The sequence below is a fragment of the Antechinus flavipes genome, chromosome 3 (assembly GCF_016432865.1).
Source record: "Antechinus flavipes isolate AdamAnt ecotype Samford, QLD, Australia chromosome 3, AdamAnt_v2, whole genome shotgun sequence".
Lineage (NCBI taxonomy): Eukaryota > Metazoa > Chordata > Mammalia > Dasyuromorphia > Dasyuridae > Antechinus > Antechinus flavipes.
The window spans coordinates 6,382,257-6,670,614 of NC_067400.1; the positions used below are offsets into that span (position 1 = coordinate 6,382,257).

At 42.3% G+C, this 288,358-nt stretch overlaps 1 protein-coding gene across 6 annotated transcripts; it reads right to left on the reverse strand.

Annotated features, from left to right (window-relative positions):
- Positions 1-7,301: 7,301 nt before the first annotated feature.
- On the reverse strand, positions 7,302-221,578 carry TP63 (tumor protein p63). 6 transcript variants are annotated; one of them, XM_051991652.1, is made up of 15 exons: positions 220,842-221,578; positions 220,525-220,647; positions 165,143-165,271; positions 156,279-156,411; positions 82,686-82,940; positions 44,775-44,961; positions 42,938-43,053; positions 41,977-42,086; positions 40,977-41,101; positions 35,103-35,185; positions 32,542-32,678; positions 18,269-18,426; positions 16,246-16,390; positions 14,873-14,966; positions 7,302-10,770 (listed from the first exon to the last, which is right to left on the reverse strand). In XM_051991652.1, the coding sequence occupies exons 1-15, from the start codon at positions 220,991-220,993 to the stop codon at positions 10,474-10,476; spliced, it is 2,244 nt and encodes a 747-aa protein (XP_051847612.1). In that variant the 5' UTR covers positions 220,994-221,578; the 3' UTR covers positions 7,302-10,473. The 6 variants fall into 6 exon arrangements, with proteins under 6 accessions (XP_051847612.1, XP_051847611.1, XP_051847615.1 ...); XM_051991651.1 differs by having other exon boundaries at positions 40,965-41,101; positions 220,842-221,577; XM_051991654.1 differs by lacking the exon at positions 14,873-14,966 and having other exon boundaries at positions 10,666-10,770; positions 40,965-41,101; positions 220,842-221,575.
- Positions 221,579-288,358: the final 66,780 nt, after the last annotated feature.

The window sequence follows — 288,358 nt, forward strand, 5'->3', positions numbered from 1 at the left end:
TGATAATGTGGCCTGATATGCCCAGCCATTGATCCCCTCCTGGATTCCTGGCAAGGCGGGTGACCCGTCCCTATCCATGGTTCCATTCGCTCCGGGAATCCAGTCCCCAGCCATACCAGAATAGTGCGCAGGGGCGTTTCCTCTCAATGGTTCCCAGAAAACTCCCATGACTCTCTGCTGCCTTCTGATAACGGTCTATATCGTTCTCTGTGACTACGACGGCAGCTTCGGTTCCCCCTTCCCATTTCTCAGGGACTTCTTGAGAAGCATCTGAGTGCCGGGGAATTTTGTGGGAAAACACGACTGGTAGAAGAGCCACGAAATAACCAGTGGCTACACGAGCCCGGCTCGGTAAGCCCAAGGGGCTGGAGCATGGGCTGAGTGCTTCGTCCTAACGCCGAGCGGGGAGTGGGCCAGCTCCCGGAGACGAGCCTGGCAGCTGAGGCTCTGGGGCCCCGGAATTGCACTTCACTGGGGCAGCCTCTGCACGTTTGACTGCCCCCGGCCCTCTGCCGTTCCGTCCCCCTCCTCTGCTTGGACAGAACTTGAAGGCTGCAAGAGTAGAGCTGGCCAGTCAGGCTGAGGCTTTCCCCCAGTCTGGCAGGGGCCGTCCCTTCCCCAAGCTCCCTTACGCGGAGCCTTCCGCAAAGCCCGAGTACCAAGCCTTAGCTTGGGCGCTGGGGCCTGCTGGGAGGTGGGGCCTGTTGGGAGGTGGGTCCCCCTGGGAGGTGGGTCCCGGCCTCTCTCCCTGGAGGCCTGGGTGGTGCTCCGAAGCAAGGGGATGGTTCAGGGAAGACTTTCCTGGCCCGCTTACAAGCAGAGAGCCTGGGCCGGCAGCCAGCCCGAGCACAAATGAAGTCAGGCCGCGGCCGCACCCGCGTTCTCAGGGTGCGATTTGCACACCAGACCTGGAGCTCTTCCCAGACCCAGCCCAGGCGGGCGGTGCTGGAGACGGCCAATACCTGGGAGCAGCTCGGGGCTCCCGTGGTGATGGCCAGCAGGCCCCTCTCCTCCCACGCCACCGGGAAGGCCGGCCGCGCGGGGACCCCGGGCCATGCTTCCGAGCTCTAGGCCCGCCCCTCCCGCTTCCTGAAAAGGGGTCCAAGGAGACATTGCTCCACAAACTGTTGAGCAACTGCCTGCTCGCCCCAGGGGAAGGCCAAGCCTTCTCCTCCTGAGGGCTGGGAGCCAAATAAGGCATCACTCGCCCTCTCGGCTCCGTGACCCTGGGGAGGGTAACCAGCCCGACAAGATGGGTTCCAGGCATCCTGGGCCGGGGGGTCAGCAGTCTGGCCTTTGCTCCCTGAACCTGTGCGGGCCTGATTTTGGCTCGGGGCTGGGCTTCTGGCCCAAGTTCCGGCACTTTGGACGCCTTCTTTCCCCACTCTGGGCTGACTGCGGTGACCAGGAAGGGCGGCTCTAATGGGAACCGCCTTCTCGGCTACATCTTTTCATCTCCCGGCGCCTTGTTCCAGAACACCTTCTGTGGGCCGGTGCCTCCCTCTCTCCTGAACTTGAACCCACTGGGCACTCCTCCTTGGTCTTCCCTACCACTTTCAGACATAACCTTTCCTGCAATCAGTAAGTTCTCTCCTCTCTAGGCCTTCCTCCACAGCTATTCCTGAAGCAGGAGTCTGGCCTCTGCTCCAGAAACATCAGTGGCTCCCTATTGCCTCTAAGGTAAACTACAAGTTCCTCAGATTGGCATTTAAAGCCTCCCCCATTCTGGCTCCAAGTCTAATTGTCAAACCTAATTCCACTTGGATGACCATTGAATGGGTTGTCCTCCCTTCCTGGCCACTGCCCTCTCCCCTTCTTTCCCATCCCATTTTCTCAGAAGCCTCAAATCCCCTTCACAGTTCAACTCAAGGGCTGCCTCTTCCGGGAAGATTTTCTGGATCTCCCCAGTGTAAGTGATCATAACTTCCCAGAGCAAATAAAAGATCTTTTGAAAAATAAAATTTACTTTTGCTTTTCTGTCCTCCTGTTGATAATAAACACCTGTCAGGTATAAATTCTTATTTTTTTTCTTATCTTTAGCATCAAAAATGTCCCTGGAACATCGAAAATATGATTATCTATCCATCCATCTATCTATGTAGATACAGAGAGATAGATCTAGATCTATTTAGATAGATATGATATAGAAATAGGTAGATATAGATAGTTATACAGATAGCTATGATATGATGTAGAGATAGAGAAATATACAGATAGATTGATAAATAAATATGCTATAGAGATTGGTAGATATACAGATAGATATGATATACAGATAGATAGATGGATGGATAGACAGACAGACAGACAGATAGATAATTGAAGGTTTACTCCATCCAGGTATATCACTTTGCCCAGACCTATGCAAGCATGAAAATGGATATTTTAAATAAGTATTTTATTAATGTTATTTAGACAAGATGATTAGAGTGTAAATCCTCCATCTGACACTTGGTAATTCTGAGTTCTAATCATTTCATTTCTTCCCCCTCAGCCTCAGCTAAAAAATGGGGATAATAATAATACGCACCTCCTAGGGTTATGACAATCAAGTGAGATCCTATTTGTAAAGTGCTGGATGAAAATTACCTGTTATTATTATAATGGTCCAGGTGAGAGATGATTAGGGCCTGCTCTCAAGTGGGAATCATGGGAATGGATTTCAGGCATGCACAATTGGGATCTCCAACAGTTCCTCCAATGTGCTTCCCCTTCCCAGCTGTTTCCCAGAATGCCTAGAGCAATTCACAGCTCCACCAATGACATATCCTCCAACATTTGCCCTTTTTTTGGATAACTTCAGCAATGTCATGGGTCTAATTAAAAAAAAAAAAAAGAGGATTTTGATGAGCAGATCTGTTACAGTAATGATTAGATGGGGCTCTCTTTCATGTGGGTTTTATTAGTTTGCATTTCTTCTTTTGAAAATGTCACTTGATTTCCTTTGACCATAATATTCTTGTTTTTATCTATTCTTTCATAGGATCACTCAGTTCTAATGGAGATTAATACTTATCTCACAGATTTTTTTTTCCCTCACCAATCGATCCCAGACCTAATATTTGAGTGTTTCAATAGATCTCTGCTTTTCCTCAAACACTCCAATCTCCCAATTGATCAATTAGTCTCTTCAACTCCCATACTGCCTCAGTCACGCATTGGAATGAGCATTTCTTGAGTGTCACTACCACTCCAATCTCATTGTCTTGTATTCTGGAAAGGCTTCTCTCTCTTACAAAAACAAACAAACTAAACAAAACAAACAACAATTCTTCTCTTTCTACCTTATCTTTTACTTCAGTTTCCCCAAACATTTATAGCATCTCCAGACATTGCACCCTTCCCTTCCCTGTTCTACAAGGTCAGTCCCCTTTAACTTAATGTCCTTTTTGCCCCTTCCACAATCTTAGCCTTATCCTTGGTCAGTACATCTACACCCAAATTGCTCCTCTCAAATCCTTTATCCCTTGTATTGTCATTAGTCATAATTTCCTTGTCCTTCCTTGTCAAGGACATTCTCTCTCCTCATGCCCCTGTTGCTATCTCTTTCTACATCATTTTGGACCATAAAACCTTTCCCAATGATCACTTAAGATAAAATAAAACAAAACAAACAAAAACCTTTCAGTTGGCCTGAGATTCTCTCAAGGTATTATTCTAGATTTCTCTTTGCTTTTGTAGTCATATTCCTGCAATCAAATTCAGTCATCTACATCCATTGCCTCCAGTTCATCACCTTCCCCTCACTTCTCAATCCCTTATGATCCAGCTTCTGACCCCACAGTATCTTCTTTTTTTTAAAATAACTTTTTATTGACAGAACCCGTGCCAGGGTAATTTTTTTTTACAACATTATCCCTTGCACTCGTTTCTGTTCCGATTTTTCCCCTCCCTCCCTCCACCCCCTCCCCCAGATGGCAAGCAGTCCTTTACATGTTAAATAGGTCACAGTATATCCTAGATACAATATACGTGTGCAGAACCGAACAGTTCTCTTGTTGCACTGGGAGAATTGGATTCAGAAGGTAGAAATAACCCGGGAAGAAAAACAAACATGCAAGCAGTTTACACTCATTTCCCAGTGTTCTTTCTTTGACCCCACAGTATCTTGATTGAAATAGCAGCAAAGATTTCAGTGATCTCTAACTGTTGTTACCCTGTTAGTTGTTACCACCACTCACAAGCCCTGCCTCCTTCTGGATAATCTCAATTTCTGTAAGCAGGCTCCTCCTCCATGTCTGACTGCTCCTTCCCAGGCTCCTCTTCTGGGTCAATATGAGTCACTGATCACTAAGTGTGAACATCCCCCAAGGCACGGTCCTGAGCCTTCCCCTCTCCAAGCTTTCTTGGTAATGGCATCAAACTCCCCCGGATTCATCGATCTTGCCGATGATTTGCACACATACATATATGGATGTAAAAATATGTACATATATGCACGAGTACATACAGGAATGGAAATAGAAATAGATGTCCCAGAAGAGTTAGTGAACTTTAAGCTTACTTGATCTTACAGTAAAACTTCTGGAGAAAAAGTGTGTGTGTGTGTGTGTGTGTGTGTGTGTGTGTGTGAGAGAGAGAGAGAGAGAGAGAGAGAGAGAGAGAGAGAGAGAGAGAGAGAGAGAGGAGAGAGACAGAGACAGAGAGAGAGAGAGAGAGAGAGAGAGAGAGAGGAGAGAGACAGAGACAGAGACAGAGAGAGAGAGAGAGAGAGAGAGAGAGAGAAGAGAGAGAGAGAGAGAGAGAGAGAGAGAACTAAGTGGTACAGAGACTTAGAAATAAAGAGTCAAGTTTGAATCTTACTATCAATATCTGCTAACCTTTCTTCTCTGTTTATATATAAGCCAGAACTCCTGGGCTTCTGGGCTGACTCCATGAGGTCTCTCGGGTCTCTGATTCATGTCCCAACCTCTCGCTTCTTCAGCTCTTTCTTGAAGGGTTAGACCAGGGGCCTCGGCCATTCCGGGCTTCTTTCTGGGACCAGCTGTGAGCTCCTCCAGAGGGGCCCTGGTCACACAGGAGGGAGATTTCTTCGGAGCATTTCTTCTGGACGTGGAGGAGAGGACCAGGACTCGGCCCCAATCACAGTGACTGGGAGGCTCAAGGAATAGAACATTAAACTCTGGCATCGGGAAGACCCGCGTTCAAATCCTACCTGAAACAATCGTCCGCTGTTCGGCCTCCGTTTTCTCATCTATAAAATGAGACTAGGAATGGTGCCTCCCTCCCAGGATTGTAGGAGGACCAAGTGAGATCCCACTGGTAAAGGGCTTTGCCGGCGTTCAAGCCCAAGAGGAATGTTAAGCCAGGATCACAGATGTAGAGCCAGGAAGGACTCGGAGAGACCCTCCCACCCCTAAAGGTGACACTTGAAGAAGGCTGAGCTTCCCAGGGCTCAAACATAGCACATACACACACACAAACACACACAGACACACACACTCACACACATTCACACACACAAATTCATACACTCATTCCACACACACACACGAACACATCCACTCACATACTTTCACATACTTATACTCGCACACACATATACTCACTCATACTCTCCCACACTCACTCATGTGTCCATGTAGAATATAATGTAATGTCCGGGCTACTTTCTGGAGGACCTCGGGGTCAGCCCAAATCCTTGGTCTTAGTGGAGGAGGCAGGAGAGCCAAGAGGCTGGCCAAAGATGGAATGAATCATTTCCAGTCCTTCTCAGCCCTTATGTACTTTAGTACAATTACATCATTACAGCACACTGAGCATGTGTGAACTAGAACACCATGACATCATCATGCTGAGTACTAAGTACATATGGGAACTAGAGAACCATCATCTCATCAGTCCCGAGTTCCTGCCTCTACACACACATACTCATGCACTCATTCACACACACCCACTCACATCCTCACACTTTCACACCCTTCTCATATACTTTCGCACACAACCGGACACTCCCATTCATGGAGACCTACACATAGATGGGCTAGTGTCTGAGCCCCCACATGGGTAAAACGAGGAGGGTGGACCAGCTCTAGGAAGCTGGGAGAATCAGTCAGACTCGGGCACAGTCTGGCCAGAGTCCCTTACACAGCCCCATGGCCTCTGGGTGACTCGGATGCTTGGAGCAGGCCGATCCCTTCTTAAATGTCTGGGTTAGAATCTCCCCATTGTGATCCAAGAGTCACTTTCCCTTCAATCTCCAGCTCAACAATATCATGGTGAGTGGCGGGACCTTAGCCCCATAACTGTCTTTCCTTCATAGGTAGGGAGGGTGGCAAAGATGGCAGATCACCATGGAGGACTGGGAGAGAGGCAGTAGAAGCTCTCAGCAATGTGGGGCTCTGGGTCCCCAGTACAGAGGAATCTTCCCAACATCTCCTTCCCATTGCGTGCTTCCTTTAGAGTTGAGGCATAAAAAACACAGAGAAGCCCAGTGATTTCTTCAAGAGAAAGAACTCCTCCATGATTTGGACCACATGGGTCTATCCATTGTGGCTTCAGTCACACCAGTCCCGGAGATGTGGTAGGGGCTGCCAAGACCCTTGACCCACGATTCCCTGTTTGACTCCTCTGAGGGAAACTGCCCTGTCTGCTCACAGCTGGCCCTCCCTTGGCACTTGGACAGGTTCAGGATTAATTTAGGTAGTTACCCAATTGTCTTCCCTTTCTAGACACACCCAAACATCAAAAGTCTCTAAGCAACTCTTTAAAAAAATGAACTAAAAGCTTAAGGTGGGGGAGTTTTCACGAACTTCCTACAATCTGCTCACCGCGACCTCTTGGTCAGTCTCCATGTCACTGGAAACCTGCTCCAATCCTGCCTACTTCTCCAATCCCCAGCCCTGATCACTGAATCTCTTGTACCTAAGAGAGAACTGGGCTACTCTCCTACCTGCGGTCTTCCATTTCAAATCCCTCCCCCTTCCCCATTAGAAGGTAAGCTCCTTGAGCACAGAAAAGTGTGATTAAAAATGTATGACTCTAAAAGTAAGGAAACCTAGGTTCTAGATTTCTAGATCGGGTTCCACCTTGTACCTTAGCGACTTGTATTCTTAAAGCTTAATACTAGACTTCTCAGTTTGTAGGCTCTTTATAAATATTTCTCTATTAATTGATTCACGTTGGGAGCCATAGGCGATTCTATAGCAAAGATAGCTTTGGCTATAAGGCTAAAGATAAATAGCATCATAGACAGTAGTAGTCAGTATCACTTGCCCAGCAGATGGCTTATCCATTTGGAACTTCCAAAACCAAGGCTCTTCTCTAACAGGGGAAGTAGAAAAGAAAAGCAAGCAAGGGGCTTCCATGGTCAGTGTATTTCTTTATTGAAAGCATGTCCTGATGAGCAACAACGGCTTCTCATTTCTGCTCACCCCGAGCACACACAAGATTCAGAAAATATATATATTTTTTGGAAATAAAAAAAAATCCAGTATCACACTCATCAGTACCTTTTTTCTTCCAAAAACATATTAAAAATGGTATAAAAAAGATGAGACATTTGAAACTTTTTTTACAATAGCCAACATAAAAATACAAAAATGAAAATAGTTTAACAAACCGTAATGATTACTGACATATGGCTGTTAATCTTCCTCCCTCTTAACCTGTGCAGAAACCAGAGGGGAGGAGAAGACATGGAGAGACTTAGACATAAATGCGTTGCAGAATAAGAAGAAATGAATTGTCCACCCATAGTCCCAGCACCAAAGAAATCCCTTTGCCGAAGTTGGAGTCCTTTCTTCAAAGGGCTAGCCCGACCTGAGTTTTCTTCAGTTTCTGGGTGTATAAAGATTCTCTTCCCCTCCCCCCAGAACCCTGACCCCCCCCACTTTGTCATTAGCACTTCCCAACTGCCAACTTGCCATGTTTCTGAACATACATATCAAAAAAAGAGAGAGAGAGAAAGAGTGAGAGAGAGGGATTCATCCCAAGTCCCCGTATCTGGGTCTAGCCTGGGTTAAAGCCAAACTCGAGATAAGGAGGGATGGAAGGGGACTTCTGGATTGGCTGTTTGGTTTCAGCATGCCCAAAGAGCCAAGTCCTCTTTGAACTCTATGAGAATAGTTCTTGGAATAAAAAAAAAAAAAAGAATATTTAGCGATAGGTATCAACTCTCTGGGATTCTTAAGGAAGTCATTTCTCTTCCCTGAAATAACCAAGTGACAACTTGGCCCACACATTTGGGGCCACAGTGCTCTATGGGGCACTTGAAATCTAGGACTCACTCTCCCTGATGTGTGAAAATCACTCTGACAATCATCGCCCGCCTATGGCCAGCCACCTCACATCAGGTAACAATGCACTTGAGGGCTGCAGAACTCAGGCACTCTATGGCCTTTCCCACCCCCCTCAAAAAAATACAAAAGAGAGTTTAATTTGTGGTTCTGGAAGGTCTACTATCCCAAGATGAAAAAAAAACTATAAAAAGCTAAAAAAAAAACATCCTTTTTTCACAAGCACACAAAAGTATATACACTTTATACACAAACTTCCTCTGTTGTGTTTAGAATCTTGTATTTTTTCTCTTTCTTTTTTTTTTTTTTAAGGCAGTTTAATGTGCAGGGACAGCTTGACTGTAAACCAAGAGAAATGCACAACAGAGAGAAAGCTGGAGCTGAGAGGAATATAGAAAGATGGGTTTTTAAAGTTCACCTTGCCCCATAAAATGAAGTGCTGAAGAGGCACTTCAGAAAGGGTGTTGCCTTATCTCATGAGGTGGAGGACAGTCTTGCTGAGCCTTTGTTGGAAGAACATTGGAAGAAAGACCGAGTGCTTAGCCATTGCTTAACTGCTTTTTAAAGACATACGGCAGCTTTTGCTGATTCAGAATCAGAGGGAAAATCCAAGAGATGCTCGTGGATAAAGTGTGTTGTCATGAAATCATGAAAGCAAGGCCATCTTGTGGGAAAAGTATATTAAAAAAAAAAGCCAGGACAGATAATCTGAAGAACAAGTTTCAATGGGCCAAGGAAAGCTTGGTTCCTGATCAGAAGAGGTCTAGAACATTGAACTAAAGAACGGACATGTCCGTCCACATCCTGGGCAGCGGATTGTCAGCACTTCTAGGACATTTCCAAGGATAATGATTGACTTCTCTAAATCTGTTTTCTGGCTCAGCAGACGATAGGATTGTCTCTTCCCAGGGAGCTCTGCTGGACTCCCTTTGAAAGGATTCTGCCCAAACCTCGTAGGTCATTAGAAATTGTCACCAGTGATGATCCATCCCTCCTTGTCAGGGAGTAAAATCTGGGGTTAGTGTTGAATGGATGCATCATGTGGGGAAATGAGAGGCTTTCTAAAAGGGATTTACAGATGAAATTTCTGAGCTGAAGACTTTCTCAAACACTTTTCTAATAAGGAACAAGAAAAAGGTGATTTTTTTTGCAGCTTGAGGTGGATATCAACTCTTTAGACCTGGGAAATTTAATCTCCGTGTACTGCTCCCATCCGAGAAGAGCAGATTGATAAAGATGGTGGCAGAAAGGAACTGGGTGAGTGGGTGGTGTCTTAAAAGGAAATAAGTCAAAATGAATGTCAACTGGGTCCGTATGAGGGATGTCTGGTCATGTTTTGGTCCTCCCAGAAACATATCCTATTTCCATGAGGCATCTTTTTTATAAAAATTCTCTGTTATTGGAAATAAGTTGAATTTGCCTGAAAATTTCCCTGCATGCCTAAAGATCTCTTTCCTTAGAACTGGAGAGAGAAGTGGACTAAACAATCGCTGCCAGGGATGGGGTTAGTTAACGAGGGACTTTTCAGGTGTCCCCGCCATCTGTGTAATATCAGCACGTGAAGCCCCCAATTAAACCCTCTCAGACCCCATGGGGCCTTACCAGGACATTGAAGCAACAGGGTAAAAACTTAAGATTTAAGTCTCAGCTGCTCAGTGGTTTATCATTTATCACTAAAGATGGAGAAGAGCCATCCAGAAAGGATTTTTAGGAAGGAAAAATAAAAGAAGGAAAAAAATAATTCATTAAGTGCAACGAAATTTCCTTTCCTTTAAATTATGACCACAACATCTCTTCCCCCCACCCAAATCTATATACATATATATAATATACTGTATATTTATATAGCATCTTGAATCAAAAACTCAATTACAACCAAGGATAGCATTTAGGTAAAAACGAGTGTGCTAAGAGGGTCTAGGAAAAAAATCCCAAGAACCAAAAAGCAACAATAATATAGACTCCCTCTTCCTCCCACCCATGCCATCCTCCTTCCTCTGATGGCCAGAGAACAGAGGCCTGGAACCCGGAACTAACGTGGACCCAAAGGCTGGGCAGGGGTGACTACCATGTTAAAGCAAGCAGTGGCTTTCTTCCTCTGGAGATGAGATCAGATAAGGGAGAAGAGGCTGACTTAAGGGAGCGCTTGGAGATTCAGTATTGCAGCGGGGCTGGGGAGGCTGGGAGGAGAGGTTGGGTTGAAGGAGAGCGGGCAGGGGGCTGCTCCGGGCATCAGTCACTCCCCCTCCTCCTTAATGCGCTGTTGCTTGTTGCGACGAGCATCCATGTCAAAGTTGAAATCATTCCAGTCTTCCCGGGGAGGGAAGGAGATGGTCTGGCGGAGTGTGAAGCGGACGGCATCGATGACCCGCTCACCCCGCGTCTCGCTGGAGCCCACGCTGACGGTGGAGGAGCCGCTGGGGGTCCGGAGCAGGTGGGGAGGCGAGGAGAAGTCATGGAGCTGTCGGTGGTCCAGGATCCCCTTCCAGATGGCATGTCGGAACTGCTCGGGGATCTTTAAACTTGCCAGATCCTACCAGGGAAAAGAGCAAGTTGGTAAGTTGAGGCATCATAGACCTAAAACTCTCTTGGACTTTGAAGTCCATTCAGTGGAAAAGCCTCATTTTACAAAGGCAGAAATCATAGCCCAGAAATAGCAAATGACTTGTCTCTGGTAACCTATCTAAGAAGAGAGTAAGGCAGGATTCATACTCGGATCTTCTTGGCTCCGAATCCAGTATTCTAGTATCTAGGCTGCCTTGCCTCTCTAGGGCAAAGATGCAGGCACCTACTTAGCTTCCATCAAAGGGTGAGCGACTCCTCAGCCCTGGCATTGTGCAGGCAAGGCTACTGTTTCCTGAGAGCCTCTGCTGCCGGTGCCAAGGGAGAGAGCAGCACGGTGCCAGTTGGTGCTCAGACATTGCATCACGAGGCATGAAATGGCAACAAATCTACTTCAGGAACTTGCAGGGAAGACATGCGATTCTATTTTGAGATCCCCAAGTGTAACTCTTCAGTTTAATGGTTTTAGGGGAGCAATATCAGCAAAAAGCCAATCCCCCCAGACCTCTAGAATTCTACTCAGTTAAGGATGAAAGCCTCCTGAATGCCATAGAAATCTGCATTTATTACAGAGATAAGTTGCAAATCGTGTCCTTTCCCTATTTCCTGTTGTATCAAATTTTTTTTTTAAATTGTTAGCTAAATGGTGAAACATGGAATAATATACAAGGACCTTTGAGGTCATCTACTCCAACTTTTTCACTTGGGGAAACTGAGGTCCAGAGAGAGAATGGGATCAACTTGGTCAAGGGCATCCAAGGAATAAATGACAGAGCTGGGATTTGAAACTAAGTCCCAGGACTATCGCCCTGGGGTCTCTCCTCTCTAGTGTGTTTGTCCTGATGATCGTTTACCAACTTGATCATTGACAGCTGATGATGCTATTCTAATGTTTTCTTGGACTTCTCTGACCACAGGCTCTACAATTCTTCCACTAGTCTCCCCTCTGGAAAACGGAGGGAAAATCTGGAATGTATGTGAGACCTAGAGATGACTAAAGGCCCTCAGATGATGTCTTATGGGAACTGAGGTTACTTGATCGAAGGCCATCATGACAGGGAAAAGGACCGAGACATGGTCTGCTAGATTCAGAGGAAAAAGCCCTGCAGGAATAATGGAGAGGTGCTATAGGGAGACGGTCTTTGGTTTGACAACAAACATCAACTAACCACCCCATTAGAGTTGGACAGAGATACCTAGGAGAGGGGAGTTTTTCTGCCCAGACTTTCCATGGGAGGTCTCCAAGAAAAGGAAACAGTAAGCCAGCTTGCTGTAGTTGTTAACTAAATGGACTTGGCCATTTGTACCCTCTGTTCCTAGGAGCACACAATGCCCTTTGAATAAATGTTCCTTGAATAGTGATGGACGAAGCTTCGTATATGTGTCCTCAAATATTTATTAGGGCAGGTGGAGGGGGAGGCGGGAGAGAGACATAAAACCGATCCCCTCTCACTTTGAAGTGTGTGGAGTGCCAGGAACACGTGGTCTTATTTTGCAGGCGAGCCTCTGGGAAGCTCAGAAACATTACGACGAACATTTCCCAGGGTCATACACTTCAGGTGTGTCAGAGGCAGGGTTCAGACCGAGATTATTTCAACACCAAACTTTAGTTGTGCTTCTCAAACTGCACTGCAAGGATCGAGACAATGGTCTCCTCCCTTTTTTTAAGTGAACTTTAAGCTGCTTTCTCCCTGAGTAGTAAAATAATAATTTTAGAGGAGTTTACTAAACAAACCTGCCAAAGGTTTGTTGTCATCAGTCATTGTTTGTTTTTAAACTCAAAGATATAGTAGGAGTATTATACTCAGAGTCTTGAGTATAATAAGAAAGAGAATTTTTATTCTACTTTTCCTGGTCCTCACCCCCTCCCATCAGATATAAATTGCTCTTGACAACCACAGTGCCTAATTTTTTTAATAGGTCCAAATTGACTTAAATAATTTTAAAAAGTGGAAGTGAATGGAGGGAGGTAGCAAATTAGACTCTTCTCACAGCCCCTTTCCACTCCCCACACCTTTTCCCAACAGCCTCAGACTTCAGGCAGTTCTGGAAAGGGAAAGATGACAATACAAAGAGTTTGGAGACAGGTGCAATCCAATTCCAACTCTGACACTAATTAGCAGTGCGATTTAGCCTTTTTTATTATTTAGTTATTTTCAATGCTGTCTAATTCTTCTATGACCCATTTTGGGATTTTCTTGGTGGATCGTGGAGCTGTTTGCTATTTCCTTTTCTAGCTCATTTTATAGATGAGGAAATTGAGGCAAATAGGTTAAGTGACTTGCTCAGGGTCATGTAGCTAATAAGAATAGAAGAATGAATTTGAACTCATCACCTTCTGGCCCCAGAACTGGCACTCTAGCCGTTGCACTACCTAGCTTCCCTCGTGCCTCAGTTTCCTCAATTATAAAATGGAGACGACAGCCTCTACCTGCCAGGATTGTTGTGAAGATCAAATAAGATATTTGTAAAGTGTTTGGCACATAGTAGGTGCTTACTGATGTTTATTCCTTTCTTCTTTCTCCCTCATCATAATCCAGATTTAGAGCTGGAAAAGCTCTTAGGAGTCATATAATCCACTACTTATTTTATATCAGGGAGGATTTGTTTAAAATCACCTTATTCTGTGACACAAATTCAAGGCAAATAGAAATGCAGCTGGGACTTGCTGCCCAAGTTGGAACTTTCTTTCTTCCTTTTTTTTTTTTTTTTTTTTTAAACTATCATCTTCACTTCCTCTATCAGCGAGCAGCAGCCAAAGTTGACTTGGTTGGGGCCTCCGGACTTTCTTTGAGAAGAAGGAGATTTCTGAATGTCAAGTTTGGGGATAAGAAAGCCAGAGGTTTACTTTGCTTTTAAAGCAGTGTCGGAATAAGGACTTCAGCTTTGCTATTCTTCGGGGTCTGGTGGGCAAGGAAACAAAGGCAGCTTGTCCTGAGGAGAGCCGTGAGACCTGGACAGCCAACCTCCCAGGAAGGACCCAGGCCCCAAAGCTGCAACCCGGCGAGGGGCAAAGAAGCCAAGGAAGAGAAACCAGAGAGAGCAAGGCAGCTTCCCCCCACCCAGCGTCCCTTCAGTGCTTTATTTTGATTTGGAAAAGTCAAAGCCTTCTGTGAGGAGCCCAGCATGGCTGAATAGCCTCAAAGCAAGATCTATATCATAGCAAGAAGCAGAGAGCAGGGGAAATGGCTCTGATCCTGGGAACCCTTTCCTAGTGTCCGGCTCTCGTGTGTGTGTGTGTGTGTGTGTCTTTCTGTCTCTCTCTGTGTCTGTCTCTGTCTCCCTGTTTCCAACTCTCTCTCCCTCTCTCTCCTCAAGCTCAATATTGGGGTGGAAGCCTTCCTAGTGCTTGATGCTCCACGAGCATCAATTTTTTTTTAATAGCCTCATGTCCAAATGCACATAAGAGATGCTTAAATAAAGCTGATGAATTGAATGCTTAGAAAAGGGCTACGCGTTCCTCTGGGAATATGTGTTCCATGAGGATGGGGAGCGTAGCTTTCTATTTTCCTATTAAAATACCCTTCTGCACAATAGGCACTTGGTGAAGGGTTAGGGTCAAGGGGGATTGGCTGCTGGGCCACTGATGGACACTGAAGGCTGTGAGCCTTCCTACATCGAAGTGGAGTTGCCAGGTCAAAGAACCTGGGTTCAAATCCTGCCTTTCCTTAGTCTACTCTTTTGTAAAAGTGGAACAATAGCCCTACTCTACAGAGCTGTCATGAGGCTTGACTGAAACATCATGCAGTGGGGCAGCTAGGGGGTGCAATGATAGAGCACCAGACCTAAAGTCAGGAGGACCTGAGTTCAAATCTGGTCTCGGACACTTAACATTTCCTAGCTGTGGCCCTGGGCAAGTCATTTGACCCCAATTGCCTCAAAAAAAAAATACGATGCAGAGTACTTCAGAAGTCTGAACGCTCGCTACTTGTGTGAGTTGTATTATTCATTATATTTCTGATTCAATGGACAAGCTCCATGAAAAAGTGGAGGCTCTGACCCCCAGGACACGGTGATAAGTGTCGGAGGGCGGGACAGGAAAGAGAACTGAGAGGGAAGTCTAAGTTACTTACATCCATGGAGTAATGCTCAATCTGATAGATGGTGGTCAGCCCCTGGGTCGTGAAATAGTCCAGACAGGATGAGCAGCCCAACCTCGCTAAAAAACTGCAGGGGGAGAGGGGGAGGAAGGAGGAAACAGAAAACGAGAGTTCACCCCGACTGCTCCAGCCAGCAAAGGGGACCCCCACCATCTACCCTCTGGGGACTGCTCTGGGGGGGAGGGCAGAAGAGGCTGGGAGGTGGGAGCCGGTCAATGACCGTGGACGTGGGGCCCAGGCCAGTGGGCCCCGAGGCCGAGCAGTGTGCCTGATCTCGCATGGAGTGAGCCTTCTGGGAAAACCGCTCCCCTCCAGAGGCGGGCTTGCCAGTAGGAAAGACTCCGTGGCAGCCTCTGGTAGCCCAACTAGGCAACGCCCCGGCCAGCGCTTTCGTCCTGCCCGGTTCCCTAATGGATGGAGAGGTAGCGCAAGGCCATGAGTGAGCAGCCGACCTCAGAGCTGTGAAGACCCGTCTCGGACCCATTCCGCTGTGTGACGTTCAGTCAGCTACCTGGCCTCTCATGCTCTACGCAACCTTCTTGAATGGAGGGCATTTCCTGCTCTGGGAGTTCCTTAGCTAAATGAGGTCCACTCTCCGCTCCCAGCCTCCCATACGGCCCGTTCCCAACGGCCTCAGCGCTGTGAGTAGTGAAGGTGGATGGAAAGGAAAGGGAGCAAGGCAGCAGGGGAAATAAATGCTCTTTCAGGAAGCCCGTCCCCAGCTGCAGACTGGCCACGTGGACGTGGGAAGGGGGCAGTGGAAGGGGAAGAGGATGCGGGGGAGGGTGGGGCTGGAGAAGCCACGGCTACAGATCCGGTCCATCCATCCACTCATCCCCAACGCTTGCCGAGTGCAGGAATGGAAATGGCCACGTGGATCTGTGGTGAGAGTCCACGGGAAGCCGCCCCCGTCTCCCTTTCCAGGCTTCTCGGCTGACTGGCCGCTCCCCTAGCAGAAGCATCCCTTCTTGTAGACGTCCTGTCTACCCCTTGTCTGTGCAGAGTGGTCTGAGGGCGTCTCCGCCAGTCTTTGTTTCCCCCGCACTGCCCGACCCACGGAAAGCATGTCAGAAGCCCCCAAGAGCACTGACCGGCCCTGAGTCTCTTTTAAAACAGGCCGGGAGGGTTTCCTCTAATTGATCTCTCCCAGAGGGCAGGAGGCAGACTCAGGGCGGAGGATGCCAGGGCTGCCCCAAACAGCTGGCACAGTGACTAGAACACAGCAGACGCTTAATAAATGCTTCTCGATTGGCCACCCAGCACAGCTGCCTCATTAGATCTGCGTCCGTGGATTCGATCCTTCAGCTCAGCCCCCCGTGGTCCCCCAGGGGAGTCCGGGTACTCACCTGACGATGCTACAGTCGGTGGGGTACGGAGGCGGCGGCGTGCAGTGGGATGTGGATGGCATGGAAAGGGTGGGGGGCAGAGCCTGCGTTGGGCTGAGTCCGTTCATATCTCCAGCCATGGGCATGTGAGTGCCCATCATTGGAACTGGTCGAGAAAAAAGAGGAAGATGCAAAGAAAGAATTATTGGGTCTGGTTCTAGACTGGTCGGCATCCTCCCCCTTCTTCCTTACTTGCCAGGAGAGGAAACTGAGACTTGAGGAAGGAAATAAGTTAGGCTCATAGCTCCGGGAGGAGCTTCCTCCTCATAAGGGAGGGGAAGGGGCTGCACATTCATAGAGCACCTACCGTGTGCCAGGGAAGCACTTTTCACAAATATTATCTGATAACACTTGGCACATATTACCTGAATTATTCACCACAGAAGCCATCATTGGAGAAGAAACCGAGTCCCAGAATCCCATGTACAATAAGCATAAAAGGTGGAATTGGAACCCAGGTCCTCCAATTGTGTTTCTCCCCCCACTGCCTCACTATCTCAGGCCCCACTCTGGTGAAACGCCCTCGGGAACCCAACAGCCTCTTTGGCTCGGTCTTGGGGTAGGCGAGAGACTGCCAGAACTTGTCCTGCCAGACAACGGAATCAGACAGGAGGAAAGTGAGCCTCCCCATAAGCACAAAGAGTTTAAGTCGCAGATTTCGGGGTATGTGGAATCTGAGAGGTCTTCCCCCCAATCTCATTTCCAAGAGGAGCAAGCTGAGACGCAGAAGGGTTGTGTCTGAGACAGGATTTGAAGCCGGGTTTTCCCCACTCCAAATCATCTGCTCTCTCCCCTGCTCCAAGCTGCCTAGAACACTGGAGCTGGAGAGCCTGGAGCTCAAATGCCCCCATTTTTCAGAAAGGAAACTAAGGGATAGGGATGCTTAGGAGATGGTGGGTTTGGAATTTGGAATCAGAGATCCCGAGTGTGAATCCTCCCTCCACCTTTTTGTATCTACAGGATCCTGGGAAAATCCCAGCCTCGCGACTTTTTACAAAATGAAGGCCCTGGACAGAACTTAGCCTCGTCCAGGCCGCAGTGAATCATCCTGTCTCTTCTTTCCCTGGGATGGGGGATCCCGTGAGATCCCTGTGTGCCCAGTGCCAGAAGCCCGTCAAAGGGCTTGGGATGGCAGTGATCTGTGGCACCTGCTTCCCTGTCCCCATCTCTCTCCTTTCCTCCAATACTTCTCCCGCCCCAGCAGAGCATCCTGGGTAAGTTAGTGCAGCGGGATGGAGCCCCTTGACCCCTCAGCACATATATCTAGGGCCCACTTTCCTTCTGTCCATCTGTGAGGTGAGGACTGAAGGAAGCTGAGATTGTGACAATGCTCTTTTATTCTTCCTCCAGCCCTTTCCAACATGGCTAAATTTCTTTTCCCCAGTCCTCTCCTATCCCAAAGGGGCTGCTCTGAAGGTAAGCCGTTGTCCTTTGGGATCGGGGCAAGGGAAAAGCCCATCCATCTAACAATGATGGTGCTTTTCTGGTTCCAAGGGACTAAGTTGCCTAAACTATGGAAAGCTCCCTTATATCCAGAGCCTTGGACTGGGTTGCTCTGAGGGATTTAGGACAAAACACAGAAAAGCAACAACAGGATGAAAATGAAGATGGGTCCTGAGGACAGAGGGGTGCAGGTGGACTCCAGACTACTGGACTCTCTCATACCTGGTAGTACTATGAGCCTAAGTGAGTCATTTATCCTCTGTGCCTCAGTTTCCTCACCTATAGAATACGATTGGACTAGATTGCTTTTAAGCTCACTTCCTTGTCTAAATCTATGACCACAAGACCCAAAGAATTACAATGGATGCCATCAATGATGATGGAAGGAGTGTCCAGGGATGAGTCCTTCAGAGTGGATGGCCTCCTACAGCATCCAGCTCTCTTGGTCCTTGATTTTGGCCCCTTACCCATATCACCCCCCAGAATCCTTCTGCAGACAACAGCCTGGCGGGTTCCAAATGATGGCAAAAGAAAGACTTACTGTTGGCTCCCATGCCGTCGGGAATGGCCGTTGGAGTGAGAGCATTGCGCTGCTGAGGGTTAATGAGCTGGCTGACAGAAGGGAGTTTGTTGATGCTGTTCATCTTGCTCAAAGGCGGGGAGCTGGTGCCGTAGGAGTTTTGTGACTGCATCGAGGTCCTGGAATAGAAATGTGAGTGTGAAGGGAGGCTGAGTCCTGCCCTATCCTGAGGAGTTCAGCTCGCTGGTGGGACAGGGTTTGGGCTGAGTGCCATTCTGGGCTTGGAATGAGAGGATCCAAACCAGCCGTATCCCATCTGGAAGTAGACCTCTGATAAGGACTTTGGGGGCTACTAGGCAAAAGCCAGGGGAGCATCCCAATGGCCTTTTCCTGGTTTCCTGTTCGTGTCCCTAAGACTCAGAACATAGCATCCATCTATCCTCAGTTTTCCCCAAATCCTTCCCATCAGCGATTTTCTCTTTTTATCGCCTCTAAAATTAACCCAAACCCAAAATGTGATGGAAGCAATGGGGACTCATACAATTAGGATTGACCCAAAGGTTTGAGTGCCGTCCCCCAGCCTGGGCCTTCCATCTGGAGCTTCTTGCACAGTCGGCAGCAATGGCTGGAGAAGCTTTCCTTTTGGGCCCATGGCGACACTTTCTGTTGCCTTGAGAAGGTCCTAACTGGAAATCCAACTTTCTCGGGTGTCGTGTCCTCCCAAGATAATGGCTGCCAGGGAGGGAGATAGAGGAAAATCTGCTCACGGGCCAGTGTTTCTTCCTCTCAGAAACCAGTCCCTTTCTTCTCTCCCTAACCAGCTCCATGATTTTTTTGTTATTTCTCTAGTTGATCGGAACCTCAAATCCAAGGAGAATGACCTACTCAGAAAACAAATGTTTTACTTGTGAAGTGAGAAAAATATCAGCAGCTCCTATTTTGATGAAGCTTCAAGGTTTACAAAACACACTCTATGGATGAATTCAGACCCACACAGCTGGGACGTCTGACTTTCAATCCAAAATCCTTCCATCCTGCCTCGATGTCCCGTAGAAGACTTTTCTTCCTAAAATATTACACTATTAGATTTCAACCCTACCCTGCAATTTAATCAGGAGTTAGATGGTCAAGGATCTATCCATTTTCTTCTTCCCCTTCCTAGCCCTCTGGCTTTGTTCTTGTGGATGGATTAAACTACATCAACCCCTATGGGAGATTTACTGTAAGATCACAATCTTTAAGAGCACCGGACTTGAAGGCAGGAAGAACGGGGCCCAAATCCTACGTTAGATGCTTTTGAATAATGTAACTATAGTCAGTTCTTATTATTTACACAAATAAATAAAGATACGCTATTAGCATATACATACATTAGCACCGCCTCTAGGCTTAGAGGCTGAAGGTGAAAGTGAGCCGATTTTAAGAGGTCAAGCTATGGCAAACAAGAGTTTTAATACCTCCCCACCTACCCCACTTGTTGCCAGCATCGGCCCTGCGTTTAACTATTGGTGACCAATGCTGTGCGTTGGGAGTCTATAAAAGAAAGGATCTCGGAGTCTTCCTAATTCAGCTTCTCCTTCTTCAGGGTAGGGAAAGGAAAGAAGTGGCAGTTACAGAGAGTGGCCGTCAGGATTTGAACCCAGTGCCATTTCCATAAGACCGTACATTGCATAGGTTGACCAACACTGGTAAGAGATAAAGAGCATTATTTGGATGTCGTTGTTCCTTAACCGTATTCGAGAATAATACGGTTTCCACTAGGACCTGATGAAGACATAAGTCTCTAGCAGATGTTTTTAGCTTCTTTTTAATGGATCTTTTGGACAGTCTGATAAAACACCCTCAGATGCTATGGACTTATCCAAAGAGTTTTCTTGGCAAAGGTCCTGGAGTACTTTATTCATAATTGAAGGAAATGCCAACTTTCAGTTGGAGGTTAGTGAAACATAATGGTCTTTCCCCTCTTCCCAGTTCATAGACCTTGAAATCTTTTCCCATTTTCCCATGAATGCAGACATGTGTACAGCTAAATGGGAACCCCTTGTGTCTGAAAAGCAAGCTGGCTTTTTGGCTCGGAGGACGGTCTTGAAGATCTGGATTTGACTCAGAGGCCTAGTCACCAGTGAGCTGATGTTCTAGGTAATTTTCTCTTTGTCATTTGAAAAACTGATCATTACCAGATTCTGGGAATATCCTGCTAATATCGTACCCCCTCCTGCCTTTGGGTCGGGGTAAGGAGGGGAGGTAAGATAATAAGAATCAAAGGAAACCTTCTCTAAGGTACCAATAGCTCAGGAAAAGATTACCTTAGACCAAAGGAAAATAGACCTCAATATCTAGAACTCTATTCGAATTTCCATGGAACCAGAGCCCACAGGCTCTGAGCTCCCCATCACTGCATGAACAATGCAGGGCAGACTCCTGACTTGAGGCCTGGGGAGTCAATTACCTCAAATACTCAATGATTCTTCTGAACACTCATGTACCTGAGGGAGGGCAGAGGGCAAGGGACACTGGCCATGCCCCAGGCAGAAGGAACAGGAAAAATGACCAGAGATGGCACATAAACTCCTCCACAGCAGAAAACCCCCAGGGAACCCAGGAAGGAGACCGGGTGGGAGGCAGTGAAGAGGGATTGAGGAAAAGGCTTAGAAGCCATCAAATGTTTAAAAAAATCAGCAGGGAGAGTCTCAAGAGGTGAGGCAAGCTGGGGATCCTGAATGTGTCCATCTTAAAATTTCAAGGCAGAGTAAAAAGAGGGAGGGAAAAGGGACAACCAGAAACAGTGAGACTCACACAGAAATGGAGGTAAGGAGAGAAAGAGAGAATGAGAAAAGGCACAAATAATGAGAGACAAAGAAAGGAGAGGGGAGAAGGAAAGGAGAAAGAGAGAGGAGGGAAAGGGGAGAGACAGAAACAATGAAACACCTACAGGATGTAAGGAGAGAAAGAGAGAATGAGACAAAGACACAAAGAAAGACAAAGAAAATAGAGGGGAGAAGGAAAGAAGACAGAGAAAGGGAAGGAGAAAGAAAGAAAGAGGGGGAAAGGAGAGAGAAAGGAGGAAAGAATGGAGGAAGGGAGAAGGGGGTAGGGAGGAAGGGAAGAAGATAATAAAAAAGGAAAGAAGGAATTTTTTTAAGAGGAGGAGGAAAAGAAGGAAAGGGAGAAGGAAAGCAGAGAGGAATGAAGAGAAAAAGGATAAAAAGAGAATGTAGAACAGAAAAAGGGTAGCAATGAGGGAAGAAAGAAAGGACTGAGGGAATGGAGAAAAGAAGGAAGGAAGGAAGAAAAAAGAAATGTGAAGGGATTGAACAGGGAAGAGAAGGGAAAAAAGAGGCAATGGGAAAAAAAGAGGAAAATGAAGGGTAGAAGAAAGTATGAAATACTAGAATTAGGGAGAGGAAGAAAAGGGGGGAAAGGGAAAAGAATATAAAGTGAGCTTTCTCTGGGTATGTTTCATGAGATTTCAGAAACTTCAGAGGGCCCCCAAGTGAAACACACACACACACACACACACACACACACACACACACACACTCACTCTTGCACCTTTGCTACCATTTGCTTTGACTGATGCTTGAAAGTCTACAACCAGAGAGAGGTTACTTGGTCATATGACCTCTTAATTGCTGCAAAAATTAGTTGCAATGGTCTCAGGAAGGTAACTCCTCAAACCTTAAGAGCCATTGACACTTGAATATGGTTGAGTTTATGTGATCCTTTGCCGAGAGCAATATTGTTAAATGGGAAGTTGGTAAGAACTTGCCAATGCTTCTCAGGAGGCAAGGAAAGGAGAGTTACTGAGGGCTGGGAGTCTGGGAGATGGGGGACGGGGCAGGGAAGGAAGGGGAAAAAAAAACAATTGGAGTTTCAGAAAAGATCCTCAAATACTTCACAGTTTTGTCCAAGGAGGTCTTGTCTTGCCTTGGCCCTCTTGTCACCTTGGAGCTCTGTGCTACCCCAATAGGGATTTTCTTTCTAGAACTTAGTTTCCAGATATTTTCATTTGTCTTTACTAAGCCCATTTTGTCCTTCCCAGATCTTGAACAGAAGGTTGACTAAGATTAAGGGTGAAGGAAAAAAACAGAGGCTACCAGAAGGATTTGGGAGGGATGATAAAGTGACTATAAAAAGAAGAGAATAAAATGAGGAGCCTCTTAGTTCCCTATGGTCCTGTGCTCTCTGGGGGGACACTCTGTCCCTCTCTTACTCTCACTGCTCAGCAGCTAGGTCCAAAGCCCCCCACCAAGCTTGGGAGGAAGTCAACCCCATTCAGAAAATGCAGATCGGTGCAATGAGTGTATGTGATCACAGTAGCTTTGGTATCGATCTTTGGCTAAAGATCCATCACCAGTTAACTCTTACAGTAACAAAGACCAGCTAGATCAATGAATAGAGAATTTCATTTCTACGTCTAGTTTAAAGGACGAATCCTTGGGACTCTAAAACAACAGTGGAGATAATCAAAAGTTTTGACTAAGTTAAGTCCCAAGATATGGAGGAAAATTCAAAAGAAAGAAAAAGTAAAATTATAGGAGAAAGTGTAAAAATGCACATTTTGTTAAAGAATATTCAAGTAAGCACAAGGGTTTTTGTTGGTTTCTTTTGTTTTTGTTTTTATTTTATTCCTGGGTGCTGAGGACTTTACTCAAGACTGGGTGCTTTGCTTAAATAAAATCATCTTAAGATCAGGAGAGAGTAAGAGAACATCACGTGGCCCTTGATGAGTATAAGTTCTGTGGCCCACATGAGCCCCATTCTTGGGGACTGGAAAAATAGATAGATGTGATTGTGGAACTACTGACCATTATCTTTGGGGAGGAAATAAAAGCAAAATTGAGATAAGTAAAAGGAGAATCACAGGAAGAAAAGAGTGTCTTCTGGGGGCCGGCATTTACTAGTCAACTTTTGGTAGACATAAAATGTAATATTAAGAGGATAGATAGTTGAGTGTTGAGAAGCAGCAAGAGAGGATGGTGGGTAGAGTGCGGGACTTTGACTTAAAAAGCCCCCTGAATTCCTGGGATTTTCCTCGGGGGAATCATTGGGCTCAGTTCCAAAATGAGGGACCAGTCTCTCCCCAACTCCGACCCCTCGACTCTCAACAGTCTTAACAGCTTCCAGCATTGACACAGGTTCTCAGAGCATGAAAGAGTCAACAAACACCCTTAAGAAAGAGAGACAGCAAAGAAATCCTCCAGATAAACCAAGATGCAAAAGTTTATTGAAAATGAACAACACACATCGGATAGTAACAGCCTCACAGGACAGCTCTGCGTTTGACACAAAGCAACTGGTTGGGGACTGAGAAGAAACAGAGACTTTGTTTGAAGTCTCTGGGGGATTACTCATTTAAAACAACTTTAAAATTTCTGAGAAATATTGAGATTCTTTAAACCCTTGCTCAGTTAAAGTTAAAAAAAAAAAAAAAGGCTAGTCTTTCCACCTCCTCAAAATAGGATTTATTCCTATGGAGGGATCTTTTTTTTTTTTTTTTCAATTGTCCACACACGAACTTTCTTGATGAGATATCATTGATAAAATCTCCAGAACGGGCCTGGCTTTAGGGGAGGACCGAGAGGCTCTAGTCCTAATTTAAATGATCCTTCTTTATTTCAGAATAGGGCCTGTCCATCAGAGAAACTACCTGGGACAGTCATCAGACAGGTCACCGTTAAGGTTACGGGAACAGCCAGCCCTCCTTCAGAACAAAACCTCAGGCTATACTTGCCCGTCTTGGGCGGTTCAAAAATAAGGAAATTCTGTCAAAACCCAGATGGAAGAAGACTGTCCGCTAAAGAAAAGTCCGAGCCCTGACGAATGCCTCCTGAGCCCCCAGACCCGTATGGAGGGAGGCCAGCAAGATTAATCTTTTCTCAGGGAGGGGCGGGACATCGAAGCGGTGTTCGGTCATCGTCACCTGTCTCTGTCCAGCAGGGCGGTACTCTAAACATCCTAGTGGGCTCCTACCACCGTGGTATCCCACGGCCAGCGTTAGACAGGCCACACTGAGCCACTCGGGAACCGGCTGGATGGTTAGACATAGAACAATGAGAACGTCTGGAAACTGTGGGGATTTTTCCCTCTTTTCAAAAGGCTTTTTAAAGATTGAGACCAGCTCAAAAGCACCCAAGTCTATGTCACAAATAGAACAGAGAGGAACAGGAAAGGGTTCCAGCAAACACTGTGCATTGTGGTGCCTGACCAAGCCTTGCAGCTCTCCAGCTCCGAGATTGGTCAGTCAGTCAGGGAACACTGCTGGGTGCTGGGCTCTGCAGCCAGTGTCTCTGGGGGTAGAAGTCTGAGTCCCTTCGGGAGCTCATTTTCACTAGCGGGCTCTGGTCTCGGAACCAAAGTGTTCTCCGCTCCTGCTTCCCAGGGCCGAATGAACAACACAGACACACGCCCCCCACCCCCAGACTCCAAAGGGCAGAAGCGGTGGTGCTTTATGGGTAGACAGATGGGTTGGGGGGGTTGGAATGTTTAAAGAAGACGTCGGATTGTTTCGGAGCATCTCTGCAGGGCTCCAAGAGTTCATTCCTGAAGCAGGCGGAAAGGAGACTGTGGAGAGGAATCAGAAAACAAAGAAGATGAGAGCTGACGATTGGGAAAATCGGATGCCGACGAAAACCGAAAGCCACACGCCTCCTACCTTCATGACCGTGGCATGGGAAGGCTAGTGAAGAAATCTCCCGAACCCTCCCCTCCAGGGGACGGGGAGAAGGTGTTGGCAAGTACACGGAGAGCGCCAAAGGAGGGAGATGAAATAACCCAGAAAATGTCATCAGCCCCAATTATTCCACCTTCTACAGGAGAGATCATTGAGAAAGCCTGGACAAGAGCCGCGCGCTGAAGTCTATGAAGAAATCGGGATCTTATCTCTCTGTGGGCTATGTCATCACACCATTCTTAGCTCTCGTTAATGAGCAGTCTGTGTTCCCAGAAGAAGGTGGAGAAATATTCCTCAGAAAGGGCTTAATCCCTCTAGTCACTTTGTTGGCTGACCCTACCCTGGATCACCCCAACACAAGCAACTTCGGCCTAATGAAGGCGTAAGTTCAGCGTCCCAAGTGTGCTAAAGTACCGTTGACCAGTGTTTGCCAAGAACGGGGCCTTTTCAGGTCTCACCTGGTCACCCTTTGCCTTTCATAAAGACTCCAAGCAAGGCTCGGGAGTGCCCCAGCTGAGCTCAGGTGAAGACTGGCTTAATTCATTTATTATAATTAATTAATTCATCCATTCTGAGCAAGACGTTCAAAAGGTAATCCAATGGTGGGGCCTAGAAAGGAGCGTTCTGTGGCCAGAAAGTGGAGGAGATTTTTCCTGACTATTGAGAGATTCAAAGACAAAATTCTCCCGGGTTGCTGTTAGAGTAAATAAATCATGTCCCGGATCTTTAAAAAACAAACAGACAGACAACCCAATGCAATTCATTTCTCAAAAGGCCGGGATAGAATTTAGCACTGTTTATTATTGGATCAGGACAATGAGCAGAGGAAATGCAGTGAGTTTCGTTCAGACTCATTAGTGTCATACTGGAAAGGGGTTTCTAACCTATTCAGAGTGAGATTTTTGCCTATTGCTGGAGGGCTGATTTTCTGAAGATATGACCTATGTCATGAGAGCCCACCATCATAACATGGAGCTTTGTTCTTTAGGAGGGCTGAGGGATATTCTCCATTAAAGAATGGTCCAGAGGAAGAAGCTTCAGAGTAGAGTGAGAGGCCAGGGTGTATATACACCCTATATAGCCCATGGCAGACTCTTATTAGTTAGATGACTTTGGCAACTGTGTTTGATTTCTCCGGGTCAATGTAACCTTAATTTTGAGAGAATTCAACTATATGAGTTCTGGGATCCACTCTACTGGGGGATCCATAGTCCTAGGACCTCTGCATCCTTCAGGCTTAAATTTTTGACCTTATGACCTTCTCAGAGATGGGAAATAGCAGACTTCTAAAGCATAGGGCAAGGAGAAAGTAAATAGAGAAGAACTAGGGGGTTAGAGGAAGTGTCTGATTTTATATTAATATTTCAGTTCATATTTCTGTGATTTTAGCAATCTAATGAGGTCCCAGAATGGAAATTCCTTCCTCAATACATATGATTATCTAGCTATTTCTTTGAGCTGTTCCAGGGAGTTGCTTTAGACACACTGAGATGAGGTGGCTTGCCCATGGTCACTTAAGCTCCTATATTGTATTGTGGTAACCTTCTTTTTTCAAAGATCAAAATCCGATGGGTTCAAGTTATCCGGTAAAATTACTGCTGGGTAGAAATCCCCATATTTGATAAAAGATCCCTAATATGATGTCTTATACTCTTCTATACTAATGGATAAGAGGCTTCATCAGGGCGGGTATTCCCTCCCAAAAGACAAATGGCAACTTATCCAGCTTCTTGGTCCTGCCCAAGTCTTCCCTGCGTCCTCCCGTAAATGTGGTATAAGGATAAAACATATACAACCGCCAAGCCATTGGTCATGAAGATATTGGAGGTCACGGAGATATGGAGACATTAAGACGCACTCACACAGAGAAAAATGTTATTTTAAAAGAAAATGAAGATCAAGCAGGGAGAAAATGGGGAGGAAAATTAAGTGATATAATTACATCGCAAATATTTCATCAGCACCGAGGAGAAAATATGCCCCTTCACCTCTCCCTTTCTTAATATAATGACTAATTTCTCCTCACTTAAAAGGGGGGGGGGGGACACAACTGATTTCCTCTCCGAACAAAAGCAGTATTATTTCTCCTAAGGAAATTGCAGGCTATTACAGTCATTTTCCAAGCTGATTTATTCTTTTCAAACGACTATCAAAGAATTCGATTTCCATATTCCTTGCTGTAGTCACTTATGACACCTTTAGAGGATTTACATGAAAATGGACCAGCTGGAGAAAAAGAAAAAAGAACAATCTCCCCCCAAAGAGCCTGCACAATGTAAGTTTTCTGGAGATTAGTGTTAGGCATCCAAGTCGCACACGTGTAAGCCCACGACACACGGTCCACACTGATGCTGGTAGATCGAGCAGGTCACACGCTGCAAAAAGCTAGTTTCTGATCTTCAGTTAAAAGCCCATGCCGACAAGCCCAGGAGCAAAGGTTAGTTTGTCCACACCAGGCAAACCGGGTGAATTCAAGGAAAGGCTCAGGGCCACCACATATACTGCAAAGCCTCGGGTGCACACGCTCTAAAGACGTCAGCCCTTTCTTTCCCTTCGCTGGAAAGCTATGTTTTTCTACAAGATGGAGGCTCGTGGAAATTCCCTAAGAACCCTGGGAGCCAGCTGGTCAGACCTCAAGCCAAAGCTGCTCTTGTGCTTCGGGCAGATGGACACTCAGCAGAGGCCCTCCCTCCGGGCCAGTTCTTTCCTTCCTTTCACTTGGGGAAGTCATCCTCCTCTGACTGCTCTGCATGGTACCTGCTCCCTTTTTACAGACTGTTAAGCACCCGGGTTTCCTTTACATCCATGTGGCCTCCTGTGAGCCCAGGGCTATTAAAATCACTATCTGACAGGTGTCCAAACTGAGGCAAACTTGTTCAGGGTCACACAGCTTGGAAGAGACTGAAGTTGGCCCTCCTGTCCCTGGGTCCCTGCGCTAGGAATCATGGTGGCTCTCTTCTTTATCCTCATTGTTCCCTTCCTACTAATCCATACTATGATGGCTCCCTTTTGAGAGAAGACTTGGGAGTTCTTCACTCTTCTTAGAAAGGAGCATAGAGAAGGTGAGGAGGGAAGAAATTAAAGAGAGAGGAGAAGGGACGAACCCAATGGAGTAGCTATCACATGCCTTCCAAAAGCTGGGAAAAGCTTCCTGAGCTCAGGTCCAAGTACTATCCCCAATTCAAGAAGGCCTGCCGGGGTCAAATGCGGATGTGTCCCCCCACCAATGCCAGAGGCTTTTCTCCTGAGCCTTGATTCAGCAAAACTGTTTTGTTTTAGATAATGTGGCTACCAGTCTCCCACTTCCATCCCCGGCAGAAAGCCCCCTCTGTCCCAGGTTTGGGGGCATCTGGTGCTGAAATGTGACTTGGCCAATCTATCTTTGTATCTTTTTCCAACCTCTGTGCTTCCTGAGCCCGTGATCTAACTGCCAAGGGACGCCCAGGGAACCCAGACAAAGGGTTCAGCTCCGGGAGAACCAGCCCTGAGTGTGGTCACACACTCAAGGTCTCTAAGCCTGGATCTCCCACACAGGGGCATTGGGGGCTTTCCAGAAGCTCTCCGCTCCCTGGCAGAGACCACACATGATAATTAGCAGGGCAGCTCTGTCAGCAGCCGAGGTCAGCTAAGTCTCCAAAAGGTACTGTTTTGCTTATCTCACCATGTCTATAATGATAGATTCACTTGTGTTTGCTAACCCCTGCCCCCAAGATGTAATTGAGGGAGCTTCGACAAGATGTTTCCTCTCTCTGGACCTCAGTTTCTTCATCTTAAAACAGTGACTGGGTAAAATATTTATTCAGTTTCCTTCCATCCTCATAAAAAAATTGTCATTTTCTATATTCAGAGTGAGAGAGAAAGAAGAGAAAAATAAGCTAGAGAGAGAAAAAGGAGGGGGTAGAAGGGAGGGAGAGAAAGGAAAGAGAGAGAAAGGAAGAAAAAAGTAGAAGAGAGAAAAAGAGGGGAGGGAGAGAGAAAACAGGAGAAAAAGAGATAGAGAGGAAATGAGAGGGGGAAAGAGAAAGGAGAGGGGGGACACAAGGGAGGGAGAGAAAGGAAAGACAGAGAGAAAGGAAGAAAAAAGGGGGAAAGAGAAAAAGGGGAGGGAAGAAGAAAAACAGAAGGAGAAAAAGAGATGGAAAGAAGATGAGAGGGGGAAAGAGAAAGGAGAGGGGGGACACAAGGGAGGGAGAGAAAGGAAAGACAGGGAGAGGAAGAAAAAAGGGGGAAAGAGAAAAAGGGAGGGAGGAAGAGAAAATAGAAGGAGAAAAAGAGGTGGAAGGAGGATGGGGGGGGAAGGAATGAGGAGGAAGAAAAAGAGAGGGGAGAGACAGAAGATGAGAGAGAGAGAAAAAACGAGATGCATTATGGCAAAGCGCAAATAGTCCCTAATTTAGTCAGAGACATTTCTATTTTAATCTCGCTCTCATGATGACTAGTTATAGGGTTTGGGGCAAACTACTTACCCTCCCTGAACCTAAGCTTCCTCATGTAGAAAACAGAGCCCATAACTTTTAAAAGACAGTTTGCTTAGAAACCTCATTTAACAGGAAAGCTATTATGGTCTTCTATCGGCTGCATTCATCTTCACACACCCAGTGATAGTTATTCGGAATAATAAGCAAGTCCCAGTTGGGCTAAGTCAAAATCTGGAAGATTGGAAACTCAGCTGGGAAGGAATCATGGTCCTCTTGCAAGGGTCCCATGGACTATGGGGACTAAACTTAATTCTGCCTACCCAGCCTCCTCAGTTCCATTTGGCCCACAATAAGTTCTTGCCTATAGTAGAACTCAACAGCTTATTAATAGACGGCCAAGGCTTCCTAAAGGCCAGTTTGTGAAACTTGGTTTCACTTTGCTGGAACAGACATAAAATAGTCAGTTATGATGTCTCCCCAGGTGACTGCATTTATCACCAAGGAAGACAAATGAATATTCATTGTACTCTTCTCCACTCCCAGGGCGGTAGAAAAAACCAATTAGCACACTCAGTAATAGCACTTCTGTTTACATTTCTATTATCACAGATAGTCTTCAATTGTCTCAGGCAAGATACTTTATTATGCTTTGCCTTGAGGTAAACAAACTCAGTATGGATTTCCCAAGTGTGTCTGATTTATCCCCTTTCCACTGAAGGAACTGGCCCCAGTCTAGACTCCCAAGGTTTGGATACTTAATATCTTCAAGGGACCAGGTCTTAACTTGGCAAGTGAGTATCCTTTTTAGCACATGGATAAACAGAGTCCCAGTTCCTGAACTGCTCTTGGCATTTGCTGCTCTTTCTTAGCTTTAGGTTATAAACCATCCGCAAGAACCTTGAAGTCAAGTGAAGATCAGGGAATAGGAGGAACTGGTATATTTTAACATGGTAGCAAAATGGGGCCATCTATGGATACATGTGATAGATAAATTAGAATCCATTATGGTCTAGAAAGGAAGATTATTCTTGGAGTAAGGGTCAACTCATTAACTGTGACTTTAAGCAAACCATTTACTAATCCAAGTCATCAGTTTCTTCATGAGTGAAATAAAAGAGCTGGACCAGATGGTTTCTTTGGAAATTACCCTTCTCACTATAGATGAAATCTTCCTGGACAAGACGTTTCAATTGGCTTCTGTGAAATGGGTACCTATTATTCCCTGATTCTGGCTCCTGGGGCCAAGCAGAATGATTTTAATTCACTTCCCAACAAGATAGTCCTTCAGATATCTGGTGAAAGCTACCAGGGTATCTCACCCCACTTGCATCTTCTTTCTCTAGCCATGGGATGCCCAGTTCCTTCATTGGATGCTTTTGAAGGTGCTCCAGAACCTCCAGGTCCTGATTACCCTTTTCTCAATATCCTCCAGTGTATTAATACCTTTTAATAATCATGGCTCGAGTGTCTATCCCCAGAACAAGAAGACCTGGCTTATTTCCTAGCTCAGTCACTGAGCAGCATGGTCTCAGAACCGTGATGTCCCAAATTCGGGTCTGCCTTGTGACCCTGAGCGGTTCCTGGCTGGACCTCTCATTCCTCTGGGAGACTCTCTAAGAGCGTAATTGAAGAGAAAGGGGCCAACTAGTGTTTGAAAAGAAAATTTTCTCCTCTGGAAGTCTCACAGGTCTGGCTCTTACCCCATTCCAATTCATTTACCAATAATTCTCTAATTCTGGATTAATCCCTTTCGCTCAGTGGGCCCATCTCTCTCCATCTTTCCAAAAGAAGTCCAAGATTTTTGGCCAGGCTGCCGGACAATGGGAAGGACACCCTGCTCTCCTTGTGTCTCCTTTTTAGTTCCTCCAAAGCCAGGCTGCCCAGACCACATCCAGGGTGGGAAGGCAGAACAGTGACAGGAGAGGCCATAGTGTTGGGTGGAGCTGGAAGTCACCAAATACAGGCTACAGGAGGACCATGGAGCCCAGTCCTCTGCCCTCACCCTGTCTCCTTACTTCTCCAGACCCTCTACTGGGCTGAGCCTTTGCTCTCCAGGCCCCTGGATGCTAGCATCTTCCCCTTAAAACTTGCCAGCTTCTGATCAGCCCAGAAGCTGTGCTTTCACTCCCCTTCAGAGTTTGAGCTCATCTGAAAACTATAAATCTGCTATTTTTCTCTTTGCAACCCCAACATTTCATACAATGCATGTCAAACAGTAAGTGCTTAATAAATGGTGTTCTTCCTCCCCCCATTCAGTCAGTCAGACCTCCAGTTCTTGTACTACTTAGCTGTGTGACCTTGGACAAAGAACCTCCCTTTCAGCCTCAACTTCCTGTGGAATGAGAAGCTACTAGGTCAGGTGATTTGTGGGATTCCTTCAAGCCCCCAAAGTCTACCATCCTGATTGCTGGTTGATTTGTCACACGGGGGATGGGAGGAGGGGAATCAGAGAAGGAAACAGTGTAAAACAGAACCAATCCCTGGAAAGACCACATGTCCCAGTGCGGGATGAGGGCTTCTGCCTTCAGCTCTCCTTAGTGTATCAAGAGGAAGAAACTTTCCCATCTGTGAAACTCTGAACCTTTTTTTTTTTTTTCTGTTTCCTACCCACTGCCACAGAAACCTACACCAGCAGAATTCTGCACCCTTATTTTTTAAATATCAATTATTGGCAGGGCTTTGCTAGAGACTCTGGTTCAGTTGCTCCTTTTTTTAGTGAAGGAAGATGCAGCCCTTTTTACAAGGCTGAACAAGAGTCCCAGCCTGCCCTCTCTCCAGCTCTGTTACGGGCCACCAACACCTGAAGCCTTCAGCTGAACTTCTCTCCACTGACATTCAGACGGCCAAAGCAAACGCCCATCGCCGGATGTGGAAGCTGGATGGGGAGTCTGATTGAGAAGAGAGAGCTCAAACCTTCCCTCAGTTCCAGCCTCACTCTGGCCCTGCCTTTTCCGCCTCATGCCTTGCCCTGGCCAACACAATCAGCAAGAGGGCCGGGATCCCCAGAGAGCGACCGCCTGTATCTGAGCAGGAAGCTACCACCGAGACCGGCCATGGTCCAACTGACACGGAGAGGGGCTCCCTTTCTCTCTGTAACAGCACATTGCCCCCAACACTCTAGGGCCACAGGCTGGAAAGCCCCTAACCCTGCCTCTGTCCAGCTCCTCTCAGCTACAGCAAAGGGAGGGGGCGCAGGCACTCACTGTTTTTGGAGTAGGTGCTGATGCTGCTGTTGCTGCTGCTGCCTGTAGGTCTCGATGGTGTGCTGGGGGAGGTACTGCATGAGTTCCAGAGACTCCTTGATTTTCAGCAACATTTCATAAGTCTCTCGACCTCTCACCTGTAAGGGAGGACAGGAGGAAAAGACCATTGGGAAGGGAGTTGGAGTTCTTAGAGGCGGCCTTCTGTGACGGACACAGTACGGGGTCCGGAATCGGGACCAAGAGGGCTTGACTAGCACCTCGGACACTAGCTGCCGTGTGGATCTAAGCATGTCACTTACCTCTCTGAACCTCAGTTTCCTCATTTCCAAAATATGGATAATAATGTCTATAACATGTACTTGGATGAGGCTCAAAATAATGGCTACAGGACAGCTTTTAAGTTTTAGATATTTACCTATCACAAAAATAACCAAAGGGCCAAAATTTAGCCAAATATATTTGGCTAAGATCTGGTATTTGGGGAATATATATGTATGTATGTATGCACACACATGTATATATTATATATATATGTGTGTGTGTGTACACACGAATATATATGTGTGTATATTTAGTATATATATATATAGTGTGTGTATGTATATATGTATATATATATATGTGTGTGTACACACAAATATTTTTGTGTATATAACATTTGGTGTGTATATATACATATATAGTGTGTGTGTGTGTATGTGTATATGTATACACACACATACACACACATACACTCATTTGAGACTTTTAAGGAGTAAAAAGTCAACAGAACCCAGAAAACCCCGAATTTTATTAAATGATGACTCTCAAAAGGGAAAAACTCCTGAATTATGTTTGTTTCCTCAATCTCCACATACATGTTTAAACATTTCCTGAATCCTTTTATTATCACCAAATTTGGTTTCTATAAGTATTACCCTATTTAATTATATTATATATCTATTAAAATATGTCTAATATCTGTGTCTACTCCTCTGTCTATATCTTGAATGGATCAACCTTGTTAAAATCAACTGTAAATTTTCCCAGGGGGAATGATCTCTGTCACATTATTCATCCGAGTCTGTCTTCACCTTACATTTAGTATATTTCAGGATGCTCGACGATGGTCTGCAAAGTCTATTTCCCTACAGAAAACATCAGGATTATAAACTCTCAGGTCAAACCCAGCCCATGTAATGCCTTCCAAAAACTTAATCTAATGGGATCTACCTACCTAAGCTCATTAAATCAAGCTTTCATTTCTTTGGGATGAGTTTGTTTTGGGGTTCAGTTTTGTTGAGCAGGACCGACCCCAGCTCCCCTAATGTCCCCTAAGACATTTCAATGCACTCCATGGCCTGAGCCAGTTTTAGCCACGCTGGTCACCCCGAGTGTTGGACCTGGTGAAAATTTTGGTGTAGGGATCTTGTAAAGTTCAGGCTAGGATCAATCTGCCAACACGATTGTTGCAAAGTTGAGAATTAAGGGAGAGCTCAGCCCAAGGGGAGCACACCCAGACCTGTCTGGCTGCTTTGGCCTCCAACTCACTGTAACTCCCACTCAACTCCCATTGCTGACCTCTCCCTGGGTCTCAGGTCTTCTGGGATGGCATTCATGCAGCATGACCCCTGGCAGTGACAGTTCAAGTAACTGGGCATCCATTCTCCAGAACTATAATCCTATGACCTGGCAGGGTGAACGGGGCACTCAAAGCTGTGCAATAGACTTCTTCCTCAAGGTCACAAACCTAAGGCTTTTGGTGCACGGTGCCATGGTTTGTCTCAATTATTCCTAAATGCATCGTTAGCTTTGTGGATTCTCTCAGGCTAAGCTTTAATTTGGTATGGCTTTTCCTTGATTCCTGACCCATTTCTCGGCCACATCCTACCACTGTATTGCTGGACTTCAGATCCACTTTAATTATGATTCTAAACCAAGTACGTGAAGGGTGATAAAGCTGGGAAATGGAAGTAAAGAATGGATGCAAATCACATGATGCACTCCCCTCCTCCCAAAAAAAGCCCATTGGTCTCTAAGCAAGAGTTAACTTTAAATAATTTGTACTTTCTTTTTTCCCTTGATTCCACCTACCAAATGATCAGTCATTAGAACCAAAATTTTTGATGCTGTTAATCGATCAATAAACACTTATTGAGCACTTACTATTTGTCAGATATTCTACTAAATGGCAGAGATACAACAAGAAGCAAGACAGCTCCTGCCCTCAAGGAGCTTACGCTCTCATGCTATCAAATGGTTTGATCTCATAAGCAGATATATATTTTCTGGATGAAAATGGCCCCATAGAAAATGTATCATTAGTTTTATTGCTGTAGTGCCCTGAGAACCATGGCATCTGTCTATTGAAATTAGAGCTCCGCCCTCTTGTTTGTGTCGTCTCCTTCCTGCTCTTGAATCAGGAGCTTTCTTGTTTTTTGTGTCTTTGTTCCTTAACCCGGTGCTTCACAAATAAGTAGCATTTAATAATTTTTTTGTCAGCCAATAAATCAGAAGTGTGTAAGGAAAACGTTTTTGAGCCCATGTCAAAGGAAAACAAATATTCCAGCCATCCCACTCACCGGCAAGTACAACAGCTCATCATCAGGGGAGCGCCGTTTCTTGATTGACGTCATCTGGATGCCATGAGTGTTCTGTCGGAAAGCTGTGGGCAAAGGACAAGGGATTCTCAGCACATCTCTCGGGCAGAAATGCTCCCACCAGACAGACAGGCACCAGCGGCGCAGATCAGTGTAGCACGAGCTAGTCCTTCTTGCCAATCATTTTATCGGTTGGAGTCAAAGTCAGCGCAATTTTGGCACGTGAAATAAGTCTAGGACGCTAAGAATGACCTATGGCTTAAAAGCCATCTCTGCTGTCAAGCAGGAAAGCTAAAAGGAAGTAGCTTTGAGAAAAGCACATTGAAGGTCTGTGGCAAGGTCAACTTTTATGATGATGAAATCTTATGAAAAATAAGTAAAAATTTCCCCCACGGCTAAATTCAAAGAATCCCATTCATTTTAAGCAGCAAAAAACATTTTCTATATGTTTTTATCCCTTCTCTGTACTTTTGAAGTGTGGTAGTGAGGTGGACACCAGCTTCCTCCCCCACTACTGTTCTACAAATAACCATCTTATGGAGCAAATCCTCAGGTGCTGCCATGTAAGAAGTGAAGACAAAGTGGTGTGGGTCCCAATAAGTGGAAACTCAAGCTAGAAAGAGACTTAGAAATTGTCTGCTCCGATCCTCTTATGAACCCTCATCTGAAGAAACTTAAGCACATAAAAATCAACAGATTTGCCTAGAATAACTGGAATAACCTGGGAATGAACTGGGAGAAGGAACTTTCAAAATCATCTTATTCAGTTTCTTGCTTTAGAGATGAGAAAACAGATTCAGAGAAGGAAAGTGACTTACGATCCTTGGCTATGAAAGGGGATTTAAATCCACATCCTCAGACTCAAAATATAGAGCTTTTCTCATTCTAGCCATGTCTTCTTATGTGAGGGGCACACAAATCTTAGCTTGCTCAGTCTCTAGACCAAGATTTTATGCTATTTTCTGGGGAGCACTAAACAGGACCCAAGATTGAGAGCTGGAAATGTCAGAAACCTGATTCAAGACAGAAATAGTAAAGGCACATAACCCATATCAAAATCACTTTTAAATTATTTCTTTGGGGAAATATCTACAACAGAAACCTAGTATGTATGTATGTATGTGTTTATGGGCATATATATATACATTACATAGATGTTAGAATCCTAGTGATAACTCACTACCAATGAGGTAGAAACAGTGCTTGAGCTTAACACCTTTGAGAGTTCACACATTGACTCACACATTGGAGTTCACAAGTTGGGAGATTTCAGAATTCAGTATGAGATTCACAAGAATGAGATTCACACCTCCCATAATCCCACTCTCGGAGGAGGAGTCAACCTTTGAGTTTACATCTAAAAGAGCCTAAAAAGAAGCTGAGTCAATGGAGTCAGTCAGTTCGGAAGATTGACAGAGTGAGAGGTCAATTGGAGATTGAAAACCAAGATTCAGAGAAGCTACAGGTGACAAAAGACAACCTGCAAGAGCTCTTGGAACCAAGGAGGGAGAGAGGCCTCCAAAAAAGCTAACCGGGCCCAAGGAAAGAGACAAGACTTGGAAGGAGAAAATAAACGTTTGGATTTTATCAACTGGCTGCATTTGAAGTGATTATTGATCAGAACTGAAACTAAGGCTGCCTCCAGAAAACCTCCCCAAGAAACCTGCTCCCAGTGAGAACGATTATATTTTAGAAAAGGAGAAGACTACACATATATACATATGTAGGAGCAGTATTATATGTGTGTGTGTGTGTGTGTGTGTGTGTGTGTGTATTTAGCAGCTTGAAGATGAAAATAAAGGGATAGTGCTATTGTTATATGAGATAATAGATTCTGACGGCCATTTCTTGCTCTTATTATTAATCAACAAAATGATTCTTTAATTTCTTAACCAAAAGAAATGCATCATAAAAGAGTTCCCTGACTTAAAGATTCTAGATGGTGGGGTCCTGGTGAAAAGTTGATGAACAGTCACAGTTCAGGCTAATCTAATGGGATATTTTATACTTAGACATTGTCCAAATTATATCCGTGGAGTAGAAGCAGAAGCTAATCCCTCCATTCCTTCTCATCATGGATCATTCTCACTGATTACTTGCAACAAGACCTTTTTGAATGGCTAGCCAATACGATGGAGGCCTCCATCAGATATTGAACATAGTAAAAAGGAGGAGAATGAATAAAACATCAGTGTACCCATCTATTGATCTTTTATTTCCACTGCATGCTCAATATTATTTTTCATTATGTGTATTCACAACTATATTTTTACACCATTTCTCACATTTACATAAAAATATTGAATTCTTCCTTGGTTCCAGCCCCAACATAAGGCATCTTTCATGATACTGAAAAGCACCTTACACTACATCTTGCTTGAAATCAACACTCTAAAAGAGCCAAGTGAATCTCTCTGTTCCTATCTGTCTAGGCTTTGTGTTATTTTGACCCAGAGGAGAGTCTTGAAGGCTCCCCTCTATCTACTCACTCTGTGGTCATTTTTAAAAAATGAAATAATCATTAAAAAAAAGTGGGGCCTTATATTTGTTTTACCCTAATCATGAGATTGTGAAAGATGTGGGTTTTATACTTTGACTCCGGGCTAAATTTCTGTTTCTGCATTTCTGACCTTCTTGTTGTGGCAACTATTTTTAAACAGTTAAACTTCTCTAAAGAATGGCTGCAACCAGAATTGATGTCTTTTTTGTCCATTTTCCCCCATTTGTCAAAGTTGATATCTAATTTTGAACGGTTTCAAGGTGGAGTCTGGGTTGGTATCAAAAGGAGAAAAGTAGGAGAAAAGTAATGGATATTGAATAGTGAATTGGTTCCACTCCCTGGCTCCGTCCCTACTTAAGTGACTCTGGACAAGTCACTTTTACTTCCTTAGCTGTGAAATGAGAGGTTTGGATGGGATGGTTTCTGTAGTCCTTGGCAGCTCTAACTTTAAAATCTTGGCAGATTTGGTTTTTTCATCTTCACCCTTTCTTCTTTTTTTATGTTTACTTTGAACTTTGTTTTAATGATTCAATAGGCTAACTGTTCCAAAACAGCTGATTCTAGAATGGCAACTACATCAATAACTAGTCCTTTTTCCACCTGATATAATAGAACCGATTTCTTATTTTCAGATAGTTGCCCACTTAATGTTTACAATTCCTGATGCTGCTTAACACCATATACCAAGATAAGATCAAAATGGGTCCATGACCTAGGCATAAAGAACGAGATTATAAATAAATTAGAGGAACATAGAATAGTTTATCTCTCAGACTTGTGGAGGAGAAAGAAATTTGTGACCAAAGATGAACTAGAGACCATTACTGATCACAAAATAGAAAATTTTGATTACATCAAATTAAAAAGCCTTTGTACAAATAAAACTAATGCAAACAAGATTAGAAGGGAAGCAACAAACTGGGAAAACATTTTCACAGTTAAAGGTTCTGATAAAGGCCTCATTTCCAAAATATATAGAGAACTGACTCAAATTTATAAGAAATCAAGCCATTCTCCAATTGATAAATGGTCAAAGGATATGAACAGACAATTTTCAGAGGATGAAATTGAAACTATTACCACTCATATGAAAGAGTGTTCCAAATCATTATTGATCAGAGAAATGCAAATTAAGACAACTCTGAGATACCACTACACACCTGTCAGATTGGCTAAGATGACAGGAAAAAATAATGATGAATGTTGGAGGGGATGCGGGAAAACTGGGACACTAATGCATTGTTGGTGGAGTTGTGAACGAATCCAACCATTCTGGAGAGCAATCTGGAATTATGCCCAAAAAGTTAGCAAACTGTGCATACCCTTTGATCCAGCAGTGTTTCTATTGGGCTTATATCCCAAAGAAATACTAAAGAAGGGAAAGGGACCTGTATGTGCCAAAATGTTTGTAGCAGCCCTGTTTGTAGTGGCCAGAAACTGGAAAATAAATGGATGCCCATCAATTGGAGAATGGCTGGGTAAATTGTGGTATATGAATGTTATGGAATATTATTGTTCTGTAAGAAATGACCAGCAGGATGAACACAGAGAGGACTGGCGAGACTTACATGAACTGATGCTAAGTGAAATGAGCAGAACCAGGAGATCATTATACACTTCGACAACGATATTGTATGAGGACATATTTTGATGGAAGGGGATTTCTTTGACAAAGAGACCTGAGTTTCAATTGATAAATGACGGACAAAGGCAGCTACACCCAAAGAAAGAACACTGGGAAACGAATGTGAACTGTCGGCATTTTTGTTTTTCTTCCCGGGTTATTTATACCTTCTGAATCCAATTCTCCCTACGCAACAAGAGAACTGTTCGGTTCTGCACACATATATTGTATCTAGGATATACTGCAACATATGCAACATATAAAGGACTGCTTGCCATCTAGGGGAGGGGGCGGAGGGAGGGAGGGGAAAAAATCGGAACAGAAACGAGTGTCAATATAAAGTAATTATTAAATAAAAATTAAAAAAAAAAAACAATTCCTGATGCTGTCAGCCTCTCTTCCAGAAAGTGTACAAGATGTATAGGAATGGGACTTTGGAGTAATCTAGAGGTTGGGGGCATTGTCCTTTCTTGATCCTGAATCTTTATTTCCAGTTCTCCCTGAGCCATGTGATTTTCTTAGTCAGACAATGTCAAAGTATATGTTGATTTAACTTGGATGCTCACCAAGTTCCTTCTAGACTTTCCCTGTGTCCTCTACAATGGATGCTGACACAGAAATTGCAATTATCTTCATGGTGGTCTCTCTGCTTACACTCAACATGAGCAGTGCAAAGCAAGATAAGCTAGCATCTCACGAAGTGTTTGCTGTTGCCTTTTAGTACTTTATTAAACCAACACCTTCATCTCTACCCCCCTCCCCCAAGGTGAGGTTTGGAAACACCTTTTCATTTGGCTGCAATCCTTTGATGTCTTCTGGTTTCCCTTTTGCCCAAGATGTCAGTGGATCTGGCAACCAACTGTTGGTTGCTGGACAAAGGATTCACATTCAGTACATGGAGGTAAAGTAAAATTTTTTCTGCTTTTTTTTTTTTTTTGGCCATTTTACCTACGAAACTGCAGAAATGAAAGACAGCTTCATAAGCCCAAGGGAGATTTTGTGCTGTGACCGGGCTGATTTCATGGATGAGCATTGACGAGTTCTCTTACCCCCAAGGTCCTCTCCCCATCATTACAGGGTGACCACATTTCTACCTTCAGCTAGACAGGGCTTTGAACAAAGAAATACCATTTATTCTGAGGCTCCTCCAAGTCATAAAGAGCACATTTAATAGTAATGATAATGATAACAATAATAACCCTTATTCATGTGGTGTCCTGGAGGTAACATCCTTGTTTTGTGAGGGGGTCAGAGAGGAGGGATGTCATTCAATTCCCTTAAGCTTCAGCTTCCTTGACCTCAAAGTGAGAATCTATATTTACACACCTGCATTGCCAAACTGTAGGGGATGAAAGCAATAGTTGCAAGCCTTAAAGGATTATAAAATGTAAATTATTCTCCCTATCTTTCCTGATTGCACAGATTAGGAAAATAAAGAAGCAGCAGCATAAGGTTTTGGTGAAGCATCATTCCAGTCTCACTATTGTGTGGTCTGAGGGAAGCCAAGTTTCCAAATGGATTCCCTTGGGTTTCTACATCAAATTAGGAATTTTATTTTTAACAACAGAAAATCCTAGGGCCATTAAAAACAGAAAATCTGGGTTCTGGTAGCACTGAATTTCCTCCCTGTGCCCTACGCCGAGGATCAATGGGTTCACAGCTCTGTCCTCCGGCGCCCCGCTTTCCTGAACCCAGCCTATTGCCCACCATAGCTACTTACGGCGCTTCGTACCATCACCATTCTTTGAGCTGTCTGAGACTTGCTGCTTTCGAATGCTGTCTTCATCCGCCTTCCTGTCTCGACCTGGGCAAGCACAGATCCGGGCTTCAAAACAACGGCGGCCCAGGACTTGCCCACTGGGAACCAAAGAGAGGAAAGAAGGAAATTCAGAGATGGCAAACGACACAGTGACAGAGTGTTCAATATGAAAGGTGCTCTAAGAGTCATCAACCCAATTCTGTTATTGCTCAGATGATGCAACGATTAGTCCCAGTTTACAGGATTTGGAGGTAGATTTGAACCCAGGTCCTCCTCGTCCTACTGAACTCCACGGCTACCCAGAAGGCTCCGCGTGCCTCCTGTTGCCATTTCTCCAGCCCTGGCTCTTACACAAGAGTCCCTGCTTCTGCCTTGGCCACCGTTTTTACTATGTCTGGACTGAGTGTCCCCAGTGTCCAACCAGAGAGGTCACCAAGGGGTCCCAGATGCTCTCCTATAACATACATGTCTTTATCATGAATTAAAGGGCTAAAGCGCTTGGCAAAACACCAAAGGACTTAAAAGTCAGTGGTGATATTACCAAGTCACTCTCCATTATTGTCTAAAGCACAGAACAGCAGTGAGCCCAGTCACCGAGCAGCTGGATTTAGCTACATATTGTGAAGGAAATTTGAGTTAAGCCAGTGGATGTCTTTGGATTAGATCCCCTTAGGCACGGCAGACTCACTCAAAGAAACTGTTAAATGCCTTGGGGGAGAATGAAAACAAACATTATCTAACAAGAAATAAGTATAGTCCAATGTCAAGAATTCGGGTTTAAAGTAATTCTTCCCTCTTCACTCCTCCCACTTCACACCCTTCTAAGTTCCATTTTCTCAGGTGTTTTATGCCAGGATTTCCAGCACAAAGGGTGCGATCCGAGAGAAGACTTGGTTACGGTTGGAGAGCAGTTCCCGAGTGGCCCTCGCCTGCCCAGTGCCCTTACCCCGCACACTCCACATCCACGACTTACTCTCTAGCCTCCAGGGTGACGATAATCAAAATGGGCCTGCGGTTCATCCCTCCAACGCAGCTGCTGTTACACATGAAATTGTATAAGACCGTGGTGAATTCGGTGCCGACCTGGACCGGGGAGAGAAAGGACAAGGATGACTGTAACTGGTGTGGATGTGGCTTTTACCCAGGAAGAAATTCACACTCGAAACCTGAGGATGATTTATTTTCTAGAGTTTCTCAAAGAAACGTATTTCCGTCGCCTTTGGAGCTGAATGTTAACGTCCAGTTTGGTAGGACACCCCACTTCCATCCCCAAAGGGTAGTCCCTGAGACTTCATACATCATCACATCATCGGTAAATTTGTTATCATTTATTAAGACATTGAGGGTCTGATAGCTGATGACATACCCTGCCATAGTAGTCTATGTATCTCAAAATTTATAAGTGATGTAACATTAATAGATCTGGGGGCAGGCTACTGCAGATGGATGCATTATGCTCTCCACTGCTCTCCTTCCAACACCATAATATTGGAATTTCTTTCTATACCATACGGACACCCATCCTTTTAGAAATAATGACAACTGATGAGTATTTTTTAGAATTTTATGACAATCATGATTATTATTTTATTTTATTATTATAATTGGTAATTTATTATATTTGTGATTGTTTAAAATTTAATTTCTGATATTTTTATTTCATTATTTCTGATATTTAATTTTATGGCTATTATCCTATACTGTTTGCTTATGTATACATATTGAGGGATGATAAATAGTCAGGTTAACAGTTGAGTTCAGTACAATTTGGGGAATAGATGAATAGGAGGAAGAAAAGAAATATAATCCAAAATTTACATTCAAGAAAAACATCAGAAACCAAAATGGTGAACGGCCAATTCTAAGACCCACCCTACTTTCACCCCTACATTCTGCTTGCTCATTAAACCTCACCCATCCTGATCTGTTTTTACCTGTGGTGGCTCATAAGGTACCAGCACACTCTGTCTTCCTGTGATGGGATCTTCTACATATTGGGCATGGCTGTTCCCTTCTACTCGGATCAAATGACTAGGAGGGGCAATTTGTCCTACAAAGAAAGGAATAGCATGTGATACCATTAGCTGCCCTCCCTAGGGAAAGCGGGAAAAGCCAAACAGAACCAAATAAACAAATAAATAAACAAATAACCAGGAGGGATCAGAAACAACCAGAAAATTGGAGATTCCAAGTACCTCAAGAGGGAGAAGGGGAACTTCCATGGAAGATGGGGTTATTTTGTTATGCAAAGAATTGGCTGGATCATCCTTACTGTAAATGGAAGAAATGGAATGGCGGAAAGGGAATATAGTGACATGACTGATAGTCATTCGAGGCTGGGCAAAGGAGACTGATGTTCCTAAATGTAAGGACCAGAGACTCATGGGTGCTAACGGAATGTCATCATCTCACTTTCTGCCCAAACTATAGAGGAAAATTCAAAAATCAGCCCTGAAGGAAGGAAGCGAGAAGTAAAGAGTCTGGATTAAAGTCGAAACACAACTCTTGGACTCTAGAGAGGGCTGGCCATATTCTGCCTGCCAAAAGGGCTCCGAACCATCACCAAGAACACGACACATTGAAGCCAAGATTAGAATTAGTTCTGGATGCTAGTAAGAGGCGGGACCTCCAGGTGGTTGTTGCTAGTGGAGTCCCACCCTTAGAGAAACAGGGGAACACACAGAGAAAATGGAGTCTAGCACAGCTCTGGCAATGGGACACACACACACACACACACCACACACACACACACACACACACACACACACGGCACTATGGGCAAGGCAGATGTCCAGGAAGCAGGGCCACTCATTCTGCAGAGATCCAAGGAGGATGAAATGAAGACATTGAAAATTTCAGCCAGTGAGCAATATAAAGAATGAAACTTAACAGGTTGAATCAGTACTGATGACCAGAATTGAGATAAGTGATTTAGGGTCTACACAGCATCTACTCCTAGGACAGATCTTGACAGAGTCCAGATAGGACTTGTTCAGAAAAAAATAGTCTGAGGAGCATCATCCTGCGGTCCTTTCACTGATATCTCCCCACCATTCCCAGGCCTCAAACTGCCCCCTTAAGGTTCTCTTTTTTCTCACTTTTCCTTGCTCTCTTCCTGGGATCCTCTGGATTTACCCATTGTTTGTTTACTGAGCCTTTCCCTTTTGTTTACTGAGCGTTTCCCTTTTCTACTGACCACATAAGCCACTTTCTCCTACTCACCTGCCCTTCCCCCTCCTCAATTCTCTTCTAAGCTTTGTTATTCTCATCTCTCCTCTCAAAGTCCCTATTTTCTTTGAATTCTGCTTTTGGCAATATTCGGTATCTTTTAGAAGGCATCCTATGCTAAAGACTCTGATCTGCTATTTCTTCTCCCATTTTCCACTTTTCCTTTCTCCCCCTGCCTTCTATTTGTCTTGCCTCCGTTTAGCTTTTTGAAACTCCCTTCCTAGAAGTACTTTATGGACTTTAAGATGCCAGTTGACCTAATCCCTGTTTCCTCCCACTTGATCTGAGCGAGCCACAGTAATAAGAGATAGATTCAGGCATTAGAAATAATCATGAATGGCCAAACGGAAAGTTCAAAACAGAAGTGACCATCAACTGAAATTTTAGAAAAAGACAAATAATTACTTAGTTATCCCTCAGCCTACAGGAAGGCTGAGTTTTGAGCAGGTAGCTTAAACTGTACAAGTTGTTAGGGGACAGGATGAAGTCCTGGGCACTCAAGGAACCAACTGAGAGCAGAGGATCTTATCTCAATCTCCTTACCTTCATTGAATTCCCGACTCAGTTCGTGATTGGGGCAGCGCTTGACCACCTCGGTGACATGCTCGGCCTTCTTATATACGGGCATTGCCCGTATCACTGCACCCTGGGGAGGAGGGGTCATCACCTTGATCTGAATGGGGCAGGTCTTTGCTATCTGGCAGTAGAGTTTCTTCAGCTCTGTAGAATACTGTGGAGAGGGAGAGGAGAGAGAAAGGGAAAGAAGGAGAGAGAGAGAAGTGAATAGGTGATGTTATCTTCCAGAGACCTGAAGATCTCGAGCTAAAAGGGCATAGTAGAAATTACTTAAAAGCTCCTATAGTGGATGAAGGACTGAACTCAGGTCAAATATGTCCATATGATCAGGGCCAAATCTCACTTTTTAGCCTCAATTTCCTTATCTATAAAATGGCCCTAATAATAACACTCCTAGAGTGTATAATGTTGAATGACACAGTGTAGATAAAGTGTTTTACACCCACAGCATGCTGTGTAAATAGTTGTTATGACTGTCATGAAATCCAGGGGTTCTTGAACTCGCTTGTGTCACCAACCCCTTCGTTGGTCTGGGGAAATCTACAGATCCTTTCTCAGAATTATATTTTCCAAAATACATGTAATATTCAGGATTGCCAAGAAAACTAATTTTATTGAAAAATATTTATCAGAATATTAAAACCTATTCATAAACCCATAAGAACTCTTGATCTAGTCCAACTTTTTCATTTTTCACAAGAAACTCGGATGTAATGACTTATGAGAGGTCATCTGGATGGCGAGTATAGAGTCGAGCTTCAAAAACAAACTCCTCTGGTTAAAACTCAGAACAAATGATTGGCCACATATGCCACCCTGATGGATACTACAGCACTTTGTTGTCTATTTTCTAATTACATTTTAATAAAGTTTAAAATTATGCTAAGAGTTTTGAAATAGCCTGTGTGTATATATGTATATATATTCTTTCTTTATGTGTGTGAACATATATGTATATGTGTATATGCATGTGTGCATATATAGCTATATCCATCTATTTATCTATGTATTTATCTCTCTCTCTCTCTCTCTTCTAATATATATATATATATATATTAGAAGAACTGTAGAAGAACAGATTTGAGAGACTGCAATTGCCATCTTCAGATAATTTCAAATCTGTCCCCAGAAGAAGGAATTGATTTCACTTTTCTTAGTCCTAGAGGACAGGATTAGGACTAATGGGCAATAATTACCAAGATCAATATGAGAGAAGGGGGAACTCCCTAACAATGAGAGCTGTCCCAGAGTGGAAGGGCCTGCCTTGGGGTAGGGTAGACCCCTTCTCCTTGTAGCGTATGTTGGAGCAGAAGCTGAATAGTCACTCAGGGAGGTGTTGGAGAAGGAATGATAATTCAGGTAGGAGTTAGTTTAAGGGGCCTCCAATGTCCATAGTGACTCCAAGATCTGTGATTCTGAGGCTCGAGGAAATCTAAAGCAGGGCTCTCCCCTGGCCAAGTGTGGTAATCACACATTGTTTTTCTAGGGCTCTACCTCCATATCTCCATTAGAATTGACAAGGGGAAAAAGCACTGGTTTTGCAGTATGAAGGCCTTAGGGTCTGAGGGCCCTATCTTTTGATTACTATCTGAGTGTTGCTGGATAGATCATTTAGACTCTTTAAACCACAACAGGAACATGCAAATCCTTACACTAGCCACTCTCCGGGGCTGCTGGGTATACTTAGAAATGTTAGCCGATATCATTCATCATCATCGCTGTCATTATCACGAATTAAAAGGCGTCTATCTCCCCGGGCCCAGCCCAAACCGTGGCATTCCAGCGGCGGATGCAGAGGTGCACCCACCCAGTCATGGACACCACCCTGCTGGAGCTGCGCCCCTGGTAACAGTTAGCCAAACAAAGAGTAAACAGGCGCACGCAGGTTGGGATGCTAAGCTGGCAGAGGTACCCTGTTCCAGTGAAGAGACGTTGGCAAGCAAGCTAGAAACAGGGAGAAAGGAACAAGGTTTCCTTGGCCATGCTTTATGATTTCTTTTGGGACGTTCTGCCCGAAAGCCCATTTCTCCATGGCTGAAACAGAAGCTTTCGGGTTTTTTTGCTCTTTCTTCCTTCCTCCCATTCTTTTTTTTTTTTAAAGAAGTGCTACAAGTTTCAGTGAAAAATTCAGTTTCAAAATCACTCCATGCTCGGGGCACAATTGCACAATCAGTTTTACATGCCTGCAGGCTAGGGATTAAGTACAGAAAAAAAAAGTTTTACATGGCCCCAGGCTATAGGAAGCAGTCCAAAAATGAACCCAAAAATCCCGGTTGTGAAACTTCGGAGTCAAATGAGATAGTGATTTACCAAGATTGAAGCCTTCCTGCTCAAGGCTCCAAATTGTGCAAATAAAGACATATTTAAAAAGGGGAGAGAGAACTTTGAACGAAGAGGACCAAAAGGCACCCGTGTTTGTTATCTTGAATGTTCCCTCTAGAAAGTGAACCCTTATTTGAGTTGGGGTTATGAGATTTAGAGTGGCGAACCTTCCCCGACCCTGTACTACTCAGAAAGAAGCCCAGAGGTGAGCCTGAGGACAAAGAAATTGTTCTCAGCTCAGGTAGGACAGATAAGACTCATAAAACACATTCACAAGATATTAGATTCAGGTGAAAATGGCATAGAATGTTAGGAGAGGTAAGGTACGATCCATCCAGGACATGGTGGAGAAAGACAGGGAGCAACTTTGGGGTCTAAGAGATGCTGGGATCCTTTTAAATAAGAAATTTCAGGAGACTGTTCTGAACGCTACCAATTGAAATAGGCTTAAAATATAAAAGGACAGAGCCAGGTCTAGTCATCTTGGGGACAAGCTCAGCTATCACTCAATTCTTCTAAACACAGAAACACCACATCTAAGATGTTCACCTATTTTGTGGGTAATGTTGTGGTCATCATCCAGGAGTTTCGACATCGTCACGTCCCCATTTGGGGCTGTCTTTCGGCAGATACTGGAGTGGTTTGCCATTTCCTTCTCCGGTTCATTTTACAGATGAGGAAACCGAGGCAAAGAGGAATGAGTGTTTTGCCCAAAGTGACATAGCTAAATGTTTGAGCCCAAATTTGAGCTCAGTCAGATGATTCCACCAGAAACCAGGTCACTTGAGCCCATTTTCCCAGTTTGATGAGAGTATCCCATGGAATAGAATCAGAAGTCTAGCCTTCTCAAGTCCAGCTAAGTTCCAAGTTCTAGGTATTGCTGTCCTACCTTTTCACCAAGATGGATGGGCAGGAGCTAGAAGAGATCAAACTGATTAAACACTCTTTTATTTCTTTATGAGGATTAGTTGCTAGAGGCATTCCATTGTGCCTTCAAGACATTTTCCTACTGGGATTTTATAAGACCTTTTCTTGGTTCAGGAGAAAAGCTTCTGGGTCTGTCATTTTCTCAGTCATCCCTCAACTTTTGTCAAAACATAACCCACGGCTGGTCCTACTGTGAGCTTCCAGGTTTCTCAAAGAGCTGAAAAAAAGACAGCTGACAGGCATTTGATGGCTTAGTCCACAGTATGTTTTTATTTATTTATTTTACAACTTGAATCATTATAGATCACAGATCTGAATATATCTTAGCTAATTGGAAAGGAACTCTCTGGGGGTTAGTTTGCACCAATTAGCTTCTCAGCCTCCCATAGTCCATGCTCCTTATTCCAATTCCCATCTCCTTTTTCATGCCAAGAAACATAAACCATCACCTTTTAGGAATGAACTACATTCATTCCTCTTAACTGACCCTGAATTTTGAGTTCATTCATCCTTTCCGAGGTAGGCAATATTTTAATATTCCTTTTATTTCTGCTATCAGGAATTTCTCCTTTTTAAACTTGATTTTTCATTGCTTGAGGAAGAGGAGGAAACAAAAATATCTAGTCATCAAATAACTCGAGCTTCTGTTTGAAGGAATCATTGTTTCAATGGAGACGTCACATGATTCAAGGCTACCTCCCATCCCACCTCTGGCCTCACTGTCCAAGAGAGTTCTCAGAAATGGAGTCTCCCAGTCAGCGGGTACTTCAGGGGCCATCTTGTCTCGTGACCATAGCCAAGGACGAGGACGTGGCGGGTGTGCTGTGGTTCAGGTATACTTTAGACTAGATGGTCTCATGTTAGGACTGGATTCGAACTCACTGATTTCAGGCCCAGCTCCAGGCTCTATCTACTGAGACAAGATCATTGTTTGATTCCCGGTCTTTGCTTTCCTGCCTGCCTGAGCTGGGCCATGGGGTCAGGCCGGAGAGCCTTTGAAGGGCATTTCTGGGCAAGCTACTCCTGGTGATACTGGTGGACTAGAGAGGTTGACCTGGGCCTGGGCCTGGCACCCGGAGAGCCCGAAGCTCCTTCCTTTACCATTCTGCTGCTTTTTTGGGGTCAGGTGAGCCAGGTCAGCCCCCTACAAGGCTGGGGGCTGACAATCTGAGCTTTACTGCTTGGACTAAAACTCTACTATCCACAAAGTCAGGGAGCACATAGCACAATTTAGGATTTAATAGATTTGTTTCTAACAATTGTCGTGATAAGTATTCTCTTCAAGGTGTGTCCAGAACTGTGATTTCACCAATGTGAGTGTTCTCATTTTACACATGGATAATCTTAGAGTTTTCAGAGTTATCTGTACCCCGAGAGATTAAGGGACATGCCCAGGATCACACAGCTAGTATGGAGGAGAAGTGGGTAGTCTTCTCCATTCCATGGCTGGCTCCCTTCTCACTATCCCATGCTGCTCGCATGTACTTTTTAGGTCCAGAGGGTTCTGGAGAATAAAGCATTAGGACCGTCAGAGAAAGAGAGATGATAAGATGCCCAAATAGTGCTTCTGGGATGGAGGAAGAGCTTCTTGCAAGGAATTGGGCTTTTTCTCCAGGGATCATTACAACAACTGCCTGACGGTAAGCAAAACTGGATGGGATTGGAATGATGGGGATCCCTCAGAATGATGGGAAACCATAAAGACATCCTGGGCCCACAGAGCAAAGTCCAATGACTAGCCCCGCCATATTTAGTTAACACTGGAGCTGGAAAGGGCTTTCAAAATCATTTCTTTCACCCATGAGATCTGGAAAACATTTGCCCCAGTCACAGAGGGAATAAACAACAGAACCCAGTCTGGTCATCCACCTCTATCCCAGCAGCCCTTGGACACAGAGGGATGTTCTCATCGCCCTGGGCCAGGTAGGCAACCAACTGTCTGAGTCTGTTTTAAAGAGATAGAAAGGTAAAACACACTGAAAGATTTTGCATGCTTCCAGTACAGATGGGCCCGTCAGCATGCAGGATGGGCTGCATTTATTGACCAACCCAAGAACTAGAGCATCATCAACAGAACTTAACAAGGGCACTTGGCAGGCACCAACCGGGACCCGGAGCCCAAAGGGCACAAGTGAGGGAGGAGCCTTCTCTGCTGGAAGCTGTGCCCAAAGGCCTCATGACCAAATCACAATGAAAGTGCTGAGGTGGAAGCTTTTGTGATTTTGAGTCAGAAGTATATTTAAAGTAAAGATTTCCCCTGACTTTTATTGCCTTCTTTTTTCTTCCTCGAGGTACTTGCCAAAAGACAAGATTGCCAAAATCGACAAACACCAGAATCCAGGAGGCCGCGTTTAGGGTTGGGTCTCCATCAAGTTTCCTCTTTGGCACACCTGATATCTGTGATCTTTCCAAAGAGAAAAGAGGGTCACTGAAATGAGCAAATGCCTCCAACTCTCCTATTTACATCTTTTACAATAAGAATATGACAAAGAAATAGAAGGAAAACAAAGAAAAATCAAGGAAATGATAGGAAACAAAAGAATGTAATAATAAAGGAATAAAAGAAAAAACAAGAAGGGGGGCAAAGGGAGAAATGTCCCCAAAGAAATGGCATGTTCCAAAAGCACACTCCAGGACCCTTTTGAGAACAAGAGTAAATTTAGGTCCTTTACTAATAACATGTTTCAAGGAAAAGGAGAAAAAAAAAAAAAGGAGGAGGAAAACCATTTTAAAAAGCATTCCAGAGGCTTTCGTCTTGCCCTCGCCACCTGCCTGAGTGGGCATACTGTGTTACAGGCTCTTGGCAGCCACACTAGTAAGGCAGCATCACAATTCTAGCCCCCTGCCAGCTAATATCAGCAGACACCTGCCTAATTTCCCAACACCCCCCCTCTCCTGAAGGTGTGTCAACAAAGGAGCTTTGAAAAATCAAACTGTCCAGCTCAAGCATTTATCCCTTCAAAATCTCTTGGAGGAAATGGGACTGCTTGTTTGTGAAATTCAAGTGAGACCTGGCACGAGGAATGCCCAGCTCCCACCGGGAACACTGGCAATGACAGGGATTGTACAATCAGATGCCGTGAGGGAGTGTGTTCTTCTGAGCTTCAATAGCACAACTTGAGCCCTTCTAGAGCCATCTTCCACATACTCTGTATTACTCTGATATGTTCTTAATGTGTGTGTGTGTGTGTTTGTCGTCCCCTTTAGAATGCAAGCTCCATGAAGGGAGGCACTTTCTTTAAATCCTCAATCCTAGCACAAAGTATGACTCACAGTACGTGCTTAATCCATGTTTATTCATTGTTTAATATCTGACCCTTTAAAATAGAATATATTGCAAATAAAAAGCTATAAAAAAAACAAAAAAATAAAAACATTAAAAAAAAAAAACAGTCTATGTCCTGTCATGATAAGCAACAATTAACTACTAATTAACATGTCTTCAGCCCAGTAATGGGGATTTCTCTTTATTCCCTAAAGTTCTATAGCAAGAAGCTCTCACTATTCCCTAATCCACAGAACTGACCTTTCAGTTGCAGAAATTGTCAGAACTATGTCTGTGAAAAATAAATATATATATAGTTATCTCCACTGGCTTCAAGGGGGCAGCATTGCTTCTGTTTTCTATAGAGAGGGTCACTGGGGGAGATTAAGATCATCTGAAAGATCAGTAAACTGAGGCTCTGGGGGAATACTGGACTAGTTGCTACAAAGGGCAAAGAAAGGAAGAGGATTTGCCTAGGGATTTTCTGAAAGGAAAATAAATCCATTTGGGAAGTTCACTGAGGGATAATGGGCTAGAAAAAGAACAGATGTATGAGAAAGGAAAAAAAAAATCTACATTTTCCATCCCCCTTCACCCTTACATCCGCATGGGAGGTGCAGAAATATGTCACTATTAAAATCCATTAGAATCTGTACAGTTTCTCAGGAAGCAGAAAATAATGCTATTTTATTGGGGGGGGGCACCATTGCTTTGAAATGGCTCTAGTTCTCCAGGTCCTGGAAGCTGAGAAATGGCAGTATTGGGAGAAAGGGGGAAAGGACTTCTATAAAGGGTTTATTTTTGTTTTGCTTTTCAAGATTTTCTAATTTCTAGATAACCTGCTTAGAGGTAATACGGTACTGTGGTAAGGGCTGACTTTAGGAATCCTTAAGGGGCCAGGAAACTTAGAAAATCACTTCTCCCTGCTCCGGCAAATAATCCGAGTCTCTGAGGTACAGAGAAAGTACCCAGGAGGCTGCCTTGGAAGAGGGCATTTCTTATACCATACGAATCCATAGTCAAGCTAGGAAGGAAAGCCCTGGTTCCTACCCTCCAAGGGAAGGTCCTTCTAGTCTGCTTCCATTTTGTGTGATTTTAATCTGTAAGGGGATGTGGGAGAGCCTGGATTCTGCTCCCTCCCAGACATGCCCACAAGGCTTCCCTAACTCCATTTCCAGCCACAGAATGGCTTCTCCAAGCAAAATCAACTGCTCTACCCAAGAGGGACCCAACGTGTCATTGTCCTGATGTGGGCTGGGATTGGGTCCGAGAATCTCTAAAATTCTTTGCAGCTGGCTGGTTCTGGGAGTCCGAGGAGAGAGCTGTTGGACTTGGAGACCGGAGACCTGGTTTTGAATTGCCCATGAAACACGGGGTCACTTATTTGAGCCTCAGTTTCCCCATCTGTAGACTATTTGCTTGCATGCATATACACACACACTTCAGCGTTGTTGTTCTGAGAACAGAGATGGAGAAAACCATATTTGGAGTAGGCAGCCATCAGGACACACACGCGCACACACTTCAGTGCTCCTTGTCCCCGCTGAGCCAGCAGGTCAGCCGCCTCTACTTCCCCGAAAGCTTTCACTTTTTGTCTCTGCTTCCTTCCCGCTGTCCCTGCTCTAGACAGCCAGCCCACAGCCCAGGAAGGAGGGAGGCTTGTTTGTGGTGAAGTGGAGAAAGAAAAGAAAGAAAGGAAGGGGGGGGGGCCTCCCCGGCGGCCCCGGCCCGCGGGCCGCCTGTTGCCACCTGTCAGCGACGGGGATTAATGGGTGCACCGGGCTGGGAGCGGCGCATTCCTCCCGGCCGCGCCCACAGATGTTGACACCGGGCAGGTGGGCCCGTCTGCTGGCTGCGGCTCAGCCCTGGGGAGCTGGGGCTCCACACGACCCGGGGGACAGGGCTGGGGGGGGGGAGGAGCAGGGGCATCCTCCTGGAAAGCGGCAGCCCCAGGAGCCGGAGGAATGCGCCCGGTGCATGCTGGGATGCGGGGTGCCAGGTGCCCGGCGGGCACCGGGTGCCTTGGCGCTGCCCGGGGAGGGACGGAGGGACCCGGCACGACACCCTCCCCCACCCCCCTTAGGGATCCCGACAGCTCCTCGAGGTGGGGCCGAGGAAGGGGGAGGGCCGCAGGAAGAGGGGGCGGAGGAGGCGCTGCCAGGAAGGGGGCGGGAGAGATGCTCGCCTCTGGGCATGAATTTTGAAAGCTCAGAGAGGGGAAGAAGGAAAAGAGCTGCTTAGTTTGGATAATTTATCTCCCTTTAGGCGGCAGGTTAACCCCTTGCTTCTTTCAGTCTGTCCTCCAAAGTCCCGGCTCAGAGACCCCTTTCCCGGAGCTTTCCAGCCACGGGCTCAACGGGGACCGACTCCAGGGGTGCCCTCATTAACCGAGGATATACCAGAGTCTGGGAAGGAAGGGCTCCTCCCGGAGGACTCTGGGAGGGAGGGACAAGAAAAAATCCGTGGGCTCCCGTCTCCCCCCAAGCCGGGGAACCTAGACCTTGATTGTCTGCCCTTCGACCCATTTCTATTTTGTGTGACTGAGAGCTGAGATCCCAGAGGCTAGAGGATACCTTTATTCGCCCCGGGGCCCTTGGGGCCTCACTGCGGGTCTACACGAAGGTGGGGATGGGGAGCCCATTCCGGGGTCTCTCTCCCCAATCACAAACAAACACAAAGAACGAAAACCAGCGTTCAGTAAGGGGAGCCAGAGGCCCGCTTCGGCCGGACAGGGCGGCCTCGGGCCCCTGGCGCCCCTCGGGGCTCCGGGCAGAAGCACTGCTGTGACATCAGTCCCGGCTCCCCAGAACCCACGCCTGAGGGGCGGCCATTGGGATGAGGATGGAAGGCGGCATCCTCCGCATCTGCCCCACAGTGAGGCCCCAGTCAGTGGGAGCGTCTGCGGGAGGACCCTGCCAGAAGGGTGCTGCCCCCCCCCCCCAGCCCCCGAGCTTCCATGCAGCTGCTGTAGCCCAGGCTCTTTCAGGGGAGTGGGATGGAAGAAATCCCCAAGGAAAGGTGGGCAGGCAGGAGGGACCTTCCCCACGAGCTTGTCCTTGGCCCCCCACGCTCTGTTCTCAGCTCTGTGCAGTTCTGTTCTTTTCAGGAGCCTCTTTCCTCCATTCCAGTCCCGTCCTGACCCTCCACCCAGACCCATGCTGTTGGCCAGAGCCCGAGACCTGGGGCCTCCTTCCCTTTACACTGGGACTGGAGAATGATTTCTCTCTGTCTCTGTCTCTGTCTTTCTCTGTGTCTCTGTCTTCCCTCCGTCCCTCTCTGACTCTGTGTCCTTCTCTGTCTCTCCCTCCCTCCTCTCTTTCCATCCTTGTTGGTCTGTCTCTGTGTCTCTCTGTCTCTGTCTCTGTTTCTCTGTCTCTGTCTCTCTCCTCCCTCTTCCTTCCCTCCCTCCCTCCCCCTTCCGCACCCCCTCCTGCCTTTGCCCTCCTCAGCTTGTGTCCTGGGGGGTGGGAGGCAAAGGTCTCCCCATGAAGGTACTGGCAGCAGCCGAAAGGAGGGCAGCCCCGAGGGCAGCGTGCGCCAGCCCCACGCAGCTCAGGCCATTACACACCTGGAATGCTGCCTGTCTTCCCCAGCCCAGGTTAAACCCGGTGTCCTTCGGGCTCCTAAGTAGGTGGAAGTGTGTGTGCTGGTACGCCGGGGTACGGAGGGGCTGCAGGGGGAGGGTGGGAAGTTAGAGTTCTCCAGCTAAACTCAAACTCTGGAATGGAGGAGAAAAACGGCCCCGCTGAGGAAAGTGATTTATCCAAGATCACCCAGATAGAGTCAATATTCAAACCCACAACATTCAAAACAAACCAAAACAATAAGGACAAGGCAGCCCCTGAGCTCACTCTCACTCTCACGAAGACAAAGCCTAAGGCCTTATTTGTACAAACGTGTACATACTATGTCCCACTCTTTCCCCCATTAGGAGATGGCCTGGGCCATGGAGCTAGAGCTGGCTTGACAGTTAGAAAGCCGTTCTAACCACTGAGCAGTTGGGTGACTTTTTGATGAGCGATGGGCAAACCACCGAAGGGGAAGTGGAAAGAACATTTGGAAGCAGAAGCCAGCTCTGCCAGTAATTATGTGGGGGCTCTGTGCACCTTCCTTTCCTCATCTGAAAAACTTGGACAGGAAGATCTCTGAGATCTTTTTCTGGCCTAAATCTAGAGTCTTTGGATCCCATCCCTTTGTTAACTGACCGGGTGGGAATCGGTTTCATTTTCCCATCTTGGACTACTGGGTGGGGCTGGATGAAGAATTTTTTGGGGTGATCATAGGATCGCAGAGGAACCTCAGAGGCCACGCAGCCAAGACCCAAATGATGAGAGAAGGGAGCTTCGGGGAGATTGGATCATTGACTAATTTCTGGGGAGGCAAAAATTTCCAAAGATGAGATCCGAGCCCAAGTTCTTGAGTTCCAAATCCAGCCCTTTTCACGGGGCAGTGCTGGACCTCGGCTCTGGTTATTCTTTCAGTCATAACTCAATTCAAGGGGATATTTGGGGAGGGAACAATAGCAAGATTTACCATGTGCTACTTTGAATACCCTAAAATAAACATAAATAAGTGAGCCCTTTGGGGGTCATTCCTGGCATAATCCCTGGCTTGGATCACAGAAAAGCTTCTTCCTGGCCAGTGTTGGACCAGACATCCCACCTGCATCTCTCTTTTGCTCATTCCCGGAGATTATGGCCAGTCCTGGCTTATTGCTGCTGTGACTCCTCAGGAAGAGAGCATCTAGGGAAAGAGGGTTTCAGGGGGCACCTTGCATGCACACACATGGTCCCATCCTCTTCTGCACCGGGGAGATACCGGTATACATGTATATGTGCACACACATTAACAAGGATAATTAGCTCTTTTGTCCCATCCCTGGCCAGTTATAAATTACAAAGAACCTTAGGGACACTTCCCCCTCCTCCCCTGTCCAGATCTTAGTCCTGAAGGTTTAAAGAGGATGGAGGGGGCTAAAACCCAGGGAACATGAATTGTATCTCACACAGAAGCAGCTGAGCTCTTGCTCCAGCCATGATGGAAGATTCAGATGAATCCATTGGGGAAGCCAAACCGGTGGCCTCTCCAGTTTGTGATATGCCTTCCTTAGGGGGCCACACCATCCACAGGCAAACTGCCCAATCTCTTTATTTCTACCCTAAGCCCAGGAAGTCAACAGGCTGAAAAACGGAGATCTTGGGGTATTGTTTAGGCAAAACCTTAGAGGAAAGGTGTAACTTAATAAATTAGATCAGATTTGCTTTTCAATACCTTTAATCCATCCGTAATTGTGTTTGTCTCCCCCCCCCCCCAAAAAAAAAGCTGGTCTCTGTTAAAAATGAAGTCATGCTGAGAGGATCATTTCCAGGTTTGATCTCAAGGGTTTACACGGGCCTGCCTCGAAGAAAAACAAAACCCCTAAGAAGGCTTTTCTTCCCTGGTCCCTCTCAAATGCTTGTCTGGAGGGGGTAACGTGGCTTCCTACTGTTTTACAATTCACTAGTTCAAGGTGGAAATGTCGAAGCATGTTCCATCACGCTGGGTACACCGGCTTCTAAGCAGCCCCAGGAAATAAACTCGGCCTCCATAATGACATCCACATACAGGACACAGTGATTAAAGATGTTTGGGGCTTGTTGTGTTGAGAGTTTTTAGATTCCCGGTTTCTAATAGAAACTTATACCTCTATAAATTTATTCCTGTAAAACTTATACCTATATATATATTTCTATACCTGTATATATACATGTATGTATGTATATGTATATGTGTGTATTTATTCTGCTTATACCTATAGATTTGGGCGCTACTAGAAGGAGAAAAACAATAACTAACCACAAAACCAAAAAAAAAAAAAAAGGAAGAAATTGAGCAAGGATGTTTTGAAGAAGAGGAAAGTGGGTGGTAAGTAGGGTGGGGAAGGAAAGAATTGATTCTCCTGGAGAGCCTTGCTGTGCAGATGATCATCTTGCCAAGGAAGATGGCGAGGGATTAGGAAAGGGGCAGAGGGTCACGGCGATGGGATTGGCTGCTGTGTGTGCGGCCAAAGTCGTGTCATGAGGGATGGAGAGGGAATCGGTGAGCTCCAATGCCCTAGTCCCAAGCAACTTCTCTCATTCTGGGGTTCCTTGGTAACAAGTCCTTGGTAAGACTCCACTGGGCTAAGTGTGAGTTTTTTCTTTTTTTCTGATCAAAAATATAAGACCAAATCTACCTAGAAAATGAATTAAGCTATTACCATATGCCCCAGGAACGTAAAGCATGGCACTGTGCTTGGAGTGAGGAAGAGCTAGATTTAAATCCTAACCGTAATACTTCTAGCCAAGTGACCAAGAGCAAGCCACTTCGAAGGCCTCAGTTTCCTCAGCTGTTACAGCGGGGATAATAATACCTGTAATATCTAATAATATCTGTATTAAGAACCTCATAGAGTTCTTGTGAAGGTCAAAGAAGATAGTATATCTAAAGGGCTTTTCAATCAAGTAAACATTTGTCATGGGATTATTTTGTTCCAGGCACTGTTCAAAGTATGGGAAAACAAAACAGATTCTGCCCTCGAGGATCTTACACTCTTTTGGCAGAAACTGGCACGGGCAGGCTGGTCCACACCCACAGTGTCTCTGATCATTCTTCCCTCGATAATCACTGAATTCATTTACTTCAGAATTAGGTAGTTGCTCCGGGAGAGAAATCACTTCCCAATACAGACGCACACATACAACACATACACACGACGGCAAGAACCCGAGGTTCCTAATGCCTTCATTCTCTGCTGGAAATTTAACTTGGGGGGAAGTTTCCCCTTACTCCCACTTGAAATTACACCAATTAAAGTACAGTTCACCACCCGCCCTTCTTGTTGCAACGAAAACAACTCTGAGCCTAATTTTAAAAGCTATAAACCTGTTTGGATGCCGGATTCCCGGCTCGCAATAAAAGCACTGGAGAAGAGGGGGTCACAGTGTTCCGGGGGGCGGAAGGAATAGAGAAAACTATTAACCCTCAAACACAAAGTCGATGAGCTTCTGGAGGTGACTCCTGCAAACGAGGTGCACCTGGATCTCGCACTTCACGGAGTTCTCTTTCTTACCCTGCAGGGATGAGGCATGGGACAAGAAGACGGGATCTTGGAGGATTACAGACCTAGAACCAGACGAGACTTTGGGTCACGTAGCCAGAGGATGGTCAGTCTGGTCCCAGAGGCGGGATCTCAGCAGCCATCGGATTCTGCGCCTTCCTAGTCCCTTCTTGGGCAGGAAGTTCTGGCCACGAGACCCGTCCTTCCTGGTCAGAGCTGCCTCTTTTACAAAGTCTGAATGTTGGACAAGTCGCTTCGCCTGCTCCTTTCCCGTTGTAACACGCTAAGGCACTCAGTGGCAAGTCGGAGAGAGGGAGGAAGAGGCCACGGAAAAGCCAGGAGATCGGAGGAGGAAGCCACGTGGGCTTCTCATCTTAGGGAAGTCAGGTCTTCGGGCCATCCCAGGAGACGGAACCCAAGAGTCCAGGAGCACGAACCCTGGGGTGAAGGGGCGTCCTAACTGGTCTGCCTGGCAGGTGACTGCACCTTCAGGATAGACACCCACACACACACACACCACACATACATACACACACCACACATACATACTCCCACTACACATACAAAAACATACACATACATACACTCATGAACACACATTACACAAACATATACACACTACATACACTATACAAACATATACATATACACACACTACACAACACACACATACACACAGTACACAAACATGCACATGCATCATGCAAACACACACACTACACAAATACGCACACACACTCACACACACCCCCCAGAACAACGAACTTGCCTTGTATTTTGTCACTATCTAGGAGAAAATCCCTGATGAAAATTCCTTGGTTCTGCATGTACCTGGTCTTACCCAGCATCCCCTTCGCCTTCTGACTGGCTCCCCTGCCCCCACGGTCCCCAGCCCACGCTCAGGTGTGCCTAGGAATCTGCAGTTTCCAAATTCGCTATTAATCATTTCCCCTCAGTCTTCCCAGTTCCTGCCAGACCCCCAACACCCCCCAGTTAAATCTGTCAGGCTCTCAAAGCCCCATCAGTGCCAGTGAAACACATCATTAGCTGAGTAATTTTCCTGTTTACTTCAAACACTTTTTTCCCCCCCAAACTGGGAGCCGGGCAGGTCTGATCAGGCCGGGCTTTGGAGCGAGCAGCAGCGTCCCCAATTTCTACATCAATGCCGCGGGCCATGGGGTGCAGACAAGTCTCAACTGAGCACTCGCCAGTAGCCCAGCTTCCCGGCGCCTCTGGTCTTGCCTTGCTCATACCTTGCATGTATTGTCATGTCTCCGAGGCTCCCCAATCTGTTTCATCTAGAAGGCACACACGCACTCTCACACACCCCACATGTTCTTGGACTTTTATTTGAGGAGAGAAAAACAACCTCGCGCACACCTGCTTTGCAGCCACAGCGCCCTTCTCATCTCGGCATCCTTCGGGGGACGGAGCTGGGGACGGGGGGCCACGGGAGCCCAGACAGGGCCCCGATGGCCGCGCCAAGGGGAGCCGGCCGCCGTTGCCGTAGTGATGCCTTATCTCCTCCACAAGTGTCAAAACGGGCTCGGAAAGCCGGCTGCTGGGATGGGCTGTTTGGGAATTCCACCCTAAAGGAGTCCCACTGTTCCCTCTCCCCTCCTGGGAACCAAGCGAGGGGACCCAGCCCTTTTTCCCTGGGCGCCTTCGCTATGGATTGTCCGACTCTCGGAGGAACTTTCATGCAAACATACGTGTTCCTCTTTTCCTTCTGTGGGGGAAGCAATGGCCCTGGGTGGGCTCTCTGGGCTGTGCAAGGGCTCTTGGGAGTGGCTGGACCTTGTTTAGTCTGAGTGGACAGATCAGGGAAGATTCCTGGGTTCGTTTCCCAGTCTATAAAATGGGGTATTAAAAATACAGGTTCATCCGTGGGGTATTTGGAGGCTGCTGTTTGCAACCCTCTCTGCATTCTTGGGACGTGAGGTGTTGGGCTGTTATTAAGACTTGGCCCTTACATAACAGTAATTGGGCTTGTAAATGGGGAGGCAGGCCTCCAGCCAAAGGCGCCATTTGCAGCTTCTAAGCCGGCTCACCCTACTTACCTTGTGGCCTTTACCATTTTCCTATGACCTCCCCAGGATTTTTCTTTTTAGAAATGGAAAACTTGAAAGGGAACAGGACCCATTTCCCGGGCCCAAGGCTTTATTTTCTAGAATGATTTGATTCCATAGAACTTCCCTTGGAATGAGCATCACGGCTCCCCTGCCTGACTTGCTGTAGCCTAGAACCCGGCTCTCTCGCTCTCTCTCGCCTCTAAGTCATTGCAAGGCTGGTTTTCTTTCCTCATCTCCGTGTCTGAGAATACCCAGATCCTTCTGAGGTCCAACTCTGCCATTTCTGGGTTTTTCTTGATTCCTCTAACTCTTAGCACAGATGCACTGTCAGTCAAATGGCATTTATTGAGGACTCATTGTGTGCTAAGCCTGCAGTAAGCACCTCCAATTGTCCAAGGAAGGCATTGGGCAAACAAAGCAAAGCCTCCCTCTCTTCCTACCTTAGAAATATTATCTGTTTGTTTATCTGTGTACAAGGTTGTTCCCAACAAAATACACGGGACTTGGGGACCAGGGCCATCTTGTGGTTTTCTTTGTAACCTCACTGCCTGACAATACCTGGCACATAGTAGGTACTTAATGAAGCTAATAAATGAGTGTCAAATTGAATTCACATTTTAAGCCTGGTGTGTGTGTGTGTGTGTGTGTGTGTGTGTGTGAGAGAGAGAGAGAGAAGAGAGAGAGAGAGAGAGAGAGGAGAAAGAAGAGGAGGACGAGATGGAGAAGAAGAAGGAAAAAAAGAAGCAGCAGCATCTTAGGAGGCTCTCAGAAGAAGAAAAGGAGGAAGAGAAGGTAAAGGAGGAAAGAGAGGAGAGGGAGAGAGAGAGAGAAGGACAAGAATATAAAAGGAAGGAAGGAGGGAAGGAATGATGGAAGGAAGGAAAGAGGGAAACAAGGAAGAAAGGAAGGAAAGAGGGAAAGAAGGAAGGGGGATTTAGAAATGAAGGAGGGGAGGAAGAAATGAAGGATAGAGGGAAGGAAGAATAGGAAAATCCTGCCTTGGCTTTCTTAGGACTCCCAGTCCTTACCATCAGCTCTGCAGCTGGACAGTCTTTTATTTGTTGTCTCCCTCAATTATAGTACGTGCTTCTTAAGAGAAGACACTGCTTTAGCTTTTTTTAAAAAATCTTTTCTATTTGTAGTCCCAGTCATAATTAATGGATACTTGTTCATTTATTCTTCAGTGACTTATCACTGTGTCACCTTTAAGGCTTATACCTTATATACCATAGGAATTTAATAAATGTTGAGTGAATGTATGATGGATGTATGAGTGAGCTTATGAACTGGTAGTCAGTCCATCCACCCTTTCCCCCTCGTTATTCAAGGATTACTTGATTTTAATTTTTTTCCTTTTGTAATTGGCCATGTCTCTAAGGATTTTGGCTTTGTTAAGTGAGGGCCCAACAGTGAGCCTTGTGACTTTGTGCCTACTTTCTCAAAGTGCATTCTGTAAGGGGAAAAAAAAAATCTAAGGTTAAGGAATAGAGGAGTTATCAATAGCAATCCTGAATGACCAGAGGAATCACCAAAAATTCTGAGCTTTTGACCCATATGTGATTCTTCTAAACATATTTCCACATTGATGACGCTGCACAAGAAAAAGCAGATCAAAAGGGAGAAAAACGAGAAGGAAAAAACAACAAAAAACAAGCAAACAACGACAACAACAAAAGGTGAAAATACTATGTTGTACTCCACATTCAATTCCCACAGCCCTCCCTTTGGGTGCAGATGGATTTCTCCATCACAAGTCTATTGGAACTGGCCTGAATCATCTCATTGTTAAAACAGCCACATCCATCACAGTCGATCATCACATGATCTTGTTACTCCTGTATACAATGTTCTCTTGGTTCTACTCACTTTACTTAGCATCAGTTCCTGCAAGTCTCTCCAGCCCTCTCTGAAATCATCCTGCTGATTGTTCCTTATAGAATAATAATATTCCAGAACATTCATGCACCATAATTTATTCTGCCATTCCCCACTGATGGGCGTCCACTCAATTTCCAGTTTCTTTCCACTACAAAAAGGGCTGCCATAAACATTTTTGTACATGTGGGTCCTTTTCCTTTTTTTTATGATCTCTTTGGGATACAGACCAGCAGAGACACTGCAGGATCAAAGGGTCACCTGGTTTTCTTTAAAGCAGACCTCTACTCAGTCCCCCTTCTACTCTACTCCCTTCCAAGAAAGGATGGCCCCATTCTCGACTAACTTGTTTCTTAACCCCCTAATTGCAAGATTCAATTTCACTGGAAATAGGCAATATCATCAGAATGAACTGGGGGTGAAAAGAGTGAGCGGGAGGAAGGAGTCGTCCCACTGGATCAGTAAATCTGACCCATCTCATCTGATGAGCTGCTGCTGGCAGAGGCTGATACATGAGCCTCTAGGGTTTTTCCATTTCCCTAATGGCACTCTGGTCCAATTGTGAAATGCTTTTAAAAAAAAATCTTGTACAGCATAACTTAGCAATTTGGACTGAAAGTAGCTGCAAACATCACAGATGATTTGATCCCATTTGTCAAAAGCTTGTCATGCTGTGAGGGTCCTTTGAGATCTTCCCTTTACCAGAAAGTGAATTTATTGCTACCAATAAATTACATTTACTTTTCCCCTCAAAGAAGTAAAATTCTTCCCAAATACCTCATTACTTGTTCTTTTAATAGAACGGGAAGGGATGCAGACTGTGCATTTTCTAAAGCAAGTAATCTGTCATCGAGGAGGTGGAAAATCAGTCAGTTTAGTCGATAAGCATTTACAAAGCACCTACTCTGTGTAAGGTACTGAATCAGGGAGACCACAGAGGGAATTCATCCCCTGGACAAGGAGATATGACACCTACATGACCTCAGAGATTATCCCCAGATTTACATTTTTCTAGGGGGGAAAAAAAAGAAAGAAAGAAACAAAAAAGATTCCAGCACAGAATTCCAAGTTCACCTGCCTCATTTGCTGAAACATGTTCTCCATTCTATGAAATATTGTCCAGGGTTTTTTTCTAATAGACTATTAAATGTAATATAATTCAAGGCTTCAAGCTTTAATTGCGAAGGATAGCACAATGCAAGCAGCTGAGAATTATGTGGCTAATGTGTTTCTGTAACCACACTGTTTCTCCCTCCACTGGATCCTGTGACAGGCATTTTTTTGCATCATGGAAAGAGGAGAGAGAGAAGAACGCATATATTATTTCAAGGTATAACTAGACAGTAATTGGAATAGTCTGAAAATGTAGTTCATTTCACCTCTAGCTAGATTCAACCCTCAAAGGTTTCTGTGGCATTCTGACAGTTTTCTCCAAATCTTTGTCTATCTAATCCTTTAATTAGCAAACAAAAATGCAACCGTGACATTTCAACCAGGCTAAGCTAATTTTCTGGACAAAATTTGCCCTCATCCTAGAGACACATCCTATCTGATGTGCCGTAATCTCTGCCTCTGCACCCTGGAGAAACATTAATTCAGGATTAAATATTAGCTTTGCTATCGAGCCTCATGTGTTCTGATTCTCTTGCTTTAATGGGAGGCTCTTCGCAGAGATGAGTGGCTACTGGACGTGGTCAGGAAAAGGTTGGAGAACCCTTGGTGGGAATTAACTTATGACGTTCCAAGGAATTCTCAGAGTTGGTACCGGGTTCAGATTTGAACGCACATAGGAAGAATTTGGAGGGGGGAGGAAATGATCATGTTTACCAAGGGGGAACCAACTTGTAGATCAAAATTGCTTTTGTGACTCATAGTCAACATCAATAATTAATGAATATGGGAAATAAAGCCAGTGGATTAGGATAGAAGCTGCCCGTGACTAGGGTGGATCTATGGTTGCAAGGCATTGGACGATCTATATTCAGTGGTTATTGTCTCTTCTTTGATGGAAAAAAGAACAATTTATACAGAATTAAATTTGAATCACTTAAGATGGCACTGAGACTTTTGGAACACCTTGTCCTCAGATTTAAAGCTCCTGACAACCTTTGGCTGACTAATCCCAATTTTTAGCATCCATCCCCATTTTATAGATAAGGCTCAGAGGTGCGATGAGTCACCTCATACTTGCTTCTGTAAAGAGAGTCTCAGAAGTGAGACCCTGGACCCAAGTTTTTCTGGTGCCACGTTTGGGCCTCTCTATTGTGGAGGTCCCATGACTCCATGTCTATGACAGTCTACTCCCAATTCACAGTGTTGTGAGGTTCTAATGAAGTAATGGACAGAAAGTGCTTCATAAACCGTCGGGCACCAAGTAAGTGGCTCTTACGATGGTGACATAAAGTTCCTTCCATGAAGAGAGTACTTTGTCGTGGAACTATTTTGATTGTACTCAGAAATTAAAGGAAATGCTGAAGAAACCATCCCAACTCTGTGATATCACTGGATTTGCTCCAAGGCCAATATTTTCACCCTCCAAAAGGCCCCGATCCCTCAGTTTCTCTTTTGCACACACATCTCTCCAAAATTCGCCCTTGAATGGGAGACCAGAACAAAAAACAATGAGAACTTATTTTATGTGTGGATTGCAAGCATAGAGATTTGTTGCTGGAGGGGAGCTCAAAGGTCATCCAACTCAGCCTACACTATTTACCTATAATTCCCACCTTACAGGTGAAGAAACTGATGATTAGATATACAAGGGAGCTGACTCAAAGTCCTACGTCTAGTGAGTCACAGAATGTAAAAGGAACCGCATCTGTCTCGTGTGAAGACCAGCAGTCTTTTCTCCCTGCAGCTTAGAAAGAACAATACCCACCAAGGCGCCCCAGCAGAACCTCCTCTTGGAAGGAGCATCACGTCGGCTCCCCCAAGTCATTGGTGCAGCTCTAAGGCAAACAAGCTTAGGTTGCCCATGTTTTCGGAACTCTGGGCGAACCCCCCCAGGTGGGACGGGGTGTGAACCACAGACACGAGTGGGCCCAAAGATGGCGGCCAGGACAGCAGAGGCAGTGCCATATTGCCTCATACCCAGGCAGAGGTGTGCGTATCTTTGCAAAAACACACGGAAATCCAACTAAACCAGGATTGGAGTGGGTTCAATGTAGTAGCTCATATTTACATAATATTTGAGAACATAATCAATTTTCTCTGGTGAGAACATGACTCGGATGATCTTAGCCTAGAAGGGAATGAGCAACTTGTGCTGGCCTTTCATTTTACAGATGGCAAAACCGAGGGCCAATGAAATTAAGTGACTTGTGTCACACACTCTCATGGGCAAATCTGCAAAGTCTACGAGAGAAAGATTTCAGAGCCATGTTTCTCTGTTTGGTGGGAGTCACGCTCAGTCTTCTCTGAGTTATTCATCCTGGGTGCTCTCTCAGGTTTCTTAAAAATTCCCTATTATTAGGCCCGGCCACCTGGTTTCTAGCTTTGCCAAGTTCCTTCCTCCGGTGCCTTTGTGTTCAGTGGAGGAAAACAACATTTCTGGGTCTCAGAAAAAAAACCTGTGTATTCAGTGCCCACGCTCCCTAGGGCCAGGAGTGGACACTGGGGACACAGCAGAGCGGAAAAGGCACGACTCCTCTCACAAAAAGCTCCTAGAGGCTCGATTCCAAGGCAGCAGAATGTGGTGAGGAGACTATTATAACTGGAGACTCAAAGAGTGGACTGGAATCTTGCCTCTGGCATTGACTAGCTGGGTATCATGGGCAAGGCACCTAACCACTAGGAGCCTCAATTTCATCATCTCTAAAATGGGTGCAATAACGCATACCTTACATGCCTCGTATACCTAACAGAGTCTGTTAGCTTAGCTTCTCTCAAGGGAGACAACGTTCTCATATATACACGGATCCAAATGTAAATAAATACATACGTCTGTGTGCGTGTGCTTCTATATTTGTGCGACTACCTATACCTAAGGTATGATAGCTCCCCCAAAAGCCTTTAATACAGAGATCATCTAGGTCAGCCTCCTCATGTGACAGATGGAGAAACTGAGGTCCAATCAAGGGAATTGACTTTATCACCAAACCCTCAAAATATGGAAAAGTAAGAACCGGCAGGGACTTCGGATACTACTAAGTCTGAGTCTCTGCCCTTTGCAAATGAGGAAATGGAGGCTCCTGGCTCGTGATTTGCTCAATCACGAGGCTAGATAAGCCAAGCTGTGAAGTCCAGCCTTCCTGCCTCCAAGGCCCCTTCCGCTTTCACAGACTGAACGGGGCACTCGGGACAAACATCAGAGACCTTTTCCTCCCGGGTCTTTCAGGATTTCACTCGGTATCCATCATTCACTTTTAGGCAAATTGGAAAAGGGCGTGAGGAGGAATTGAGTGACAAGGGGAGCCAAATTTTCTTGTTACTAACGCCTGGTAGAGGCAGCAGGTCCACACCCTCCCCTGACTCCCTTCCTGATAAGAGGTGTGCTAGGGAGGCGGCTCCCTGCCCTCTCTAGTAATGTCACAACAGTCAGTGGCTCTGGGAAGCAGGTCTGCTCGTCTCGGGGCCCAGGCACCCATAGGTGATTGGACTCGGGAGGAAGAGGAAGATCTGGCTCATCTTGTTGTTTTTCAGAGAGAAAAGCCTGGCAGACTCCACCGGCAAGCCGCCCTCCCTCGGACCGGGGCTCCACTGGTCCAGGTATAATAGTTTATCGGCCAACGGATGTTCTCCGTGGTCGGCTCTGTACAAAATGTCCCGAACGACTCCCACTCCCTCCTGGGGGAAGCCTCTTGCCTCAGTGGGATCTCGATTTACCATCAGCCTTGTGATCCCGGCCCCGGAGGAGGCAGGGAGAGGGGCTCCCCAGGTCTCCCTGACGGAGACCCCACGGAGGGTTCGGCCCTTAGGAAAGCGTGTGCACAATTTATTAAAAAGAAAAATCCCAGTTTTTAGCGGTCTCCCCTCCTCAGTTGGAAAATCTCTGTGCTCGGTGGCGTGTTGGAACAGGCGTAAAGACACAAACAAGCCTTGGCCCCATCTCCTGCAGAATGGGTTGGTTGCAGATGTTCTTCTGCAAGCTACATCTTGCCTTTTGCAAGAACATTCATCTCCCAAACACATCATTTCACCTACTTAGCCTGAAGCACAGGGGGAGGAAAAAAAAAATCACAGGCTGCTTTTTCTATTAACTCTTAAAACACACCTGAACTCAGGGAGACACAGGGAGGCAGGCACTTTTGATGTTTTTACAAGCAGCCAAGTCCAAGTGGCCGGCTGAGCTCTGCAGACCCGCTCGGTGTCTGTCTGGACTATTTTCCGGCCACCGGCTCCGACAAACAAGTGGGGGAGCCAAAACGTGTTGGCCATAAGACTTCCCAGCTTCCCTATGTAACAGCCTTCCCGGGCCAGCACTGACTCATCCCACTAGAGACATTAGCTCATGGCCATGAATCAGTGGGGAGAATGCTGACCACAGCCTCTCACCGGGGTTTCCAGGGGGTAGAGAAGAAGTGCTTGACTGGGAGTAAAGAGAGAGAACGCACGGGGAGCCAGTGGGCCGGGCCAGCTCCGGGCTGGACAGCGTGACGGGACCCCGCTTGTGGGCAAGAAAAGGCCTTTGTTGATTGGGAGACTGGCTCTCGTTGTTTAGTCGGTCACTGCTCCCAAAGCCGTGTCAATCAGTCTCTCCAAAATCAAGTAATTGTCACAGGTGAGGCGAAAGGTACTGAATTCAACAACACACACACACACACACCCATTCTCTCTGACTCTGTCTCTCCTCTTCTCTCTCTGTTTCTGTCTCCTTTCTTCCTTCTCTCCCTTTCTCTCTATCTGTCTCTGTCGTTCTCTCATTTTCTGTCACTCTGTCACTCTCTGTTTCTGTCTCTATCTCTCAGTGTGTCTGTCTCTCTGTATCTCTCTGTCTGTCTCTCCTCTTCTCTCTCTGTTTCTGTCTCTTTCTTCTTTCTGTCTCTCTGTCTCTTTGTGTGTGTCTCTCTCCCTGTTTCTCTTGGGTCTCAGTTTTTCTGTCTCTGTTTCTGTCTCCTTTCTTCCTTCTCTCCCTTTCTCTCTATCTGTCTCTGTCGTTCTCTCATTTTCTGTCACTCTGTCACTCTCTGTTTCTGTCTCTATCTCTCAGTGTGTCTGTCTCTCTGTATCTCTCTGTCTGTCTCTCCTCTTCTCTCTCTGTTTCTGTCTCTTTCTTCTTTCTGTCTCTCTGTCTCTTTGTGTGTGTCTCTCTCCCTGTTTCTCTTGGGTCTCAGTTTTTCTGTCTCTGTTTCTGTCTCCTTTCTTCCTTCTCTCCCTTTCTCTCTGTCTGTCTCTGTCGTTCTCTCATTTTCTGTCACTCTGTCACTCTCTGTCTCTGTCTCTTTCTCTCTCTGTTTCTGTCTCTGTCTCTCAGTGTGTCTGTCTCTCTGTATCTCTCTGTCTGTCTCTCCTCTTCTCTCTCTGTTTCTGCCTGTCTCGTTCCTCTTTCTGTCTCTCTGTCTCTTTGTATGTCTCTCTCCCTGTTTCTCTTGGTGTCTTGGTTTTTCTGTCTCTGTTTCTGCCTCCTTTCTTCCTTCTCTCCCTCTCCGCACTCTCTCTTTCTCTCTCATTCTCTGTCATTCATATTCTCTCTCTCTCTCTCTCTCTCTCTCTCTCTCTTCTCTCTCTCTCTCTCTCTCTCTCTATTTCTCTCTCTCTCATTCTGTCACTCTCCCACCCCCACAAGGATAAAACCTTTCACGTTCAAGCTTAAGACCCTGGGTTGCTTTCCACCCGTGGTTCCTTCTCCTCATAATAATGATTTCTTCGGGGCTTTAAGATTTGCACGCTACCTCTCTAGGTGACGACACCGAAGGCTAACCACCTTGTCTTTTGGCGGCATCATCTCCATTTTCCAGAGCGATGAGGAAAGGGAGGTTTAGAGAAACCAGCTCCCTTCCCCCGGGGTCACTCTGCTTATCACTGCCAGAGGTCACAGTCTGTCAAACGTACTGCCCACACTTGGGCCACAAGTCTCCTGCCTGTGGCCCAACTGGAAAAAAGTGTAATTTTAACTAAATAAATCCAAATGCAATAAAACACAGATGACATTGCATTTTAAAACCATGTTAACGTGTGGCCGACAAGGATTAGAGGCCTCTGTCCTGCTTGGGTTGACCCTCTCTGTGTCTAATCAGTGACTGAGACCTCCCAGTGACAGAGCTTCCCTGAAAGAACATGGACTTCTTCTGCAGGGAGGTCACGGAGGGCGGCTGGGCTTCCTCAGTGAGGGTCTTCGGGCAGTATGGCCCATGTGGCTCCGGGGGTTCACTTTGGGTCCTGAGTTGGTTGAACCTCCAAGTCTGTGATGCTCTAAGTCACCCCTTCCCTTCCCTGCCCCGGCCTCTCCCAGGTACTACTCCCTTCCCTGCCTCTCGGCCTTGTTTTGTTTCCCCTGCCTAAAATTCCCACAATTCTTCTAACTCCCGCCCATCTCCCATCTCACAAAGGTCAGCTTTAATGTCACCTATTCCAGAAAGTCTCTCCTAACCAGTCAGTCCAGAAATGCCGTTTCTGTCCCGGAGAAGTCCACCTTCTCCTTTCTCCACCGCTCGCCTGTCACTTAGCGCTGCTGGTCCAGCACTGGAGAAGGGAATAAGCATTTTGAAGGACTTCCTCTGAGCCAGACACCAAGCTAAGTACAAATATTCTCCCGGACGATTGCCGAGGGGCGCTTGGGGGAGCCGAGAAAAACAGAGTTCAGTCCTTCCCCTTAAATCTACCTGGTGGGTGAGCTGAGCAAGGCCCTGCAGCTCTCAGTGAGCCAGGCAAGCCATCCTCCATGACAGACAAGCTGCTGAGCTGCATTGCTGGAGGAAGTCTTCGCTCCCAGAGCTTCCAAGTCAATGCAATGGGTGGACAAAAGATACCGCCTCAGCTGGGTTTTGAAGGCAGGGACTGTAGCCCTTTCATTGGTCTCATCTGTATCACTTACTAGGGGCGCTGTCCATTTCCTTTGCACAAATGGGAAAGAAGAGCTTGTTTGTGATTTCACTGAGAGAGGAAATTGTCTCTAACCACGTGGGCTGGCCCCTTCTCAGCAACTCAATCGTAGAATCCTTTATGTCCCTGAGAAGTTCAGTGAATCGTCCAGGAACACACGGCCAGAGATGGCAGACGTGGGCCGTGAGCCCTTTTTTCCATCTCCACCACGCTGTCTTTGTTGTGTACATAGATGGGTTTTAACCAAAATGGGCACGTGGGTGATCGGGTGAATTCTCGCTGCCAGTTGGAAAAGAGAGCTCACCGATATAATCTCACTCTGTGGGCTGGGGGCTCCCCCGCCATGACTCCCCCGGGTCTAGCACTGGCCCCATGCTACCTGGTCATCCCGGCGGACATATTAACCCTTCCCTGCGGCCACAGCAAGCCTGTGATTCCCTCAGACAGAGCCGGGGAGAGCCAAGGAATAGGAGTCTCAGTGCCGGCTGGGTAAGATGGTCCTCCTTCCCACTTCCCTCCAGCTGCCGTGGCTTTTCCTGTCATCCTCTGCAGGCCAGAATTCTATCTGAAGGCCAGAGACGCCCTAGGGAAATGGTTCCCAAGCCATCAGCCAACCTTGCCTTTGTACCACCTTTCCTCCGTACCCTAGAGCGTGCTTCCTCTCACCTCTCCCTCTTATATTTCTGACTTCCTTCAAGTTCTGCCATCTCCAGGAGGCCTTTCTAGGCTCCTCTCCATTGCTCACGTCTGCTAACCCTTCTCGGCAGTGTATTTTGTACATAGCATCTCTCCTAGTAGAATATAAGTTCCTTTGGGGCATCTAAGGGAGGATTCCAGTTCAGAACCTGCCTCCAAATGCCCATTTGCAAAGAACTTTTCTTGTTGTAGAAGAAAGAACAGCAGTTCTTGAGATGAGGAAGGGCTGGGGTTGAGGTCCAATTTCCCAGAGAATAATCATTCCCTAATTCCAGACTTTCTGGAGACCCAACAGGTTCTCCACACGAGAACGTCTAAGGCGTCATAGGGACTAGTTTTTCCCCTTTTTTTGCATCCCCAAGACTCAGGACCACGTGCTCGGCACCTCGGAAACATTAATTAATGCCCGCTGACCCTCTGAGCCCTTCATCAGCTGCAAGTTTGAAAAAATAAAACCAAGAACAAATCCAAGCTGTCACCTAGTATAGACTGGCAAAGGTTTACAGAATGTCACGTAAATGTTCTCTGCGATTATAATGATTATCATCTCATTTTCACCTCCAACAGACCAGCGACGGGGCACCAGGGGTGTCAGATGAGAAGTGAGACTCAGTAAACCACAGTTAATTGTGCAAGGTCACTCCCTCAGGAGGTGCCACAGGAGGCATTGGAAGCCAGCTTTCTGAGCATGGTGTCCCACCGGGCCACACTGCCCCTCTCTAGTTATCCGCATCTCTGGCCTGAAGGGTAGTTTTGGTTTTGGTGAGAAGAGGCCTTTGTGAGCCTCACGGATGCACAGGGGCCAGCACGTGTCGGCACTCAAGTGCCCCGGTTTGGAAAGGACCTGGGAGAGCGGAAGGCCATCCCGACGAGGGCAGCCTGGAGGGCCTCGAGCTCAAATGAAGAGGGCTCAGATCAAGATGGGACGAAGATACTGGGAAGGTTGAGTCTTAAGCAGGGAGTCTCAGAGTAAACAGGAGAGTGATTCCCAAGCATCACAAAGTCTGGCCTGTGGAGGGGGGTTAGATTTTGTTCTGCTGGACCCCAATGGACAGAACTAAGAGCTGAGAGGTGGATTAGGTCTGAGGTCAGAAAGAGCGATCTGATGACCCGAGCTGGCCCGATGGACACTGGGACGCCTGCGGGGGTGGGGAGCTCCCTGGCGCTGGGAGTCACACCAAGGCTGGCCACTTGCCCTTTCTACTTGTTGTTTGGTTGTGGCAGAATTAGTACCGAAGACATTCCTGGATTCTGAATGGGCCATTTTGAAAGCACCAGGTGGCATAATGACCCCACACTGCCAGGCTAATGTAACCCTGAAAGGGGCTGGAAATCTTGTGTAATTGAAAGCTCAGGGACCATGTGAGACTGAGGGGAAGGCTGAGAATGTGAACCCCAGCCTCACGATCAAAGCCCTGCTCCCACATGGAAGGCCTGCTCCTATTTTCTGCAGAAAGAAAGGTGGCTTTAATTCTGAACCCAGCTCTCCATGCCTTTTGGGGCTCCCCAGAACCCCCTTTTTACCACCTACCCACTTGGGGGATCATCCATTTCTCACACAGTCCTCTCTGGGCTGGCAAATTTAGGGAGCTTTTTTCTGCTTTAGGTGGGACTGGGCAGGTCATCTTGATTATGTATTCCTCTGAAAGGCCAGGGGTATACCATTGGGATATGCTTAAAATATTAAAATAGTTGGTATTTAAAAAGACAAAGGAGAAAACTCGTGAGGATGAGACTTGACAAGAGGCAAAGTGGTGATTTTGTGAGGTAATCCCTATATATTTAGGAGTCACATCCTGTCTCTGTGATCTTGAACAAATCACATAGCCTCTCAGACTCTGTTTACCCATTTGTCAGGTGTGTTTCTGTCTAAGAAGGTTTTTGTGAGAATCAAGTGATGTTATTTATGTAAAGCACTGCAAGCCTTAAATTACTATATAAATATTATTTATTATCTTCATTATTATTACCTTCTTCCTTTCATAGAACACAATTATTCTACCAATACTGAGTGGGAAAATGGAAGCCCTCAGCTGTCCAAAATAAGAAGAATATTTTTCAGCATCTCATCTCTCCATTTACTTCTAATTTATAAAAATAGTTTAGATCAAACTTCCCTTCTGGATGCCCTAAATATCTCCCACAAGGGTTTCTATAACAGGGTCTCAAGCTTATGCCTTGGGGAAGGAGATAGAAGAAGGAGGGACTTCAGCAGCCCTAAAGCAGACAGCCCCAAGCTCCCCTTCCCTTATCCTTTAGGCTCCCCAGCAACCAATAAAAAAGAACATGACATTTCTTCCTACTTAGGCACCTCTTGGGAGGGACCTTTCCCCTTAGGATTTCCCTCAAGTTGGCTCAACTGGGGAAAAAGGAGAAGAAAGAAGAACAGACACTGAAATTGTGAAACTGGAACAGTTAAAAATTTTCTTCATCAAAATCCCACGAGGACCTAATGCTGAGCTCTACTACCAAAAGTAGTCTTGGAAGTTTAGATGGCACAATGGAAAGTTGGAAAAGCTTCTTTAGCAGAAAAATTTGGGAGATTTCTGTCTATAGATTAGATGATTATTCCTCTGTCATCCCCCTCTTAAAAAAAAAACTATCCTCCAAATTGCCCCTTGTTGTTTTGTTGTTGTTGTTATTGTGTGTGTGTGTGGGGGGGGGTTGATTGATTTAAGATGACAAATTTACTCTTAATCTAAGAACCAGGGTTATTTTGATTGATATAAGATGACTAAATTACTCTTTATCGTACAGAACCACAGAGATGAAAAGAAAAAGAAAGAAGAAGAAGAAAAAGCGGGGATAGCTTAGAATTTTTTTAGCTACTGCTCTCCTTGTTCCTAAATACGAAAGGAAAATTTGTTAGTTTCAAACTAAATTGAACTTAAATCGAGGAAATATTCTTTTTTCCCTCCCTCCTTCCTTCCTTCCCTCTTACCCCTTTCTCCCTTCCTCCCTCCCTTTCTTCCTCATTGCTTCCTTCTGCTCACCTTCAGTGAGCAGAGCACTGGATGATGGAAAGGCTGTGAGACTCAGGAAACCTGGGTTTCCATAAACTCTGACAATGAACAACAACTAACACAAAACACTTGCCAGATTAGGGAGTTAAGAATTTCCCTCCATTTTGCAGATGGGAAAACTAAGATTCTGATAAGTTAATGATCTCATTCATGGCCTGAGGAATGGTTGCACTCAGGTTTCTCACACAGCACCGAGCTGCTCCTCAGCCTTCCTTCCCAGCTTTGGCTTCATTGAGTTTTTGATAAGCACGTCTTTGACCAAACAGCAGGGAACCAAGCGTGCTCTGGGGTACTCCACTAGAGACCTCCTGTAAGCTGCCACCAAGCCATTGATGACTCCTTCTTGGACCCTGCTGCTCAACCAGTCCCCAAATTGTGTGATTTGGGGAAGTCACCTCTTTGAGACCCAGTTTCTTCATATAAGACAACAAGAAAATTGCCTCCCAGGGCTGTGGTGAGGAAAGTGCTTTGTAAATATTAAGTCACTAAGGAATTAAAAGCTAGCTAGCTAGCTTCCTTCCTTCCTTCCTTCCTTCCTTCCTTCCTTCCTTCCTTCCTTCCTTCCTTCCTTCCTTCCTTCCTTCCCTCCCTCCCTCCCTCCTTTCCTCCCTTCTTCCTTTTCTCCTTCCTTCCTTCTTTCCTTCTTTCCTTCCCTCCTTCCTTCCTTCTTTCCTTCCTTCCTTCCTTCCTTCCTTCCTTCCTTCCTTCCTTCCTTCTTTCCTTCCTTCTCTCCCTCTTTCCTTCCTTCCTTCCCTCTTTCCTTCTTTCCTTCCTTCCTTCCCTCTTTCTTTCTTTCCTTCCTTCCTTCCTTCTTCTTTCCTTCCTTCCTTCCCTCCCTCTTTCCTTCTTTTCTTCTTTCCCTCCTTCCTTCCTCTTTCCTTCCTTCCTTCCTCCTTCCTTCCTTCTTTCCTTCCTCCTTCCTTCCTTCCTTCCTTCCTTTCTTCTTTCCCTCCTTCCTTCTTTCCCTTCTCTTTCTTTCTTCAATCATGACTTAGCACCAATTATATTGGATGTTGATATTTTTCTGCCTATACAACTTCCTAGCTAGTCCCAAATTAAAAATAATGATGATGATAATTTGATAAGCCACCCCTGCTTGGCTTTGGGGAGAAGATAGATTTTGAAAGGTGTTTCTTTGGTCCCCACTGTGTGTGAAAGATTTCTGCTCTGACTGTGATGTATTTTTTACACTGGGAAGAAGAAAACGATAAGCAAGACGGAGATAATCATATGCCTTCGCTCTCCCTTCTGTGGTAGATCAGCCTCGGCTCACCGCACTTCACAAGCCTTAATTAAGTCTCATGGCAGCCCTGCCAGGGAGGTATTATCACACCCATTTAACAGATTGGCATCGAGACTCTGATTCGCCTCAGGACCCAGGAGTCTTGCTCGGGCCTTTGCTTAATTAAGGAGACACACTCTGCAGGAGACTGTCAGATGTCTTTCTCCACCAGAGAGGAGGACCCGCAAGGTCTAACCAGCATTCTTTATAATTAACACCACATGGAAACCACCCCAGGAAAACAAACAAACAGAACCCAAAGCACAGAAGCCCTTTGAAATCCACTTTTAATGAATCGCCCATCTCACATGACTTGGAGAGAGGGCGCTGGTTCTGAGGCTAACTGTGGATCACAGGCCCAGACCATAGGGGATCTTCAAGGACAATCTCCAACCCATCCATTTTACAGATGTGGAAACTGACATGGGGGAAGGGGGGCGGCGATGACTTGCCCAATCAATCCATAACCATTCATTACGCACCTACCATGTGCCAAGCACTAAGCTAAACACAGGCTATTAAAACCTAAATAAATGAATCAACAAACAAATGAACAAATCAATGAAGAAATAAAGATATAGGATAGATATAAATGAATGAAGTAATTTCCCTCAAGAAACTCCCTTTCTATAAGTAGATTTGAACTCAAGTCTAAGGACCTGTAGGATGTACCATGGTATAGTATGCAGAGGGCCCCAGCTTCAAAGTAGACATTTGGTGATCATTCAAATTCACTGAGCCTCAGTTTGTACATCTGTAAAATGGAGATATTGAATTATGGCATGGCTCCATCTCACAAGGCTATTGTAAGACTTAGAATTCACAGAATTTCTGTTTTGGAAGGGCTCCCTATCTGTCCAATTTGTATGCTCTCCCCCTTCCCAGGAGAATGAATCTAATACCAGAATGGGTCGAAGGCAGCCCTTTTGGTCAAAAGTCAAAGTTCTTTGACCTAAGAACTTCCAAAATCCCCCACCCGATATTTCCTGATGACAGGAAGTTGTAAGGAACTTTCTCCACTGAGCGAATCACATAAAATATACTTAGCACAGAACCTGATACATAGAGGTCTAAACAGATGACCTATGACATCCAGAGTCCACAGGAAATGAGTGGGGTTGTGGATTCTAACTCCGGGCCTGGGACTCTGAAGTTTAGCCTAATGATGGGTTCTCAGTTTAAAGCAAGTTAAGAAGGCTCAGAGCAAGGCTGAATTGGTGTCTGCTATTCCTCCTGGCTATCTTAATGGTCCAATCTGCCCCTGAATTCAGAAACGCCATTGGGAACTGCTCAAAAGTGAGGGAGGGGCTTCCAATGGGCATCCAGTTCTTTAGACATTGAGGGGTCTAAGGAAAGACATCTGCCTGTTCATCCGTGGTGGAGCCACGCTCTTCGAAGGACACTTCAGAATGTTTGACACTCCCTCGTTGCCTCTGCTGAACCTCCATAGAAATCTCATCCCAATCTTTACCTTCCAGGGATTTTTGCTCTTAACTCTCACTTTAGTCACAACGGTCCAAATGACACACTTGTTATCTTTCTAATGCTTTTCTAATTGTTACTACCATGTATGGAACAAGGGGGTGGATGTGGCTTTGCTGACTCCTGGTCACCAATGGCTAAATCTGCCCTGAGAAAGATCGACTGATCTGCCCTTCTCTACTGGAGCCAGATGTGGAAAACATCTGTAAGGTAGATCTGACCGAAACTCACAGATGGGAACTCACTCCAGACATTTATCTATCGCACAAGCCCTGATAAATAACATGAAGTGGTGGTTGCCAGTTCACTTTAATTTTAAATGATTTCTGACATGTTTAATAAAACATTCTATTTTCTTTGGACCGCTAAAACTAATTAAGACATTCGTAACGATTTTCGCCTCAGTTTCCCTGAGTTATTCCCCCCCGATCCTATGCACATGTGCCAATTAAAAATAAACTATCAGCCAGGGAACTGAAAAAAAATATTCCAAGTATATTTACTCTTTTCTGATTGCTGTTTTGAGCCAATTTCAAAGATTTAGAGCGTTCCACAAAATGGCAAACGATGAAGATCTCTCTCTTATCATCCCTCCCTGCCCACATCTTCTTGGGAAGGAACTAAAGTTATAGGTTTACGGTTTTTAAATGAAATTATATTTGATAATCATGAAAAGGTAAGGAAGTAATTTAATGTAAGAAAATGAACAAGAAAATCCATTTGTAGGAGTTATGCTTTATTTAAATGCCAGCTTCAGTTAATTCCATGAAAGCTAAATCTCTAAGATTAATAAAAGAGGATAGACTAATTCTTTAATTGACAACCTCATAATGATTCTCTTAGGTATGCTTTTTAGCTTCCTCTCGGTTTTCTGGGAAAACTGTGAAGAACCATTGATCCTTCCCTTCCTCCTGACGTCCAATCTCCCAACAGGCTGCCCACTGGAATTTCACTCAAGGTTTCTACTTTTTTTTTGTCATCCTTTGTCGGCGTTCTGCTGCGTTTTGATCTGGCCCTCTGGTGTAATCAGTAGAGTTCACAGTGTAGAGACACTACTTTCTCTCCAGATCAAATTGACAACTCATTTTTACCAAAGAGTAAGGCCATTGGTTCCAAGGATCTGCCTCATTTTGCCATTGAGTAAATGAGACCACACGGTTTAAGGGAAAGAGATTTGGAATCTATGTGTCATGGGCTTTGATAAGCACTGGAGATCCTCGTTCAAAAGTAAAACCGACCTCAAGGAGTTTACGTGCCAGTAGAGAAGAAAGGAGCATCTATCTCTTAGGCCCAACCTGAGTATAACACGTGAAAGGCAGTTGCCGGAGGAAATGGACTAGCAGCCAACCTTGGGAAAGTGACCGTGATGTAAGATGTCACAGTTCAATTTAGCAATGGGTTTTACTTTTGGGGATGCCTCAGCACTTCATCCAGTTGATTTACAAACAGGAAGGAGTTTCTTTTCTAGGCACAGTGCTAGGTGCTGGGGATACAACAAGAGGGAACACTAGCTTCTGGATTTGAGGAGCTTACTTTATGAGAAGTTTTGTATTCATCCTCAATACTGGGACCTTAGAAGCATGAGGGTGAGGAGAAGGAACATACCTTGGCTCTACCCACAAGGAACTGGGGCTGTGATTGACTCACTGTGCTTAAATAAATGAATGATTTCTGCAAACAAAGATTCTGCCAGAGGAAGCCTCCAGGTAGGACTCGGGTGCCCTGAATTGATGCAGGAAAGATCGGATGGACATGTGGAACTCCTCTGTGAATGGATTCCCCAGAATGCTTCAGGAAAGGAAGCTGCTAGAAGATTCTCTCCCAGCAAACCTTGCCTGCACATCTTTGGGATGGAGCTGAGTCTGATGACCCCTCTCAACTTCTTCCCATCAGATTCCCTGAAAGGGGAGCATTTGGTATCAGATTTCAAGGCCTCTCCTAGGTGCCTTATACCTGCTACCTTATACCACAGGTGACCCGATCAGGTAGCCTGACAGGACCAAAGGATATAAAAGAGCATCTTTTGTAACTCCAAGGAGACCAATGGAGCTCTTACTAGAAGACTCTGCTCCCCTGGGCTGAAGCTTCCAAGACTTTCCTATTTGCTCCTATTAGTGGCCACAGATCCCCAAGTGAAGCTTCCATGGAAAGAAGACTGGCCAAGAAGAATGTTCTCAAAACTCTTAGCAGAAAGACCACCAACAGTAAACGTGGAGGGGGGAGAAGGTACAGAAGTGGAGGGGAAAGAGAACAATTGTGTTCATGATTATAATGTGTTTTCCCCTCCACTGAGTTGGCTCAGTGACCCCTTCAACAAATAAGTGAAGAGGTCCAATTTATTTCTTTTGTTGTTAAATGTGTCCCAAGAATTATCCTTGCAACCCCAAACTCCCTTGTTGGTCAAGTTCGAGGTAACAGGACAATATGAGGGGGCATGAAGAGAGCTGGAATCTCAGGATTAGTAAACAAAACAAAACTTCCTAATAAACAGCACCATTTTTTAAGCATTTATTAAGCACCCGCTTACCATTCTCTAGATACTGTGCTAAGCAAGAGACAGGTAGTAAGGTCCTTGCCCTGGGGCTTATCCAGCAGAGAAGAGAGGACCAAACACATCACAGAAGTGAATCCTCAGGCACAATTTGGACTAAGTGTCCCATGCCAGCCTTCTCCTTCAGATGCTGGGAGCTTTTCTCATCGAGATACTTCTGATGGGAATGGCCATTGGGTGGGTGCTTTCTCTGTACCTAACTCAGGGGCTCTGTAAGATCGTCTCTTCACTCTGAAGAGCATTTAAAAATCATCTCTTTCCTCAATTTCTGCATTTGGACAATGAATATCATCATTCTCTTGGGGATCTAGATTCCAAGATTTTTATCTTTGGAAAAAAAATATTTCTCGTACTTCTCCCTCTAAAATTCAATGGCAGCTGACTAGAGAGAAAGAAGGAGGAAAAGGAGGAAGGGAAGAGAAATGATAAAGGGAGAGAGGAGAGAAGAAAGGGATAAGAGAGGAAAAGGGATAAAGGAGAAAAAAGGGGAAATGAAGTAAAGGGAAGGCGCAGAAAGGGAAAAATGAGAGAAAAGATAAGAAAGAAAGGAGGAAAAGGAAGGAGAAATGAGGGAATGAGAAGGAAAGAAGGAGAAAATAAATGAGAGGAAGGAAAAGAAAGGAAAATGAGAGAAAAGATAAGGAAGGAAGAGGAGGAAAAAGAAGGAAAGATGAGGGAAGGAGAAAAGAAGGAGAGAGAGTAGGAGAAGAGGGGAGAAAAGGATTCACCTTCTTTCTTAAATAAAGGACTTGGTTTGGTAAGTTTTATGACACTCAGGAGGCAGACATCTAGAGCTGGCCTCCAACCTGAACCGTGCAGCCAAAAAAAAATTACTTTGCAGAACTGTAATTACTTTAAAGCAATTATTTAATTCCCATGACAGCAGCTTGGATGAAATGCCACCTCTCTGTTGAGTTAGAAACTAAATCAAAATAATTATTTAAACCACGAACGGCGAGAAGTCCCTTTGAACTGTACATCCCTCAGCGTGAGAAACACAGGACTTTCCAGCGGGCCGTGCAGTGGAGAGGGATGGTGATGAGACGTGAAACCAGACCGACAAATGGTGGGGTGTTTGCAGATTTTAAAGAGGGGGCGCAGGGAGTACATACAAGCCAGGCTGCCGATGATGAGGTTATCGAACCCGGTTCCCCAGCAGCAGCAGCTCAGAGGAACGGGTCCAGTTCCCTGCCTCAGGTCTGCTATGGGCACACTGTCAACGAGGGCCTTCCATCCATCAACCACGCAGCCAGTGGATGGAAAGCCCTGCCCCGTGGCTCTGTGGCCACGCCACGTGGACTCCATTCTCACGTCCCGAACGTGGCTTACGTCGCTATTCTGCCCCATCGCCATCACTCACGCCAACCAGGGACCGTGCGGATGCCTGAGGGGTGACGGCCATTGGTCCGACTACGCGGTAGGTCTGAAGGACCCGAGTTCAAATCCCAGCTCCCGTGCACACTGTCAGATGACCTTAAACGAGGCACCTACTCCTCTCATAATTATAACACCTTCCTTGGAGGCTCGTTGGAAGCATGGGATGATACAGGCCGTGCAAAGCATTTAGCAGACCACAAAAATGCTACAATTATTACATTACTATTATTATAATAATTAGAGGGAGACGAGGAGCGTTTTTAAGCACCTAATGTGTGCCAGGCACGGCGATAAGCACTTTACAAATATTATCTCATTTGAGCCTCATGAATATGGGAGGGAGGCGCTGTTCTTATTCCTAACTTAGTTTCACGAGGCAGGCCAAGGTGACCGGATTTGCCTGTAGATTCACCCTTAGTGTCAGGGGCTGGAGTCCAACTGGGGTCTCCAGAATTTCCCAGGAGCCCAATTTAGCCACAAGTACCATTGCTCTTTATATGAGCGTGCTTCCCAGGAACTAGAGAGGCTCCAGACAAGGGACCGCAGCTAGTCTCTGGAAGGCGGACTGATCATTCCCTGGTATATGTGATTTCTTAAGTGAAGCCCCCAGTTCCCCTTCAAGGCACAGAGGTTCGCAAACAAAGATGGACCCCACCGGAGGCAGGAGCCATGGACGGATGCTGACCTTCTGGGGAACAGCCAAAGGATCTCTGCCCATCCAGAAGATCCTTTCATAATCAAGGAAATCAAGGAAAATCAAGGAAATCAAATCAAGGAAATCAATCAAATCAAGGAATCAAGGAAATCAAGGAAAAAGCACTGACAAAATGACCCAATTTGGGAAACATCAAGTCATTGCTAGTTCCAGCAAAGGCTGAATTTAAAAAGTGAGGGCTTTTATTTTCCAAATGTTACATATGGCTCCTGAGAGCATGTATTCAAATCTCAATTCTGCCCTGATTTCTTGTAGACTCCTACAGTATTTCCCCTTTCTGGGCCCGTCTCCTTCTTTGTAAACTGAGTCACCAAAGTCTCCTCCAGATCTAATATCTGGGACCCATTGAATTCCCAATCAGCTAAGACAAAGATGATCTGACATCTCCGGTGAGGCAGTGCCCCCCATTGTTGACAGCAGAAGCCCTTCCCCTCGGTGGGCACGCATAGGGGTACGGATAGCGCCGGACAAAGACAAGGCCTTCACGTCAGACAGATTTGGATTCAAGAGGCGGCTCCCCTCCTTGCCAGCAGCATATGACCATAGACAGATCTCTCGGAGCCTCTACTTAACTCATACATAAAATGCCCAGAAAGCTGGTGTAACCTCCCCAACCCGGAAGGTACCCAGCGAATTGTAAAGCACCCCACTTTTCATATATGTCTTATACATGGCAGGTAAGCTTTTTTTTCCCACTGAGGCAATTGGGGTTAAGTGACTTGCCCAAGGTCACCCAGAAGGCAGATTTGAATTCAGATCCTCCTGACTTCAGGGCTGGTGCTCTATCCACCGCACTCCCTAGCTGCCCCTGGGTGAGCTTTCTGAAGGCAGGGAGGACTTCGTTTTTTTGTTTGTTTTTAACCCTCAGTGTCTAGTTCAGTAGGTGACGGTGCCTAAATAGACAGCTAACACCTTATCCAACGGATAATCAATTAAGAGGCGTTTAAGAGATAACCAAACGCCAGGCAAGTCACTTCTGTCTTTTCCCTGCAATCCGAGCTTGCGGGATTCTGGACCAGAATCCCCTGGGCTAGAACAAGAGCTACTGGGCAAAGACAAACAATTCCCTGAGTGGCAAAGGTGCGAGTTTTAGGAATCACGCCACGGAAGAAAGGAGGAAGCTCTGCATTTTCAGCCCGAGGTCCCCTCGTGCGGTCGCAGGGGTCTCCCGGGGACCTCAGAGACGCCGGGCAGAGGAGGAGCAAGGCCAGAAGGGACGAACCGTCCACTTACCGTCCACGTGGCCGACTTGGCGGTGCTGGACTGCTGAAAGGAGACGTCGAAGCTGTGGGGTCCCGGGTAGTCTGTGTTGGAGGGGATGGCGGGCGAGGGAGACAGGGCGTCGAAGGTGGAGCTCGGCTGCGCGTAGGGCGAGGGCGCCGTGACGCTGTTCTGGGCGTGATCCGTGTTGTAGGGGCTGGTGGATGAGGAGCCATTTGGGATCTGCTGGTCCATACTGTTCAGGAGCCCCAGGTTTGTGTACTGCGGCTGCAGGGAGAGAGAAGGGGGGACCGGCACGTTAGGCGCCTGCGGGGAAGAGCCGGGCCTTTGGGGCGCCCACCTCGAGGAAGTCAGTCGTCAGAGGCACGGATGATGTCAGCCAGAGAGGCTGAAGGGAGTGTGATCATCACTGACTGACATTGGGGAACGCTCAAGCCCACAGCCCCCCGAGAGACCCCTTTATCTACCTGTTGGAGCAAAGCGGTCAAACCTCATCACCCCCATTGTACAGATGAGAAAAGCGGGTCTCGGAGAAGGGAAGTGACTAGCCCAGGGCCACTTGGGAGAGATTTGAATCTAGGCCTTCTTGACTATCTGTCAGAGTTGGGCTGCTTCCCTTTGTTTAGCAGAGATTTAGGGTCCCCAAGCATCTTCCCTACTGGAGCAGAACGCAAAAGGAGGTTCCCTGAGCTCATGTTCAGGAGACCAGCAACTCTCAGAGGAAGGATTTGCACCCAGGTCTTCCTCACTCTAATATGCAATCAATGCACATTTATTAAGCACCCACTGGATGCCGGTCATCCTGCTCAGCAGGTGCTCCCTCTTGGTGGATCGTGCCTTCTTCCGGTGGGTCAGACCTCACAAGGATCTCTGGTAATAGAACATCTGGCAGGGGAAGGAGCATTGGGCTAGAAGGAGACCCAACTCTCCCAGGGAGGAGCCAGAACTTCTGAGCCTCAGTGGCCTCATCTGTAAAATGGGAATAATAGCAGCTCCACCTCAGAGGATCTGGCTGAGAAGCAGGTGAGCTCCCCACTGGAGAGTTCTTGGCAAACCTTGAAGCCAAAAATGGGCCAATTTTAGAAGGGGATGGAATTAAGGCAGCAGAGAGTAAACTGAGGCTCCCAGAAGTTAGTTCCATCCTGAGAGTCCTGCAGCCAGGAAGCCCCAGAGCCTGGGCCACCGTCCCCGGTGCCTCTAGCAAGAGGCCAGCTTAGAGGCTACCCTGGTGAAGCTCTGCTTGAAAGGTAAGGAAATGAGGCCCAGGAAGGTTAAGTGAGTAAGTGAGAGACACAGAATTCGAACTCAAGTCTTTGACTCCAAATAAGGCCCTGTTAGCCCTGCCTCCCTAAGGAGATTGTTGTAAAAGGGAGGCTCCATAAAGCCTGTGCTTGTGTTTGTGTCTATGTGTGTATGGGTTGTGTACGTGTGTATTGTGTACACACCTATTATGCTTGTGTATTTGTGTGCACGTGTGTGTTGGGGGTGGGGAGTGAGATCTCCCCGTCCCATTGGGCGCGGAGACCCTCCGCGGGAGCGCGGGCGGCCCCTGCCCATCCCGTTCCATTTATACCCTCACATTCCAGCTCCATGTCCCCATTTGCTCTTTAAAGAACCATTCATCTCTTCCCAGGGAGCCCCGCTGACAGCAGCAGCTGCTCCCCCAGCCCCGGCTCCTCCCCTGCCTGCCCCTACTCAGTCCTCCTCCGCACAAGCCAGGTGAGCCTCCGGCCCCGGCCTCCCTCCCCTCCCCCAGCCTTGGTGTCCCAGCCGCCCAGAGCATTCGGAGGAGGCTGGGATCTGGGCTCAAGGTGAGGGTCAGAGGCCAGCCCCTCCCCACGGGCTCTGGGCAGCACATGGCTCCCGCCTCCCCGGGCACGTGTTCCCCGGCTTCCCAGAGCAATTAGGGACCCAATGAGCCCTGCAGAGAAAGACAAAGGGCCCCTCTCCCTCATCAAAAACTTCTCCTGGGTGCCAGAAACATCCCCTCCTCACCTGGGGAAGGGAAGGGGGGCAGCGAGGGCCCGGGGAGAACAAAGACAAGAGAGCATGAGGGAGAGGAATCAAGTCCTACCCCCCACGGCCCTGTCCCTTCCTTTCCGAACAAACAAAAACTCTCAAAATAAAAATGGACTCCACTTATTCTTCAGAAGGAACCCCTCCCAAGTCAAAGGTCAGCCCCTAAGAGTGAGGACAATTTAAAAAAGGGGACTATCACTTATGGGAGGGGGTACAGATCATGCAGCAACTGTTCTTCAAAGTTTGCATTTAAGTCCTGTCATCCCACAGACGCGCACGGCTCCGTCCCCACCATAAATATCGATCAGCGAGCGCAGCCTGACAACGGCCACAGAACCGAACCTTTCCACAACACGCAGAACTTTTGCAGGGATTTCCACGGTAGCCCTGGGAGGGGCCGCTCTTATCTTTATTTAAAGATGAAGAAACTGAGGCCCAGAAAATGTCTCGGGCCCGGGGAACACAACTAGTAAATGTCTTGGGCAGGATTCACACTCGCCTCTGCCTTCTACTGATTCAGCACTTTATCCACTGGGTCCTTCGCTATATATAGTTATATATATCTATAATCTATATCTACATATAGGTGTGTGTGTATGTGTATACACACACACACACACACACACACACACACACACACACACACACACATATATATTATCTTTTAATCTTTTAATATTGGGCCCAATGGTGACACATAGATTGAACAAGAGGGGGAGAAGAGGAAGGGGAGCTTTCATTTTTTTAATTCCCTCACAGGGAACTTCACTCTCCAATTGATTCGACTGCCTTATATTTACGCCAGGCACTGAAGGGAATGGACAGTGACCCTCCCCACCTCTGGAGACAATAAAATATGGCTGAGCATGGCTGGAAAGGGTGACTGATGATGGGTGGGGTGCCCCAGTAGGAGGCGCCATAATGGCAGAACCTTGGAGGAAATTGGGGGGTCTCTAAGATAATGACAAAGCAAAGTAACCCAAATGGAATCAGATTCCTTCACACCAGAGACTTCAAAAGATCTTCAAGAAAATTCAGCCTGGAGGGCTTTTGCTCTGGTCTAGTTTACAGTGGGAGGAGGAGGGGGCCCAGCCATCCAGCAGCTGCAGGAAACCATATTTTAGAAGTGAATGGCCACAAACTATGTGTGTAAAAGGCAAGGCTTCCTAGTCTGCCCATGTCTTTGATTCAAAGGGAGATAGGCGGTGTTGACAGAGTCAGATAAGGGGACAAAGGCCAGGAGGAGCTGGCCAAGAGGGCCAGAAGTGCTACCTTACTTAGCAAGGCCCCGGGCTGGCCACACCTTCCTGGACCTCCCTGCTCCACTCCAGAGAGCGCTGGTGGTGGGTGAGAGGGCAGCACAGAGGCCAAGTGCCCGTACCACCCATTCCTCTTCCAGTGCTTCCCAATCTGCTTCTCTTCCTCATCTCTAGAGCTTCCCAGGCTGTTCCTCTTCCTCCTCTCTAGAGCTTCCCATCTTGCTCTTCTTCTTCCTCTCTAGAGCTTCCCATCCTGCTCTTCTTTCTCTTTAAGTGCTTCCCATCCTGCTTCTCTTCCTCATCTCTAGAGCTTCCCACCTTGCTCTTCTTCCTTCTCTCTAGAGCTTCCCCATCCTGCTCTTCTTTCTCTTTAGTGCTTCCCATCCTGCTTCTCTTTCTTCTGTCTAGCCTTTCCCAGCCTGCTCTTCTTCTTCCTCTCTAGTGCTTCCCATCCTGCTTTTCTTTCTTTCTAGCCCTTTCATCCCACATCTCTTCTCTCTAGTCCTTCCCATCCTGCTCCTCTTCCTCCTCCTCTCTAGCTCTTCCCATACTGCTCCTCTTCTTCCTGTTTAGCATTCCCCATTCTGCTCACCCTTTTGAGGGCTCTGTAGAAGTCACCCATGAGTCTGACAGTAGTTTCCTCCTCACCTTCCCAAGGGAGGGATGTCAATGCTGACTTTCTCATACACAGCTCAACCGGCTTCTCTCACTCAGCTCTGTTCTAGAAACCTGAGTTCAAAACCTCACTCCTCCACTCCCTTCCCAGTCACTTGGAAGAAGTCACGGCTTCTCTGCTTCACTTCCCACATCCCTGACATGAAAGATATGAACATGAGCTCTAATTCCCCTTGGAGTTCAACGTCTCTGACTTCTAAGGGTCCTCCTGCATGCAACTAGACCTACAATTTTATTATCTTATAATTATAGATTTTATCTCTACATCTTTCTTATCTAACGATTGGCTCTGGAATCAGATAATCTGTTTTCAGATCCTGCCTAAAATCTGAGCTTACTGACTATGTGATGTTGGCTAAGTCCTTTCCACTGCTGGGACTCAGTTAACTCTTCTGTAAAATAAGAGGGTTGGACTAGGTGCCTTCAAAGGTCCTTTATAGCTCCAATCTTTGATCTACCTTGTATGGAGAGATTTGGGAATTAGGTTTGCCTTCCAGTGCCTTTGACTGGACCAGGTCACATTCTCTCTGTATACCCGTGTTCTTCTCTATGGAGTGAGGGACTTGGGTTAAATCATCTTCGAGTACAAAGCCTAAGATCCTACGACCTGGGTGTTTCACTGGCCTCTCAGTTGGGGTAGTGATTACACTGTTCAATGCAGGTACTGAAGATATTCTCACAGACATCTCCCATCTGGAAGAGGGAGGACCCTGAAGGGCCCTGGTAGTTCTTCTAAACTTAATATGACCAAGAGCTTTGCCAGCACAGGACTACCATGGCTTCTGAATTCACACAAGCAGCCTGATAATCGTAAAGTCAGTCTGAAGGCCAAACCAAGCAAAACAAGAAGAGAGAGAATTGGGACCTTTGCAGGATCACAGAATTTAGAGCTGGGAAGGTCCTTTGAGATCAGGGAGTCCATAGGAAATGGAGACCCAGAGACCTCCAGGGACTTGTCTGAAATCACGCTTGGGGGAGTCAGGAACTCATGGAGTCCACAGGAAATAGAGACCCAGAGACCTCCAGGGACTTGTCTGAAATCACGCTTGGGGGAGTTAGGAGATCATGGAGTCCACAGGAAATGGAGACCCAGAGATCTCCAGGGACTTACCCAAAATCACGCTTGGGGGAGTTAGGAACTCATGGAGACCCAGCGATCTCCGGGGACTGGTCCGAAATCACGCTTGGGGGAGTTAGGAGAGCCAGATCTGAAACTCGGGACAGATAAGAAAGTGCATACCATCCTCAGTCATGTGGACCTAACCTGCTGCATTCATCCCCAGCAGTAAACAGCAGTGACTCAAAATTCTGTTGAGAAGAGGAACCTGAAAATCGTAGCTTTGAGTAATGGTCTGGAGAGTGAAAAAGGACTTTCCACTTTTGTTAACATTACTGGAAAAAGTCGGGGACGTAACCGGAATCAGTCTCCTTAGCTGCGTAGGAAGTCGACAGAGACCAAGATCCATTTGTGTTTTCTGCTCGTCTATGAGGGCTGCCATCTTCCCCACCCAATATTATTATTATCGTCGAGGACGATGGTGGCTAATGTTCCCCCTGGTTCCAGTTTTTGACACTTTAAAAGGCCAAGTAACTTATTTCAGCAGATATCAAATTTGTCAAGTAAGTTAGAACGGCGATTCCCTTTGTTTATAGGATAGACTGGAGAGCTTATCTTATCTTTTCCATGTCTCAACTTCTGCAATTTTTTGCCTATATTCTTGTCATTAAACCATAAGCCTTTAAGAATAAAATTATGAGTCTGCCTTTTAAACCTGAAACTCACTGACTTGGGGGAGGGGAAAAGAATGATAATTATTTTCAAGTATTTGAGGGCTGCCTGTTGAAAGAGGAAAGAGACATTTTCTTGGCCACGGAAAACAGAAGAAGAATTGGTTAGTTAGTAAAAAGAGGCAAATTTAAGCTTTAAGAAATATAATATTTCCTATCAATTAGAACTTTGCAAGAGTAGAGTGGGCTCTCTCTGGAGAGAGGGAGTGCTCCTAAAAAAGACTGAATGGTCTTTGCCCAGTGTGCTAAAGAGGAGTTTTGTTCTGGTATAAATTGGGCCAGGTGGCCTCTGAGTGAGTTCCTCCAGCTCTGAAATTCAGTGACTGATCCTTCCCAGTCCTTTTTTTTTTTTTTTTTTTTTTTTTTCCGTGATGCAATTAGGGTTAAGTGACCTGCCTAAAGTCACACAGCTAGGAAGTATTAAGTTAAGGTTAGATTTGAACTCAGGTCTTTCTGACTTCAGGGCTGGTGCTCTGTCCACTCTTCCCAGTCCTTAAGAAGAGGTGCCTCCTGCTTTCCACAGGGGGGTCACCCTATGCAAGTCATATCACCATGCCTGACAAAGAGGGTTGTTGTAAGGGAACTCCTTTGTGAACTCCCAAATGCAACACCAATATTACTAAGACATGATCATTAATATTATACATTATCATCTACATCCATATCTTTCTATCCCTGGTATCTAGCACAGTGTTGGGTACATAGATAATGCTAAATACATATTTGTTGATCAATTAATTGATGAACAAAGAAATTCCAGCAGAAAAAAGCCAGAGAGAATTAGAGTCAGTAGGAAGAAGGATCTAGCGGATCCTATGAGTAGGTAAGGATCTCTCCTCACAACCGTGTTTTGACTGAAGTAAAAACCAGGATATTTCTAATTGATGTTACCTGTTTATTCATCTAAATATCCATCTATGAATCTATCCATCTATGTATCCATCCATCTATCAATGTATCCATCTATGAATCAATCCATGTATCCATCTATGAGTCAATCTATCTATATAACCATTTATGAATCTATCTATCTATATATCCAACTATGTATCCAACTATGAATCTATCCCTCTATTAATGCATCCATCCATGAATCTATCCATCTATGTAGCCAGTTATGAATCTATCCCTCTATCAATGTATCCATCCATGAATCTATCCATCTATGTAGCCAGTTATGAATCTATCCCTTTATCAATGTATCCATCCATGAATCTATCTATCTATGTATCCAACTATGAATCTATCCCTCTATCAATGTATCCATCCATGAATCTATCTATGTAGCCAGTTATGAATCTATCCCTCTATCAATGTATCCACCCATGAATCTATCCATCTATGTATCCAACTATGAATCTATCCCTCTATCAATGTATCCATCCATGAATCCTATCCATTGATGTATCCATCCATGAATCTATTCATCGATGTATTCATCCATCTATCAATGTATTTATCTATGAATCAATCTATCTATATAACCATCTATGAATTAATCCATCAATGTATCCATTTATGACTCTATGTATTTATCCATCCATATCTCTCTTTCTATCCATGTATCTCTCCATTCACCTGTCTCTCCCCAAAGTAAGATTCTCTGATCCCTTCCATTCATATAATTTGAACGTGGGAAATCTTCAAGGCCAAGAGAAGTGAGATTTGATCTGGGTCATTTTTCTCCATCAGAGGCAGAAGGGCCTTAGATCCCATTTTCTGCTTTGCTCTACCAAGCTCCTTCACACAAAAATACTCCTCTTTAGTCAGAGCAGACCTAATGTCTTAAAAGAGATTTGTTGGTTTCGCCAAAATCCTTATAAGATTATGATGATCTTGAATTATTTAATTTAATCATTAAAAGTAGGGAGGGGTCTTGTGAAGCATTAATTGCCCTCTGGGAGCCCTATGTTATAGGTGGAGGGCAATCCTGAGGAAACGGACATGCAGCTTTTGTTTTTGTGACTTGGTTGGTCTCCTCAGGTGTTTCTTGAGCCAGCTCTTTTGGCCGAGAAGAAAGGAAGCATGTGTGTGCGGTGCAGACCCCTCACTATGTTAGCAGGCGCTGCACAGGAGCAGAGGGAGAAATGGCCCCTCCTCAGGCCTCCTGCCTCACAGAGAGATAATGGGCCTTTTGAAGTTCCTTTTGCCATTATCCCAGCCCCCCTTTGCCTGTGGGCTGATAACCAAGTCTAGGGGCTTGTTTGGCTTTTTTTAGGAGGTCTGACCTAGCCCTTCACCTAAGAATAAGCAGGGTTAAAATAGGGTGGGGAGAGAGGACAGCTTAAGCTTAATCTTTTAAAATGTGCTTTAACAATCAGGCTGGCTCCTCAACTCAAGAAGATGTCACTTCCCCCAAAAAAACTTTCTCCAGAGAAAACCTTCAAGTCATTCCTCGGTTCTGGAGGAGAGGGGGCTGTCTTGGGCAGCCGTCTCCTGCCCCCCTCCAATTCTCTTGCATGGGATTGTGGGAAGAATACTGGGTTTTGGGACCTAGATTCTAGTTTTATTTTTGAACAGTTGAGCAACTAAAGACTAAGTAATTACTACTCCCTGAGCCTCAGTTTCCATGTTTCTGAATTGGAGAGATTGGATTAAACAGTCTAAAGTTCTTTTTTTCTGTAGAATTCTGGATCAATTCTCATTAAGCAAGTGCCAGGACCCAAGGCTTTGGGGAAGATCAGCACCTATGGACCATGTACTTCTATACCTTAACTAGACATGGCCGAACTACTCTCTCCCACATCCCCTCCCCCCAATGTAGTGACCACCCTGAGATTGTCATTAATCACTTCTATTTAAAAGACTGCACCGGACCTGAATCGGAAAGACCTGAGTTAAATTCGCCTTGAGATACTCAGTGGCTGTGTGACCTTGGACAACTCAACCTCCACTGGCCTCACTTTTCTCATCCGTAAGAGAAGGTCATCACAGTACCTACCTCTCAGGATTGTTGTGAGGTTTACATGAGATCCTATTTATTAAATGCTCAGAAAACTTTTAAACAATCTAGAAATACCAGCTACTTTGCCCATTATTTGCTCTATAGAAAAATTATTGGCTAGGTGATAAAATAACTTTCATAGGTGAAGAAAAGTAGTAGCATGCAAGCTCACTCAATAACACCTAAAATTATTATTATTAACAATTTTGAGCTCAAAATCTTTCCATTAAATTAATTTGGATATATTTTATTTGAATATATTTTTATATCCTATAATATATTATTTATACCCAATAATTTTTTGGATATAAATTGAGTATATTTATAACTAATATATAGTATTAATTTGACTATATTTTAACTATATTATAATATTCTATTATAATATTAATGATCTCATTCATAATAATCTCATTCTCCTCTTTTGAACAGGGTTCAGGTAGATACAGCTGGTACTGGACACTGGCTCTCTTAACGATGATGATCCTTCTGTGTTTAATGTTTTGTGGATTGTTACCGAGATGGAGAAAACACTATCAAATTATGACAATTTCTCTCCCAGCTGGAGACAGTGGTTTCTTTTCCTGGATTGGGACCCTCTGGGAGCTTCCGAGGAGCCCCTTTGGCTCCTGCTGCCAGAGCTTTTGGTCTGTTCTAAATCCCTCTTGATAATGCCCCCCCCCCACCTTTCCCCACCCCAGCCTCCTTTGCTTTATGGCCTGACTGGACAATGTTTTTATTCTGGGGAGCTCAGGCACTTCCCCTCCTCCCAGCTTCCCGCCCCCACAAGACAGTGGATCCTCAACAAGTGCTGCCTCAGGGAAAAATACTTGTCATTTTTTGGTCTTACACCACCTGCCTTGCATTAAGGAATGGTGGTTTGTACCTGAACAGTGTGCCTGCACACACACACACACACACACACACACACACACACACACACACGTCTACAAAATCTACCTACATGCTCCAAAGCAAAGGAAAAGGGCCTCCTCTAACAGGATTATGAAGCAGTCTGTTTCCCCCCCATGGTACATGATACCCCAAATTAGCCTCTGTCTTTGACTTCCCTCGCTTCTTTTTATTTTTCAAAACATTATCCTACATCCTTTCACGAAGGGGTTAATTTTTGATCTTAGAAGCAAACTTTAAATACCCATCTGTGAGCAAAACGATGAACTTTTTCTGAATGAAGCGTGAGATGAAAGGGTTAGAGTGTGGAAGGGTCGTAAGCCCAGGGAGGCTGGAGGCTGAAAGGCTACTCAGAGGCCGCCTTTGACACAAAGTCTTTAAGACGCTCTGGGGGATCAGATTCCCTGACTTAGGAGGGGGCCGACTAAAAGCCTCAATGTCATCAGACTTCAGACGAGACAAATAAATATAAAGCTGGCTGGCATGCAGCGGGCTCCAATTACCAGGTGGACAACAGTGTCAACAAATAGGAGACAGAGTATTTGAAAGGCCAGGAAGTGAGAGATGTACCCAGGTTAAAGCCAGATCCTAAACAGAACTGAAATCAATGGCGGGGTTTATTGTTTTTTTTCCCTAAAGAAAGCAAGGAAAGATGCGAAAAAGAAAGAAAAAATAAAGATGAAAGAAATGAAGGAAGGAAAAGAAAGAAAGAAGGGAGGAATGAGGGAGAGAGAGACAGAGAAGGAAGGAGAGAGACATGCTAGGGGAAAGGGAAAGAACGAGGTGAGAAGGGAAGAGAGAAAAAAATCTGGTTCCCTTTCAAACTATGTGCTCTGCTTCTTGGAAGGTTTTTTTCAGTGAGAGGTCATCGTTACAAAACTCTGCTGAAAGAATGTCGACATTTTGAGACTTCCTAATCAGGTGGGAAGTCATTTTTGATCACCCTTGGAGTCACACTAACACACACTGATTACGGGTCTGCTATGGAGATGTCCCACACAAAGTGAGAGACAGAGAAAGGGGGTGGGGAGAGGTGAAAGAGAGAAGAGAGAAGAGAGGGAAGAAAAAAAAGAGAGAGAGAGGGAAGAGAGGGAGAGAGAGAGGGGAGAGAGGAGGGAAGAAGAGAGGAGAAAGAGGAGAGAGAGAAGAGAAAGAGGGAGAGAGAGAGAGAGAGGAGAAAGAGAGAGAAGAGGGAGGGAGGGAGGGAAGGAGAGAGGGAAGGAGAGAGAGAGAAGAGAGAGAGGGGGAGAAAGAGAGAGAAGGAGAGAGGGAGGGAGGGAGAGAGAGAGAAGAGAGGGAAGAAAGAAAAAGAGAGAGGGGAGAGAGAGGAAGAGAGAGAAGGGAGAGAGGGAGAAGGGGAGAGAGAAGAAAGGGGGAGAGAGAGAGGAGAAAGAGGGAGAGAAAGAGGAGAAAGAGGGAGGAGAGGGGAAGGGTTAGCGAGGGGAAGAGACAGAAAGATAGACAAGGGGGGTAGGGGAAGAGAGAACAGATCATTTCAAGAAAGATGGGCTGCTCCTAACTGAAGATAACTGGAATGGCCCCATGGAGGAGGTGGCACTTAGGGGACCCTTGGAATGCTAGTATTTTTCCTGGCCCACTTTGGGGACCAAGAGGCCAAACCTAAGAATTCCAAATTCTCAAGGTCAAAGATGTGATGGGCAGGTTCCCGGTGGACAGGCTCCCAATTTGTTCTAAGAGAACATAGTCAAAGGATGAAGAAGCAATTAAGAAATGGAAAGTCTTAACAATTCGAGTTGTGACTTTTTGAGACAAAGTTGCAAAGAAGGTCGCTATTTGCGCTGATAATGAGTTTCCTCATGAGACCTTCCCTCTACCAATCAAATCCTAGCTCAAGTGTAACAGCTAAATAAGCAGTAAAAGGTTAATTGTACTCCATTTGTATAAAATGGAATTCTGATAAACAGAAGGAAGGTGGTCTTGGGAGGAGAAAGTTAGTACTTGGGAAACATGTACATTGGGTACTGTGATAGCAAGTTCAGGAACTACAATATGCCCATTCATGTGATCAGTCCTACAGCATGGTAGTTGCAATAAGCTCAGCTTTTCTTTTCTTTTCTTTTTTTCTTTTCTTTTTTTTCCTTTTGTTTTTCTTTTTCTTTTTTCTTTTCTTTTCTTTTCCTTTTCCTTTTTTTTTTTTTTTTGCTGAGGCAATTGGAGTTAAGTGACTTGCCCAGGGTCACACAGCTAGGAAGTGTTAAGTGTCTGAGACCAGATTTGAACTCAGGTCCTCCTGACTTCAGGCCTGGTGCTCTATCCATACACTATCCAGCTGCCCCATGAGCTCAGCTTTTAAATCATTGTCTCATTAGCATCTAAGAGAATTTAGGGGCTTGATCAGGGAATTGATTTAGAAAACAATGGCAACTGAAGAATTGATCTTGATTTCTAAGATCAATATTGAGAAGGATTTACATAGGGAAGAAATATGGCCTATAGATTTATGAACCAACAAAGGAGTTCAGTTCTTCATAAAAGTGAATTGTAAGCCACATGGGTAAATCCAACCAAGATGTACAAAGTCCTGTCCCCACCAAAAACACAGGGCTGAATCCACTTAACTAAAATCTATATTCAAGAACAAGATGGGCATTTTGAACTCTTTCTGAGCTATACTTATAGAATTTATATTATATATATTTTTCCTAAGTAGTCACAGAGACCTTTAACTGCAGCAAAGTAAGGACATTTAAAGAATGAATTCTTGCTTGGATCGTGTTCTCCGATTACCTTGGAATAGATCAGACATGTCGACACATACTCTGCTGGGCAGTCAGAACCAGAATAAAACACAATTGGAAAGTATTTCACAAAATAAACAAATACAATAGAATATATAGAGTGTAGGGTGAGCATGTGTCTTTCTAAGTCAATGTGCCACCTATAGGGACCTTTGTGTAGGACTTAATGTTCCCATCTCCATTTGATTTTGACATCCATGGATCACATGGCCTTTCAGGGTCCTTCCAGCTAAGAGATTCCATGAAAATAGATATTCAGCAATTACATTCAGATGGGATATTGATTCCCGAAGGGGTCACACATTTTAAGGTCACAGATTTAGGGATGAGGCTGACCTTCTCGGACATCTAATTTATCCTAATTTTATACTCGCGATGACTGCCCAAAGAGAGCGGCTGGCTCAATAGTTCACAGGCTCTAAGGGACAGAGAAGACATTTGAACCCAGGTTCTTTTTCCAAGCTCAGGGTTCTTTCTATTGTCATCTCCAGCTCTCCAACCCAACTCTGGGGAGGATATAATCGCTTCAGAAAAGAAGGGCGTTGCCCAAAAATACGTCTTCCCGATGGTTTTCCTGGTCCATATTCCTCCCGCTCAAATGTAGCAACATGGCTTTTATTCTCACCCTTGTGTTCTGTGGGAATTGTGATCTCAGCAGCTGAATTCTATGGGAACAGAGAGAAGACTAGCTAGTTCTGTCATTCTCCTCCAAGTGAGTAATACCTTGTAGCTCACACCTAGCTGGGAGGTTTAGTAATGAGCTTCGACTTCCTTAAAACAAACACATACACACATCCATCTGCCAAAGCCGGGTTTTAGCTAATACGCTGAATTTTGTGTCAAACACTGTCTAGGGCAGCAAAAATACACAAGGCCTTGTGGTCAGGTAATGATTCATTTTCTGTTGGACGCTCTTCGTAATGACAAGAACCAAAAAAGGGCACACACACCAGGAAACAGTTATGTCCCAAGATACAGTTTCATGGGACACGGCTAACTAGGGCTCTTTTTTTTTTTTTTTTCTAATGCACTTGACCTTTTGCCAAAATAGCCAAGAAGTGAATAGCAAGAACTCATGGGGACCATGCGTAGGGAATTACTTTTTTGGATGTAGCAATAAATAGATCTATTTCTTTTAGAGATGGAGAATTCCTGGTTTGTCTCTCCCCAAAATTCTCATGATTTGTCCAGAGAGCTAGCTACTCGTGCCCATATCCTCACTGGAAAACTGAGTCCTAAGATTTAGGTTGAATCTCTCTTTTCCAGCCATACTGGGAGTGGAAATTCAATTAAGATCCAATTTACTTCTGTTGATTTCTTCCTCAGTGGCCAGGTTTCCCGGCATGATTGACAATCGGCTATTTTTTGGTGATTAGACAGGATGGCGCTTTCCTGAAACTGTCGCTTTTAACCACAAGTTTAATGGATGGCTCCAGTTCAGTGAAAGACAAGGAGTCTTCAAACTAGACTGTCTCTACTGGCCCAAATGATTTCTCTGTCACATATACCACCCACAAAAAATCAGTTACAGCACCAACTTAAAGCTGCATTCGGTCAGAAAGAAATGGAAAGATTTTTCAGAAAAAAAAATTATATAATAATTAAAAAATGACAATACTATAAAAGGGAAACACTTATAAAACAATGATTTTCTTTACCAAAAGCAGCCCATTCATATCTATCATCTGAGGAGAGAAACATACTTCAGTGAAGTACATAGGAAGACAATTTACACAGCATAGGAGCAAGGAAATTTGTTGGTGTCCCCAGGTAAAATCGCAGGCTGAGTAAAATTGATAAACCTGAGCAACCCTTCCTGGACTCTGTATACAGGCTGTCCCCAAAGTCTCTTTGAACTAATACTTTGTGGACATGCTGTTTACTCTGTAGGCAGAAGCATGGCTGTTGTTCAGCTCCCGGTGTGATGCCTCTCTGAGAGAAAGAAAGAGAGAGAGAGAGAGAGAGAGAGAGAGAGAGAGAGAGAGAGAGAGAGAGAGAGAGAGATTTGCATACACATATAAAAGAAATGGATAGAATATATCTTCTTCTTGAAGGATTATTGAAAGGGAGGCTTTTCCAATTTAATTCTGGTTTTTGTTTTGTTTTAAAACTAGACATCTAAGATCTGTAGAGGAATGATGGGGTTCCTCCACCTAGGAAATGGAACATGTTGTACCCATAAGGGATTCCCCAAACTGACTTCTGATCCCTCCTCTGCTCTTGGAGAGCCAAATGGCCCCTTCCTACTTTGGGACTCTTAGTTTCTTCAGCTATAAAATATGCTGAGTTAGTCCCAAGCCACCCTTCCAGGGCTAATCCTGGGTTTGTCTGACAAAATTACTAAGCTGAATGGTCCTGAGTATCAATAATGCCATTTCACAGATGGATTTGAAGCTCAGAAATTCTGAGTGACATGCACAGGATCTGACGGTTTGTTAAATGTCTGATGGGAGATGGAACCCAGCCTTCTATTGACAATACTACATTGCCTTTCAGCAGTATACAATATTAAATTTCTCTGTGATAAAAGGGGAACTATCTGGTCACTGACAAACAAAACAAAAAACAACCTCGTTGTTCAAAGATCATCAGTGATTTGTTAAAAAAAATGGGGGGGAGGAGACAAAGGTATAGGAAATGGAGAAGAACTGAGTGACAGATTGAGGAAAACAGATTCAGAGAACCAGAGACAGAGAGAAAAGGACAGAGACAGAGTCAGAGAGACAAACAGAAACAAAGAAAGTGACAGAGACAGAGAGAGAAAGAGACACAGAGAGAAAGAGACAGACAGATCCCCACAAAGCCCCCTGGAGACATGCTTTGAAACTCTTACTGACCCTGATCCCGGAGACTAATCAGCCACTCTGTTTTCTGAGGAATTTTGGAGACCAAAGGCCCACCACTGATCTCCTCACTTTATCCCTTTTCACTCCATTCAGGGGAAGGCTCAGCAGCATTAGGGTGATCCAAGGTCACCCTAGAGAGCTCTTCCAGCTAATGAGTTTCCTTTTAAGGCATCAGCGGGCACCTGAGAAGAATGAACTTCCCTTTTCATTCCACTGGACAGCTTCAATGACATAGCTGTAGATCAGGCTGATTTGATTTGACAAGACCTAGTCACCTTTGTTTCTACGGCCTGAGAAAGAAGGGCCTTGAGAGCGTTCCCTTCTGGGATTTACACGAGTTCCCCAAAACCTTCCCCTGCGAGGAGCTCTTGCCAGCTTTGGGGCATGGCAGCGCTCACAGGCACATTCTGCTAAACGCCATCTATTAGCGGCTTGTGAGCCCGGCAGACAGCAGAAGGCTTTCTTTTGTAGTGGTTCCAGAGGAGCTCATGGGAATGTTTCATAAGTTTTCCCCTCGGGCACCACACGACCACTTGAATCAGAATTTCCTCCTTTGGGTTTTTATGAGGAAATCTTGATGATTAGTCAAGAAGCCAACCCAAGATATCATTCTGTTGACTCAAAACTGACCCTATCATGCCCATGAAATATCTCATGGCCAGATTTCTGCCCACCCCCCCCCGTGGCACCCCCTCCACCTGCAATTCCCATTAGGAATAAGCAGCCTTTACTAAGGCTCTGAATTGGATGATCTTGTTCTTTTTCGGTTGTTCAGCCACGTCTGATTCTTGGGATTTTCTTGGCAAAGACACAGAAGCGATTTACCATTTCCTTCTCCAGTTCATTTTATAGACGTGCCACTGAGGCAAAGAGGGTTAAGTGACTTGCCCAGGATACTTGTAAGCACCTGAGATGGGATTTGATATCAGGAAGATGAGTTTTCCCGATTCTAAGCTCCCCCAGTGTTTTATCCACTGTGATTTGGTGAGAAACAATAACTGTAGCATAGAGCTGTATTCAATCAGCTATTACTTTATCCTTGGAAAAAAGGAAAATGAATCAAGTAGGATCAAGGTGAGGGGGAAGAATGATTGCTCTTTAAACAGAAGCTGGGACTCAGTGTTCAAAACAAACAAACAAATGAAAAGCAAGATTCTCAGATACTCGTGAAAAATAGCCTGAATGCAAAACAAAGCAGGAAGGACTCAAGAGAGGCTCATCATTTCTTTGAATGAGGTCCATGCGTGTTTGTTGACAGGCCGGGACAGGACTATTATTTTAAATACTGACCAATTTTAAACACCTCCAAATGGTAAGCAGAAGGGCCGTGGGCATCAAGGCAGGAGGTTGGGATGGGGCTGGGCCCCTTTTAGGCTTCCCTATTAATCTGCCTCCCTTTGGGATTGGCTTCCTAAACCACAGGACCTCTCTTATGAGCATTCTCCTAGAAGGTAACCTCATTGACAGCTGTCTTATTTTTTTTCCTTTAGCAATATTGAAATGGTGAAGGCTGGTGTGGAACAGAACCCACTTTCCTACCTCAAACCCAAAAGGACCACTCAAATACCTCACCTGAGAAACATCTCAACGGTACAAAATTGTTATAAAAGTTTTGAGCAAAATTTCTCCATTTGAGATAATAATATGAACCTACTCAGTTAGTGTCGTCTGAGAAAGAACAGAAACACATCCTGTTCATGACCGTGCCTAGAGAAGGACTTAATGTTCATTTTCTTTTATATTCTTATCATTTCCTATTCTCAGTGAGCCTGAGGGAATGGTTTTTCTGTCTTTCTTTCTAAGATTGAAAATATAAAAGTTAGCTCTTCATAAATTCAATGGATTGAGCAATATTTTACCAAATGTTAAAGAAGAAAACATATTTACTTTCTGCTCCTTATAACAACAAACTTACTCAAAGTAATTCTTTTGCAGAGAATCTGGTGTGTGATAAGTCTTTAACAAATGTATCGAGTCAGTTGATGTTCCTGCTTAGTAGACACAGAGGACATCTTAGGAGGAATGGGATAGCCTGTGGTCGATAGGCCTTTTGAAAAACTGATCCAAAGACTTTTATCCTGAAAATTGAAGAAGGAAATAATTTCCAGGAAGAGGAGTGGTCAGATACACAAGAAAGGAGATGACTAGGAACTGATAAGGAAGAAGAAAGTGGAGGGCATTTTGGGAACAAAGCTGATGGCTGCCCATCCCACGACTAGGGGATACAGGACCAGTGTGGGAGATAAAGGTAATTAGAAAAATGGCCTTGCCATGTGACCACAAATCACCAGAGCATCAGCTAGTCATTGTAACAGGACTTGGTAAGAAGTACAAAAAATATGACAATGGTAGGATAGATACACACACACACACACACACACACACACACACAGTGCTCATCTGTGTAAGAATCCCCTCCTAAAAGATTTCTAACCTACGCTTAGTCACCCAAATTTTGTTAGAAACCTTGTCCTGAAGGGAGCCTCCCTCCATAACACCTCCTTAAGGATGCTATTTCACTTTGGATGGTTCAGCTAATAAGTTTGCTTGTTTATACAATTGTTTTGTTTTCCTGTTTTTCCCTTTTATTTCAAGCCTAAATCTGTCCTTTTGCAATTGCCAGCCTCTGGCTCCAATTTTTGCTCTCTGGGACCAAGCAGAAACAATCTTTAATCCTTTGCCCATGATGAACTTAAAAAAAAAAAAATCAAAGGCAGCCATGTTGTCCCTCACCCCGATGAGTATTGGCTTTTTCAGGTCAAACATCTCCAATCCCTTCCTTTAGGGACACAATGGGTTCAAAAAGACTGAGCCATATTTATTTAAGCCAAACCCCTTAGGCTTATCAGATTGGTAGAGCCAAGAAATGCTAAAAAGCACAAAGAATGAAATGAAAAGTGTCTCATGAGCCCTCCCTCAAAAGATCTAGAAATACTCTGCTGCCATTGGATTTCCAGCTGACTGAAAAAACCATACTCGGAGAGTCCTGATTAATAGATTGATGGCAAGTTAGAGGGAGGGGAGCCCCAGGACACTTTCCTCAGCCCAGTTTTCTTCAACATTTTCTTCAACAACTTTGATGAAGACAAAGGGACACTCTTATCTGCTCTGCAGATGACAGAAAGCTGGGAGGGATGGCAAATGCTTTGGAAGACAGATTTAAAATCACTTTGACAGGTGAGAAGTGCAGTTTAAACCCAAGATGGTGAAACTTAATAGGGCAGGACACTTAAGAGGGGAAAAATCCAGTGTATAGGAGTAGAGGAGAAGGGAGATATGGTGAGATAGCTGGGGTTTTGGGGGGAAGGTTTTTCAGACAGTGGGGTTTTAAAGGAGTCTAGGCTCAATATGACTCACTATTTCAAGTATCTACCATGGGAAAAACAAAACAAAACAAAATAAAAACAAGATAATATTAACATTAGAGAAGGACGACACATAGAGCAGAATCGATTTAGAGGCAGCTGGTGATTCAGTGACTAGAGTATTGGGCCTAGAGATAGGAAGAAAGGAGTTCAAATCCAGTCTTCCACACTTGCTAGCTTTGTATTTCTGGGCAAACTGCTGAAATTCCATTTGCCTCAATTTCTCCAACTGAAAATGGGGATAACGACAACATCTACCTTGCAAAACTGCCGAAAGAATCAAAGGAGAGGATATTCGTAAAAAGCAATTAGCAGTATCTGGCATAAGTAGACATTGTATACATGTTTATTCCTTTCCCCCTTCCCCTTTCCCCTTTCCTAGAGCACTGTGTTAAGATATGGCCAGACTTGAGGGACATTTCTAATCTAGAGCAAATTTCAAAGAAAGTGACAGGGTTGGTGAGAAAATTTGAAACCACGTCTGATAAGGAGTAATTGCAGAACCTGAGCGTTTTAGCCTGAGGAACGCAAGTCAGGACTGGCAGGGTGGGAGTGGTGGAAAGAGAGCAAGATGCTGCCTTCAAATATTTGGAAAGTGTTTACCTACAAGAGAGGTGAGACTTATCCTATGGAATAGCAGAGGTGGAGAGCGCACCACTGGGAGGAGGTTAAAGTAATAAAGATTTGGGTTTCAGAGTTCTAGGATTTTGGAGCAATTTGAGCTGTCAGAAATGGAGTGGGATGATTTGCGAGGAATTGAGTTCCTCCCCCTGGGAATCGTTCAATTAGAATCTTGATAAACATCTGCCAGAGACATTGTAAGAGAACTGCTGGGTGAGTCGGAAGACTGAACATTGGGTAATTGCAGATTTCCAAGGAAGCAATGGTTCCTCTCTAGGTAGGGTCTGGACAAAATCAGGCATCAATCCTCACCTGTCTGGTGCTAAGCAAACACTGCCTTCTGGGTAAGTTAGCCCCTCCAGCCAACACCCTCCAGTAACGAAGCAATTGCTTAGGATTTTTTACTCTGTTTCATCATGAGACACCATAATTCTTTGATTAATAGTGTATATGCTAAAATTACCAAACTCTACCAGATATCGTGTTTCCATTTCAACACTAGGACTTTTCACCAACTTATCAATAAATGAGGAAAAACTCTACAGTCTTTACTCTCTTACTCTGAATTGTCCGGTTTCTTTCTCCAGCCTTTCAGAGGCACCCTAATGTCAGTTTTATTTTTCTGCATATAAGTGACTAAGGTTAGAGCAAAAGAAAATGAACAGAGAGATTTCTCCTACCCAGCACCAAGCATATATCACTTTGTCAAAGACACAATCCGAATAGCTCAGGGCACCGTGAGTTCCTATCGACAGTCAAACCTAAGGCTTAATACTATAGAGGAGGGTCCAAGAGAAAAAATAAAACAAAACATGGGTTTCATTTGGGGTCTATGATTGGGGTCAATGTGCCCTTAATACATATATAGGACTATATGTCAGTTGTCTCAAAAGTGGGACCTAGCACAATGCCCAATCTTGGTCAAGGTCATTTCCCATTCACCATTTCAGAACTCAGCTTCCCTCACAACTTTCTTTCTTTCTTTTTTTTTAATTTCTACTTATTAAGTCTCTCATGAAATGTTTATAGATAAATGTCAGTGATTCAGTTTGAACAGTTATAGGCCCTCTAGAGACTTATATTTTACTGTGAAGAAATAAAGAGGGCCGCATAATACTTGCTGCTTGTCTAATAGATTGTTGGATGGCTCCACTTAAAGGGCATTGATTAATGAGTTAGTGGGTGTCAGGCTAAAGGAGATCTGGGGAGCTAGATGATGCAGTAGACAGAGGGCAGGGCCTGGACTCTTAGGGAAACCCAAGACCTTAGAAACAAGCTTTGTGCCCTGCTTTCTTTGCTTTAGTGTCTTTATTTGTAGTGAGGGTAATAATAGCACCTATTCCCTGGGATTATTGTGACCATCAAATGAAATATTGGCGAAATACTTAGTCCAGTGCCTACTACATCATAGTAAGTCCTTAATAAATGCTGCTTCCCTTCCCTTCCCTTCCTCTGCCAGAGATCTCTGTCTCAAATCCCATTTCATTCAATATTTTTTTTTACTTTGATGACTTCAAAGAACACATGACACCCTTATCAAATACGCTGATGAGAGAAATTGAGAAAAGAAAGTTAATCCTTTGCAAGACAGACCCACTCTGACTTAATGCACCATTAAATGCATTTACATGCATTTACCTGGAATATTCTTCCGCATTTTCCCCTTCCCCTTTCAAGGTTCATTCCCTCATCTTCATAAACACTTCTCTGATTTCCCAGGACTCTCGTACGAAGCATTAGTGTTGCCTTCCATCTCAAAGGATTTTTTCCTTAGCATGTTTTTCTCTATGCTCCTTAGCATTTCCTCTCCATTGAGGATAGAGACAGCTATTGATATTTGTAATAATAACGATAACAAAAGGGGTAACTAGCATTTGTGTAGCACCTACTATGTCCCAGGCACCGAGTTTAACAGTTTGTAATTATTATTACAATTATAAAGAATGCTGTCTGATTTGAACTTCAGAACCATCTTGGGAGATCAGTTGCTATTATTATCTCCATTTTGCAGATGAGGAAACTGAGGTAAAAAGGGGATGGTGCTTTTTCCAAGTCACTCTTGGGCTGGATTTGAAATGACAGTTTCCTTACTCCAGGTCCCCTTATACTCTCCATTGAGCCACCTAGCTGGCTCAGTATTGGCTCATCTAAAGCTTCAAGTAGCATTTGAACCGCAGTATGCCGATAAATGGTAGCGTGACATATTAAGAAAAACACAGACTCTTGAAACAAAATATTTGGATTTGTATACAAGTTTTGCCATTCACCTCCTATCCTTTGTGATTTTGGTAAAGGGCCTACTGGTTCCTGGACCTCAGTTTCCTCATCTGTAAAATGGTGAGTTCTACTGTTCATGTCAATCTATCATTCTAGGCTCCCCAAAGTAATAGCTACTTAATATGTGGTTAATTTAACTGAATAACTAGAAAGTGGAGGTATTAGAAGTGTGAACGACCCACTGAATTCACAGGTGCTCTCTAGCATGTGAGCATTTCATTCTGGATTGACCCACCAAGTCACATCATCCAGTTGTACCTTTTGGCCGGCCAGCATCTCTGAGCTAGTCAATCTTCCTCAAGTTACATGTGAGAGTATTGTGACCCTGGGGGGAAGCTGCAGAAAAGCGGGAGAAGCAGGCTTCTTCCCAGCTTTTTTTGGTCCCCAAGTTCAAGGTTCTCTCCATTCATCTTGCTAAAATCCTATTTTCCAAAGAAGAAAATAAAATCTGAATCTGATGTCACATTGCCCAACTTTGCTTCTGGACCAGAGACTGAGCAGAAGGAACAGCCCTTAGTCATTTGTTTTTTTTGTTTGTTTGTTTGTTTTAATTCCACAGAGCGAACACTTTTCCTAATGCCCTTTCTTATACCAGAGTTAGATGGACCTGGAACTGACCAGCTCCCCTGCCCATGCACACACTCAAAGGCACTTCTGCAGGATATTCTTCTCCCTGCTCCTTCTAGCACCAAAGCCTTCAGGATTCAGGCAGATCTCTGTGGGAGCTCCTCTTTCTATCTCCACATGATCAAGACAGAAAAACTCAGCGAATCATTATATTCCTAGATAACTGCTCATTTGATCGTGATACATGGAACAGATGGGGTTTTTTCCCCAAGTCACAAATGCTGCCAGCAGCTCCCAGCATAACAATCAGGACAATTCAAAGAACTACATGGGCAACAACACGTCCTCCCCTCTGCACCCTGCTTTTTAAAAATAAATTATGCTGATATTTTGTGGTTTTACTCCATGCTTATTTTCACATATATCTCTATCCCACAACAACCCCCTTCCCCATGAGACATCACTTGCAACAAAATTTAAGTAAAGAGAAAAAAAACCCAGTTCATTCAAACCAACTAATGCTTCATCTGAGTCTGTCGGTCTATGTACCAACCCTCAGCCATATCCCACCCTTCCTCCAAAGAAAAGGGGATAACCAGCACCCTATTTCAAAGGCAAATCAGAAACCTTAATTCAAGATACAAAGAAAGTTGCCATCATTGTTGCTGCTGTTGCTCAGGGGTGAGGGAAGCTCTCACCAAGAGAGAAAAGAACAAGTTGGGCTCTGCTTCTCATGGGCTGTTCATTTCTGGGAATCGTGGGTCCTTAAACATGACTCTTTCTTGGTCTTATGACACTGAAATGTTTCCGTTGTTGATTTTTAGGTTTATAATTTTCTCTGTTTTTATTTTTTTGAGAAAGGAAGAGTTCAATGAGAAAAGAAGCTAATTCTGAGAAACCAGTGGGACATACCTCCAATGAATTTCAGTTGTATTGACTCCCTTAAGCGTCCTTGTCCTAAATATTCATTAAAAAAAAACACACACACACACACACACACACACACACACAAATAGTTGCTTTTGACCTATCATGGATACATAATATATGGGAGTAACTTTTCTAAGAGTGGAGAAAGGGAGTGTTGAGTGATCTGCAATCCTTCTACCCTTGGTTGAGATATGTCATCGGGGGTGGGGTTTATAGATTTAGCACAGTGCCTGGCACACAGTAGGCACTTAATAAATACTTATTCCCTTTGTATTACCTTCCCATGCTATGGCTAGAGTTCAGTATAAAGTTATCTCTTTTTTTTTTTCTTTTTAAAAGTTGCAGAAAAAAAAAAAACTAGAGATATTTTAAAAGAACATCTCATTTAAAGCAACTCTTTACTCAGTGATCAAACCGAAAGCAGCTCTTTCTCTGACCTATAATGAGGGGTAGCTCTATTAAATGCCTATGGTGTGAGCTCCGAGAGGAAAGGCTAGCTCATGGTGTCCTTCTGATCCAAGGCTGAAGTGGTCCTGCAGGGATTCCGGGGCCACTAGTCCATGTTATACTGTGGCAACGCCCGTCACCCCGTAGAGATGAGTTACTTGGACAGATAAAAATTGGATGCAAGATTCACCTAGTGGACAATGGGCTGGGGCTGATGACCAGTATTCCAATGTGTCCCTATCATTTAGACTCTCAGGGTTCCATTTTCTTGCAAAATGAAGAGACTGGGGCAGACAGCCTGGGGTTCTCCTTTCAGCTCTAGCGCTGTGACCCTAATATGTACATGCACATATACATGGGAGAGAAGGACATGAATCTGAGCCTCTAGAAGTGGAGTCAGGGAGACTCAGAATCCAATTCCACCTCTTGTTACTGATTGTCTCTGAGCTTCCTTTTGCTCATTTGTGAAACGGGAATGAGAACACTCTGAATACACATGTCACAGGGTTGTAAAACTACTCAAGGCTTATGTCAGGTGATAATGAGTAAACAGCCCTTAAACTTGAAGTGCTCTATATTAATTCTAGTTATATTTTTATCATGTTACAAATGTTTATATGTATATGTATTTGTATGTGTGTACACACACACACACATACACACACACACGTGTGTATGTGTATCCGTTCATGTGTAAAATAAAGGGCCAGAAGATCACAAAAATCCCTCACGGTTCTAGAATCATCACAGTTGGCCCACAAAGCCTTGTTCCTCTCCCCCATCACCCGAGGGTGGGAAGAACTTTTGATAATTGTGAGTTTGGGAATGTCTCTGAATTCCAGGCACGTCTTTTTTAAGGACGTTGAGAAGCAAAAATCTTCAGCTAAGATGGCGCCTTCTCTTCTCATGCTCCTCTTTCCCCCACCCCGACCAACTAAGCAAGAAGCATTTCTCCCCTCACTCCTGCACCAAATCCTGGGGATTCTGCTTATCAACTCTTCCCAGGATTCCTGAGAAGCCAGAAGCTGAAACTGGGTCTGTCACATTCTGTGTCTTTCTGCTCCTCTCCCCCAGGTCTGCAGAAATGCCTTCCTGTTCAACTGCACCGTTTCCAAGGTTTTCCTCGGCTTCCAGTGGGGCAGTGGGGAGTTTTGGTGGAGTGGGAACAGTCAGCGAACACCAGACTATCTTCCCTCCCCACAGAATCAGTAGTTAGAGAGAAGATACTTTGATCTAGTCTCAAATTATGATTCTAAGGATTCCTGTCATCTTCCTTGGCTATAGATTCATTCCTTTCACGCTTTTTCAATCTCCTTAATTAGTATTCCTTCCATCTCAGTCTTCCAAGAGTTTATGTTGGAATCGGGAGATTACACACACACACACACACACACACACACACACACACACACACACACACACACAATGTTCTAGTGATCACTTAATGAGTGGATGAAATGACTAAATGATTTGTTTTAATTAAATAAAAATATTAAGCTACAAGTTCATCTCCTGTAAACTGACTGAAAGAAATGATATATACTTTTTTATGGAAAAAACTCATCTTCATTTAGGTCTTCAAAGTGTATAAAACACTTTCTTCACAAAACACTGGTGACGCAGCAAGCATGTGCCTTATTCTGCCCATTTAATAAATGAGGAAATTAAGGTTTGAAAATGCTAAGTGACTTCCAAGATACACAGCCCAATTGGGACATTTAGGATACGGGGTTTCTCTTAAATCTGGATCTTTGGCTGGGACGGCCAGCGTTTGGTCTGTTTCTCCTGTCACCTTCTGATGGCAAGGCCAGTTTATCCAGATGCTTGGGGCTGTACTTCCCAACATAAGCCATGACCTCAAGATGTGTCAGGGGATGAACATAGTCACTTTCCCAGGGAATTTCACAACTGCCACCTTTGGGTTCTGAGCTCGATGTATGCTTTAGGGACACTGCTGATTCTCTGGTAAAATTAGTGACTTCACAGATGGACAGTGGGTATATTTCTTTGAGAAAAGTCCTAAATTTAAGAAAATCTATGTTTATAAGTCTTGACTTTGGGATTGTGATACTACTTATGGGTCTGCTGAATACTTAATATTTCCCAATGTTCTTTTCCAAATGCCCTCAAAACAATACCTAGACAAAGCTCCTTCTAGCACGGGCTCGGACCTAGAGATCCCGGGGGTGAATGATGACCATCTCGCCCAGGGCAGATGGGGGCTCCCTTCTCGACGGCGCTCCCATAAAGCTAGCCCAATTTATGGCATTTTGACAAACAAGCGGGACGTTCAGAAGTCCCGGCTCTAATTTCCTTGATGTGCTGACCGCGCTCACCCCTGTGGAAGGGAACAATGCCTCTGAATCTCCTTTGCTCACTGTGCTGATGGATTTAGCTGATTTCTATCTTATGAATTTAATATTTAACTTTACAGTGATCGGATCTTGATTTCTCCCTACGTTATACAAGCCTCAACAATGATAACGATGGAAACTGTCACTAATGCTGTCCAAAACAACGATTTTCTATAGGAAAGATCTATGTCCAATCGCACCCTCCCTGCCCCTGCCCCATATTCCCTAAAAAAGCAAAACCTGTGGGTTTGGGGGCCATAAATTCTACATGTGTGACCATGCGTGAACAGTAGCATGACGATATCTTACGGGGGTCAGTCAGCCTCAGAAAAGATACAAGGAGCACCTCCGGCCTCATTTTCCCCAGAGTGGGTCTACTCCGATCCTCGGGCATGGGGGCTATCTCAACACCAGGAATAGTTTCACATGGGGTGTTTCACTCATTTTTAAGATCATCATTTTCTAGACTTTCACCATTTTGAGCAAAATCAACGGATTCTGTTTATTCCTGGAAAGAAGAAGAGGGAACCTCAAATGTTCAAGGCTAGATTCAGCGGGATAATCAGAGGTCCCGAGTCCTTCTCTTGCTCGCTCAGCATTTCCCCGATCGCATTTCTAGAACTCAGATGTCCCGGCTCCAGCCCAAACAATGAGGCTTCCCCTGCTGGCTGTGCCAACTTTGGCTTCCTCCCTCCCTCCCTCCCCTCGAACTGCCCCAGAACGTTTTTATTTTGATGGAAGTGGCCCGGCCTGTCTGTCTGCCACCAACGAGCGTTCGGCATTTTTTGTCTGAAATCCTGAACTCTTTCTCCGGCCTCCCCCTGCCCCCCAAACCAAAAAAAATCTGATTAATGTCAACACAGCTGCTCTATTCTGTGGAATGTAAACTAATCTTGTTGTGAGACCTCCCTCCACCCCAGGAGACTTCCTTCAAGCCCTTGAGGTGGTTGGGGAAGGGGGGGTCCTCCAGCCCTCCCTCCCAATCACTTTAACCCCACAGCCTATTTAACGGATGTTACAAACAAGTGCTTGGCTGGAAGGTAGATGCAAGCAGGTCATTTTTATCCCCCCGTGGGCAAGAATCTAACTTTGGATTTCCATCAATAGGCACGCATCCCTCCCGAATTGTCACTGCTCTGTGGAATTCCCCGGTTGCCACAGGGTAACGTAGGTGCTATTTATCGGAGAGGGCCAGGATCAAAGTCAGTTGGAAGAGATGCGATCACTTTGAAGGCTTTCGCTACTTGGACATTAATTTGTGCGTCAAACTTTGCCGCTTTTCACAAAACTCAAGTAAGCAAGTAAGTAACTCAAGTAAGAGTCTTATGCTTAGGAACATCGCCACAGTCAGTGCATTGGCGTGACAGCTGCTGGACATGGAAGCCTTTTATGCTTTTTGGGCCCCCCAAATTCTCACTGTCCAGCTTATTTTCATATAAATATATGTACATATAAGAATTCACCCCAACTATATATGTATATATATGTATGTATATATGTATGTATGTATTTTCCCCACAAATATAGTTCAAATTCTATTTCTAATATAATTCTCAGGCTGAAAAAGTTCACATTAACCACATGGAATCACCCCCCAAAGTAAAAGTTTCCTATATAATTTACTGCAATTTTGACTGGGCTGATTAAGAGTCCTGAATGCTGGTCTTTATCTCTCCGGCAAGGATACATATATATGTATATATTAGTTATATATGTATCTGGATATGTACATATGTATCCAACTAAGAGAGCATCTCCAAGTCTTATGTCAAAGTCCCCAGCAGTCCCTTACCTCACTGTACTGAGTCTGAGGATTGTTCTCCAGGTACAGCATGTTAGCAGGGAGGTTGATCAGCGTCGCTGTCCGCTCTTCTGGCTCCAGGATTTTGGCAACCCCCCCACCCCCTTCGAGACCCTCAAAACAGGATTCTCCTAAGAAGATAACAGGACTCAAGGCTTGCTCTCTCTTTCCCTGCATAATTTAAGGTTTCCTTATATATACCCAACTATAGGCATGAAGGGGCGGGACCGTTCACTTTACCTGTCCAATCCATCAAACTTCCACCTGGACTCCTCCACTCCAATGGAGGGAGGCCTCTCCCATCTCATTAAGTGGTTAGAATTCCTTATCACCAATCTTTAAAAAGGAGAAAAAAAAAACAACAACAACAAGGAGACAGAGCAAGAGTGGTATAACTTTCCCTTGTTAGAGAAAGATAGACAGAGGGAGAGACACAGAAGAGAGAAAGAGAAAAGAGAGAGAGAGGAAGGAAGGACGCAAGGAAGAAAAAGGAAGGAAGGAAAAAGGAAAGGTGGGAAAAAAGGAAAAGAGGAAAAAAGAAGGAAGGAAAGAAAGAAAAAGGAAGGAAGGAAAGAGGGAGGAAGGAAAAAGGAAAGGAGGAAAAAAGGAAGGAAGGAAGGAAAGAGGAAAAAAGAAGGAAGGAAAGAGGAAAAAAGAAGGAAGGAAGGAAGAAAAGGAGGAAAGGGAGAAGGAAGGAAAGGAAGTAAGGGAGGGTACAAAGGATGAAAGGATAGGGAGAGAGAGAGGAAGGGAGGAAGAAAAAGGAGGAAAGGGGAAAAGGAAGGAAGGAAAGGAAGTAAGGGAGGGTACAAAGGATGAAAGGATAGGGAGAGAGAGAGGAAGGGAGGAAGAAAAAGGAGGAAAGGGAGAAGGAAGGAAAGAGGAAAGGAGCAAAGAGGAGAAGGAAAGAAAGAAGGAAAAAACAGGAAGAAAGGAATAGAAAAAAGAAAATAAAGAAGGAAGGACAGAAGACACTTCCACTAGCTCATTAATTAATATAAAGGATTTCTAAAAGTTAACACAAACTTAAGTAAACTAAGAAGAAGAAAAAAATGAAGTGGGGCCGGAGAGGGGCAGGTATCTGTGAAGTGGATTATTGAAAGAAATGTGCACACACAAGAACAAAAAGGAAAAGGGAAAGCTCATGTCTGCCTGCAACACTACCAGACTTCAGACACTCAGACTACCGCTGGCCCGAGCTTTGGACAGCTGCCTGGTTTTCGGTGCTGGGGAGACACTTTTATAGCCATTACCCAGCTCCACCGTAACACACGGTCATTGAGTCCTATGGCCCGCCGCCACTCCACCATAGGTACCCCGAAGAGCCGGGGCTGTTTCCATCACGAATCAGAACACTGAAGTCGGTCACCTCAATCTGAACAAACAGGCTCAGAGAGACCCAAGAAAGCAGCTTGGGCAAAAGCGATTCAGAGTTGGGACTGATCGGTCCCTCCTCCGGGACTGGGAGCCACCCAACGGAAGCCCCAAAGCAGACTCAAATATTTCTTTGCCTCGCCCTTCCTTCTATGATTCCAAATCCAGGTTTTCATCATGTTTCCCTGCCCCAATGGAAAGCATTCTGTGCCCTGGGGTCAGCCATCCAATGTGCTGGTAAGGGAGACACAAACAAGATTGAAAAGATGAGCAGGAGCCCATGTCCTCCAAGGGAAGGCTTTGCTGGCTTTTGTCCTGTAAATGTGCCTCCATCGGCACACTACCATGGAATCTGGCCCTGGGCTTTCAGTTGAGTAACTGATGACCAAATTCTCCTGGCGTTTCATTAAATTCCTCCCATTATCTCGAAGTGTTTTATGTAATTCTGTGAGATTCCTATCTCGGCCTCCACTTTCCCCGTCCCCTCTGTCCCAGCACTCTCACTGCCCCGTGTTCCACGGTCACAGGTAGCACCAGGAAAGGCACATCTGCCCCTGCTTGGTGGAAACTCCCAGGGGGCCAGACCGAAGCCGGCTCCTGAACACTGGAAATGCTTTCGAGGAGGCAGCCGGGGAGACGCTGATAGGAAGCTTCTGGTCAAGGCCTCTAGGGACATTTGCACCGGTGGGACAGCATTATGGGCTTGCCCTCTCTTTGCTTCCACTTTTCCAGCCATCCAATTCTTCCTGCAAAAGACCTTCTTATAATTGGATAGGAATGACTTTGATTTGGTGGATGAAAAAACTGAAAAGTGGAGGTTAAGTGAACTGGAAACCGAGGCAGGATTTGACTCCAGATCCTAAGACTCCAAATCCTTTATATCATGTAGAAATGTGCTTTATTTCACTATTATAGCTTTTTCTGATTTGTAAGACTGCTTCTAATGATCAAAAAGTTTCCTTAACACAACTGATTGCCCTTTGGCCAAGTAAGATTATGAATGTTAGATAAGGCTTCAGATTTCCCTCAGGGACTTAATTTACCCCAGGTCAAGTACAGATGACCCCTGATCTGCAGATGAAAAAAAAATTAAAAAAAATTCAAGAGTTAGAATCAGAAAAAAAAAAATGGTCCTCAGTAACGGGGAGCTGAGGTATTTGCTCCAGTGTTTACAAAAAGTACTTTCATTATATTTATCCTCATAGGTGAGCAAGTGAGTACTGAGAACATGCTCCATTCTAGAGATCAGAAAACTGAGTCTAAAAAGTTGTTGATCATTCAATAAAGATTTATTCAGCATCTTCTCTGTCAGGCTTTGTGTGAGGGAGAAGGCAAAAAGAGAACTGCATTAGCCCCAATCCTTCAAGTAATTGACTTTGGGATGACATAAACATACAGAAGTCCGTGAGAACTTTATAAGGAATATCCAGAAGATAACTCAGACTGGAGGAGGAGGGCTTAGCAGCAAGGGGACCCCTGGACAGCTTTTGGAGAACACTTGGGTCCCTAAGAGAATAAATAAAGAGAGGATGTTTTGGAAGCAGAGGGGAGGAAGGAGTAGGGAGGGAGGGGGTTTTGTTCAAGGCCGTGCAGAGGGCGCTTGGAAGTCAATCTTAGCTTCCGGGTACATCTTCTGGCTTGGAAAGAAGGCTCTGCTTAGAGCACCCTGGGTTGGGAACCCAACCTCCAGTGCTTACCAGGTGTGCGGAAACAGACTAATCACCTTGTTTCCCTGTGAGCCCCCATTTCCTCATCTGTACAATAGGGATAATTAGACTTTTAGTACATAATGGTGCTTGTCAAGGGCCTTAATGTGATACAGAAATGGTACCTTCTGCTAGGACCCCTCTAAATATGAATTCAGAGCTCTTGCCACTATATAATCCTGTTTTGTTTTTTAAGACTTAGAATATATTTACTGTATCAAATAAAAAAAAGTAATAATACTGAGACTCCTCAAAGGTTGAGTCAGTACCATTTCTATTGAGTTTTAAACTTTTTTTTTAAAGAACAGCTTTTTTATTTTCAAAATACATGCAAAGATAGTTTTCGACATTCACCCCTGCAAAATCTTACATTCCAAATTTTTCTCCCTCCCTTTCCCCCCATTCTCTCCCCTAAAGGCAACTGTTCCAATATATGTTTAACATGTGCAATTTTTCTAAACGTATTTCCACATTTATGGTGCACAAGGAAAATCAGACCAAAAAGAAAAAAAGAGAGAGAAAACAAAAAGCAAGCAAACAACAATAAAATGAGTGAAAATACTATGTTGTGATCCACACTCAGTCCCCATAATGATCTTTCTGGAGGCAGATGGCTCTCTCTAGCACAAGTCTATTGGAATTGGTCCGAATCACCTCATCATTTAAAAGAGCCACATCTGTAGAACTGAGCATCCCATAATCTTGTTGTTGCCATGTACCATGATCTCCTGGTTCTGCTCGTTCCACTTAGCATCACATTGTGTAAATCTCTCCGGGACTCTCTGAAATCATCCTGATGATCATTTTTTTTGAAACAATAGCATTCCATAACATTTATATACCATCACTTATTCAGCCATTCCCCACAGATGGGCCTCCACTCAGTTTCCAGTTCCTTGCCACTTCAAAAAAGGGGGCTGCGACACACATTTTGCATATGTGGGTCCTTTTCCTTCCTTTATGATTTTTGGGATACAAACCACTAGAGACACTGCTAGATCAAAGAGTATGCATAGTTTGAAAACCTTTTTGAGCATACTTCCAAATTGCTCTCCAGAATGGTTGGATTCGTTCACAACTCCACCAACAATGCATCAGTGTCCTAGTTTCCCCACATCCCCTCCAACATTCATCATTATCTTTTCCTGTCACCTTAGCCGATCTGAGAGGTGTGAGGTGGTACCTCAGAGTTGTCTTCATTTGTATTTCTCTGATCAATAGATCATATGCCCAGAAATGATAATCCTGCTTTCTTGCTATTCTCATAAACACCATTCCCTCTCCCATCCCCATGCCGTTGTCTTGCCTGTCTCCCAGATATAGAATATTCGCCCTCTTTTCCACCCCGTAGAGAACCATTATTTTCTTTTGAGACAGTTCCCAACCCCTTGTCCCCTCCTTATCCCCCCCCCACCCCCGCCCCAGCTGCTAGTGCCTCCTTTCCCAAAGCACTGGTTGTTTGTTCGTGTTTGAGGGAGGGGAAATATATTGGGTACAAAGCCCTGTAAGCGCTAGAGATACAAGGACCAAGAATCAAGCAATCTCTGATTGCAAGGACTTCATTCTAATGGAGGAGACAATGAGGATGTAGACAAATAAATGTGACACAGTTAGAAAAATATAGATAATTATATAAACTAATATTTATATAATTATATATAATAATTAATATTTATTTAGCTCCTCCATGTGCCAGGCACTGTACTAAGTGCTTTAAAAACATTTTCTCATTTAATCCTCCCAACAGCCCTGGGACTTAACATGCTATTTTTAATCTCCATTTTATAGTTAAAAAAAAAAATGGAGGCAGATGGATGTTAAATATTTGACCACAGTGTCTGAGGAGAGATTCGAATTCAAGTTTCTCCTTTGTCCAAGCCCAGTGTTTTGTGTACTTCAGTGCCCCCTAGCTGTCCAACAAGACGGTCCCTTGGGAAGGAGGGCGCAGACATTTGGGGGATCTGAAAAAGATTTCTTACCCATAGTGCTCGAGTTTCACCTTAAAGGAAGAGAAGAACTCTATGAGGCAGACATAAGAAGGGGGCACCGTCCAAGAATGGGAGAAGGTCAGTTTAAAGGATGGGACAGGAAGCATGTTTTCTGAAAAGCCAAGAGAAGGCCAATCTGATTAGAAGAGTGTGGAAGGGAGATGAGAGAAATGCAGGGTCAGTGGGTCTCAACAGATTAAACAAAAGAGTTTCTATTTTGTCCTATAGCAGCTACTAGATAGGCAGAGAGATACACAGAGATAGACATGAGAGAGAGATAGAGACAGAGAAAGAAATAGAAAGAAAATGAGAGAAAAAGAAACACACAGAGAGACAGAGAAAAAAAAGAGATAGAAAGTTACATCACTTTGACAGTCCAGCAAATTTTTTGCACCCCTATTCAGATTATATTTGTCATGATACAAGGGGAATTCTAAATTTCAGTTCAAGATGAAAAAAAAAACCAAACATGCTAATTATTTATTCTTTTCCCCCCATCCCAGATCATAGATAACTAAAAGTTCCTGGGAAAATTGTAGGCAAAGAACCGCTGTCCTACAGGTGAAGAAGCTCTAAAATGAGGAAGGAATTGACCTGGTTAGATTGAGGCTTAAGGAACATTAATCTGGTGGAAGGGTGAGGATTCCCTACATCAACTGATCTAAGCAGCCTAATCCAATTACAGTAAGTACCAAGATGCATTTATCAAGGGAGAAGACATCGAGATCTTCGCTCGTTTTGATCACAAACTGGATGGCTTCTTGAATCGAAGACATTTCAAATAACAGCGAGAGGAGCTCTTCCTGTGTGGAGGACTGGCTACACTGGCCAAAGCTCATTCCAAAGGAGGGGCTGGTTCAGAGCTGAGGAGATTTATGGAACTTGGGAGAGTTTGAGTTACGAGGTTGGAGCGAGGGAGCAGTGAGGACGTCAAGGCAGAGATTATCTCAGCCTCACGGACAGCGCCTGGCACGTGGGAGTGGGGCGCTTCATCAATGTCGTGCTCTATGTATGATCCACGCTCTTCTTACGGCAATCTTGGGGGCTGGGGAGTGCAGGGCTTCTGGGGAGTTTTGTCTTACACGTGAGTGACCAGAGTGACACAAGTTGTCCACTGGACCTGGGATACAAATAGTGATTCCAAGGCCACTATTCGTTCCACTACATAATTATTCTGCGTGATTCCCGCCATTGCCCATTATACGAAACAACGTAAGTATGTCATCAACCACAGCACTTCAGGGTAGGATGAGTCAGAGCTTCCAGTTAGTCCTGTACCCAGGAAGAGCTGTGGGACAAACTACCCAGTCCAGATATTTCCTCTTCACCTATCTCAGTGCTATTCCCCAAATGACTCTCTCGGGGGACATCGTGGCGAGATATAGAAAATAGCTTTTATTGGGGATGGCTTAGACTGCTCGGCATTGTCATCGCCTCATGGAGTGGAGGCTACCATAGTGATGAAGGCCGTGCTTGCGTAAGAGAGGGCTACAAGTTCCTTCCACACTGGAACAGGGCCAGTTGAGGAGGAGCCCGAAGACCAAGTGTGTGACAGTAATCCACAGGCTACTCCAGGTCATAGAGAATGAATGAACAGTGGGTCATTGATACTTTTCTTCTTGAAAGGATGAAAAAAAAAGAACATCATGAAGCATTGATTCTGTACAAAATACTGGACTAAATTCTGGGGATTCAGAGGAAAGCAAGATGGTCTCTGTTCTCAAGGAGTTAATGCTTAAGGGGAGAGAAAACAGAGAAATAGTTTCAGGTACAAGTCATAATGACCACCTCTGGAGACTTTGTTTTGTAGCTCTTTTTGTTTAGGAATGGCTGGCTGTTGGAGACCCCCTTGTGGTTTTCTTGGCAAAGACAACAAAGTAATCTGTCATGTGCTTCTTTTGCTTATTTTCCAGATGAGGCAACTGAGGCAAACCTGATCATGAGATCGGTTCAAGGTCACACAGTCAATAAGTGTCGGAGGTCAGATTTGAACTCGGAGTCTTCTTAACTTTCCACGTAGCACCACCTAGCTGCCTTCGCATAAGGCCCTGGAAGTCAAACTCAAAAATTGATGAGGAAGCTAATCACATCCAGACAGTACTGATATCACTTAGAATCGACACCGAGACAAATCAATGCAGCCAGAGCTGTAACTAAGACAGGGCCACTGGAATCTTGGCTCAGGGTGCTGCAGTGTAATAACAGAATTCTGGGATGGGCTTCTTCCCTTAGCTACCATATCCCTGATCATCCAATCCTACCTTTAGTTACTGTGAGCTCATCCTGGGAACTTTCCCATCCTCTCATAGTCACTCTTCTCCTTCCTCTCCCCTCCAGGCCATTTCCCCTCCCTTATCAGGGTCCTTCAGTTATCTTGATGTATTCCAGGGCGTACTTCTGCCCTGGCATCGCCCCCTGCCCCAATGACTTTCTTATCCTGCCCTACTCCCGGCCCTAGATTCAACACTCTATAGTGATAGTTTGTTTTGTGGCTATTCTATCAAAAGTCATCCAGCCGTCGTCCTTCAGGGACCGAGCGATCCCTTCCAGAATCCGTGGCGCCGTAGCGAGAACATCTGCCCAGTGGCCTCCGCAGCCTCACTCTGACCCATCGACGGAACCAATATTTTAGGCAGATGAAGACGTTTCTACAGCGGTCTGAGCAAGGAGCACCGGAGTGGTGACAGAGAGCCTCATTTAAGGTTCACGTTAGTTATGTGACCCTGAGTGAGTCATTGACCCTGGGGGAGCTTCGGATTTCTCAGGTGTAAATCCGGAGGTTCTCAAAGTCCTTGGCAGAGGAAGCAGTCGATGCCCAGAATTTAGGGCGAGGAGCCTGAGAGGGGATTGCCCAACACACGTCTGACTGGACTCGCTTCTGTTCCACAGCAGCAGTGGGAGCGCTCAGCATTTCCGCGGGGCTTCCGAGGGGGCCAAGGGCTTTGCCATCGGCTGATCACAGAGCAGAGGCTCCACATCTTACGGGGGAGGAGATGCAAGCTGGTGTTGGAAGCGGGGTCACCCATCCAGTGAGGATCGGGGATGGGCTCTGAACTCCGAGCTCTCACAGACTCCATTTGTTGCTCTGAGATGTAGAAACAGAGGGCAGGGGGGAGAAGGAGTCAAGCCCTGGGGATTTCAAATAGAAGCCTCTCTCTCAGAGGAACAGCTGGGGCCCCTTCGACATCTTGAGCTCATCCCCTTGTATTTTATAAATGAGGAAACTGGGGGCATTTAACTGGGTTAAATGTGACCTTGTCCAAGGTCACAGAGCCAGTGATAGACCTCGATATCAGTCAGCAGTCCAGCTGTCCCTTTTTCTGGCCCAGGTGGCCAATGGGCAAACGTTCCTTGTAGAAGATGAAGGGGTAAGCTGAAGAAATTGACAATGACCCCGAATCCCCAATCGTCTGGCTCTCTGTTCAGGTACAACTATCTTGCCACAGGCTTCCCACAAGCCTCTCTCCCGGGTCATCTTCTCTTCATCTAGATACCGTTTCATTTGGGTCATCTCAGATCTTATGGATTCAACGACCTTTCCTATGCAGATGATTCTCAAATCTTTGGATCTGGCCCTAACCTTCCATTTGACCTCTGATCCTTTATCTCTACTTCCCTGATGGTCATCTTGACCGGGCACCTTACTGACATTGACTGTAAACTCAACAAGTCCGAACAGAACTTATTATCTTCCCCCCAAAGCCAACCTTCTTTCTGACTTGCCTGTTACTTTCAAAGACACCATCGTCCTACCAGTCACTAAGTTTGCATGGGAGGCGTCGGCCTTGACTGCTCACTCTCTTCCTTACTGCCCCCATCATCTGATCTGTCACAAGGACCCTCACCTATCCCCCCTTCTCTCTTCTGACACTGTTAGCGGCCTGATTCTTGTCTCGTTCCTTGTACGTTGCGTATTCCAACAGCCCATTGGTTGGGCTGTCTGCCTCAAGTGTCCCCACTCCTATCAATCCTCCACTGAGCAGCAACATCTTCCTAACGCTAAGACTGGACTTTCCCCTTCTGCTTCTCCCACGTGCCTCATCCCCACGGAGACTTTTTCAGCTTTCTTAGATCCTCCCTATTCCCCTGAACCGTTTGGTCCAGTGAAACTGGCCTCCTGACTGACTCTCCAGTCTCCATCTCCCCACCTCTGGCCATTTTCCCTGTCTTCTCCCCATGACTTGGAACGCCCCCCTCTTCATCTCTGTTTCTTGGCTCCCCAAGAGTCCTTCAAGTCCCAGCTAAAACCTCATCTTCCATGGGAAACCTCTCCCCACCTCCTTTATTTGTAAATTCTTCCTTCTGCTGTTTCCTATTTATCCTGCCCACCACCACCAATAGCCCACATTTATATAACTCTTACTGTGGGCCAGGCTCCATGCTAAGAGTTTTGCCATTATTATTTCATTTGATCCTGCTAACAAGCCTGGGAGGTAGATTATTCCCATTGGACAGATGGGAAAATTGAGCCCAATAGAGATGGAGGTCTCAACCAGGGTCATAAAATATTGGAAGTATCCTTATATGGAAAATAGGGATAATTATAGAAATTCATATGCATATATACACATACACATATATTTATATATACCATATATATACATAGATACCATATACATATATATACACATAGATACCATATACATAGATATACATACATATATATGTGTGTGTATGTATGTGTATATATATATATATACATACACACACACACACATAGATACCCTATACATTTTACATATATATATATATAAACATATATATATATATATAAACATATATATATGTGTGTGTGTGTGTATATATATATATATATATATATATATATATATATATATATATACACATATATATAAAATCTCTCTGAAGCTGAATTTGAATTCAGGCTTTCTTTCCTGACTCTTGGCCCAGGGATCTCTACCATCCTTGTTGGTATCTACTTGTTTTCAGTTGTCTTTCCCATCAGACTGCAAACTCTAAAATGGCTTTGGCCTTTCATTGGGTCCTCAGTACTTATCACAGGGTCCGGCCCCTATTAGGGACTCAATAGATGTTCCCTCACTTGTACCTCAATAATAAACATTTCATTTAAGAAATTTACATTCCACTCTCATTTAATATCGATATTGATTAATTATAAATCAGCAACACATAATCTTAACTAAATAATAATTAGTGTTAATAATAACTAATGTTATTAATTAAATAAGTGATTGTTGATTTTAATTAACATCGCTGTTCCCTGGAACATAGCTGGTGGTGTGAGCTGAGGTCACTGGGTATTTGGGAGAAGGTTATGGAAGTGACAGTCCAGGGAGGTACCTTGCTCTCAGTGCAAATATCAATATTGATTAATTATGAATCGACAAGAAATAAAATTATGATAAACTCATGATTCATTAATGTCAATAAATAACTAATAATGGATATCAGTTAAATAAGAGATCAATAATATTAATCCACATTGCTGTTCACTAGAACAGAGCTATTAGTGTGAGCTGAGGTCACTGGGTCTTTAGGAGAGTACAGTGATGGAGGCAACAGTCCACATAGGTACCGTGTTCTCAGTGCAAACGCTCATCAGTGGATCTCGAAGCTTTGCCAAGATGGGTTAATTTTCTTAATAAGCAGGTGAGCTAAGTGAGCATTTGTGTCCGTTTTCGAGATAGACCGATGCAGAGATATTAAAAGACCTCCAAAGGTTCCAAGCTCTCAGAACTTTGAACTCCCCTTTCTTATATCTGTGCCCCAATAAGAAGCCAAAGCCTCCTCAGCTGGGGAGAGGACTTAGACCTTGGAGAGAGGTGATAATCGGTTGTGAGGTCACACACGGAATAAGCCGGAGATCCAAGAGCTGGGCCCAGGCATCCTAACTCTCATCTTTCTGCCTTTTGCCAGGATCCCACTAGCTCAGGATGAACGTCAGGCTTCATCTCTCCCCCCAGTAACCCCAAAAAGAAAACCACGTGTCTTTTACAGACAAAACGGGGACGGGATCTTATTTCTGGATCTAACACTGGCAACTGTAAGAAGTAGAGAAGGGAGAGGAAAACAGGGTGATGTTTCCTATCCACAACTTGGCAGTGACTTGCAAGTAACTGCTGATGCTCCAGTGAATATACTGGCTTCTGGTACAGTAGACAGGATAATGACTGTGTTCCAATTCTACTTAGGAGACCTAGTCATTGAAACTTCATAAACAGCCATTTCCGCCTTTGTAAAGTAAGAGTGTAAAGTTAAGTGGTCTCTTAGGTCCCTTCCAGATCTAGAAAAAATGACTCAATGGAGCTCTGTACATTATTCAGCTTTTTTCAAGGAACCATGAAGTCCTCTCAAATATGGGCTTAGAGTCCTAAACAAATTCAAAGAAAAAAAAAAAGGAAAATAATTTCTGTCCCGAGCTTATGTTCTACTGGAGGGGGGAGGAAGGTTCAAATTATGACTCCGATTGTTACTAGCTGTGTGGCCAAGCCCAAATCAGCTCCCTTTTCTCTGGGTCTTGACCAGAGATAGGGTGTAGACTGCTTTCTGGTGGGTTCCTCAAGAAGGCTGAGTGTTGGGAGTCAGGGTTCAGGCTTGTTCAGCGGAGTCGGGCCAAACATTCAGAAGGAGGAATGGTGGATTTCACTGGGGGATAAAAGCAAGAAGCAGAAACCAGATATTCACAAAAATTTGGCTCACTTTCTTAGTAAAACACAGTTTGTGTCCTGCCCTTAACCTCATCGAACCCATTGCTGCATCATTCAGAAAAGTCCCCTTCAGGGAGTAGATGTGGAAGAGCACTGGGAGCTTGACTTTTCTATGGCTGCCACCAGAGGCTTTTCTGGCTTCCGGAGACAAGCAGAACAAATATGGGTTTTCTCCTGAATGCTATTCCTTCAGGTACTTTAAGGCAGCTCACCTGGCACCCAAGTCTCCTCTTCTCTGGGCTAACCATTGCCAGTCTGTTGAGCTAATCCCATCCACAGTTTCGAGTCCTATTCCTTATTTGGGACATTTTCTTCTGGACACCCTCTCTCTTATCAATGGTCTTTCCAAAGTGTGACACCCACAGGTGACCACTCTGCCATGCTCTAAAGATGGCTCCAAAGGGACAGAGCACAGCAGGGACATGGCTTTTCTGATTCTGAACCCGGCATTTTTCTTAACGCAGCCTAAAATCCATGCAATTTTTTAAAGACATTCATAATAAGCCATGTTTCGTTAGGCATTTCCTGTTAAAAAAAATCTAGTATAATCTCCACCTAGAAGCAAGAGGAAAGAAAAATGAGCCCTTTCACTCTGAGCAAACTACCTGAAATCCATAATAACTAACAGTCAAATAGGACATTTGCCAGCCTGACAATCTCACTATGGCAAAGACAGGATTTGGAGATTGCGCATCCCATGTGAAAGTGAAGAAATACGGGGACTTTCCAGCTTGTTGCAAGACCAGTTCAATTAAGTATTTTAAAAGCCATCTATTATTAAGTTAATGGAAGATCAACAGAAGACACTCAGCTTTCTAAGCCATGTTCTAGCTCAAGTTAAGAGTTACCTTCTAGTCCTCCCTTCCCTCCCCCCCAATTCTGAGCTAAATTTATATTTGGGGGGGAGGGAAGCTCATTGACTTAATCTATCAAATGAATCTTCTTATTCTAATTTTGGGTGATTTCTTTAAAAATGAAGCCTGTGGGGAAGATGTCTTTTTGGATTCGATTTCAGCACCTACTGTGTGCAAGACAGGGGAAGCAAAAGGATCGCCACCATTCTTTTTCTGGAGGACCTGGCCAGTCGAGTCGGATTCCAGACTTGGTCCGATTTTATTTTTCTCCAAGGGATTTGCTTTTATTGGTTTGTGACAAAGGTGACCTTAGTTTTAGAGTCGTGCCTTTGCTTAGAACTCAGAGACAGGGGTGTGGCAAGGAGGAGAGTTATTGCAAAAAGCCAGTTGAGTCACTTTTGGAGGTGTCTTCCACATGGTAGATGCTTTCACAGATTTTTTTCCCATACATCTTGATTCCCTGCTTCTCAAAAAATAGGATGGGAAGGATCCTCAGGTGAAGTACTGAGTTCTGTTATAAGCAAAAAGGCTTCAAGGATGCAGAATTCCATATCCAATGGATGGAGCCCGAGATGCATTCAGCAAACCTGGATTACCCAAGAGAAGTTTGCAGAAATATAGAGAAGGGATCAAGGATCATCGAGCCAGGGGGGGTTAAGTTAAGAAAGATCTTCCAGGTGGATAATGGGAAATGTTAAAGCCAGGAGGGCAGTGGGATCAGTGCTGAACTGGAATAGACTCCCAAGTCTTTGCTCTGCCTCTTGAACTAGTATCTTCACCTTTCTGGGGATCAGTTTCCTCATTTGTAAAACGGGTAGGTTGGACAGGATGACCTCTCAGTTTTCTTCAAACCCTAAAATCCTATGATTTTATTATTCACATAAACTGAGGCTGTAGGATTAGAACGCCAGTTCCTTGTGTTCACCGTTTCCCTTCCCCTGGTCCTACAACGAGATGACCCTGTGGCCTTGGGATGAAAGCGTCTGGCCAATGGGTCCTCCCAGTTCTCGGCTTGCAAACAGATGGAGTGAGTAGTTATGGAGTTGGGAGAGGGCTTCTGGGGTACACTGGAGTCCAGGAAAGCTCAGAGAACCACCTCCCATTGATTCATGGGCATGGAGCCAGGGTTCACTCCCTAGTGGGCTCGTCCAAAGTCAGGCCCCACACATTCACTCCAGATCCCACCACGGTAACTGCAAAGGGATCTCTCCCTCCTCTTGTTCCCTCAGTCTACCCAGAATCCAACATCTTTGCCCATCCCATTTAGCCTCAAGGCCTAGGGGAGAGACCTGCCAGCTCAGCAGCATCCATACTTTCATTCCCTAATGGCTCAGGTATGAAGGGCAGGAAGGAGGCAGGACCCTCAAAGATGGCGGCCAGACAGGAAGCATTTGCATTTCCCTCAGACTGGGAACTTCAGCATAGAAAGGCCCTCTGAGCCAGGATAATTAGAACCCCTCCAGACTTCACATCTCAGGGAGTTGCTGAACTCAGAGAACTTAAGTGACTTGTGCAAGATCATCTGGCTAATAAGTGTCAGAGGTGGGGAAATCTGAATGGAAATCTAACCGACTCCAGGCTGATTGAGTCGGTGGAAGAGGAGAAAGAAGGGGAGAGGGATGTCATTGCCAAGGGACCCTCACGTACTGCCGCCAACAATAATAAACAGTCCGGCTTACAAAACATTTTACACATATTGTCTCATTTAAGTCTCAAAAGCGCCTTGTAAAGATGGGTCTTCTCATCAGCCCAGTTTTTACAGATAAACAAACCGAGGCTGAAATTCTGGGATTTGCCAAGATTACAGTGCACATCTGATGCAAGATTCAATTTCAGGTCTTCCTCCATTTCTAGCACTCTTTCCACTGGGCCTGGGAGCTGTTGGAACCCCAACGGGCTCCGTGACTAACTTTCAGGGGCCCATGAACTTGACTGGAGGGAAATCACACCATTCTATTACTAACCTTGGGTTTCCTTTGTAATCCAAGCTCTTTCATTTTATGCATTTCAAACATTTTGAGAAACAGGTCCCAAGATTTCACCTGAGCCAAAGAGGGCCAGAGCATCAAAATGGACCATCTAGCTGCCTCTTCCCTTGTCTCTCCTGAGCCTCGGGACAAACCACCAAGAAGGGGCTCATGATTATTTCCAGTTAACAAATGAGGAAACTGAGCTCTGGAGAATTACTTGACTTGCCCGCAGGACTACTCTACCAAGTCCTGCTGGCTTGCGTCTGAGTTGCCAAAAGGACTTTCCATATCTGGAATCACTGCAAGGGAGGAGGGGGCCATATTTAGACCACCCTTTGAGGACATGAATATGGCGGCTCTTGGGAGGCTGAGAAGGGAGAGGCCAACGGAAGGGTTCAGGTAAGAGGCGAGGGTGGTGTCCATGTGAGTAGAAGGAAGGGGCCGGCTTTGGTGATGCTATGGCGATAGAATCCAGCAGGCTTGGCAGCTGATTGGATGCAGGGCGTGAGGGCGAGGGAAGAGGATGACTGATGACAGATGGCTCAAAGGAACATTCCTTCCCTCCTGAGCAAAGCCCAGACTCCTCCTTGCCCATATCTGTCTATACAATAGTGATTTGTTTGCAGCTGTCAGCAGAGGGAAAGGCTCCCTCTTGCTCCCAGCCTCCGCCGGCTGCCTTTTCTAAGCCAAGAGGTCCCGCGATTCGGTCGGATTCTGGATTTCTGGGACCGCAGCTTTTTCGGCCTTTCCAATCTAGCCCTTTGTTTTCCCAGCTGCCATCTTTCCCTTTCCACGGTGCTGATGAGAAGATGGGTGGGGACGGCCCCACCGTGTCTGGAGGCTAGTTTTGGAGGCAACCCAGCTTTCTTACATAAATCCTCTCCACCCCTTCCCTCCCTCAACCCCCCTTTCCAAAAATCCCAAGGCAAAATAGACTGGAGGAACTTTTATGCTGGAGCCCTGGCCTAGATCCAAGGAAAAATTATCCTCTGCCTCCTTTTAATATGGCCTTTCCAGCAGATTCTCCATCCCCCTCCTCTCTCTGGTCTCGGTGAGCGTGCGACCCTACCTGGCATTAATTGCCAATCAGTGCCTCTGATGCCCAGCAGCAGCTGCTGCTCTGCTACAGGTGACGGCATGGAAGGGGAAGCCTGGAGTTTCCACGAGCCCTTGGAGAAAACCAGTAGGTGCTGGAAGTGCCGAAGAATGGGGCCTGTGCAGATGGGCTGCCGCCCGTGTCCCGGCCAGCTCCACGCTCGCCAGCGGAGGAGAAATCTTCCACGGGGACACTGTTCTCCCATCTCGGCAAGAGCTGCTCTCTGGGTTGTAGTGTCTTTGCATTGTCACCAGTCTGTCTCAGCTGGGCTCACCACCCTATGCCAACCTCCCTAGCAGAAAGACGGCCTGTGCTAATCTCCTCATCCTTAATGGCAGCTGTTTGAGGTGGTGGGTTTGAGGGGACAGGGAAGAGACCGGATCCTCCTTTGGTTGAAAAATTCTGCCGAAAACTGGAGGCGGCCCCGAGATCAGAACCACAAGATAGTGGCGGTTTGTTAAGGCTGGGCTCGGGTGCAAACCAGAAACACCTAACTGTCTGCCAGAGTCCTTCCAGCCTTTGCCAGCCACTGGGATTGAGGACACAGGTGGGGCGGGCAAAGCGTGGCAATCCCGCCAAAGGCTTCGTGGCCCATTTCGAGTACGGTAGAAAGAAGCCCTGCCCCAGTCACCCCAGAAGCAAGTTTGCAGTGACCCTTTCCTCCCAGCCCTTGGTCAGAAAATGTCCAACGCTGGCTTAGCGCCCGCTATGTGCCGACACTGGAGGTACAAGGACAAATGGAAAACAATCGCACTCCTCCAAAGGCCTCCACTTACTGAGGAGGAAAAGCAGGGACCCATATAACTTGGGGATTTTAATTGCCAATATTCTAAACTATAATTCATTCCAGCCCAGTGAAAATACGCAGAATGGATTTGAATAATGGTTCTGCGTCAAGGGATCCATTATTTGTACGAACCAGGACGGAACTACATAAAGCAATGCTGAATCCGTGTCCGGGTGGGAGGTGATTAGGAAGCAGGATAGTAGAGAGCGTGGTCTTTTGAGGATCAAGGTTGAATTCTGACCTTTTCTCCCTGTGGGAGCTTGGGCAACCTTAGCCTTTTGGGAGAATCCAATATTTACCCTCCAGGGACTCCCTCTGGCTCTGGCCCTGTCACCTTGTTCTCCCCATGACGCTCTCTATCACCCCGTTGAGGAGGGAGATTTTTGGCCAAGTATCAGGCAAGCTCGTACCCCTATCTCAGAGCTGCCATGAGAGGTGATAATCAACAGCCTAGGAAGCTCTTAGGTCCAGGTTTGCACCAGGCTCCGACAGACTCCTTGGGCTGGTCCAGCTCGTTCTCAGGGAATTTCCTGGGTGCTCTCTTGGTTGGTCTGTGTGTGTATGTGTGTGTGTGAGTGTGTATGTGTGTATGTATATGTGTGTATTGTGTATGTGTGTATGTATGTGTGTGTATGTGTATGTGTGTATGTATGTGTGTGTATGAGTGTGTGTGCATGTGTGTATGTGTGTGTATGTATGTGTGTGTATTTTTGTGTGAGTGTATGTGTGTGTATGTGTGTATTTTTTGTGTGTATGTGTGTATGTGTATGTGTGTGTATGTGTGTGTGTATTTTTTTGTGTATGTGTATGTGTGTGTATGTGTGTGTGTCTGTGTGTGTGTAAGTGAGTGTGTGTGTGTATGTGTATGTGTGAGAGTGAGTGTGTGTGTGTGTGTGTGTCTGTGTGTGTGTGTCTGTGTATGTGTGTTTCTGTGTGTGTGTGTGTGTTTCTGTGTGTGTGTGTCTGTGTATGTGTGTTTCTGTGTGTGTGTTTCTGTGTGTGTGTGTGTGTTTCTGTGTGTGTGTGTTTCTGTGTGTGTGTGTGTGTTTCTGTGTGTGTGTGTCTGTGTGTGTTTCTGTGTGTGTGTGTGTGTGTGTCTGTGTGTGTGTGTGTGTGTGTGTCTGCTTGCCTGTGTCAGCTCTTGGCCAGGGGGCAGAGGCAGGGAGCTGGTTTCCCCACAGGCCTCACCCAGAGATACCCTTTCCCCTTGGGCAGGGGGGAAATGTGTCCTTCCCCCATCAGGCTCTGCTACTGTTCCAGACACCATGACCTGACTGGAGGCCAGCTTCCCAAGCCTGATTCACAGCCTGATTAAGGAGTGGTGCAACAGAGGAGGCGGACCCAGGGCACAAGGTGGCTCAGCCAGAACTTCTGGCCCATGGAGGCCTGGGGTTTGATTTTGTAAGACGGCATTATCTGCAGAGATCATTCGACTTACAACCCTGCCGAGGCCTTCACCAAGGGGGAAATGGCTCCAGAGCCAAGCCCCGGGGGTCAGGCAGCCCGGGGATCCCTTCGGGGCCCCACCCTGTCTTTCGGGGCTGGGAATTTTTGACTCGAGTGTTGGGCTGTGGAGCTTGGGTTGGGGGATTCCATATCTGGCCGGGGGTGCCAGAGAGGACCCAAGCTTGCTTCGGGGCATTTCCAGCTTATTCTGAGTCAGAGGTAAAGTAAGCATCCCAGAAAAATGAACCCAATCGTCACCCAGCTCCTCCCCACCCCCCAAAAAAATCCCTAAACAGAAAGGTGACTGCGTCCCTGCTGTGTCTCCCCTTGGGCCCTGCTTGGGCGCTGTCCCTCCAATGCCGTGTGTTGGATGCAGACTCTGGCCCGGCCCGTCAGAGGCTGCTCGCCCGATGGCAAAGCAGAGCAGTGGGCAGGGAAGGGATCTGGTCAGTCTCACACTCGGGGAGTCAGACAATTAGCACTGCTTGCAAGGGCAGATTTCCTTTCCCCACCTGCTGTTTAACACCCTCTGCAATTAGGGGAAAAGATATGTTATCTGTGGCTGCTGAAAAGGAGCGTGGGGGAATGGAGGGAGATTGCGTGTGGCTCAGACCCAGGGTCAAGACGTGGCCGGGTCACTCACTCTACGTGGCCACGTGGCCAGAGGGGAGTCCCTTCGTCAACACCCAGTTTTTTTCGTGCATAAAGGAGGCTCATACGACCACAACATTCACACGTAGGTAATTCTAGGCTCCTCAGTGGCCTTCCATTACAAAGCTAGGAAGTGTTTGAGGCTGGATTGGCATTCTGGTCTCCCTGACTGAACTCTGGTGCTCTAGCCACTGCACCATCCAGCTCAGGAGATGCCCTCAGAAAGCTTTGGGCAAGTTGCTGGAAGAGCCTCCCACCTTCCCCTGGCTCCCCACTGGTCTGAACCCTTTCTGCACACAGATCCTGCCCGCCTCTCCACACGTGCATTGAGAGAACTTGCTTTGGAATCACAAGCCCAGAGGCAAATCTACTCTCTGATGCATCCTTCTCCTCCTGATCTGGCCCACAGCTCTGGGAGGGCGATCTCCTCTGTTATTATTGTTTGTCCTTAGTTCTGGAGAGAGGACCATCAGCGGGGTGATGCTATAATGTGCAAATGGACCGGATTTGAGGGAGGGGGTGCTGTGCAAAGTCACCGGTCTCACTGTCTCCACTGGGGTCTCCACTGGCTATAGATCAGGATGACTGGAAATGGCCCCCAAATGGAAGGAGGTTTGGACGAGGCCATCTCTGAGGTTCCTCTCGAGCTCTTTGACTGTGGGTTTTCCGTGAAAACCTGTCTCGATTTAGAATAGGATTTATCAGCTTATAAAATCCCCTGACGCATTTCAGTGTGCTGATGAAGACAGAAAGAGGTGGGCAAGTGGAGGGGCTGTCTCTCAGTGGTTCCTAGTGTTCTGAGACCTGCGGGTTTCTGTCCTCCCCTGTTCAATGTGCCAGCCTCTATTTTTTAGGGGAAATACTATTCTTTAAGCCACATTCAGTCTCCTTGGTTCTTTTTCTAGTTTCAGATGGGACTTGCCATCACAAGTCTAGCGGAATTGTCTTCGATCACTATAATCCTCAGAAAAGTTTTCTACCATAGTTGATCATCACGTGATCTTGTTGTTGCCTTGTACGATCTCCTGGTTCTGCTCACTTCACTTAGCATCAGTTCATGAAAGTCTTTCCAGGTTTTCTGCAATCAGCCTGTTCATCACTTCTTAGAGACCAATAATATTCCACCACATTCGTATACCATAACTTATTCAGCCAATCCCCGCTGATGGGCGGCCACTCACTTTGCGGTTTCTTGACACTACAAAATGGGCTGCCACAAACATTTCAGCACGTGTGGGTCCCTTTCCCTCCTGTAAGATGTCTTTGGGACACAAATCCAATAGAGACACTGCCAGATCAAAGGGTCCGCATAGTTGGACAGCCCTTGGGCATAGCTCCAAATTGCTCCCCAGAACTGCGTGCCAGCTCTTTTCACAATACCCTCTTCAAAACCTGGGCTGCCTTTTGACCTCCTGTAAAGATCAGTTGCCTCTTTAAATAATAGGGCTACATCCTCCTGCTTCTTTGGGAAAAATCTCATGGGGTTAATTAGTGTTCCTAAGATGGGTGAAGGAGTATCAGCAACCCCCTCCTCTGAATGGATGGGTAACTTGTTCCAGGAACATGCTTCTAATTGCTCTTGAATGGAGTTCTTGTCACTAAGGCTCCTTTGTGACACTGGGATGACTGGGAACCTCAGCAGTGAGCTCCTTTGTCAGTTCTGTCTTTGAGATGGACTTGGCATTCAGGAAACCTCACTATCACTGCTTTCATTACCTTTCTCATCAGCAAACCAAGTTCCCTTCTGGAAGATCATCAGGTGATTTTTCTCCAATTCAGAGAAGAAATAAAGACTCACTCAGGAAGATCTAGAACCCACCAATATGGAAATCTTTCCCCAAAAAAGTGTGAGGTTCTAGAACAAAGATGAATTAAAAAGCATGTACAGCTATGGATTATGGTCCGTCGTCTTAACCCACAGTGAGAACAACAATTCATTTCTTCTCCACTAACTCCCTACTGTGAGACCCTCATCATGGAATACAAATGATCCAGGAATCCCCTCTTTTATTACAGATGTTCAAATTTGAGTACGGCTTGAACTCAATGGCCTTTGAGGATCAAAGGTTCTCTGAGGTACTGTAATTATAGGGTTTCATAACTGAAGTTAGAAGGGACCTCAAAGGCCCTTTCTACCTCCCTCAATGGACAGAAATGGAAACTGAGGCCCAGAGATGGGAAACTACTTGCTTAAGTTCACATAGGTGGGATTTGGATCCATGTCCCTTGCTATCTCCAGTGGAACATGGGCAGAGTTACAACTTAGGGCCCAATGTAAATAAAAATGATTAAGGCCTGTCTGACGTGGACTGAACTGTCAGAGAAGGGAGTGGGAGTTCTATTTCATTTAACATCTTTGTACAGTGTGAACCACTCATCTGACATGGGCGGGACATGGCGTTTTGTTTATGGTTTGGCTACAGAAGTCTTTCCACTTCCACCATGTTGGGCCTGAGAATTCTAAGATCTGGTGCGTGCACAAGGCGGGAAGACTCAAGGAAGGTGTGTCTGACAGTAGAGGGAAAGTCTAGCACCCCAGGGACATTCAGAGACTCCTTACTTGAAGACCGGCCAGACGGGGACCATTGCAAGTCCTGAAAATGGGCCAAAAATTTAAGCACCAGAGCTTGGCTGAAGAGAGAGCAAACAGAGACCCGATGTGGATAAGTGTTCCGGGTTCTTCCCTGGGATGGAAGAGAGACAAGCAGGGTTGGGGTTACAAGCAGAGAGTGAGGAGCACCCAGATGGAAGCCTCAGCTCTGTTCCATCCAAACCCACTGGTGGAGCTATGAAGTTGAACCCCAAAAAGAGAAGGCTGAGCTTGGAACTCTTCTACTTTGCTTCAATGAGAGAGTTGGCAGATTTGGGGTGGGTGGGAATGCTAACAATAAGGATTATTTTAGAATGAACTGGGTAGAGTAGAAAGAGGTGTAGACCTCTTCACTGGAGTTTGACAAATTGGCAAGTTATAGTGTAGACAGGTTTCAATTCAATTCAATTCAATTCAACAATAAAACTCCACTACACTCAGATATTATTACAAATAAAATTGTTACCCACAATGACCCAAACTTAATACTGAGTCACAGAAATTAAATGCCATTTCTAACAGATGTTGCCACGACAAACACTCATACCCCCCAAACAGCATACAAAATTATTCAAACGATAGAGATCCAACTGGAGAAATCAGAACCATATAGGGATAGATTGAAGTAAACAGAATTCCCATCATCCTGTCTACTACTGAAATTTCATCAATTATGTTTCCAGTGAGTCTGTACAAGATGAACTTTCATTCTAATATTTTCATTATGTGACTATTATTATTTCCACTTGCACAATAGTTCACAAAAGAACATATATAAAAGATAAATAGTTGGATAGTGAATTATCCCAAGACCATTTCTATTCTAGTTCCATAGAGCAGAAAGATGGGAAAAAATAATGGTAATAATAACAATAATTATTATTAAAAATATAACCAAATATGAGATGTGAACATGGATATTAGTACAAAGAGGTTCTCATCTCAAATTTCCTTTTGATCTTTAAAATAACTATAGAAGAAACTAAGGCACATTAATACCATTCATTTTGCATATTTGTCATAAAGTCAGCATGGGTCACACAGAAAGACTGTATCCTACTACAATAGGGAAGTAATAATAATACTGCTTTAAGGTATATGTGTATGTATATACGTGTATCATTCTCTCTACATATAAATATTCTCATTTTATTTTCCCAACTCTCAAAGTGAGATACTCTGATTATCCCCATTTTACAGAAATTTAACCCAATTTACAGAAATAGAGGCTAACTAGCTTACCCAAAGTTACAAAAGTAAGTGTCTGAAACAGGTTTTGAATCCACTGCTCTGCACAAACCAGGGCTCTATCTACTGGATCACTTAGCAGTTTACTGCACCACTTATCCAAAATGACATTGAGCTTGGGACCAGGGGACCCATCTCTGCTGAAGCTTACTAATCATGGGATTTTGGGCAAGTGTATTCCTTTTATTGGTTCTATTAGCCCCCTTTAAGATTAGGGATTTGGGATAGATGACCTCCCTAAGGACTTTTAACATATCTCTGACCCATCTATTCACATTTACCAAATACTTGCTAGGTGGAAATAATCATTTCATTACCAGTTGTTTTTAAGGAATTTATAACCCAGTCGGAGGCTGATGAAAGCCATATAACCACAATGCAAGTCAGAAATGATTATCTTTCTAGGAGTAGCCTCAGAGGAAAATCTAAGAAATTTCCTGAAGAAGCGTTCCCATGTAGCGAGGCAGAGTAGGAAGGGATTATGGGTAAGCAAATGTGTGTGTTGGGCCATGGCCATGGGCAATAGCTGATGAAAGGAAAGTGGTTCCTATTTCAGATATGGGGAGGTGAGTTGAAGATAAGGCTAAAGAATAAACTGACTGGGGCTTGAGCAGAATATAGGATGTACTGAAGGTGAATGGTGTAAGATAAGACTGAAAAGTTACCAGAGTGATATGTTCTGGAAAGCTTTGAATGTCCTCCTTATAGAGTTTATAGTTCATCTCAATGAGAGGGAATAAGAACCCCTGAAGTTTACAAGTTGGGGAATAATATGCTTGATCCCACACATGAATGGAAGAAGGTAAGGAACTAAGGAACTGTAGATGAGAAAGAAGGGGATGGGAAGCATTTTCATCTATTGGAGTGAGAGGTGATCGAAGCTCGACGTAAGGTCAAGGAAGGGGAAGTGGAAAGGAAGAACTAATGTCAGAGGGATTGTGCAGGTGGGGAATCTAGAGAGATTTGGCCCTGGAGGAGAGTGGGAGGAGATGCTGAGAGGAAAGGATTCAGGATTACATGATGCATTAAGGTAGTGGCTGTCTGTGGAGCCTGGGGGTCCAGGCAGGGCTGGACCAAATGGCGACTGAGGTCTTGACCTGAGCTAAAGCCCATGATCCTTTGAGAAGGAACAGGAATGTCCTCCTGAAAGAGCCCAGGGACTTTCTAATACTTAAAGGGCTGGTTCACTTGACAAAATTATGGTAATCCCAGGATTGCTGAGAATTGAGCCACATTCCATTCCTCCTTCCCTTTCACACTTTACCTTTAATTCTCTTAACTTAAGAACATCAAAGGAAGCCCACAAAAAAAAAATCTGTTGAGAAGCAATTGAGGATGTGCTCTTCCATGCACAGACCCTCTTTTTATCTTCTGCCAAGCATTAGAAATCATGTTTGAAAAGAAATCTTATTTGGTTAAGAGAAAGCCAATTTTTTTTTTTTTAAACAGAGGAGCCAAGCCATCTTAGGCATTCAACCATGAATTGCTTAGCCTTTGCTGATTTAACAGACTAAGAGCTTCTTCTCTTTCCAGTGGACACGATTAAAAAAGACTAAGTATTTATCCCCGTTTCCAGTGGATATGATTTTAAAGAATAAGAGCTTCTTCCTGTTTCCAGTGGACAGAATTTAATAGACTAAAAGCTTCTTCCCATTTCCAGTGGACAGAATTTAACAGACTAAGAGCTTCTTCCCATTTCCAGTGAACACCCATTGCCTTAACTTAGTACTTTAAAGCTTTGCACACCCATTACTTAAATATTGTAATTGCAGAGGTAAATTATCATGCTGAATAACAGAACCAAGGCATAGAAGGTAAATGGGGAAGTCTTGCCTTTTCAGGAAAGCTGAGAAAATAAACATGACTGAAAGTGATTGAATGACCACGACAAAATAGAACCTCCTGCAGAGGGAGGAAGTTCTAGGTCCAGAATACACTTCTGTGCTCTTCCAAAGAGTCAGAATGTTGTACAATAGATCTCTGATGAACAAAACCTAAATAGCATGTGTCCCGATTGTAGACATCTGGAGGGGAATGACTCCTCCATTTCAGGTGCCTTCATCCGGAGCGGGGAAATACTTCTGTGTCCCTCACAACTTTTGAACCCACTATTCCAATTTCTCACTAGAGTGTCTGTACCCATTAACTGACCAGGAAGAGCTGGAAGCAACTTGAGACATCATCTAGGGACTATGGCTCTCATTTAAAAAAAAAAAAATGAAAGGTGAAAGGAGATGGGCAAGGTCACTCAAGATGTAGGTGGTAGACCTTGAATTTGAACCCAGATCTTTTTATTCAGGGATGCTCTGAGGAAGAAAAGCACGATCCGGTGAAAGTTTGGTACCTGGGCTAGATGGGTCCCAGTGATGCCGAGTGACCCGGAATACTACATGGTCATGGTTGCTGATCCTCCTGACCAGGAACATGAGCAGGCTGTTTATGTCAAATATCTAGCCCAGGTACCAAACTTTCACCGGACAGTGCTTCTCTTCCTCAGAGCATCCCCCGAGACACGGGCAGCTTTGGCAGGTTGAGTCCCAGCTTGCCAAACTGGCCAGTCTGTCTGCATTCACAAGCTCACATTGCCGGGGAGGTGAAGGCCAGGAGCCTGGATCGCGCCCGCCCACTCGTCTCCCCGGTGTGGGGGCCCAATAACTCAAAGTTATCTGAAAGGTTTACTGTTTTGGGGGCTTGACCTCACTGAAGCTTTGTAAGAGCAGTTTATTTTGTTTCTACTTTCTTTCTTTCTTTTCTTTTTTTTTTTTAAAGGAAAATAAACTTGAGAATGAGGTTTACTCAAAGGGAGGGAGTTGGCCACAGCCAGGAGAGACTTTTTAAAAGACAGTAAATGTCTGACTAAGTACAGTAGAAATCTCTTTCTTCTCTCAGATGCAAACACTCACAGTGGGGGAAAGTTACCCAGGGCCCAGTGCATTAAGATCAAGATAACTAGGAAGGGCTTGGCCCTCCCAGGGATGGGTGTGTGTGTGAGTGAGTTTGTACACACACACACACACACACACACACACACACACACACACACACACACACACTTGTGTATTCTTTAAAAGCCCTGGGCTCAGGTCCCCTGGAGGAGGGCACTTCCCTCAGGTTCCTGGGTCTTCCTGGGGGAAGCTAGCCCTACTGCTTTTAGAATCCCAGATGAAAGGCCTTGCAGTACCTTCTCAGGCCCTGACGGAAAGCCTCCTGCTGTGCCTGCCACACCTCCCCAGCAGTTTGTCTCACATCAGAGGCGGAGATTTTCCACGAACCCCAGCAAGTCTCACTTCCCCCTACCCCTTACCACCTTCTCATACCAAGCATGTATCACAACGGGATTAGCTGCAGTGGGGATGGGATGGCAATGCCCTGAAGAGATATTCGGTGCCCCTGGCAATGACCGAGAGCCACTTATGTCAAATCCAATCTGAACTCAGATCTCCCTGATTATAAGTCTGATTCCCCAGCCTCCATGAGGGACTTAATCACTAAACTTTTCAGCAGGACCCACATTTCCGAGGCTCTAGTATATGGCAACTGCCTGCTGCAACGCCGGGCTGAGCGAGCTCTCAGGAGATTTTCGGCAGCACCTTCTTCCCCACAAGAAGTGGGGTGGGGTGAGTTGTAAGTACAGGGGAAAAAACCAGACCAAGCAGGTTTTCAGCTAAACCCCAAATGGGCCTCCCTTTGAGAGCAGGCACCTGAGGCCAAGGGCGATCCGCTATTGGTGGAATGCACCCCTCCTGACAGATGGATTCTCTTCTAATTGTCTCTTTATTTACCTGAGAAGGCGCAAACTTATGGGGAGAGAGTGCTGGATTTGCTCCTAACTCTGGTTCAGACCCAGAATCGCTCCTTTAATAACCAGGTAATTGTGAGCAAGTTCTTTCCCTTTATAGATGGCACCATTTTTTAAACCTTCAGTTTCCCCTCTTCTAAAATGGACCTGAAATAAAAGGCTATTCTTTATATCCCTGAGACCTTGTGAGACTCAATGAGACAGAACAGGGCAGAGCACTGTCACCTTAAAGCACTATTTAACTGTAAGCAATTATGCTAATTGCTGTCCTCATTAGCTGTTCCTAGCATAGCAGCGTGTTTGAAGAATCCTTATTAGTCCGGCAGGCCTGCGGTGACTCATCCGCCTCCCTTGCCAGGTAGATCTGGCACCGATGGGTTCTCACTCTTGGGAAGAACAATGGCTGCCATTTAAAGAGGCCACTGGGGAAACGCGAAGGAGAGAAAGCTCAAAAATAAGGATGCTCTTCCATATCACTTGCTCAAACATTAACGGACACGGACTTGTTAGGGGACTCGTTACGGAAGCAGAGTCGTGGCCAAATGTGCGATCCTGGGCAAATGATCCTGAACTTGAGGGGGCTCATCCGAAAAAGGGTGAGCTTGAGCTAAATGGCCTTTAAATATCCCCCAGGCTCTAGAAACAGGATCCCATGAACCAAAAACCCAGGATCAATCACATCACGTGGGGCAGACACACACGACATCAGACGATGAAGCTGAGGGTGTTAATGCTGGCCCAGGGGGCACAGCGTCTCAGGGTAACAAGCCCAATCTGCATGAGTAAGGTTATGAGATATCCGGGGATCTCGGTCCTTCTCTGTCTCTCCATATATGTAACTGCTAGCTACACACACACACACACACACACACACACACACACACAGCTACCATGTATCAGCTGATCGCTACTTTATTATAGCTACAAAGAGCTATTAAGTATTCATACTTGTGTTTATGTAGCGGTATATGCAATATAGCTGCCATCTATAATCAAATAGCTCTATTATTATAGTCATTATGAGCTTATTGTATATGCATACATGTGTTTATATATATGTATGTAATATATCACCTATAATCTAATATCTATATTATAGCTATTATATAAACATACATGTGTACGTGTATATATGTGTGTGTATATATACGTATATAAGATCTGGCAACTATAATGTAAATTCTCTGTGTGTATACGTCTCTATCTCTGTGTGTCTCTCTCTGTTTTTGTCTCTGCCTGTCCCTGTCTCTATCTCTGGCTCTGCCTCTATTGCAAGGTTGCTGTGAAATGTTGGCTACCAGATAGGCATTCATTTTCAGCAGATGACCATGGACTAATTTTGTTTAAGGAGAAAGGAAAACCTAGAAGAAGAGAGAGATGGCAGAAATGATGGTAGAGAGAGAATTATTTTTTTTTTAAATCATGGAGTATTTATATTAGATGAAGACTTCTATGAACTGATACAAAGCAGATTAGGCAGGATCAAGAAGATCCACAAGGATGATAATAATATTCAACAAAAACAAAATTTCCCAAAGTTATTGATCTCATAATGAATTGAATCCAGAGAGCAGATGACAAGAGATACCAAATGTGGCAGATACAAAAACAAACAAACAAAAACGATATATTAGTTGGTTTTCTTCTTCTTTTCCCCTATGTATAAGGATGAGGGCTATTGAATTGATCAATTATCCTTACTCTCTTCATATAAAATATAAGCTATGGTGTCCTGCTACCTTAACTGAGTAAACAAAAGCCACAGGATGAACTTGCGTGATATTGCAGGGTTGGTTGGAAAAATTGCTCATGCTCCACTATGGGTCGTGCATCAAAATGGAGAGACTTGAGGACGTAGAAGTTTAAGACAGAAGTCTTTCAGTCAAATTCCTGAGGAAGAAGATTTTTGAGGAGAAGGGAGAGAGTACTTGGTCTCTTTCCATTTTTCCCCAGCAGAAGAGGACCTTGTGTAAGTGTCCAATGTTGTGAAGGACTCGGGTTTTTCACTGGTATCCTAGCATCTCTTGGCCACTTGTATGTGGCTACAGTATTTTCTTTTTCATTTTTTTTTTGAGGATAAGACATTTATTTTCATTTACAGCTAACTGAAAGTTAACATTTACTTCAGTTATAATTTTAAAAAATGTATATTTTTGAAACGAGATCTGTAGGTTTCATCAGATTATCAAAGATATTCATCATCACACACATTCAAACACAGACACATGCACGTGAAAAATTCTAATAGTGGGTGCTTAATTAATGCTTGACAAAATTAACTGAAATTCATTTAAGTGAATTGACCTGTAAGAAAAAGGCACATAATGAGGGTTCTTATTTAAAGCCTTACAAAGGTGTCTTATTTTGCAATGTTTTTTCCCTAGGAATCTACACTTGAAAAATGACCACATAGATTTGCAATTTATTAACATGACTTACAAACCTAGTAAAGAATATTTAACCGTTATCTGGCAATTGTACAGACTATGGAAGAAAGGAAGATTCAAGCTCATAAGGACAGCCTATATATCATAGAGATGGTCTCTGAATTCTTCACTGAAGGTGACTTCTAATGTAGAAAATCTTTTAACCAACCTTGCATATAATTACTAGGGATCACCTGGAGCAATTCTGGATTGAATAGCTCATAAGAAGAGAGATTCAAACCCATGGCTTCCCTCTGAATCCAAGGCTTGACACTCTTTCTAATATCCCACATTGGTCTTAAATAAATGACTGTCATTCAGAGAAAAATAAAGCAAAACAGCTTGTTTTGAAACATTGAACTCTTGTGGCTAGGTATTTCAGAGATTCATTTCATACATATTTTCTATAGCTTTATTATCTAAGTTATTTAGTTTATATAGATAGATATGCTATGGACATCTGGAAACCTGGCCTTAGAACCAGAAGTACTTGGGTTCTTTGACATATACTAGCTATGAGACCATAGGCAAATCACCTATCTATAGATTTCTGAGAAGGGGGGAGCAGCTAGGTGTCTACAGTATTTTTACTGGGAAAAGAGGACAGGCTGGATGCAATGGGGAAAGGCAGACTTGTGACTCTAAAAGGAGTCCACCAGAAAAGTTTATATCATCCCAAATGGGAACCTGATGGCCATTTCATGAAGTGGAGAAGAACTAGGTCACGTGAGTTCATTCTCCTCTAGGTTCCCTTTGAGTCGAGAATGTCATAGACTTTTGGGAGGATGTTTTATACCAACCCTAATCCCTACTAAACATTCATTTCTAAAATCCAATTGAGGATGACCAACTAATTAATATGAACAAAAACTTAGAGACTCCAATACAAGAAAGATTGTCTCCAATCCACCTAGAACATCAAGGAGAGCTGTAGCAGCCAAGCTCTGGGGACCAGACTATATAGTACAAATGGGAGTTGAGAGAAGTTCCAGAATATGTGTTCCATTTTGCATAAAAGACAGTTTAGGGAGACCAACATGGAGGTCAAGATATCCTGTAAGCATTTTTCCCCACCCTGGAACTGTATTTCATCAGCACACAAAATTTCCTATAAGAATTTTTTTTCCCCACCAATACTAATCATCCATCATTCTGTGACATGTATCCTTTGGGGGAAAGGTCACCTGGACCACAGAGAAGTTATTGGCTTTGTCAGAAGTAGAACTTGAACAAGTCTTTTCGACTCCTAGGCTGCTTCTTTATCCATCCACAGCATCAAGACCAAATTGTGGCTTTTTAATTTTTTTTTAATAAAAAGAAAAATATGAGTGAACCATATTAAGGCCCGAAGAAGTCAAATGTTCAAAATGTTAAAACAGAAAAAAGGGTGACTTGTTCAAAGTGTTGAACATAAGACTGACTTTTATTTCAGGCCAGATATCCAGAATTGTGGATACTTGGGATAAGAAATCAGTGATCACTAAAAGCCTCCCATGGCTTCCCTAGAACATGTCGTGGCAGACAAAGATCATTTTCTTTTCAGATAAGATTACTCAACCAGTAGCTAAGGGGGATGCTGTAGAAAGATTATCTTAGGGTTTCATTTACAAAGTCTCTCCTGCTATCCATGGGGACAAGCCAGAGAGATATGGATTAGCTGATAGCATGCTAAAATCCATTTCCAACAGGTTCAGTTGTAGGACGTTAAGAGTGGTCATTACTGTTTTGATGTCAGCAGAAAAGGAGATATCTGATGTTGTGCCCCAGGAAAATACCTGCCTTTGGCTTTGAGCTGTCCAACATTTGAAATATTAACATGAAGGGAGGTAGAGATAGTATATTTAATCAAATTTACATGCATCTGGGATGAAGCTAACGTGGGAGTTGACAGATTCAGGAGGCAAAAATCAGGTCACGTATTCACAATGCTTTGCAAATTAGAAAGCATTAACTGTATAAATACCAGCTATTATTATGAAGAACATCACTTTGCAAATACATGCTGAGGTTAAGGGGATGAAACTGAACAGCAATAATGTCAAATCATATACAAGCTCAAAATATCAATATGCAAAGAAGAAATTTCTAGACAACACTTTGTGGCAAAGTGTGAGTTTTCATTGGTCAGAAACCAATTTCCTTCTATCTGTCACATGGTAGCACCCACAAGATAACACAATTCTGGCTGTATCAAAAATATAATATACAAGATAAGAGAGGCAAGAGTTCCAGTGTATCCTGCCCTGATCAAACCAATTCTAGGAAGCATATTTTAGGAAGGATCACGACAAGCTGGAGAGTGTCTAAAGCAAGGAAACCTGCTTAGGGAAGGGCCTAGAGATTTTACTATTTAAGCTTTTGTGAAAGGGTGGCAAGACTGGGAGAATGAAGTCTGGGGGTAGGAGGTGGTAAAGATGGCAACCATCTTAAAGTACCTGATCAGCAGTCATACATAACAGGCATTCGATTTGTGTTTGGAATGACCAGCAAGAGCCAAGAATAATAAGTGAATGTTGTAAAGAGGCAGATTTATGCTTTATGTCAGAAAAAAAAAAAAAACAACAGTCCATGACTAGTTATCCAACCTTGAATTGACTGCCACAAGAGGTCATGGCTTTGGAGGCTTTCCTAACAGAGCCTGGATGATCTTGCATGACAGTATAAAGTAGAGGGTTGGGAGTCAGGAAGTCCTAAATTCTAAGCTTTTTCAGATATGGGTAAATTCCAAATTGGTTCTGCCTCAATTTCCTCAATGATAAAATAAGGATAAAGAAAGCATCTACCTTTTAGGGTTGTGGTGAGGATCAAAAGAAATATGTAAACAGTTCTTAGAAAAGAACATAACAGACCCTCAATCAATGCTTGGTTCCCTCTCTGCCCTCAGGGAAGTTTTTTTTTTCTTAAGCTAAAAACAAAACAAAACAATAGAGTAGTTATGAAGATCTTTCAAGTGCTCAGATTCTGTGACTGGATAGTTTTTGTTCCCTGTTCTTTGGTCCATTAGCAAGTCATTTCTACAGAATATGAAGAGTATTCTAAAGGGGTGTTGAAATATTGTAGCACTCAGTATAGTGTGCAAATGTGGATATGCATTGGTGAAGAAAGTTTCCTCACTGGAACTTAGGTACACTAAATAAATCAAAGGTCCACTACAAATAAATGGATAGCTTAAAAAAAATTGAATTTGAATGACTCATTGGTAGAGTCCAAGTCCAGAAAGATAAGATCGTAGACATAATAGGTCATATTTAATATGGGTGAATGGACCTAGTAGCAAATAACCTCCTTTTCTTTATGAAATAAATTGTGCTTACAATAAATAAAGTTGGTTCCTCCCCAAACCTCCATTTTAAATAGAATTCCCAGGACCCCATGACTTCATTCCTCACTCTCCAAATTTTTAACGCTATGCTCCAATATAGAATAACCTGCTTCTATAGCTCCCTTTTATGTGTTGTCTTCCCTCATTAAAATGTAAGAAAATTTGCAAGAGGTGATTGTTATTTTTTCTGCTCATATTTTCATTTTCAGCACTTAGCACCATGGGAGCCATGATCTGCCTTGAAACTTTACGAGAATATTGTTAATATGTTTTTGGCACGATCCATGCTTTCTAGTCGGTGATTACATTAACCCTTCTTCTACAAGGGACTTACAGGCAAAGTTCTAAATTAGAAATTGTTGTGCTCCTGACAGCTTCATTTGTCTTGTTGGTTGTGATAAGAGGTTATAGGAGAGTCCAGCTCTAATGGGAGAGGGGTAACCCATTACTCAGAAGAGAATCAAACTCTTGTCCCTCAAAAAATTGGTCAAGGGGGCAGACTTGGTGCCACAGGGCAGTGGATGACTTGGACACATCACACAGTGGGGGAAGAAGCCTTTCCCTCCATTGCTAGCCCCTTTAATCCCCACCCTGGGGACAAAGAGCTAGTCACCAGGACTACTTAAGCTCAGCTTATAGATAAAGCAGAAGCTTTTTAGTTGGGAAGGATAGCATAAAAAAAAAAGTTCAAATCTTCTCTTTTGACTAAGACCCTTTCAGCTCCCTTCCTCCAAATCCTTGCATCCCTCCCTCCCTCCCAGTCTAGTTAATAATGTCTTATTCTCTGAGATTATCGTCTAATGCTTCATTTATTTTGTATATATGTGGTTATTTTCAGGATTGTCTTACCTAAAATAATGTGAGTTCCTTGAGGGGTGGAATTTGTATCTTTCTTTGAACTTTTATATCTTTCTTTGTTTTCCCAGGCATAAATGCTTGTTGCCTGACCCCAAATTTTCATGTTTCTTAAAATGCCCAATTTAGGAATGAATTCAATTTCCCATCATGTCCTTATGCCTTCTGCTTTGGTTTATATATAAGAATTTTTATTTGTTAAGTGTAAAAATTGCTAGTCTACATGTACCCACAGATGTATCAACTCAATAAAAAGGAAGCGGGAAAAGCAGAGAAGTAGAGATTATATTATCTGTTGGCCTTGTAATCTGTAATACTTTTTTTCATCAAGGGCCCTTCCATGCCCATGTGAAGAACACACAAGATTTCTTAAGGACTGGAACAAGAGACATCATTTCACCTGATGTTTGAGAATTAACCCAAAGTGTGATATAAAAGCAAGAGATGTCCCCCAGTGATTTTCTACAAAAAAGATCCAAGAAATTTAAAATATTAAAGTTAAGTTGGATTTGAGACATTTGCTAGAATCCTGGCTCTGCTACTTATCACTCCTATGATTTTTGAATAAATCACATCCCCGTCTTGGGACTCAGTTTCTCCAACTGTTTTTAATGGGGCACCAATACCAAATGAAACAGACCACATGATCTGAGCCACTTTAATCTTCAAATCCTTTGATCTTTCCAAAACTTAAAATTGGCTGAGAAATGAACACAGGAACACTTTCAAATGAGTTTTAACTAGAAAAGCCCACATTCCAATATCCTATAAAACAATGGAGAGATCCCACTTCCAACCCCAATGTTCCTAGTCTTTACCCAACGCAGAAAAATCCTATTTTGAGGCTCAAACCCAATCCCGATCCCTTTCTGATACTTTGAAATGAAATCCTTTCAGAATAAAATCTTATGACTCATTACCACTGGTACTTTAGGGTGGGGCTCTAGAGGACCAAGGAAGTCAAAGAAACTCTTCCCTCCAAAACAAAAAGGAAATAAAAAAGACCATTAAGCAATGGGAAAAGAGCCTACCACATTTCCTGAATGTTGCCACCATGATCTTGAAGACCTCAGACAAGGACTGAGGCCCTATTTCAACACTCCAGGGTAAGATTTGTGAGAAGCTTTGGACTTTGTCACTTTAAAGCAAGAGCTCCTGAATTGGGTTCCACTGAAATGTGGGTTTTTATTTATTAGTTTTTTAATATTTTGAGAACTTTCAATGTAATTGGTTTCTTTTTCATTGCATGTATGTATGCATTGCATGTATTTAATGCTTTGAAATTCAGCATTCTGAGAAGGGGCCCTACTGATTTTCCAAAAGTGCCAGAGGGATCTATAACGCCAAATAGTTTTAAAACTTTAAAGCAGAAAAAAAAAATCATGTCCTCTATTATGCCCAAATTCCTATTTGGTTTTCTTGAAGGGGGATGGAGTCGGTAGACAGGATGGGATCTGGAGGCAGATATCTCTGGGGGAAGAGGAGAATCTCTATAAGCCACAGACATATATTCATACAGGGAACAGTATCTTGGCTCAGTGAAAAAAAAAAAAGAGGGGAGGGGATTATCTTGAACCTACACCGAGGGGGCTTTTTATTTGTTTAGATAAAGAGCAACTTCTTTTTTTCTTTTCATTTTTTTTCCATGCATGTGGAGCTAGGAGGAAATCATTCACAACTGAGTTCTTTTTAAAAAAATAATAAAACAAAACAAAAATACCCCATGATTTATGCATTTTTAGGAAAGGTTAATTTTCAAAAGAAATCTGAATTAGGAGACGGTCTGTGGAAAGACATTCCTACAAACTGGTTAGACAAGAAATTGTTTGGAAGAAGAGCGCCTGGGGGTACATGGGGCAGATGTGGGCACAGCCTAGTGGAAGAGGGAGGGGGAGGACAGGACCAGCGGCCCCTCTCCTTTCACCAGCCCAGACAGTATTCACATCAATGATGACTCATCTTTCTTGGTCCCTTTCCCCTGTGGAAAGCCCTGATTAGGAAGGATTCAGCTTCTCCGTTTAAAAATCCACTGCTTTTGTATTGGGTGTGGATGTGTGTGTGCTTTCCCTCCAAAAGGGAGTGGGAGAAACAATCCTATAACAGAAAGGGAAAAATGTACCTTTTGCATCATTAGGAAGAAAGTCTTTGGTCTTCCTAGAACAAGAACCACCCAATGAGCCATTAGCCAGCTCCCCATAAGGCCCGGGAGTTATTTTGTGTTCTTCAAGATGTGTGTGCCCATGGTAGTACAGAGATTGGGAATGCTGGATATTCCAGACCATAGAGACGTGCAGAATTATAATTCAAGAGTGAAAAGAAACCTGAGCTCATGATTTAGGGGTCCTGTGATCCTTAGAGTGTTTGCATTCCTCTGGTATCCCCAGAGACCCTCCCATAAGCAATATTTGCTGAATTGAAAGAATGTCTATAGAAAGGAAAGAAGGGAGGGAGGAAAGAAAGAAGAAAGGGAGGGAGGGAGGAAAGAAAGAAGGAAGGGAAAGAGGAAGGAAAGAAAGAAAGAAGGGAGGGAGGAAAGAAAGAAAGAATGGAGGGAGGAAAAAGAAAGAATAGAAGGAGGAAAGAGAAAAAAAATTGAGGGAGGAAAGAAAGAAGGAAGGGAGAGAGGAAGGAAAGAAAGAAGGCAGGGTGGAAAGAAAGAAAGAATGGAGGGAAGAAAAAGAAAGAATAGAAGGAGGAAAGAGAAAAAAAATTGAGGGAGGAAAGAAAGAAGGAAGGGAGAGAAGAAGGAAAGAAAGAAAGAATGGAGGGAAGAAAAAGAAAGAATGGAGGAGGGAGGGAGAGAGGAAAAAAAGAAGGGAGAAGAGTAGGAAGGAGGGAAAGGGGGGAGAGAAGAAAAATGTTCAGGCAGATGTTTGGGGATTATTGGAATTAAGGAAGCTTCTCCTTCATTCTTCTTTTTTCCCCCTCTCCAAGCCAGAAATACAGAAAGCAGGAAAAGAAAGTCTTCTATTCCTGTCATCAGGAAGTAGAATTCATGATGTGCCAATAAAGCTGCAGTGGTGGAAAATCCCATGCACCCCACCCATCCACCTACAAAAGAGGTAAATTTTTAAAGCCAATTTTATAAGGCAATACAGTGCTAATTAAAAAAAAAAAAAAAGAAAAGAAAAGAAATAGAATAGCCTGTCCTAAAAGGAATCTAAAGCATGCAACTGGGAATTAAAATAAAGGATCTTTTTCCCCCCCATGAGTTTTGCCTCAGTTTCCACATTTGTGACAAGAAGATAATAAAAACAATAATGTATATTTAGACAATCTCTGCTTTACCCAGGGTGTGGTGTATAGCAATGAATGGTAGCTATCAAGAGCTTTCACCTTTGTAGAATGTTTATTTACAAAGAGAAAGCATTAAGAGCTATTGTAAGCTGTTAAAGAATTCTGTTTTCATTTAACATGTAGAAGGCCATTAATAGACAATGGAGACCAAGCATGCTTTGGCTTAGTCATCATAATATAGGGCCAGCACCTAACTAGCAGGCAGCATGGACACCTTCTGCCCAGAGTGTACCCATCAGAACAATGGGAAGCTCATGTCTCTCTGTCTCTATCTCTCATCTATCTATATAAATAATCAATAAAGAGAGAGACAGAGACAGAGAGAGGAGATAGAGTATTTGGGTTAGAGTAATGGAACTAGAGGGGAAAATGCCTTCCTCAAGCCAGACATGCCCAAATTACTGACACAGTGGCTTGTTCCAGGTGCCAAGAGCCATAAGTCTCTGCTCTCTACTCACCCAGGTCTATACCATGCTGCCTCTAGCTGCAGAAGTGGGGAGAAGTTGGTGAGCACACGGGTGTCCCAAATAAACCTGCCCATCCAACTAATTTCAGAGCCGCCAAGTTGTAGCCAGCCGGATATTTTCTCCTAGTTGAGAGCATCCCTTCATGAGCAAGTAGATGTCTACAATAGTGTCCCCTTTTCTTGCACTTCCAAGTCAAGTTCAAGAAGCATAGATTAAGACCTGCTGTTTGTCAAGCACTATGCCAAGTACTGAGATGCAAAGAAAACTGAAAACACAGTCTTAACTCTCCAGTTCACATTCGAATGGGGAAGACCAAAAGAAAACCCTCCCACACACATAAAATACAAACAGACTAAATAACAGGCAGCTTCGGAAAGGAAGGCATAGGTGAAGATCTCCTGCGCCAGGTGGAATTTAAGCTGAGCTTTAGATAGAGTTCTGGAAGTCAGAAGGTGGTGTGTCTTTAAAAGAAACTCTCATAGCTAAAGGAAGAAAGTTATCTTTCAATGCATCCCCATACACATATATTTTGCCACGTATAGTGGAAAGAACATTGCCCAGTCTGATATTAAAGTTCTGTCTTCAAATCTTGTTACTGACCCCAATTCCAGTTTCCTTTTTTGGATCATTCCTGGAATGCTTTGTCTCTAATTCTGTCTCCCCAGCTTCCCTAACTCTCTTCCAATCTTAGTTAAAAATCTTAGCCTTAAATCAAAGATCTGTTAGTTATTTGCAATTTATGCTATGTGAGCTTCTTATTGTGGCTATTGTTTACGCATAGTTTGCATGCTGTCTCCCACTATTAGACTATAAATTCCTTGAAGACTGGGATTGTCTTTTCAACTTTCTTTATATCCCGGGCACTTAATCAGCAGATGCTTATTGACTGTCTAACTATATTACCTGGACAATCACCCCTCTGTCTCTCAGTTATTCCATATTTCAAATGAGCCCTTTTCTCCACGATGGATACAAAGATCAAATGAAATTTCACTCTTGGTCAATATTATTTTTAAACTTTAGGAAAAATATATTTTTATTCCTTTACTGAGAGTTTAAAAAGAGGTAGGACATGATGACTAATGACATAGAGTCAAACCCTATATGCAATAAATCCAACACATCTTTTAGGTATGTTGCTTTGTTAAATCTCCTCAGAGACTTTTCTACATATTTTCTATATTTCTGTATAATCGCTTTTTCTGTTTAAAAAATACACGCAAAGACAGTGTTTAACATTCACCCCTGCAAAACCTTGTGCTCCAAATTTTTCTCCTTCCCCCTTCCCCTAGACAGCAAGCAATCCGATATAGGTTAAACAAGTGCAGTTCTTCTAAATGCATTTCCCCATGTATCATGGTGCACAAGAAAAATCAGATCAAAAAGGTGGAGAATGAGAAAGAAAAATAAAACAAGCAAGCAAATGGCAACTAAAAGGTGAAAATACTATGTTGCGATCCACATTTAGTCTTTATAGTCCTCTCTCTGGATGCAGATGGCTTTTTCCCTCTTAAGTCTATTGGAAAGGGGCCAACATTTTGTAATCTTTAAAGATCTATATAAGTAAAAGTGCATGGACTATTGCTCGTGTTGTGGCAATTATTTTAAATGCTTGTTGGATAGAAAGTTGGGTCATAACTAAATAAATCCAGGCACGTGAAAAGATTTTGATTTTTTTTTAATGTCCATAACTTCTTTATCTAGAATGAAGAGGCTGAGATTTCTAAGCTTGTTCTATAGCTCGTGACATTCTCCAAAGAGAATTAAAATTTAAATTAATCTGGTATATGTTTATTACATTAAAGGACTGTGTGTTGGGGATGGGATAGTGATAAGAACAAGAAAGCCTTGAGGGGGAAAAACATTATTGAAAGCTTAGCAGTGAGTCCTAATGACAGTTGCTTGGATTTTCAAGGAGAAAGGAGAGAAGGCAGCATCTCAATGGCCTCTCAGGTATGCTTCCAAGATTGTATTTGACTCTTTTTCTGTTTCCTTCATTCCCCCCACCCACCCCAGTAAAGACCCAGAAGTCTGACTGAGGTTAGACTGAAGACAGGTGTGAGACAATTGCCCCAGGACTCTTATTTCCAAGAGCCCTCCCCTTCCCCTTTACCCCCAGAGAGAGGGGAAGGAGGTGAAGGACTTCTTTTCAAAGGAGAGCCAGCACTGCAGACACCTGCCCCCAGGCAGCACATTCCCCACTAGCCCACGCGGCAGGTTACCCAAACTCCAAAGTAAAAGGCAAACAGCCCCTCTCTAGGGAGGGGCTGTCACCTGTCAAGTGTTGTTTGTGAATTTCCAGAAAAGAAAAAAAAATGGAAGGTGGGCAGAGGCTTTTGTCCCTTTCTATGAAACGACCTGTTTGTTCAAGGTCTGAAATGCATACTTGGGCTTCAGGTGAGGTCCCTCTTTGGGAACAAAGCCTTGGCAGCGAGTCCCCATCCTCCTGGCTCCATTACTGCGATGGAGGGGGGGCGATGGCCGGAGAGGAAACCGATGGGTAACGAGGGACACCCAAGGGACTCTCAGTAAGAGCTGCCATCTAGTGTGCCTTCCTCAACAAACAAAGCAAAACCTTCAGGTGCTGAAGGTCAGCCCCCAACATGCTTCACGTGACCTAGGGTTCCAGAGGCGGCAACATCCCGAAATCCCTAAGGTACGGCAGATAGAACGTTGGACTTAGACTCAGGACAACTTGGGTGTGAATTCTGGTTCAGTTATTCCCTCGGGCAAAGTTATTTAACTTCTTGGACATCAGTGTCCCTGTGTAGCATCTTTAAGGTATTGCAAAATGAGAAATTTAATTGGATTTTATTCTCTTCCCTATTCTCTCTCTCCATCTCTGGTCTTCCCAATGCTGCAAGGATCATCTCCCAAACTGCCTGCTCCATGACATCTTCTCTGTTTCCTGGCCACCATCATCCCTGAGCCAGGAGTCAGCCCTCTTCCTCTTCACCCTCCCCTCTATGACCTATTGGTCTGTACCCCTCTGTTGTTAATTATCACAGGCTCTCCTAGCTCACTGTTCCACTGTTTCATCTTCCCTGCTAGAAGATAGGGCCTTTGGGACCATCCTCCATATCAGAGAGGTGGCAAAGTGTCGTGGAGGGAATTAATAGCAAATACCCTGCACATAATAGGAACTTAAGCTCTGCCTTTAGAAAAATATTAAATGGCCACCTCTGGCATATTCTGTTATTTGTCCCTGAGCAAGTAATCTATCCATGCACCAGTCAACTCTTAAAGAATACAACTTAGAAAAGAGTTGCTAATTGTAATTGATGGAACAAATGTTCCACACTGGGAGTCCTTAAAAATCCTTCCTTTTTCTTGGAATAGCACTTTGCAAATAAAGGATAATCAATATGTTTTTATTGAATCGGTGAAGGGCAGACTATTGCACAGAGGAAACATGGCCATTGAAATCTCTGTCAGCTTCCTCTGACATTCGTTCTAGTTCAGTTGCATTATTAAATCCATCGGTACTTTGAGCTCACACCCATTTCTTTTTCAGAAAAGCTCATCCTTTGGTTCAGGGAGTGGGGAATCTTTGGGTTTGGCAAAGGATCATGGTTCATCTTGGTTGTTCTCAGGAAATGTCGGGCAAGTACCGACCTGAGAGTTGCCAAAATCAGGGTAAAGGGGAGAGGTCAAAAGGCAGTAAAACTAGAAAAGAGCTCACTGTATTCTTGGTGGTGTCCAAGGCTACAAAGTGGGGAATCAGGAGAGGGCCTGAGCTTCCTGTGGCCAAATGGGAAACTCTTGTCAGTTTTTTAGCTGCACAATAGTTTGCTAATAATTTTTTTAGCTGGACAATAGGTGAAAAGCCTGGAAAAAAAATTGAAAAACTGTATCTGGGAGACTCTATGATTACCCTGCTCCTTGCCATTATACAGAGAAGTATCTCTTACTTCTTAGAAATGAGCATCTGGCACCAGCTGATTCAGTGGTATTATCTGTGATATCTTCAAAGGTCAACCTGTGTTCAGACCCACAAACACATAGGCCTAAGGCTGAGAAATAAATCATAGTCGTAAGATATTAAAAAAAAAAAAAGCTCATTCTAGATCATGACCCCCAGCCCTAGTTCAGTATTCCTTTTATCTCATATAAGTGAAATTCATCTTGCTGGGAAGGGGATGGGGATGGGGAAGTGGGGGGGGGAAGACAAGAAGTAGAAGAGGAAGATGGGGAAGATGACAATGATAATGGTGGCAAAGCTACCGAGTGGTTGGCCATTTCCTTCTCCAGCATATTTTAAAGCTAAGGAAATGGAGGCAAACAGGGCTAAATAACTTTCTCAGGGTAATACAGGTAGGAAGTATTGAAGCAGGATTTGAAGTTGTATCTTCCTGTGTCTAAGTCTGGCATACTATCCATTGTCCAAGGCTCCCCTACCAGTTTGTGGACAGGGATGCCTTGATAAAGACATGGAGACATACTCATCACAAAGCTGAGAGAAGAGGGGTGCTAGCACCCCAAGCCAAAATCCAGGTGAGGAGGAGGAGCCCAAACCAAATAAAGCTTCTCCTTGAGAAGGGTCCTGTCCTGCACTAAAGCTCCCAACTGGTCTAAACCAGTATCGGGCATGAGTAGAATCCAACCTCAAACAGGGTGGGCAGGATGACGGCGGCTGCTCCATGAAGGCACAGACTAGGTCCCCTGTTCTCAAGTCCAGTCACACTGGGCCCCATGGACTGTACTCCCTTCTAGGCAGTCACTGTCAAACTATCTGAGGATCAGGAGGATGCTGTCCTTGAAATCACATTGAAGGGTCAGGGAGAGGAACCAGAGATTCTCATCCAAGATGAGAGCCCGTTCCTACAGTTGGGAGCACTCTAGGCTGAAGTCAGCCAGAGCACTGGGGACCCTGGTCCTACTCCCCTGTCCACTCCCCCCCGTCCCCTTTTACGACCCCCATAGCATCAGCACAAGTGAATGGACAGAGAAACAAGGGGAGCCATTCACACCGCCATTCGCGTCATCTCCAATGGCAGCAAAGAGCAGGCAAGCCGTCAGTTTTGTGCATGGTTTATAGAGGGCGAAGCTATGTCAAAAGTTCATCAAAATGGATGTGAAATTCTTGGCTTCATAATATTCTTCCCCCTTTTTAAAATTTCTGACATGCTTTGCAGTGTCTACAGAGTCATATTTCTTGAAAACTGGGCAAATGTTTGGCTGAATTCCCAATTTTTCGCACATAATACAGAAGCCAAACAGGATTTAGTCACAGGATTTGAGGCTCTGCACAGTTGCAGATTGAACTTAGATATTTGGGGCGTGCTTTGTGAGTGTGTAAAACAAGAAGTTCCTTCTGTATTCTACAATGGGACAGGAGGGTCCCAGAGGACCCCGGCCAGCTGCTTAGAGACAACACCTGGAATTCTAGACCGTATCTTTTGGCAGACCACAGATCATTTCAACATTAGCTAGAAAAATCTGCTTCTCTTGGAAATTTTCCTCAGAGAAACAGAAATCATTGCCTTCCCCAAAACTGAATAATCATATTCTCAGGCAGGATTGTTATTGATTGCATCCACGTGAGGGTTTCCATTTGCTTAGCTCCAGTCTGGTCCATCCCATTACAAGGGATCCATCCAGAACTTTTTGGCCGAGGGAAAGTTGACTTATCCTTAAGCCCAGTGAAGGCACTTTTTGGGACTGGGGTAGAAACAGACAGATGCAGCTGGGCAGCTTGAGGCAAAACTGTGAATTACACCAGTACTTTGAGGATGACTTTCATCAACCACTTTTTTTTTCTCCCTCTCTTAGGGCCTCCGGCTGAGCTCAGTTTTACTTGGGAATCCTTTATTAGCATCCCCCTCCTGTCCAAACAGAAAGTGTTAACCCTGGATCTTATTCCCTTAGGGACTTAGTGGTGATTACATGGCTAAATTGATAAATTAATTTTTCAATTATGACTGGCATGTCGGCTCCCCCAAATAACATCTGCATTGCAACTTTCGGAGCCTTAGCCAAAGGACCATGGACCCAGAGTGGAAAGGGATCTTAGAGAAAAATGAAACAGAATTTAAATGACTCAGCTAAAATCACGCAGGGAGCACGAGACTGAGATCTGAACTCACGTCTCTTGACTATAAATTTTATGCTTTGTTTCCTGCATCACATAGTAAAAATTTAGCATTGAAGCAGGACCCTGGAGAGACAGAAATTTGAGGGTCTAGGGTACTCCATTCCCCTACCTCCAAAATAAACATCACACCACATCTGGGGGGTCATCTAGCTTCTCTACATATAAGCTCATAGAGTAGAAATAGAAAATATCTAAAGACAGAACTATGGGCTTTATTTATCCAGAAAAGCAGAAGAGTTTGAACCATTACCAGCAATGAACACCTCACCATTAGCCCACTAATCACCTTAGAGATAACTTGGTATAAATTTAAACTGCCATCCCCACCACAAATCACTTCAATCCTTAGCAAGCCATTTATGAAAGATAGAGTTAACAGGATATTATATTTATGAAAGAAATATATTTATTATATTTATGAAAGAGTAAATAGGATAAGGGAATATCAGGGGTGTGTGTGTGTGTGTGTGTGTGTGTGTGTGTGTGTGTGTGTGTGTGTTGGGGGAAATCACATGCAACCAAATCTTTTCAGGATAGAACGTCTTTAGGCAATAGTGTAATATAACATCTGGGGGGCATCCCTGTTTCACTAGCTAGGAAGTTCACATGCAACACAGTCTGAGTGGGAGCTACTCACTTTCCTAGCTTCTTTCTTTTCTCTGGTCAAACACTCATTCCTCCTGAAGGGTCATTGTGCAAAGATCCTTCATGCCCTCCCCGCCTCCATATCCAAGTAATGTTCATTCTGTTCTCTTCATTGTTTCCTTCAGGTTATTATTTAATTTGTCTTTTTTTTTTTGAAAGGGGAGCCAAAACACGGAGCTCAAAATCTAGTAGGATTCAGTGTTTAAGTGCCAAATCTGGCTATTTTCATAGAAAAATTGATTATGAAAGAGCTAGTAAATGCCAAACCTAGGACACACAGAGAAAACATCAGATTTTCTTGCATTGTTGAGCAGGCGTCTGAAGCCTTTTCAGGCCCTTTACTAAAGGGGGAAAAGATGGGGGAACTGGCTAGTATGGTAGTAAGAAGAACAAGAAGAGAGAGCATAACATTTCACAGGGATGGCAAGGGAGGCAACCTTTGCCCCAGGAAATAAAAGGATGAGGAAGATTCTAGGGGAAAATGTTGTTAATGGCAAATAAGTGAGAAAGACAATGGGGAGTAACGGCTTTTCCCAAAGAAGATGGTTAATAAAACCATATATGGACAGATCTATTCTTGACTGGAAAACAACACTGGATCAGTTCTCAAACTGGAAGGAAGCCCAGAGGCCATCCAGTTCAGCCATCTTATTTTACATATGGGGAAACTGAGGCCCAGGGAGTAGATTTGGCTTTCCCAAGGTCTCACTTATCATATCAGCAGAAGCAGGATTCGATCCCGTGTCTGGTTCACAGACCCAGTGCTATTTCCTTCATACCACATGTTTATCCCGGCTTCCTTTCGATGAACCCTTGGTAAGCATGTAACCTGTGTCTGGAGCTACAGAGATGATAAACGAGCCAGTTTATGCTCTTTGGGAATTGACTGTCTCATCAAAAGGGTAAGACATGGGCAAAATGAGCCCGAGGCAGACTGGGCTAAGTGCAGAGGAAAGCTCCAGACCTACTTCGGGGGAAATAGAAGATAAAAGCTGAGTCTGTGGCTCAGTGGAAGGAGTGCTGACTCCGATGGCAGAAGCCCTGGCTCCTCTCCCTTGATACTCGTGCAACCTTATCGTGTCTTCTCTCTGAGTCTCAATTTGTTCATTGTACAATCACACGGCTCTCCTTTCAAAAGAAAAGAACTGGGGAATGGGAGGATGCCTTCCTGGTAGAAGTGATCGATCCCTGAACTAGGTCTTCAAACCCGAGCTGTATCAATAGAGACAGAGCCCAGTGGAGGCTTCCGAAACAAAGACCTGCAGGCACACTCACAACGTGACAAAGGAGCAAAGTCTCCAAGGAGATCTTGGTCTCTCTTCCTGTGATTATGGCTGTTCATTAAAACCAGGACACTTTCCTGAAAGTTAAGAATTCTGTACAAAGCCCAATGCCCTCATCCTTCAAACATCCAATAAATGAAAAATCACAGAACACTCAAGGGCTGGGAAAATGACTAAACCTTAAATTATTGTGCTTAGGGCATAACGAGTGGACTGAGGGACCCTAATCACATAGCAACCACCGAGCTCCACCACAACAGCTTTTCATGATTTGCAGAAATGGCAACAATGGAACAGTAGGCAAGAAGGGAAAGACAGATGATATAAAAACGTCGATTAAATGAGTGATCATTTACTGGACACCTCCCTACGGGTCTTCTAGGCGTAGAACTTATGATTGTAGGCTGGAAAATATGGAAGGACTGACCAACATCACCCTCCCCGACAGACTGTTCCTACTTTTGTTAATAAGAAGTGAACAAAAATGATTAGAAATCCCAAATGAGATTTCAGCCGATGTCTAACCACTGAGGGATGGAGCTGGACCTAACAGCAAAAATTCAGACGTGTTATTGAAAGATAAAGGAGCCAATCAAGGAGAAACACAGGACCAAGACAGACCTTCGCAATGGAGACTCCTTCCCTGCAACTGACGGGAGAGAGCCAATTTTCTGCTCTCCCAGTGTGGGAAACTGTCATTGCCGCCTATCTCGTTGCTTAATTATATGGCCAGCCATAGATTACTCTTAAAAGGATTATCGTATTGTACCTCTTTCTTCATTGGGTGTCATAAACAATTATGATCCTAATACTCATATTGACACGTTTAAAGTTTGCAAAATACTTTACGCGTATAATCTCATTTGAGCTTCCCAACATTTCTTGATCTGAATTGAGATTTGAGCTGAGGGGCCCAGATGTGGAGTCAGAGAATGGAGGTCCAGTCTCGGCTCTGCTGCTGATTACTGTTTGTGCCTATGGGATACTTAGCTTCTCCCTCTATAAAATGAGGGGATCGGGCTTGGGGATCCAGAAGACCCTTTCACCTTAAATCCCCAGTTTGGCACTGTCCACTTTCCATCTAGAATATGCCCTTACAAGCAGTGGGACCTACTGGATTCAAGGGCAGGAAAACCTCAGTTTAAATCTTCTTTCTGACACTTTGAAGCTGAGGGATCAGGAGCAAATGCCTCCAGCTTTGTTCGCCTCAGTCTCCTCTTCATTCGAAGGGGGTCATGAGATTTCGATTGTCTGACTCAGAATTTTCAGGAAGCTCAAGTGAGATAAGGTCATTTACATGCTCTGATGATATCAAATCGCACTGAAATTGGGGGTTATTGGTAAGAGCCCTCCCATCCTGAGCTGCCTCCCCCTGTGACGTCGCCCCTGCAAGCCCCACGTGGATGAACAGAAGCAAATAGCAGACAAAGACCCCGCCCCTCTCTACCACTCACCCACATTGGGTCACTCAAGTCGGTATCCTGCATGCGGATACAATTCATGCTGATCTCAATCTTGTTCGTGGTACCATTTGCCGTGGGCTCGTCCATAAAGTTCAAATCGATGGGCTGCACGGAGCATATCGGCCTGGACAGGAGTCAAAGGAAAATAAAAATGAGAATACACACACACACACACACACACACACACACACACACACACGTGCATCCAGAAAGAAAAACGAAAAATCATCATGATCTTGCATGAGTTCAAGCAGAAAAGAAACTGTTTAATGTGAATTCTTCCATTTTTCTACAATTTATTTGTTTTCTACAATTTATTTTCTACAATAACTCCTTCCCAAAATTTATGTAATCCAGGATTTACAATTAGAAGGGGGTCAAATCAATCAACAATGAATGATAATATGTGTAAGGAGCTGAGCAAAAATAAAATATCCCCTGTCCTCAGAGAGTTTATATTCTATGAAATATAAAAATATATATATATATTTAACACACACTGATTTGGAGACTGCTTCAATTTAAATGTGCTCTCTAATAATATAGTGTGAGTCTGCCCATTCTGGGACAACTGCATCTTGTTTCCTTGTCAGTTCTGCCATGATCGCCATTATTGGGGCAGAAAGGGGCTGCAAAGACCCGAGGACCACATTAGAATTTTATTTGATTAATTGATCTTTCACGGAAAGACTGGTCTACAGGTCACTTCTTAAAAGGATTGTCGGAAAATCTGTTGCTAGATCATCTTTGGAAAACAAAAAAAAAGACGATCCATCCACCTCTGTCAGTTTTTCTATGTGTTTATAGAAAAAGCAGGGCTCAAGTATAAGACCATTGTTAGCCAAGGTACCTGTGCTTTGAAGCATAATTTAGAGATCAGAGTTTCTGACGAGTAATCCGTACAGCTTTGGAGTGGACCCTGGAGTACTTAAAAGGCTTTCTTTTTCTTTTTGAATCTTTAGAAAGCAAAGCAATAATGGAGAAACTGAAAATTCGGCCAAATTCAGTGAAAGGCAAAATGGTGGCACTATTGATTCCTTTGTAAATGTCGAGTTTTAAGTGGTAGGTGCTTAACATTTCAACATCCTGCTTCCCAGCACATAACAGTCACACAGGAACGCTTGCTTGGGAAGAAATGCAATGTGTAGCCAGAGTGATTCATGGGAATAGCAAGCTTTGTTTCTGTGTGAGTTTCTTCCCACCTCCTTAGACTGTTAGCTCCTGGAGGACAGGTGCTATCTTTTGCCTTTGTTTGTATTCCCATCACTTAACACTAGTACCTGGAGCACAGTAGTTGGGTAATGTCGTTGAACCAATGATATCATAGGGTGATGTGTTGATTAGTGCTTTAAGGGAGGCAAGAGTTCTAGAAAGTCATCAATCTCACTCTCCCTGCTAGAATTATATTCACTGACTGACTGGGCCAATTTTCTGTGACTTCTGTCATAACTGAAAGTGGTCTCGGTGTACTTCAACATGCTACAGAGCTGCTTTGGAAAATAGACCACAAGTGGTCTTGTGATGAAGAAAGCCATCTGCAACCAACTGTGGGGATTGATTGTGGATCACAACAGTATTTTCACCCTTTTTGTTGTTATTGTTTACTTGCATTTTATTTTCTTTCCCATTTGCTTTCCTTTTTGATCTGATTCTTCTTGTGCAGCATGGTAATTATAGAAATATGTACAGAAGAATTATACATGTTGCATATATTGAATTACTTGTTCTCTAGGGGACGGGGGAAAGGAGGAAGGAAAAAATGGAAGCACGGTTTTGCAAAGGTGAATATTAAAAACTATCTATGAGTGTATCTATGTATATGTTTTGAAAATAAATTTGTTAAAAAAATTAAGGCACTAAGGAATTAAAAGTGAGAGCTTCCTAGCTTGCTTGCTTCCTTCTCCCTTTTTTCTTTCTTTTTCTTCCTTCCTTTTCCCTTTTTTCTTCCTTCTTTTTCCTCTCTTTCTCTCTGTATCTTCCTTCCTGCCTGCCTGTCTTTCTGGAAACAATCAGAATTTTTGAATTTAAATTGCAGATACTCCAACTAGACAAGAGAATTATTGGAGGCTGGGGTAGCCCAGGAATTAGGAAGCTGGAGGAAGAGGGTTTTTCCCTGGTCTGCTTGGTACAGTTAGGAATAAGCGGTAAAAGGTACAGAGAGGAAGCTGTAGGTTGGCTATCAGGGAGAAGCTCCCAATGTACCAGATGGGTGCTGTCCGCAGGCAGGGCGGGTACCTGTCAATCGTGTCCACTCCCCATCCCCACTCCCACACATAACAGTAAGGGGTGTGTTCTATGCTCTTTTGGCCAGGAGTGTGTGTCAATCATGACTTGTCACTCATCAACTTTCTCCACCTACAGGCCACTCCCAGTCCTTCCAGATTGAGTGTGTGTTTGGCTCATTCCCACCTCAGTGGCCATGGTTAAACAATTTAATCAGATTAGTAAAAGTATTATTTTTTAAATAACCAAAAAAGTGTTAGAAAGGAGGATCATGAGAACCCCAGTACTAATGGTGAGCCATTATCATCACAAACAGAAATGGGTGGCCATAGGAGTGACGGGAGCTCTTCAGACAAAGAACATGGTAGAGATGACAAGCACTGGGCTGTTACTAAGCCACCATTATGGAGCCTGGCACAGAGTGGCTGCTTCCTGTCTACCAAGTTCAACTCAAAATAATTGAAAACCTGGAGAAAAATGTCAGAGGGCTCCCTCCTTCCCCGCAGAGGACTGAGCTTTACAAATTTGACCCTCAAATTAAGCACGAGCATCTCTGATGGCTCTGGAGGAGAAAGTGAATCCTGTGGGCTCATGCAAATCCCTCATGTAAATCACTTGCACGCCATGACATCATCTCCTTGAGTTCATGGTCCTCGTTGAGCATGAAGGACAAAGAACAAAAACTCTACAGAGTTATGGGGAGGATCAAATAAGATGGGAATTGTAAGGTGTGTTTGGCACCCATTATATATTATATAATATATCACACAGAGCAGGTGCTATATAGATCTTCGCTATCGTTTTTAAATAGTTTGTTACAGTGGCCCAAGGGAACAAGGAAAGAAAGAGTGAGAAATTGGGCTGTTGGTGAGCAGAAGATCAGAGGGCTGCAAAGCATGATGGAGAGCAGAACTCCCAGCCAATCACTGTAAAGTGAGCACATGGTTCACAGAGAAGGAAATCGGAGGCAGAGTATTGGTCCTGCCACTGACCGGTGTGGCCACAAAGCAAACCAATCAACTTCCAGACCTCAGTTTCCTCCCTGTGAAATAGCTCGAAAAAGATATCCTAGCTACTAAACAGAGCTACTGTGAGAAAAGTACTTGGGATACTTTTTTTTTTCCCTCAAGACTACATTAGGATTGATAAAGTTCAGAAACATAGACCTTGAAGGGGCATCATATACTCCAACTTCTTGTGAGGAAGAAACTTGGATCCAGAAAGAGGAAATCACAGATTACTTTTGAATTAGAAGGGACATCAAAAGTCATTGGTCTAAACTCCTTATTTTACAAAGGGGAAACTGAGGACCAAAGAAAACAGGGACCTCTTTAACTACTTGTATTTCTATACAGATTTATCAGTCTGCAGCAAATTTACCAGTCTTGTCTCTTGTCCTTTTACAGAGGAGTAGAGGCTACAACTAGGAGCACCAGGCAGAGGAACATTTAGACGTAGGGGGAAGAGAAGCTCATGCATATTCAGAGTCGGTCAAAATAGGTTTCCAGATAGAAGTTTTCTTTATCTCTTCTAGGGGTTTTCAAGAAAAGGCTGGGCTTCCCTCGGTCAGGATGCAGACAAGGGGATTCTTGGCCAAGTAGGGTTGGAACAATGGATGCTGTTGGATTCTCTGATAATTTCACCCAAATTTCCTGTTCACAAATGTTAGCCTCTCACTCTGCTTCTGGCCAGACCGGAACTATTCAGATAACTCTCATGTTGGGGATGCAAACCAAAGATAGTATCATCTATTACACAAAAGATGCCTTCCCTCTTCTTCCCTTTTTTCTCTCTTGTAGGAACAAAAAAAAATTGACTCAAAGAAGATAGAGGGGAAGGAGGAAAAGTACATTTTGTTTGACATCATCAATTAGTTCTGCTAAAGCAGAATTCAACATGAAACCCCATGGCAGGAAAAGGAGGAACCCCAGAGAGATGCCGCAACAGGTGAGAACTACAGTTCTGGGCAGTCCAATTTTGGGCTAAAAGAAATGATAATTGGTGTCTACGGAGACTTGGGATAAAAATAGAAAATTCCATGGAACAGCCGGGTGGAGCTGGGCGAAGCTACTTGGATATGCTAAGACACCTGAGCTTTGGAGACCTGACAGGCCAAGTTCTCGGAAGGATCCCTGAGGTTCTAACTGTGGCAGCCCAAACGAAGAGGGGGAAGCCTTCATCACAGTGGAACATGGAGAGCAAAGAACTGATGATCAGAAAGCGTAAGGGATGGAGAGCTCCACGAGGAGCAGAATCTGGCTCTCCCAGGGGTTGGGGAAATGAGGGAGACGAAGGTGAGAAGCTAAGAGATCCTGGAAAAAGAACTAACATTTTCCTCCTTAGAGAATCCTAAACTTTGTTGTTTTTCAATAATTTTTGCATGTGTTCGACTTTGTGACTCCCTTTTTGGGTTTTTCTTGGCAAAGACACTGGAGTATATGATATTTCCTCTTCAGCTCATGTTACACGTGAAGAAACTGAGGCAGAATTAAGTGACTGGCCCAGGGTCATACAGCTAGTAAGAGTCTGGGACTGGATCTAAACTCGGGATTTCCTGATCTATCCATTGTAATCACTTTTCTAACCATATCTAAAGTTTAAGAGCTAACAAATTATCTGAGTTTTTCCTCATTTTATTATTTACTAATCTCTTAGGTGAGTTAGCTCAGGATGGGGAAAAGGAAAGGAGGATGTTCACTGTGGAGAAGAGCAGTCTCTTCTACCCTATGCCATGGTAACCGGGTGTCTGCGGCCGGGAAGGGCTGTCAGGTGAAAGAGGGATTTGTTCCGGCTGGCCCCAGAAAAACAACGATTGAAAGTTTCAAAGATGCCAGTTTTAGATATGACGCCGGGAAAAATCCCCTCGCAGTGCGAGCTGTCCCCAAGAGGACAGCACGATGCCCTGAGAGTCCAAGGCCGGCGTTGAGAGCTGGCAGTAAGTGACTGCAAAGTTATGGCCGTAAAACTCGGTTCTTTGTCTGCAGGTGACCCAACGGGCAGCGATCATTGACACGTTCCCAATGGTGGCTGATGCACGAGGGGCATTGCCCAAGAAACAGAGGGTTTTCAAAAGTAGGGAGCGATAGGTTCATTTTATTTTATTCATTTTATTTTTGAGATTGGGAAAAGAGAAGGACAGGACTGAAGAGACGGCTTCGACTCAGTTGGGATCTACAGGGAGACAGGGTGGAAGCTGTTTGGGCAAAAGAATCAGATGGAGATGGCTGGTGATCTACCCTGAGGAAAGAGCCCTAGCGATTGTTAGGGAGCTTTGACTGACCTGGTGACTCCTCTGCACCTTCTCTACTGCTCAGTTCTGCCTCTGGGGCCTCTTGCACGGGGCCCTTCACCTGAAGCCTGGCTCGGGATAATGCCGTCTGCCAGCAGGCCTCAGAGTTAGGGGCCCTCGGCAGTTTGCCGCCCGTGGCTCACTGTTATTTTCTAGGTTATTCCCAACCTTTGCTGACAGGATGTGAATTGGTCTTTTGATTTCCCACGCGGAGTGGTGAGGGGATTTCCACCACTTTTCTGTAGTTCATAGTCTTAGGACGGGGCCAAGAGGACTGACAGGCAAAGTGATCTGTCCACACTCACATCGGGGTCAGAGGGGACTTTTCTCTTTCTGATGTCAGGGTTCACTCTGTCTCTCTGTCTCTGTCTGTCTCTGTCTCTCTGTCTCTCTCTGTCTCTCTGTCTGTCTCTCTGTCTCTCTTTCTCTCTCTGTCTCTCTCTCTTTCACACTCATTCTAGGCCCATAGCTCCTCATATCTAGAGAAAACGAGATGAAAGGCAGACTATGGTGGGGACTCTCCATTATCTTAAAAAATGACAATGAAGCTGTGCTTCTCAGTAAATTCCCACCTCTCCATGGACGACTGCTTTCCTCTCCTTCTCAACCACTTCTGCCATTTGTTACGCTCCGCTCAGGAAAAGTCTCATTTCTGAAGAATCTCGCCTCAAGAGCAAGGGAGTTTTGTAGGGGAATGGTGTCCTCCTACAGGAAGCATCATTGATTTTGAGTTCAGCATGATACTTTTTTTTTTTTTAAACCTTAGCCAAGTCATACTACTCCCCACTTGGACCTCAGTTTTCTTATCTGTGAAATGGGACTGGCATTAGCCTGAATGTCTAAGATCTTTCCAGCTATTGAATCATGGTGCTTTTTATGATAGCCTGGTCATGTCATATACCACATTGTTTTTTAGATCTTAAAAAATCAATGTGACGTTATTTTCACTCTGACTCAATATATCATAAAACCAGAAGTCCAGAGAAGAAAGACAGTATCATGGGAAAACCCCTCAAACTGCCACTGTTCAATCTGAAACTGGGGAGTTTGCAGAGATTCCCAGTATTGCCTATAAAAGTCAGCCCAGTCAGCAAAGTGATGGGTAGGGGTGGAGGTCACACCCTCCACGCGTACCAAAGGTCACGATTGGAGGTCAAATTCTAATCCATGGCCATAGCAGAGAAGGCCGAAAATTAATGAATTGCACTTCAGTTTAGTTTTCTACTAACCAGACTATTTAGTTAACTCAAGGTCTCAACTTTGTTGAATATCCTTGGTAAAAGGGCTCTTGGGATTTCACATGTTTTCCATCTGATACAAAGCAAGTGAGCTCATTTGTGGAGACATCTCATGGGTAAAGGAGGCAGAGGGTAAGAAAAAGTTAGCTCTCTCAATAGAATTGTAATCAGAACCACAGGGTATGGAAAAGAAAGAAAGAAAGAAAGAAAGAAAGAAAGAAAGAAAGAAAGAAAGAAAGAAAGAAAGAAAGAAAGAAAGAAAGAAAAAAGAAAGAAAGAAAGAAAGAAAGAAAGAAAGAAAGAAAGAAAGAAAGAAAGAAAGAAGAAAGAAAGAAAGAAAGAAAGAAAGAAAGAAAGAAAGAAAGAAAGAAAGAAAGAAAGGAAAAGAAAGGGAAAGAAAGGGAAAGAAAGGGAAAGAAAGGGAAAGAAAGGGAAAGAAAGGGAAAGAAAGGGAAAGAAAGGGAAAGAAAGGGAAAGAAAGGAAGGAAGGAAGGAAGGAAGGAAGGAAGGAAGGAAGAAAAGGAAAGGAAAAGAAAGGAAAAGAAAGAGAGAGAGAAAGAAAGAGAGAAAGAAAGAGAGAGAGAAAGAAAGAGAGAGAGAAAGAAAGAAAAAAGAAAGAGAGAAAGAGAAAAAGAAAGAGAGGAAGGAAGGAGGGAAGGAAGTAAGGAAAACAGTCAAGATATATGATAGATAGATAGCTATAGATAGATATGGATATAGAGATAGACTGAGGCACTGACCATGTTAGTTTGTAAATGAGACATTTCCCCAGAATGTCTCCTTAGCTCCACTTTTTGTATCTCTTACCAAGACCCTCCCTGAGTAAGACCTCTCCTTCACCAGGTACTCAGTCACCTCATACATGTTTCATTCACTCTCCCAACTAAAATCTACACTCTGGAGAAAGCCTTTCCCACTAAGGGACACATGCCTATGTATACTTGTGTGCTATGTCTTTTTTTTTTTTAATCCCAGGTATAATTTTATTTTCATCCTTGAGAAGAAACTTTAAACCAAGGGAATGCGTTTCTGCTCTAACTTTGTACATCAGAGCAGGGAGTGACTTGCAAAGGCATTAGAATGAGGAGACTTTCTAGAGACCCTAATAATTATGTCCCCCCAAATGTAGGGGGGGCTGCCTATCCACAGAGCTTAACTTTGGGAGGGCAGTCTCCCCCTCCCTCTTTCTCCCCAAGCTCTCCCCTTCTCTTTCCCCCTTCTCTCTAGCAAATAAGGTAGGGGAAGCATGTCTGAATGAGTATAGAGGCGAGTTAGTAGTGAGGAGGGGGGGGGGTTGGAAACAGGAAGAAGAACTAAGGATCAGAACAGGACAGGAAGTAGATGAAGCCATTCTGTGTTCGGGGATACTCTAGGAGCTCATTAAGATTTGACATTAGAATTTTTGCCCACCATTTTCTTTTCCACTTGGTCCTGTTAATGTACCTATCTAGCTTCAACTCTAATCACTGTCACTTGCTTCTGGAAATTGAAGATGAGAATCTTTGTTGATCCCCCAGAAGAGGGAAGCAGACGGGATCTGAAGTGGGAGGGGGATTCTGACCATTTGAAAGCGGTAATATTAATCACCTGAAACCTGATTGCAACCCCCTGCCCACAACCCCATCCAAACCTTCTGAACCTCACTGAGACTCCCGGGTGATCCCAGCAGAACCAATCTGTAAAGTCAGGGAAGGATGGTGTGTCTGTGACCTGAGCATCGACCTGGCCAAGGAGAGAAGGGCTACAATCCCTTGCAAATAGTAGCAACTAAATCACGCAGGGATCACAGTCTCTACAGGTGGAGGGAAGACCTAAAATCTCAAAATGAGGCACTGTCCACCATTCATGTGACTTGATTCTGCTTCATCTATTATGCTCTTACTGGATCTTGGGGCTGAGGGATACACTGACCAAATGAAAACCCATCTTCCAGGAGATGTATTCTCTCTACTCAAACATCAGCAATCCTCTGACCATGAAAATGAGCTCACGTGGAACAAAAAAGAGCTCTTCAAGCTCCCTGCTTGGGATGGGCCCTACATAGCCCATATTCTAAGCCTCTCAGGAGCCCGACACAGAACTTTGTTTGTCTTTCCGATACTTACTGATCCAAGAAGTCCCAAATGTGCTGGAAGACACCAGGGCTGAGGAATTCACTTGTCTGGGAGCTCTGAGACATGGTGGATCGATAGTAACTTTCCTTCCAGGAGAAATGGGCGGGAGTGTCCACAAACCTTAGAAAGAATGGAAAATCACTGAGCATTAGCATCCATGTTTCCATGAGGCTGAATAACCACAGATGACATTTTGTAATAAACAATGTAGGCCATGATTAAAAGCACTTAACGGCAGAGAAATAGAGACAGAGGGACAGAGAGAGACAAAGACAGAAGGAGAGAGACAGTGGGAGAGGGAGAGACAGAGAAACAGAGAAGGAGAGAGGGAAACAGAAAGAGACAAAGAAAGAAAGACAGCTACAAAGAGAGAAAGAGAGAGAGGGATAGAGAGAGACAACGGGAGGCGGAGAGACAGAGGGAAACAGAAAGAGACAAAGAAAGACAGATACAGAGAGAGAGAGAGACAGAGGGACACAGAGAGAAATAGAAAAAGACAAAGACAAAAGGAGAAACATACAGAAAGAAAGAGAGTGGCGAGGGGGAGAGACAGTCAGAGAGACAGAGAAACAGAAAGAGACAGAGGGAGACAGGAAGAGACAAAGAAAGAGAGACAGATACAGAGAGAGAAAGAGATATTGGAGGGGTCAGCTTGGTGGAAGGGGCTGGGTCTTAGAGTCAAGAGGACCTGACCACACACTGGCTTGTGACTTCACTTCTCATGGCTCCCAGAAACCCTTTAGGACTAGAAATTACTAGGACCAGAAACCCAAGATGTTCTATGAGCTGATGAAATCAAAGAACAACAGAAGTCATAACAGACTCAGAAAATGTCCAAGCCCGAATGGAAGCTCAAAGTGCATCTAGCCCCACCCCTACCTGAATAAAGATGCCCTCTCCCATGAGTCCACTAAGCCGGGGTCCCGACTGCTCGCACACCAACCCAACATTATTCCAAGTGGGTCAAGCAGACCCATAAACCCTTTCTCCATCAGGTCACGGATCCTTGTCATAACTACTTAATTGTCTTTGGTCAAGTCTCCACACTGTATAATTTGACAGGCATTGAACGCAATTGTTTGTGGGGTAGCTCCTTCAGTGACTTTACCCAAATCTTAATTAGATCTCCGCCATCCTTAGTTCCAAATCCAATCCTCTAAGAAAACTGATTTAAAAAGGAGCATTTTAGTACAAACTACACTGAAGAGGTTTTCGATTTTGTTTCAGTAATTAATGAAATAAGTGGGGCCCCACTAACAGTTTTATCACTTGCTCTTATTTCATACAAATATATATTTTTGAGAAGAAACATCCCAGCACATGCTGAGGTTGCCCATCATGCCTTTGGGCAGTCTTTATAAATGTCAGGGAGGATCTCCCCCCATCAAGTTAAAATCTACCTGTGTTCCCCACCCCAAAGGCAGGAAGAGCAGGTCACTCATTCCCAGAATCCCAAATTGCTAAGAGATTATCCCACCCTGACCTCAGACCCTTCTCCAACATGTATCCAAACAGTCTTTCAAAGCATCGCGGGGTTCTTCGTTGTGAAGGATCATGGCAGCCGCCTTCTGCCAGCCCATCTCCCAGAACCTCTCCCTGCTCTGTTAGGAAGCAGACAATCACACCCTTGGGAGAAAACTACACACAGCACTTTATGGGAACATCCTTTCAGCCTCTAACACCTCCGTTTGGTCTTTAAGATGAAAACCAACTTTATGTAGTTCTCTCTGATGCCGTTTCAACCCTATGATTAAAACCCATTTTATAGAAGCTACTTGCTTGGCAAGGGCTCCCTCGCCCCTCACCATTCCGCAGGTCAGTGAAAGAGAAGGGGGTCTCGGGGAGGTGACTTCCTTCCTGAGCCCCCCTTTCTCCCCTCCCCTGGAAAGAGCCCCATCAGCACGAGCAAGGACACATTTGGTGTTTAATGAACCTTTATTTTACCTTCTGTACCTGAAACAACAATAACAACAGAATGATTTACTGAGATACGTGGGTGGCTGGGACTTAATTGGAACTCGGAATTAGGGGGTGGGCCTTGAGGCTCAGGCCACAGCTACAGCTTTGTTCACTGGCCTTTTAAAACTGGGCTTCTGGTTCCCTTGTTTTCCATGGGATCCTCAAGTCCACAAGCTTGTTATTCTGAGCCAGGGTACTTGGGGAATGGAGAAGGGTAGCGTCGCCGTTCTGGTTCCGGGACGTCCAAGGTTAAATACCCCCCGAGCAACGTGCTCCAACTGCCTGGTGATGGCCAGCTTCCAGGAACAGTCCTCTATCACCTTAGCAAAGTGCTCAGCCATTACTGCTGTCATTATAAATGCAATTAGACAAACACTTATTAAGTCCTTCCCTTGCGCAAGCCCTGAAATAAGCAGGAGAGCATCTGCCTCTATATCCCTTCTCCCATTCGTCCCCTTGGGCTCTCGTCTGTATAATATCTCATCGACGCTCGCCTCCCTATTAGCCTAGACTAATAGTTGGCTTTTATTGCGCTCAGTCATCCCCTTGCCCCACCTCCAGCGCACTCAATCCTTGCTCCTAAAGCCCATGTGTGTGTGTGTCTGTCTGTCTGCCCTGAAGCTGAAGAGTCCATGTCTGTTCTGTTATCCCTTTCCCAAGGGAAGGAGGAGCATTCCTTGCTATTCAGGTTTCTCTCCCACACTCCCCTTTTCCGGCCAGATTGACCTTCTTGCCGTGTCCTGCACAGGAAGCTCCAGCTCTGGTTTCCTTGTCTTTGCTCGGGCTCTCAAACGAAGGTCGCCTCCATCTTTTGGAAAACGGCCGCCATTGTCTCTTCCCGAGCCCCTTCCAGACGTGGCCACGGTCAGCGCTCGTTCCTCGGATGATCGGCCATTCTGAAAACCCTTCTTCTCCCCAGTAGATTGGAAGCCTCTCTAAGGCAGACATTGCTGATGGTTTTTTCTCTGCTCCTCCAAGGTTGCGGTCCATATTAAATGATGACTCAGTGGCTTAAAACTGAGACCAAAAATGAAACTCTCTAATCAAAGAGCTAATGCTGTGCTATGGGAAACAGCTCTGAGTGCTGAGAGGAAGAACGGCTTCAAGAACAAGGGATGAATAAAAGGGTTTTATAAGGAACAGTGTTCCCCGAGGGGGAGGGGGGATCAGGAGGAGACCCCTGAGCTGTGCTTTGCAGGAACCTCAGAGTTTCTACCAGTGGTGAGAAGATAATCATAAAAAAAAAACCCTTAGAATTGAGGGCCTGAAAAGCTGGTCTCACACTATGGCTTTGCTCCTTAATACAATAGAGCTTGCACATCATTCCTGTAAGAAGCAAGTGCAGGAGCTTTGTGCAGACATCTGTAAAATGGGTTTTAATGCTATGACCATGTATCGTAGGCAGCAATCACAATTAACTTCATGGTAAAAGCATTCCGAGCTAAATTTAGGTCCTGAAGTGACACAATTCCAGAGGGGAAGAACTTGATCCCACCTTCTAATTGGACAGGTGGGGAAACTGAGACCCACAGTCACATTCTGAAACTTCCCTCCTTAGTCATACCGTCGGGGGGCTGATGCTGCAGTTTAAGCGTATTTTCTGTTGCTACTGATACCTTACTATGAATGGGTGGCTTCCCTGCTTGGGTTTCCAGGAAAAGGACGGAGGAAGAGACAGGAAGGCGGCCACCCTAATGCAGGGGAGAACGAGTCGGGGGCCATGGAAGTCCTGGGAGATCCCGGGGAGGGGGGACCAAAAAGAGAAGTCATCCCAGCCACAGCTCCCAGCTCGGTGCCCGGAAGGAGGGGCACTTAAATACTGCGTGACGCAGTGACTTTAATACAATAAGATCCAGGTGGAAGACAAAGGTTTTCCATCCAAAAGACTTTCTGCCCCTTACACACCCCAAGGACTCGCTCATCTATGCACACAGTAGGTGCTTAAGGTGAGTGCTCCCTGCCCACCATTGAGGGACGTGAAACATCTGTCCTGATGGAGCCTTAACCAGCTTCCTTCACTCTGAGGCAGAGAGTGCTGGGGGGAAATGGTCTTTCAGAGAAAGGAAATTTATTCAGGGCCGTGTTCTCTGCCTTGGAGGGTCCTGGAGAGATGAGAACACTTCTGCTTACTATTTCTATGACCTTGGGATAGCTCCTTCCCTGGGCCTCAGTTTCCACATCTGTAAAATGAGACAGTTTGTCCCCAAGGTTCCCTTCATTTTTAAGTCTGTGATTCTGACATCACTAAATATCACTGAATGGGCACAAAGAGCTGATGGAGGGTTTTTTAGGGTTGCAAAAAGCCTTCCAGGAAACTCCCCCCATTTTAGAGGCAGGCAGTAGGCAGAGACAGTCAGTAGGGGGCTACTTGGCAGTGCCCGGGATGGGGACGTGCCGAGGGGCCAGTCCCGGGGCTAGCGGCCAGCCGCGTGGCCCCCCTGCCTCTCCCACGAGGGGACAGCCCGACAGGTGCTCTCCCTCTGAACCAAGTCTTCTCCACCTGCACTACGCAAACTTCTGTTTTTAATGTGGATTCAGTTGCCTGCTTGTTTCAGTCCTAGGTTTCTTGGCAAAGAACATTGGATTGCTTTGCTCTGTCCTTCTCCAGCTTCTTTTACAGATGAGGAAACTGAGGCAAGTTATAACTGGTTTTAATTTGGGTTATGTTATGCCTTGTGGTCCATAGGTCCCAATAGACACTGCCAAAGAAGTGCCTCCATCTCTCTCTGTGCCTGACACACACACACACACACACACACACACACACACACACACACACACGGTTAAGAACCCCCGTCCTCTCAGATGCTCCCAGAAGGAGCCAGAGGGGCTTGTACCCGCATCAGTGCCGCGGCGGGCCATCTGGCCAGGCTAGAGCAGCGCTCCCGGCTGCCAGCACTAGCATCCTTCCGGACAGACCTGGCCCGGGCGGCGAGCGGGTCCAGCCCGGCGTGGGCCCGAGTGCCCGGTGGGGTCCCGGGCTGCTCGGGCTCTCCGAGTCTCGCTAACGGACCTTGTGAGCGGCTCCAGAGCCGCCTCGGGACTCGGGGGCCGGTCCGGCCTGCGTGCACAGACAGGCGGCTGCTTCACCTTAATTTGCCTCCCCTGGCACCCAGCCCCAGGAGGTGGGAAGGGAAGGAGCCTCCCGCCGAAGCGAGGGGCCCAGAGGCCAAGAAGCAGCCGCAGCGCTGTCTGCAGGCGGGACACCTTGGGTGGGTGCGGTTCTGCTGGTGCTGGGCCCGCAGCCCCCCCCCCCCCATCAGAAGCAGAGCCAAGGGGCCGTCTCTTCGGAGCACTTCACAGGTGCTCCCCATCCCCAGGGAGGGAAGCTGGGGCTCCAGGAAGTGGGGCTGAGGGATTGCTCCCCGACTGATCCAGAAAGCCTGGCCCTGCAGGAAGGAGCCAATGGCTTCACTGGATACTAGGCCGTGCCTTCTGACCTGCCCCATCCTGCTCGTTGCATTGACAGGAAGTGGCTCCGGCAGCCAACTGGGCACAGCCGGTGCTGAATCGGGGCCTCTTTCCTCGGGTCTTTAACTTTTCTGAAGTGCCCGACAAACAGCATCTCCTAGGGCACCGATAACGGCCCCGAGAGGGCAGAGCTGCACGATCAGCCCCATTTTACAGATGGGGAAACTGAGGCCCAGGGAGGGTAAATAAGGGTCCCACCTGGCACACCAGCAGGCGTGGTCCCCAGGGCCTCCCCGTTCCAAGCCCGGCCCTCTGCCCTGGGCTCAGCCTGGGAAGGGCAAGGGCAGCCGCTTCGGTGAACTCCCAACTCTTGGCCACCTGGTGCCTCCTGGGGCTTCATTAAATCTGGTTCAGGGCTCTTGTCAAACCAGTCACACCCACCAGACACCGGGGCCGAGCCAGGAAGGGAAACGTTCCTGCCTCCCAGTTTCTAGGTTGCTTGCCCAGTGCTTTCTGGGAAAAACGCCCGGCAGGGGCAGGGGCCGCCTCGCCCCCTTCTCCCCCTCCCCTGGGCTCGGCACTTACCTGAGGTCCTTGCCCCAGCGGCCGGCTTGAGTTGGGCACTGGGGGTGTGGCCCTTAGCTGGGAGGCCTTCTGAGCTAGCCCTGCCCTGCCCGAGTCCTGGCCACCAAGAGGCTTTGCCCGCCACAGGCCGGCCCCAGGCTTTGCCCGCCACAAGCTGGCCCCGGCTGGCCACGGGCTTTGCCGGCCACAGGCTTTGCCGGCCACAGGCTTTGCCCGCCACAGGCTGGCCCCGGCCGGCCACAGGCTTTGCTGGCCCCGGGCTTTGCCCACCACAGGCTTTGCCCGCCACAGGCTGGCCACAGGCTGGCCCCGGCCGGCCACGGGCTTTGCTGGCCCCGGGCTTTGCCCACCACAGGCTTTGCCCGCCACAGGCTTTGCCCGCCACAGGCTTTGCCCGCCACAGGCTGGCCCCGGGCTTTGCCCACCACAGGCTTTGCCCACCACAGGCTGGTCCCGGGCTTTGCCCACCACAGGCTTTGCCCACCACAGGCTTTGCCCACCACAGGCCGGCCCCTCTGCCTTCCTCTTCCCCTCCTGTTAACTTGCTCCCCGGAAGAGCCCTCCCCACAGCGATCCCCGGTGATTCAGAGAGCCAGAGCAGGTGCTGCCCTCCTATGCCTTAGGCTTAGGCCAGGCCTCCTGGGTTCAGCCTTGTTGCTGGAGATTAGGGGCACAGCTGGGTGCCCTGACCCGCGGGGGAGGGGATCTGGAGAAGCCATCGCCCATCCCTCTGACTTCTGGTTCAGGCTGGACGACCCCCCACCCTTCCGCCCCCAACAAGCTGTGCCCGATGGGAGCTCTACTACTCTCCCGGGGATAATGTGCTTGTCAGACATGGGGGAGAAGAGGGGCTGAATCCCAGGGCACTGGCCAAGAAGCACAGGAGGCAGCGCAAGGGGCAGGCCCCCAGACCCGGGCCCACCACTCCTGCCTGGAGGATTGGGAGGAAGTCCCTCAGCTACCATTTCTCCATCTGGGAAAGGTGAGTCTTGGACTAGAGGGAGCCCCCTCCATCCCAACGGAGCCCCCGGGCTCCAGATCATTCCCTTCTTGTTTTATGTTTAAATGGTCCTCTGTCCCTCAGGGACTTCTCCAATTCTGTCTGAAAATTCAGTTGTGTGGGCCACAGCTTGGGGGGAGGGATGGAGCCAGAATGGCACAGGGAAGAAAGACTTCTAAGTGGCAGGGGGGATGTTTGGAGTGGGGTCTCAAAGGGACGAGTAAAGGTGATCTGACCCCTGCCTCTGTTTATTCATCTGGAAGGTCTGCAAGAAAACCTGATCCTGCTTATGATGAATAAAGCCAAGCGGGGAGGGCAGAAGGGGAGGGAGGAGGAGGAAAAAAAAGAAAGTAAAAAGTTCCCAGTAGAGAGTAAAAAAAAAGCCAAAAAAGCCCATGGATAGCTCTGGGCCCAATGTGTAGGATTCATTATATAGACTCTATTGAAATGAAAATTTCTTGCTTTATAGTTTGATTCCTCTCATGTTCTGTTATGGACGGGAAAATAGTTTTTCTTTTTCTTTTTGTATTTAAGTTTAAAATAAATAGATTCATTTAACCATATTTTTAAAAAGAAAAGAAAATCATCCTTAAATTTGTCACATAAATACTAAATCCATCTCCCAAAACCCAAATCGGATTAATACTCAATAGATGTGCAATTTGAAGTCAGAAGTAAGAGAAGTCTATGTCTCCTTGAAGTACACGAGAATATTGAGTCATTCACCCACCCACAAACAGCCCCCATGGGTGCCAGATCACCTTGGGGATCAGGGGCAGGGATCTCTCTGGCTTTTCATAAAAGTCCTCTTCTCACTGGTCTTCCTATTTCTCATCTGCCATAATTTTAAAAACAAGACAGTCACTTCTTACCTTCACTTTGTCCCCATGTACGATTGAGAAACAGAGTCAGACATCATCAGAAAAGACCACCACTAGACTGAGCCTTCCAGAGAGCAAAAAAAAATGAGCCCATTGAAACAGCTGGAGAGGAGCAGAAGGCTGATGGACAGGAGCTCAGGTGATCTCAATCTACACTCCTTTTCCCCCTCCCATTCCCAAATGCCCAAATTGACAACAGGTGGAAAGGGCTTCACTTAAGTCATTCGGAAGAACTTATTTTACTGCTTCTGATTTACAGGGAAACCTGTTTTAGAGATGGATGTTGGATTCATTTAAACAGACATATTGCACTTAGCATATTCTTCAGTATAGAGTGGGGACCTGCCAAAAGGTTATTATGGATTGAGATTTCAATTATCTGAGACAGAAACTAGGGACCTTGTATCAGTTGGAACCCAATGAAGAAGACTTTCAAATTGTGATTTTGTAGAATACATGATGATTTCTGGTTCTTATGTTTTCTGAAAGCAGGGCAGGCCTGAATTTTCAAAGGCAAGAAGATTTAGTTTTTACCTATGTGTATTTATATACATTTATATATATACACAGAAAAGAAAAACAAACTATCCAATGAACTTTGTTCTGTATAAAACAAACAAAACAATAGCATTTGATTCCCTTTTCTCCTTTCTTTCCTTCCTTTTCTCCTTTCATTTGCTCAATTTGCTTCTCTTTCTTTTGCCTTCCTCCCTTTCTTCCTCCCTCCCAAGCCTGTTCAAAGTCCTTCCTTTACTTCTGCCCTCCTCCTTCTCTTTCCTAGGGACTCATTAAGTAGGCAGTGGTTGAATTGCATAAAGGATGGCAATATGAGGTCCTTTTGGCTCCTCCTCCAGGAGATAAGGACATAAGATACTATGAGAGGTCAAGAAAATGCAGAAGCAGTGGGATGGGCCCCCGTTTTCTTAGCCCACCGAGGGATGACACGGGACCTCGGAAGCCTTCTGGCCCCTGGCAGAGGCCGGCCATGGCCATTCCTGGTTACTTGTTTAAGGGGTGTTTCCGAGCATTTCAGCTCTCCCCCAGACTCCATCATTCTAAGATCCCTGGCCTTGGTGGGAGTTGCCATAGTTTAGGCACAGGCTGGAGTTTCAGGTGAAGCCATTACATGGATGATTACCATCATTACCCTCATCAGACCTAATTATGGAGCCCAAGTGAATCCCCTGATCTCTGGAAGCTCCCCAAGACTTCCTCAGTGCCCTTACTTCCGCTCCCTGACTCTCCTGGGCAAACATAATGCATACACAGAGGGCTAACTCCTATCTGAGAGTCAAACTGAGGATACACCCCTTTTCCCAATCTCACGCAACTCAAGGTCAAAGGCAGCTTCATCATCTAATTAACCCCTGACCATGTCCTGTCTTTTGGCCCCTTGGCTCAGCTTGGGGGCTGCTCTTATGTATTTTCTTTTTTCTCCCATCATCCCCAACTCGTGTCCATCAGCTTCACACTCATACACTAGAGAAAATCACCTATGATTGAAGGATGTCACAAGTCATCTCTCCAGAACCTGTGTCATGATTTAACTGCATTTTAAATATAGAAATAGAATAAACATAGAAATATGGAAACACATAAATACAGAAACAGAAGACGACTTGAAAATTTTATGGAACTGTCTCTATATGAAAGAATTACTTAAGATCTTCCTCAGATTCAATATTTATTTGAAATAGAGGCAGTTTGTCATAATTGGTGACATATTGGGTTTGAAGTTAGAGAAAGTTGGCTCTAGAGGTAATTTCCTATGCGGCTCAGGCAACTTCCTAGATAGACCAAAGCACAAAAAGGCTATTATCTGGGTTGTTGCAGTTATTCCTATACCTAGAGTTTTCTACACAGAAAATTGCAAACTGTTTACATTTAAAACATGATTTAGCCAATTCAATTTAATGTTCATCAAGTTTAAAATAAAAATAAAAAATAGCATACAAACATAACAAATAAAAAACACTATTCTGTCCCTTTAGACTAATAGTTCTTTCATAAAAAACAAACAAACAATGCAACTATTATTTATGCCAGAATTATTAGATGCCAGCCAATATTTGGACTACTTTCTCATTAGGAGTTTAACTTAATTTTGCAGAGTACCATTACCTAACTGCATCTTCTTTTACTTTTCTCTGGTCATTGTCATTTTATTGGTGACTTTATTTTTTATATCACAGTCATAGTAATTTTTGGATAGTCACCTTTCCCCTGTTTTCAGCTTTTCTTTATAAGAAAGACAAACTAGTAAGCAAAACTACTCTGTAGAACATTTCATCCAGGAGAAAAGAAATGCATATTTCCTCAGCTTTTCTCTGGTAAGGTCATTGGCATAAAATATATTTGTAAAGCTCTCACCTTAGTTTTACTTTCCATTTACATTGTTTTAGTCATGGTACATATTATTTTTCTAGCTCTGTCATTTCACTTTGCATTAGTTCATGCAAGTTTTCCCAGGCTTCTTATGGTCTCCATATTCAATATTGTTTATGATACAATAATATTCCATTACACTCATATTCTGATTTGTTTAAAAGATTTTCCAAATAAAGGGTCCCTACTTAGCTTCCTTTTTTGTTGTTTTGTTTTTTGGGGGGCACCACAATAAAGGACTTTTATGTGTATGAGAACTGTCTGTCTTTGGCCTGCTTGGGTTATGTTCCCAGAAATAAAATTGCTAGGTCAAAGGGAATGAACAGTCTGGACCATTTAGCTCTAAGGACATTACTCTTGGCCAATCGTTTTTGTTTTGTTTCGTTTTTCTTTAGCAGGTGGGCATTTTACCACATTACTAACACATAGGTGTTCATTCTTCTTTAAAACAATGGGATGGACTAGACTTCCAAGATCTCCTTTCTCTTCCATATTTTATCATTCTTAGAAATTGATGCTGTTTTGTGCAGAGAGAAAGGAAAGCAATTCAATCAGGAAGTGAGTGACTGCACTAGCGTCTCACAGCACTGCTGGGATAAAGTTTATCCTGGAATTAAGTTAGGAGCTTGGGATCAGTTCAAGATGTCCCTGAAGCCCAAGGAGAGAGACCTCCAACGTTCTGAAGGAAACCCAAACTCTGGTGCTCTTAAAAAAAAAAAAATCAAATTCCTTGATTCTCTTTCAGCCTTGTTTATTTCCTGTTACTACAGAAATAGAAAGAAAGAAGCTTTATCATCTTGGGGTATTTTCACATAACAGGCGCTCCGTAAACTTTTTGAATAAGATCACAATTGAATAGGTCAGAGTCATTAAAGGAAAGAATAATCTTAAAGGAAATAAAATCTTGACTTGATCAGTAGCAGAATATAGATATATATATGTGTGTGTATATATATGTATATATATACATATATATATATGTAATCTTATTACTGTAGATTGATTGTGTTCCTCAAGCTTTCTTTGAATTAAAGTAAAATAATTTTGCCCAAGTAATCAGACTGAGAGCTCTTTGAGAACAGCAACTCTTTTTGTGGCTGTTGCTGTCCTTTGCTTATTTATCCTATCTTTGTATCCACAGAGATTAGCACAGTTCTTGGTGCATCCAGATCCTTAATAGTGCTAGTTGCTTGACTGATGTCCTGATGACTATCCCCTCACCTGTGGACTGATGGAAGACAACAAGGTTGTGGTCCCAAGCCTGGATCCTTGGAGGTGAGATTTTTATCTTTCTTTATCTCCCCTATTCCCCTGTATAATAACAATAGGAAGCTCACCCTAGAGTGGGGATTTCAAAAAGCCACATCTTTGGAGCAGCCCGAGCTCATGGCTTCACAAACACACATTAAAAGGGAGGAGAAAAAAATCAGTCTTACCAGGTAGACTGAAATCTGTTTTAAAATATAGCTCATTCTCATTATATGCTCATAATTATTGTTCAACTGAATAACATGTCTTCTGCTGAAGTGAATTCTGGGGAGACCGATGAATTTTTCAAAGCCCTGAATATGTAGCAGGTTCTCCTCTTTTCTGTATTCCAGGGCAAATGACATTCTTTTGGTTCATTCATATTCTATTCATTTTTATGCATCATGTTGCAGAAACTGCTGATGTGAAAGAATGTATACAAAAATATGACATTCCTTTTCACTCCCAGTTCCTTTTTTCTTATTCTCTTTCATTTAAAATGAAGAATTATTTTGTGTCTTTGATTCTATAAGAAGCTTTTTGCTGATGTTCATCTTGTGTTTATCATAATAATAGCTAGTAGTTATAAAGTACTTGAGTGTTTAATGTAAAATGCTTTAAGCGTATTATCTTATTTAATGTTTCTAACAACTCTGTGAAATGGGTGTTATTATCCCCATTTTACAGATAAGGAAACTAAAATAGATAAGGAGACTAAAATAGGTTAAGTGGCTTGTTCAGTATCACACAACTAGTAATTTTCTAAGTAGAATTTGAACTCAATTCTTATTGCCACTTCCCCAGCAAGTGTTCTGCCCACTGTTTCCTTGCCTTTTCTACTTTTTTCCCCCTTGCCTTCCCTTTCTTTATCTTTATCCACAGTATATATCTTGGGAGACTTCAGAGATAAAATAGAGAAAAGAAATGCTTTTAAGAGCCTCTGTGGGTAAGGATATTCTATGTGGACAGAAGGAAGGAAGGAAGGGAGGAAGGAAGGAAGGGAGGAAGGAAAGGGAGGAAAGAAAGGGAGGAAGGAAAGAAAGAAAGGGAGGAAGGAAGGAAGGAAGGAAGGAAGGAAGGAAAGAAGGAAGGAAGGAAGGAAGTCTTCCACCTAACCAATTCCAGAATGTGGAACAGTTTTACTCACAGAATTGTTGTTTGTCCTTCATTCTCGAAGAGGACCATGACATCAAGGAGGTGATGCTATGACATGCCAGTGAGTTAGATTTGAATGAAGGAAGGCTATGTAAGGTCACTAGCCTCACTTTCCCCTCCAGAACCAATGGGTCTTGGCTTGGGACCTATTGGTGGCCAATTAGAGACAGATATTTTGGTGTAAAGCCTGGCCTTTAAGAAATCTAGCCAGTTTCTTTTTTTTCCCCTCCCTTCTTCCCTTCCCTTCCTTCCTTCCTTCCTTTCTTCCTTCCTTCTTCCTTCCTTCTTCCTTCCTTCCTTCCTTCCTTCCTTCCTTCCTTCCTTCCTTCCTTCCTTCCTTCCTTCCTTCCTTCTTTCCTTCCTTCCTTCCTTCCTTTCTTCCTTCCTTCCTTCCTTCCTTCTTTCCACATAGAGTACCATACCCTTACCCACAGACAGAGGGGAGGAAAAGGAAGGACAAAAGGAAAAAAAAAAAGGAAGAAGGAATGTCCCCCACGCCTATTATGCAAGTGTTTTCCAACCCTGCCTCTCACCATATTTAGCTGCCTTCATGGGTCAGCTTGTGGACATCTCCCTTCTTCAAATGATGGAGTATGTGCTTACTTTATTGGAGGTTGCTAGAATGTAATCTCCTTAAGGGAGGGGCGGTTTTTCATGTTGGTTTTGTATTTAGCCTAGTGTCTGGTACAATAAAGACTCCTTGGATTAAATAACTGTAGAAGAGCAGCTATTATAGGGAGCTCTCCTGGCTCACACCACCCAACTCAACAATGGAACAACTACCACTATGATCTTACAGAAGTCACTTCCCTCCTTATGTATAAAATGGGGAGATTTGATCAGATGGCCTCTCAGATCCTTTCCAGTTCTGCACGGATGATCTTATGTTCCTGCTATGTTGGGGCATAGAAATACCAAATGTCTTAACGTGACATTTACCAGATTGTTCGATGCCTTCCCAGTAGGCTGAATGATGCGACGATGCAGAAAATCAATACGAAGAAACATTATTTGTTAAATGAACGAAACGAGGAAACTTAATTCATGATTAATGATTCATTTGATAGAACTTTAAAGGTCTTCTCTGCCAAATTTCAATGGGTTCTAATATGAATATATCGATCCTGAATCACTTAATCAAGATGGCAGCTCAGGAGAAGATCTTTACTACCAGAAATTACAGGAGGATGATCTTCAGGGAGCCTGGACATATTGATTTATTCAGATTGTGCAAAGACCTGTACAATGTTACCAAAGTTTTCAAATAAGTCAGCACGACAGATGAGGGATGAGTCAGTGGTTTGAGTTATGTGGCAGGAGCTCAGTCGATTTTCCCAATGAATGGCAGACAAATTCCTATCTTAGAATATAATAGCCTCAAGAATTTACCAGATAAACCTTCCTAAGCAAGAAAGCTTCTTTCTGACAGAACTTTTCTCCATTTGGATCCAAAAAAGTCAGAACATCCCATTTAATTAGCATCCCCCTAACAAAGTGCTTCTAATATAAATGTTACATAAATTGAATAGCCCTCAAAGTCAGACTTTAAACAGGGAATCAAAAGCACATTGGATCTGGAGGAGGCTATCGGCCCCACTCACCATCTTGTCTGCTCCTGGAGTTGTATCGAAAAGTTTTCAGTGAGCTTGGAGGCTCGCTCTTCCCACCACACCTTGGAGAGTGACCTGCGAAGCCTGCTCTGAGATTGTACTTTTCCAGTGGCAAATAAATACTACGTGTGGATGATTGATATACATGCTGTCAGCCCTCTAGGAGTGTGGGAAAGGATCGGAGGACACCTCAAGGAGATAACATTTCTAGAAAGAATGGAAGCTCGAAGTGCAAAACAAAGGATTTGGGAGAAGAAAAGCAGAATTCTAAGCTTGTCAGGAGGTGGTTGGGTGCCTGTGTGTGACGATGAGAAGGAAGGGAAGAAGGAACATGGCATCCTGGGGCCCAAGCTCAGTGATAAGTTCCTTTTGCCTCTTGGAGATGGTGCTAGACCCCTGGGAAGAGAGCTGCTTCTCATGTTCCATGGGTTGGTGACAAGAATACCCGAGTGCAGCCAAGGGAGATCAAGCACTGTTACCCAGAGACAGAATGAGTTTGGGTAGATGGCGATACTTAATGAGAAATAATAAAGTGTCATGTCTTCCAGCTAGGAATAACGAGGAGGAAGGCAGCTTTCTGGGTACCTGGGTGCACCCAGGGCATGACAGAAAGGCTCACGACATCTGTCAGACCTAATGATTTGTACCAGCTTCAGTGATCCATAGGAAGACAAATGATACGAATAGAAGGAACCGAGAAAGGATTGCTAGAGATCACGAAAGCCAGGGGGAAATGCAGAGCGATGGATGGGTACGGGTGGGGTTTCCATGATGCTGTCCGCTGAAGGCAGGGCTTCGGGATACCACAGAGGGTTGTAGAAGGGGATGGCTGGCTCCGGAGATGGCCTGGAAGATGTTCTTAGAACAAGACTTGCTACAGATGCTGAAATGATGAGTTCTTGTCAGAGAACGGTGTGCCTCTAGTGCGAGATGGGTAGGAGTGTGCATGTGTATATGTACATATAGAGATACATAGAGAGTATATGTATGTGTATATATAGATACATAGACATACATATATACCCAAATATACACAGACACAGATACACAGAACACACATACAAAGACACATACACATCATGTGTGTTCTGTGTATCTGTGCTGTGTGTATCTCTGTGTGTATATTTGTGTGTGTATAAATATATCCCAGAATGGGAAACATGTGACTTGGCTTCAGCTCATCTGAAAAAAGCCCTGGGCCTCTCATTGGGCTATAATCCTTACATGAGGCAACAGGCTTCTTGGCAAGTCCAGCTTGGATTAGACGGCCTTGGAAAGGGCCATTCCAATTCTGAAATGCATTTTTTAAAAAGATTTTTACTGACATCTTTGTTTTTATATCATCTCAAATTTTCCAATATTCCTCCCCCATTCCATTCATTATTTAAAAAATTAAACAAACAAGTCCACAAACGTGAATGAATGGATGAAAAAATAAAATGATGGAGACAAAAGAATCAGCAAAATCAACGAATACATGGTGTGGAATTTTGAAGTTAAACATGATGGAATGTTCAAAGTCTGCTGTCCGGTCCCTCTGTGAGGGAGGAAGAGGAGGACACTTGGGTCTTGTTGTTGGGGTCCTGTTTGTTCTTTCTAATTTTGCATCCTTCATTTTCAATTATTTTCTGTTTTTTTCCTTTCCATTGCTGTATAGTGTTATCTTTGGGTGTATTGCTGCCATTGGGTGTCTTGTGTTACCACTGGCTGTATTGCTGCCATTGGGTGTCTTGTGTTCCTTGCCTAGATTTTCTTTACTTTTCAGGGATTCCCATAAGTCTTTCTGTGCTTCTCGACAGTCATCCGGGTCCTTCTTTCTTAGACCACAGCTCTGTTCCCTTCCAACATCGGGTTCCAACCCCCGGATTCTGACTTTACTTCTCTCCTCTTCCTGGCAACAAACACCTGGCTCTCAGCCACAAACCTCAATTCAATTCTGTTTGACAAACACAGATTGAGTGCCTACTGTCTCCCTGCTTGTGCGGGCACTGGACGGCATTCACGTGAGCATGATTGATGTCCGATGCTAAGACAAGAGGCAGATTGAAAAGCCGGGCTCCATGGGAGATAAGTCAATTGTCCTGAGTCACCCAGGCCAGTGGCCGAGCCAAGGACAGACTAATTCCCAGTCCTCCTCCTCCTCTGGGTCACCACGGTCCCCCAGCTCACGGCCCCATTCTCCCACATCATCCATGCTCGTCTTCACCAGTATCTCAACCGCCCAAGAGGACCACTACCTGGCGTGTTGGAAAGCCAAAGTCCTGAGCTTGAAGGTAGCTCTAGTTTTTGGAGGGGTGGGAGGGGAAGCGGTTTGAGGAGCGCGCTGTTAAAACTCTAGGAACTTGGCAGCCTGCGGTAGGCTGGAATTCCCCTGCACTACATTTTAACACTGCTGTGATTTGTGGGCATCACTATTTAATGAAGCTCACAGCTGTGCAGGAGCAGAAGGAGGTGGAGTTTGGCAGAAAGGGACGGGCAGGAGATTGGGCCATGCTGTCATCTGGAATTCCCCTGGCTCTGGGGGGCCTCCGCCCCCTCCCCATTCTCTCTCCTCTTCCCCAGCCTCTGAAAGCAGGACCGGAATCTTGTAAATGCCCAAATCCTGTCACCGGACTGCAACAGGTTGCTGTCCCTTCTCCCAAGCCTGAGGACTTTGGAGGATCCCGGGAAGAGGCAGCTAAGAAACATCAGAATACTTCTTAACTTGTTGTTGTCTAAAAGGCTCACGGAAACAGTCAGGGAAACTGGAAAGGCCAGTGGAACATCTGAAAGCATTTGTTTTCATTCTATTTCTGCAGACTCTCTCCTGGTCTGCTCTAGCTGAAATTACAACCAAACTCATCCTCCGGGCTGCCCTGTGACCTCTTCCTCCAAGTGGGAAGTGGGAAGTCTCTTCTTGTTTTAAAAATAGGATAAGTGCAAATAAGCCCCTGATTTCTTGGCTGCCATAGAAGGCATATTTCATGGTGCAGTTTACTACCATAAGCTAGCTGTTCCTTCTGCCCAAACACTAAGGGAAACTTATCTTGATTCTCCCCCCCCCAAAAAAAAAAAAAAAAAAACAACTCCCCTAACTCTTATATACTATGTGATCCAGCCATGATGGCAGACGTGTTGGTCTTCAAGTAAGACACTACAATTCCCACCCCTGGGCCTTTGTCCCAGTGGTAACCCATGGCTGGAATGCTCTATCTCTTGACCTCTGACTATTGGAATCTTTTGTTTCCTTCAAGATTCAGGTCAAGCTTCCCTGATCCTATTCCCCCCCCCCTTTCCACCCCAGCACACTTCTTTCCCAAAATACACTACATTGTTTATTTTTTTCTATGTATATAATTATAATGTCTGGGTTATTTCCCTTTGGGAATAAAAGGATGAGAGCAGGGACTGTTTCTCCTCTTTCTTTAATGCCCAGATCTTAGCACGATTCCTAGAACACAGTAATTACTTCAGAAATGCTTCTTGATTAAGTGGAAATGACAGGAGAAAGTTAAGTTTGACCACACAAAGTACTTGATAGTTATGAAGGACAGAGACATTTCTTCTACTGATTTTATAGCCAGCCTAGAAATCATGCAGTGAACAAAATATTGTTCCCATTTTATAGATGAGTAAACAGGTGTCCATTGACTAATATCGGTCTACAAGCATTTGTTAAGTGCCAACTCTTTCTCAAGGATTATGCTAATACTATACAGGGTGAATGGCAAATGAAACTTTTCGGGGATTTCCCCAAGGACTCCACACTACACTTAAGACAGAGCACTGACCTGTACATCTGGTGGATGGAGAAAACAAGAAAAAAAAAGGTTCAGTGAGGTGAAAAAAGGGAGACATTAGTGGAGATAGAGTGTTAGCTATGACTCTCAACTTCAAATCCACTCTTCTCTCCATCCCTAGATCATGCTGTGTCATCTTGGTACCTTCAGAAAGTTACCTTTCAGGGAAACAAACCAGAAGACTGGGTAATTATCTGTATGTGTGTATGTATACATATATAATATGTTACATTTTACATATAATGTATTTACTATATGTTATTACATTAATATATAATATTATATTATTATATATAACATTACATTTTTATACACACACATTTCCTATCTAGTATTACTGGTCCATAGAAAAAATAAATGTGGAAATATCATTTGAAAGTACATTAAACTGATTTTTAAAATCTCTCAGAGGAGAAGATAGAGCCAAGATGGTTGAGAGAAGCCAAGAAATTGTGTAAGTTCTCCCTAATTTCCCACTTTAACAACATTAAATCAATGGATTTCTAAATGGATTCTGGAGTGATGACCTCACAAAAAGATGAAATGAAACAACTTTCCAGCTTAAGATAACCTAGAAAGACTTTGTGAAAAATATGTCTCACTTGGGGAATTGCAGCTTACCAATAATGGTAACCAAGCAAATTTGTGGAAGGCTCTAAGTCACAGCACAGATAAGCAACTGAGATCCCTCAGACTTGTTCAGCAGACTAATGGCACAGCAGACCAGCTGTAAGGCTTCCAGCCTTTCTGCAGAAGGCAAATTGTGTGCCCTGGGAACCCTGACACAGAGGCATGACTAGGCTTGGCCATGCCAGCATAGTGGGCAAGCCATAAGCGCCTGAAGTGCTAGCATGGAAAATCGGTGACCAAGCCTCAGCCTCTAGCACAAGAAGGTTGAGACCATGCCTCCTGTGCTCCAGGACAGAGTTCAACTTTAAAAAGAAAATGAGCAAAAAATACAAAAGCAAAAACAAAAGTCATGACCCTGTGTAACATAGAAGATCAAACAAAAACTCAAAAGAAAACAAGACTGTCAAAAGGCCTCCATGGAAAGCCTCAAAGGAAAACATAAATTGTTCTCAAGACCCAAAAGCCTTCTTACAAGAAATCAAAATGGATTTTAAAAATCATGTGAGAGAGCTAGAACAAAAATAGGGGAAAGAAATGAGAATTATGTGGGAGAATTAAAGGGAAAAGATCAACAGCTTGAAAAGGAAACAACAATTGACTGAAGAAATCGATTTCTTTAAAAATAAAATTGGTCCATCTTTCCCCCTGAAAATGATTCTCAATTTGACCAATTTTCCCCCGAGCAATACAAGCAAATTGACAATGTAGATAAAAACCTCAAAACTAAATGAAAAAGGCAGAAATATTAAATGTATCCTTTTCAGATTTTGATACAATAAAAATGGGGCCCTGAAAGATAAATTAAAAACTAAGCGAGAGCTAAATAATCTAATCCTAAAGAATGAATCAAACAACAAATCAGAAAAAAAATCAATAATTTTGTCAAAGAGAATAACAATGAGACAGCATACCAAAATTTATGGAATACATCTAAGGAATTTTGGGAATTTTTATATCTGTAAATACTGACAAGAATAAAATAGAGAAAGAAGAAAGCAATGAATTGACTGTATAACTAAAAAAAAAAAAAAAAGGAATGAAAAAGACCATATTAAAAATCCCTAAATAAATACAAATTTACAAATTCTAAAAATCAAAAAAGAATAAAATAAAAAGTAAGAAAACTATTGAACTTATAAATAAAACTAAAAGTTGATTTTATTTAAAAAACAGTAAAAACAAAAAGAAAATAAATAAAACTTTGGTTAATTTGTTTTTTATAAAAGGAAGAAAACCAAATTATTACTATTAGAAATGAACAGAGTGAATTCACCACTAATGAAGAAGAAATTAAGACAACAAGGAGGAGCTATTTTTTGCCCAACTATTTGTCAGTAAATTGAAAATCTAAATGAAATGGATGAAAATTGATAAAATAAAAATTTCCCATATAAGCAGAAGAAAAGAAATACTTACCTCAATATTGGGGGGAGGGGAAAAGAAAGGAATAAGCTATCAATGAACTCATTAAGAAAATAGAATTAAGAATTCTATCAAATTCCTTCTAAGGCATTAATGTACCTGATCCTTAAACTTTAAAGGAAGAGCCAGAACAGAAAAAAAAATATATAAACAACCTTCTCTAATGAATATTGTTACAAAAATTATAAATAAAACACTAGCAAGGAAATTACAGTACTTTATCACCAGGTGGGAATTTTACCAGAAATGCAGGGTTGATTCAGTATTAGGAAAACTATTCCTAATTGACCACATCAATAACAAAACTAACAAATCATATGATTATATCCATAGATGCAAAAAAAAAATCTTGACAAAACACAGCACCCATTTTTATTAAAAATAATTGGAAACAAAGGAATAAATAGAGTTTTCTTTAAAATGATTAAGAGTATCTATCTAAACCCATTAGCAAACATTATAAATAGTGGGGATAAGCTCAAAACTTTTCCTATGAGATCAGGGATGAAAAAATACCTTTTATCACCACTTTTTAAAAAATATTTTATTTTATTTTATAATAACTTTATATTGACAGAATCCATGCCAGGGTAATTTTTTTTTTTACAACATTATCCCTTGCACTTGCTTCTGTTCTGATTTTTCCCCTCCTTCCCTACACCACCTCCCCTAGATGGCAAGCAGTCCTATATATGTTAGATATGTTATCACCACTTTTATATATTATTGTACTAGAGATGCTAGCTTTAACAAAAATAGAAGAAAAACACAAGAGAACAAAAATGAAGGACTATGAAAAACAAAACTATTTTTGCAGATGATAAGATAGTACATGAAAGAATCAACCCCCCAAAAAATACTTGAAACTATTAACAACTTTAATAAGGTTGCAGGACATAAAATAAACCAACATAGATCATCAGCATTTCTAGATATTGTCAATAAAGATCAGTAGGAAGAGACAGAGGGAGAGATTCCATTTAAAATAGCTATTGACAATATAAAATATTTGAGAATTTTCCTGCCAAAAGAAAATCAGAAACTGTATGAACACAATTACAAGACATTTTTCATACAAATAAAGTCAGATCTAAATAACTGAAAACAATTTCTCATGAGTAGACTGAGCTTATATAATAAAAATGACAATTATATCTAAATTAATTTATTTATTCAATGCCATACCAATACCAAAAATACTTTATAGAGGCATAAAAAATAATAACAATATTCATCTGAAAGAAGAAAAAGTTAAGAATATGAAGGGAATTAATGAAACAAATGCAAAAAAAAAAAAAAGATAACCTAGCCAAGTTAGATCTAAAATTGAATTATAAAATGGTGGCTATTTGGTATGGTCTAAGACAAAGAGTAGTGGATCAGTGAAATAGATTAGGTATACAAGACACAGTGGTAAATAAATATATCAAACTATTGTTTTATAAACCCAAAGACTCCCACTTCTCAGATAAGAACTCATTATTTGACAAAAACAAAACAAAACAAAACAAACAAACAAAAAAAACCCTGCTGAAATTATGGGATAATAGAATGCAAAACCTAGGCCTAAATCAATATCTCACACTCTAGCCCAAGATAAGGTCAAAATGCGTTCATGATTTAGACATAAAGGATGATACTATAAACAGATAAGGAAGGCAAGGGATAGTTTGCCTGTCACATATATGAAGAAAGGAAGAATTTATGACCAAACAAGAGACACAGGACATTATGAAATGCAAAATTGATAATGTTGATTATATTAAAAAATTTTTTTTTAAGTTTTTGCACAAACAAAAGAAATGCAGCCAAAATTAGAGGGAAAGCAGGAATCTGGGGAACAACTTTTAAACATTTTTTTACAGCTAGTGTTTCTAATAAAGGCTTCATTTCTCAAATATATATTAAAAAAAGAATCAAAGTTATAAAATATAAGTCACTCCCCAAATGAAAAATGGTAAAAAATGTGGACAGAATTTTTAAATGAAAAAATTGAAACTTTCTATAGTTATTGAAAATATATCTAAATCACTATTGATTAGAGAAATGCAAATTAAAACAACTCTGAGATACCACTTCGTGCCTATCAAATTGGCTAATGTGACTAAAAAGGAAACTGACAATGTTGAAGAAGATGAGGAAAAAAAAAATTCAGTTTCTGGAAATTAGGAAATTTTGAATTTTCTCTTACAAAATTAAAAAAAAAACATTTTCATGGAGTAAATTTCTATCTTTTAACTCTTTAAATGCTACTCATGGATAGAGTAGTGAAGAGAGTTTTCAAAATATAGATTTGATTTTTTTTCCAATTACAGCTATCCAGGGTGTGTGTGTGTGTGTGTGTGTGTGTGTGTGTCTGTGTGTTTGTGTGTGTGTGTGAGTGAGTGTGAGAGAGAGACAGAGACAGAGACAGAGACAGAGAGACAGAGAGACAAAGAGACAAAGAGAGACAGAGAGAGAGAGACAGAATCAGAGAGTGAGTGTCAAACTGTTCATTCAGGTTGCTGAAGCCCCAAATTCTCCTTCACTTAAATGGTCATCCCCTCTTTTTTTCCTTTTAGGTCCTCTGTTTTCTACATAGGGCATGGTGAGAGAGCCAGATTTGGAGGCAGGACAAACCTGGGTTTGGATCCTCCTTTAGACATTTATTAGCTACATGAGCCTTGGTAAGTCACTTATACTCTGAGGACTTTAGTTCTTTCCCTGTTCAATGAGAAGATTGGAAGAGATGAGCTCTGAGGTCCTTTACACTTCCCACTTAATTATCTTGTATTGCTCCATCTCTCTTTTATCAAGTCTGTTCTGTTCCAATGAGGGCTACTTTCCTGCTATAACACGAGCTCTATCCTATTAAGTCTTAGTGATGTCTGAAAGGGCAAATCTGTCTTCCTACATATTTCATTATGCCCTTTTCACACAAGTACACACAGTCCTTTATTATTATTTTTAAAAGTCATTGTAAGCAATAGAATTTGAACAACTGAGACCACAGGTTTTATGCTTGGGTCTTTCCTTGTATATCATTGCCTATGAATTATTCTTTTTTTTTTCCTAATGGTGTTCTTCCTCCACTGTGTACCTGTGATTCTAGGTGACTCTGGGCTCATTTTATGAGCCCATTTTTGGCTCATAGACATTTTATGGCTTCCCCCTCCCTCTAGTAGTCGGCTTCATATTTTGATGGCTTTGTTAGGTATTAATTTCCAACCAGAAATAGGCAATAATCCAGTAGCTATTATCAGTTGGTGAAGATTTGAATAGATTGATATCCCATGAAGTTCACTAATGTTTCTGATCAGAACTATGAAGGCTTTGATAAAAATGCCTTCCCTGCCTCTGAAGGCTCCCCACAGAGATATCTTCCTCATCTGAATAGCTAACCCATCGAAAAGTCTCACAATTACAGGATCGAAATGCCTTGCCTGTCAGGAGATACTGTGACTGCCACCCTCCCACTGGAACAAGCTACTAATTAGTGGGCCTTGCCTCAGGTGAGCCACCAATCCAAGTCCTCATTACTACGCTTAATTTCATTATCTTTAGTGAAAACATGCCAACCCCAACCCAGAGTGGCTGGCAGGGCTCAGGGATGGAAGGATGGATTTTGGCTCCGAGGAGCAGAAAGGAGGTGGGCACTCACACCTGCCACTTGCTTCTGGGAAGATGGATGGGGCACCTATTTCTAAAAGTTGGGTACTTTGTCCCCTCTGCTCCTTTTTTTGTCAGTCTGTGAGGGACATTAGACATGGGGGTGGGGCTATGCATGATTGAGGATCATAATTTCTTGTTTTTATTGCAATAGAAATTGCACTTTGCCTTTAAGAGTCCAAGTGCTCTATTGAAAGAAAGACAAATCTCTGTATCATTTGGACATCAGTGTTCTTTTAATATTATTCTGTGGTTGTGAATCATAGACTTCCCTTGCTTCTGAGGTGTCATAATTATGGGTGACCCAAGGCCAGGATGCAGCATTTTTCCAATGATATTCTTTGCTAAGGGAGTTATGATCAGAAAGTCTATTAGCAAAAATAAGGAATGACAGATATCTCAAGATGAACAAAATACCCCCAGCCCCCAGAGCAGAAATTATTAACTGGGAGGTCTCTGGATCTACAAAGGGTCTCTGGAAAGAGTTCAGGGAATCTGTGAACTAGAATGACCAACAAATGCATTTTTACTTTCCTCAAATTCTAAATGGAATTTTATATTTTTTTCAGTGATTTTAAGGTGTGATTTTGGGAAGGTCCATAGGCCATATCAGATTATCCAACACAACACTGGTGAAAAACCCTTTCTCTAGAGAGAAGTCTCCATCACGTTGGCTAGATCCTCAACAGAGGTACCATAAAGCATGGGGGAAAACTGTATAGGAATGAAGCCCTGAATGGGATGGAAACTATACCATAGGAAGGAATATTCCATTCAGTGCTTCAGACTCATGGGAGATTTGAAACATCAGTTCAATAATGCAATGACCATTGATATCACATGGACATAATATATGACTAGTATAAGAAAAAGAATCTTGACTCTTAAAGAGAAAGGACCTGGGTTTCAATCTCACTTCTGATGCTTATTATCTGTGTGAACTAAGACAATTACTGGATCTCAGTGTGCTAATGTGCAAAATGAAATGGGGGGAGGTTCCAAAGAGCCCTTTCAGCTTTAAAGCTGGGTTTTTTAAAAGCTAAATTATGAAAAATATAATTGTTATAATTTAATTTGTTCATTCAATCGGCTCCCACTGCTGATTGTGTCTGACTGCTCTTAAGTATGGCAAGGCTCAGCAGCCACAAGTGGACCCTCATAGGCCACATATTTCGGTCATGTCATAATAAAGTGAAACTTAAATCATAAATATTAGCGTTGTCCACGAGACGCATAGGAAATTAATCCTGTAAATTGAGTAGCTATAAACAAAACAGACAACAAACAGAAAGGCTTCATTCATTCAAGAATGAGGCAGCCACATGGGGGCAACCTCTCTTGAAACAAACTAATTCTTCTTGGAAAGCAAAATGGCGTCTGTATGCATAAGACATGATGTGACTGAACTTTCAATTCTGATCAGGGAAATATTAGATGCCTAATTTTACTGTTAATCACAAAGGTCTGTATGATGTCTCTAAAAGAAACACATTTGCAAACAATTATTGTAAAATTAACAGCTTTAAGAGCAGAACTTGGGGCAGCTAGGGATATTAGCTTGTATATGATCCTAAACCCAGACAGGGAGCATCCATGTGGGCCAGTTCTCTGTCATAGTGGTCCTGTTGGTGATGCACCAATTACTGATTGAACTTCTGAGTTCTTCCTGAGAATCTTCCTTCTGAGATTCCCAGGGGATCAAGAGTCTGCAAACAGTTTGTATACATACATACATATATGTAAACTCACATACTATTTTATCACACATATAAAAATATAAACTTATCCATATCCTTTATTCATTAACAAACTCCAACATTGAGGCAATTTCTATATTGATGTAATCTGTCCACCAATAAATTGTTTTCAAGTATTACTGATTCCCAGGCAGGTTCTAATGAACATAAATGGCTCTCTTGTCATTACCGTTACCTAGTTTTCCCTTGTTGGAAAAATGATGTGGGGAATGTATTTTAAATGATTTGTTTGGCTGTGTAACTATTAAGTAGCCATAGTACAACATACAAAAGTGGAACAAAAATTAGGATCCCTGGATTCTCGTTCCATTAGCAAGCCGTGTAAAGACTTGTCAAGTTGCTTACACTCTGAACTTCACTATTCTCACTTGGAAGATGAGGGCTGTAGGCTACATGAGCTCTGAAATCTGTTCCAGATCAAACATTCTATGTAAGATATCTACATTACATCCAAAGTAATTCAACCATGATTTATCTATCTATCTGCTATCTAAAAGGTCAGATTCTGGAGGTTGGAGACAAAACATTTAAAATAGAATGTCTTTCCCTCAAGGAATTGACATTATAATAATGGGGATGTAGTTTAACCATAAATAAGTAGGAGACATAAAAGAGATCATGTAAAGTGCTCTAGGAAAATGAAAGTCAGATTCATTTTTTTTTCCTTCTGGAAGAATTGATGAAGGAGGAGAAGCTGAGTCTCTAGGTTGATAATGATTCTGAAAAGCAAAGGTAAGAAAAGAGCACGTTTGTAGCATGAGGGACAACTTCTACCATTGCTAAGGAGGGTCATGATGTCTCACATCTGAAAATAGACAATAGGTCCATTGTATGATGGGGAACAGTGGGAAATGAGGCTGGCACAGGAAGTGGGATCATATTGGTTTAAGCCCCTTGGCCAAATAAGATTCCAAATATTCTGGAGTCAGTAGAAAGTGATTGAAAGTTTTTGAGAGTGGTCTGGTCATACAACTAAGTATGGTCATTATTTAGGGTAATTATTTAATAGCTCTATTTATGTTGATTTGGAGAAGACAGAGAAAAGAAAGAGAATAGTAGGCTACAATAGTTTAGTTTTGAGGTCATAGTGATCTAAGCAAAGATGGTAGGTATTAAAGCAAGAAAGGAATAGACACAAAAGATATTAGTGCAGGGGGAAATGACAGGAATTGTCCAATAAAGAGTATTTACTTTGTAAAACTGAATGTGATCATAGGCCGATTTAGAGCAGTCAGAGCACCAGATTTCAGCAAGGTATTCATTTATTACCATAGCATTTATTAAACACCTACTGTGTGCTGAACACTGACTAACTTGGGACTGGGAAAACAAAGTCCAAACACCATCAAGGAACTTGAATTGTGTCAGGGAACAACCATATGCAAATCTCAATTCTTGCAGATGGCATTGGGTAACTCCATAGGATGGTACTTTGGGGAGGGACACTAGCAATTAAGATAGATATCATTTAGGAAGGACATGTAGTCTCAACTTTGAAGGGAACTGGAGATTCTACAAAGAAGAGATGAGAAAGGAATATATTCCAGACATGAGAGAGTGCCAGGCAAAAGTATGGCAGTGAGAGATGGATCTCATGTATTGAGAAAAGGAAATAGACTCATTTGAGTGAACCCAAGGCTCTAGAGTAGAGAATAATGCCCTAGTCTGTAGAGACAGACTGTTTAAAGACAGGATTTACACACCAAACAGTAGTATGTATTTTATTTTAGCGGCAAATGAAAACTACTAGAACTGTTTGAGTGGGAGAATAGCAAGCACACTCAGACCTTTGCTTTAGGAGTATGGACTTGGAAGCTATTGGGAAGATAGAAAGGAGGTGAGAAAGACTGAAGAAAAGGAGATTGCCTAGGAGACTTGATATATAGGGCCCATTGTAAAATAGGCTATGAGAAAGGATGTTCTCTAGCAATTAGAGCTGTCCAGCAAAAGTTCCACGGCTGTCCCGTGAAACAGTGAGTTTGCTGACACTGGTGGTATCCCACCAGGGGTTGGATGATCACCTGACAATGATGTCACAGAGACATTTCCTATAGGAATTTTGACATGGAACTCAAAGGCCTGGGAGATCTCTATGCTATGGCTGCATTATTCAAGTCCTATTTGATGAGATTCCCTATGTGATTTTCCATATGACCACAGAAATTATGGAAGCATCAGCAAATAAAGTGAACTTTTCCAGGAATGTTAGCAAACTTTCAAGTTTTCACTTATGGAGTACATTTCACCTAATTATCATGGCCATTGGTTTGGTAGGAGAGGTCTTAAAATAAAGTAGAAACAAATTATACTTATTTGCCATTGAAATCAATGGGAAGAGATCTTTGCAGCCCTGGAAGATTGGAGAGGCCAGAGACCTGCCTCTGGTGTCTACAGGTGAAGCTGGATCATCTTCATGACATGTTGGTATCAGAATGTGGAGGAGACACAGAGGAAAAAAAAAAGATCATTCCAATATTATGTTGTGGAATTTAACAGAAAGGGTCCTTGCATGTACTAAATGGCTCCCCACACAGGTTTCCATTACGAATTTCCCTCATTTTACTTTTCTGTCAAGTAAAATGAGGAGGAAAGACCAGATGGGCCCTAAGATCCTCAGCTCAAGTGCTAAATCGCTCATCCTCAGATTCTATCCCTGAAGGCCTAGAATCTGGATGGCCATTCTTTTTAATGGCCTAGGGACCTCCATGTTTTTTTCCTTTTCACCAAACAAATGGTACCAAAGGCACTGTCCCTTCTGAAGGCAGCCAACGACCTCTTTCCCTTTTCTGAGGCAGCCCTGTGAATTAAGACTGGCTCTTTGGGAGAGGTGGTACTGCATTGCAAGCCCTGGGGATACTCCAGCTTCCTTAACTCCCACTCCTGAGCTCAGTGGATCAAAGAAAGGAATTGAGCAGAACCATGAGGACCAGACTCACCAAGAGCCCCCCAAAGCTCTGAAGGGGGCAGAATAGACTGGGTGGGAATCCAAGAGGAGCTGCTTTTAAGTGAATCTTTGGAGAGTTGAGCTATAAGGAGAGCTTCTTCTTACCAGTGTCCAGCTAGTTCTTCACATTAACCTTTAAAGCTCAATCCCCAAAAGGCAGAGCATGAACGCCAATGGAAAAGTGATAAAAAAAAAAGCCTGCAGGGCCAGAAATCTAAGAGGCCATGAAAGACCAGTCTGGACTATAAAAGAGAAGTCACATCTTTTTCCCTTCCTTGGCTGCTTCCCAGGGCTTATCAACTGAAGATTTTCAGAGCTCTCTGTATTCATAAAATGGGAAATATGTGTGGGAAATCTGGGAAATATGTATGTGCAAAGTTCACTGTTCCAATGCTTCTTTTCATGTAAGAGTCATTGTGTGCACTTGACCCAAGATCTTAATCCCAAGGCCACTTTAGCTTGCTTGATTTTTATGTCACTGTTGAATTACATTGCTCTTGAATGAGATGACGCTCAAATCTTTTTCAGGCAATCTGTAATCTAATCAGACTTCCATAACAAGCAACTTAAAGAGGGCTTTGAAGGCCAATTCTGGTCATCCTTTCACTTATAGCTTGATACTAAGAAGAGTTTGTATCTAAGAAAAGGAAATGTTAGAATCATAGAACTTGAAGAGTTAAAAGATATCTCAGTTGCCCTCTCATCCCAACCATACATGAAGGGACTCTCCATTATTCCATATACAACAAAGACATTCTAAAGATTATACATAGCCTGAAGGTGAGCTGGTCATGTATGAAAGCAGGTAGACCAACTTGAGTATTACAAATGTTTCTTTGAGACACACAAAGAGGTGAAGAAAGACTAGCAATGTTGAATGATTTTTCTATGAGAAAAACAAACAGATTATAGAAAATAATGAAAAGATCTCTAGTGACTGTGATCTGCAATGGTAAGTAGAAAATTAGATCCCATGCAGCTTAAATCGAGGGTCAAGGTGTCCAAGTAATTATTTCCTGGCAACTACACATCTTTAAAACAACAACAACAACAACAACAACAATCCACTGGTTACCATTTCTGAGTACAACAGTAGATATTTTTAAAAAGTCTCACAATCAGTCTCATACATTGGAAAGTTTAACTCAACTCTAGGTGACAGCAATAGCAGTCACAGGATAGATTAAAAATACCTTTAAAAGAATTATAATAATGGCCATTTTCCAGAAACAACATCGACATATGGGATCTGGATTAGAGTGACTGACTCGTCATCCCTAACCAAATGAAAACAAATCAGGAAAAACAAGACTTGGGTGGGGGGGAATCTTAACATATCTACAAAATTCTTAAATCAGTATTAATCAAGTTTTCTTTCCTGATATCCCCTTTCCCTAAACAATGAACACAAATTTAAATGAGGAGAGACTCAATGATTTCTAAAGTTCTTACAATCTGGATCTTTTCATTATTCTTAGATGCTATAATTCTTTCAAAAACAAACTTTACCTCTGTGATTGCTTCCTTGACTAAGTATTTATAGAGTGAAAGGATGTTTGATGGTCTAATTGGGTGGGATGTATTAGCAAGGTGGTAGCTTAGGGTTAAGGTCGGCTGGGAAAGCTGGGAAAGAAAGAAATGGAAAGAGTCTATGGGAAGAAGGAATTTATCATCTTGATTTTATTTGTGTGGAAATCACTAAACTGCCTTTATAGGACACCTCTGAAAAGAATGGAGTGTGCCTCATAAAGTAGAAATGGGGCTTGAATAGAAATAACTATCTGAGATTGTTAAGCGAGGAAGAATAAGGAGAAAAAAACAAAAAAAAAAATCAGTTATGTATTCTTTTAGAAGCCATTTATTCAAATCCACGATAGAGCTAGAATCCATTCTATATTTTCTATAATGTTATGACATTTTTTTTTCAGCCTTCCCTTGACAATTTCCAATTTAGGAACAAACCATTTCCTCCTGCAACACTCATTTTCTTTGGGACAACTCTATTAACAGCTCTTTCTTTTCACTGACCTGAAATCCATTTTCTTGCAAACAGCTTCTAAATCCTATTTCTGGTTCTATCCCTGGGAAGAAATCTAATGGTGTTTCCAAATGACAGTCTTTGCAACAGTTGTCAAGTCACACCTATATCTCTGCTTCTCCAGGCTCAACATTCCCACTTTCTTCTACAAATCCATCTTTCAACATCCCAGCCAACCTTCCTCTGGGGAGTTTAGAATGATTCTCACTATACTGGTTATAGCAAGAGGAGGCCCCTATGTGGAGTTGAAGAAAGGAGAATACAAAGGGAGAATAGATGGCCAATTACCACTTCCAGTTTTCAGTTTCCTTCTTTAACTGGAATCCCAGGTAGAACCAGCTCCTAAAGGTGACTCTCCTCCATCCTTACTCTATTTGTCATTTCTGGGTCACAGAGAATCTGTTGGGTGATATGCTGGAGCAAAAATCATTGTGCCTTAAATCAATTCATGAACTGTGGGTGGAGGTAGGGGGACTTTCCGTGAAATCATATGCAATCATTGAAGAAAATAGGTCCTTCCTGGGTATCCAGCAGGAGGCAGCTTCTTTCCCCTCCCTGGCTAGGGCAAATGCTTTTCCAGTACCCCAAGAGTAAACTGATTACTTCTTCTTCATCAAGGAAATGTGACATGGGAGCCTCAGGGAGTCATCCCCCAACCCGGAGTCTCTAGGAAGGATCTCCTTTATTTCAAGAGAGCACAAACTCTGCCCTCTGCCTTCCCTTCTGTGATAGGATTTCCCCTGGCCATTTTACCTTGCAAGGACAGCTCCCCATACAAAGATCCAAGCTCGGAAACCCCAAGGAGTTTTTAGATCTTGCCTCTGGTAGTTCTTTGCTTCCTACCAACAATTTCCCTCTTCTCTTCTTGTGTCCATTTAATAATAATAAAAAAGAGCAGTTATCGGGCACTGAGATCATGTAAGGTGCAGTGCTGGAGTGAGGGAATGCGAGGCTTGCTTTCAAGGAACCTGGGTTCATTTGGGGTTGGGATTGCAATGACATATATTTACAAAGGTGATCCACAGTATACCTCCCTCCTCACCTGTCCTGTGGACTTTGCTCAGTTCCACTTCCTGGAGATAGCTTTTCCTGGCCCTCTCCATCTCCCATTCCCTCAGATTCTTGTACCTTCTCTGACCACCAAGTTTGTCTTGTATCTGATCTGTATTATGTATCCTGCTTATGCCTATGGAGATACATGTTCTCACCTCCTGTGTTCCTCATAGATATGGACTGCTTTTACTTTGTTATTTGTATCTTAGTCTTTAATAAGTGCTCACTGATTGATTCATTGATTGGTCAATTGAAATTAGGCAGTGAAGGGGTCAAAGGAAAGATGCAGGCAAGGCACTTTGGGAAATATGAGGAGGAAAACAAGATTCTGAATGCAGCTTCTAGGCAGGTTTCCAATTCTGGCTCAGTTCTTTAAGCCTGTGTCCCTTTTTCTGAACACACTTTTTCACTTAAAGCAGCTGAAAATGGCATTTGTTTTTATCCTGTCATGTGACTACATCATGTGATTGATTTATATTGTTCCTAAAATGTTGTCTATCCTGCCCATTCCAGTGATTTTTTTTAAACCCAGATATAAGAATTAAGTCTATCCTTTAACATCTATCTCCCATCTACCTTCTATCTATCTTTCCATCTTGTATTTGTTTTCTGGATCATTTATTAGCTGTCTCATTTATCACCTAATTACCAATAATTATCTATCTTCTATTTGTCTCCATTTTTATATTCTATCTTCTCTACCTATAATTTATCATTTATCTAGTCTAAGGTTGGCTAGATGTTCAATGGTAGAAGATAAATAATAGAGAGAGCAATAGAAAATGGATAATAGTAAATGATAGATGATAAAGAAATAAATGATAGAAGATTGAGATGATGGAGATAGATGGACAAATAAAACACTTATAAAGTGCTGACTATGTGACTGCCACACAGGATCCCTGTTCTAGAATCAGAATGAGGGTCCTACAGCCCAGTGCTTTCCTTTTAATGAACAGGAAACTGCTTTTCAGAAAACCAAGACTATATAATGAGGTACTAGGAAGCAGAGGTGAATTTAAATCCATTTTTGTTTTTTCCCACTTAAACTCCCTGATCTCCCAAATCATGATTTTGGAGGTTTCAAAGCAGAAGGAAGAAGGAGCTGAGAAATAACTTGGACATCAACAGAATTATAAATTTGGGATCAGGAAGACCCAGGTTCAAAATGTGTCTCAGACAATAAGTAGCTGGGCCAGACTTCAGAAGGCTCGTGATATCTCTGATTCCTTGTTTCCTGTTTTGTAAAAGGAAAGTAAGCACCTTCAGGAAGCAGTCTAAAGGGGAGGCAGGTGGGATGTGTGTGTGTGTGTGTGTGTGTGTGTGTGTGTGTGAGAGAGAGAGAGAGAGAGAGAGAGAGAGAGAGAGAGAGAGAGAGAGAGAGAGAGAGAGAGAGAGAGAGAGAGGGGGGGGGGAGGAGGGGGGGAATAGGCTGGAGGGAGGATTGGTAAATTTACAAATAACTTTAAGACAAGGAGGAATGCAATCAGGGCCAGGAGCGATCCAGGCAGAATCTGCTGCAGTTTCTCAGCCCAGACAGTGCGCCTCCCTTAATCTTCAACCCTCAGCCAACACTTACAGTCCCCTCACAAGCACTTTACCTGGTACCCACCCTCTGGGCCAAAGGGGGCTGGCTCTCCTCCTTCAAAACAATTTCCCCAGCTGTCCTCTTTGTCCTGGAATATGACATCTTAAGATTAATTCCTGTCCCTGGAAGCACAATCAATTAAGGAGTATTTAAGTCAACACAACTCAGTCTTTGAAGGAATGTATTTGATCCTGCACTCAGAGCATTGCCCATTGAATCGCAGGGGGAGAAGGCTCCTGAGTGACTCAGGAGACAAGGGAGAGTCATCACCCAAGGGGAGAGGCCCTGGAAGGGGACGAGGGGGCTGGAGATTCCAGAAGGTTTTAGCTTTTCTCCTCCCACCTTGGGGAGAGGTGGGGGGTGGCTGGGCTTCTTTACAAGCCCTCTGGGAGGTGTCTTACAATTATTTTCATACCCATGGGGCGGTGAGACTCAGGGGGCTCTGACTGGCTGGTAAAGGAAGGAGAAGCAGGACTCAACTCTCTTTTCAAAAGAAAGCAGAACCTCCACTCAGACTTTCTCTAGCTCTAGAAAAGGAAATGTTGTTTGAATCTTAATTTGTTGTTGCTGTTGTGTGTGTGTTTCCTCCAAAAACTTGAAAGAGAACATCAGTATCAGAGAATAAAAAAGAGCAGCTGTAGAGTCAGGAAAGACTGGATTTAAGCCCCAAATCTGAGACATGTTAAGAACTTACAAAATGCCAGGTATTGAGCGGCCCTGGGCAGCTCCACTTTACCTTCATGACCTGGGCCATTCCCTCATGAGCTGAGTTTCCAAATGGGCGGTGACCGGCAATGATGAATGGAGTTTCCATACCAGGCAAGAGCTCACGGTACGAGGGGAATCTCTGATCCAGAAGCCCAAACCACCACCGGTACAGGATTTTCGGACTCTGACAAGTTGAGTGTAAATTAAGTTGGCTTGCCCAGTTTTCTTGGAGCCTGAGCATCCTTTCAAAGCCCGTGAGAACTGAGACTCTAGGCAGTGCCTCAGAGGGACCATGACTGAAGAGATTTTTCTTGCTGGGGCCTGGGACAAGTTCCCAGTAATCTTGGGTTTATAAAGCACTTTTTTTGAGGTAATTGGAGTTAAGTGACTTGTCCAGAGTCACATAGCTACGAAGTATTAAGTTTTGAAGTCAGATCCTCCCGACTTTAAGGCTGGTGCTCTATCCACTGTACCACCTAGCTGCCCCCTATAAAGCACTTTTTATTTCATTCAACAAACCCTTGGGAAATGGCTGCTATGCAAAGACACTGGGCTAGGCAACTGAAAAGACAAAGACAAGAATGGAAATGGTTCCTGCCTTTCCAATTCAATCCTTATAGGAACCCTGTGAGGCAGAACTGGAACTAGGGTGGTACAGCTGGGCCTTTAAACGGTGTTGGGACAGCACCAACCACAACTGCCATCCCTCAGAGACATTTAGAATGTCTCAGGTTGTGTAGCTCAACTTTGTTGTTTTATAGAAGAGGAAACTAGGGCGCAGAAAGGGGAGGGGATGTGCGTAAGGGGACATGATCAGCAGCAGAGCCTTCTTGTGCTCCTTGGTAGTTTTCCTACTTATATTCCCTGTCTCTCTTATTTTTATTGCTTCTTCACCATCATCGTTGTGCCCCGCTTTTGCCCGCCTTCCCTTTGCCCACTCTCCAGCAGGCATGTGTGACGTATGCATGGTCAGGACATATCACTGAACTCCTGAGCTCTCAGGAAGTTGGGCTTGGAATAAAATGGGCTAGCTTAGCCTAAGGTATTAGAAGGGCTGCACTCAGAACTGCCATTACAGGGAGCTGATCCCTAGATAAAGGGACCTGGGCAAGGTCTGGTACAGCCACCTTCTTCTCATAATGTTTTTTGTATAGATTGGTAAAAGAGTGGCAGTGGGATGGCGTGGATAGTGGAACAGCCTTGGAGTTAGGAAGCCAGCCCTGTTTCTGACACCTGGCTTTGGGACCTTTCTTTTCCCCTTCTCCCCCTACCCCCATCGCGGGCAGAATAGCTGTTGCTCTCCCTTGAGAAGGGAAGTCATCCATAGAGTAAAATCCCAGGCCCAATCCAGAAATATCAGAAAATAACTTTGATATCTGCATGCTGTTACACTGCAGAATAGAAGTTCCCTGGGACTGGGGCAGATTTCATTTTTTTAACCTCTTTATCCTAAACTTTAACACTTTATCAAATACATAATCAACACTTAATGAATGCTTATTGAATGATGGATGGATTGGAGTCCTTTAATAACTCTAGACCTCAGTTTCCTCATCTGTAAAATGGCCTCTGAGGTCCTTTTCAGCTTTATATTTTTCAAATTGTTTTCAGTCTTTGGGACCTTCATTATACCCTTCATTTCTCTAAGCTTAGATTCCCTTCTCTTTAAAACAAGGTATTAGAAGACATAATCTCAAAAAAAGACAATTTCTGAAATCACTTCCACCTTTCTGTCAGCTGAGTTAAGTCATGGCCAGAACCCTCTCACAGATGGCCACCATGACACCCACACTATGCTCCAACAGAACCAGCTGCAGGGTCCGTGCCCAGGACCGGCCTCATGCTGCTGCAGACTCTCTTCCATGCATCCACATGGTATCAAGATATCACCAATTCGGGGATTTCTACAACTGCTGTTTTCCCTCCAGTTGCTTCCACTGCAGATGTTCAGCATGTAATAGAATCAGAGCCTCGAATAGAAAACCTTACATAAAACCTATTTCCGCTTTCTGAAGTCGCATGTCTGAAGTTCTGAGCATTTTACCCTAGTGAGAACATTGGGTGTTCTAACCCCGCTCAAGCAGGTGCTGAGTGGTTGCGATCCCAGGTCATACAAGACAGAAATTCTCTAAATTCAGTTGCAGTGAGCTAGGGGCTCCAGTGGACAGACTGGAGGGATGACCTCATGTTCAAGTATAAGACCCAAATCCCAAAGAGCCCAGCGAGTGATATCATCATATTGGTCCTGTCACCAATTCATGGGTGTCCAGTCCAAGCAACTTGAGCCAGGGCTGACTAGTCTGAGAGGGCTTTGATTTTGAAATAAGAGATTCTGAACATTCTTTGGGAAAGTAGATATGGGAGCATGCTGCTTTTCAGCTCCAGCTGAAAGTACAACTGTGATCACTTTATGGCTAAAGAAACTAAAAGTGTTGCCCAATGAAAAGAACACCTGCTGGTCTGAGAGTCAAAAGGTAACTTCTTACTGTGGGAAGACTGATGTACCCTGAGTAAAAAGACTTAGGTTGATACCTCTAAAATATTAGGACTGTGGCCAGGGGCAATCACTTAAACTCTCTGTATGTCACGTGATTCACTAAGACTATAAATTGGTGGGGAAAGCTGCCTTGGTGAAGTGAGTTTCCTAGAAACATTTTTACTCATTACACCTATCCCTTGTGTACATAGGTTTATAAAATAAGTATATAAATAAAAGCATTTGCTGATAATCAATCATAATCTTGTGACCCTACATTTGATTACGAGATCCCATATGGGATGACTCTAACCCTACTCTAGATCTCCCACATTGCAAGTATCTCTCTCAATGTCCTTGAGAAAAAGAGGGTGCATAATGATATTGCAGGGATATAGACATTGGCTTTATTTTTAGTATGGGATTTCAAAAACTGTGAAAATCAGAAATGAGCTTTTTTTTTTTTTTTAATAGAGGGCCAGAACTCTGGAGAATTATACTTGAAACAAGGATACTTACAACAAGGTGTTAACTCAGTGGAATTGATGAGATGATGGTTCTCTAGTATACATATACTTAGTACTTAGCATGATGATATAATGGCTCTCTAGTTCACACATACATAGTGTGCTGTAATGATATAATTACAGTAAGGTATAGAAGGCTAAGAAGAACTGGAAAGAGACATTGTATTTTTGACCACCTTCCTGGTGGCTCTCCTGCCTCCTGCACTAAGATCAAGGCTGCTCCCAAGGTCCTCAAGAAAGCTATCCCAAACATCACATCTTTTCATTCACTCAGCCAAGATTGAGTACTTTGTGCTCATATTGAGCACATGAAATGCTCATATTGAGATATGAATTCAAAGAAGAAAAAAAAAATCCCTGTTCCCAAGAAGTTTACAATGGACTGAAATCAGTAGTCCAACTTCTCATCAAACTAAAGCAGAAGTTCAGTTGGCATAAATCAACCTGGATAACAGAAGAAAAGCTGTTTTTAGCTGTGATTTTTTCCCTTAAAAAAAAAAGGAAGTCATCTCAGAAAGAAATATCCTGCCATTTTGGAAATGCATCCAGTGGGGTTATAGATTTAGGCTGGAAAGGACCTCAGAAGTTATTTTATTCAACCTCCTCATTTCCCATTTGAGACACAGAGAAACAGGAGGAGATCCTAATGGTAACAGTGTCAGTATGTGGATGTGGAGCTTCTGACTTCAACAATACCAAAAGAGATAACTTTTAATGCATTTAAACCCAAACAGTGATAGATTTCTGGATCCACAGCCATCATCCCGGTGCAAATAAAGAGAACTGTTCTTATCTGAAATAGAACAAGCAAGCTTAACTCACCAAGAAAGAAAGCAGACTTAGATGTGCTCTAAACAAGTATGGAGAGAGTGATTATGCATTTGGGACTGATTGTGCTCAGCCATTGATGAGAGCTCCATTAAAAGGAGAAGAACTGTTTTGGAGTCTAAAGGGATTGAGAGCTCTCTATGCTCCCTTTCCATGCCACGACCCCAAACAGTTCCAGCCCTGTGTGAGTGAACCAGTTTTAAAGTCCTCCAGGAGTCTTACTCTAAAGAAGATGGGAGGACTCTTTTTTTTTTTCCTTTGGCTCTTTGTACCCCCATCATGGAATCTGGAATTTTTCTTCAATTTACTCAAAGCTAAAATTTTACCTCATTTCTATTGTCTCTCCAAAGGGAGAATAGCAAAATACTTTATTTAAAAGATGAATCAGGTGTAGGACAGCTATGTTTTCCTCTCTTCACACAAAGAAATTCAAGCTACAGAAGGCAAACATTAAGGCTTTAAACACAATACAATGGCTAACAGAAAAGGACCACCATCCTACTTAGTTCAGAAAGTTTCCTTGGCACTAGCCAGCACTAACCAAGGGACCGAGGATTTCTCACTTCTCTAGCTCACAAGATTGCTAGCATGATGACACATCCATATTAGGATTGTGTCTCCGTCATCTGTGCTCTGAAAAAATAGGAAATCAAAGAGCCAGACTATGACTCAAAGCCCCCCATTTAGATTTTTCTAACTGCCCCTTCCTCCCTTCTCTTCTAGGAATAGGTCTTAGTGGTTTTGACATGATCTAAAAATAAGAATAAAAGAAAGAAAATGAAGATGGATCTATTCTTCTAAAGGTCTACTGAGTCAGCACCTTTTCTTGCACAGCCAATCAAAAAACAGCTGCTTTGCCACTTCTCTGTGCCTAGGACTTGAAGCTCTAATGTATTTTCCTGTAAGATGTGAAGATATGGGCTTGGCCCATGGAGGAGTCCACTCCACATCGATGTCCACTAATTCCTCTTTCAATACATTTACCGGCTGAGCCACCCCCTCGATGACTCCTCTGGTCCATATGCTCAGAACCGGAAGGACCTGCAGAGGTCACTGAGTTAACTACCTCATTTCACAGATGAAAAAAGCCCGGGAAGTTAACCAACTTTCCAAAATTACTCACAGTAAGAAGTAATTATCACTTCATAAGCAGTAATAAGTGGCAAACCAGGTCTTGAGCTGGAGTCCTCTGACTTCATTCTTGTGGTATTTCTGCTTCAGTTTTCTCAGTTGTTTCCCCCATTGGCTTGTCTGCTCTTTGAGATGGAGAATGACACATTCTCTGGTCCACCCCATCCTCCCATAGGGAGAGATGTACAGTATACAGACATGGGCACATAAATGTGTGCCTTTTGCCTTTTTATATATATAGTGTGTGTGTGCATATATGTGTGTATATGTATATATACACACATATATGCACACACATATTTATATATGCACATATATGTATATATACACATATATGCATACACATACATACATATATATGTAGATGTGTACCTATGTTTTTAAATATACACACACAGATGATATATACAATGTTTTTGCCTTTTTTCTCTATCATTAGCATGGGTGATCCTTAAGAGTAAGGACTATGAATTTTGTGATTCTTTTTAATCCTCAGCTCTTAATTCAGAGACTGATGTAGAAGTCCTTAAACATATGTTGTCTGTATGGTCAGAACATATATGGAGAATTCTATTGAATTGAGTGTGGAACTGGAATTTCCAGGCTGCCTCAGACCCTCAGCATTTGTGGGAGGCTCCTGGCCCCAGGAGAACCTCCACTGTCACTTAATGTGAAGAAGGTAACAATGTGCTCAGTTCCCCACTTTGAGTCCATTATAGCTATGTGATCATGGGGGAATTTTTTCCCCTCCTACTAGTTCCCTTACCTGTAGGATGTGAGGGCTGGAGACTCCAACCTCTAAGATTTCTCCTACCTCTAAAATATCATTGTTTTATGAATTCCTATTCTGTGTAGTTTTGGACACAATACTCATTCAATGGAGCAGTTGCCACCTTACAAAATGGCGATAATGGTCACAATAGTAATACAGTTATTTCAGAACCACTTGGGTTTACTTCTCCCTCTGAAGTGTAATCTTGGTGAAGGCAGAAACTCTTGTTTTATTTGTTTTTGTGCCCATTCCATTGCATAGCACAGGATATTATCTGTTGAATGAATGAAAGGATGGACAAATGAAGGAATGAGAGAAATCCTTTCTCAGATCCAGTATCTCAAATAGGACTTTTAAAAATCAACACTAATGGTCCTTTGGGGACCTGAGGGGCCAAGATTATATAAATTAGTTACAGTCAGGATCTAAGTTTAACATGAAGAGAAATGTTATATATTATTACAAATCAATTTTTTAAGGCCTTTCTAACCCTTTATGACTATCTTGTATGGTGGTTTAGTTTGAAGAGAGGTCTTCTATTGACTACTTTTTTCATAGAATCTTAAAGAATTGCCTCATAAATCTATGGTAGGAAATGCAGAGTTAGAAGGATGGATGGTAAATGGATGGGTAGAGGGACAGGTAGAGAGATGAATCTGGAAGGCACTCCCCTTTCACTCCACACCCCAGAGTCCTTCTTTTCTCTCACAACATAATCCAGGCATTATTCTTTGCATGAAGTCTCTCCCGATCTCTTTCAACAATTGCTGGTGCTCTCCCTCCCTCCCAAACTACCTTAAATTTATATATCTTCTCTTATTCTCTTTATACTTATTCTGTATCTATATATGTATATTATATATGTATTTATATATACATAGGCATAAATGTATTTACATATACATATATGTATTTTATATACATATAAGTATATATGTGTGCTTTTATATGTGTATTTCTCTTTGTTGCATCTCCATTATAATGGAAGTACTTTCTTGGTTAGAATTATTTCATTGCATTTGCATCTTTAGTCCCCAACAGAATATTTGGCAGATAGTAGATATTTATTGATTATTAAATGGATGAATAGATGGATATGTGGGCAGATAGATGATAAAAAGTATTAATAGATGAGGGATGAAAAGAAATAGATGGATGGCAGCGGTACAGACAAATAAGTCAGATGCGCAGAGAAACGTATGGACCAATGGACAAATGGGAGGATAAATGGATATATAGATGGATGGACAACTGAATCCAATTCAATTCTGTTTATGATCACATCTGTCTCAATACTAGTCCAGAAAACATTTATCATTCCAATATTTATAGGGTCTTCTGGAGAAGAATTCATAGTCTTTCTTCACAATTAGTTGCCTGGTCCAACAATCATTTTAGCCAAGCGTGTCTGCCTAACAAGGGATGGCTTTCCTTCACATGAGTGGCCACTAATGATGACAGTTCTAATAATGTGACAACCATGGACATTAGTCCATGGAATTGTCAAGAAAACTACAAGCACCAGTGATTCCAGTCAAATAGTTCAGACTTCTCAGCCCCTTCCCCACTCATCCCCCAACATTCAGCAAGTTAATAATTAATCATTAATAATTAAAAGTTAATTAGTCTCCACCCTTCATTGTGATTTACATTCTTATCTGCTCTACAGTTCAAATCTAGAAATAAGGATGAGAAATCAAAGCATCTCTATATGCTTTGATATTTAGAAACATACTAATGGCTTGCCTTGGTCTAATCCAAGACTTTCCCTCCTGGGATTTAAGAGTTCCTCGCCTCACTCCTCTCTCTACTCCTAATTGTGCACATCCAAGTGACAAAAAAGTTCCCCTTGTCATCAACCTCTATTTAGCCATTAAACCTGTGTCCTTCCTCCCCATTATCTATAATTCCAATGTTAGCAAGGCCTGTAACTGTCAGATCTTTATTTCTTGGGATGACTGAGCTAAATTAAAAAGTGTGTGTGGGGAGGGGGGGTGGTAATGGGAGCTCAAAGCTTAGTATTAACATTCTTTTAACTTAGGTAAATATTTATTGCCCATGTTTGGTGGGAGCCTTCAACAGGTCTGGGGCTGCAAGTCATTTTGTTGGCAGAAGGATAATAGGCCTTCCCTGCTAGGAGCTGAAAGGCACAAAGTTGTCCACACAAATAAATGGGAGATTAGTGATATAGCATTTACCGAGAATAACATAAACACATCCAAATAGACAAGCTAATCATCGTTTGATTCTTTAATCTCCCCAGCCTGAGTGGAGGGTGGGCTGCAATTCCACCATTTTCTCCCCCAAGCACAAAGGACCACATGAAAGACCTGGGACTCTTCTTTCTTTCTGGAACTAAAACAACAGAGGCTGAAATTCCGTTTAGATTTAATCCCTTAAAAAACACAAAGGTTGTAGCCATCCAGACAGACATCTGATTATAAATTAAACATGGTTTATGGAGGGGGAAAAACCCTTTGGGAAAATCAGGTACATGGGGAGTCTTGCAGAACTGAAAATTACGACCGCCTCGGGTCAAATAAAACAGGGCAGAGCTGCTTTGGGGAGGTTCAAGGGAATCCTCAGTCTGATTCATAGCTTTGGTGTCATTTTCAAAATGATAATACACAATCAAGAGATGTCCAATATGTAATTTTTCTCACTTCATAGTGTTTCTTCACAATTAGTTGCCTTGAACCAATAATGATTCTGGCCAAGTGCTCTGGTGTTCCAGATACAAAATTAGAATAACTCCATGGAGGAATAAAGAAATAAACTAAATACAGTCCCTGCCTTCCTTGAGTTTCTAATTTGCTAAGACATCGGGGAATCGCCTCTCTAAGACTACACATTATGGACTAGATGCTCACGCACATTGGAAAAGAGAAGTTCGTACTTATACAAGCTTTGGGTGGATGGACAATGAAAGCTACGGTCTTATTTGTTCTTACTGGTAGAACACGTTTCTTCACCGAGAGTTGCCCAAACCAAATGATTCCCTGGACTTTTCCAGAGTTATTCTATTGCTTAAGGTTCCATCTTTTTACTTGCGGAGCCACAGAAAAACCTTTCTTTCTCCACTAGATCACTAGCTCCCAACTTTATGAATTCTCACCACTCCAATGATAATCTCTGTGGTGAGTGTGGGGATGCTCAAAACGGTGCTATATTCAGTTCGTAGAAGAATATCGACAAGCTTGAGCATGGCTGTAATGAGAGGTTGAGGAAAACCCACAGCAAGATAGGCTGGATGAGAGGAATTGAAGTTATTTAGCCTTAAGTAAAAAAGAAAAAAAAAAAAAGAAAAAGAAAAAAACCTCAGGGTCCTTAAAATTATCTTCAAATACTTTAAGGGTCACCATGTAGAAAATGGATTAGGACTCTTTTTCTCATTCCTGGAGGATATAAGAAGCTTAGAAGGAATTTTCAGGAAGACCGGCTATAAGGAAATACTTCCTAAGAGCGGCAGTGAACACCAGATGAGATGGACTAGTGAGTTTCTTTATCAGCGTTGCCATTCAGACATAAGATGACTCGCTCACCTAGAGACACTGTGGAATAGTGGAAAGTGGGCAGACTCTGGAGCCACACGACTGAAATTCAAATTACACCTTTCCTAATTACTGTGTGTGTGTGTGTGTGTGTGTGTGTGTGTGTGTGTGTGTACTGTGTCTTTTCACCTTGAAGGCTCTCTTTTTCTCCAGAGGTAAAATAAAGGGATCAGACCCGATAATTCCTAAGGTTTCTTCGAATGTCATGTCTATGATCATGTGATTCCTGAAGGCTCTTCTAACCTTGATAAATTTCCACGTTGCCATATCTCTAGTCTAGTCTCAGCTAGCCTTTGGGGAACACCATGGACAGTCAACTATATCATTCATATTCAAGAAATACAATCTCTCTCTCCTATTCCTGCCTCAGACTGGACAATTAGACCCTAGGAGATCTTTTATTCTGAAAGAGTTATACTGTATTTTCTCTATTATATTTATTATGTTAGGAAGAGACCAAGTTTGCTGCTCAGTTCCGAGTTAAGTGGTTTTAGAGCTGAACTCACGGCAAACCCAAGCATAAGGAACACATTTTCAGAGTCTAGTTTGTGTACAGCCCATCCAGAGATTTGTCAATTGTCCATTGAAAGGATCCATTGAGAGACATTATGGGATAGTAGACAGGACAATGGTGGTCATGTACAGTCTCTGACAGACAGGAGTACTCTTCAATATAGAGAAGAATGGATGAACATGGACAGTGACTGATGATCTCAAAGCTGGAAAATCTGAGTCTGATACTTGTTTTTTTTTTTTTTTTTCCCCCTGAGGCAATTGGAGTTAAGTGACTTGCCCAGGGTCACACAGCTAGCGATACCTTCTATAGTCATCTGAACATGGCCTTTGATGGCTCTGGGCTTCTTGACTGGAAACTTGTGAGCAGAGTGTAACTCCACAGAGGGACATGATCTGTCAGGGGCCATCCAGCTTCCTCACTTGGCTGATTAGAAAAGAGAGGCTCAAAGAGAGGGGAGGTGGCTGCCTACAATCCCCTAGTGAATCAGCAGAAGAGCGGAGCTTTGAACCCACTTTCTGAGACTCCTTCTTTGGAGCTTCCTGGTACTGACTCTTCAGGCCCAATGCTTGACCTAATGGAGGAAACTAAATGCTGGTGGGCCAGTACTATTATTTGTAGCTTCTCTTGGCCTAAGCTCCAATCAAGAAAAGGAAACAAAGCAACATTAGCAGCTCAGCTGGGTGATTAAATTTTAGGGTCTTCATGGCTCAAACCCAAACAAACCAAGGCTCCCCTGCAACTCAAGATGTCACGTGTAGTACCGCAAAACCTGTTTTGACAGGGAAAAATCATTTTGGGCTTAGGCCCTTGGGTGGTAGCATCTTAGTAGTCAAGCCGAATGCAGCCCTTTTCAAATCTTTACCCTAATTTTGAACTTCCTGGGCCATAGGTGTTTGGTTTTCTCCTCCCTCTTTTCTCAAGAGAATTTTTCTCAGGAAGTTAGGTTCCCACTTTGGGCTTATATTTATCAGCTTTTCCAGTTCACCGGGGATAGACAGTGGGGGATGGGGGCAGTTGAACCAAATAAAATAATCCATTCGAAGGGTGTTTATAAACATTTGATGTGGAGAGACCTGGCTTCCGGTCTAGAATAGGAAACTAGAAATACTGGGCTAAGCTCTCAGTCCCAGGGCATTCAGTTATGCCTTGATAATCGCTTCTAAAACTGTCAACAAGCATTTGGAAAGTTGCTGCAGATTACTCACAGAGAAATGTAAATTAAAATAACTCAAAGGTTTTGTGTCAGACTCAAGTGGCAGATTAAAAGAGATGGAAGCGATGAGTTGCTGGAGAAGTTGTGGGAAACCAGGCTCATTCATATGGAGATGGTGGATCTGTGAACTGAAGGAGCCTGGGAAATGATATGGAATCCTAATGAGAGAAGTCTCAAAAGTGTTCAGTGCTTTTGGCCAAGTGGTTCTGTTACAGGAATAAGAGGCAAAACTCATTTGTCAGAATATTTATACAAGGCCAGGTATGTGTATATGCGTGTGTGTGTGTGTGTGTGTGTGTGTGTGTGTGTGTGTGTAAAATGGGATGAAATAGATTAGATAAAACTGCATTGTCTTAGCAGTTTTTTTAGTTAATGTTCACATTGAATAATTTAATTTTGATTTTTGAAAGTGAAGTGACATAGAAGCCAGGGAACTCCCTCAACCCTATCCTGGTTCTGTGACCCTGAATAGGCTTTTGAATCTCTCAGAGATCCAGATAACACTTGAAGACCAAAGTATCCCGATTTACACTGAAAGAAGGAGCTTCCACACTGGGAGAAATTCTAAGACCAGAACAAAGGTTCAATTTTCACAGACTCACAGAATCTCAGAACTGGAAAAGGCCATCTCATTAACCCTTCTGCCATCCTAAAAATATCTATAACCCCATACTCAGTAAATACTTAGGAACCAGGCTGTGCTGGTAAAGAGTTAACAACCTGATTTCAAAAAGTGTATATTTAATAGACTTTTTTTAATGTTCAAACTACATTATTACATTTTTCTATAATTTTCTTGCCTAGAGATAATCAACAACCCAGTAAATCAAATCTTGATTTCTATAATTGCCAATCTCTGAGGCACAAATGCTCACACTCAAAATTGAACCTTGGTCTCTGGACAGCAGGTATGAACGGCACTAGCACACATCTCTTAGAAATTCAGCTCAGACATAGAGCTGGAAGTTCAAGTGGTCAACTGAGCCCTACTTGAAGACCTTAGCTGAGGATGAGTCTGCTGCTGCTTTCAAGACATGCAGTTACAGATTAGTAGAGCTATAAGTGATGAAAACTTTTTTTTAAGCTTCAAGAAAATAACCCAAAATCTGAATTCAGTAATAAAATCCTTTGTAAGTGCATTTATAAAATTTTGGGAGAAAAGTGGTCCTCTCTTTCTCCTTTTTTTCCCTTCCTTCCTTCCTTCCTTCCTTCCTTCCTTCCTTCCTTCCTTCTTTCCTTTTTTCCTTCCTCCCTCCTTCCTTCCTTCCTTCCTTCCTCCCTCCCTCCCTCCCTCCTTCCTTCCTTCCTTCTTCCTTCCTTCCTTCCTTCTTTCCTTCCTTCCTTCCTCCCTCCCTCCTTCCTTCCTTCCTCCTTCCTTCCTTCCTCCTTCCTTCCTTCCTCCTTCCTTCCTTCCTTCCTTCCTCCTTCCTTCCTCCCTCCTTCCTTCCTCCCTTTCTTCCTTCCTTCCTTCCTCCTTCCTTCCTTCCTCTCTTTCTTCCTTCCTTCCTTCTTTCCTTCCTCCCTCCTTTCCCTCTTTGATTTCTTCCTTCCTTTCTTTTTTCTTTTTTCCTTCATTCCTACCTTCTTTTTTTTTTTTCTCTTTCCCTCTTTCTTCTTCTTTTTTTTCCCTTCCTATCAATCAAAAGGAGGGTGGAGGATTTGTAAAAGAATATTAACAAAGGGAAATGAAGCCTTCAAGGGATGTCTTTGCCTGAAGGTTCAAGATTTAAACATAAAAAAAAATGAAGATTAAATATATAGTACATACTGTAAAATTTTTATATTTGATCTAAAATGAAAGCTTATTGGACTTAAAAGAAGCCTTTGTTTTTTTTCCAGAGTGACAAGAATCTACACTAATAACACAGCAGAGAGGAAAAAGGGACTATTCATCAGAATCCCCATCTGCTGAAAGTCCTACTTCTTAAATGGATCCAAGACATCTAATATCTTTCAAATAAGACTTGCTGCACTGTACTAAAATGCAGCTTTCCCCTCTCACCTAATTGTTTCATAAAATGAGAAGCTCAGCTTCTCACACCCAAGTTGTCTACTTTCTCACATTCATCAAAAGTCTCATAATTTTAGGGAATTAAAACCACAGACCGAGAAGCAGCAATAGAAGAAAACCCATAGGGAGAATGCATCGGTAATAGAGAATATTGTGAAGTTTATTATATAATTAAAAGGAATAGCAATTTGTACATAATAGCTATGCAGTTTCATGTGTATTTTGATAATTTTATTTTTCATCCCACCCATGTATTTATCTATTCATCTATCATATTTATTATCTATCTATAATGCTCACTACATGCCAGGCAGATTACAGAGACCTGGGGGGAAACAACTACATACTCCCTGGCTTTCAGGAGGTTAAAATTATTTTAAATTTTATTTAAAATTATTTTATTTTGTTTTAAATTAATGGAATTAAACAGCCATTCCATATCCTAATATAATAATAATTTTAAAAAATTGTACATGACACTGCATATCTATTATGTACAACTTGCTATTGCTCTTAAATATATGATAAATGCATCATGTACTTTTTCCCTTTTTTTCTCCTCTCCCCAAGATGGCCATCATTGGACACAAATAGGCAAATAGATGTTAAATTGTTCTAGCCATACCTCTATTTATCAGTTCTTTCTCTGGATGCAGATAATGTCTTTCTTCATATGTCCTTTGTAGTTGATTTGAATATTAATGGAGGAAAACAAAACCCCCAGGTGAATTGTAGGGTAAGATTGTGATTTCTGTAACATACTGTGTTGATGGCAGCCTCTCATGAAAAAGCTCATTTTTCCCCAAACAGGTCAGGAATTCCCCTCTAACAAGTCTTGGAAGGTCTGTGGGGCACTGACGGGATGTCTTAGACTGACACAACTACAAGGTGTTAGTGTCAGGAGTGGAACTCAGGACTCCCCACTTCCCAATGTCATTGCCAGTCCTCCATTCACTAGCTCATGTTGCCTTTCCCAATATATGATAAAGATGCAGACTTTTGCAGTGACCCAGACTGATTTCTAGTTCAACAAATAACAATATCCCTTAAATTACTATTTGGCTAAATGAATCTTACTAGATCAAAAAGGTTACTGTCTAGCCCTGTTGATTTCCGGTTCTTTTCAGGCGTGGTGTCCATGTCAGATTGGTCTCTCATTGTGAGGAAGCTCTACCCAACTAATCAGATTTCTAGAATGGCAACTGCTTTTCAGTGGGATGGACAGATTGAAGTCACGCAGAAGAAATGAAAAGGGAAGGCAGATGAGCTGCCTGAAAGTGAAGACTGAAACTGTCTTTACAACTCATGAATCTGCTCGGAACTTCATAGGATGAGAGAAAGGTGCAGAGAAACAGCTAGAAAGAGACAGAGACAGAGAGGCAGAGGATAGAGAAAGGCAGAGAGAGACGGATGGACAAAAAGAGGAAGAGAGACACAGACACAGGCAGAAGCAGAGAGATTGAAAAAGGCAGAGACTGAGAAAAAGAGCAAGTGAATGAGTCACACGTATTCACGCGTACACATGGGGTACAAAGCAATAAGTGGGGAGCAGACCACGAGAATGGAAATTTCACCAAAGAATCGATATGTAAATATCATCCCCATGTCCACTCCTCTGTCTGGTTCCAACTGAACAAAGTCGCTTTCTGTGGCTGGGGAAGTGGCTAATTATATACACCAGAGTCACTGGTCTTTGATGTTAATTACAGTGTCTTTTCCATCTTACCTTTGTTGCTTGGGACTGTTCCTCGGCAGATGCCTTCTAGGCGATGGAACACCTATCGGGACCATTCAGAGTTGTAAAAAAGCTCTGGCTGCTCAGAGATGGGGATCTTGAGTTAAAAGACAGTTCAGGAAGGGCAGCTGTCATTTCAAAATTCATTAGATTTTTGCATATTACACGGATATTTGTACTTTCATGGGTGGAGGAGGAAGAGGGTTGAATATTGTCATGTTTTTTGCTTTGTTTTTCCTCAGCAGCTAACATCTGATATTCATTTGGGGGGGGGGGGGGGAGGAAATGCCAAGGTAGGACTGAGTCCCTTTCCCTTGTCTATGGACTCCATTATGTTGAATTTATGGGAAAACAGTGGTTTTCCAATAAATTTTTCTTTTGAATCACTCTTTATATCAACTTGACATATGATTAATACTAATTGAGTTTTATGTTCAAAGGAGCCATTCCCCTAAGAAAATGACCACATGAATCTTTTTTTGTATGCTTTAGAATTTATTTTTTAAGATCTTCTATGTTATGATCAGAATTCATCACAATTGATTTTTGATACACTCAAAATAGAAATTATGTTGAAATATAGATTTTTCCCTCTCTCTCTATTTTTGTTGTTCGTGGTGGTAGGGGATACAAGGTGATGTTTTAAATTCTGAATTTTATGAAGGAATATGATCAAATGGGAAAGAGATGATTTTTTTTTTCCCTTTTGGAGATGAGGAGAGATACTCTGTCTGTTGGCAGGGCAGTATAGTAGTAAAATGGATGAACTTCTAGTCAGGACAGAATATGTTCTCATCCTTTCTTCAACACACTATGACCACAGACAAATAAATCCCTGAACTTCCCTTAGTCATCCGACTCCCAATAATTCTGTGAGCAAAATTCCTTTATACATAGGGTCCAATAGGTCTTATCAAGCTCCATTGAGATAATGGATGCAAGACACACACAGCCACACACCCTCACTCCCACCTGCATGTGAATGCAAACTCAAACATAACATGTACAAGTTATCATTAATATTGAGGGAGTATTGGTGTTGAGGTCCACAGCTTTTCATCCTAAAAGCTTTGTCTTCTTCTAAAACTCTTTCTAGCCCATAAATACAGACCTACTAATATCCTGAAGAATTCATTTAGTGAATAGAACTGGGGCTACCATATCTTACCAACTAAACTTTTCCCAAAGATTACCTGGATATGAGGTTACCCACAAAATTGGAAGATCTACCATTTTTATAGAGGCAATATGTAATAAACAGATTGCTGACCATATGCCCAGAGAAACCTGGGTTCAAGTCACATTTCCTGTCCATACAGGATTATAAGGCTGGACATTGTCATTTCTGGGCAATTCTACAAGACTATAAGTTGCAGAGAAAATCCCTACCTTCATTGATAGGGGACATTCTTCACCTAAAAGTTGTCTATATCAATTAAACCACAGGTCTAAGCTTCCTTCCTTCCTTCCTTCCTTCCTTTCTTCCTTCCATTTTTCCTTCCTTCCTTCCTGTCTCCCTCCCTCCTTCCCTCCATCCCTTCTTCTCTTCATTCTTCCCTCCCTCCATCTCTCCATCCCTCCCTCCCTCCCTCCCTTCCTTCCTTATTTCTTTCATTCCTTTGTTTTCTTCCTTCCTTTCATTTTCTTTTTTCTTTCTTTCTTTTTTCTTTTTTCTTTCTTTTTCTCTCTCTCACTCTTTTTCTTTCTTTATCCCTTCCTCATATCCTCCTTTGTTTCTCCCACCAACCATTCTTTCTTTCATCTTCTTTCTTTCTTTCCTCCCTCTGTCCCTCCCTTCCTCATTTCTTCCCTCCCTCCTCCCTTCCTCCTTTCTTCTCTTCCTCTTTTCTTTTTTCTTTCCTTCCTTCCTACACTACATTGAAATCCACTAGAAAATTTTTCCTAACCCTCTCTATCTATCTCACACAATACAGAGAGTGGATGTGAGTAGAACAAGAGAGTAGAACAATGGGGAGGGCTGTTGGTGGTGTGTGTTTGATTGTCACAGCTCTCAAGAAGAGCCTTGACACAGAACTACAAGATTTGCAAAGAACTTCACATTCATCCTCTCATTTGATCCTTACAATAGCCAATATAGTAAAGAACATTTATTTTCCCATTTTGCAGATAAAGAAACTGAGACTGACAAAAGTTTTCCATTCTATCTTTTTACAAGTTTCAGGGAATCCATTGTTCATCTTTCTTGTTATCTTCAATCACTAGTTTGAGGGCAGGGACAAGAGAATGGGGCAACATGCTTCATCATTAAAAGAGTTTAAACATTAAAACAACAGAATTGAGAGGACCAAGGGCAAGAGTTTTAGATAAACAAAGTTCTAAAGGAAATGAACGAATAATATGACTATCTAGATTGGGAGCACTTCAGATTCTTTATAATAAATCACAGATCCATAGGACTTCAATCATGTGGCACTTATGCTTAATATCAGTGCTTTTATTATCCCTGTTTTGCAGAAGGGGAAGCTGACCCCAAAGATATTGGATGACTTGCTCTGGATCACGTAACCATTATTGAACTTAGATCCTTCAGACAAAAAGTGTAACATTCATTCCTCTATATGATTCCTTTACCAAAAATACTGACGATGAAATATGTCAGGAGATCCTCCATGGACTTGGGCAGAATTGAACAATAATGGCACACTGGATATGAGGTGCCTTTTGTAAGGTTAATCCCCATCAATTCATGAGTCACAACAACAGCAAATACATCTCCTAGTATCCAAAAATATTCGGGATCATATAACCAAGTGACCCATCTAAATTTGTCGATTCCAAGGTGTTGGGATCTTACATAACAGAGAGTGGTAAAATAGTCATCTTGAAGAAAATGGAGAGGGGGAGAACACTTAATGGTTAGGAAGCTGTTCTTGGAGACAGAAGATCTGAATTTTGAGATTTCCAAAACTCTTGGCTTGTGTTATCTCATTTGCTCCTCACATCGACCCAGTGGAATGATGTTCTTTTCAATCCCATTTTACAAATGAGGGAACTGAGACTAAAAGAGGTGAAATGCTTAGCCTATTATTAAATAACCAGCGGTATTTGAGACAGAATTCCAATTTAGATCTTTCTGACTAAAGATCCAATGGTCTCCTTATGCCATCCATCTCACATCCTATTTTTAATAATTAAGATTCACTATTAAATTTGCAGTGTATGCAAAAGCTATTTCTTTAGCTAGATCCCATGACTCCTTCCAAATGGAAGGGTTTTTACAATTGCCCACATCCCAGAGGGCTGCAGGTATGATGTAACCTAACAAATGCAGATGCCAGGGTGTGGTTTCGCTCAGTTATATTGACAATTTACTCCATCTAGCCTTAAATATTTTTGCTTTCCCATAAGCATTGAAATATGGGTCATTTCCCCGATATTCTTAGGGATAAAACTCCTCCTTAACAGGATACTGTTGAACTGAGACCTGGAGAGGAGTGTGGATCTTGCCCCAGCTTTTACAGAGAGCATGGAGCAGAGCCAGCTTTCAATAGGCATCTCTTGACCCTCTACACTTCCTATGGTGCTTCCCACCATAGCCCAAACTTCCATCAGTGAAACCCTACTTGGGAAGCCTGTTGCAGCCACTCCCATGAATTCAACCATCACACATTTCTTAAATTCCCATTTTGTGTCACAAACTCTGATCATGATGGAGATAGAGGAACAAAACTGAAATCATTTGTGATCTCAAGAGCAATTTGGTAAAGTTATAAGAGCAACTATGAGGATATACAAAGAAAACTAAGGCAATTTGGGTAATCAGAAGGCTGTTTCCCAAATTCATACCAGGCAGGTAAAAGTTTGTAGTGGTTGCAATTGTTTTCCCATCTGAATTTTCCTTATACCCACATATTCACAGGTTTCTATTCCTTGTCTGATCATGTTTGCTGGTCTGTATCAGGAGGAAGTAGGCTACGGTTCCTTATTTCTATTTGGCTTTCTCATTGTGAAGAATTTTCTTATAGGTTAAAATAAACCATCCTCATCAGAGTGTCAGCCCACAGCTGCTGAAGAAAGCAATGAAACACCACAGTCTACCACAAACATAACCTGGAAGGAAGTCTTAACTCAGACCTCTAGTATTTTGTGACTAAAATCTATTTTTTTTAACCCAGATTCACATTCACAGGAACTCGTTTAGACACATAACATAATTGTCCTAATAATTCGCTTTGGACAGCTCCAGGGGGCCCTTTCCTGTGGAGGAGAAGTGGATTGATTTTGAAAATCACTACAAAATTTCTGATTTCCCATTCTTTCTTTTTGATATTTCTTTGTAAAGCCAAGGTCAAGAAAAGACAAATTTGACACTAGAGGTGACAGTGGCTGTGAAGTGATTCAATATGGTCTCTCTTAAAATAGGTCTTGTAAAATGAGAAGCCCCAGCACTGGCTGATGGGAAAGACCAGCTCCAATTCATTCACTCCTTCAGCATCCCTGAGAGCTCTGGTTCTTCATATAACAAACAGAATATCAGAAATGTTTCTGACGAGGATATTTTACAGGACATGTGAAAGTCGTCACTTCTGGCCCCAAATATCAATTCATCCATAAGCCATTAAATGAGAAATCACAGGCAAACTGTCATTTGTCACAGAGACATTGATCACATATAACATGATATCAATGATTCAACAAGCATTTATTTACCACCTAATCCACTGTACCAGATCAACGTATCATTTCCAAGAGATGATCTATTTCTGGCAAATACAGTTAAACAATCCTAGAACAATCTATCAACTATTAATCATCATATTTCAATTGACTAGTTGTGCAGCTCTTTCTTTGAGTCACACAACAGCATTTTCCTGGAAAGGGACTAGAATATTAATTTCTGAGAGCACAGACTCTTCTTTTCTTTCCCTGATTCGACTCCTCCATATTCATCAAATATCTATGATCATAATGAGGAAGGATGGCCATAAATTAAAGATATAGTCCCCTCTTTTATGGACCATTCTGCCCCCTTTGATCACTGGGGTAATCTATGGCTAAAAGAAGGTAGAATCGATTTGGCCAAAGGTTGTCAAAGGCACTTTCTTCTCCTAAGATAGCAGGATAAGTAAGTGAGATGCTGATTCGCTAAGAGAACCCCCCCTCAAATAAGCTATAGCTGTGTGTGACACAGTAGATAGTGTTACCCTCAACACTAATTGTGTGATTGTAGACAAATTACTTGACCTCCCTGTGTTTCATTTTGCTCATCTGTAAAATGGGGGCAATATTTGCACTTCAATCCCAGATTGTTCTGAGGACCAAGTAGAATAACTGATAAAAAGCTCTCTGCAGTCCTTAGAGTTCTGAACAAAATGATGGCTATCATTCTTGTCATATTCTTTCATGGTTAATCTCAGAAGAATGAGCAGAATGTTAACACATCTTAGGGAGAGGAGATTAGGAGCATGGGAATTAACTCTTCACTCTCTTTCTCCTCTGACTGTTTGGAGAGAGGTAGGGACTTCCAGGCTTGGGGAAAAGTGGTGTCTTTCAAACCCAAGCTGTGTCTAATTCATCCCAACTGCTCACTCTTCCTAAGCTGGAGAGCACGTGCCAGGTGCCCTTACCATGCCTCTTCTTTTTCCTCCCACTTCTTCCCTCTATAGCCCCCTATCCCGGGTGGGCTCTCTCCCTGCCGATTCGCAATCTCCCAGGAAGAGCAGCTGAGGCCTTGTTAGTGTCAGACACGGTGACAAATTAAACTTGGGGAAGATGATCACAGAGCTGCCCTAATCTGGCAGGCCAGGTGATAGAAACCGAGCCTTGGCTGAACCAGGGTCCAGGCTCTTCCAGTCCAAGCCCAGCCCAGAGGCTGCAGGCGGCAGCGGTGACGAATGACAAGTCCACCCTTCCCGATGGAGCCCGGCTCTTTTAACTTCTCCAGCCTCTTTCAGGAAGTTATTTTTGGGAAAAACAGCCCTTCCCATCTTCAGTCCAGCCACACTTTTAAACTAAACCCTAAATTCTAACTTGAATCCAATTTTTTTTTTGACCCTGAATATGTCCTGTAACTTTATGACTGGAAAAACACTGTTCAGATTACATTTGCAAGTTTAAAAATAGCCAAGTTCAATTCGAAACACGAGAGAGAGAGAGAGAGAGAGAGAGAGAGAGAGAGAGAGAGAGAGAGAGAGAGAGAGAGACCTTTTATACTTGATTGCCAATATCCCTTTCGATACTAAGCAGTACCCCTGTCCACTGACATGGCTGAGGCAGGCAGACAGCATGTTATTAGTCTCAGGCTGTTTACAAGGATGATGTCTACCATCCAAGAAAATGAGGAAAGGATACTCTTCTAAATTATACTTTATTAGGACACTCTTCTAAATTATATTTCATCAGGAAACTCTTCTAAATTCTACTTTATCAGTTTCCTAGCAGATGGGATTCCCAGTGTCTTTGACTTGAGATCCCTAGACATTCTACTCTGTCCAATGGGATTACTTTTACTTGGAAGACCAGAAACATTGAAGAGAAATCAAGGTAAACAAAATTGACACTTCAAAAATCTGACCGAAACACTCAATCATCTCATGTGGGGACATCACCACTTGTTAACTCTGGAGGTTTCCCGGAAAAGGAAGCCACAAAGGATGCTCGCTGGAGAATACAAGTAAGCTGGAAAGCCTCAATCCCACCACTGCTCTGGGCCAGAAGGGGCAGGCTTTCTGCCTTGTGAGGGAGATCGTTCCCCCCACCCCCGAGTCCCCAAACAGAAGAAACACTCCTAAAATCACAAGGCATTCCAATCAAGCTTGACTAAAAGTTAACACATCGCTCCCAAACTCACCGCTGGATGAAAGGGTCGGGGCAGCAGGGCAAGGTGGAGTATGGTGAGGGTTCGACATTCATTTCTTCCAGCTCTCTTGGGCGTAGACAAGCAGGGAAAGAGAGATGATATACACACATATGCCTAGGAGATAGATGCACATATATATATATAGGGAGAGATCAGGCCAGGCGGCTCAAGGCAAGCAGGTCAACTGCTACAAGATAGAGAAAGCAAGTGCCCCCTCTTCCTACATCTGCCAAGAGGTGGGGCTGCCTTTGGCCATGGCCAATGAAATCCATCAGGTGACTCAAGCATCACAAACAGCCCTTTCTTACCAGCTGGGCATCCTCTGCACGGTTGTTTTCCTTCCGTCTCTACATCTTCTGTCCAGCTCTTGACGTGGAGTAGCCACATTTGCTCTGGGGAACTTGGTGGCATCTCTGAACTTCTGATCCCTCTGGGGATTGGCCGGCTGCTGGAATGGCATCAGAGTTTAATTTCAGCAGCTCGGACTCTTGGAACGGGCCGGCCCGGGGGCTGCTGTGCGGCCACCCCACTGCAGATGACCTGCTTTTCCCCGTCGCTCATTAGATTCTGCCTCGGCAAGCATCCCGCCGGGCTGTGTCGGGGGTCCGGGCGGTTCGCAGCCATTTAGGAGAGTCTAGCTTTCCTTCTCTTCCCCATTTCCTTTCTCCTTCCGTCTCTCTTCCAGCCAATTTGGGCCGTGGTCCCAATCTCAAATGGCAAAGGCAGGAGCATTCCTTGATCACAGTAAATGTGGAAGAGGATAGAGTTATCCTCTAGGAAGAGAGGGTGGGGGCGGGGGCAAGATCTACCCTCAGCTTCTTAACTCTTGACCTTTGGATGGCTGCCTTCTTCCCTCTCCTTCCCAAAAAAAGACAGATGAGGATTCCAAAGTGTTCAAAATCCCCTCTCAAACTCTGAAACAACAAAATTCCAGCAGGGCTTCAAAAGTTGACAAGAATCTATATGTTAATTAAGAAGCCTTAGATGTTTAGAAAAAAAAAATCCTCAACTCTCCGAAAGGTCAAACGTCTGAGTATGTTTAAAAATATAATAAATCAACAATACTCTCGATGAAGTAAGTTTTGGGTACTTAAAAGAACTCAAAAATATTGCCCCACGTGGGAACATTCACCATAAGGAAACGCACAGCCCAAGTAACCTTGTCACTCTTGCTCTGAGTGCCGTTGTCGGCAGACCTATTCTGGGTTTGTGGTTTTGGGGAGTGAATGAAATATGAATCAGGAGCTAAATTAAAACCGACTCCACCAGAAGAAAATAGAGTTGGAGTGACTGTCACCAGTGTCCCAGTTCCGGGCCCCGCTGGTCACCTCCCCAGGGTGCACCTGGGAGCCTGCTGACCTCAGCAAATGCCGATCCTCATGGCCAAGCGGGCGGGCGGGTGAGGGTGGGCCATCGCCCTGGAAACAGGAGAAATTTCCTTAGAGGAAATTTGGGTTTGGAAGGTGTTACAGGGAAACATTTTCTTTGCTACTTCAGCCAGGATGGCAGAGAAAAACTATTTAAAGCTTGACACTCTCCTCCCACGCTCAGCCTGATAGTTCCTAACATCTGTGAATTGTGAATCCCACAAACTGGCAGGCCTGAGCCAGAGCCAACTCAAACAGCTTGCACTACAATATGCGAAACTTGTAGGGAAGATCATTTTCCTAATTAATTATAGATTTGTTAATTGGCATTAAAGGAGCTTTCCTTTTTTTTTAAATTTTTTGGGGGTGTTTTTTTTTTTGTTTGTTTGTTTTTTTTCCCTTTTTTTTGTTCTTCACTTGACAAATATTCATGACCTGGTACACACAGTCACTAGATGTCAGGTCTTTGGATACACAGGATCTGCTAGATCTAAAATTGCAGACTGGGATTCTAGGGGCTACTCTCATAGAATTACCAATTGCAGAGCTCTCTGCATGAAATAAAGAGATATGGGAAAAACTTAATTCATTAAGTCACACTGTCAAGGATTTTAAATGATAAGATCACAAGATAATTTATCCCAGAGGTAAAAGGGAGCCACTGACAAAAGGAGTAATGGTTTCGGATACTGTGGGGATGATGTTCATAATTAATAGAGAATAAGCTAGAGAAGGGTTACACTAAAAAGAGAGGAAGATCTGGTATTCCAATTAAGACATCATGATGGCTTGGACTATGGTGCTGGTCTTGTGAATGGGCAGAATAGAGAAAGGGAGAGTTATTGTGGAGCTTGGCAAGGGTTTGGATACATGAGAAGAGGAAGAGGCCAGTCTTCATGATTATGACCAAAGTGGTATCTTAGAAAACAAGGATTTTTGGAAGAAGATGGGATGTGAATGGGATGATTAGTTCTGTTTTGGCTATGTTGAGTTGGAGACGTGTAGGGGCAACTAACTGGAAATATCACAGAGATCTGGTCTCAGTATCAGCTGGCTTCTGGCTAAGTTACATCTGCTGGCACTGGCTTGCCTTCTGGGATTTCTTTCCCAGTGTATGCATGCTTGTGGCTGTCTTTTTGCATAATTTTAGATTAAATTAAAATACTGTATTTAGTCTTTGGATTTCTTTATTGTTATTTAGTTTATCGGTGTTTTCATTTTTTAGATCTTTGCTGGCAAACCAACCTGTGTTGGTGTAAAACTGAAGCTCAGGAGAAAGACTAGAACTGGATTTTAGATTTGAGAATCATCTCTATGTGGGTGATGGTTATGTTGATAGGAGACAATGAGATTTCCAAGTAAGAAGAGAAAAAGACCTGGATCCAGCCTTGGAGAATACGCATAGTGAAGGGTCAGGGTAAGGATGATAATAAAGTAGAGGAGAGAAGAAGAGAACTCAAGTGGGTAACAAGAGAGCTGAGAGCAAGTGGGGCAATGAAAACCCAGAATGGGAGGATCCGGTGAGCACATACACACTCGCAGCAGTAGATAGTCATCCAGTTTATTTATTTATTTAGTTATTTTGTTTGTTTATTTGTTTATTAATTTATTAGTTATGGTTGTTGTATTTATTTATTTTTTTAATATTCCGACACAACACAAAAGACCATTTCCTGAAACATATTAGAAAATGCACCAAGAGTACACATCAAATCATGAATTACTATTTTAATGCATTTTCTTTTAAAAATATGATAAATCTAACAATTTCTCTTTAAAATATCCTAATTATGTATATTTCTTTCTGAATATCCTTCTGAACTCACCTCCCTAGGTCTCTATTTTTCTTATTTGACTCATTTTGGATATTAACATTCTAAATGGATACATATTTCTCCTCTCCCAATTAAAATGATATTATTATTCTAGAACGCCTTTAAAGATATGTCAATAGATTTCTCTTCATTCTTATGTTTGAATCTTAACATTTCCACACTGTTCTAGTCTTCTAAGCAATGTTTGAAAGTCCTCTATTTTATTAAGAATTCATTTTTTCTCTCTGTAGGAGTATATTTAGCTGTAGAGGATGTTACTTTTTTGAGCCTTTGGCTTTTGCATTCTTGAATATTATATTCAAAGGACTCTCATGTGTAGTTTAATAGGTGTGAAGAGTGATTCCTTGAAATATAATATTTAAGTATTTTCTTTTCAGCATAGTTTTTAAGTAGAAAGATGGTCTTCATTTATCTCTTTGACCTGTTATTCAAGTCCATTTCTTTAAAAAAAAAAAAAGTGAAATCTTATATTTTATTCAATGTTAAAAAAAAAAATGTTTTTTTTCCTTGCCATCTCATGAGTCACTGATTGCCATTTGGTCTCTTATAGTTTTAAAGAAATTTTTTACTTGTTAAATTTATTATTTTTCTTCTGCCCCATTTATCTTTTCAATTCTTTTTTTTCAGATAATTTGTCTCTGTCTCTGTCTCTATTCCTCTCTCTCTGTCTCAACTCTTGCTTCATATTTTCTAAATATCACATAGAACAATTAATAAAAATCTCTCATCAGAAGATAAAAATAATAATAACTTGTAGTGAATAAAAATAATTCAGTAAAGAGAAGGTTAATGATAGTCTGGTCCAAAAATCTCAAGTCTCATTCTGACATGAGTCCATCATCTCAGGAAGAAGGTAATGCACTTCACTCTAGATCCTTTGGAGATACGATTGGACAATGCATTGTTGAGAGTTTTTAAGTGTTCCCAAGTTTTGTTTTCTTAATTTGCATTTTCTACAATATCCTTGACCTTATATAAATTGATCTTTTTCTGATTATTTTATGCTACATACATTGAAAATCCATTTATCACCTTTCAGTCACTTCTTTTAATTAGAGGAGTACATTCTCTACCATAATTATAATCATACACAAAATACACACACACATTTTATTCTTTCATTTACTCAATAATTCAGGTGTAGTTTATAAAATGGGGCTTTGGGTACAAGCCAGCAGCCTTTGCTACCTGTTATGTTTTGGGGTAGGGTTGTTGGTTCTATTTTCTACTACCCTGGTTCTCCTGGGTTTCAGTACTGACTTTTACTTCTTAAATAAAACCTTCCTATCCACTGTAGATCTTTGAGGTTCAGAGTGCTTCATGGCCCTTTATGGCATTTCAGGATAGAACATGACAGACCTTGGAACCTCTGAAAATCTGGACTGTTCCAGTCTGCCAAAAAGTGTTACTGTAATTCCTGTCACTCCCTGAAATACCCAATCCCTCCTCTTCTGATCATTGTAAGACCTTCTGATCTCTGTGTGTCATTCACAGGGTACCTTCCACTCTCTCCAAATACATGTGTCAAGAATTGCAGGCTATATGTGTTTCTGGTGTGGTTGGGTATGCTTAGAAACTCAACTTCTTTGACTGCACTATCCCTGGTTTTTCTGATTTTCCCTATTTCCCTAATCTAATAGATTTTCCCTATTTTCTACGATCCAAGGGCTTCTGGCTGATTTTTGCATGGTTCTGAAGTGGGTTGGGATGGAGAGAAATTGAAAGCTGGGAGACCAATTAGAAGATAAAATGAAAAAGGTGATTAATTAAGTGAATCTTCCCTGTCTCCCCCATACTCTCCCCGCCCCCACAAACCACCACCTCCTCTACCAGATTCAAAGGTATGAGGAACATTAGAAACCATCTAGTTTGAAAGCCTCATTTTATAGGTGATGAAACTGAGGCTTTGAGATGTAAGTGACTTGCCTAAAGTAGTTCAGGTGGTAAAATGTTAGAGCCAGGATATCTTGATCCAAGACACTTGTCTTCAAGTCCATAATTGGCTATTCCCATCCCTCTGAGTAGCAGTGAGAAGGTTCCACATATGTTCCCCAAAGAAGGAATTATTCATCCAGTGGGGAGATGGGACAAAAAAGTAGAAGGACCCCAAGACTTAGGGGCTTTCGGGAAGACTCTTCACTAGAATAGATGAACCCAAGACCCTGTTAATCACAGCTTGTACTCAAACATGATGTGTGGGCTGATTGTGCAGACCACACAAGGCAGCTGTTCATGGGACACTCCTAATACCCAATTCCTTTCCTCCTTCCATCAAATCTCAAATTTATGGGAGATGAAAAACAAAATTCAGGAAGTCCTTTTATAGTCTGGTCAACTTCTCCCGAATCTTTTCTTGCCTGAAACCCCAGTTAATGCTTGCTTGCCTTCTCCGCACCCAGACCGATGAGATGAATCTCAATATAGGCTCCTTCTGGCTAAGAACATTGCCAGCAGCCTGGAGTAAGGCTTTCTCTCGCTGGAAGTAACCTCATGAATATTGAGCCACATTGTGGCTGCCACAGAGTAGGGTACATATAACTTGCTGGATAGTTCAAGGCTTTGGAGTCAAAAAGACAAAATCTGACCTGATTTTTGGACCGTGCAATAACTGACTTACATTTCAGAATGCCAATTTCATAACACATAAAATACATAAAAAAATCACTCTGAAAATTAATGTGGAACTATTCCCAAAGGACTACAAAATTGTGCTTATTCTTTGATCCAGCAATACCAGTACTAGGTCTTCTCCCACAGACATAAAAGGGGGAAAGGACTTATTTGTCCATGAATATTTATAGCAGCTCTTTTTGTGGTGGCTAAGAATTGGAAACCAGAGGGATGTCCATCAAATGGGGAGCAGCTCAACAGACTGTGCTACGTGAGTGTGATGGTATATCATCGTGCTATAAGCAATGACAAGCAGGATGATTTCAAACAAACCTGGAAAGACTTGAGTTAATGCAAAGTGAAGTGAGTGGAACCAGGAGAACATTATATACGGTAACAGCAATATTGTTTGAAGAAAAATTGTGAATGACTGAACACTCCTCAGTAATGCAATGATCCGAGACAATCCCAAAGGATTCCTGAAGCATGCTATCCAGAGAAAGAACTCCAGAGAAAGAACTGCTATTGTTTGAATACAGACTGAAGCTTGTTATTTTTCACTTTCTTTCTTTCAGTCCTTTTGTTGTTGTTGTTGTTGTTGTTTTTACTTGGATTTTATCCAATAAAACAACAAATATGGAAAGTTTTTTTTTGTTTGTTTTTACAAAAATGCTTATGTATCATCTATAATTACTTATCAAATGGGGGAGAGGAAGAAAGAAGGAAGGACAAAATGTGAAATTTAAAAGTGTTCAAAATGGTTTTAATGTACAATTTGGAAACATGAAATATTATACATTACAACAATAATACATTAAAATGCAAAATAGGACCAATAATCCTCATAATACCTGCTTCATACAATTGTAGTGGAACTCTTATGAAATAAGTGATTTGTAAAAATAAAGAAATGAAAGAAGATAGACATATCAAAGAATGCTGCTGCTATTGTCACTGTTATTATACACCTGTTTTCTCCAAGTAACATAAATTTCTTGAGGGCTAGAGTTTTTACACCATCTTCTTTGTATGTTCAGAGCATATGGACTGTGCTGTGCACATAGTAAATATTTAATGGATATTTATGGGTTTGAATTGAAGTTAAATGAGTTGAAACGGGGTCAGAGGAAGCAAGGGGAGACCACTGAGTTGTGAGGAAGAAAAGGAGTTTTTATAGAGGAAACAGGATCTAGAGTTAGTGGTGGTGAAAGTGGGTATAAACAAGCATTTATTAATATTGTGCTAAACTTTGGAAATCTTAACTCTATCTTCCCATCACCCTAAGAGACAGGTGGCATTATTCATCCTTATTTTATACTTAAGGGAACTAGGCAGACTGAGGCTAAGTGACTTGTTCAGCATCATTTGGCCAGCTAATAAATGTCGAAGAATGGATTTGACCTCAAGATTTCTTGACCCCAGGATCAGTGCTCTGTCCACTACATCATGTAAATGAGGGAAATTGAGAAGTAAGTAGAGATAAAGAGATCTGAGATGAATGGAGATATTTGACAAGAGTAGCTAGCATTTGGCTTAAGCTTAAATTAGAGGGCTTTTTGACTCCTCTTATCTCTTTGACTGTCATGGGTCAACAACGATTGTTGCAGATTCTGAGGGAAGGTGGAATGCCAATGAGTATAACTTAAATTGATTTAAGGAGTTCTGACTCTTTTGTAAGGTTAATTTCATTCATTAAAACACTTTAAGTCTTCCTTAAAGCTACTATTATTAAAAATAATAAAGATATTTCCATTTCTCTGGTAAACAAAGTGAGGCTATAAGGGATGAAGTAGCTTACGTAGGGTCATAGATAACTGTGTCAGGTTGGGATTCAAATTTAGTTCTCTTCTGATTTTGACCCAGAGGTTGTTTGTTTTGTTTTTCTTTCCATGATCTGCTACTTCTCCAGTGAAAGTGCAATGAAATGGAAGACACAGGGAATGGTTTGTCAGTCAATAAACATTTAAGCACCGACTGTTTGCTATCCACTCTACTAAGTACTGAAGCAACATGGGATCCTTCCTATCTCCTGAAGCATGCTCCTTCTGAGCATTCCATCCATTTCTTGCATTCTCCAATGAAACAGCCTTCCCTGGGAACCTGGCATGGGGAGAAATCACTGCTCACATTGGAGAATCAGAAACAATGAACTTGGATATCATCTCAGGAAAAGAAGCTGAAGGCTCCAGAACTTTTCTGCAAGGCTCTCAGAGCAATCCCCTCAAACAGCCAGACCTGTGGAAATCTCAGCCTGCTTCAGTTTGGAGAGACGTCACAAGGATACCCACACCCCCCAGAATGAGTCAGTCAATTATCACTTGTTGGGGAGCAACCATGTGTCACATGCCATGTCAAGCTTTGGTACTTCTATGGTGAAAGAGGTTCTACCATCATGTTCTATTCTAACAGGTTAAATATCAAATGTGCAGAAGGGATGAGGGGCAGAGGTTAGCAGCCAATGGGGAGGTGCTCTAGAAAGATAGCACATAGAAGATGTCTAATGAATTGGGTCATTTTTAATAGCTTTTTATTTTTCCAAATACATGCAAAGATAGTTTTCAACATTCACCTTTGCAAAACCTTGTGTTCCATTTTTTTTCCTCCCTTTTTCCTCCTTCCTCCTAGATAGCAAGCAATCCAATATAGATTAAACATATACATGGATTGACTGTGTGTGTGTGGGGGGGGGAGGGGAGGCTTAAGTGACTTGCTTAGGGTCACACAGCTAGTAAATGTTAAGTGTATAAGACTGGATTTGAATGTAGGTCCTCCTAACTTCAGGCTGGTGCTCTATCCACTGCACGTTAAGATGCCCTTATAAATTGTATCTTATGGAAAAAATAACCATGGATATGTTTTGTAAATAAAAAAGGTACAATAAAAAAGTAACAAGAAACTTGAAAGAGCTTTTGAGTAAGGGAATGAGAATCTCATGACCAAAAAAACATAATAAAGAGAATATAATTAAGGGAAAAAAATAAATTGTATCTTAATGGAAATCAGGGATTCAAATAGAAAGAGGCAGGAAGAGAATATATGCCATGCCACAGAGACATGGAGTATCATGTATATGGAATGCAAATAGTGGCAATACAGCTGATTTGCCTTCTCCAAGCAATAAGGGGAAAGAAAACTAAAAATTAGGAACAGTTAGGTTAGAAAGAACCATAAGTTCTAAATGGATGCTTTTATGTTTATTCTTCACAACAACAGAGATTGGTGACATTTGTTGTGTCAAAGATAAAGGGTAACCATGTATAATTTGGAAAAAAATAATCATTTTGCTAAATGAGTGGAGGTTGAATTGGAGTGGGAAAGACTTGAGACGGGTATCCTAGTTAAGAGGCTATTGTGATAGTCCAAGGTGTAGGAGATCAAGGGCTGAATGAGGGTGGGAGCGATGTGAATGGAAAGTAGAGGATGGTGGATAAACATTGGGAAGATACAATTGATTGGACATATTGGGGTGAAATAAGAGGGAGGATAAGAATAGCTAACATTTCTTTGGCATTTTCTATGTTCCAGACATCTTTGTGATCTTATGTATTTTGTTTCACGCATATAAAAGATTATTGTAAGAAGGATTTCATAGTCTGTCAAGACTGACAAAGATAAACAAGTCACAAAGATCAAGAATTCTTGGTATAAGGGGAAAAGGGGAGAACTTTGGGGACCATCAAACTCTCTCTCTCTCTCTCTCTCTCTCTCTCTTTCTCTCTTTCTCTTTCTCTGCCTCTTTATCTCTGTGAGTCTGTTTCATGTCATGTAACTGAATGTGTGAGTTGGCAAAATTACGTTTTATTATCATTTATTTTATTATTTATTATTATATTACATATTTATTATATAAATGTTTGAACTTTATATCAATTTTACATACATATATACCTGGGGTCATTGTAAAAATTTCTCAGGAAAAAAGGGTCATGAGTAGAAAAAGTTAATTTTTTTCAATTGTGTTTTTCTAAATATATGTAAAAATAATTTTCAACATTCATTTTTGTAAAACTTTATATTCTAAAATTTTCTTCCTTCCTCCCTTACCTCCCTCCTCCTCAAGAAAGCAATCTGATATAGATTAAATATATGGAATCCTTTTAAACATATTTCCAGATTTGTCATGTTCTACAAGAAAAGTCAGACCAAAAGTAGGAAAAAACATGAGACAGAAACAAACAAAAAAGCAAAAATGATATGTTCCATCTTCATTCAGTCTCCATAGTTCTCTCTCTGGCTGTGACAGGCATTTCCATCTTAAGTTTATTGGAATTGCCTTGAATTCAGAAATTAGGCAAGGACCCACACTTAACACCACATACCAAGATAAGATCAAAATGGGTCCATGACCTAGGCATAAAGAACGAGATTATAAATAAATTAGAGGAACATAGGATAGTTTATCTCTCAGACTTGTGGAGGAGAAAGAAATTTGTGACCAAAGATGAACTAGAGACCATTACCGATCACAAAATAGAAAATTTTGATTATATCAAATTAAAAAGCCTTTGTACAAACAGAACGAATGCAAACAAGATTAGTAGGGAAGCAACAAACTGGAAAACATCTTTACAATTAAAGGTTCTGATAAAGGCCTCATTTCCAAAATATATAGAGAACTGACTCAAATTTATAAAAAATCAAGCCATTCTCCAATTGATAAATGGTCAAAGGATATGAACAGACAATTTTCAGATGAAGAAATTGAAACTATTACCACTCACAGGAAAGAGTGTTCCAAATCACTATTGATCAGAGAAATGCAAATTAAGACAACTCTGAGATATCACTACACACCTGTCAGATTGGCTAAGATGACAGGAAAAAATAATGATGAATGTTGGAGGGGATGCAGGAAAACGGGGACACTGATGCATTGTTGGTGGAGTTGTGAACGAATCCAGCCATTCTGGAGAGCAATCTGGAATTATGCCCCAAAAGTTATCAAACTGTGCATACCCTTTGATCCAGCAGTATTTCTATTGGGCTTATACCCCAAAGAGATACTAAAAAAGGGAAAGGGACCTGTATGTGCCAAAATGTTTGTAGCAGCCCTGTTTGTAGTGGCTAGAAACTGGAAAATGAATGGATGCCCATCCATGGGAGAATGGCTGGGTAAATTGTGATATATGAATGTGATGGAATATTATTGCTCTGTAAGGAATGACCAGCAGGATGAATACAGAGAGGCTTGGAGAGACCTACATGGACTGATGCTAAGTGAGATGAGCAGAACCAGGAGATCATTATACACTTCGACAACGATATTGTATGAGGATGTATTCTGATGGAAGTGGATTTCTCTGACAAAGAGACTTAACTGAGTTTCATTGGATAAATGATGGACAGAAACAGCTACACCCAAAGAAGGAATACTGGGAAATGAATGTGAACTATTTGATTTTTGATTTTCTTCCCGAGTTATTTTTACCTTCTGAATCCAATTCTCCCTGTGCAGCGGGAGAACTGTTTGGTTCTGCAAATAGGTATTGTATCTAGGATATACTGCAACATATTTAATATATATAGGACTGCTTGCCATCTTGGGGGGAGGGAAGGAGGGAGGGAGGGGAAAAAAACGAAACATAAGTGATTGCAAGGGATAATGTTGTGTAAAAATTATCCTGGCATGGATTCTGTCAATACAAAGTTATTATTAAATAAAATTAAATTAAAAAAAAAAAAGGAATTGCCTTGAATAATCACACTGTTGAGAAGAGCTAAGTCTGTCACAGTTGATCATCATATAATCTTGTTGTTACTGTGTACAATGTTCTCCTAGTACTGCTCACTTCACTCAGCATCAGTTCATATAGATCTTTCCAGGCTTTTCTGAAAATAGCCTGCTCATCATTTTTATAGAACAATAATATTCTATTACCTTTGAATAGCATAACTTAGTCAGCCATTCCCCAACTAATGGGTACCCACTCTATTCCCAATTATTTGCCAATACAAAATGAATTGCTACAGACCATCTTTTGATAAATAATAATAATAATATAGCATTAATATAATAATAATATAAAAATATAATAATAATAATAATAATAATCTCCCAAGAAGGAGATTGGTGGATCAAAGGGTATGCACAGTTTTATAACTCTTTGGGCATAGTTCCAAATTGTGCTCTAGAGAAGCTGAATTATTTCACAAGTCCACTTAGAATGCATCAGTATTTCAATTCTCCTCTATCTCCTCCAACATTTATTATTTATCTTGTCATCTTAGTCGATCTGAAAGGTGTGAAGTGGTACCTCAGAGTTGTTTTACTGAGCATTCTCTAATAGTGATTTAGAGCAATTTTTCATGTGATCAGAGATGGCTTTAATTTCTTCACCTAAAAATTACTTTGTTCATATCCTTTGACTATTCATCATTATAAATTTGAGTCACTTCTCTACATATTTTATAAATGAAGCCTTAATAGGAAACATTGGCTATAATTTTCCTGCCTCCCAGCTTTTGACTTCCCTTCTAATCTTGGATACAGTGACTTTGTTTTTGAGCAAAATAATAATAATAATAATAATTTAATGTATTCAAAATTATCCATTTTTCATTTCATTATGTTCTCTAATTCTTTTTTTTTTTCTGGCCATACATGCCTTCCTTCTGCTTGTATCTGACAGAAAGACTATTTTTTGCTCTATTAATTTATTTTTAGTATCATACTTTTTGAATAAATCATGAATCTGTTTCAACTTTATATTGGTATAAGGTCTCAGATTTTGGTTCTTATTCCAGGAACTGGAGGCTTTGGATTTATCAAATACTAGATTACTATAGTAATTGATTATTGTGTCTTGTGTAACTAATCCATTCTACTGATCTACCAATCTATTTCTTTTTTCTTTCTTTCTTTTTCTTTTCTATTCTTTTATTTCTTACTTTCTTTTTTGTTTCTTTTCTCTTTCTTTCTTTCCTTATTTCTTTCTTTGAGGCAACTGGAGTAAAGTAACTTGCCCAGGGTCACACAGATAAGAAGTGTTAAGTGTCTGAGACCAAATTTGAACTCAGATCGTACCACTCTATTTCTTGGCCAGTACCAAATGGTTTTGATATCTGCCCCTTTATAAAAGAGTATTAGGTCTGGTGTGGTTAGGCAACCTTTCTTTGCATTATTTTCATTAATTCCCTTGATATTCTTGACTTTTTGTTCTTGCAGATGAATTTTGTTATATTTTTTTCTATCTCTATAATCAAATTTTTGGCAGTTTAATTGTATGACACTGAATAGATTACTTTAGGTATAATTGTCATTTTTATTTTATTAACTCAGTTTCCCCATGAACAGTTGATATTTTTCAAATTGTTTAGTTCTGACTTTATTTGGGTGAAAAGGGTTTTGTAATTGTGTTCATATAGTTTCTGACTTTTTCTTGGCAGGTAGACTCCTAATATTTTAGATAGTCTACAGTTATTTTAAATGGGATTTCTTTTTCTAACTCTTGTTGCTGGACCTTTTTGGTCATATATAAATGACAATGATTTATATGAGTTCATTTTATAACCTGCAACTTTACTAAAGTTGTTAATAGTTTCTAGAATTTTTTAGTTGATTCTCTAGGATTTTCTAAGTGTACCATCGTATTGTGTTCTGTATGATAGTTTTGAGAAAACGTTTAAGATGCCCCACTCTATGCTGTATTTCCTCTTACTCCTCAGCTGCCACTCCACATCAGACCCTCTGATTTCTTCATTATTCTCCTTGAATTAAATCTTTCCTCCATCAGATTTCTCCTACACATTTTCCTAAAACCCACATCTGACCATTGGCTCCCTACTTCCCACTTGGCTCTTTTTTTACATCCAGGATAAAATGGAGACTCTCTAGTTTGAATTCTTTCATAACCAAGCCCCCTATTATACATTATTCTCCTGCATGCATTATATTGTTCAGCTAAATTGGTCTTACTCCTGTTTCTCCTCCTATAAAAAGATTTTATCTCTTGTCTCAAGAACTTTGTATTGGCTGTCTCCCGTTTCGAGAATGCACTCTGTCTTCACCTCCACCTTTAGTTCCTTCTCTCTTGCCAAGATTGGCTTGGCTTTATTTTTTAAAGTGTAGTGTACCTATCTCCAGATGCACATACCATCTCTTCCATTAGAATAAGCTATTTTGGGGGTAGCTAGGTGGCACAGTGGATAGAGCACCAGTCCTAAAATCAGGAGGACCTGAGTTCAATCTGACCTCAGACACTTAATACTTCCCAGCTCTGTGACTCTGGGCAAGTCACTTAATCCCAATTGCTTCAGTAAAAAATAAATAAACAAAATAAGAAAGGAAAAAGAATAAGCTCGTTGAGGCTGGGTAGTGTTGCATTTCTGTCTTTTTCTATTCAATATCTAGCTCATCCTGGCACATGGTAGGTACTTTGCAACTCAGTGATTTGGTTGATATAATATTTTCCCAATATGGCACTGGGTTGTAAGTAATGGAACCCAGGTCCCCTAATACTGACCCCAGACTTCTTTCTATCAATCCTATTCCCATTGGCTCAACTGAAGAACTCCCCTCCCCCAGCTCTGCCACCTCCCTGGGTCTTGCCACATGACAACAGAACAGGTGCTGAGGAGTCTGTTCTGTTCTGAACCAGCGTGCAGCCCAGACAAGAATGGAGACAGACTCCTGACAACCTGTCTGGACACTAGGTTTTCTTCTGACAGTGTCTGGTGCCTGATTAATGCAGATGAAATAAAAATATTGTCAGGAATCTTGGGGAAGCATGTGAGGAGGTGGCAAGAGAATGCAGGGCATCCTCCCCCTTCCTCCTTCCCCTCTGGTTGGTCTGAGACCCATGAGAGACAGCTGGGGCCGCACCTCCCCCTCACATACGCATTTAGAATTCAGTGTTGTCCACTCGGGCTCCCTTTTCAGGAGAAACTCCCTGAAGTCCAACTGGAGAGAGGGGCAGGCAGAACCAAAACAACTCACGTCACCGAGCAGGGCTGAATCTCTTCAGTTCTGCAGCCCAGAGTTTCCTAATCTGTACAGGCAGGAAGTTGGGTTTGACTGTCTCTGAGGTTCTGTTGGGTCCTCAACCTCTCTTTGTAACTCAGGTTTCTGAACTACCTGATCCTGAGCTTGTCATGGGCCATAATCCCAGAAGCAGGAACTAGATGCCTTTTCCCAAGGGGTTCCTATGAGACCCTGAAGACATCCCTGCACATGCTGGGGGTTTTCTCCCAGCTATTATTTCTGATTCATTTAAACTGAGACCTGACTGCCTGGGACTACAATCTGGCCCAACAAGCCCTGCTCAGGTCACAGAACCAAGTCTCGGGGAAGTGGGGGCTACTCCATTGGATCCGATTCAATTTTCCTCTCAGTTGCCCAGGTGAAGGTTCAAAGGTCGGGACATTGCCAATGCTCCAGGTGCTCCCCATTATCTCCAAGATCATAGAAGACTGTCCTAAAGTCTTTCCAGTGTGGTTTGAGTCATGAGGGCTGGGGGAGGGGGCTTGGCCCAGGTTCTCAAAGGCCAGTTTTAGGAATCACAGAAGCATCCCGTCCTGGTCTGGTAAAGCCAATTCCATGTAGATTTTTAAAAATTAATTGATTATTATTATTATTATTATTATTGATTGCTAAGGTAATTGGAGTTAAGTGACTTGCCTAGGGTCACACAGTGTTAAGTGTCTGAGGTCAAATTTGAATTCAGGTCCTCCTGACTTCAATGCTGGTGCTGTATCCACTGTGCCACCTAGCTGCCCCCAATTCCATGTAGATTTATCGATATTCCAGGAAATAGAGAATCCTTTTCCTTCTCACTTTGATGTCTCTTTCCTAGATATTCTGATTGTTAATTAAGACTAATAGCTAACATTTATGCAGTGCTTACTATGTGCTAATCATTTTGTTAATGTGTTAATCAACAATTATTATCTACTTTGATCCTCACAACAACCCTGGGAGGGTAGGACCTATTGTTATCCCCATTTTATTGATGAAAAAACTGAAGCAAACCTAGAAGTGACTTCCCTAGAATCATACAGCTAATACTCTGAAGCCAAATTTGAACTCTGACCAATGTAATATCTAACTTCATTCAAGTAAATAAACACATAAATTAGCAAAGTTGTGGAAGGAAAGTTGGGCTGTTGAATTCTTCAAGACATCCATGAAGAAAGGAAGTTCAGGAGAAGACACACACAAGCAGGCTGTCCTGGACCTCCCATCTTCAATTTTAAATATATAATAAAACACAGCAACAAACTCAGCTCCAGCGAGGAGAGCCCTGTGGGTTCAGAAGGACACCTCTTTTGCTTTTCTTGATAAATGTTTACATTGGCTGATATTTATCAAATTCATAATGATAAAAAAAAATTCTCATAACTATAATAGCCAGGAGATAGTGGGACCTTTGAATTCACGGAACTTGATTTTCAGATAACTCAAAAAGCACTTCACAGAAAATCCTGTTTCTCCAGATAATATTTCAGGTCTTGGTACACAGAAGCATCAAGTGGTGGCTCTGGGAAAAGTAACCCAACAAGATCTTTTTCTTTTTCTTTTTTTTTTTTCTTTTTTAACCCGAGGCCAAATAAATGACATAAATGAAGGCGAGAAATCACAGAATTCAGAATTTCGTGGGAAAACCTCGTTCCACCCCATGAGGGTGACGCTAAGCTTGCACCTGGGAAGTGAGATCATGGATAGGATCGGGCTTTAGAAAGTCTTCCCTGGACTGATGTGAACTATAGTTATTTGCGTGTACAGTTGTGAATAGAGCAATGCCATGGAAAGAATAATTTCAGGAATGAGCCGAGTGTTTCAATGGGATATTCTCCCTTAGAGACCAACTCTGAACAGTAAGTTCAGCCAAGGAAGCTAATGGGTCTTTAGGCCCTATTAAGAACATGTTCCTTCTCTCCAGCCTGGTCAAGTCACTTCTGCTACAGTTTAGGAAGGTCATTGATAGGATGAGGCACATGGAGAAGGGAAACCAAGAGGGACATAATGGGGAGTGGAGACATCTCTGTCTTCTGAATTCTCCCTGAAATACTTAGCAAGTCACTCCCCTCTCTGGGCCTCATTTCTCCTATATCTGCAAAATGTGGGCTAAGTCCATTAAGATTGTGAAAGGGGCTGCCATCTTCTTGTCACTCAGGCTTATGGCCACAGTGTCATTTTGGACTCCTCCCTCCCCGATTTTCTTGCATAGATCCAATCTTTGACCACATCTTGCCCTTTTGATTTTACAAGGTCTCAAAGTTCAGCCAAACAGTAGCAAGGGCCTTCATTACCTGTCCCCATTGTTTGACTGAGGTATTCCTGCCTCCGGTTGCTCTCACTCCAGATTCCCCTTAGTTACCCAGATGATTTTTCAAAGGTTCCCTGAATTCCAGGTGCTCCCAGTTATCTCCAAGATCAAATATGGCGGTCTTTGTTTGGCCTTGGGTAGCCTGGCCAAATCCTTCCATGCCTTCTTCCCCTTCCTTCATTGGAGGACAGAGGGACTGGCCTACTTGCAATTGCAGATCTTCAGGTAGAGGCTGGATAACTCAGTATTGAGTGCTCTGTTGAGTGGATTCTTTCTGAAGAACAAATTTGACTAGACAGCTAAGCGACTAAGAACATTGTCCAAAGGGCATTGAACCATGCGTCAGGAAATATTCATTTCAAAACTAGTCTCAGACATTAACTAGTTGAGAAATCTTGGGTAAATCAGTTAACTTCTGTCTCACTTTTCCTATCTGTGAAATGGTTATAATAATAGCAATATCAAATAGGACCATTATTGTAAAGTGCTTAACACAATGCCTGGCACATGGTAAGCACTATATAAATATTTTTCTTCTTCTTTATTATTACTATTTTATTAGACAGCAGCTAAATTACCTTTGATCTTTGAATAACTAATTCTACACTATGTAGTAATAGGTAAGGACCACTCAGTTTACCTCCATTTGGATGTACATAATTGAGGAAACTTAGTAAGAGCTTACCAAGGAAATGTGAAATATAAATTCAAAAAAGTCATTTGTAGAAATTGGATAGGAGTTTGGAATGCTCTTATAGGTCAGAGGTGAATAGTGAGGTCACAGGGAATTTTGCCGCCTTATAAAGGATGGTCATCATTTTGTGTTCCTCAATCTTGTTTCAAGAAAGAAAAAATGGACTATCTGAGAAACCACTGGAAGTTGAGTCCAAGCCCCGTGGAGAACCACTACAGTCAGACAGATCTATCCATCGAGAGAGGACTGATGGCCCATACCCTACAAAGGGACTGGTTTCTGTTGTCTATCAAATTTGAAGGTCATGTGTAGGTGGCTCTAGTCACTGGCTCCCTTTCACAGCTGGCATTCCTGTGTCTGATGAGGACTAACACCATTCTCCAAATACCACCACCAACCCCTGGCCCCTGCGATTCTTATAGCTCAGGGGCAATCAGTGGGGCTCACTCTTGCCCCACCCTTGAGTGTGTTTGTGTCCTAAGCCAGCCATCCTCTTCAATTCATGCTAAGCATACCCATTTCCACTTGAGAATCCAACAGCTGTTCGCAAAAGCCTGAGTATGACTGGTCTCTGTTTTGCACTGAGTAGGAGAAAGGCCTGTTTCAGAGACATCAGCTCAGCTTTTTTGTTTGTTTGTTCTCCACCCCCCCCAACCCCTTCAGCTTACACATAAATAGGGAAAAAGCTTGATGGAGAAGACCTTTTCATAGCTGAATGGATATTGTTTGAGCATCCCTGCAATGATCAAAGAAGGTAACACAAAACTTAAATGCCTAAATAAAAGTCATCCTCTTTCAAAGGAAAGGATGAACATCATTGTTATTATTATTATTATTATTGTTCCAATCAAGTATTTGATGGAGTTCCCATAGAAATGACCTAGGGAGAAATAGCGAAACTTTGTTCTTTTATTCTTTATGTTTAATGTTCAGAGAATCAGTTGATAAGATATAATTTATTTTTTGGAATTAAATGATACTGTTGTAGTGAAGGCACGTTTTCTGAGGATTAAATTTTATATTAAAATAATTCTATGAATGCATGTGCTATAATTTTACGTTATACATCAGCTCATTGGAAGTAGCAATACTTCTTTGGGGTACTTATATCCCAAAGAGCCATCCCAGTGCTTGAATCATAGTTGGGATTTGATAATTATTTCTTAACAGACTGATTGAACTCAGAGAGCAGACAGATTCAAAAGAACGGCATGTACTTCTCACTTCTTGCTTGGTTTTCTACCAAGAGGTCTCTGTACTTTGAGAGTTTTTCATTCTATTCAATATGATGTCACCTTTTCATGATTATCAAATCTTTTGGAGGTCATACGTATGTCTAGGAGACTTGAGATAATACTTTTGTCTGTGACAATGCTCCTGTCAAAGTATAGATTACATGTTTAATTTTCAAAAAGTATTTGAAGTTTGCATTTGTAAGGGAGGCAGGGGAACTCCCTTAATGGTCTAATAGGATTATTCTTTAATAGTTTAATATCCAACTGTGTGGCCTCTTTTTGGGGTTTTCTTGGGGGTTTACTATTTCCCTCTTCAAATAAGGAAACTGAGGCAAATGGGTAAGACACGGCTTTGTGTCTGAGACCATATTTGAATTCAGGTCTTGCTGATTTTTAGCCCAATGCTTTATCTACTGTGCCATGCAGCTGTCCCATAATAAGACTGAGATACTTAACTGTTAAAAAGATCTCTTCTCTAAATAAACCAGAATCGGACAATTTAATTGTCAGATAGCAGATGAATATATCTCAGGGAATCTTTACAGGACCTGCCATTTAAATTAGAGAATACATGTTGGGAAAGCTTTTAAAAGAACCCAGCAGGGCCTTCTCTATTTATCTTTCCCTCTCACACTCCATCAATTATGACATCTAGTATCAATTTGCCCAGAAAGAGGCCCATCAAGCAACTCAAGTGTCTGTTAATTAACTCCACAAGTGGAAGAAGAACCCAGATCATGAAATGGAATTGTAAGTGGAGAGAAGGCATAGATTTATCTCTCCTCCAAGTCTTTTCCCCATTTCTGCCCTGTTACTTTTGAAACAGTATTATACAAACAAGAGAAATTGTGCAAGGCAGGAAGCCGGGATGGATACAAATATCAAGAGGCAATTCAAGAAGAGAGCCACTGTGGCTAGTATGTTATAGGGTGTGATCTCTCAAATTCTTTATTGGATCATTGGATATTTGATCAATGTTCTCCTATGACTTTCACTAAAACTGTTATTAATCCTAAATAATGATCTTACCCCTCAAAACTTGCAAAAGCTATACTTAAATGTCTTCCCAATCTTCAAGGGTGAATAAACTCATTAAACTATGTTGTTCTCCACTTTTGAATCCTTTGATGAACTCAACAAGAGATTCTTCCCATATTCTAGCCCCTTTTGCTCTTATCTACTTGTTGCTGAATCAAGTTGGAAGGCCTCATGCAACAGCGGTGATTGAGTCTTATTCAAGTTGATGTTATGGAATCCCAATGGGATCCTCATCCCAGAAAAGGTATCCTTCTGCTGTTCTCTCACTGCATCTCTATCCAAAAATTATAGCAATTGGTCCAAATATTCCTTAATGCTAAAAAAAATGTGCCCATGTCTCAGTAACAATAAACCAAAAAATCATCCCATCCTTCTCTTTTCTTCTTTATCACCTATCTTCTCTATTACATTCCTTGAAAAAACCATTTATACTAGTGCCTCCATTTCCTTCCATGTCATTCTCTTTAAAACCTACAAAAAGGTTAACTGAAGCTGCCCTCTCCAAAGTTATTAAAGAGTTTTTAATTGCCAAATTGCAAAACATTTTCTTTTTTTCACTTTCTTTTTCTTTCTTTTTAAAGGTTTTTATTTTCAAAACATATGCATAGTTTTCCATATTCACAGTTGCAAAATCTTTATTCTCCCTCCCCTAAACAGCAAATAATCCAATATATATTAAATATGTACTATTCTGCTATACGTATCTCTACATTTATCATGCCGTATAAGAAAACAACAAATCAAAAAAAGGAAAAAAAAAATGAGAAAACAAAATGCAAGCAACCAACAACAAAAAAAGAAAAATTAGGTTGTGATCCACATTCAATCGCCATAGTCCTCTCTCTCTCCATCACAAAACTATTAGAACTGACCTGAATAATCTTGCTATTGAAAAGAGCCATTTCCATCAGAATTGGTCATCGTATAATCTCGTTGTTGCTATATATAATTTTCTCTTGGTTCTGCTCACTTTACTCAGGATCAGTTCATGTAAGTCTTTCCAGGCTTTTCTGCTGATTATTTCCTATAAAACAACAATATTCCATAACATTCATATACCATAACTTATTCAATCATTCTCCAGTTGATGGGCATCCACTCAGTTTCTAATTCCTTGACACTACCAAAAAAAGCTGCTACAAACCTTTTTTGTACATGAAGGTCCTTTCCACTCTTCTATGATCTCTTTGGGATATAGTTTCAGTAGAGATACTGCTGATCAAAGAGTATGCATAATGTGATAGCCCTTTGGGCATAGTTCCCATATTGCTCTCCAGAATAGTTGGATCCTTTCACAACTCCACCAATAATATATCAGTGTCCCAGTTTTCCCACATACCCTCCAACAGTCATTATTATCTTTTTCTGTCATTTTAGCCAATCTAAGAAGTATGTAGTGGTTGTCTTAATGTGCATTTCTCTGGTCAATAGTGATTTAGAGCATTTTGAAAAACTCTTTCTTAGTATTTTTCCTTATTATGCTCTCTATAGAATTTGATAGAAAATTCAAGAGTCCTAGCTGGACACATCCTAGCTATGTGGCGAGATGAGCATTTAGACCACTCTGAAGGTCACTGTAAATAAAGCCAGAAATGATGTTAGAGGTCCTCTAGTTCAATGGACTCATCTTACAGATGACAAGACTAAGATCAAGAGAGATGAAGTGGTTTTTCCAAGGTCATATAATAAGTGAAGATCATCTGATGGTTATCTAGATGGTTATATAGATAACACAGTGGATAGAATGCCATACTTGGTGTCAGGAAGACTCATCTTTCTGAATCCAAATACAGACTTAGATGCTTACTAGCTGTGAAAGTCTGGGCAAGTCACTTAACCCTGATTGTCTCAGTTTCCTCACCTGTAAAGTAAGCTGGAGAAGGAGACAGCAAACCTCTCTAGTATCTCTGCAGAAAAAAAAATACAACAACAATGACTACAACAACAAAAACTTAAGTGGGTTGTCAAGTTGGACAAACAAAATCTCTGACTAGGAATATAAAAGTCTTTTCACTAAACCACACTCTCTCATGATATGGAGAATGTGTATACTTTAAGTGCTACAAAATATATTATTGTTTCTTTTATTCTGGCCTCATTGTCTTTTTTTTTTTTTTTTTGATTAATCTGTGTCCATATTGTATCCCTACTCCATCCTCAGGAGAATGGCAGCTACTTGATTGCAGGGTTTATTTTGCTTTTGTCTTTTTATCCCCAATGAATCACACAGCCCTGGCAATAAGAATGCTTATTGGATTGCAGTAACTCCCACCTGCCCAGGCTTCTCCAGTTCTCCCCTGTGGCCAGAGAAATGGCGTTTGGGGCACTGATGGAGTAGTCTTTACTCACAGGTCCTGGCCTCAGGCATGGTTTAAGATTCTGAAAGGTTTTTATGGGGATCTGAAATTTTCTGACATCAATGACCATAATCATAATGACTGGATAATTGTTAATAGACATAGAACATCTGAAGTCTGTTATCTCTTTTGATGTTCACAGTACCCTTGTGAGGTAAGCACTATGGGTATTATTAAAAATCCCATTTTGTAGTATACTAGACAGAGTCTTTGTTAGGGGGAAGGTTCTGGAAAGATGGCAGCTCTCCAAATTTCCCACATAAATAGAACAAATTTGCAAATATAGACTAGTAATCATTTGCAGGAATGAGAAGCTCTGGTTTGGAGTTGCTGGTCAGATGGGAGAGTTGAAGGGAAGCTTGGAGCACCATTCCCCACCCCATGATTAGAGGTGCTTACATTAATACTTCTTATTTTTTTTAAAAATGACCCAGCAAAACAGAAAAAACCCAACCATAGAAACTTACTATGGGAACAGGGAAGACTGGGTTCATCTTCAGAGGACAATGAAGTAAAAAAAAAAAAAAAAAGCTCTACCTCAAAGAGTAACATGAAATGGCTCCCTGCCTAGAGAGAATTTATAGAAGAACTCAAAAAGAAAATTAAAAATGAAATGAGACATTGAGGAAAAACTAAAAAGACTAAATAAATAATAAAAATTTCAAAAAAAACAAGAAGGTTATGAAAACAAAATTAACCAACTAGAAAAGGAGATACAGAGTCTCAAAAATGAAAATGATTATTTGAAAATTAGAATTGGATAAGGAAGCCAGTGAAGGTATAAAAAGTGAGAAAATAGAACAGAATATGAAACATAAGAAAAATGATAGATCTGGAGAATATATCAAGAAGAGAAAATACAAGAATGATTGGACTGCCTAAAAATTGTGACCAAAAAAAATTAAAAAAGAAGACGTTTAACACAATAATGCAGGAAATAATCTAAGAAAATTGCTCTGGAGTAATAGAACATGAAGAGAAAATAAAAATAGATAACAACCACAGATCACCACCTCAATGAGATCCTTTTTGGAAAACACATAGGAATAGTATCACCTATTTCCAAACCCCGCAGATCAAAGAGAAAATTTTGCAAGAAAAAAATTTTAAAAAAATTCAAATATTCTGGAGCTACAATTAGAATTGTACAGGACTAATCAGAAGCTACAATATAAGACTGTAGGTCCTAGAATCATATCTACTAACAATTAGAAGATTTAATACCATGGCCACAAATATCATTGAATTATCTATAACATTGAACAAGAAAAAATGGACATTCATTCAGTGAACTTACAGATTTTCAGGACTTTCTAGCAACTAAATCCGAACTTAATAGAAAATTTAACATGTAAAAGTTAATATCCAAGATCAATTTCAAAGAACTCAATATGGACAAATGGTCTATGTTTGGTCTATGGATGGGAATCCAGGTCTTCCAGCTCCCCGACAACTGAATCAGGCATCTCTCACAAGCGTATGTGACAGCATGGTAGCTGTCTCACACTGGAGGGCTCCCTCCCTTTCTGGCACAGAGAGGGGACAGGGATTGCGACTTGATGGCCAGTTCCAAGACTGACATGCCCATTGGGCTATGTTGGGGAGCCTGTTTTAGGGCTCAGTTTTGTCCTGTTTAAAATGAAAGGGTTGGACAAATGATAGCCCTTTCAGCTCTGACTCTTGGTGAATTTGTGTCTCAGCAAGAGTGAGCTGAGCTGAGAGAGGCTAGAGAAAATCAGGGAGACAATGATGCCCAATAGCCCCTTGCTGCTTACTTTGTACTGCCTGCAGACATGATTCTGCCAAGGGAACACGGACCCTTAAACTCAGCTCTGTCTCAGTCTGGATGGGAAGGCAGAGATGTGCAGTAGATTCAGTCTGACCTCATTTTTTTTTTCCTTTTTGCTGAGGCAATTGGAGTTAAGTGGCTTGCCCAAGGTCACCCAGATAGGATATTAAGTGTCTGAGGCCAGATTTGAACTCAGATCTTCCTGACTTCAGGGCCAGTGCTCTACCCACTGTGCCATCTAGCTGCCCCAGTCTGACCTCATTAATGTGATTCCCCAGCCCTTCCTCTTATATTCTCAAGCTTTAGCTTCTAAATAAAGGCTAGATCATTGTCTGTGTTGAGTTTATCATGCATCTATCCCTTGGTAGCAGCTAAGTGCCACAGTGGACAATGCTGGGTGTGGAATCAGGAAAACCTGACTTCAAATTTGGTCTCAGTCACTTCCTAGCTGTGTGACCTTGGCCAAGTCTCATAACTTTAACTTCAGTTTTCTTAACTTTAAAAGGGGAATAAAATGGCACCTACCTTCTGGGCTGTGAAGATAAAATGAGATTGTGTGTATCTACATGGGGGGGGGGGGTTGCTTACCAACAGTCTCCAGCACATAGTAGTAAACTTATTTCTGAACATGGTATTCTATGGAAACAGAAAACTCCCTGTAGAGGTAGGGGTGGGGAATCCCTCTACTGATGCCATTTTCAGACTTAGAGAGTTTATAGAATCTTGACCACCTAAATGACCTGCCTAAGGTCACACAAGCAGGATGGATCAGAGAGATGACATCAGTCTGTCCATCAGCACAACTAGGATGATAACACTTGTTCTAAGGTTGCCATGAGGGTCAAATGAGATACAAAAAATGCTTTGCAAAATGTAAACACTTCACAAATGCAGACTATTTGTTCAACTGATTTCCTTCTTTTCTTCCTTCCTTCCTGGGGCATTTCAAAGGCTGACCCATAAATTCTTAACCGCTGAGAAAGCCTCGTTGTCAGCAAACAGGGCCGGCCCGGGAGGATTGCTCAGATCCCTTTGGAATGGCCAAATTTGACATTATCACATAGCAGACAGTGTGGGTCTATAATCTAACACTCTGCAACCCAAGACCTGCCCACAGAACTCTGGGTACGCCAAGCTGGACTGGGAAATCAGGGAGCTGAGGCCACCGGCCGCCCATCCCGAAGCTTGACAAGGGGGGCCAAGATGCCCAACCCTGGCTGTGCGGATTCACTCCTTGGAGGCCCGATGAATCACTGGCTGCAGAGGTGATTTCACAGTGCACCGCATTGTACTGTAATTATAACCGAGCTGTAGTAATCTGGGCTCTGGGCTCCACTCCCTAATTAGACAGCTAGCTGCCCTGAGCGTTGCGCCATTTCAGCAGCAGCAGAGATCTGAGGGGGTTGGTCCTGGCAGTGCTCCTGGCACTGAGCCCCAATCCTGGCCAGCAGCTTCTCTTTCCAATAGTTCCCCCAGGACTTAGAGAAAGTCACTTCCTGTATTGATCCAGCCCCACCAAAGAGCTTGAGCTTAGAAGCTCTTGTCATTGGCTAGTAGGCTCCCAATTCTGTCTAGACATGTCTCCCTCCCTTCCATGCCAAAGTGAGTCAACACCCTTTTCCCCCACCCCGCCTCCCTTTGATGGTCTGCTATTTCCCTCTCTTTATATCCTGCCATTAAAGGCATAGTTCAGAGGGAGAATTCTTACATCTACCTCCACAAGACCAAGATTCCATCCCAATTCTTTAACCATTTCTTGGTTGGATGATCTGGGTCAAGTTATTTAATTTCTTTGAGCGTCAATTATCTTACCCCTCAACAACCTTTTATTAGGTACGTATTACCTACCAGACATTAACCAGAAACATTACTTACACATTTACTTTCCAAGAAGACATAGTAAGGTCTTATTAAAAAAAAATGGTACCCAACCTAACTTGTATGAGAGGTTCAGATGAAATCCCTGCTATCTCATTCACCAAATGGGAAATTCAGGCCTCAAAAGGTAAATAAACTTGACAAAGTCACACAGGAACAAATGAGACATAATGTCCAAACCTCTGATTGGAGGCAGTAGAATAGGCTTGAATCTCACCTCTGCTGCTTATTGTGTTACTTCCAAGAAATCGCTTCACCTCTCTACAGGTTCTCATGTTTCTCATCCATAAAATGAAGAATCAGATACTATGACTTCTAAAGTTACTTCCTGTTCTAGATGCTGTGATTGTAGCTGTATGGCTTTCCTCAATAATCTCCCTGAGCCTCGTTTTCTTTCTTTGTTTAAAAAAAAAAGGCAACTGGCCCCTATGTCCATTCAGCACTAATGGTCGTGTGGTTTCAGGTCATTATGATGAGATTCAAATTCAGACTATCTAGCTTGAAATCCTGCTCTTATTCTATAGCCCCAAGCTCCTTCTCAAATCATGGAAGTAAAGCAAATCATGGAAGTAAAGCATTTTATAAACAGAAAGTTTCATAGAAATAGCTATTATTCTTATTGGTACCTGGCAATGCTTCTAAGAAGCTGAGGGAAGCATCATTTCCATCCTCCCTATCCAAGCTGACCCGATAAGGTCTTTTCTGAGAGAGAGAGATATCTTTAACCTAAGTGCATTCTTCATCTTGTTGACACCTGATTTCACATCCTTCTGAATGGCTGCCTCCACTTCAGCATTCATAAAGTCACATCAATAAACTTTTATTCAATGTCTACTGTGAAATGTCAAACCATGTGTTAAGTGCTGAAAATCCAAAGAAAGGCAAAAGGCAGTCTTAGATCTCAAAGAAGCTACAGATTAATGGTGGTGAAAATATGCAAACAACTATGTACAAACAAGATGGAACCAGGGTAAACTGGAGGTGATATTGGAGGGAATAGTCTGGAATCAAGGGCAATTGTGAAAGATGCATGGCTAAAGTTGGACTGGAGCCGAGACTTGAAGAAAATCAAGAATACAAGAAGTAGGGATCAGAAGGGAAGGCATTCTAGGACCAGTCACTGAAAACATCCAGATTTGGGGGATTGAGTATTATACTTGAGGAACAGGAAGGAGGCCCTTTGGATTAGGTGATTGCTACTATAATTTCTCAAAATGTTCCCAGAAAACATGAAGTTGTCCTGAGGTTGGTAGTGCAGGGCCAGATTATAATCCATTTGAAGGGTTCTATTGCCCAGTCAATTCCCAAGCATTTGTTAAGTGAGTCCATACACCAGACCCTCTCCTCAGATACTTAATAGTTTACATTACACATCCCAGTCAATTGAAAATATGCTTAGTAAGCACTATGTGTGCTTAGGGGATGGGAAAGACATCAATGAATCAGTCTGCCCTCAAGAAATTTAACTGTCTACTGATGGAAATAACAAATGGCCTGATAAGGAAATAAAAGTTCTTAATAAATGTTCATCGACTAAGAATGTTTAATGGAGATTTAATAAGTACACGATTATTAGACACTGAAAAGGGTGTTACTTAGGAGTGGCAAATGAGAATTCCCTGAAGGTGGAGACAGAGAAGTGCTATGTTCTGGGAAGTCAGAATATTCCATGAAAAGGAACAGCAATGGGTGAGGGAATGCTCAGTTCAGGAAACAGCAGGTAACAGTAGGGGGATTGGACTGCAAGTACTTCAGTGGAGTAATCAAACTGTATCATATACAGTAGTGAGGGCTGACCTTGAATCTAAGACAATCTATTTAGATTTGAAGACTACCTTGAGCCTGAGTTTTAAACTTGTACTTTATCCTTGCCTTTTCTTTTTATGTCATACTCATTTATGAATATTCTGTCTCCAACCCCCATCAGCCAACTCTTATAGGAAAGGTTTAAAAAGAGAGAAAAAATAAATAGCTGCTCATAGCCAGGGCATACCCTCATCATGTGTGACAGCATGTGTGATATTTCTCATACCGTCTTCTCCATCCCACTGCTGCTGCTTAGAAGCAATATTCTTCCTAACAACACAAATGATAGTCATGTACTCAGAAGAGGGGATAGCATGGAGCTTCCAGAACCTCAGACACTTATAAGCTGTGAGACCCTGAAAAAGGTACTTCAATTCCATAAGTTTCAATGTTTTCATCTATAATATCTACAATATTTCCATGAAGAAAATAGATATTTATTAAATATTGATTGTATACTTCCTGTGCTAAATTTTAAGGTGCAAATATGAGCAAAAAGCAAGATAATTCCTGCCTTTACAGAACTTACATTTAATGGGGAAGACAATACATAAAAAGAGAGTAGAAAAGAGACATTTATTAAATACCTACTGCTGATAGCCTGGGTACTGGATATAGTATGACAGTCCCTTCTTAAGCATTTAATAACATTCCTTATAGCACAATCATCCAGACATTGTATAAATACTGAAGAATGGATGGTTGTCACTATATCATTTTGATTGGATTAGGATGATTTATTATTTTAATCAATCTCTCCTCCACCCATGTCTGTCTGTCTCTGTCTCTGTCTCTATTTCTGTCTCTCTGTCTCTCTTTCATACACACACACACACACACACACACACACACACACACACACGTACATAAACAATAATAACCAGACTAAGGAGCTAAGATTACTAAAAATATTCTGGTTGAACACTAGTCTCACCTCATTGGTTTTCTACATTATCTACCTCATATTTCCTCATAAAAATATACAAAACCTAGAATTGCCCATTCTAAAATGCATTATAAAATGTGCAGTAGACACTTTTGTCCACTGAGATTTTCTATTTTTAATCATGTGTTTGTGTATATGCAATTATTTTATAAATATTTCTATTTATCAAGTCCTTGGATGAAGATAGTAGCCTTCTACATATCAAATTGCTTTTCAAACAATATTGCTATTACTATATACAATGTTCTCTTTGTTCTGCTCATTTCTTTCTTTATTATTTCATGGAAGTCTTTCTATAGTTTATACAATCACTGAACTCATTGTTTCTTATTGTAGTAGTATTCTATCACAATCATATACCTCAGCTTGTTCAGCCATTCCCCAATCACTGAATATTCCTTTAATTCCCAGTTCTTTGCCATTACAGAGAGCTACTTTAGACATTCTAAAATATATAGATTATTTTCTTTTTTTTTCCCTTAATCATCTTTGGAAATGGCCAAGTAATAGTATTGCTTAGTCTGGATAGTTTAATAACTCTTTGGGCATAATTTCAGAATGTTTCCAAAATGACCAATTATTTCAAAATTCCACCAATAATGAATTACTGTCCCTGTTTTTTTTTTTTTTTTCATATCCCCTCCAACACATATCACTTTCCATTTTTATCATTTTAACTACTCTGGTTGTTGTAAAGTGATATCTCAAGATAGTTTTAATCTGTGTTCTTCTAATCAATAATGATTTAGAGCATTATATGTGACTATAGATTATTTAGATTTCTTCACTGAAAAATTTCCTGTTTTTATCTTTTGCCCATTTGTCAATTGGGGAATAACTTATTCTTATATATGCAAATATCTTATGTGTATGTGTATATGTGTGTGTATATATATATATATGTAAACATGCAGGCATGCCTATACAACCTTACCCCTTTACCCCCACATGTGTGTGCAGACATGCATGTATAGGTGCAGACATGTATGTATAGACATGCATGTATGTACACACATATACATATATACATGCACACATGTATACATACATATAAACACACACATGATTCATGGTCTATGGTACCTTTTATCAAAATGCAGTTACCTTGTTTACCTTTTTAAAATTTTCTATTTTAGATATAACTTCCAGTCATAATTACTACTTCTGTCTTTTTTTTTTTTTTTGCTTCAACTGCAGCATAATAAATTCTTCTCCAGCCATCTGTTTTATCTGCATGTTTATCCCTCACTTTTAAACATATTTCTTATAAATAATGTATTGTTGATTTCTAATTTTTAATCCATTCTGCTATCAGTTTTCATTTTATGGGTAAGTTTATCCCATTCACATTCAAAGTTATAGTTGCTATTGATGAACAATTTTTAGTCATGATACTCAACCTCTCTTTTTACCCCCTCTTATCTTATTTTCTTCTCTTACCTTCTAATTCCTTTTTTTTACTTTCCCCTGTAAAAGTCACCCCCCTTGTCTATTTAGCCTTCCTAATTTTGATCAATATACCCTGCTAAAAAAATTTCTCACTCACTCTTTCCCCCGTTTTCTCACTTCTCTTTCAGTTCAGAAGATTACTAAATCCCTTCAGATGAATTTATTTTCCCCTCTCCAACCCAGATGAGATTAAGGTTTCAATATTACCAGCTCTCCACCCTCAAACTGTTATTTCTTCATTAGTTCTTCCCCCGTGTTCTATTTTTATGACATAATTTCTCCTTTTAACCTTTTCCTATTCAGTTTTGTTTTTAAAATTATGTTAGTAATGATGACAGTTTTAAAGATATCATTACCTTTAATAGTAACTACTTATGTCTAAAATTAATGTATTTTCATATATCTTAAATAGTTTGAACTTTCTCAGTGCCTTATAATCAGTCTCAACTGATTTTCTTTATTTTCCATCAGTATCATTTATGTTGAATTTTCCACTGAGTTCTGTTCTTTAGTGTTACAAATACCTGAAAGCCTTTCAGTTCATCAAATATCTTTTTTGTTTCATTCAGGATTATACTAAACTTTACTAGATAAGTTATTTTTGGAAATATCTACTTCACCCATCTATTGTGAAGATGAAACTTGTAAAGTACAGTGCAAACATGATAATGATAACAAACATTTCACAGGATCCTGAGGAGAAGGAGGCTCCAGTGGAACTGAGGCACAATTCACAGCCCCCAATAGAGGAAGAAGAGGGCAAACACAGTCTGTGTGGGCCTGATGTTTCTTATGATATGTAAAAATGTTATCAATATTCTTAAAATTGACATTGTTATTAATGTAATATGAAAGAAAGGTTGGAGATGAGTTATGTATGATGGGATGATTTTAAAAAATAAAATTTGGTAGGAAAGGATCAAAGTGAGCAATCACATAATTAAAATGGGATTTGAATGGAAAAACTAATAGAGAGAAAGCAGATAAGGAGACACCACTGGTTATGTTAGCACCTCATTTTCATATAGTTAGAAGGGGAAAACACCAGGTTCATCGGGAAGGATGTAGAAATCTTCTGAACATGTAGAGACATGAGAAAACTGGGGGCACAGTTGAATAGGGACTTTTAGAAAGAGTGTGGATTGAGATTGGAGGAAAAGCTGAGGTAAACTCTTGGTGGAGTGAGTGAAGTAGGGATGAGAGAGAACATAAAATGATAGAGATATATTCAAAAGAGATCCTGAGAAAAAAATTAGTGAGTAAAAATAAGATGGAGGGAAATTCACAAATAGTAACTCTAACTTTGAATATGAATGTGATATTTATAGCAGCTCTCTTTGTGGTGATAAAGAACTAGAAATTTCAGAGATCTTCATCAGTCAGGGAATGGCTAAATAAGTTGTGGTGTATGATTGTAATGGAGTACTACTGTACTATAAGAAAAGATGAACTCATTGATCTTAAAAAGGCAGAAATGAAGAACAAACTGAGAGGAAGAAAACATTGGCTATGGTAACAGCAAAGTTATTTTAGGAATGACTGAGTAATTTTGACTATTATAAATAAACAAATTAAAAATAGAGAACATATGAAGAAAAACAGTGTTGGTATCAGGAGTGACTGATAAATAGAAGTATACATTATACATACATATCTGTATATGTGTGTATAATGATAATCATCTCTGGGGTGAGGGAGGAGAGAGATGAAAACAAAGAGAAATTGACATGATAAACTGTTGTATAATTGGAAGGAATAGCAAATTGTTCATGGTAGATTTGCAGTTTAAGGTGTAATTATCTTTTCTTATTGTACTGTGTTATGGGAATAATTGTTTTGTTTTATATATATACTTGCTGAGGCAATTGGGGTTAAATGACTTACCTAGGATCACACAACTAGGAAGTGTTACATGTCTCAGACCAGATCTGAACTTAGATCTTCCTGACTTCAGGGCTGGTACTCTATCCACTGCACCACCTAGCTGTCCCCAAAATATATTTTTTAAAGTGCTCTGTATGTGGACCAGATACTTTTCATTCCATGTGAAGACTAATCTTCCTTGAGCAGAAGGTAAATGAACTGGAGGATTACCGCTACACTCTAATTTAGAGAGAATGAAATTTTCCTAAAAGAAACAGGAGAGATTTCAATGCAGGGTTGTGGGTAGAAGGAGGAATAAATTAGTAAATTAGTAAATTTCCCTGCAGAGAAAGAAGGGGATAATTTTACTAGGATTTTGGAAAGCAAAACAACATTAAAAAGAGGAGAAGGTGAAGAAAAAGCATAATTATATAGTAAGAATTTCATAAGGGATTTGATGTTCTTTCTGAAGAACAGAGAACTAAAGACTCTGAAGTTACTTGCCTTTCTAAGGACAAGCCATCAAAATCGCCATCTCCAATAGACACAGCTCATATATGTGAGATAATCACATTAGAATCAGAAGAAAAAAGTAGGAAGAGTTGATGATTCCAAATTCAGGGATATTGAAACAGTTATTATTGACCATTGGGCAAAAATGAAGAGGTCTACTCTCCAGGAGTGTCTGAGAAACAACCATATATGTATCCCAATGACATAATGCAGAATTAATTTTTGTCAAAGTATGATACATCCCACTCCTGGTAATTCATATAGGTACCAATGTCACCAATGGGAGGAAATTCAAATGCATTGCCCATGATTACTAAGATTTGGGTAACCATTTGAGAAAGGATGGCCACAAATTGTGTTTTTCTTGTTTTTGCCTTTTGAAGGCAAGGTATGCAGAAGAGAAAAATTAATTTGAGAAGGGAACAGCTGGCTAAGGAGGTGGTGTTGGAAAATGAGATTTGGATGGCAGAAGCATAACTTTAAATACAGGAATGACAGATTTTTGGCCAGTGAGGAAACACACCTAACGTGGGCTGGTAAGAATGTATTTGTTCAGTAAGAATGTAATTTGTCCTGCTAATATAATAATAATAACAATAATAATAATATTGTAAACAAAAAAAGGATAGTTGAAGGTAGATAGTGTCCCAGCATATACCCCAAGTTAGGTATCTTTGAGAGTAGCTATAAAAAAAGAAGAAAATTAGTTATTAATATACATATAAGATCAGGAGACAAAATCCAAGAAATGAGACAGTAGTAAAAATGTATGCCTTTCTATGTTAATACACAAAGACACAGAATGTGGTCAACAAATAAGATCAATTAATGGTAAGGAAGCAAATTTGACTTCACCGGTAATATTGGATCTGATGAATGAATCTTGTTCTAATGGGGTAACCCTTATTCAAAAGAAATAGAGGAGATAAAGAGGGGAGCAGGAAAGGTATCCTCATGTGAGGTTGTCTGGAAACCAAAGGGAGAAAGTAAAGGCTAACAAAGGACAAAATATAAATAATTTTATGAGTAGATTATGCTATAAATCATCTACAAAATCAAAATAGATGAGGTTGAAAGAAAGATTACAAACTTGCTCTGGTTTGCAGATATACTTAGAGTATTGATGGAGAATTTCAACTATCTAGATCTTTTTCAGCTCTCATACTAAAAGTAGGATAGCTAATAATTTATTTGGTTTATAAATAATTTTAGCCTCAAAAAGTCCATGCAATAAAAAGAAATTGATTTTGAAAATGATTCTTACAAAAAAAGAAGAACTGGCATCTGAATTAGAAATGATGAGAGAGGGGATTAGCCCTAGAGAAAATACAAATTTCTCTTTCTGTTTATAATAGAGATGGAAAACAAATCCACATCATCTGATACCCCCTTAATTATGATGAAACAAAATTTCAGAAATTTCAAAAAAAAGTATTAATTATGATTACATGGAATAAAATGCTATCATGGACTTTAGTTCAGAGTTGATGGGAGATTCTCAATTCTCATTTGTATTTTTTTTTTAAGAATTATATTCTTCTGTGAAATTTTCTTCTTTTGTACCCACCTTCCCATTTGGCCAATTTTGCTTTTTAAGGCAATCTTCTTCTCATTAGCTTTTTGTATTTCCTTTTGTACCACTCTCAATTCTCTTCCTAATTTTTCCTCTATCTCTCTTACTTGATTTTCAAAATCCCTTTTGAGTTCTTCTATGGACTGAGAATAATTTTTGTGGGGAAGGGGTGGAGGCTTTGGATGTAGAAATTAAACCCTAGCACAAGACATATGACCAGGCCCAGACACACCAGCACAGTTGGCAAACCACAATCACCTTATGCTCCAGAATGGAAAGTCAGTGATTAGACCCTTGTCCCCCAGCATAAGAAGATTAGGACAGACCCCCAAGAGCACAGCTCAATTTTAAAATTCATGAAATAAATAAAAATTAAAATCATGAAATAGGTTTGAAAGTGAATAAGAAACAGAAAGGAGCTCTGGTTATAGAAAGCTACTATAGCAATAGGAAAGATCACAACACAAATTCAGAAGAAGACAACATTCAAAATCCTTATATGTGAAGCTTTGAAGGGAAGAATAAATTGGTCTCAAGCCAAAAAAGTTTCCTGTAAGTGCTCAGAAAGCATTTTTAAAAATCAAGAGAGATAGAAGAAAAAAATGATTAAAAAAACAAGAGTTATACAGAAGAATTATGGGGAATAATTAATTAACAGCTTAGAAAAGGAAGCACAAAAATTAATTGAAGAAAACAACTCCTTTAATAGTAGAATTGGGCATATAGAAAAGGAGGTATAAAAAGTTAACTGAAGAAAATAATTCCTTAAAAATCAGAATTAGCTAAATAGAAGATAATGACTTAATGAAACATCACGAATCAGTCCAACAAAATCGAGTGAAAAAAATAGATGCTGTAAAATGCTTCATTAAAAAAAAAAAAAACCTGATAACAAATTGACCTGGGATAGATAATTTAAGAATTATTAGACTACCTAAAGGCAATGATTTAAAAAAAAAAAAAAAACCTTGACAATACCTTTTAAGAAATTATCAAGGAAAATTGTTTTGTTATCTTAGAACCAGATGGTAAAAGTCATTGAAATAATCTACTAATCACTTCCTGAAAGAATTCCCAAAATGAAAACTCCAAGGAATATTGTAGCCAAATTCCAGAATTATCAAGTCAAGGAAAAAATACTTCAAGCAGCCAAAAAAAAAAAAATCAAATATCATGGAGCCACAGGCATGATTTCATAGGACTTTAGCAGTTTGTATTTTAAAGGATCTGAAAGTTTGGGATAAGATCTTCTGGAAAGCAAATATACTATAACCAAGCATCAACTACCCAGAAAATGTGAGCACAGTATTTCAGGGGGGAAATGGGTATTCAATGAAATAAGGGATTTTCAAGCTTTCCTGTTAAAAAGACCAGAACCGAACAGAAAATTTGAACTTCAAATAAAAGACTCAAGAAATCCATAAAAAGGACAACTGCAAAGAAAAAAAAAACAACTAATCAATAAGATTAAACTATTCACATTCCTACAAAAGAAGATGATTCTTGCAATTCTTGAGAACTCTATCTCTATTAAGGTATTTAAAAGGATTTTATATAGTAGAAGGTATGGAAATAGGATGACTTTAATGTGATTATATTAAAACATAGGGGTGAAAAATTGATTGTACTGGGAGAAAAGGAAAAGGGGAAGGATAGATTACATCATATGGAGAAACACAAAAGATCTATTACAGTAGAGGGAAAGAAGAGAGGGGGTGAACAGTGTTTGAATTTAACTCTCAATGGATTTGGGTCAAAGAGAGAATAACCTATAAATGCGGTTGGACAAAGGAATTGTTCTTGCCCTATAAAGAAGTAGGAGGGGAAAAGGGAAAAAGAAAAGAAAAGGGAATGGGTGGATGATAGAAGAGAGGAAAGAAGTAGGCAATAAAGGAAGAAAAGAGGTGCTGATAGAAGGAAGAACAGATTGAGGGAGGAGGAGGTCAGAAGCAAAATACTGACGAAGGGAGAAAAGGTAAAAGAAGAGAGAAAAAATATAAATATCAGGAAAATAAGATTTAGGGAAATACACAATCAGTGAATTTGAATGGCCTGTGAATGTGAATGGAATATGCATGCATGCGTGTGTTTCTCTGTGTGTGTGTATGTATGCATGCATGTATAAATTCCCCAGAGTAGCTGAAGATGGAATGAAAAAAAAAATTAAATGACCTCTACAAGGGAAGGGAAAGAATAAACAAGCTATCAATGAAATATCTAACAAATTATCTTTAGGCCCAGATAGATTTCCAAGTGAATTCTACCAAACATATAAAGAACAATTATCTCCAATATTATAAAAAAGAAAACAAGAAAAAAAAAAAAAAGTGGAATGCTATCAAATTTCTTTTACAATACAAATATGGTATTGATACCTAAACTAGGAAGAGGAAAAACTGAAAAAAAATATAGACCAATTTTCCTAATTGAATCTGGAAGCAAAAATTTTAACAACGACAATATAGCAATTTGTCATCAGGATAATGTATTATAACCAGGTCATATTAATGCAGTGCTGATTCAGTATTAGGAAAACTATCAGCATAATTGATCACACAAAGAACAAAACTAATAGAAGCCATATGATTATCTCCACAGATGCAAAAAAAAAAAAAAAAAAAAAAGAGGCAGCTTGAAGATGCAGTGGATTGAATGCTAGCCCTGGAGTCAGGTGTATTTGTGCTGGAATCTAGCCTTAGATTATCTGAACACTTACTATTTGTGTGACCCAGGCAATTCACTTAATTCCAATTGTCTTGCAAAAAAAGGCGGGGGGAGTAAAATTTGCTGACAAAATATAATATTTATATCTATTAAAATAGTAGAGAACATAGGAATAAATGGAGTTTACCTCAAAATGATAAGCACTATATATCTATCTAAAATCATCAGCAAGCATTACCTTATGGGGATAAGCTAGAAGCATTCCCAATAAAATCAGGGTTGAAATAAGGATGTCATTATCACCATTATTGTGCTAACTTTAGCAGTAAGAGAAGAAAAAGAAATGGAAGGAATTAGAACAGACAAGGAGGAAACAAAAAAAAATAACTTTTTTTTCAGATGATTTGATGATATACTTAGAGAATCCTAGAGAATCAACTAAAAAAAAAAGTACTTGAAAAAATTAACAATTTTCACAAAATTGCAGAATGTAAAATAAAACCACATAAATCAAGTGTTTCCATATATTACCAAAAAAGCTCAGAATCAAGAGATAGAGAAATTCAATTTAAAATGATAATAAGTTTCTATTATCATTTTAAATTGAATTTTCTTTTAGAAAAATAGCAATTGCTTATGGGTAGACAGAACTAATTTAATACAAAGGACAATTCTACCTAAATTGATTTACTTATCAATGCTATACAAATCAAACTGCCCCAAAATTTATGAAGCTAGAAAAAATAATAACAAAATTTAAGTGGAAGAATAGAAGGTTAAGAATATCAAGGGAATTGATGAAAAAAAAAATGCAAAGGAATGTGACATGACTGTACCAGATCTAAAATTTTATTTTAAAGTGTCAATCATCAAAACTATTTGGTACTGGCTAAGAAATAGAGTGGTAAATCAGTGGAATAGATTAGGCTCACAAGATAAGGTCACAAATCACTTTGCTAATGTAGTTTTTGATAAATCCAAAGACTCCAGCTTTGGGAATAAGACCTTATTATTTGACAAAAACTGCTAGGAACACTGAACAATAAATATGGCAGAAAGTTGGCATAGACCAACATCTCATGCCATATCTTTAACCAAGATAAGGTCAAAATGGATATATAATTTAAACATAAAGAGTGATACCATAAGCAAATGAGGAGAGCAAAATATAGTTTACCTTTCAGATATATGGAGAAAAGAGGAATGTAAGACTAAGTAAGAAAGAGAGAATATTATGAAATGCAAAATGGATAATTTTGATTATATAAATTTTAAAAAAGTTGCACAAATGAAATCAATACCACAATTGAAGGAAAACAGAAAGCTAGGAAATATTATTTTTAATAATCAGTGTTTCTGATTAAATTCTTATTTCTCAATTTTATAGAAAACTGAATCAAATTTATGAGAATACAAGTCATTGCCTGATTGATGAATAGTCAAATGATATAAGTAGTTGATTTTCTCTTGAAAAAAATTAAACTATCTTTATTCATATGAAAATTAAAATGCTCTAAATTAGTATTCACAAGAGAAATGCAAATTAAAACAACTCTGAGCTATTGTGTAATACCTAGTAGTTTGGTTTCTATGACAGAAAATTAAAACAATACATATTGGAGAAAATGTGGGAAAATTGAACTGTAATGCATTATTGATAAACTTGTGAATGGATCCAACCATTCTGGAAGACTATTTGGAACTATAGCCGAAGGGCTATCAAACTGTGCATACCCTTTGAAGCAGCAGTATCACTACTATGTATCCCAAAGAGATCATAAAAGAGGGAAAATAATATACATATACAAAAATATTTATAATAGCACTTTTTGCATTGGTAAAGAATTAGAAATTGAGGAGATGCTCATCAATTGTAGAATGGCTGAACAAGTTGTGGGGGTATAATGGAATACTCTTGTGCTATGAGAAATGATGAACAGACAGGCTTCAGAAAAATCTAGAAACACTTACATGAACTGTTGTTGTGTGAAGTGAGCAGAACCTGGAGAATATTGTACACAGTAACAGCATTGTGCAATGATCAACTATGATAGACTTAGTGTTTCTCAGCAATGCAATGATCTGAGACAATTCCAAAAGACTCCTAGAAATTATTCAACATATTCAATTATGGAATCTGAATGCAGATCAAACCTATTTTAGGTTGCTAGCTCTCTTGGGAGGAGGGAAGGAGAGGAAAAAAAAAGGTTAAAGCTCCAAATCTTGAACACATGAATGCAGAAAACCATCTTCACATGTAAATGGGGAAAAAAAGTAAATACTGTAAAGTAAAAAAAAAAAAATGAGAATAATAACTAGCATTAATATAGTGCTTTTAGGCTTACAAATCTCTATCCTTTTCTCTCTTCATAAAAGAGAAATTGGTGCTATTGTTATCTTCATTTTACATATGAGAACGCTGGCCCAGAGAGGTTATATTCCTTGTCCATGATCATACTGGTGGTTAGTGCTGGGATGATAGGATTTGAAGACTGGTCTTCCTCATTCCAACTCTGGCAGTTTTTTGTTTTGTTTTGTTTTGTTTTGTTTTGTTTTGTTTTGTTTTGTTTGTTTTTTCTGAAAAAGAGAATGCCTTTTATAATGGAAACAAAAGAAGAGAAATGATCAACAAGGAATGCCTATCCAACATTAGTAATGAAACAATGAGAGAACATTGGCTTGTCCTTGAAGAATTCAAGTCATCTCATGCAGAAAACTTAGATTCTGGGAATTATGGGAAATGGGAATAGTCCTACAATATTGGAGACAGGCGAATGTCACAATTTTCAAATTCAGAAACAAAGACTGAAGTCAATCCAGCCAATGAACTTCTTATCAGAGAGCAATTGGAGCACTGAATTCTGTTCTAGGTGCTGTGTTTTAAAAAGTTCCCAAAGCACCCAATATCAGTGGCATACTAGGGTTGGTTGGAGCAATTGGACATATATAATCAGAAGAAGAAAAGATACTGGGGAGTTTTCTTCAGATATGTGAAGATTTGTCCTATGGAAGAAGGATTTACCTTCTTGGTTGTGTCCAGACTCCAAATCAGGAATAATGGGTGAAGGTTGCAATGAGATAGATTTACATTTGATGTTGGAAAAGCAATTCTGATAATTAAAGCCATATGTAAGTAGCCTAGTCCTGGACCTTTCCTCTTCTAGGAAGCCTTCTAGCAGGGACTAAACAATCACTTTTTTCAGATGTTGCACTTGGAGCTCTTTCTATATATAATTTGTATTTAACAGAACTGAAATTCTTTCCAAGTCTTAAATTCTACAATCCTGCAATAACATGCTTTGTGTCTCTGTGTCCATGGTCCGAGGACCAGTCATGCTACATATTAGTTCTCCAACCCTGGAGTTTTCAAGAGGCTGAAGTCATTATAGACTCTTCCTTCTTCGCCGTGGTCCTGAACCTGCATTGGTCATGTCTCCTCATTTTAGGGACCAAATGACCAGGACTTAAATTCTCTTTAAGCACTTAACATCAGATTCCTCTTTACAAAGGGGTATTTACTTGAAAATACATTTCAATAACATACAATCATTCCCTCTCCTCCCTGCTCCCTGTTCCTCTACATAATTCTCCCCAATACATACATCCATCCAATACAATACACGCAGGCTACCTCTGTTTCTGAAGAAGGAAGGGGGGATTAGAATCATAGTTAACCTGTCTTCCTACATAGCATCAATCCCACTGAGTTTAAGTGCAAAGTCAGGATTTTGCCACATCTTCACTGTGGGACTAGTTGTGATAACTGCTCTTAATTGCTGGACTCATAATTCTCCATTGATCAGAAATTTTTTAGGGGGGAAATAACCTCTCTATACCAGAAATAAAAAAAAATGTTGAAAAAATAATCAAAATCTCAGACCCATTTGTAAGGGTCCTTAAATCCTAAAGTTGAGGAGTAGGATAAGGCACTCCTATCCCTTTCCCACATGTCATTTCCTGTGAGTAAAAGACTTTTTGCCCTCAGATAGGAAGGCAGGGAAGGCCTCAACTGTGATTAGGTACATGTTTTCAAAACTCAGGCAATTCCCACACTGTAGTTAATAGAAAAAACTTCCTTTCTACCATGTGGTAAACCAAAGGAGAATGTCAATATATTGGCCAGTCCCTCCCATCTCCCAGAATCAGGCCTCCAGTATCTCTCCTGTAAGTGACGTCATTTTAGATGATCTAGATAAGGGCCAGTCCTCTTCCAGATACTGAGACAATGAGGAAAGTTTAAAGGGAGACCTCAAATCAAGTAGGAAACATGGAAATCTAGTTAAAATATGGGAGGGCAGGAATATAACACTAACTAGGTAGGCAAAGAAGACCAAAATAGATTGTTTGATAAACCCAGGAATATAACTCCATTTTTGGAGTGCGACATGAACAATTGGACAGAAATTGGCTTTAAAGCAACAACATAAAAACATACTTCAACATTATATATCTATATGTATATGTACATGCATGTGAATGTGTTTGTATGTATATTATATATAGTGTGAGTGTAATATACATATATATATATGTATCTATATATATAGTTTATTGGAGTTTGTTGTTTTGTAAGTGCATTGAGTGTGTATGTGTGTGTGTGTGTGTGTGTGTGTGTGTGTGTGTGTGTGTATAGCCAACTCAAGGAGTTTACAATCCAATGGAGGAGACATATGCAAAGAAATGTTTATTGATTGGTAGAGTACATTAGGATTAACCTTTCTTGTCTCTCTCTCTCATACACACACACACACACACACACACACACACACACACAGGCATGAACATACATAAACTGGAGGTAAAGGCCTATTTTAGCCTTTATTTTTTATATCTCCCTATTAGAATATTACCTTTTTGAGTGTCTTTCTTGCTCATGCATATTTGTATTCTCAGTTCCTGCTTGGCATTTGGCAAATGCTTAATTAACACAGACACACGCTCTCTCTCTCTTCCTCTATCCCTTGCTCCCCTTTTTATTTCAATTAATTTCATTGATAAAAGTCTTCTTCAAGCTTTACAGGGAATTGACCAAATTATAGGATGCCAGGAGTCATTCCCCAATGCTTAACTGGGAAAATATTTGTCAAATTTTTCAAAAGAATTATAAATGAAGAATGGTTACTATAGCATACTTTAAATAGTTATTAGACAAATGAAAGTCGAGATATCTTTGAGGTTTGACCTTGCACTATTCAAACTGGCAAAATGTGTTCTCCAAAAGGAAGTCAGTATTAGAGGAGAAGTAGACACAATAATTCACTGTCAGTGAACCTGTGGATTGACTCTATATATTATTTAGAATTGTGTGAAAAAGTAAGTGGCAGAACCGCCAATATTCTTTGATTCAGGATCCTACTATTTGGTTTAAATACCGATGGGAGTGGGGAGAGGGAGTATGTGCCATACTATTCACAGCATAACTTCTTGTGCTCTGGAAGACATTCGAAATTAAATAGATGCCCATCAGTTAGAGAATGGCAAGAACTCTTTGGAATATAAGTGTAATGGAATAATATTGTGCAACAAAAATTGACTAACATGAGAAATTCAAAGAAATGTGGAAACATTTTCGTCAATGGATACAGTGGAATGAGCTAAACCAAAAGCTACTCGGTGCCAAAGGCATGAATGGGAAAAAAAATCTAAAACAAAGAAAAACTGAGCAATTTGGGGAGATCATAGCAAAAAGAAATGAAGGACCCAGAATTGAAATAACTTTTTTGTTCAAAGCACAGAATAGATGGTCTCAGGACTGCTCCTCATACAATAACTGTTGTAGATCAAGACAACTGGATGTCTTGATTTGTATCTTGCTACTGGACCCATTTGGCTCTGGAGGGAAAAGTGAGGCAGGTGACCTTGCACGGCCCTCCATCACTCAAATCCAATTCACTTGCATGGAATTGACCTCCCTTCTTCTTCTAGAACAAAGGACAAAGACCTATTATATAACTGGATAGTCAAATATCAGGGAATTAAAAATTCTTTACATCTTGACTCCTTCTGCACTTTCAAGGCTTCTTGGACTTGAGGACTCCAACCCCTCTATTGTACAGTAACAATGACAACAACTCAAAACTGACCCTCCGTCTCCCATCCCCATCCCTTTGCATTGGCTGAGCCCTTACTTCATGATTTCCTCAACTCTATCTCTTTTACTTTCTGGCTCCTTTCAAGACTTAACTCAAATTCTGCCATTTGCCACTGACCTTTCCTGGTATTATCTCATTGGATAGGTTCTGTCTCAAAATCTGTTACAGACCACTCTCTAGATTGTTGTCTAAGGAGAATTGAGTGAGGGCAGAAATTAGCAAATGGAAGCATGGGGTTTGGGATATTGAGATAGGCTTAGGGAGAATGGTTTGGAATTGTCTTCACTCTCAGATTCTTCCCAGCCATCTTCTTCCAGCATTATACAGATTCACCCAGATGTCTCCTTGTGCTTCCCTTGGAGGTATGGAAATAATAGGGACAAATCTCTTTCAAATGCAAGCGTATACAGCCCAACAGAGAGTGATACTGAAATAAATATATCACCTGTGTGACAGTAGAGTCATTACCCAACCCTGGCTCCCCACAACTTCTAAAAGGACCAGACCTAATGATTCATCTTCACCTCTGAAGAATTCATGGAATTCCCAGATTGAGGAAAGAAACACGGACCTCGCGAGAGCCATTTTTTGATACCTGGTAGAATCTGATGTACGGAACTTGCCAGATGGAGATGAATAGTTAAAGACAACCACTCCATTAAGACACTAATTACCTTATAGGACAAGATACTGTCAAGAAGAGCATCCTGTCCTGTGCCTCAGGGGTGGGGCTCATCAGGAAGGGTGCTGTTGCAGTCAGGAATGAGGGGCCAGGAAGCCCTGAGGCTTGGTGGAAATTATGGCTCCTCCACCCAATCCAGTAAGACAGCTAGAGGTCATTTTTCTTTTCTTCTTGGGGGATGGGGTGGGGTCATGCATGGGACAATTGAGGACTCAGTAAAAGCCGAGAAAAAAAGGAAAATATGATTTTAAAATGTGCAAATCTCTTTTTATAAATTATTCAATTGACATTCTTATCACTTGGATTAGATGTGAGGATAATATTTGACTCATACCCACATTCTGTGTACTCTACCATCAAACCTATCTAATATCCTAATGCTTAATTAGAATTAAGAAAGAGAGGTGAAGGGAAACAGAAGAATCAATCTCAGTCCATTCTTAGTTTATGTATCCATCTCCATACATAAGTGGCTATAGCCTTATAGACCAATAAAGGGAGAGAGGAATCTCATTGAATATTGTGTTTGCTTTAATTAATTGATATTTAATCCAATACAACTTTATTAACTATTTTTTTTTAGGCAAGGTTTCTTAAACTCTAGTTGCAACCTCATAAGCGATCATATATTTGAATATGGGTGGGTGTGAAATTATGACTTATCAATGCATGTTTGATTTGTATACTTCTTTTATATAACTATATACCCTGGATTGCATTAAAAAGTTCTTGGGTTAAAAGGGGTCTTGAGTGGAAAAAAATTTAAGAAGTCTTGGTCTAGAATCACATCAGCTATTTGGCTGGCTATATTCATTTACATTGAGCTTGCAGGCCATTGGGATCCCCATATCATTCCCACCCCAACCTCTCCCCAAAAAAACTAGTGACTCTTCCAGTCTTTATCATTCTGTACTTTATATATTGGTTTAAAAACCAATCTTGAATTTTACATTCATATCTATTGAATTTTATGTCATTAATCTTTCCCCTGCAAAATCTAAGTAGTCTAGATATTCGGGGGATCTCTTTAACTATCCCTCCCAACTTTGTGACATTAACAAATCTGCCAAGCAGCCAAACTTGACATTAAATTTTCATTGCCCTATGGAATAGCTCAGAGTCAAGGACCCACCTCAGAAGCAGAGAGATCCTTTGATAATTTTCACAGAACTAGGAATATATCTCTTTTCAACTTTACTAATTTGGATACATGATAGTTGTTTCTATGTATATTGCAAAATCTTGAGATGTGTGGTGTGTGTGTGTGTGTGTGTGTGTGTGTGTGTGTGTGTATGTGTATGTGTGTGTGTGTGTTTTCCTATTGTGGCAAGCCCTGTACATGATTCAGAGTAGGAACTTAACTTTTTTTTTTAAAGTTTAATACTCAATCCTTCCCTGGTCAGACAAATTTAGAGTGTAGTGCTCAGTTCTATATCCAACCTTTTTGGAGGTCACTGGTAAGATGGAAAGCTTCCAGAAGAGGGCAATCTAGATGGTGGCAGACCTTGAGTTTGGGCATTGGAGCACATTTTGGAGTAACTTCGAAACTTTGGCCTACAAGAAAGACCTGGGGGACTTGATAACTAGCTTTCATATTAGAAGGGAGAGGGCATTGGAGAAGAAATGGATTGTTCAATTGGTCCTCAAAGGACTGAATAAAATGGAAGAAGAAAAAGGCAAATTTAGACTTGATAGATAGATAGATAGATAAATGATAGAGATATATGAGTTCAAATTGTCTCCAAGTAGAATGGACTGCCTAGGCAGTGAGTTCCTGCTGACTAAGAGTATTTATTAGAGCTGGGAGGACTCTTTGTGGGATTATATTGTAGAGAGAATTTTTTTCAGGGAATTTTAGAAATTGACCTCTGAATTTCCTTACAGCTCAGACTGCCTGGGAATTTGCAACCCAAACTCAAGACATGGGTCCCATTGCCACTGAGATCTTATACACAAAATAAATCTTTCACAACATACTCATGCATTCTTTTTGTTTGTTTGTTTGTTTTTTTGTTTTTGCTGAGGCAATTGGGGCTAAGTGACTTGGCCAGGGTCACACAGCTAGGAATTGTTAAGTGTCCAAGACCAGGTATGAACTCAAGTCCTCCTGACTGCAGGCTGGTGCTCTATCCACTGCGCCACCTAGCTGTCCCACTCATGCATTCTTATTTCTAAAACTTTCATTACTTCAGACCCAGGATTTTTATTTTATTTCAATTTTTCTTCCAATGGCCATTCTCTTCTCATTCTCCTAGAGTAGGATTTCTTAACCTGGTTAATCTATAAATAAATTATAGTGGGGCCATGAGCTTGCATGGTAAAAATATATATATATATATATATATGTATATATATATATATATACATATATATATATATATGAAAAATTAACATTTTATTCAATTATGAATTTACAAAAAAAATTGTATGAAGAAGTTCATAGACATTCCCACACTGGCAAGGAAGCCATGAAATTTAAAAAAAAAAAGATGAAGAAGTCATGTTTTAGATGATGTTTCATGCAAGTCTGCTAATACCAAACTTTTCTCTGGCTTACAGTATCCCTTCCCTAATGCCTGGGGCAATTGGGAGAAGAGATTCACAGTGGATAGGATTTACAAGAGATTGCCTACCATACTCAGCTAACTGGTTTCTATACCTTGACTAATTGAAGGCTTATTTACTCAATGCCTCTTGGAAACTTATATATGTTAACATGAAAATCTGGAAATTCCATTGACTTCAGTGACTCAATGCTGGAGCATCAGCCCCCACTACTGCTTTCTCTACAGCAGGGATTCTTAAACAGTGTGTGTGTGTGTGTGTGTGTGTGTGTGTGTGTGTGTGTGTTTTGTGTGTGCTTTTTTAATGAAGGAAATGCTAAATATTAAGTAAAAGTTGGTGAAAATAATGTTTATTTCCCCCATCCAAATTTAAAGGACCTTTAAAATCTACCAATGAGCTCCTTGGACATCTTTAAACCCTAGGTTAAGAGCATTTGACCTGGACAAATACTTCCCAAAGGAATATTTCTGAGAAAGAAGTCAAGTCAGGGTTCTTTATCAGTTATATGGAGATGTCACTTGTTTGATTAAAAAAAAATGGTGGTTCAGCTGAGCACCCAGGAAGAGAGATGAGGAAGAGACACAGAGAGAGAGAGAGAGACGGAGAAAGATAGAGGAGAGAGGGAGAGGAAAGAAGGGAAGAGGAGAGGGAAGAAGAAAAGGGGAGGGAAAGAGAGTATATATATATATATATATTTTAATGAGACTATCTGGTCTAACCAGTCCTACCTCAAAACCACACTATAAGAGATGAACTAAGATGGTAGACTAGCAGGGAGAAGTGAGCTCACTCCTATAACACTATCACAAAGATCTAGAAAATGCATCAAACTAAATCTAGTCTGTAAAATATAGTTGTTTTTTTTTTTTTAAATCATGAGTCATTTTCTCCAATCCAGAGCAGCATGGGAGACAGAAAGAGAGGTTTGAAATATTAAAGAAGAACAAGAAATATTAAAACAAAGTCAAAAGACAGAAAATAGAACAAAATAAAATATATCACTTTTTTTTTTAAATCTGGAAAATAGATCAATGAGAGGTAATTTTCAAGTCATTGTAGTAATTAAAAGCAATAACTAAGATGAATCAGGATGTCATAAAAAGAAAAGCTACTCTTAGACTCAGAGAACAAGGGGAAAATAAAAAGAATTCATTAAAAGAATACTAAAAGAAATACAGAAATAAAAACTCCCAGGAATATTGCAGGCCAAAATTAAATCCAAGTTTCAAAAAAATAAAAATAAAAATAGTACTATAAGCATTAAGAAAGATATAGTTCAAGCATGAAAGAGTTAGTCATAATTACCCAAGATATAACATCCACCAGTACAAAGAAGTTGAAAGTTTAGTATATGATACTCCAGAAAGCAAGATATCTAGGCTTACAACCAGGATTAGTTCAAGCAGAAAATTGAGCATAAATCTAATGGGTAAAAATAAAGCTTTAATGAAATAATGAACTCCCAAGCATTCCTGATTAAAGCATCAGGGCTACCCATAAATTATACAATGCAAACAAAAAACAGAGAGGTTAATAAAAATGCATGTGAATTAGAGTCAGAAAGGATAGAACAAAAATTAAATGCTTACATATTAATTTGAGGAGATGATACATATGTCCCTTTAGCTCTTTTATCATATTTGGTGCTCATAGAGAAAGATTCTAATAATAGAGAGACCCAAAATTGGTTGATTATGTTTTGAAGATAAAAAGAATAATGAGAAAGAGGAGATAAGGAATATATGAGTGGGGGAGAAGGGAGAAAAATGGTGAGAAAAGTCAATTCTTCTAATTGGAGTGCACAAGGAAAAAATGGTAAGGGAAATATGTAATACATGAATACCCTTTTCACCTAAATTAATCAAAGTAGAAAGAATACACATGTACAGTTTAATGCAGAGATATATTTCAATCAATAAAGAAATTATAGAGAAAGCGGAAGAAGCTAGGAATAAAAAGAGGTATTAATTAAAGAAGGAATTAACACTTAAGAGATGTAGAATATAAAGAAATGTTGAATAGAAGAAGAAAAAAAATGAGATGCTTTGATTGGACTCTGGGTAAAAGAAAGAGAAACAGCAGCAGATTGCACCAGTCCAAGAATATTGCTGCTAAGCATACTCCTGCTCTCTCACCTCTCTCTCTCTCTCTTTCTCTCTCTCTCTCTCCCTCTCTCTCTCTCTCTCTCTCTCTCTCTCTCTCTCTCTCTCTCTCTCTCTCTCTCTCTGTTTTGGTATTTCTTTATTTTAGCTTTTTCTTTGCAAAATATATGCATAGAAAGTTTTCAGCATTCACCATTGCAAAATCTTATCTTCCATTTTTTTTCTCCCTCCCTTTCTCCCACCCTCTTTTTCTAGATGGCAAGTAATCTAATTTATATTAAATATGTGCAAATCTTTCATACATATTTCCACAATTATCATACTGAACAAGAAAAATCAGATCAAAAAAGAAAGAAAATGAGAAAGAAAACAAAAAGCAAGCAAACAACAACAAAAATGTGTTGCGATCCACATTCAGTCTATATAGTTCTTTCTCTGGATGCAGATGACTCACTCCATCATAAGCCTTTTGGAATTGACCTGAATCATCTCATTGTTGACAAGAACCACACTCATCAGAATTTAGGGAATGTAAATGGAATGAAATAAATCATAAAATAAGAAGGAATAAGCAGAAGAGATTGGAAGGCAGCTTCTAAACAATATATTAGAAGAAGCCCAGCTAAGAGGAGATCACACAGAGTTAAAATGAGGGTACAGGGTGAAATCTTTTATGTTTATTCTGAAGTCGAGTTTTGACAACTCTGATAGACTCAGTGATAAATCATGATTTCAGAGGTATGACACTGAAGCATGCTACCTGCTTCCTGCCAGAGAGGTGATGGACTGAGTATGAAGGATGACTTAAAATTTTAGACAGACAGACCCAATGGGAGTACTTGATTTGTTTGGCTCTGCCTGTCTTTGTCTGTCTGGTGAAAAAGAAAGAAGAGCAGGAGGATGATAAGGAAGAGGAGGAAGAAGAGGGAGAGGAGGAGGAACAGAAGGAAAAAGAAGAGGAAAGGGAGGAGGAGGAGGGATAAGAGGAGGAAGAAGAGAGCAAAGACAAAATATAAAATAAAAGTCACATTTATATAGAGACCATATCATAGAATCCTAGAACCAGAAAAGAAATAATATTAGAAACCATGTTATTCAAATCCCTTATTTTATAGAAGACAAAAATAAGATTTAATGATGACAAATTATAACCTAAATTGCCCAGGTGACAGAACCAGGATGAAAATTGAGGTGGTCAGATCCTCAGTGAATCACTTTTTCTTCCAAGATAGCACAGTGCCATATCAGTAATTGGACCAGCGTCCTTCCCTTGACTCTCCAGAGATCTCTGTCATGACACAACACTGTTACCTTTTTCTTCAGCACCACTGGGAAGTCAAAGAATGAGACATTCTCTTTCCCAATCATCATCACTGTTTATTTGTGTGGTTGCTTGTTTGCTTGTTATTTTTTCCCTTGTTAACTTCCAAATAATCAACATTTGCTCAATCTGAAAGAGATGATGAAAATAGGATTTTAAACTAAATAGAAGCTCAGAGCACATCTGCTCCAACTCCCTCATTAAACAGATGAGGGAAATTACCCATAGAAGAGAAACAATTGCTATTGTCCCATAGAAAGTTAATGGCTGAGTTCAGCCTGGAACCCATGATTCCTGCTTCCTAGAACCAAAGTTCATCCGCCATCACCCACTATGGATGTGGTAATCTGCTCAACTAGCATCCAACTAGAAAAAAACATGGAACTATGGGAGAGAACAAAGTGTTTATAAAATGTAAATTAAGGGAATTTAGAGGACTCCCTCCAAGTATTCCCAAAGGTATTTTTATGATAGTTGTAATTAATGAGTGTTAATTATTATTAATGTCTAATAATTAATAATTATTGGAAGGCTTGAAAGCTGAATAAGATACCCTCCCTTCCCTTCTTGAGTTGACTCTACATTTGGAGAGATCAGACTAGAACTCTAAACAAAAAGCTATAGAATCAAATAGCCACTTAAACTGATAATATACCTGATACTGTAACATCAGCAGTAAGTAACTTTCTGCTAATTTAGAAATTGTGACTGTAGGAAATTAAAACCAGAATTGCTGTGTGGAGTAATTTGCTGAAGCAATTAATTAATTGAAGTAAGCAAAACAATAGGAGCTAACACTAACAATAGAAAACAATAGCATTTTGTGAGCTGCTAACTCAGCTTCCCACTTGGTCTATTTTCCTTCTAGATTCAAACAGGTTGGCACACATTGAAATGAAAGCCTACACAATGTGGGCTGTGAGAGAATAAGACATAAGACTAAGTCTAAGAAGCCTCCTCTTTTTTTTTTTTTCCTTGTTAGCAAGCTCCAAGGGCTTTTGGGAGATATTCAAGACAAGTATTTCCTTATAGTCCCAGAATTCTCCTGGATAAACAAGAGTTCTACATAATGTCTCTGAGTATATGGAGCATATTCTAAAAAGACCTGAGTACTAAATCCTGTCTCTGATACTAGAAGTGCAATGATCCTGTCTCTGATACTAGAAGTGTAATGATTAAGATCTTTTTTTTTTAATTTGTTTGCTCTGAGGCTCAGTTTCTATATCTGTAAAATGAAAATAGTAATGTCTTTATTACCTGACACATAAAGCTGCTATAAAAGATAAATTATATAAGTAAGTAAGATACTTTGAAAACTTTAAAATGAGATGGAAATAACAGTTTAGTATTGTTGGTACTTTCATATTATTTTTGTTTATCTCATTCATTACCAAATGGAGCTAGCTTGGTGCAGAGGATAAGAATACTAGATTTGGAATTAGAAAGATTTGAGTTCAAATTCAGACTCAGATACGAATTGTGTGACACTGACTAAAACATTTAACACTCTGTGCCTCAGTTTTCTCATCTGTATAATGGAGATAATAATAGCAACCGATTCTCTATTGGTTGTGAGGATCAAAAAAGGTAACATCTGCCCAGTGCCATACCCATTGTTATTATCGTCACCCTTGCAGAAGACAAAATCTATCCTATGTGGATGATAGGATGGATGCAGAGTTTTTGCAGGGTTTAGTCACTTTGAAAATCTAATGAAACAGGGGCAGCTAGGTGGCGTAGTAGATAGAGCACCAGGTCTGAAGTCAGGAGGACTTGAGTTCAAATCTATTTTCAGACACTTAACACTTCCTAGCTGTATTTGTGATCCTGGGCAAGTCACTTAACCCCAATTCCCTCAGGGAAAAAAATCTATAGAACATGGAGCATTATCTGTCCTTAGAAGGCGGCAGTTTAATAGTGCCCTACAATGTGACTACAGCCCAGCAAGAAAGATAAGGACAAGAGGCTTGGAAGTCTTAATGCCCAAACTAGAGACCTCAGGCAACGAGATGGCCAAATAATTCAGCATCACAGAGATCATGGTGCAATCAAATGTGCCAACCAAAAATAGGGGTCTTGCAATCTGTCAAGAATAGGTGGATATCAAAAAGCTAGCATAGATTTATTTCCTACTTCCTCCTTCTCCTACCCCACTGGCCTAGAGTAACAGCAAGCATTTATCACATATTATCAAAACTTTTGGTGGCTCCCTGCTGCCCCTACATAAAATGCAGCTGGCATTCAAGGCCCTTTTTAATGTAGAGAGCTTACTTTCAAAGCTTCATTTCATATCTTTGTTGTTTCCACAATCAAAGCTTTAGCCAAAATTCTTAGTTGTGTCGCTGCCATTTAAGACATTTTCTCTCAACTCCATGAACTTGTAAAAACCTTTTTCCATGTTTGGAATGAGGTCTTTCCATGTGCAAGAATTCTCTCCTTTCTGCAAGATTCAATTTTGACTTCCTGTGCAAAGTCTTTTTCCTCACCTGAAAGTATCCTCACTATCAGTTCTCCATGAGCTGCTTTACCTGGATCTCTCCTTTCTCCCCTTGCTTACTTTATGAGCAAGCCCCTATTTTATCATCTTCCCCATCCACTTCAGAATATAGGCTTCTGGAAGCCAGCTACCATCTTGGATTTGTATCCCCATTGTCTTATATCTCTCCTTTTATGAGGTAGGTGCTGCTAAATATGTGTTTGAGGGACTTGATTGTTTCCAACTATGGGCAAGACCCTTGAAGTTGTTGAAGATGCCAAATGATTGGGGGAAGTTTCATGTCAGTAGGTTAACACTGACTAGCTAGCTAAAGGTAAAGCCTTTATATTTCAAAGCCTCAGTTTCTGTAAAACTGAAATAACAAAAATCTGTATAAAGTGTATTATAAACTCTAAAACACTCCCCAAATATTTAGCATTATTGTTCTTGTTATTTTTTGTCAATCGAAAGCATTTGTGAAAGGTTTGCTGTTCCTTTTTTAGCATGGTGAATTGAAGATGTCTAATAGGCAGTTGGATAAGTGAATGTGGAGGTTGGGGAAAAGATTAGGGCTCGATAAGCAAATCTGAGAATCATCAATGTAGACATGCCAATGGAAACTCTTTGAGCTGATAAGATCACTGAGTGAAAAAGTATAAAGGAAAATGTGAAGAGGGACCAGGACGTACTCCTTGGGATCCACTCACCTTTATTGGACAAGACCTGGATGAAGATGAAGCAAAGGAGGCAGATGGAGCAGTCAGGTAAGGAGGAGGAGATGCGGGAGAAAGTGTCATGGCAACCTGGAGAAAAATGGATAACAAGGGGAAGAGAAGATCACTAGATATTACCTTCTCTCTCTCTCTCTCTCTCTCTCTCTCTCTCTCTCTCTCTCTCACACACACACACACACACACACACACACACACACACACACACACAAACCCCTTCCCATTTCCCATATCTTCATAATATCTTCACACATGCCCATTCTACTTGAGTAAACCGTCACTCTTCTGATGCAGACCCTTGTCATTACCTTGATCAATAGAGTTTCCAAGACTGTAGTAATGTCAAAAAAGATAAGTGTTCCTTGGATGATGATTGCCATTACTTCCTTCCCCTACTCCTACAGAAAACAGACGTAAGTCAATCAAAAGTAAACCATGTGAAATTAATGAATGAATTTGAAATGATTATAGGGACTTTGCGTATTTGGCCAAAAATAAATGATACAACAGGTGATATTTTACAATTGATTGGAGAGAATTCTCAAAGTTAGCATGCATACCAATAGCAAGCTAGCCAGAGCCAGTCAGCAGAGTGGTTAATGAATCCAGTAATAAAAGACTTCTGAGGAGGAATTGCCCCTGTGAGAAAAGAGAGACTATCCTCCCCTTTGTCTTAAACTTCTGCTCCATTGAACAGATCATAACCATGTGAACTTCAGAAGGCGTTCCAACAAGTATGGCTAGCAGGGCCCCTCTGAGTCAGTGGCAATGTCCAGGGAATAGCTTTAAATGATTACACTATTTTGGGAACGGAAAGCTGTAGCAAGAACAAACCAGATTCAATGGAAGTCAGCTTCAAGGTTCCTCAATCTTTTGAGCCCAGTTAGTCAAGCAATAAGCATTTAAGTACCTACTGTGTGCCAGGTACCTTATCAAGTTCTAGGGATACAAAGAAAGGGAAAAAATTCTATGATCTCAAAGAGCTCACTGTCTAATGAAAAAATGAACTTTACTTAAGAATAACTTCATGAAATCTCTGTTAAGGAACAAAATCATTTTCGGGAGCCCAAAGCTGTAATTTACACCTTTGGTACATGATTTCCTAATTGTATACTCCATTACAATGTTCTTATAACTTTGAATACATTTTCCTTAGACTTTGTGTGTGTAAGAAGATTATATTTCATTGAATTTAATATATATTTCTACCATGTTTAACACATATTGGAATATTTGCCATCTAGGGGAAGGCGTGGGGGAAGGGAGGGAAAATTAGAACAAAAAGTTTTGCAAAGAATTGTCCAAGAATATGTTTTGAAAAACAAAAAGTTTTAATGAGAGAGAGAGAGAGAGAGAGAGAGAGAGAGAGAGAACGAGAGAGAGAGAGTCAGAGACACAGAGACAGAGAGACAGAGAGAGACAGAGACAGAGAGATAGAGAGAGACAGCTGGTTTTGCCCTGTCCCAAAATCAACTATTAACTCTGGACCTTTTATATTCTCTACACTACATATTTAATGATCTAATGTACAAAAATAAATATATGAATTAATATGAATTTTTTTAAAAATGAGATTATTTTTTACTGCTTTGGTATGGAATGGTTGAGTTCATTTTTAACATTTTTGTTGCTATATATCTTCTTAAAAATAATTTTCCTAAAGTTAATTAAATTTCAATAATAATCAAGAGACAGAACATACTGAGGGATCCTGGAAATCCTCTTCCTTCAAGGTTACCTCTAGAATTTTGAGGGAATACTAATCATTCATCCTCTAGAAACTCTATGTGAGTTCTAATGTGGATTGTAGAAACAAGTTTAATTTGATTGTTACATTATCATTCCATGGAAATGGGGGTGGCTAAAATTGCTTTCTTTGTTTCATGCAAGCTTTTTTTTTTCTTTTTTTTTTTTAATTAAAGCCTTTTAATTTCCAAAAGATATGCATGCATATTTTTTTCACATTAACTCTTGCAAAACCCTGTATTCCAATGCCCCCCCCCCTTCTTAGATCCTCCCCTAGATAACAAGTAATCCAATATTTGTTAACCATAGTAAAAAGATATGTTAAATCCAATATGTGCATATATATATTGATACAATTATCTTGCTATACTAGAAAAATCAAATCAAAAAAGAAAAAAAACAAGAAAGAAAACAAAACAAAACAAAACAAAACAAAAAAGCAAGCAAACAACAACAGAAAGAGTGAGAATGCTAAGTTGTGATCCACACTCCGTTCCCACCTCTCTCTGGGTATAGATGGCTCTCTTCATCACAAGACCACTGGGACTGGCCTGAATCACTTCACTGTTGGAAAAAGCCATGTCCATCAGAATTGATCATTGTATAATCTTCTTGTTACTGTTTATAATGATCTCCTGGTTCTGCTCATTTCACTCAGCATCCGTTCATGTAAGTCTCTACAGATGTCTCTAAAATCATCTTTTTTGAAGGATTTTTAACTTTGTAGTCATCAGCTAATCCTGAATAAAGTCCAACTGTGTACAAAGAACTATACTTACCTCTACTGGAGTGAACTATGTCCTGAGAATTATTAATGGAATTGGGGGAATCATGGAGGAGGACAGGAAAAAAAAAAGGTGTGAGGTGGGAGGTGTGAGGTGTGAGGTGGGAGGTGGGGAGAGTGAAAGAAAGAAAAATGAAGGAAAGCCCTTAGGAAACTTCACATTCTCCTATTGCAGAGTTTGAACTGTAGGAGGGAAGATGAGATGAGAGGTGAGATCAGAGATGTCAGAGATCAGCTACTGTTGATTGCTTCATCCTTTGCCGGGCCCAGGGAAGGCCTTGCCTCATATCCTGGCAAGACTCCCTCAGTGAGCCATTCAAGAAGAGAGAGATTCACCCCATTTTTCTCCACCTCCCGTACCCAGGCTGTACCCCCCTCCCCATGCATGTCTGTTAGCTGCACAGATGAAATTCTGGCCCAGATGTACAGTTCCCACCTTCAGCTTTATCCTTGTTCTACTTTTTATCTAAATCAAGCTTGCAGCCAATTCATCATGGAACAGTCCCCAGCCCAAACTTGAATTTTCACAATGGCCCAGGAGGCACATTTGTTAACACATCCCCTTTTCCTGATAAGTCTGTCGCCAGGTTGATTACAGTTCACTTTCTCTGTGCCGAGCTACTCTCCAAGTTAGTCACTTAGCGGTCACTTAGTAGGAGAATGGTACCCAACTCCAGGCCAATCCCTAGCGCAGCATGGAAAGTCCTGGCAGGGCACCATTCCTCAATCCTGAAGCTTGGAGACATGGGGAAAAGCTACAAGGCTCTGGGTGCAACAGAAGCTGAGAGGCGTTACTTCCCAGTAGCACACCAGTGGAGGCCCCATTATGCCCTGGTTTGATGGAGTAAGGGGGCTTCCTTGTACACATCATGATAGGGTTTCACCTCATCCTTCCTCAGCAGGTAATCATGAATAACCAGCCACCAAAGGGAGAAAGACAGTCCACCCTCTGATGACTGGATCTTGACTCCCAATGGGCTCAGAGAAAGACATGGGAGAGGAGCAATGAAGGATGCCTCAAAAAAAAAAAAAGCCAGACATTCACCAGGGCAGACTGACCTACTTTCAGAACCTGGGTCACAGTACAAATATCACAACGCCCAGGAGGCCAGAATAAACATCAGCGGGTATCCTTGCTCCAGCCTGTCACTGGCAGAGTGAGGTTACTCTGACCCTTAATTGCCACACCCAGTCTCTTCCCAGATTAAGTTACAAAGTCAAGTTCCTTGCTGTTTAACAAGGAGGATGGAGAGCCCTTACTGGGCCACTGAGGCCACGTCCTTCAGAAATCGTCGCTAATGAGTAGGAACAGACATGGAATATCAGTGTAGACTGGAGGGAAGTGCATGAATTTCCCAAGGTTCCTCGGGGCCTTCCTGCTACCATTGCCAACCACAATTCCATCCTGCGTAGAGACTCCATTATGACCCTCCTGCCCTCAGACTGTCTTCTGTTCCACTGCCTCCAACCTCAGATATCGGTGTTCAGGCAAGAAAAATCAACCCCAGATATATCCCTCGAGTCAAAATCCAAAGGAACAAAGTATAGAGTGTGTCTGATCAGCAGAGAACAGTCTATTTTAGCTAACCCACGGGGTTTATGATAGAATATGCTGTGAAATTAGATAGAAAAGACAGAATGGCAGCACCCTGGTCTTTATATACAGAGCAAAGGAAAATTGAGTATTATACTCAATAGGATAAGAAGAACCACTGATATTTTTGAGCAGCCAAAATTATGTTTATATATAAGGAAAATCTGCTGAGCCATGGGATGAATATGAGGATTGAAGGAGAGAGAAACAGGAAGAAAATGGGAGAGACAGACAGACAGATAGACAGAGAAAAGCTATGTCAATGATCTAGGTTGATGGTCTTGAGGTCTTGCATTAAGCTTCCAATGAAAGGAATAGAGGATCAGGACAGATGTGGTGGAAGTTGCATTGACAAGACTTGGTAGCTAATTCCATTTTAGCGGTAAGATGGAGGAGAGAATTTAAGATAAAAGCAAAGCTTCAAACACGAGCACTTGATTAAATCTTGGTGTCCCTGACAAGACAAATCACCAGGAGGACACAGCAGGAAATAACCACTGTCAAAGGCACATCTGAGGCCATCTAGGTCATCTGCTACCTGAAGCAAACTGCTGCTCCATCATTGCTGAACAGCAGGGCTTCGAACCCATAAGGAGAGAGGTAGACACTATTCCCCTCAATCACCTGTTCCACTTCAGAAGAAGTCTCATCATTAGGGACTTTCTCCTGACATCAAATCCATATTTCTTTCCATCTTCTAGACCAAAAGGTAAGTTTAATGAATCATCCTTCTTTCATATGACAGTTCTTCATATATGTGAGGACTGAGATCATCTCTCCACTCCTCCATACTTGACAAATCTCTGTCCCCTCCTGAGCTCTATATTTCTGTATGTTCCAGAGGTCTATATGTGTCCTGTCTTTAGTTCCCTTGTCACACCTAGTCTGGATACTTTCCAGATTCTCACCATCCTCCCTTTAAACACTATATTCCAACTATGACTAGACTACTCTGTCTCTGTTAAGATAACTAAATATAGCAGTATTTTTTTTTAGCTGTTGTGTCACACTGTCAACATGTTGGCCAGAAACAGTCAACAGTGTGACGCACCACCCCAAAATTGAAGATGATCAATATTTCTCAATTTTCTGATAAACAGCAGAGTTTGGGAATCACTGATGGGACATCCAGATGTAAATATTTGGAAGACAGATGAGACACAACTTTGGACCTTAGAAGAGAGGACAGGGTCAGAGAACTAGTTATGGGGGCTGCCTGTATGTATATAAAACTTAAAGCCACAGGAACTAATGAAATTGATAAGGAAAGGAAAATCTAATTTGAAGAAAGTGTAGAAAGAGAGTAGAAGAAATGATCAAGGCCACAGTTTTAGGAAGTATTCATCTCAAGAGTTATAATTAAGGATGAAGTATCAGTATGGAAGATAGAGGGCTATGATTACAGGTAGTTATAACCTAGAAATGTGTCTCTGAAGAAAAAGGAGAAGGAGGGATCCAGAAAGAGGATATGATCAGGAGGTGAGGCACTGGAGGGCCAGTGATTGGATGGAAGTGTCCAGAAGGCTTATTTCTTTAGTATTGCTTTTAATTTCAAGCCTCATAGGGCTAGAGCTAGAGGGGAATCTAAAAATGTATCTAAGACAATGTCCTCCTTTCAAGAGGAAAAAAAAAAAAAACTGAGTCCCAGAGAATCCACAAAGGCAGTAAGAAAGGGTGCTCCTCTACCTTCCCAGTGCTATCCCAGGAAGCTTCTTGTATTCACAATCAAATGGGGGGAGGGGACAATGGAGAAGAAGATAGTGAAGATATATGAAAAATGATGAGTTTCTGGAGAAAGACATTGGAGGAGGTAGGAAGGTGAGGTTTAAGGGGTAGAGATCATTTTTAAGGAGTAGGAATAATTTCCTGTTATCAGAAGAAAAGAGGACCAGCATATAGTTGGGTCCCAAGGATACATGGCAAGCTTTGGAAGTGAAGTTACATGGAAGACAACAAAGCCAATCAGAATAGAATTAAAAATAGGAAAAGCATCCCCAAACTTAAAGAGTATGGAGGACTCTGGAAAACATAATAGAACACAATAAATCTCTATTAGCAAGATGCAGAAAGCCTAGTTGTTGAGATGAAGAAGGAGAAGGAAGAGAGGGAGGAGAAGGGAAGATGGAGAAGGAGAGGAAGAAAGAGGAGAGGAAGGAGGAGGTAAGGGAGAAAGAGGAGGAAAGGAAGGAGGAGAAAGAGAAGAGGAAGAAGGAGAGGAAGAAAAAGAGGAAGAAGAAGGAGGGGAAAAGAAAGAAGAAAAAAAGGAGAAAGAGAACGGGAAGGGGAAGGGGAAAGAGAAGGGGAAGGAGAAAGAGATGGAGAAGCAAAGGAGAAGGAAGAAAAAGAAGATAATAAGTAAACACCTAGAAAGCACTTGTAGGGTGACAGACTGTATGATGCTGACTAAGTTTATAAAGGAGTGATGAGGGAATCATCCAGGACCCATCACTTTGGAAGGGAGTTAGCCTGGGGATGCTTAGTGGGGAAGTGAATTTGGACTTGGCAGATAGCTGACCTGAGTGGAACAGTGCAGGGAAGGGGTAGGGAGAGGTTAGGCAGGGAAGTGATTTCTCCATAGTTTGTCTGAGGCAATTTGTTAGTACAGTTGTTAAACTATGGGTTCTGGAGATGGGGAAAGAAGATGTGAGTGCAAATCTGTCTTCAAGCAATTTTTAGCAAACCATTTTCACCTCAGTTTCCTCATCAGTAAAATGAGGATAAAGATAATCAATACATGAACATAATATTGGCTGAGATATGTGTAACATGCTTTGCAAAACTTGCAGTGCTACATAAATGCTAGTTCTTGCTATCATCATTCTGAATTATTATAATTATTTCATCCATGTCGGTAACATCCATTATACCAGTTTGGCTTTTCCCATGCACCCCCCCCAAAAAAAAAAAAAACATAAGGGGAGGAAATGTCCTTCTTCAGAGAGTGTTTAAAATCTCTGAATGAATGGGCACCTGGCCAGGAAGCTGCAGACATCTACATCATCACATTCAGATCTCTTAACTTCCCCAGGAGTACCCAGTTAGAACCCTGATGATATCAGGTAGGGAGTAGGGCAAAGAGTACAAGCCTGGCTGTAAGCACAAGCTGCTTCATCCCCATTCAGACAACAATCCCAATTCTTTTGCTTTCCTAAAATAGATGGCAGCCTTCTGCCCATCTGCCACGGTCCCTTGGCAGAGTCTAGTTGTTATGAGGGGAGGTAAGGAATTCACCGAAGGTTCTATGGTCCCAGGCCTAGACATGGAACTCTGCAAATATACGTCTTTTAGGAGACATAGCTGCTCCTGAGCTCTGGGGAGGAAGCAATGGGGTAAAAAGTTGGAAGCCATGGTCTTTGTGAGCTCAAAGTTCATGCTACCCAAGCATTTGGTTTTCAGAGGCTGCCTGCTCTGGGCGCTCAGCCTTGGACCAATAGTGCAGTGATATATCAGCTTTCTCTTCTGCCATTAATGATCTGGGAATCTTTCCTGATCTCTGTATTTTTTTAATGGGTTTAATGGGGGTTTCAGCCCCAAGATTCCACAAATGTATGTATCTAAAAATGGCATGCTTAAATATTTCTAATGAGAGAAAAAAATATGAGAAAGGGAACCAAGAATCTAAAAGAACTCCTTTACCCCAACTCAGATATGTGCCTTTTCAACTAACATGGAGGAGCAGTATTTAACACTTATAGTGGTTTTGAGAGAAATACAGAAACTTCTGTGCAAATGATAGCTCAAAAACTAATTAGCACCTACCCTCACTAAATAACCATCTTATTTAATTCCAATTAAAACACCACATCTAAGACAGTTTTGTGCTTCAAGTTGACTTGGCTTGGATCAGTGTTCTGCCCCACTCCAAAACTGATGGAGGTGCAGAGCCTGAACTCTGAAAGCCTCTATAAGCCGACACCTCCTGCTGCAGACTTCCAGAGTCCAGCAGGGCAGCTTAAGACCTAAAGAAATCACACATATCTGGGTTTTCTTCAAAAGATCACTTGACCAGGTCTTTTTGCAGCATCAGAGACTCAGGCAGCAAGATAATGACATAGTAGTTGTCTTCTGGATGCATCCTGGGAAATGCTTCTGTTTAGCCCTGACCCAGGAAGACCGTAGTAAAATGTGAATCCAGCTTTGTGGGAAGGGGACTTTCAAAGCTTTGGATTGAAGTTTCCCATGGAAATGCTGCTCAGGAGTTGGAAAGAGAACATGCCAGATTACTAATAGCAATAGATAGCATTTGTCTTACCCTGTAGGATTTACAAAAAGCCTTATGTTAACTCATTTGTATCTTACAACAATGTGCCATGTGCTAAGATTATCCTCATTTAAAATATGGGGAAACTGAGGCAAACAGAGGTTAAGTGGTTTATCTAAGGTCACACAGCCATAAGTATATGAGGAAGCATTTAAACCTAGCTTATCATGTCTCTAAAAAAGTGTCTCCTAAGGGAAAGGGACCTGTATGTGCCAAAATGTTTGTGGCAGCCCTGTTTGTAGTGGCTAGAAACTGGAAAATGAATGGATGCCAATCAATTGGAGAATGGCTGGGTAAATTGTGGTATATGAACGTTATGGAATATTATTGTTCTGTAAGAAATGACCAACAGGATGAATACAGAGAGGCTTGGAGAGACTTACATGAACTGATGCTAAGTGAGATGAGCAGAACCTCAACAATGATACTGTATGAGAATGTATTCTGATAGAAGTGGATTTCTTCAACAAAGAGAAGATCTAACTCAGTTCCAGTTGATCAGTGATGGACAGAAGCAGCTACACCCAGAGAAGGACCTGGGAAATGAGTGTAAACTGTTTGAATTTTTGTTTTTGTTCCCAGGTTATTTTTACCTTCTGAATCCAATTCTTCCTGTGCAACAAGAAAACTGTTCAGTTCTGCACACATATATTGTATCTAGGATATACTATAACATATTTAACATGTATAAGACTGCTTGCCAGGGGTGGAGAGAAGGAAGGGAAAAGTCGGAACAGAAGTGAGTGCAAGGGATAATGTTGTAAAAAATTACCCATGTATATGTACTGTTAATAAAAAGTTACAATTAAAAAAAATAAAAAGTGTCTTCTAGGTGCAAATAGTTGATAAACTATTTGCTAGACAAAAGCCAGACAAAATTTTTAAGCAGCAGGAACACATAAGGAATGGGACACTAATCTTGGACATAGATTCAAATCTTGAATGCTTTCCATGTAATGATAGGCAAGTAACTTAACCTTTCTGAGCTTCAGTTCCTCCTCCTTAAAATACCTGAAGTACTTGCCTCCGAGGGCTATTGTGAAGCTTAAATAAAATAATGTGTGTAAAGAGTTTTGCAATTTTTTTTTCAAATTTTCAAATGATATATAAATATTAGTTTGTTTCTCTTAGTTTGTTCATGGAAAATAATCCTCCAGACTGGAAAAGGGGATTAGTTCCTGATTTCCTCCAATACATTAGATGCTAAGACTTGTGATTTATAATCACAATAGATGGCATTTCTATAGAATTTAGGAGTTTGCAAAATACTTTAATTGCATTATCCCTATCTTAAAAAAAAAATAACTACAGGAAGCAGCAAATTGTAGAGCGAAAGGTGATATTTAGACGCTAAAACATGTTAGAATTGACTCACAGAAAGCCAACACACTTATGCAGAAGTTACAGCAAATGGACATTTTCACAGTAGGCTGAGACAGCTCCAATTCCAATTATTCTCACTCTCCATTCCTCATCCTTCAGATTAACTCAATTTTCAATGACTAGGAAACGTAAAATCTTCCCATAATTCCTGTCATTATTTGGGTGTTCTATGGTCTAAAACATGACACTGGGAGGAGTCAAAGGTGAAATGGAAGGGAAGGATCCCAAAATGAGTCAGCAGAGCCCTAATACCTAAGCAGTGCCTCTCCCAACAATCAATCAGAGGTGGCCTTCAGCAAATTATGTCTGTGTCTGCTCTGTTTTGTTGCAATAATTAATAACTCAAATCAGTGCAATATAGCTGAGACTGAGTAACTAGTTTACAACAGCAGCTCTCTAATAGTTGTTGAATAGAATCAATGATAGGTCACATATATTTGACCCCATTTGCCAGCTGGACAGGGACACTGCTATAGTCCAAAAAGCTATATTCTTGAAGCCTGAAGACTTCAATTTGAATCTTGGGTCTTTATTTCTCGTATGACCTTAATCAAATCATCTCATTCTTCAACTTAAGATTCCCCATCTGAAGCATTGTAGTAGAATCTGAGAAAACCCCAGAATCTATGTTCAAAGCATGGCTTCGGTGCTCGCTAAGCTTTATCTTCTTGGAGAAGTCACTGCCATTTGCCAGGTTTAAATTTCTTTACATACCAAATGAAAATGTTACTAAATAAAGGAAACATAAAAAGGCTAAAGTAGTTCTTCCTTAGGGCTCCTTCCGCTCAGTGGAGATAATAGTTGGACATAAACTACCTGGTAGCATTGTGTGTGTGTGTGTGTGTCTGTGTGTGTGTTTGTGTGTGTGTCTGTGTGTGCATGCACACTTGCATATTCATAAAGTGAAGAGACAGAGACAGAGAGATGGAGACAGAGAGGAAGAGAGAAAGAATTTGGTAAGTTGTAAATGATCATGTAGAAGGGAATATACCTCCTCCCTATTTTCTACTCATTAAATAAAAGTGTCATTTTATAACTGGAGACAATGCATCAGGCTGAGAGTACTGTTCCAAGATAATGCAATGGGGTATCTAGAAATGGAATGGATCTTTTGAACCCTGAAGTCCATGGAAATGGCTGTATCACTGGAATATCAGTGATTAAAGAGAACCTCTCTACTGGGAGCTGAAGGATGCTCTAAAGTCAAAGTAAATGTATTTCAAAAAGGCAGCTTCTACTAATCCTCATTGGAATCCTACAAGAGAGAAGACGAGGAAGAAGAAGAAGAAGAAGAAAAAGAAGGAGAAGGAGAAGGAGAAGGAGGAGGAGGAGGAGGAGAAGGAGGAGGGGGAGGAAGAGGAGGAGGAGAAGGAGGAGGAGGAGGAGGAGGAGGAGGAGAAGAAGAAGAAGAAGAAGAAGAAGAAGAAGAAGAAGAAGAAGAAGAAGAAGAAGAACAACAACAACAACAACAACAACAACAACAACAACAACAACAACAAAAAGAAGAACAAGAAGAAGAAGAACAAGAAGAAGAAAGAGAATAGGAGGAAAAGAAGGAGGAGGAAGAGAAGGTGGAGGAGGAGGAGAAGGAGGAGAAAGAAAAGGAGGAGGAGGAGGAGGAGGAGGAGAAGAAGAAGAAGGAGAAGGAGAAGGAGAAGAAGGAGAAGAAGGAGAAGAAGGAGAAGAAGGAGAAGAAGGAGAAGAAGGGGAAGAAGGAGAAGAAGGAGAAGAAGGAGAAAGAGAAAAGGAAGAAAAGGAGGAGGAGGAGGAAGAGGAGAAGGAGGAGAGCATTGACTGAATCATTCTGCATGATCACCCAGAATGAATGAAACATTTCACAGCATCCTTGAGCCCCATTAGGTCATTTGTGCTTGGGCAGGAGCTTCTTTTCTTCACTCACACCAGCTAACCAAGCAAGTAAGCTAGGCCTTCAGTCCTGTCCTCCCTGCTGTAGACATTCTGGCTTCAGTGTCTGTTCAAACCAATGACATGAGAGACCACAATGGAGTTATCAGAGGAAGCCTTTCCTGCACGTCCCCAAGTTGATGTGTTCCCCTTAGTCCAGTAGTTGTGGATCCCAGAAGCCAGACAACAAAAATAGCATTTTGGTTCAGTGAAACTTCCAGGGATCTCCCAGTGACCACAAGGAAAGGACAATTGCTGGTAGCCATAGGATGGAAGGGCTGAAGCCCTTATGAATTCAGGTTGCAAGTTGTTATCACAATGGATAATTTTTAATGAATGATTTCACTCTAAAATATTAATAATAGTAATAATAATGTTGCCTTAAATATAGGCAATTGTTTGTTTTCTGTAGAAGAGGCATTTTCCAGATATCCTGACACCACGATAATGTATTATAACATTGACCTTGACAAGGAAAAATGATATCTATACTGTGGACTTCTTGTGAACTTTTTCTGGCTTGCTCCATCGATCATTCTTTCTTATGAACTGGTTTCTTCATTTGCTGCCTTCATATTTGTTTAGATCTCCCTCACGTTTCAAAGACTTTCATCTGATCTTGTTATTTCTTCAAGGTATGATCTTAATTTCTTTTAACTTTTACTGGTTGTCTACATGTCTATATTTACTCCTTCATTAATTTACATTTCATTACTTTTCAACAGCTATTTATTTGATATCTCATCCTCCCACTTTACCTAAACTACTCTTTTCTAAAAATTCTTCTCCCCCATCTCTCTTGGTGTCTCTGTGTCTCTGTGTCCATCTCTCTCTCTCTCTCTCTCTCTCTCTCTCTCTCTCTCTCTCTCTCTCTCTGTGTGTGTGTCTTTCCATAGACATGTTTACATTTACACATATACACATGTGCATACACACACTTATAAACTCACTTGATCCTCACAAGTCTGCAAAGTAGGTGCTATCATCATCTCAATTTTACAGATAAGAAAACTGAAACCGAGTGGTTATTGGACTTGCCCATTGTCATAAAGCTCGTAAGCCTAAGACAAAGTTGAATTCTATCAACATTCTATCTCTTGTGCCAACTATCTGAACATGGCTAAGCAGGAGGAAAAAAAAAGAAGGATGGCTCCCTTTTCCATCACTATTCATCCAATGGCAACATCAAGAGACCTTGAGACAGACCTCACTCTGGCAAATTTCTGGGAATATACAGGTACAAGTCATACAGAGCATTTATAAAGAGAAAGTATTCCAAGAAAACTGGAAGCTGAAGAGCCATCATTCCATCAACTGAGATTTTAAAAATGTCTTTAGAGTTGGAAATATGTTTAATTCTTGACTTGCTGCTCACCTAGACAATCCTCTGGGTTGGATAACTGAGGAATATGGATGTGTAATGTCATGGGAGGGCCAGATTCCCCTAGGCCATCTTGTAAACTGGTCCCAGGGAGAGGGAAGAATTCTGAGACTATCCCTCAGGCCTCTCACACTGCTTGAAGAGTCTCTCTAAGGATGTCAGTTTCCTGGGGTCACCAGTTCCATTTGAAATGCTTGTAGATAACCTAACCCTCAGGAATATTGCCAGCAGAGGGACTGTGCCCCATACTATGGCAGGAGCGTGAGGCCGGTTGCTCCCAACTCAAGCTGGCGCGGCTTCTGAAAAAAGGAAAAGTCAGAAAATAGCTAACACAGTGAATTCCCTTCTATGACATGAGGGCTGCTCTTGTAGATCATGTTTACCCATGCTAATCATAACTCTAATTTGCTTGAAGATGCTGAAGAGTTACTTTAAAAAAAATAATCAAAAATCATGAGGACTAAGGGCCCTCTTGAATAACCAGAGAAACTCACCTCCTGCTTGACAAGGGAAGACATTCTCAACTCCTTGTTCTACAGTGGGAAAGAGTCTCCCCTGATAGTGAGGAAGCCCCAGGCAGGATAGCTATGACCCTATTGGTGGAGGAAGGATACCATCATTCTTTCAGTCAAGCAAACAAATCAGGCACCATCCCAATCGACAAGAACAAGTCACTCCCCATAGTACAATCAAATTGTCAATTTTCCTTAAATGACTTAGGATCAGAAGCATTCTTCACAAAATTGTAGAATTAGGCAGTTTGGGGAGCTGAAAGAAGAAACTGGAAGCTTGAAAGAGGAAGCCCAACCAAGCTGACAAAAAGCAAAAATATTAGTGCGAGTCTTAAAATGAGTCAGTGTGGTGTTGCTGGAAATGTCATGAGAGCCTGGATCAAATCCTGATTCTGAATTTTAATAGCCAGGTGCTTGATGAATTATTTAGCCTTTCTGAACCTCAGTTTTTTTAATAACCAAGAACAAGGGGAATAGTTGCAGGCCTTGCACAAGGATTGAAGTGAGTCTTAAATATGATAAGGCATGCATGAAAAGTAATTTAGAAACTTTAAAAGATGTGTTTAAATATCCCCTTCCCTCTCCCACTCTGTGTCTCTCTGTCCATCTGTCCATCTGTCTTTCCCCTTCTTCCTTTCTGTGTAAAGACAAGGGGAAGTGACCTCTATGATGAAGATGGGAGGAAGACCATTTGGCTGGATCATGGAGAGGAGGAAGAGGAGAGATCTCAATGAGGCTGGAAAGGCAGATTGGGACAAAGTTGGGAAGAGCTAAAGAGAAGAATTTGTGTTTCATTCTAGAAACATTGGGGAACCGCTGACATTATCTAAGTAAGGGAGTTGTGTGGTCAGGACTTTGTATAGGAAATCCCTTGGGCAGCAAGGTACTGGACTGATGAGAAATTTGAGTCAGAGAAACCAAGCAGAAATGCTCTGGTTCAGTAACCTAGGGAAGAGGCGAGGGAGAAATTGAACTGAGATGGAAGCAATTCAAGTGAAAGAGATTGACTGTGCAAGTACTGTGAAGGTAGAAATGGCAAGATTTGTAAGACGATGGACTCACTCAAGCAGGATAGAGTGAGGATCCAAAGAGGATCAATCTTGGGTTAAAAACATGAGAAGGGAAGGGAGGAGGTAAGCCAAGTGCTCACTATGTCCCATGCACTTTGCTGAGCACGTTTACAGATATAGCTCATCTGATCCTTGTAATGAGCCAGTGAAGCAGACTTGAGGAGTGATGGAGCCTTTGACAGACATAGGGAGCTCTGCAAGAGAGTTAATATGGGCTGGAGAGATAATGAGTTCTGTGCATGTTCGTTTTAAATTATTTCTGAGACAGCAAATTTGAAATGTCTGAGAGATGTGAGACCAAAGATCAATAGAATCAGTCTACATCTCTAGTCTGGGAAG

What these genes read in the sequence shown, in the direction of transcription:
- TP63 (XM_051991651.1), bottom strand. Translation starts at nt 220,993, where the DNA reads ATGCCATTCCAGCAGCCGGCCAATCCCCAGAGGGATCAGAAGTTCAGA. An exon ending in ACCGACTGTAGCATCGTCAG is followed by an intron (nt 14,967 to 16,245) that starts GTGAGTACCCGG and finishes CTCCCCCTGCAG; the next exon opens with TTTTTTAGCGAGGTTGGGCT. An exon ending in TTGAGCATTACTCCATGGAT is followed by an intron (nt 10,771 to 14,872) that starts GTAAGTAACTTA and finishes TTTCCCTGGTAG; the next exon opens with GATCTGGCAAGTTTAAAGAT.